This window comes from Malaclemys terrapin, chromosome 1 (genome assembly GCF_027887155.1).
Source record: "Malaclemys terrapin pileata isolate rMalTer1 chromosome 1, rMalTer1.hap1, whole genome shotgun sequence".
NCBI lineage: Eukaryota > Metazoa > Chordata > Testudines > Emydidae > Malaclemys > Malaclemys terrapin.
In genome coordinates this window covers 198,435,785-198,724,142 of record NC_071505.1, presented here as the reverse complement: position 1 = coordinate 198,724,142, position 288,358 = coordinate 198,435,785, and the positions used below count along the sequence as shown (strand labels likewise).

General features: G+C 41.6%; 1 long non-coding RNA gene across 2 annotated transcripts; it reads right to left on the bottom strand.

Annotated features, from left to right (window-relative positions):
- Positions 1–96,726: 96,726 nt before the first annotated feature.
- LOC128823224 (uncharacterized) lies at positions 96,727–244,583 on the bottom strand. 2 transcript variants are annotated; one of them, XR_008441702.1, is made up of 5 exons: positions 244,300–244,583; positions 242,456–242,560; positions 165,627–165,802; positions 97,761–98,413; positions 96,727–97,250 (listed from the first exon to the last, which is right to left on the bottom strand). It is a non-coding gene; the product is annotated as an uncharacterized LOC128823224 (long non-coding RNA). The 2 variants fall into 2 exon arrangements; XR_008441704.1 differs by lacking the exons at positions 242,456–242,560; positions 244,300–244,583 and adding an exon at positions 165,915–165,981.
- Between the last annotated feature and the right edge of the window lie 43,775 nt (positions 244,584–288,358).

Here is a 288,358-nt window from a genome sequence, read left to right as displayed (position 1 = left end):
GTACCTGTTCCAGTTTGAATTCATCTTTCTTAAACATGGAAGACCAGAATTGCACACACTATTCCAGATGAGGTCTCACCAGTGCCTTGTATAACGATACTAACACTGCCAGTAGCGTAGCTAGCAGGGTGCAGGGGAAGCAGCCACTTCCCCTCAGCACATTTCCCAAAAACGGTGCCTGCTGGGCCGGCACTGGAGGTAGCACGGCCAGAGGAGCCATTGGGCGGGGGGGCGGCAGGTGCGGCCGGAGGAGCGAGGGGGCCAGCTCCTCGGCCATCATGCCCCACGGTCAGCATGGCCCCAACATCGCCGCAGGCACAGCCACCTCCTGCAGTGGCTCAGGGCTTGGCGGCCAAGCGCTCCCTGCCCTGAGCCGGAGCTGGGATCCACCCACAGCATGGGACCGGGATCGGCCGGGGACAGGCAGCAGTGCAGGATGGAAGGTGAGCAGCGGGGGGTCTGGTGCCTTGCACTAGGGGGTCCGGGCGAGGGGCTCCCCAGGGCCGGGCCCGCAAGGCAGGGGCACAGGCCGCGCTGTCTGGACGGGGGACTCTGGCGTGGCGCAGGAGCCTGGAGCCTAGGGCGGGGAGACGGGACCCCACGGGTGGGGCCGAGCGGCGCAGCCGGTGGGGTACACCTGCAGAGCGGGTTGGGCAGTAGAGACTCTCCCGGGACAGCGGGGTGACGGGGGTATCTGCACCCCCGGGAAGTCCGCAGGAGTCTTGAGCCAGGCCCCGGGTTTAATCTGGGAGAGAAATGGGAGGAGCCAAGGAGGGGGTGTGGCCAGAGGAGGAGCCAAGGGGGGGCGCCTTTTTTATGTTTGCTCCCCCTACACTTAGACCCTGGCTACGCCACTGAACACTGCCCTATCTCTACTGGAAATACCTCACCTGATGCACCCCAGGACTGTTAGCCTTTTTCATGGCCACATCACATTTATGGCGCATAGTCATCCTGGATCAACCAATACCCCCCCAGCTCTTTCTCCTCCACTGTCATTTCCAACTGATGAGTCCCCAGCTTATAGCAAAAATTCTTGTTAGTCCCTAAATGCATGACCTTGCACTTTGTACTATTAAATATCATTCCATTTCTTTTACTCCAGTTTTCAAGATCATCCAGATCTTCTTGTATGATATTCTGGTCCTCCTCCATACTGGCAATATCTCCCAACTTTGTGTCATCTGCAAATTTTATTAGCGCATTCCCACTTTTTTGTGCCAAGGTCAGTAATAAAAATGTTCAATAAGTTTGGTCCCAAGACTGATCACTGTGGAACTCCACTAATAACCTCCCTCTAGCCTGACAGTTCACCTTTTAGTATGACCTGTTGTAGCCTTCCCTTTAACCAGTTCCTTATTCACCTTTCAGTTATCATATTAATCCCCATCTCCTCCAATTTAACTAATAATTTATCATGTGGAACTGTATCAAATGCCTTACTGACATCCAGGTAGATTAGATCTACTGCATTTCCTTTGTCTAAAAAATCAGTTATCTTCTCAAAAAAAAAAAAAAAAAAAAAATTAGTAACTTTGGCTCGGTCCACACTGGGGCGGGGGATCGATCTAGGAAACGCAACTTCAGCTATGAGAATAGCGTAGCTGAAGTCAATGTTTCCTAGATTGAACTAAGTTTACTTACTGCGGGTCCATGCGGCGCAGGCAAGCTCCCCCATCAACAGCACTTCCTCCTCTCGGTGAGCAGGAGTTCCGCAGTCGACGGGGGAGCGCTTCTGGGATCGATTCATTGTGTCCAGATGAGACGCGATAAATAGATCCCAGAAGATCAATCTCTACCCGCCGAATCAGGCGGGTAGTGTGGACCTAGCCTTTGTTACCACCTCTTGAATCTAACAACTGTAGAAAAGATTTAAAAATTTTATGAAAGCTAATGTTAAAAAATTATATAATACACAGATTAAGAAAAGAGTGTCTGTACATCTGGATATAGTGCTTAGATTATCCACAAATACAAAGTTTGTTTTAAAAGTCATAAGATACATATAGTACATAATCAGCAATAACCCAAATTTAGGTGAATAAATGTAACAATACAGTTTAAATATTAGCATCCAATTATTCAGGTTCATTACTCATAAAAAGTTATACAGAGAGTTGGTTGTGGAAAGCAAATATAGCAATGAGTGAAGATTGTCCCTCAGTAATTGAGAATTTTAGGGTAGGTTGTCCGTTAGAAAATACAATTCATCAGGGAAGTATTTCGGTTACTTTCCTGACTGCGCTTCTCATTGGTACTCCAGCTCATCCCTCCTGGTACTGCAGATGTCCGGTGATATCTACAATTACTTTCTATCATTTAGGCTCCTTTACTTTTTGCAATTCACCAAGCTTGAAACAGATCATTTAACTTTAGGAAACATCCTAACAGCCCGTTCTTATCTTAATCACCTGTTAATCACTCTGTTTATAAATAAAATTCTGACTTCTGCCTCAGGGACACAAACTGGGAGCAGTCTCCTGTCTCCTCTGCAGAACTCATTACATTGCACACTCCAGCTGCCTGCCTGCCCGAGGCTTGCAGTTTGGGGGTGCACTGCCCCTCCCTGCCCCCCAAACTCCACCCATGCTTCTCTTTGGCTTTTTCTGTTCTGCAATTCTCAGTGGTTTTAAGTGAAGGTCAACAGGTCTGTCAGCAGCAGCAGCTTGTCCTGTATTTGAGTCAGCTTGGCCAGCTTTTAGGTGAGTTTTTTGAGAGTATTCTTATATTGTTTTTGTTAGCTCCTCCCATTTTCAATTGTCAAGATTGAAGATGCTGCCATCTGTGCAGAATTGCATGTAAATACCCTGGTTGCAGTCTTTATAAGAATCTAGCAGCATATCCCCAAAGAGAATGGTAAATGGTGTAGGTCTGAGCACGGAGCCCTGCTTAATGCTATTCGTGACAAAAAAGGCTCTGATGAAGCACTGTTTTCCAGCACTCCAGCCAGCATGCCAGCATGGAATGAGCACACACTGGTGATGAGTTTGTGTGGGTACCCAACTTTGTGCAAGATCTTCCACAGACCCTGGCAACTAACAGTGTTTGCAGTGGTGCGTTGGCACAGAACCATGTGATGTGTCCAGTGCTGGGTGTTGCATAGTGTGATTGCCTTTGACTTCTCGCTTTGTACCCAGCCGCCAGCTAGCTTTGGTGAAAGGAAGCAGAGTATGTAAGTCCTCCTTGTTGGCATGTAGCCTCTTCACAGTCAGGGCTCTCGGCAGTGCCTCTTTATGGGCACCAGCTGGAAACTGACTACACCTTGCGGCTTCAGACTAAATGTGCAAAGGATCTCAGAGCAGCCTGGGTGCCAGAGGTGTAATGTGCAGGCCCATCCGCAGCTGGATATGCTCTTGTGCTCACCAATCATGCCTGAGCTATGGATAAATAGTCCCAGCTTAGTACTCCTTCTGGCTTTAACCAGATCTGTTATTGATGGCTGCCAGTAACACCTTCCAGCATAACAGTGTGGGGTGGGTGTGGGTGTGGGTGTGTATTAACCTTTCTCTACTGTGTGTGCGTTTTTTCAGCAGTACAGCCCCATTGGTGTGTGTGTGTGTGTGTGTATAGAGAGAGAGAGAGATGGATGTATTGTTAATGAAAAATGTATTAGAACTTTGCTTTACAATAAATATTTAAAAACCTTCTATTAATATACACACACACCTATACACAAAGGGGAAGGAAAGTGCTATTTTTATTACATATTATTGAAAACAAAGGGGAAAAATTAGTTGTAATTAGAGCTGGTGGAAAATTTTCAACTTTGATTACATTTATTCATTGAAATTTCAAATTTTAACTGAAAAAACAACATATTTTCAGGATAATTTTTGCAAAAATTCTGTCCTGTTTTTCAAACCTCTCTTGTAGTAGTAGGATTTCAAGGCCTTTACTGAAAGGGGTGGGTGTAAGATGTTTGCAGGGCAGAGCGGAGACCAGCGAAGTATGGCTTTGACTGTTCTTAGCCTGTATGGAACCAGGGAGGACAATGATTTAGCAAGTGACAGAGGTTGGTCAGAGCTGTCACTAAACCCTGGACTGGATAGCACTGGGAGAACCAATTGCACGATCACAGCTGCAGCAGCTGTGTTTGCTGCCTGCACTGGCACTGCAGTGGTGCACTGATGCAGTGGTGGTTACAGTAGTTCTGAGCCTTCAGAGCAAATGCAGTCACAATAGTGGTGTGAACAGCTGAGCATCACTGTCAGAAGTTGTGTATGTGGAGTGTTACAAGCATAATAAGGGTTTGCTCTAGTGGCTGCAATAAGAAAATGCTGTAGTGCAGATAAGGCCATGGAGAGAGACAAAGGTAGGAAAAAAGAGCCAAGAGATGGGAGAAAGTGGAAAAAAAGAATGTTTCAAAAATAGTATTTTGCGCTGCCTTTGTTAAAAATCAAACAAATACCCACCAGCTGATAAAGTACATTGAATAATTGGACTTGCGATGCTGTGCCAAAAAAATACACATGGACTATGGTGATAAAAGGCTTTCTCCCCGTGGAACAAATCACTTATCAGCTATGATACAAAGTAAGGAAACATGTCACTGAAAGTGAACGTTAGCTCCACAGTACCTGCAATAAAGGAACACCGACTCTCAGCTGCCTTATTTGGAAGAGAACTAGCCAGACTTAGACTTAACCTTTACGTGCCTGCTCCTGTGTAACTTTTTATGCCATATTGGCTACTATCTGTGCCTCAGAATGAATATTTTCTACTAAAAACATACACAATTACCATTTTCCACCTTGGTATTTTCCCTTTAAATTTTTTTCTCTCTTTTCAGGCCCTTTGTCCCTCATCCACTTTCATTCCTTCTTGGTCTTTTCCTCCTTTTCATATTATTCCTGCACTTTCTGTTCTCTTTCTTTTCTTTCTCACCTTCCAGTTCATTTAGGGCCTGATCCAAAGCCCATGCTTTGTCCTCTTCTCTGTCTGAACTCTCTTCTTCCCCATGTGTTATCACTGAACACTTAGGAAGGAAAGACAAGCATTGGAAAAGCCTCACGGCACCGTGGGGCCAGGACCTTGTTTAAGAGCGATCACTGTATTTTCCACACATTTTATTGAATGACTGAGCCCATTTATAGTCACTGCTTTGTTCCAATGACTGTTTCTAGCAACTGGCTCTGTCCAGTCATGGCAATGTGTTTTTTCCTTTAGCCAGAGAAAGGTTCTTATAAATCCTGATCTGACACTTAATATCTTACTAAATAAAAGCTATTACACCAAACTCTCATTATTCAGATCCCTCCCTCATTTTTGATTTGCTTAAAAAAATACTGTGGAGATGAAGTGAGCGTTCCAAATACCACCTGAATAGTATAGTGCACACATTACATGCTTGACTCAGCTCCCAGCAATTTCAGTGGAAAGATTTCCGTGACTTCAGTAGGAACGGGACTGGGCCCTAAAAATGTGGTCATTCTTGCAAGGTAATTACTGACTCAATGATTCCTGCATATCAGTCAAGATACGCTATTCCTATATTTGAAAAGCTTAGGAGAGACTGCATAGCATGGGTCATGTCCCACTAATTAATCATTTTTTTCATCCTTAGCAAACAAAGGATGATAAAGTATCAGGAAGCTCCTTCTGATTGGAGCCAATTATTAGTGCCAATTTTCCCCCAGAAATATGACCTTTTGTTCCTTAGATATGCCTTCCCATGTGCTGGCAGTTAAAAAAGAAACAAATCACCACCACCAAACAAACAAGACACATAGGGTGACCAAACATCCCGATATTAGGGGCTTTGTCTTATATAGGCAACCTATTAGATGCAAACTCATTTAGTTTTTAAAAATGAATTATTTCAGAATGACTGGAGAGTTGCTTAAGGTGGGGCATGTGTGTGTGAGTGAAGGTTTGCACTTAACCAAAGAAAGGTCTCCGGGGCTGCTCAGAGCTGTTAAAAATGAACAGTTTCCTGGACTGGCCTATAAAATTCTGGGCACTTGGAGATCCTGGATGCATTCCAAGCAGCCTGCCAAATTCTAGACAAGCATGGGTAATTCTCAGGCTCACCCAGCTCTAGCCATTAGCTAAAGTTTCTATATCTTTGACAGCAAAATACATTTCCTTGGCAACTCTGCTGCAGAACATCCTGGGGCTTCAGGTCAAGCAGTATGTTGTGTATTGATATGATCAAAATATTTCCTTCCAGTTTAGATTTTTTTAAATGTTATATAATATAAAATTTTAAAAATTGTAACAGTCATTTTGAAATGGAAAATCAAAAGTTTCCATTCCGAAAAATTCCATTGTAACTTTATCAAAATGCTTTAACATTTTTCTTTCTTAATGGACTTTTATCAAAATTAACATGCTTCATTTTCAACAAACGGTGGGAAAATATGTTGGAAACTTTCCCAGCAGCTCTCTTCGGGATAGTCCAGAAAGGCGATGCCTGCTCATATCAATTGTACAGCAATACAGTGTAAGGTACAATGAATAATAGGTGTCCGGACACCTATTATTTTCCAATTCCCTACCTATCCTATGGTTTCACTTCATCTGCAATGCCAATGTGAGGACCTTTATATAGTGATTAAAAACCATTCTTCAAAGTTAAACTTTCCTCTGGGATCCCAAAGGCACTTTATCTTCTCCGATTTGTCTCTGAGGCCCAATTCTGAAACTGGCACCATGTAGGCAACCCCAGCTGCAAGACCAATGCCTTAGATTATAAGTTGTTTGAGGCAGGGAATATCATCATTTTGCCTTTTGTAGATTGTTGATCACATTTCTTGCATTTCACAAATACCACCACCAGACTTCTTCTGTCCTTTTTAAACTTCAGCGACCAGGACAGTATATTCTTGGGTATTTTATAACTTGCGTGGTGGTCGTGCCCAACACGTGCAACATAGATGATAAAATGGGTAAAGCTGCAGCATGGTACATTCTGTAACCCTGGTTTATTCTTAATAAGGTTTCTCTGATATGCTGAGTGTTAGAAATATCAGAAGAAGAAAAATTAGTGGTTCTCCCAGCTTTAGCCTCTCTATATGATGAACTTAACGTTCCTTCTCATGCAAGACTGGATCATGTTCTACAGCTTTCCTCCTTCGAGCTAATGCCCCTCCATCTTCCCCCGGTCCTCCACTGTAGCACTGCAACCTTTTCATACCCTATTCCTTTATCGGCAGCACACTCCAAGCTCCCCCACTGCATATCCCAAACCATGCCCCAAGCTTCCTGACATGAGGCACAGTCTTTGGCTACCACAGTCTGCTCCAGAACAAACACTGACATTACACAGCTCTTGAGGAACAGTAATACTTTCGTAAATCAGGAAGAAAGAGACCTGATTTTAGTCTGAATACAAAAGAGCTTTGAGATCTACAGATGGAAAGTGCTATATAAAAGCTATTATGTGATGTTTTTTTTTTTCTATTGAAAATAATTCTGTTTTCACAAGAGGCTTGATTCAAAGACAGCTGAAATATGCCCCAAGTAGAGCGGCTGGGAATTTTTGCAAATTTCAAAATTTAGAATTGTTGAATTTCGAAAAAAGGAGGATTTTTAAAATTTTAATGTTTTTCCCCTCCCCCACCTTTTTCCCAACCACAGCCAGCCCTGAGTGTGAAATTCCTTCTTTCCGCTGAGTTAAATGGGAAACTAAATAGGGACTTGTGGGGATAGAATCCATCCTTCATCCCATCTTGGGTGGCAGGCCTTGCAGCACAGCTGTCTTGTCTCAGTGAAGGGTTTTGCATGGGTCCTCTGCCAATGGGCAGATTTCACCTTTCAACTGATATTAAAAATGTATCTGGATCTAGAAGAATCTCTGCGGCTTCAGGTTACTTTTGTAGTTGGTTGGAAAAGTTTTTAACAGGATCAGGTTTAATTCATATTTGTCAAGTCCTGTAAAATTCAAAGTTTTCCCTTGTGAGGGAAGGGATGTTTATAGCTTGACTACATCGTGGACTAGCATGAAAGTTGTAACAAGTGGGAACCTTGGCACTTGTAGATTCTTCAGGGTCCAGGAGCTCTTTAGTCTGTACCGGGTAGAATAGAAATGTTTCCTTTTCTGTCACCAAGCAACTCAAGTCACTTAGATACAGTTCTTTCCTCCAAGGAACAAGTAGGTATCCTTGCCTCACTACTGGTAAGTGCACTGGCAATACCCCTCCCCCAATACCTTTCTAATTACTCCTTCTCTAGGTGAGATTAAAAGGATCCTCACCTAAAGGAAGTAAAGCTATGGAGAAGGAAGAGCGATAAATGGCACTAATCCTTTTTATTTCCACCCCAACCCCAGATGTGTTTGAACTGGCCCTGGCTTCTGGAATCCACTATAATTCCAAATATAACAATATGGTGCTATATGAGAGCCCGTCTAGGTCATCGTGATTTAAAAATCTCTGTCGCAGGCTCAGGTGAATGTAATACCAACCAGGCTACTTTAAAAAAAGAAAACAAAACAATCACCAGAGCTTTCCCCTATTCTAGGGCTGATATTGGAATTATGGACCAGAATCTTATCTTCGTTACATTGGTGTAAAAGTGTAGTAAGCATATGTGAGCAGAATCTGTGTCAATCCCAGTGCTGGAAATTCTTTATGGCAGACCTCAATATCCTTGACCCCATTTTCACTCTCTTTTTTTATTCAGATGCTGCTTCCCTGTATCCTTTAAATGGAAAATGAATAGTTTGAAGACTCCGACTGCTTGATTTTGACAGCAAGAAGCAATAGCCATTTAAAGATATATTTATCATTTCAGGCAAGCCACCTCCATTAGCTTCTAGAAGGTGTGATTTAAAGTTATTTTGAAAATTAAAAAAAACTAAAGAGAGAAGACAGCAGATATATGTATCTGCATCTTCACACTGTTGTTCAGAGACCAGATTATAAGTTTTTTAGTGAGATTTATCCACATTAATTGAACATAATTCATGTTTGCCTTTAACTAATAGAGAAATTGGAGCTGGCAAGTGGTACATGGCAGGGTTAAAATAGCAGTAAGTGTTACTCATGCTCCTCATTGTATGTAAGTAAATATAGAACTGATTCTGTGCTGGCTTGAGCTGGCTTTGGGTTTTTAAGTCTGGTGGTTCTGATTTTAATGTAACATATCCTGTGTGTGAAAAATTTTGCTAGGACAAATTGTTGTGAGATGAAAGCACCTTTGTGTTTATTTTAAATGATTTGCTGTAGCTTGTTTAAAGCCAACATTCCTGGGCAGTGAATGTGCTGGTGATGAATCATTCAAACTAGGTGAGGGGTCAGTACTGCTGAAAGAAAAAATGGAAGTTGAGTGGCTGCATTAAATGTAAAGAAAATGGGTTTTAAAAAAAAATAAGAATAATGACATTAACATTTTATTTCCAAAGTCAAGGTTTAGAGGCATCGAGAAATACTGAATGTTGCTCTTTCAAAGACCTATTTTTAGTGGTTGTCGTGCCTGACTATTGCTAACCAACTTCACAGATTGTCCACCTTGTACTGAGTGGAAGGGTTGGAATAATGTTAAATCCAACTTATTAGCAAGAGCTGTGAAGCAAGAACAGAATGGTGATACCACACCAGTGGCCTGATCCAGACTATGAATGGGATTATTATTGATTATTTGTATTTGTATAGAGCCTAGTAGCCCTAGTTATGGATTGGGACTCCATTGTGCTAGGCACTGTATAAACAGAACAAAGACACTCCCTGCCCCAAAGATCTCCCAATCTAAGTATAAAATAAGAGCAGATGGACAAGGACAGATGAGGGTGTAAAAGGAAACGAGACTGGGCAGCATGATAGGCAGCAGTCTCAGCGCAACAACAGCCATACCACTGGCAATTTTTCAATAGGCATCATGGCAATGGAGAGTTTTAAGAAGGGATTTGAAGGTGGATAGTGAGGTAGCTTAGTGGATGTGTACAGGGAGCTCCTCCCAAGTGTGAGGTGCAAGTGGGCAATTGGGGCTGGCATCATGGCCCAGTTGGAAGTGGGAATCCGATACTGAATGAGATGATAAGTAGGGTGGGTACAGGTTGTGAAGGGCCTTGGATGTGACGACAAGTAGGTTAGGTTTGATGGGAAAGAGAAGGTGGAGCCAGTGGAGGGATGCAAAAAAAGGAGTGATGTGGTCAAAGTGACAGGCTTGGGAAATGATCTGTGCAGCAGTATCCTGAATGAATATCAGCAGGGTGTGACGAAGTGTATCTACCCTGCACTGGCCCACCTAGGAGTGACCACACACTGTGAGCTGAGGAGGCCATGCCCCGTCACCCCTGCTGTGCATGCTCCAACTGGAGACAGGCTACAAAAGGGAGCAGATCAGCTCAGTCAGGGCTGGCTGAGGAAGAGAGCAAATGCACACTGCAGGCTCCTGCCAGGGAGTTGCTGGGGCTCCAGACAGCGGAGGCTGCACCAGCTGAATTGATGGCAGAACCCCTGCTGACCATGAAGGACGAGAGAAATGAAAGGCCACCCCTCCTCTTAGGGGAACTAATAGAGCAGAACAAGGGTAGGAAGCAGCCCAGGGAATGCAACTGTTGAAATCAGGAACCTGAGTCTGGTTCAAAGATAGGGTGACCAGACATCCTGATTTTATCTGGACTGTCCTGATATTTGCTTGTTTGTCCCGTGTCCCGACTGATGTTCGGTCAGGACACTGGACAGGCAAGCAATTTTGCCCTCCGCTCCAGCTCACAGGCGGAGCCCGGAGGGGCTCTCGTCCCCTCCGTCTCGACTCCACCCCTTCACCCCCATTGGATCCCTCCCCAAATCCCCGCCCTGGCCCCACTCCCAGCCCCACCCCTCACTGCCCCATTGGATCCCTCTCCAAATTCCTGCCCTGGCCCCGCCTCTTCCCCAGCCATGCGGCATTCCTCCTCCCTCCCAGGCTTGCAGACGTGCCATGGCCGGCCAAGAGTGCAGCGAGGAGGCTGCTCCAGCCCTGCAGCCCCCCGGGCAGCGTGGTGGGTCTGGGGGCAGCGCGGAGCAGGCATGGCCCGGGCGGGGGGCGGAGACACGCGTGGGAAGGACACGTTCCTGCTGGGAGGGGCCGGGCCCGGCTGCCTGGTTCGCCCCCTGCCCAGGTGGGTCCCCGAGCTCCCCGTGGCCGGAGAGGGGCTGCCCGGGCGAGTGTCCCAGGTGGGGCAGAGCGGAGCAGCCTCTGCTGCGGGGCCGGTGCAACGGAGCCCGGGAGTGGCTGGGCCGGGAGCTGCAGGAGGGGCCTGGAGTGCAGCTTGGCTGCAGAGCTCGGCGCCCAGGCTGGGCCCGGGAGCGAGGGGATGGGGGAACTGGGGGTGTATCGGGGGTTGGAGCTGAGAGTTGGGTGGAGACGGGGCTGTGCCACTGCCGCCTGGTGGGGGGACGCTCCATTTTTTTTTTTGCTTCCCCCCACGTCCCAATATTTCATCTTTGTCATCTGGTCACCCTATTCAAAGATTACTGGTTTCCCAGGGCCCTGGGTCAGGATCTGGTGGAGAAAGGAGGGTCTGGGGCCCACTACCCCACCCCGCACCTACCATTGGGCACAGGCACTGACCAAGTACAGTTTTACAGACTCTGGCTTCTAGGCCATGCTACTCTGAAGACAGGGAACAGCCCTAGTGACTCTTGCACTTGAGATGTAGCTTCCTATTTCTTTGTACCCCCTCAACCCAACACCCCACATCGGGGTGTACATACCCCACAACATGGGCGAGACTGCATTTGTCAAGGCCAGAGAAAAGAGCTTGTGATAATCAAGGCCTGAGATGATGATAGCCTGGACAAGGGTTTTAGTTGCATGGAAGAATGGGAAAGGCCATATCTTAGAGATGTTATGTACAAAGAATCTGCAAGACTTAGACATTGCCTGGATGTGAGGTCCTAGGGATAGGGGCCACGCAGTTGAACCAGGGTTTGATGGTGGGGGGGAGAGTAACCCCTCCCCCCCAGGGGGAATATTGTGGGGACTGAACAATGTTTCCACCCCCATGTGTCAGGCCTGGAAGGGAGCAGGTAGGAACCGGGGTGAGCAGGTGCCAGTGCCCTGTGTGGGAAGCTGGACCTAGGCCCTGCCTATCTGCAGAGCATCCTCTGAACTGCTGGGAGCCCAGGGCAGAGCCACATCCAGGTGATACTGGGAAGTGGTGTCCTCCATGGAAAGTATAAGTCAGGCATAGGTGGGGGAGGCAGGGATGGGACAGGGTCTGCTGGACATCATCCCTTGTTCCCCTGGGCCTCCTACTGTCCTTATTTTCCTCCTAGCTTACCCCACTACCCCCAATTCCCCCTGCTCCCTCCTGGGGCCTCCACTCAGCAATGTAGTTGAGGATAAATGCGGATAAACAGAATTTACCTACATCTCATTTAGGGAATATGGAGCTGAGTTTAGGTGTTTAGCCACTATTTTTTACCCACTAACCCACTGCTCCCATTGCCCCCCATCCAGTATGCACATCAGTGCCCCTCCCCCAGAAAGCAAGGTTCTGTAACCTCTGTCCACAATGATTGAGAAAGGACATAATAGGTGGGGGGGAGGGGAGATTAAGAGCTCTCTTTTAGCCATGTTGAGCTTGAGCTGACATCTAGACATCCACGAAATGTCAGAGAGACAGGGTGAGCTTTTAGTTTGGAGAAAGAGTCAGCTCTGGATATAGAGGTAGACCTATGAGCTGTCAGCACAGAGATGGTAACTGAATTTGTGTTTGTTGAGGACGTTACCTAGAGATTAGGTTAGGGGACCAAGGGCAGAGCCCTGTTGAACCCACAAAGAAAGTTGTGGGGGGCATAAGGACATACTGAAGGAATGATTAAAGAGGTAGGCAGAGAACCAGGAGATGACAGAGTCACAAAAGTCAAGGGAGGACACGATTTCAAGAAGAACAGCCTGGTCAGAGGTGTTGAAGGTGGCTGACAGGTCAAGAAGGATGAGGTTAGAGCATTTCTTTCCTCAGGGATGCAAACACTATTTTGAATTTCCGTAATCTACTCTTCTGGCATCTACTATTGGCCTCTGCCTCTTGGTTCCTGCCTCTGTCTTCCTCTTTCTGGTACCTGCCTTGTTTTTCTTGCAGTCTGGTTGAATGCCGAGGAGCCCTAGGAAGATCAGTGTTCCTAAAAACCAGAAGGTGTGGAGGTAGTGGGATACTTCTGGGTAAGGAAACCATGCAGATGGGTACACTTTCGAGAATGGACATAATTCAGGGTGGACTTTGTCCTGGATGGAAGGGGTTTTTACACAGAACAAAGATGGAAGGTTTCATCAGAGGGACAACCTGATAATTGTACTGCCACAGTGCTCTTCATCACCTCATTTCCCCCTTGTTTCACACGCAGAAGATGATTATTCTAGTAGGTTTGCCAAACTGACTTGGATTTCTGAGCTAATCCCATAGCTAGGCAGACACTTGGAATAGGACTGATTAAAAAACAACCTTTCTCTGAGCAAACAGTGGGTTTAAATTCAATAGGGAGATTAACATGGCTAAGAGCATCATGTCTTTACCTAGCAGAGTCTATGCTGCTGAGGTTCAGCCCGATATAGTGCTAAAGAGCCCTTGTCCCAGGAAAGGGCTGAATATACCTCACATGGATGACAATCACTGCCAATGTTCCTTGTTTGTGAAGGGCTCAAGACAAAACACAAGTTTTCCAGGCTCTCTCCCTCTTACTTGACTAGTTTTTTAGGCTGTGCTTTTTGAAGGAGCCAATGGGATTTAGGTGCCTGACTCCCTTAGGCTCCTTTGAAATCCTGGCCAAAATCAGTTATAAAAGTATGGATTAGATTTAAGTCTGGAATGTTTTAATATGGGAGGACTTGGGTTTGATTCCCTGCTGTGTCACTGACCAGCAGTGAAGTAATTTGGCATCTCTGTTTCTTAGTTTCCTCATCTGTAGGATGGAGCTAATGACACCCTCCTTCATAAAGCTCTTTGAGATCTCTGGATGAAGGGTGCTGTACCAGACTACATATTAATGTTATGGTTTCGATTAGACATGAGTGATCCATGGACATGCAAAGCCAATTTTCCTCATTTGCACCCATGCAACTTCAATGAGGTTCCATGTCTGTGTAGGTGAGGACAGCATTTGGCCCATTATCTAAAAGAGACTATCCCTTATTAATAGGGAATGGATGCTTCCATCTTTGTAAAAATTAGAGATGCAGTTTTAATATGATCGGATACAAATTTGGCAAATCATTTCTAGTTCAAACAGGAATTACTTTGGGGAAATTCTATGGCCTGCATTATACAGGAGGTCAGACTAGAACATCGCAGTGGTTCCTTCTGGCCTTGCAATCTATAGACGAAGAAGAGGGTCTGGCATGTACTCTTACAGTTATCTGTAGGAAGGTAAAGGATGAGGATTAAAGTCAGTGACCAGTAGAGGTCAGAGTTGCACCATGTAAATGAAGTTGGAAAGAAAGTAAGTTGACGCTTAGGAATGAGTGTTTCAGTGTTATTGTAGCAGACTGGAGCTGCACAGGATCTGAGCTATCTTCCTAAAATGTGTATTACTAGTCAAAGTTACAATAATTTGCTCCTGGCCTGAGAAAAAATATACCACTCTTAATAGACTGCAATTGTAATATCTACCATCAAATTTGAGCTAGTGCTTTTAAATTGCATTCAGAATATGATGTTTCAAACTGTATTGCATAAATTTAAACTTTTCCATTATTGAAGCTCTCAAGTACTTGATCTGAGAAAGGTTACCAAATGTGTTTACTTACAAATTTGGAAGTATCGACAAAGTCGCAATGCAGTGAATTCGTCATCTGCTCATGACTAGCAGATGGTCCTCCTCCTTTGCAAGCAAATTGCATGACTCACAGCTTGCATGGTTTGTGAATTGAAACTTAGAAACTCTGGTGTCGAAGTGGACAATTCCATCCATTTCTAATCATGCTGCCTGCCCGTGTGATGAATTTATTCGTCTTTCCAGTGAGGATTTTACTATGGATTTTCCAAAGTGCTTTTATTTTTCTTATATACAAATATTTTGGATTGGATTTTCATTTACAAGGAGACCACTTTACATGGCAATTTAAAGGGGGCTTTAAGTGCATAAATTACATGTACATTTTACAGAGGATGTGAAAGAGGTGACTGTGAGTTACATTTACACAGACTGGGTTTTCAGCATGGGATGTAGCTAAGGCAGATCGCTGCAAAGGAGCCTTTTGTGATCAGTTAATCCTGGGGCAGTTCCGCACCAGCCCAGACCTTTGCATAAATCAAAGCAAACTGAAGGTTGCTCTAAACCATGCCAGCTGCCAGCGGTCAGAAGGCACTTTAATTGGGCTTCTCACAGGGCCAGGGGTCTGTGCACAAGAAGTTGCAGGATCAGCACCTCTATAGGTAAACATCTATGAGGGCTGGTTTGTTGCAGATTTATTACAATGTTACAAATGTATATGGATAAAGTCAGCCATCACCATAAACCCCTACACTTTTGTGAAATGTTTGTTACCAACTGTTACAGTTGTCTCTCTTTTTACCAGTTTGTTCATTTCGGGCTTTTGCGTTGAGTAGTCAACTTCACTGCTTCCCCTGTATAGTCAGTTTCCTCTGTTGTTTGTGTGGGTCTGCAATAGAGCAATGGGGGAGCTGCCTTTTTAAAAAAAAAGAATTAGAAATTTTTAAAACTACAAAAAATGGCAGGGGAAACCAAGGACAGGTGTGAACCTAAAAATGCTTTTAACTCCTTTTTGGCAACTGACTAGATTTCAAGTTGACAAGCAACAAATTTGATTCCTAAGTTGTAACTTGTTTATGTTAAATATATCTGTTCATCTATTGGGTACAAGAGCGCCACTCATATAAGAGAAATAAGCTTTGCAGTTCTGTCAGACATTCACACACCTTGTGCAACATGAGGCACTTGAATTGAAGCCGAGTGTCTTCAAGTACTAGAGAAATGCAAGTGACTGGTATAACTGCACTATGATTTTTTCATAGGCTTTTCTATTTGAAGTGTTCTTTTCTTGTTTTTATAAAGTGGGATTTTAAAAAATGGTAATTGGGATTTTTTTTTTACCATTTTTGAATATAAAGACAGACAAATCTTTTATTTATAAAAGAAATTATATAGTTTACAAATTGAATTTATTAATACAATATTTTCCAGATAAGGGCCTTATCCTAAAGCCCATTGGAGTAAATGGAAAAACTCCCATTGATTTAAATGGGTGGATCATACTTTGATTTCTGGCATGGCCAGCTGTGAGCTTGGCAGCCAGGAGCAGAAAGTGACCGGTGAGTGCCTTCTCTTTCATCTGCCCCTTTACACTCACGTTACAACAGATGGGAGGTCAGCTGGATGAACTGAGGCCCAATTCTGCAGCCAATGGGGACTCTCGGTGTGAAATCCTGGCCACATTAGAGTCAATGAAAGTTTTGCCATTTACTTCAATAAGTTCAGAACTTCATCCTTGAGGTCTAATCCAACTTTTATTGAAGTCAATGGGTGTCTTTCTATTAACTTCAGTGGGAGATGGAACAGGATCTGGATGAAGATCAGGTTCTTTGTAAATAAACCTCCCTTTAAAAAAAATTAAAAGTCAATATTTTAAAACTTACCTCATTTTCAAACATCAATAGCCATGGAAAGAGAAGCTGGCAGCCAGTAGAAAAAAAATTGACAGGGGCTCTGACCCAGTCTTATGTTGCTGTTTCCCAAAGACTCCTGCAATCTGTAGTACCTTATATCTGAAAATCAAATTAAGGTGAATGCTAGGACTATTTTTTGTCTGGCTTCTCCTTAGAAGTGCTGAAGGTGAGCAGGGCTACCACTGTCCCCACCTCTCCCCATTGCACACACTCCTGGGGCAGCCTGGTACCTTATGTTTGTAAAGAACATTGAGATTGGGCTAGAAGGTCCTATGCACAGGCAAAGTACTATACTATTATAAGCATTCTAGAATTGCAAGGTGTCTGGAACAAGGCCTTAGGAATCTTGAAATAAATAGAGCTGGGCAAAATGTTTTGGATGAAGAAGTGTTTTATTTCACTCTCTTTTCCATTGCCATTCATGATGACAATGACTAGGGTACTCCCTGGATAGGGTAAAGAGCATGAGAATGACTTTATAACCTGGAAGTTAGGGCATCCATTTAGGCGGTGAGAGAACCAAGTTCAAGTCCCTGCTCCAGTGACTAGTTAATTATTTATTTATTAACAGTGGACCAGTAACCAAAGAGAGATTGAGAAACTTCTGTACCAGGCTGTCATATAGCCTAGTTGTTAGAGCATGCACCTCCAGTGTAGGAGACCTGCATTCAAATCCCTTTTCCCCCTCAGCCAGAAGGGAGAATTGAACCTGGGCCTCTCACCACCTTGCTGAGAACAGGCACCACTGGGCTAACGCTGATATGGCTCCCTATGGGTTAGCTCTTCCCGTTGTCTATGAGAGGAGGGGAGAAATGCCACATTTCCAAGGATCTGCTAGGGAGCCAGTGAAAGCAGCTTGACCCTGCCCTCAACAGAGCTTCAGGAGTAGAAAACCCTTCCTCAGTTATGGAACTTCACTTAGTAGCAGCTGGTCACTATAGGGCATCCCTGACACCTTAGCTACATAGTAAACTTCATAGCCATAGTTCACCACTAGTGCAGCAATGGTGATAGTGCTAATGTAGACAGGAGTCACCCATTTTTATTTAAATGTCAGATTGGTAAAAGCACCTGAGTCCTACCTACTCTATACCTTCCACTATCATTACCACCAGCGGAGAATTACAGCTCTGAAGTTTAGATGCAGCTCAGGAGTCCCCTTGTTACTGTCCTTGGGCAATTCACTTAACTTTCCATGCCTCAGTTTCCCTTGTAAAATACAGTTAGTACTAATCTACTTCAAGGAGGTTGTGCAGAACTCAATGTATAAATGTTTGGGAGGTGCTTTACATTCCTTAGCTGAAAAGGTGCCATAGAAATATGAAGCATTATTAGTAATATATATAGTAATATAATTATTATTTTAATTTCTGGATGTCCATGCCTGAGCTTCTTAGGAAAGTGTCAAGAAAGCAAAGTTTATAGAGCTAAATATACAATCAACCATTGTTTAGACAACATATCTAAATGTTTCCCAGACTGGCACAATATATAACATTTCCAGCTTCTTTCCAGGAATACACTGAGGACATCAAATAACCACATGCTGCCAAAATTCAAGTGCCTTAATTACCTTAAACTTGCAAGCAGTTAATAGAGACATTTCTTTCCAAACTGCACAGAATGGCCTTATTTGTTTCGTCTCCGTCTCCAGCCTAGCACAAAGTTTTAAGTTTGGCTTATTGAGCTTTACGACTGCAATTGTATATAAGGGTGATATTCAACAGGAACGTGTCCATGAACAAATAAGCTATTTTCCTTTGTCTGTGAGGAAGGTGTGATAGGGTACATATATCTTTCAGGGCTCCTGGAGGGGACCCCTTGTCCTGCCACATGACAGCTCCAGTGGTGGTGTGCCTTGGAAGAGCAAATGCTGAGCTAGAAAGCTGTGTGGTGGTTTTTTGGGTTAACACCAAACAAGGGGTGAGAGGTAGCTGAGGGAGGTGCTCCAGCTGGAAACCAGTTAGGTGCAGCTGAGCCTAGTTAGACTCAGTACCTCAAAGAGGGACTAGATTCCTCATAGGGGAGGACCAACTAATTAGAGTGATTTTGCACTACTGAGAGTCAGCTGGATGCAATGGAGCTGATCTGCACCAGTGTGAGAAAAGAAAGAGGCCCAATGGGTTTTACTAAGCAGGAAACTAGAGAGGGAACTCTCAGGGAAACAAAAGGGCTGCTTTTGTTGTTCATTTGTATATTCTAATGTTTACTGACTCCGAAGCTGAGTGGAAGAAATATAGCCAGTTTTTACCAAGTTGCTATTACTTTGAGTAGACAAGATGTCCTGAAATAAACCTGAAACCTCAGAGGGGATTTTTTGTTCTGAAACCTGAATTTCCTGTGAACACCCTCTGTAGCTGCCCAGACTGATTCTGCCATACAGAGATTATACCCTAGGACTCTACAAAAGCTCACATGAAATAACATCAGAGAATTAGTTCCTCAAGATGAACACACACAATTTTGCCAAGAGGACAAAAAAGGATGAGAGGTGATAATCTGTCTGGAATTATGTGATTTTTTTTTTCTTTTTTGCTATTATCCTGATTATTAACATTGTTTTCCAACAAGAAAAACGAAGTCCCCACCCTTTCCCGAAAGAAACCCCAACCCTAATACAGAGAGATCTTGGAAGCTACAATATAAAAGATTCAAACCTATACAAACAGCCAATGGCATAGTCAGATTTAATTTTTAAACTGCTCCAATGTATGTTTATTAAACCTCACTACAATGACAATAGAGTATTAATGACAGAGAAGTGACAGTCATCTTACTTGATATATATTTGTGTCCATATGCTCTCACGTTTAGCAGTTTAACTCTTGGCAGATCTTCTCATCCCCCCACTCCCTCCATTTTATGGCCTATTCTATTTCCAAGAGGAAAAATAGAAAAGGAGGAAAAATTAAAACAAAGGAAAGTTCAGATAAGAGTGATAACTAATGGATTGGTGGGATTCCTTTTCTGGCGTGTTCTAAATTGCAACAGCATGGTTCTAACAAGGCAGCCTTCCACTGCTACTCACAGAGTGGAACTATTCTTGGAGCTACAAGGTGGTAAGACAGCCTTTACTTCAGATGTACAGTGTGCATAGTAGAAGGTACCATGAAATGAGAGTAGCTATGATCTTAACTGCTTTTATAACCTGAGAAGGAGTTTTTCCATTTAACCATTTTCCTGTGTTCTTATAGCTGCAGCTAGTGCTTTCCAAATCATGGCACTGCTAATCCTGAAAAGACAGTGGGAATTTCTGTGTTGTTTAATGTTATATAGGGCAACACACTGGTAAAAAGAACATTTTGGAGCTGTATGTCACAAATGTGGATAGATTAAAGAAGAATTCTATTACATATAGAAGTGATACATAACACCCCACTCCTGCCAATATTAGAAAAGGGTTGATCATTTAAACAATCAAATAAACTAAAATACAGTTAGGAACATCCATTAATCCAGGTGAAAAAAATCTACATAGGAGAGCTATGAAATCTCTTGTGGAGGGAAGGGGGACAAATACTAAGTCAATTAAAATTGTCTTGTATAATTTGATCACTGAGGCCCTGATCTTGAAGGGATGCATGTGAATGAAGGTTCCTGTACAAATAGACCCACTGAAACAAAAGGGCTATTCATGGAAGTAAAATTCTAAGTAGGGCTGGCTGAAAATTTTCAAATTTCAAAATGTTTTCAATGAATAAAATGGACAAATTTTGTGAAAAATGCCCTGGTTTTTGGCCAGCTCTAATTCTAATCCTCTTTTTAGAACAACTTTTAATGTCTGAACAATACGTGACTACACTGTAGGATTGCCAACTGTCTAATCACACAAACCCAAACACCCTTGCCCCATCTCCTGCCCCCTGCCCCTTCTCTAAGGCCCTGCCCCCTCTCCCTCCTTCGTTTCTTCTAACCCACCCTCACTCACTTTCACTGGGCGGGGGTTGGGGTGCAGGAGGGGGTGTGGGCTCTGGGAGGGAGTTTGGGTGCAGGACAGGACTGGGGAAAGGGGTTGGGTTGTGGGAGAGAGTTTGGGGGTTGGGGTGCGGGCTCTGGGAGGGAGTTTGGGTGCAGGAGGGATTCAGGGCTGGGGCAGGAAGTTGGGATGCGGGAGGGGGTGAGGCTGGGCAGCGCTTACCTTGGGCAGCTCCTGGTCAGCGGTGCAGCAGAGCTAAGGCAGGCTTCCTGCCTGCTCTGTCCTGGTGCCTGCTCCTAGAAGCAGCCTGCATGTCCCTGCAGCCCCGTGGCTCCCATTGGTTGCAGTTCCTGGCCAATGGGAGGTGTGGAATCAGCGCTCAGGGTGGGGGCAGCACATGCATGAGACTCCCTGGCTTCGCCCTGCTGCACCGCCGGACTTTTAGCGGTTTAAAATCTCCCAGATTGGCTTCAGTAGCCTCCGGGAGATTAAGCTTGATTCCGTGAGACTCCTGGCCAAATTGGGAAGGTTGTCAACCCTACTATACTGTTCTTTTTTCTATTTGACCAAATTTATTTTTGTACTCTAGAAAAATGCAGTAATTAATATTCTCTCATGTTAGTGGGGAAAAATGTAATGTGTGTTTTAATGAAAGCAAGTCCAATAGAGACCTCCACATGAAGATCTAATTTACCTCAGAAGTGCTTGGGTACTATGGTGTTGGGTGCTGGACAAATGCCTAAGATCAGTGGTTTTCAAACTTTTTGTATTGGTGACCCCTTTCACACCGCAAACATCTGACTGTGACCCCCCCCATAAATTAAAAATGGGGAGGCATAATTTAATTTAATCGGGGCTCGGGATGTCAGCCCCACTGAGCTGACAGCTCATGGCCCCCTTGTAACCACCTTGTGAACCCCTGAGGGGTCACGACCCCCAGTTTGAGAACCCCTGCCTAAGATTGACAATACTAATGGAAAATCATAGGGCTCAACTCAGTCACTTGAGGCCACTCAGTTCTGTGGTTGCAATGGAAATATTAATAATTTACATTTATGCCATGGAATTTCAGTTTTGTGTGTGTAGCCTTTGCTAATTAATTTTTCAGGCACTAACTGCTTGCATGCAACACTTCACAGTTATTATTTCAGAGAAAAACAAATCACTCCATATTATACATTTTCTTCTTCAGTTGCAAGAATTGCTTAAATATGTTTTCATCAAGGGATAAATCCTTTCACTCTCTGCAAGCATGAAGGGTCTCTTGACAGCAGAGGTACTGTAGTTCTGTTTCATGGGAAACCAGAGGAGGGTAGGGAGCAGAGTGTGTGACAAGATCCCTGGTGCCCAGCTAAGATGAACCGGATGCCAGGACAGAGATTTGCCCTAAACAGAATATTTTTGATGAAGGGTTTAAAATGTACTGAGCCTTTTATATACTTTGTAGGAAAAATTGCAAATAATTTTTAAAAATGGGTCCAAACCTGATCTTTTGTCAAGTTGAAGGTTGTTCCAATGTGGGCTGCCAGCCCATCTCCACTAGTTCCGGTTAAAAATCTGACCCCCAAAGGATTTAAACTAAATATTTTTGACATCTAAGCAGACTAGGTACCCATTTTTGATGATCCCATCTTCTGGAATTTAAAGAATAAAATCACAGGTGAGCACCAAGAATTCAACAGAAACAGATTGGCTGTCTCACTAATAATTTGAATCCAAGTTAGAGAAGAGCAAGTGGTGTTACTATCAATACAGGACCGAACTTGATAGGGAACCTAGATCTGACAGGTCATCAGCTGTTCCTAGCTGCCTTTATGCCCAATATTAACCAGAGTGATGTTCCTCGTATGCTACAATGGATGCCACCGTGCCTGCTGCTCTACTTCTGCTCCTCTCTGTTTCAGTTCTTTAAGCAGGGCGTAAAGCAGCACCTCCACAGCCATTATTTCAATCCCTAGCTAAGATTTGTGATGGTAAGTGCCTGAGTGGGCAATGAACTGCTAAAATGCCATTCTGTGCTGTTTCCACACGTTCTCATTGAGTGGCATCCCTGTCAACCTCTTTCTCACAACCAGGGCTACACCAAATTGTGTGGTGCGCATCTGCCACATATCTTATATTAAGTTTTCTAAATTAGGAGACCACTGTCATTAACGAGAATGATTTCTAAGAAGCAGCTCCTTATTGTTAATATAACAAGCAGCAGCACAGGGATTATTTCCCCCACACAGGTACCTCCAACTATAGCCAGATCATGTCAGAAGAGAGGAATGGAGTTGGTGTTAAAGAGAGTTATTTTTTAACTTCAAAGTTTCATTATCATTCATGGGAAGTGTGAATGGGAGCCCCCTTCAGCTACTGGAAACCCTGGCTCGGTTTCACCTTGGGGTGAATTAACCAGCACACACAGTCCACCTTCACCAAATGTCTTTATGATCCAGGTACCTCATGATATAGCAGCCATCATGTGAAGCCCCCCAGCTCAGCCTTTTATACTGCTTCCTTTCCTCTCAGAGCTATCCAGATGGGGAGTTAATTACTTCATTAGCTTGATCCTTTCTACCCTTCCCAACCCAAGCTACCTAAGTTCCTCTTACTCTAACCACCCCTAGTATCCAGGGTGTTCCAAGTGACCAGGTTGCTGGCTTCCAAAGGGCTCAATTTACAGCTGCTAGCAGCATCCTGCACAGGAAGGAACTTGTCCTAGGTATGTAATTCCCTTAAATTAGGGATGAAATTGTAGCCCCATTGAGGCTTTGCCACTGATTTCAGTGGGGCCAGATTTTCAATCAGGATATCTAGAAAGACTAGGTTCCCAAATGCTAATGTACTGTTGAGTATGTTAACTCATTGTGAGGGTTACAGTGTAGCCAATGGTGCTATTTCTAGTGTGATGTGACTTCTGCTTTTCTGCTGAACTGTTTGGTTTATCAATATTATTCTCCCAACCTCAACCCAGCTGGTATGTTTGGTTTGTCCACCTGTTGCATATTGTCTGACCGTTAGAATGTGAGCCCTCTGGAGCAGGGACTGTTGTCTTATTTACTCATCTGAGTAATATCTAGGATTCCTAGGAGTTAACTTAATATAAATTATTATTAATAATAATAATTAGTAATGAGATTGGGACAGATAGCATGGATAGGGAGTAGGGGGTAGCAGAGAGGGCGCACAGAGGAGACCAAGAGAGCTAGAGGACAGTAGAAGAGTGAGAGGGAGTGTAAACTGTGCAGGGCCTGGGGAGCAGAGTCCACAACGACGGAAGACAGAGTCCTGAGAGAAGACTGAAGTGGCAGGTGGCTAGGAACAAACTGGCAGAGAGAAGAGATGGAACCTTTGGAGAATATGGGGAGGAGGAGAAGCTGATGCAAACAGGACATGATAAATATTCTGTTTAAGTGGAGGAAGATACTGAACAATATTTTCTTTCATGAACGTGTTTGTGCCATAGCTATGCAGTATATGGTACACTGTGTATGCATCTATGTCTCCGGTGAGCAACACAGGCCTGATGCTTGTTCTTCCCTGAGGTGCCTTGCACAGTAACTAATGAAATGATCCAACGTAATTAGAGCTATTCTTAAAAAAATCATTATTTAAAGTAGCTATATCTCCTCAGTTTAGGCCATTCTATGTTTTTGTCAGTCTCATCCATCATACATTAAGGCCTTGGCTACACTTGCAGCTGTACAGCGTTGTGAGGTAAACCTGTCTTCATATAGCTGAGTAGGGAAAAGCGCTGCAGTCTGTCCACACTGACAGCTGCCAGCGCAGTGGTGTGGCCACACTTGCAACATTTGCAGTTGTGTTGGGAGCGGTGCATTATGGGCAGCTATCCCAGCATTCATGTGGCTGCAATGTGCTTTTCAAAACAGGGGGTGGAAGGTGGGGTGTATTGTGACAGGGAGTGTGGGGGGAGAGAGAGTGCTTTTTGGAGCATGTCAGCTCTCTATTTTGCAAGTTCCGAAATCCTGGCCCCCTGCTCATTCATTTACTCACTCAAAGCAAGCTGCAAACTGTTTGCTTTTCTCTGTGGTACGAGCTTTGAAACCGGCACTTCCGTATTCCTGCAGCCGGTCACAACAATGGAGAGGATTGGCCACTTGACAAGGTGATTAGTACAGCGCTGCAAACGTTTACACTCACACCCGTGAGTCATAGCCACTCCGCTGCAGCTGTTATTCCTCTCGGAGATGTGGAGTATCTGCAGCACTGTAGCCACGGAGATACAGCACTGTAAGTGCCCTGCCAGTGTGGACGGGGAGTGAGTTACAGTGCTGGGGGAGGCTTTACAGTGCTGTAACTTGCAAGTGTAGCCAAGGCCTAAGTGAGCCATCCAGTGCCACTTAGAGGGAACAAAACTGCTGTAACTTAAAAGTTTACATCTTCACAATCATGTAAGTTTCAAAGGAATTCTATGTCCCAGGCTGAGATCCTTTTATGCCATTTAAAAAACAACAACAGATACCTGAGTTGAGAAATTATATTTTCCTGGAGTTCTATGCAGGGGTACTGTTGGTTCTGCAATAGTGATAAAATCCAAATTTTGCCCACATTTCTTTCTGTTGACATGAAAGGTAATAATATAAATAAAATACTGTGCTGGCAATTTCAGGGCCATGATGATAGGGTTGCATGGAATGGTATGATTTCCAAGGATTTATACTGAACTAAATGTACTGAACTGCATTAAAAAAATTCTATCGTGTTTAATTTACTTAGAATTACAGTATTAAATTTATAGCATTGAAATGTAGCCTGTAGCTGATCATGAAATATGAAATGCATCGAGATATTCAATTTTACAGTACAGAAATAAATCTACAGAATGGAGTTAGAAGCCAGGGAAACAAAATAAAAAGGAAAATAAAGAATGAAAGTTAAAGAATACAAACAGTGGAGCATCTATAGTTGTTGGTTGTGATTCTTCATTGCCCTACACCTTGCATAGATATTACATCAATTCAAAGTGACTGTAAAATGCTGCTATTCTGATTTAATAGCATTTAAAACCCCTTCCCTGGGTGAACAAGAAGGCCCTGAACCTGCAACCAGAGCTGGATGACTAATAGGATTTTCAGTGTGCTAGCAAGTCCAAAAAAATCATTTCAGGTTGAACTGAAAATAACTTTTTTTTTAAATTTTTGGTGAATCGAAAACTAAAAAAAAAAAGTCAAAACGTTTAGATTTCTAGAGTTTTTAAGAAGTTTTTTTTAATTTTTTAAATTTGAAGGTAATTTCAAAACAATGTCATTTTGAACTGAAAAGTCAAAACATTTAGGCTTTTGGGGGGGGTGGGAAGGGATACATTTTTTTTTTGTTTGACACGCACAATCTGGCAAAACCAGTATGAATTCCCCAAATGTGAATGTTTTGGTGTCACCAAATCTGTATTTTTTCAATGGAAGAACGATTTGTTCAAAAAAGATTTCATTCAGCTCTACCTGCTTCTCGGTGCATTTGGGTCCACTTATGTAGAATCAGTTCCAGAATCAAAGCCCTGAAGAGCTATTTTTAAAATAATTTCTAACTATATAGTTACAGCTCCTAGTGCAAAGAATTCATATTTCAGATTTAAATTGCTTATGTTATCTCACTTTTCCAAAAGAAGCTGCACTCTTGACTTACAGAGTCCAACTTCAAATAGTCAGTCCTTTTTCAGCAATGCAGAGGACATCTGTTATGCTCAACAATAAGTGATCCAAGGCTAGGTCAGATTCAGAATCAAAACCAAAGCTGGGTTTTGAGTAACAGTTTCATCAAGGCTTTGAAATGCTTTTAAAGAACTAAGCTTCAGAGAGCTGTAAGATGGCAAATAAATAAAATCACATCTGTTCCGACACACTCTGTTCTTTCATTATTACTGTGGTTTTGTCAGAATCGGGCTAGGTGATTAAAAGCTTCTTTTGTGCCCTTGTATCAGAGAAAAGGGAGCCATAGGAGAACTTTTATGTCATTTTGTCCATCTATTTATAACCACAATTAAATTCCTTGTGCCAAATTCAGTCCTAATGTAAATGGATAAAACTTCATTGGCTTCAATGAACTGGTGCCCACTGATGCCAGGGCTGAAATTAGCCCACTTTTCATGACTCTGCTTCCCTTGAAGTGTCCTGCCATGGGATTAACTGGGAGAGAACGTAAAACAGAAGTGTTCCTCTCAGTCAGCTTCTCCTTTATATGATATATATAAAATGTGTTATGACTAATCACTGCTCTACAGCCAAAATGCTTCTGAAATAAATGTAGTCAAACTTTACTAATTCTGGGTCACTGAGAACGAAAATGATGCTTAAAATTGTTGATTGGCTCTAGTTTTCAAGATATGCTGTTGGGTCAGTATATACGACCCTTGACTTGGGAATGGCGGAGGATAAGTGATTTATAAAGGGAAGGGATCTCAATTTAAACCAGAAATGACTAAAATACATCTTTGACTGGATCTATGAATAAATCTATGACTGGGTTTGGACAGTACTTGCTTTTTAGGCAAAACAATGAATGATGAAATCTGAAGCTGGTATTGCGGCATACATGATATGAATTGCATCATGTTATTCCTAGAAGTCATGGATGATGCAATCATAACGAAGCTTACATCACTCTGCTGAACAAATTGCCCTATATCAGCTCTAGAAATCATACAGTGTCATGCTCTCTTATTTGTCAGTGTTTGATTTTGCAAAGGGACACATTTCTGTTTAGCCAAAGTGAGCAGAGATGCCTCGTACTTGTGTGAACAGTACAGATAACTTCTGCTATGTTTGTGGTGAAGTGACTTTTGCATCACAAAAGCGCAGTATAACCACTATGGTTAAGAAAGCCTATCACCTTTATTTTGGCTGCAAAATTGGAGATCAGGACAAGAGGTGGGCCCCACACATATGCTGCAACACTTGTGCAACAAATCTTCGCCAGTGGTTGAACAAGAAAAGGAAATCTATGCCTTTTGCAGTGCCAATGATTTGGAGAGAGCCAACAGATCATCCCAGCAATTGTTACTTCTGCATGGTGCCTCCAGTTGGGAAAGGTGTGTCAAAGAAGAAAAAGTGGACTGTGCATTATCCAAACATTCCATCAGCTATACGCCCAGTACCCCACGGAAAAGGACTGCCGGTTCCTGATGCACCAGAATCATTCTCACTTGAGTCAGAAGAGGAAGAGGATGAAACTTCTGGTCCTGAACCATCAATGTCACAGGACTCACATTTTCTCCCATCCTCCTCCTCTGAACCACACCTCATAACACAAGGTGAACTGAATGACTTTGTCAGGGATTTGGAACTACCCAAGAGTAAGGCAGAGCTGTTGGGCTCCAGACTACAGCAGTGGAATCTCCTGGCAGTTGATGTTAGGGTTTCCGTGTTCCGTGACCGTCAAAAGGATCTTGTCCCATTCTTCTTCATGGAAGGTGATCTTGTAGCCTACAACAACATCGATGGTGTGATGGCAGCCATCAACATCATTCACGATCCAGATGAGTGGAGACTGTTCATTGATTCATCGAAGCCGAGTCTTAAAGCTGTTTTACTGCATAATGGCAATGTTTTGCCATCAATTCCAGTTGGTCATGCAGTCCATATGAAGGAAACCTATGACAACATGAAACAACTTTTGAGGTGCATAAACTATGACCAACATCAATGGCAGCTTTGTGGTGATTTGAAGGTTGTTGCTCTCTTGCTTGGCCTGCAGACTGGATACACAAAGTACTGCTGTTTTCTCTGTGAATGGGATAGTCATGCAAGAGATTCCCACTACATCAAGAAAGATTGGCCACTCCGACAGTCATTGGAGCCTGGGAGGAAAAGTGTTCAGCATCCACCACTTGTTGAATGAAGGAAGATTTTGTTACCACCCTTACACATCAAGCTGGGTCTGATGAAGAACTTTGTCAAGGCCATTGACAAAACACAAGCAGCTTTCAAGTACCTCCGTGGAAAATTTCCAAAGTTAAGTGAAGCTAAGATAAAGGAAGGTGTCTTTGTTGGTCCTCAGATTCGTGAACTTCTTCGAGATGATGCATTTGACCATGCACTGCGTAGCAAGGCAAAGACGGCATGGAAAGCCTTCCAGTTAGTGGCAATAAATTTTCTCGGAAACAACAAGGCAGACAACTACAGGTTGTTGGTGGAAAACCTCCTCAAGGCATACAAAAGCCTTGGTTGTAACATGTCACTAAAGATACATTTTTTGCACTCTCATCTAGATTTTTTTCCACCGAACTGCGGAGCAGTGAGTGACGAGCACGGCGAGCGATTTCACCAGGACATTGTTGCAATGGAGAAACGCTATCAGGGCAAATGGAGCCCATCAATGCTTGCAGACTGTTGCTGGACAGTGACAAGAGATGCTCCATTTAATGAATACAAGAGACAAGCCAAGAAGCGCCGAGTAGACACTGAATAGGACTAAACTATGTACAGAATAGTTTTTTGTCTTTTGTTTCATAATAAATTTTATTTATATAACCCTTTTGCTGATTTTTAAAGTGTTACATAAATAAGACAGGTAAAATATTATCATGTAAAGCAACCCTAAACACATGAAAAGACCTAGGTTTACAATTTATGATTAAAACTCTCCTATCTACACAATATACATAGACATAAAATGTAAAAACTTAAATATCTTAGAAACAGTTGTTTTAATTGTCATATTTGAATTCAGCACATCAAAATACATAATAAATAGCACATTTTATCTCTGAAGCAGACGACTTCTCAAAAATTGTAGACCAGTGTTATGTCTTCAACATATATCACAGCAAATTTTGCAGCAATTGAAGAAATCCCGTGAAAACTAGCCCATGCCTGTGTGTTAGTGTATATTATTTATAGCAAATGTGGGAGCGTGCTGGCCTTATTTGAGACTATACCATGGCCATTGTGAATTTGCAGAGCACTGTCATTGCCACATTTAACGCTTTAGAAGCTCTATCTTAATTCTTACTATATGTTTGAGAGACAGTTTTCAAAGTTTGTTAGTGACACATTGGCAAAATGAGGCCAGCAACCAAGAAATATGGAATACAATACCCATGCTATTATAACAAGTAACAATGCTTTTCTCTTAGGGTAGTGGAAGCACTGAACCATCAGCCATAGGCCTAATGATACAGTATGCCACTAATAGAGTATAATGCGCACCCTGTGACATAGCGAGTGTTTGCCCATGGTGTATCAAGAGAATCGGGTGTTCACAGACTTTTGAAATACTTTAGAATGGGATTGTCAAAAGCATCAAAGAGACTTAAGAGCATAAATTTAAAGTCACTTAGGGGGATATTTTCAAAGGCATGAATGAGAGCTGAAAGTTTGCAAGCAAGCACGCCTTGAAGTAAAGGAGTTAATTTTTTTTCAGTAATAAGACCTGGAAATATATTGTTCTCACTAATTAAATATGAAACTGGCTAACAGTATGCAGGTGTAATTTTCTTACATTATTAGCCATATTCACTTCTGAAGTGAATAACTACCTGCACTGGTACAGTATATGGGCAGAATAATAGTCATACTGATTTTTACTTTAAGCTCTGAATAAAATTAGCATAATTTTACCATTAGAAACTACAGAAGATAAAATCACATTATAGAGACTGTAGGTGGAGAAGTGGGTGGTCACATACAGAAGGGAAACTGGGAGAATACTTAAAATACAGCAGGAATAATGAGCAAGTAGGGGGAACTAAAGCAATGAGGAATCGGGTTCAGAGCTGCATTACTTATGGTTATGAAAAAAGTAGAAAAAGAGCAGGACTTAAGGAGTTTTACTCAGTTGGGGCCTGATCCCAAGAAGCACTGAGCATCCACCACAACTGTTGACACTAATGGGATTTGTAGATAGGTGCCCAGCACCTCTCAGAATCAGGCCCATAAAATAAACCTGTTTAACCAGGGCAGGGTAGCTTAGGCACTGCTAATGGATGGAGAGCTCAATGGAACACTAGATTAATTAACTGTAGAAGTAGAGAACATGATGATGATGTCAGTTGAATATATACTCTGGGAATTGTGACCCAAATCATGGGAATTTTTGCCCATTTATCTTGAGTGAAATAATGCAGACTATTTTTTCTTAGAGATTACGTGATGTAAGTTCGTTTGATGCATGCTGGGCATGGTCAGAACTGTTTCTATCTACCTTGTTAACAAATATAAATGCAATAGTTCGTAATAGTGTTTGGTGAATATATGTCTTGTAGTCCGTATTAAGTCAGGGTAGAGGCTGAGGAGATTTGCTAATCTCCATCCTATTAGAGGCTTCTTGGTTTATTCAGATGGGGGATAAAACACTAGGGAAAGAACTGCAAAGATGTAGTGGGTAGCAGTAAACTTTATTTAGCTGAAGAGTATTAACTGAGGCTGGTCTGTATTGTTCACTGACTGTGGTTACATGACACTCAATTCTTCGAAGGTCAGATATAATCTCCACTGCACAAAAATATTTTTTCTGTAGCTAAAAGCATCCAGTTCCGCCCCAAACCCATTATCAGTATTTTCCATTTGTTGGAAAGCTAATGATCTGATCCAGCTCCCAGTGATTTCAGCATGATTTGGATTGGGCTCTAAGTGAGTACTGGGCCTTAAGGGCCTGCATCTAGAGAAAACAATGCAAATGAATACTCAGAATGAACTGACAACAAAATCAAATCCTTGGGATCACAGCTGGCTGTCTTCTCCAGAGAACTGATGTTTCAGTTTGATTGGTGCCTATTCTTTTAAAAGGAGTGGCTTCCTTTCGTAAAAGCAAGGCAATGCATTTTTTACTATGTCATTAGACCAGGGAAACTACTAACAAAGACATTGGTTCTTCTAAAGATATCATATATCTATTACAGAAACAAGATGTTTTTCACAGGTACAAAAGAAACAACTTCAGTAGTTTATAGGGATTTGTACAGAGCAGAATTCTCCTTTATGGCTGATCAGGATAGGGTTTTGGGTGAAAATGAATTTTTCCCGAATATGAGCTACTTCCTAGAAGAGTAAAGGCAGGTATTATAGGCGGAACTAGTAGCATTGCCTGTTGTTAAAGTTGTCTGATACCTCCCATTATAGCACCTGTCAGTTGCTTATAACTTTGCTAAACTTTAAATGTTTGGGCTGAAATTTCCTATGCCCGGTATCTCTCTCAGCTGAATTATTCTGAAAAATTTCAGCCAAAATGCTTCAGCCATTTCTGAGTACGAGGCTAGGGAATATTACAATGTTTTTCCTATGTTAAAAATGTCTAGAGACCTCGTCTTTCAAATTCTCTAATGACCATATGTTTTGCAGTAGGCACTTGAAATTTGACGGTGGGATGGCATTTGTACCAGGGATATGTGTGTTGCCATTCCTATGAAAAGCTACACAAATTTGCCCAAGTTATAAGCCTTGGAAAAATCACAGTTTGCGCATGCTCAATAGAGGCGTCTTCAATTTTAGCCGCTAAAATCTCAGAAGATTCCATCCTCACAGAGCATTCTTGAGCCGCTCTCAATCCTAGTGCTGTCCAGACTATGCATATGCCATTATCACAGAGCAACTGAGCTTGCTCCAACCCAGGGCTAGAGGCGCTAAGAAGGACTTTACCAGTAAGGCCGCTCCAAGCTGGGGTAGGGGCTGGGCACTGGAACTGAAAGCAGGGAGCCTGTATCTCTTCTGTTCTTTGTGAGCCTGAGCAGGCACCCAGGCAGCATGGAGAATGTGGTCTGATTCGAATACAGAGGGGACAAAAGTTGGACTGGGGGAGGGGAAAGGAGTAGATTGAAACAGGTAGTCTGGTGAGACAGGAAATGGAGCTGGGAGGGAAACTGTGACTAGCAGTTGGAGCAGGAGACTCTGGGACTGGTTGAGCAAGGAGACTGGGAGCCAGGGGGCAGAGGCCAGGCTGGAACAATTTAAGCAAAGACACTGAGACTGGGAAAATGGAGGGGTACCTGAGAGCTAGTTGGATTGGGGGTGGGGAGAGGGGGACACTAGGGCTACCATACATCCGGGTTTCCCCAGACATGTCCGACTTTTCGCTCTTTAAATAGCTGTCCGGGGGGGATTTCTAAAAATGTCCAGGATTTCCCCCCGGTCAGCTATTTATCGACTGAAAAGCGGCTGACAGGGTGGCCAACCACAGCTCGAATTGGGGCCTCAGCAGCCAAAGCCCCTTCCCGGCTCCCCCCATCCCCTGCAGCCTTAGCATGCTACCCGGCAGCGCTGGGGGGGGCAGGGCTGTGCCCCTCTGAGGGAATGCGGTGGCAGGGCTGGCAGTGGTAGCCAGAGCCCCTCCCCTGCTTCCCCCCTCCTTCACAGCCTCTGCACACTGCTCGGCAGCGCTCGGGCGGGGTGCTCCTTGGGGCACGGACACATGCTCTAAGCCGAGTGGCACGGTAAGGGGGCCAGGGAATTGGAGAAGGGGGGCAGTCAGGGGACAGGGAGCGGGGGGAAGGGTTGGAGGGGTCGGGAGTTTGGAGGGGGCTGTCAGGGGGCAGGGGTGTGGAGAGGGGTTGGCACAGTCAGAGACAGGGAGCAGGGGGGGTTAGATGGGTCGGGGGTTCTGGGGGGGCTGTCAGGGGTGCGGAGAGGGGTTGGGACAGTCAGGGACAGGGAGCAGGGGGGGTTAGATGGGTCGGGGGTTCTGGGGGGGCTGTCGGGCAGGGGTGCGGAGAGGGGTTGGGACAGTCAGGGACAGGGAGCAGGGGGGGTTAGATGGGTCGGGGGTTCTGGGGGGGGTGACGGGGGCGGGAAGTGGGAGGGAGTGGCTAGGGGGTGGGGCTACCCCCCCAATGGAGTGTCCACTTTTTTGAAAGTTCAGATATGGTAACCCTAGGGGACACTGAGATTAGAAGATGACCTGGGGGAAATGTTGGGGGGGAGACCAGAACTAGGAACTAGTGAGGGGGACAGGAGTAGGGGGGGTGGGGAGAGAAATATGACAAGGAGCTGGGGCTTTTCGAGGAGAATTGGGACTGCCTGGGCAAAGAGACTGGGACAAGGAGCTGGGGGGTGGGGGGGAAGGGAGAGACTGAGGTTGTATGAGGAGCACAGGGAAGGAGACTGGGAACTAGAAATGGGAAGGAAAGAGGTGAGGTGGGGAACTGGGACTGGTGAGGCCAGGAGACTGGAATGGGGTGTGTGGAGCAGGGAGATTGGGACTCAGATAACAAGCTTGTAAAGGGAGACTAGGACTGATTTGGCAAGGAGCCAGGGCGGCAAAGAGACAGGATTGGGACAGGGATAGGTTGGGGCAGAAAGAGTCGAGCATGGGGAAAATGGCAGAAGATTCAATATCCACTAGAGCACACTTCCCACCAGAGCCTGGAATGGAATTCAGGATTCCTGAGTGTCACTATTCCTCTGTTGTCAGCAAATATCTGTGAAATCCCCTGGCAAAGTGTATGTGTTGTCCCCCTATAGTGCTGATCAATGCAGAGGATGACAACCTCCTACTGCTATCAGTTTCTCTATTAGCTTGAGTGGCAGAGGTCTGTGTGGTGGATCTAAAGGTTCCAGGCCTGCTGATGGCCCTTGTGGATGTCAATATGATGCCCAGTGATGGAATTTCTGTTTGTTTAAAAAAAAAAAAAAAAAAAAAAAAAAACTAGAAAAATCACACCAAAAAACTATCTTAAAAGAACATTATTAAGGTTGGAAAATCAAGCAATTTAGGAAATGTCAGAATTAAGGCATGAGACAGGGTCCTGTGGAAAAAGTAGTATTTGATCATGTAATTAAAGACTGTCATAATGCAAACACAAGAAGGCTGAATTAAGGTTGCAGAAGTAATCTTAACTCTGGCATTTCCTACTTTTTGAGTGCTTGACTTTACAACCTGTGTGTGTGTGTGTGTGTGAGAGAGAGAGAGAAAGATGCGAGGGCTTTAGGAGACTTTACACCATATATTCTAGACTATAAAGAGCCATCTATGGTCTACAGATTCATGCCCCTCTGTACCTCTATGAGTTTTATCTAATTTCATAGCTGATTGATCGGAAACAGTATTGAAAAGCCTTGTGCATGTAGACTAACTGGTTAATAAAAAGCTGAAATGTCAAGATGCTACAAATAGCAGATGAAGACAAGAGAGGAGTACCTTCCCTATTTCCACAGAATACAGCGAAAGCCTTAGACAGAATGGTCTTGTGGGCACAGAGTACTGTACAAAGCTGTCATCTCTTTCTTAAACTGCTCACAGAGATTAAGCTGCTGAAGTGAGGGCACTAAGAACACACTATTATGTTATGCAGAACATATTACTTTTCATGTACTAGGTAAGTCATTGTCTGTGTTTCCAATTTAGTGGGATCAGTTAAGATACTCTGCGGTTTGTGCAGCTTTTGAATGGACCAAAGGCCCTTAGCTCCAGAAAGTGGTTGCTTAAGGACACCTCAAAAAACAGCTGAGTTTAAAGTTGTTAAATATATGTTGAATGTTAAATATATTTTGTACCTATTCTGAACAAACTTATTGTGACCAATGCTTAATCTATTATTCAGATGCATAATATTATGCTTTACCTAAGGAAGGCAAGGGTAAACGTGATCAAAACGATTCAATTTCTCAAATTATATCTCCTTCTACAAGTTGTTTCTAGCTATGCATTTTGCTCACTCTTAATTAAAGAGAGGAGTGTCCTTCCAAAACATCTAGACAGGTCCACACAAAATGCTGAGGTTTTATATGGTGGGAAGAGGAACTTGACCACCGGTTCAGTGTATTAAGTGTTTACTCTTGTCACCTGTAATTTGAAATTCTGTAACTGTGCTGACTTGATGTGGAAGAAAGTGTTTGTTGAAAAAGACAAAACATCTAGGTTTCAGTTTATTTGAACTTTAATATTATGACATGGCTACAAACTACAGAAGAAAATATAAAATTGCTGCTTTGAACCCAGATCTCTACATGATGGCACCAGAGTTCCAGGCAGCTGAGCTCTGAATGAAGGGGCAGAGATTATCTTTTTGTTTGTGTAGAGCACCTAGCACAATGGGATCCTGGTCCACAACTAGGGCTCCTAGGTGGTATGGTAATACAAATAATCAACAGTCAGATAATAATGTCTTTTCCTATGTGGCATCCGGGTGGTAGGTCTTGCCCACGTGCTCAGGGTCTAACTGATCGCCATATTTGGGGTCAGGAAGCAATTTCCCTCCAGGTCAGATTGGCAGAGACCGTGGGGATTTTTCACCTTCTTCTGCAGCATGTGGCATGGGTCATTTGCTGGTGTAAATGATGGGTTCTCTGTAACTTGAAGTCTTTAAATCATGATTTGAGGAGTTCAGTAACTCGGCCAGGGGTCTATTACAGGAGTGGGTGAGTGAGATTCTGTGGCCTGCAATGAGCAGGAGGGCAAAGTAGATGATCATGATGGTCCCTTCTGACTTTAGTCTATGAGCACTTCACCTTAACTTCCTTTTTTGGGGGCAGTGGGGGAGTAGCCTTTTCTGACACAAAACCATTGCCTTTTCATTGGGTTTTGCAAGAGAGAAAAGTAGCTTTACTTTGTCCATACAGCCTTGTAGGCTTACATGTGGTGTTCACAGCCGTGATTAGCCTATTTACAGCTGTCAGGTGATAGCTGTTTCCCATCTAGTTTATGTACAAACCTTTACCTATACACAGGTGGTTTCTGTTTTGCTATATGCAGCTCATCCTGGAGCCTACTGCCTTTAGCTATTTTAGGTCAGGTCTACACTACAGAGTTAGTGGCAGCTTACGTCGACCTAACTATGGAAGTATCTACACTTAAATTTTACTCCCACCGATGTAATTGCCCCGCTATGCCAACTTAATAACTCCACCACCATGAGCAGCATAGAATCAAGATTAATGTAGTTAGGTCAATGCAGTGTCAGTGTAGACACTGCCTTGCTTATGTCGCCTGATACTGGCTTTCAGGAGCCATCCCACAATGCCCCACACCCACGGTACAATCGATACAAGTGCTCGTGGTGAGGACGCACGCGGCTGACACAAGAAGCAAAGTGTAGACGTGTACAAGCAATGTAATTACTGTGGCAGCTGTATGCCAACGTAAGTTAGATTGACTTAATTTTGTAATGTAGAAATGGCCTTAGCTTAGCAGCACTAGACTCGTTGTCCTGCCCCTTGTGTAATCATGGGGACTAGTGCAAAGTAGTGTTAATTGCTGCTATTCTGATCTTGTATGTTTTTACATCCATTTTGCACTCGCTTTGCATTGGTCTTAATCCTTTTAATTAAGATTGAGTTCCTTACCACAATCCTCTTTGAAGTGATACCAAAGACCCCCTTTGAAAAGCTGTGTAGTTAGAATACCACCTGCCAGTCCTTAGGCAAACTTTAATTATGTACTGACAACCTACCTAAAACATGTTGTTTGAGCCCAATAAATTAGAAATATTCCTCGGCATGTAGCCATGTCTGTTGGTAATCCGTGCTTCATATCTTGTCAGGGTCTTCTTTTGAGGATTAGGTGACTTGGTTAGGTATTAGGTCTTGGTTAGGTATATTGTCTTGGCATATTTTCCAGATTAAATTTATTTGGTTTCCTATCAGTCTGACAATCTCATCATATATCACACAGATATTACCATTATCTAGTTACTTCAAAGTTGGAATGTATTATGCTCTAGGAAACTTTTCCTATTGATTTTGCCTTGCAGTTTAACTCTGCTACCTAACAGATAGCAATGTCATCTTATGAAATTTGGGGGACAGTGTGGCACAATAAGTAAGGCATTGGAGTGGGAATCCAGAGACCTTGGTTCTGTTCTCAACTCTGCCACTGGCCTGCTGGGTGACCTTAGCTTAGTCACTTCATTACATTGTTTTTTCCATCTGTAAAATGGGGACAGTGATATTTACCCTCCTGCGTAAAGAGCTTTCATTGACAGATGAAAATGCTAGATGATCCAGTTGTCTGTCACTGACTGCAATGTCCTTTGGATCAGGCCGTGTAAGTATTCTAGAGACTATTTTAAGAAAGTACTGTGGGACAATGATTAACTGTGCCCCATAGTGTACTCCCTTTAGATTGGGTAGGTCTGCACAGTCATGGTTCAAATGGAAATCACTCCATCACTTAAGGAATATAGGCAGCATGCAGTGTTTGTAGGCTGCATACATAAAGCAAGTAGCCTGACATACCATATACTTGTACTTCTGTTAGGGATGAGAGACAACAGTATTCCACAGAGAAAGGGCCAGCCTTAGGGAAAATGGCACCCGGGGCAAACTTGTATTTTGGCCCCTGCTGACTCCATCCAGCCTCTCATCACACCTGAGCTCCACTGCCTCCCTACGCTCCCCATCCCCCCGTTGCTCCAGGGCCTCACTGCTTAGCCCCCCCCTCTTCCCCCCGCACACATTGCCCCAAGCTCCCTTCTGTGGCCTCGCACTCCAGGCCCACCCTGCTCCTTGCCTCTTGACCATGGCAGCCGAAGAGCAGCGGCTGCTGGCTGGGCACCCAGCTCTGAAGGCAGCGCTGCTTTTGGCAGCAGCGCAGAAGTAAGGTGGCATGTTATGGTGTATTGCCACCCTTACTTCTGCACTGCTACTGGCAGCAGTGCTGCCTTCAGAGCCGGGCGTCTGGAGAGCGGCGTCTGCTGGCCAAGAGCCCAGAGGTGCCAGCACAAATTAAGCACTGACGGCACCCCCGTGACCATGGCCAGTGGTGGGTTAGCCACTGGACCAATGGGACCTGTGCTCAGGAGCCTGGCCAATTGGGGGAGCGGGGAGGAGGAAGGCTGAAAAATGCCCCCCCCCATGCTTCGACCCACTCCAACCGCCTGGCGCTCCTGCCAGGGAGCCGGCAGGGGTGCGGGGAGGACTGCAGGCAGAAGGAGTGGGGAGGGCTCCCACTTGCTCTGGCCCAGGGCCCCACAAACCCCTAATCCACCTCTGACCATGGGGCCCTGGGCAGTCACCTCTGTTGCCCACCCATAAGGCTAGTCCTGCACAGAGAGATTTTCAGGATTTGGTGGTGGTTTTTTAAATCAATAATTGCTAGTTTACTTTATAGCAGAGCGAAGTAAGGAGCTGCAGTGCACTGCACCAACACGCTGTGAAAATTTCAGCAGTCAAATCCAAGTGGCACTACAGGAATTAAACAATGAAAAGTTTTCCATTTCCAATGTAACTTCTACCCTTCACGGGACTGTTATGTGATCAGACCTTTAATGTGTGAAGTTGTAAAAACCTGGAATGGTTTCCATGTCTAGAAAAAGCAAAGACGACATATGGAATTTACTTTTTAAAAAGTCACTATTTAGGGCAGCTCGTAAAGCACAGGAACATGTGTCTCTATCACCCCATCTAGTTCTAGTGGTTATGGCAATGTGATTTGGTTTTTAAACAAAAATCTAAAAGGAAGAGAATGAAATTGTAACTAGGACACCACATAGCCCCGCCCAAATTCTTAAGAAATAGTAGTGCTTTACAATCACATTAGTATCTCAATGCCAGGATTCTATATTTAACAAGCCTTCCCTTCCTTCCACACCCAGATGAATTCATTGGAATGCAGGGGGAAAATAAAAGCTCAACTGACTCATTAGGGGCTGACATGTAATTATCATCAATTAAAGGAAAGCTTCCAGAACCGCCAAGCACTGTAATAAATGAAATTCAACTGAGCCCTGCAAGGCAGGACTATAACACGAACCCCAAAGTGTGTGTCTGCTCAAAACTAGGGCAGATTTGGTTTCTTTTTTCTTTTCTTTTTTAAGTTCTGAATACAATTATTTGTTGATTTGTTGTATAACACAGAAATACACTGTGTATGGAAGGATCATTATGTGAGCAATAACTGGCACTATTCTACAGGAAAACCTTCCTTCATTTTGGAGTCAGTAATTTACAAGCAATACATCTAAGAAAAGGATTACAGGGGTGAGAGACAGAGGGGAAAATATCAGCAGGGACAAAATTGTTCTGCCCAGACTAAATAATTCCATTTTCCATTGAAAACTGGTGGCTGGTAAAAAGTGAAGAGACAAAACTAACAGGTAAGGGTATGTTTAGAGCTGCTTCCCAGAACTGGTTCTGATTCTGCTATATCAGAGTGAAAACAGGTTGGAAACTTGTATTCTGCTATCCTGAGCCCTTTCATTGTTGCTGGTTATAGAGCTAAACCTAATGTTCTAGATTGAGAATAAAATGGTCAGAAGTGGCTTAGGAGTCTAGGCAATTGAAAGTCAACGGGACTTAGTCTTCCAAGTCACTTGAGTGCTTTTGAAAATCTTACCCTGGAACATAACTTCCCAGTTTCTATTGTGGTTCTTTTTCTGCTATTCAAAAGATGCATCTATTTCTAAGCTTTAAAAAATATTTCACGCTGTATGTCTAGTATCATAATAGACCAATAAGATATATAATGTGTGTTTTTTCCCTGTAAGAGCTGATTATACCTGGTTCATCTAGTACTAACTTACTGATTTTATAAAATTACATAATTTGATTGTCAACTCTTTGAGGCAGGGACTGTCATTATTATTGACCAACTGTATTTGGATAGTGTATAAAGGTTCCGTTATGGCAGGCACTGTACAAACATATATAATAAAACAAACCAGGTCTGTAAAGCATCCAGACCTTGATTGGAACCTCTCAGTGCTGCCACGCTACAAATAATAAATAGCCTCAGAGTTCCAACTCAGATCTGGAGGTTAATTTGAACGGCCCTTTTCTGTGTATTATGGGGAACAAAAACTCTAACTAAATCCCTTTGAACTTGCACAGAAAGGGAGGTTGTTCAAAAGCCAGATCTGAATTTTGCAGCGTGTGTCCATCTCTAATTGAAACATTCAATGCTTTGTAAATTATAAAGGAAAAAAGGAAGTTCAGAAAAACAAGATAACTTATGAAATGTCAGTGTAACATAATGTCCCTCTCAAATGTTAGTCTGTGAGCATGTAAAAAAACCCCTCAACCCATTGTATTGGTATTTCAGGTGTGTGTGTGTGTGTGCGCGCAAGCAAACTTATTGCCAAGCATGTACAATGTCACAAGGAAGTCATTTCTGGCCATCACATGATGTAGCAGTCAGCAAGCATGCTCATATGATCAAACAAGAGGTATCTACAGTACAAGAAAGGATATTAATAAGCCATATTTTGATCCAATTCCATTAATTTCTACACAAGTGTGGAATTGCTGTACCACAAGCTGGTTTATATATATTTGTATCGTGTGTTATCTACAAATAAATTGATATTGACACACATCCCCACTAACTAATTCTAATTTACCATCCTGTCATCCACCCTAAAATTGAATGAATCACAGAAGGTGGAGCAGAGGGGTGGGACAGGAATTATTCATCAAAAATACTTGAAAGGAAACCATGAGAGTAAAAGACAAAAATCCATTTACTCAATCATCTTCTGACCTGTTGTGCTCTTCATTTTAAATGAATTTATTCCTGCACTTATGAAACCGGAACATATGAGAACTGGGTACCAGACAGAAAAATTTCTTTCCTCCTGAGTCAAATTTGCTTAGTTCAGGAAAAGCAGTTGTTCTGAGTGAAAAGCTATGTTACAGTCTGCTTCTCCAAGCGATACTGTGTATGTTACAGCAGAGACAGGCCTGAAAGCTGGAGCTGAAATCTAGTTTGCTATGCCTGTACCTGCATGTATCTCAAAGCTCACTACCACAACAGTGCGATATTTGCAGCCCTTATAGAAAAAAGTCCTGTGGGGTTAAATGGAAAATGATCACTTCCTCTAGGGTGGTGTTTTTGTTTTTTTTGTTTTTTGCATTATCTTGTAGAATTGAATAGCAAATGATATCACTGCCATGCAATTCTATAGGATGTCTCAAAAACAAACATACAAACAAACCCAACTAACCTATAGAAAGGTTGTTATTTTCTAATACATTCTGTAGGTTATTAGAGTAAATTTCATAAAACTCTATTGGTTTAAATTAAATTCTATACATCTTTTCCAAAAGGCAGTTGTAGGCAACCTCACGATCACCAGTAGAAAATAAAATTCTCTGCGAGCGTGAAATGATGGCCAAGAATTTGGCTCACTATCTAGCATACACTAAAACTAGGTGAAAGTCTTAGTTATTCTATTTGTGTTAAGTTTAAACCCTGCAAATTTGCCATGGAAACCATTTCTTCCCTTTTTTGCTGGTAAGATAGAAAACGTGGTTGAGTGACTGAGAGATGGAAAGTACAAAAAAGGAGAGAAAAAAATCTCAAACTGAGAGAGAAAAAGAGAAGAGGAGGACTGAAGAAAAGGGGGGACATGCACCACAGCTCCCAGTAGTGGGTTAGCACAGGGCAGGTGCTGTTAACAGTGGGAGGGTCTGGGTATAGAAGCACAATCCCTCCTCCTTCAGAAAATAAAAAATGGCTAAAAAATAATTGGAAGGTAGGGGGGAAAGCGATGACCCACTTAGAGTGTGTGTGTATGTGTGTGTGTCTGCAGATGGGAGGGGGAGTAAGACAAGGCAGAAGATGAAGTTCTCACACCCATGTGGGCTGACTCATCGAGTGAGTTTGATGATAGCAATAATGTGATATGGGTTATTACAAGAGAGTCAAAGGAGGCAGAGGCTCATAAGAAAACTCTGAAAAGAATGCTGGCTGCAAAGGTCTAAAAGTAAATAAGACAGACCTCTAGCCTATAGTTTTTAAACTACTCAGTCGGTGTCTCTCACCCATCAGGTGCTGGTTGTGCTGTGAGACCCTCTCTATGATCTAGTGACCTTCCCCTTCTCCCACATGCTTAGTGCTGAACTATAAACCCAGAGCATTTTAATTTTAAAAAGCAACGAAAGCATTTATTTATTAATTGCAGGGAGGCTTTGAGGTGTTGCAGTGGCCCACCAGCAAAGCAGGAACTAAGGGAATGACAGATTGCTAGCCTGGGAACACAAGCCTCCCCCGCCAAAACTTTAGGTTTGACTCTTCACTGAATTGCACAGAGTCTGATCATTTCACATCTGTGCAAAATAGGTTCCAAATGAAACTGAATCAGAATGGGGGCATTTCACACCCACTTTACACAAATGTAAATGATTGCGCTAGGTGCCAAGCTGTGCAGAGGCAGGCTCTGTATCTATCTTTGTCAGATCATGTACATTTTTTCTGGCTGTCAGAAGAGGCTATTGGTGAAAAATCAACTCTGCTTCTTTTCTAGCCCAATTTCTAGATCAAAATTGTTCAGTTAAATCTGATTCCCCAAACTTAATATGATTCCCCAAACTAATCTTTTAGGATCTACCTGCCACTAATATGAATCCTGCGGGGTCCTTTCTTTCCCCTTTTCTAATCCCAGGTTTTACAGCTAGTCTCCTACATAGAATCTACTCCCCTCACGTGAACTTTCTGAATCCCACTCTCCACAGCTGTAGAATTTCATAATCCTTTTGTTGGCATCACAGCACACGTGTGTTTACTTTAAATGTACTTTGTTGAAGAAACTCAAGTGTACCTCATCAACCATGTTGAATTTTAAAAATAATTTTTGATTTGTTCCCACTTATTATAGGTGACAGCTTCCATTTGAGGAGACATTAATAAATCTGGGACTGTTCAGCTTCAAAAAGAATATGACAGAGATCTATAAAATAATGAATGATATGGAGAAAGTGAATAAGGACGTGTTATTTACCCCTTTGCATAACACAGACACTAGGGGGCAGCTGACTAAATTAATAGGCAGCAGATTTAAAACAAGCAAAAAGAAGTATCTCACACAGTGCACTGTCAACCTGTGGAACTTGTTGCCAGGGGATGTTGTGAAGGCCAAAAGTATAAATGGGTTAAAAAAAATGAGATCAATTCTTGGAGGATAGGTCCATCAGTGGCTATTAGCCAGGATGGTCAAGAACACAACCCCATGCTCTGGGTGTTTCTTAATCTCTGACTGACAGAAGATGGGACTTGATGGTAGGGGATGGATCATTTGAAAATTGCCCAGTTCTGTTCATTCCCTCTGAAGCATCTGGCACCGGATACTGGGCTACAGGGACCAATGATCTGACCCACTATGGCCATTCTTATGGTTCAGTCACTCTTGCACTAGAGTAGCTGATGACAGATGTGAAGTGAGACACAAAGATGCAAAGTGAGCTAAAAGAATGATTAGATGCCCATAGCAGATTGGCAAAAAATTACATTATTCTGCACAGTTGTTTCTATTATTGTGGGACATAACGCACAATGTTCAATAGTCCCCAAACTCTCACCTTCACCTGTTGGGGGTACCAATGCATCGGCTTGTAATTTAGGGTCAAATTTTGCATCTTTACTCCACAACTCCAATGTCACAACTCCAGGGACTGAAGGATTTAACCATGGTATGTAAGACTCACAAGACATGAAGTCATATAATCCTCAATATTCACACACTAATCTGCTCATGTCTACAGTCTAGGTGGTGGTAATGATCGATCATTTATTTATTGATTTATTGATTTACTTATTTATTTATTTGTATTTCAGTAGCACCTAGTCATGGGCCAGGGCCCCATTGTGCTATGGGTTGTACATAGAACAAAAAGATGGTCCCTTTCCTGAAGAAGTTTACAATCTAAGTATTATCTATAGTTAGCCACTTTATAATTGTTATAAGTGTATTGAAATTGCTTTACTTATAATAATCACACAAGAGATCTTCCATGAAATAGGCAATTGAATTTTTCTGCAGGAAAAATAATCCAGCTATGATGTTCATGCAACTATCTCACTTGTAAATAAGCTATAAGTACTCTTCCTTCAAAACAAGCTTTCCTTGTACTTTACATTGATGTGAAATATTGTATATGGTATTTCTATGCATTCAGTATTGGAATGACTGGTGGCTCTGAATGTAATGAGGATTTGGTTTTATTTATTTTTTCCAATCACTGAATATCTGCTTGGGGGCTAGTAGACAGGTTAGTGATTCTAAATATCTATTGTCAATCACAAATAGGAAAGTCTATCTTCTACCCTCCCCTTCCCGCCCCACAAAAAGGTGTGTATGTGTGGGTGAAATCAAGATTCAGAGCTTTTCTTCAGGTCTCTGGGGGTGATTGTGAACTTTTGTGGTGACAAGTCTATTGTTCTATCTATGGTACTTACATGACGCCAGTTAATGTGATATCTCTGTGCCTCACAATCTTCAATGTAGTTTATCCTCACAGCATCCCTGTGAGGTAGGTGTGGTGGTGGTATCCCCATTTTACAGATGGAGAACTGAGGCACAGAGAGATGAAGTGACTTCCCCAAGGTCACACGGGATGTCTGGCAGAGCAGGGAACTGAATTCATGTCTTGTGAGTCCCAGGCTAGTGCTCTAACCACTAGACCGTCCCTCTTCTCTATTAACTGTTTTATGTTAAGTATTAATCCTGCTTGATTGTCCTTTTGCAGAAAACATGATTTTGGACACAGCCTCCTTAGACTTTCCTGCAGTAGTAGACTCGCTTTCACATATTTGAAAAGGGAAAAGAAGCAAACCCTCTTCTCAGCAGCAGGGAAGAAAGACGACAATGTGACGTTACTGTGGTCATTTCCTACTTGCAGGAGGAGCTACGGTGATGGGGCTGTACCAGAACCTCAATAGATCCCTTAGCAGGGCAGAGGGTGGGAGAACTGCATAGCTGATGCCCTCACTTCCTGTGAGGAGATTCAGTGACACCTGAGAGCACCTCACAGTCTTCACAAAAACACTCGAGAGAGAGGTAATAATTAGAATGAGGGAAAGGGGTGGACAAACAATCATCCTAGAATGGCCTGGGATGAAAACTCCCCTCTCCCACTGCCTTATTTCCCTCTTATTTTAGAGCATGACAGAGAGACCTGACCAGAGTTGGGAAAGCTGGAGATCTCTTGCTGATAGATATTAATTGACTGTCAGTTCTTACACAATATTTTTCTAATGTTCCAGTTCTTTTTTGGTAATACAGTATTTCTTTCAATATATTCTTAGTTCAGTCACTGTGGTGTAAGTTCCAAAGAGCTTACATCCTAAAGGATATAACTGGTGGATGAAACAAACAAGCTGGGTGGGGTGGGGTGGGGTGGGGGGAGAGAGAGAGAGAGAGAGAGAGAGGCTAAAAAATATGATAGAACGTTCACATGCCAAGTCACTGTCAGGTTGTAGTTTACCATATGTATTATGGCAGAGGTGAGTATTAAGGAGGCTAAGGTGCTGACTTTACAGATCTGGAATGGGAGCTTTTTCCACTCAAAAGGGGCAACATGGGGAAAAAGTGGGAAAGTATTTGTCAGAGAAGTGGAAGATCCAGGCTGTCCTCATTGGCAAAGCTAGGGTGGGAGCTGATTTTGTGGTGATAAGTTGGTTCGGTAGGGTGGGGCTAACACGTGAAGCATTTTGTAAGTAAGAGAAAGAAGTTTGTGTTTGACATAGTGGAAAGGAGGAGCCAATGGATGAACTTTTGGGTAGGGGAGTGACTTAGAGCATCAAACCAAGACAATGACCTTGGCAACAGCATTTTGAATTGATTTGAAGGGGGTGAGATTGCCAGTGCTGACGCCAGAGAGGAAGAGAGAGCAGTCGTTGAGGGGTGAAATGATCAGGGCATAGGCAGGAGTTCTGGCAGTGTAAGCAGAAAGGAGGAGTCAGGTATTGGAGATGGTGCAAAGGAAGAGGCAGTGCATTTTAAACTTGCCCTCAATGTTTGGGTCAAAGGCGAAGTAGATTTTCTCTCTGGGTTTCCCATCCTTATTAATGAACAGCCTGCATTTAAAATGGAATGTAAATTTAAGATTTATTTGTTCAGGCAAAAAGAAAAGAACTTTCTTCACACTTATGAACATCATTGTTTTAAAATAGCATTTTGAAATGTTGGAAGGATATTTGAATGAAATCATTTTCACATGTAGCACCTTGGGGATGTGTTTTACATCATGTATTTTCTTTAAGCACTATATGTAGGAACTTTTTACATATTGTATTGATCCATAATATAATAACCCCTCATCTGGATCTTCAGTAGGTTTTGAACCCAATACCCTGAGTGCCAAAAGCTGAGCATCTTCCACTGAAACTAAAGGAGTAACTCCTCTAGTTAGCCGCTCTGGTAGACTACGTGGCCCAATCACTAAAGGGTGATGCTGTGCTAGTGTGGTGTCAGTGGTGTCAATGGTATACCAAATGTTATTCTGACGTCTCTATGTTTGTACAGCACCTAGTGATATGGGGCCCCACGCCGGTTGATTTATAGGGGCTGTTACAATATAAATGTTTAATAATCATTATGAAAACTGGATATGGAGAGGTCTGTATGGAATCTGCTGAAGTGAGCACACTACAATAAAGGGGATTTTTTTGTTACCTTTTCTCACTGCAAAGGCTAGTTCTGCCCAGTGTGAAAGTAGCAAATGCTGCCCTCCATTATGGTACACACACAGTACCCATAACAGAGGGCAGGATATGTTTGGAGATGTGTAATCTGTTTTAAAAGTTACCACTCTGTCATCTCCTTATCTTTTCTCTGTACACACAGGCCACCATGAGACCACTTGCTCTTGAACTTTTCTCATACCTGATCTCTGCAAAGGAAATCCTCTTCATTAATCTTTCCTTCCTTATGTGCCAGGAGTCCTGTAACCCAGGTTTCATGAAACACCACATCCTCTTCATGGCCCAACTCCCATGCAAGTCAACTGGCAGTGTTTGCTTACCCTAAATCACAGATAACATTGGAATTTGACAGTAGTGGTGGGTGAAGTGGAGTTGCCCTAAATTTCAGTTGTGTTCCTCTTCACACGGTATTTATTCCTCACTAAGGGCAGATTTGTTTGGAAACCGTGCCCCAGCTTGCCTGTGAATTTGGGAACTGCTCTCAGATGGTTAGAAAAATCCAACACACAAAACCATGCATATATGTACCATTTTGACTCCGTGGTCAGACCAGAATCATCTTAATATCAGCCAGTACAAGAAGAGACTCTTGGCTTTCTGTTTAGAGTACAAAGGGAAGAGCAGAGTAAGGAATATAATACCTAGAACTGGGATTGGCAGTAGGTCCATTCTAGAACTGGACAAAAAGGATGAAGTTCTACATGCGCATTCTCTTGATTTGGTTCTAGGACACTTCATGACCTAAAAAGTTCTTATTCTGCAAAATGATCATGAGCACTTTAGCACTGAAAACATACAAACGTTAATGCTTTGTGTGTTTTCAATGATAACTGATTTTCAACTCTGTCATTTCAACAATTGAAAATAGGACTGTTGTTGAATTCACCTAAATTCAAAAGGCAAAATAAGAAATTTCACTGGGTGAAATTGGATCTTTTGTTCAAGAAGATCAAGTTTCTGAATTGCAATTTGAATTCATTTACATACTTCAGATTCATTTCAGCACTGGATCCCACACTGAAAATTACAATAAAGCTCCATTTACTGCATGTCGGAGATTTAAATTCTTTGTAAAATAACTGCATGTTTTCTCAATTACAGTACATTGTAAGAAGCAAAAATCTATTCTTGGAGGTCCTGATCCTGGAAAGACTTAGATACATGTTTAACTTTATACACTATGAATAGTCCCATTGACTTCAGTGGAGCTATGTAAGTTACAGTAATTGAGGAACTGGCCCTTAGAGTTGTGTCTATCATTAAATGTCAAGAGCAACCTGGATGGGAAAAACCTCTCCAAATATCACCCTGGAATGAAGAATTATCAAGTAATCAGCAGGACCCATCCAAATTATTTATCATGTTTAATCATATTGAAAGAAATGTTAATATATTAAACTATGAAGGAAACAACATTAATTCCAATAATTCATTTGTTGTTTGCAATACAATTTCCACGCTTTATCAATACTGAAGAGTGTTAATTTATTTCCTTGATAGGGGCCTTTCCACATCTACATTTCCTAAATCACATCTTTATTACATTATTTTTATGTTTCTCAGACAGATGACCATAACTTTCATTTTTTTTCTTGCAATAATGCCAAGACCCCTCTCTGACCTGTTTGTCTTGTATGCAGCGCCACTGTCTTTCTGCTAGTAAAAGACTGTGGAATCTGTTCAGTCTCAGCTGGCTGCAGTAACGCCATTCTTCATTCACTTTTGTCCCTTCCAGTCCTACGATTCCATGATTTGCCATTTCAGTACTTCTCTAAAGTGCCAAAGACATCAGGAAAAGCAAAACCATTGCCCCGCTTAGATTCAGATAAAAAATTGCAGGTCACTACTGCTTCCAGAGTGAGGTACATTTTTCATATTGTTTGTAGAAACTGTGTCCATGGTGATTTTCATAAAATGTTCACTAACAATTGTAGGTGAAGGACCCTTTCTGTACTGAATGGAGCTGTGCACTTTATCACAGAGCATGTTAAATTTGTTTGGCTCGTGTGTTTACTGATGACTTGGTTAAGATCACTGTTATTACCTTCAACTCCTAACAATGCACTGCACTGCTGAGCCCACACAGAGGCTATCGTCCTTGGATGCAAACATACTGTCAAGCTGTAACCATGCAGAGCTAATCTTAATTTCCTAAGCAACATTACTGTCTCTCTTTAGCAAGGACAGTGCAGGTCACATTTCTTTCTTTCCCTCCATCTGATTCACAGAGCTTTTAATAGCTCACTTCAATTTCTGCTACACCTCTACCCCGCTATAACTCTGTCCTTGGGAGCCAAAAAATCTTACCGCATTGTAGATGAAACTGCATTATATTGAACTTGCTTTGATCCACCGGAGCATGCAGCCCTGCCCTCCCCCACCCCCCCGGAGCACTGCTTTACTGCATTATATCGGGTTGTGTTATATAGGGGTAGAGGTCAGGGCCGGCTCTACTTTTTTTGCTGCCCCAACAGCACGCCGAATTGCCGCCACGTACAGCAGGGGCAGTCCATGTGCTGTTAGGGCAGCACACTTCTGCCGTCAGCCAGAAGACAGAAGCCGCCGAATTGTCGCCACCGCGGAAACACGCGTGCCACCCTAATGGCACACGGACTTCCCCGCCATCCGCGGCGGCAATTCGGCGCGCTGCTTGGGGTGGCAAAAACACACGGACTGCCGCCCCTTGCAGATTGCCGCCCCAAGCACCTGCTTGGAATGCTGGTGCCTGGAGCCAGCCCTGGTAGAGGGGTATATCAAGCAGAAATAAGGATTACCAGGGTTGGCTGTAAGGATAGACAGCCACTACCTGGTATATCAGATTGGATGAGGTGTTAGCAGTTGCTGTAGCTTTGTCAATGAAGTGTGGCCATTTCAGCTATATAGATGTATCTTTCTTTTTTAGAAAAGTTCTCTTGGTTTTGTTAGACAGTCACAATGAGAATACGCTGTTCATCTCTAGGCAAATATGTTGACAAATTGCGTGCCTCCAACATTGTCCTTACTGGTTGCATCATGGCAACCAGGTCTTGAAAAAAAGATCCTACCAAAAAGCCACACGTGTAGAACATGATTTTGTACTACTGCGGGCCTCAGTTGTGCAGCTAGAGCTAGGCAAAATATTTTGACCAAAACTTTTTTTGGGGAGAAAAATGCATAATTGGTGACACCAAAACATTTCATGAATGTGTGTTGATTTTGCTTAATTGTTTTTGGTGGAAAACTCTTTTCAGGTTTTCTTCAAAATTTTTAAATTGCATTTTTCTGTTCCAAATTACTATTTGTTTTGAAATTTCCTTTATTTTTATTTTTGTAAATGTAAGAAACATGACAAATGCTTGAAATTGAAATGAAATGTGTAGTTTGACACAGAATAATTTTTTGTGACTTTTTGATTCACCAAACATTTTTTTTTAATTAATTTTTGGTTTGGCTGGAAATGATTCCCCCCGCCCCGCCCAATTTTTCAAAATTGCCAGTGAACCAAACAATCCATTTTTTGCACAGAACTACCTGCAGCTAACTGTGTGAGGGTGCACCCCTGTGTTGTCAACTGCAAAGTCTGGGACTTATTACCTAATTGTATTGGATGAAGCTAAACCAAAATAAAAGGGAAGAATGACAATGGACAAGACAAATATAGCAAGCATTTTTTATTGGTATTTTCCTACCTGCCAACAGTAGATTGAGTCCATAATTTGGATTATAAAGCCAAACAGATACCGCAGGAGTTTAAAACAGAGGGAGTTTTTCTTTTTAGATAAAGGTTTCATTAGATAAAGGCTGACCTCAGAAGGAGAGGTGAAGTCAGGGGGCTGCTCTAAGTTGTGCCTGCTGGTTATGGTTCCCAAGGACCCATAGGCCAGCTGGGGATAGCTGGAGCATACTACACTCCATCCTCACACCCTTTCAATCCTTCCTGATTCCAACACGCTCCCTGTGTTGAGGGATGTAGGGAAGAGACATAGCAGCTGCCTACACTAGCTCTATGCCCACTGAGGACTACCCCCAGGCTGGGAGAATCCCCTGAAAGAGGCATGTGGGTGGTTTCTGCTCCTTTTGCACTGCCTGTGTGGCACAAAATTATGTGCCTGGCTATCATCCAAGCAAATAGTTTGTTTTTTTTCATTTATTATTTTAATAGTGAATTCTACACTGCCTGCCATGCATCACCTTTCCTGACAAAACCCTTTTTCTCATGACAAGTAACTATCCCTGAGGGCCAGTTACATAACATATTGCTGGTCCTGCTGCTCTGTGTTTATACAGCTCTAAATCTTGATCCCCTGTAGAGATCACATTGTGTAGCCTACTGGCAGAAAACAAAAGCAGCTTCCTATACAAAATACACAAGCCTTGCTTCTATGCTTGCATGCTTAGGCAAACGCCCATCTGCGTTTTGGAATGCAAAGGAAGAACGCTATTAATACCAACATTCCAGGTGACGGGTGGCTCATAATTGCAAATCCCTCCTCCCCCCCCCCCCAAAAAAAAACCTATGCTCCTAATAAGGAGAAAAGAATCTGCTTCACTACCTTGTATTATTTCCATGTGTTTAAAATGTTAAATAACCAGACCAGTTTAAACTCAAACAGCTACTGTAGCTACCAGTGTCATAGCAAATGTTTTAAAGGCAAACACATTTGTTTTTCACAAATTCATACATTTGCAGAGTACAAATGAAAGGTACAGGGATTGTCCTGTTCTAACCAGGCTGCTTCTGCCTCTGTTATTGAGAGGGAGTGCCTTTCTTAAAGAGCTGTGTTCGGTACTGGAAAGACTACTTGTGTAGTGTTAAAGGCCCAAGTTCTGGCTAATAATAATAATATATGGCACTCTCTATTTTGGAACTATTTGGTGGTGAGATGTACATGTTCTCTTCCCTCAACCCTTTACTCTCCTGTTTCTCTCCCCCTCAACGTGGTTACGGATTAATTCATTCCCCTTCCTCTCCCTTTTAAATGCGGTTGCACAGTCGGCTAGATATAATAGCAGGGCAATTGCTCATTAGGTGCTAATGGGGCTAAATCCCACCAGTAATGCTAGAGCCATAACTGTCTGCCAAATGGTAGACACTGGGTAAAGTGGCATCCCACAGGGTGCAGTTCACCTGGGCTACCACTGGAGGACAACCCGTCCTACAGCACATGGACTGCAAGCAGCAGCAGGAGGAGGGAACACAGGCTTGCAAGAGGGGCTAATTCAGGTTTCCCCCCACAAAGTACAGGAAGCCATTCATGTACTCCCTGCCAGCTCCAGCTCTGGAGTCCCTGCAAGCAGCAAAAGGAAGAGGCACAAAGCACAGAATACGAGCATCTCTGTGTGACTAAATCAGATTAATCTCCACCCCCCCAGAGACCGAGTATAGGGCTCACTGCTGCTGCCTGCTCTGATTCTCTAGTTCCAGTAATAAGTCGGGGGTTTCTGAGCTCAGGTAGAGGGAGCTAGGTGGGGTGGGGTCAGGTAGGCGGCAATGTGTTCTTAGTGTGGAAGGTTGTGTGTGTGTGTGTGTGTATGTATGTATGTATGTACTGGGCGTGGAGGTTGGGGAGAGTTGTTCTGAGCCTAGCGATGTGGGGTCGGAGGGGTTTCAGCACTGCGGGTGTAGCTCTGCATTGTGTCGTGATCAGGTAGGAAGGTGAGGTGTTCTCAGCCGGGTTGGGTAGGGGATGTGTGGCTATTGGGGTGTTTCTGAGCAAGTGGAGTTTGGGAGGTGGCAAAATGAAGGAGCTTGGGAAAGTTCTGAGCTCGGCGAGGAGGGCTGAGTGCAAGGTGGGGTAGAGTCAATGGGTGAATGACAGTATAAGTGGGGAGAGAGTAAGGGGGATGATATAGTGTGCAGGGGCACACCCAGAAAATTTCCACATGGTACGCACAGCAATCACCCTGAGCGGCAGCTCAGCTCTTGTTCCATGGGGCTGGGCCCGCCTCCCTGCTCCAGGCGATGCGAACTGGCCCCTGGGGTCACAGTGCCATTCAGGTTTGGCCCAGCTGTCCCTCCGCCATGACAGAGGATATCACTGGGCCAAATTTCACAGAGTGCCATTGCAATCTGGTGCACAGGGTCACAGTGCCACTTATGTTTGGCCCGATGGCCCCCCGTCAAGGGGTCGCTGAGCCAAACCTTAGTGGTGCTGCAATCCCACACACCTCTAAAATGGGAGGGCGCAGGCAAACTGATCCTTTTGCCCCCCACCCAGGCTGTCCTGCTGCCCTACGGCGCATAATGTGCATATGGCTGTGGGCAGCACAGGAGTAGGATAAGAGCAATATTGGAAGATGCAGAAATTCGGAATTGGATTGGACAATGAAGGGGTCACAGAGGGAGAAATGTTTTCCGTTCCCTGACCATTACTCTGAAAAGTTCCATTTTTCATACCTTACCTAACCAAAACTTCCCTGTTATAACCCAGCCTCCTTACCATGCCCAATTAATAAAACCTACAGGAAAGGTTAGGAGGGGCGCGCATGTGCGTGCATGCATGGGAGAGGAGAGATGGAGAGAACAGCTTGCTACCTGCAGCCTTGCCACTTACTTTGGGCACCAGTTGCTGCTTTTATAATGGAATTCAAGGGGAAATCCCATTTCTTGGGACATTTAAAATTAGACTGAACAAAGGACATGAAAAAATACCATCAGGAATAATCCTGGTCTAGCAAGTGGAGGGGACAGGACTAGAAGACCTATTCATACTTTCCCATTTTTGGCTTCTATAGTCCTCTAACTCCACAGAAGTGTGCATAATATCCTGCCTAGTATTAATAGATATCACCTGCAAGATTCTGATCTCTGTTACATCAGAGTATGTCTGGAGCAACTTTGTTGACTCACTTTACTGCAAGGGTCGATTCCCGCACCCCACCCCTTCCAATCAGTAGTAATGTTATTTTAAAAGATATTTCATTGGAAGGGTTTTAGAGCCTTGTGGCTAGAGTTTAAGAGAATGGTGTTTGTTTTTTTGCAAATAACTTGTATGAAGCCTGGAGCTGAGCTGTAAATTAATAATTCAGATTGACAAAAAGGCTTTCAGGTTTGCTGAAAATTGGAGCTGTATTGTTAATGTAGAAATGGCTCTAAATCCTGAGCCAAGGTATGTGCTACACTATGATAAAATCTTCAGTTACCAATTCACAACCAGATCTCATCTCTGAGGCTAAGTGCTGTGATCGTATTTTTAGTTACCAATTTGCTAAGAGAGCTACTTATCTCCAGGATAAAGTAGAATTTTAAGAAATCTTTTTTTTCAAAGGTCTTGAATATATTTATTCCATGACCTAACTAAGTTAATTCATCTGCATCACAAACAATTTATGTACTGTATTTGAAAAATTAACTCGTGGATATAAGAGTTATAGGGGTTCGAACTGGGGATAAAAAAATTACAACGAGGCACCACATCCATTTGATAAACAGAAGAATTTTCTGTGCAAACTAAGATTTATCAAGATTCTTTTTCAACCGATCCTGATATTTGGCTTAAATTATAGCTAGGCTTCTGGAGTTACATAAACTATTGGTCAGAATAATTATTAATTCCTGTTTTCTTTCCTGTAACACATAGAATTTTGATAACTTCATGAAAGGTTTGTTAATCATATGTTTGACACAATTCCTCAAAAGATAAGAACTGGACTGAATTGATCTATAGATTTTTGTAGCACTTTGAACTTTGAGGAATTTTAGAGCTAACACAGAACTTCACAGCTCACTCATGTCTCCACAATGGTTCAGTCCAAAATCCTGGATTGAAACGTTATTGCATTTTTGGGAAGCTTGAATCAGGATCAGAACTTTGCACCCACCTGTAGCTTAGATCTGTATGTGCCACTATGTCATAGATTATAAAGCCAGAAGGGGTCATTGTGATCATCGGGTCTTCCTCTGCATAACAGAGGCCATAAGACTTCCCTGAATTAATTCCTATTTGAACTAGAGCATATTGTTTGGAAAACATCCCATTTTGATTTAAAGATTTCCAGTGATGGAGAATCTACCACACCCTTCGTAAATGGTTCTAGTGTTTAATTACCCTCACTGGTATAAATTTGCACCTTATTTCCAGTCTGAATTTGTCAAGCTTCAACTTCCAGCCATTGGATCTTGTTATACCTTTATCTGCTAGACTGAATTATCACATTTCTGTACCCCATGGTAAATGCTTATAGACTGTGATCAAGTTGGCCCCTAACCTCCTTTGTGCCATTAGAAGCTAGGTATATCTTCTTCTGCAGCCCTAAAGCCAATATGAAGGCTTCTTATCTTTGAAAACCTAGTTTAGTTTGAGTAAGCCACTTCCTTTGTTCTTCAGAAGTAAAGAATGTACAAATAAGTTCCTTGCAAAGGAAGACAAGAGAAAACACTCTCACTCTGTGTATGCACTGGGGTTGCCATCCCTCCAGGATTGTCCTGGAGCCTCCAGGAACTAAAGATTAATCTTTAAATAAAGATTATGTCATGTGATGAAACCTCCAGGAACACGTCCAACCAAAATTGACAACCTAGTATGCACCTACTCACACTTTCTCTCAGTACCCAGGCATCACTGGTTGGGTCTGTCCCTGAAATCATGCACCCCCAATTCTTAGGGTATCCAAACAATCCCCCACCCTGGCTTTTGGGCCTCTCCTGTAGCTTTCTCCCCAGAGGATGACTTTACACAGGAAATAATTTCTCTGGGTTTATGATCCAAATAGGGTGACCAGACAGCAAATGTGAAAAATCGGGACAGGGTTGGGGGGTAATAGGAGCCTATATAAGAAAAAGGCCCAAAAATCGGGACTGTCCCTATAATATCGGGACATCTGGTCACCCTAGATCCAAATCCAGTTTCAGATGACATCATCAACAACAGTGATCGATACACTGAAGTCAACTTAAAATGTTCTCTTTCCTAAGCACTGATAACTTGGGTATCATTGGCAGGGGTCAAGTTAGGGGAGGAATTTCCCCTTCAGTGCAACTCTGAAAAGGGCAATAGTAAATATTCTCCATGTTGATTTACCAGCCTTCAGCATTACCTAGGACCTGAGAGTTTCTGAGCCCATTCTCTTCCATCTGCCAGCCATGGCACTATTATGCTTGAGAAGAGTGGGTCCCTGCCAGCTGAAATGGCAGCAGTGCTATTGGGATTTTAGTAGTGTGGATACCTGGCTTGCCTTGGGGTCTCTCTTATCCTTTTAGCTGGTATACAGTTAGGCGTAGGGACGGAGGACTAAAGAGCACTTAGAGCCAAAATCGAAGGCAAAAGACATTTTGTTGCAGTCCTGGCTACACTACAGACTTTGACCTCAGGCAGCTTTTTGTACCTCAGTTTTTCCCCATCTTTAAAAGTGGAGCTATACTATTTAATCACCTGAAAGTGCTGTGAGAGGTTTGGATGAGAAGTGCTCTCTCAGGGCAAAGTACTATTATTATATTTGTCCCTGCAGCTCTGGATAATTCTCAGGGCTATGCAGCACAGAACCCAAAGAAACTCCCATTGACTTCAGTGGGACCAGGATTTCACCTTTGATTTTGAGTGCCCTTATATGAAGTCAAATTTTGGGGGGAGATTGTAGCAGGGGCCTTACACACTTAAAACAAAACCTTTTAAGATTTCACTTTAATGGAAAACTGCCAGTGAAAAAACACATCCTCTTCTTACCCCATCAGTGGGCAGAGATGTTATTACTGCCATTATCACACAGACATAGGAAGATGGGGTGGGGTGCCTGGAATGCTGCTCTTCTGTGGTTAGAAATGTAAGGAGCCGCTATTTGAAGTTAGGGGAACAGAAGTGACTAGGGACTTTTTGTGGGACGGAATTGACCGTACAATTACTTTGCATCTAAGCACACCCCTTCCACCCTGCTTATGAGGCTATTTTGACTGTCCTTAAAGGTGAACTACAGAGTCTCTTTTTGAAAAACAAATCTGTTTAAAATCCCACTCCATTCCCCAGGACATCTCAACAGGCTAAAACCCACAAACTCTCTGATAAATTTTCTAACAAAATATTTAGAAAATCAGTTTTGCTCATCTGCTAAGTCCTAAATTCGAAGTACTGGTCCAATTTTGGCAATATTGCCAATCTCAAGCATTCAGAAATCATTTTGCAAAAAATGATGAGATTAGCTTAAGAGTTTAAACAATCATAAATGTGGGGTTCATTGTTCTTTCTTTTTCTGGTTTTTGATCTGTTAAGGTGTGCTCAGGTCAAGTTTTCCAGCTTTCCTTTGCAACCAGATGGTCCACAACCTTACTTGTTAACAAAATGACGTCTGTGAGTCTCTTGACTTTAAGAATAGCCACAAATGTTGTGAGTGTGGTATTGAAATGTCAGGAGTTGGTAAAACTGCTGCTGTGCTATGATGTGCTGTCATCCCCAGTGAAGTGAAAAGCGTTGTAAGGGTGACGCTGAGGGTATGTCCACATTGGTTGTGTGCTGGTGTGCATGTGTCCAAGCATCACCTAAGCCTCCTGCCAGAGTCCATGTTGCAGAGCCGCACATGTGCCATACCCCATGTAGCTGTGCCCAAACTGATGCTGCAGCTGCATGCTGTTTTGCGCTTGGACTCATGGGTTTAGAGCCCATAGTCCCAAGCATCCTGCCCACCTGGGGCCGCTCTAGTGCTTGTTTGCAGTGTATTGTGGAAGAACTTGCCTGTCCTTGAATGTCTGCATGAAAGTGCTTTCGGCATTGTGAATGCCTTTTCTTCTGAGTCACTTCCGGCCATTCAAGCTGCTCGCTTTGGTCCTTTGCAACCCAGGGATGAGCCATGGATCCATTTGATCAGCTGCTCCTACTCACATATGAATGGGTTTATAAAATGGAGCAGATATTCGGCGAGATGCATTTCAGGAAGAGTTTCTGAGACGAAGAAGGCAGAGGGACGCGGGGTGAGGGTGGGGGGCATCCATTTACAGCAGACTTCATAGAATGCCACATTATTTTCCCTGTGTGGAGATTCATTTCTGGTACAGTATAACTGACACACTATGGTGGGACCACATTGTCCTGGAGACCTGGGATGACCAGCAGTGGCTCCAGAACTTCCGTGTGAGGAAGCAGACCTCGTGGAGCTATGTGAAGAGCTTGTCCCGACCCTCCAGCACCAGAACACTCAATTGAGGGAGGCCATACCAAATGCAGAAGCAGGTTGCAATTGTCCTCTGGAAGCTGGCCACCCCATACTGCTACAGGTCTGTGGCTAATCAGTTTGGTATTAGCAAGTCAGAGGTGGGGGTTGTGCTGGTGGTTTGCCAGGCAGTTACTGTGATTTATCTATGTGTGATTGGCATTAGAAATGTTCCAGAAATAATACTGGGCTTTCAGAGAATGGGGTTCCCCAACTGTGCAGGGACCATGGGCGGTACACATTTGCCCATAATTTGCCCTCCACAGGGAGCAAGTGAATATGTAAACTGCAAAGGGCACTGATCCACCATTCTGCAGGGGTAGGGCCAGAGGCAGGTTCACGAACACCAACGTGAGTAATACTGCCAAGGTGCATGATGCAAGAATTTTCAAAAGATTTGGACAATACCTGTTGGGAGAAGCAGGGGCCTATTTTCTCCTAAAATATTATCATTGATGAGGTGTTGGTGCCTACTGTTATTTTGGGGGACCTTGCCTACGATGGCTTGTGAAACCATACCCTGAAAACAAACCACACAAGAAGCATGTGGCAATAATCATTCAAAACATAATAGTTGGCTCTTACTGGGCTATGGATTGGTGCCCTGTCCCAGCTCCACTCTCTCTCCATACTCTGTCTTCCCTGGCTGATCTCCATCCCTGAACAGGTCCTAGGAAAATCCACCCAGAACTTCCACTATCCTATCCTGCTGGTGGGCTGAATCAGGGCATCAAGCTCCATGGACAGCTCCTTGGACCTACCTCTCCTTCCTCTGGCCTCACACTGACACCCATCAGTTGCAGGAATAGATCATGGCAGACAGTGGGCTCCATGCTGGTGGTGCTGAAACACATCCTATCAAGCTCCTGGTTGCCGGGGTGTATTGTGGATGCATTACCACATCCAGTGCTGGAGCTCTTGACCTTGAGGTACAGGGAAATGAGATGTTTTACGAGCTCCCTGAGCTGCACACTGCTGTACGATGGATTCTCTGCTCCACCAGCCTCCGTGAAATCTTTCATAAAGATGAATATTTCCGCAAGCTCCTGCTGAAGTCATGGCTCTGGATGTAATCACTCCAGATGGTAACCAGCACCCTGGTGTGGTTCTCCGGCCAGCTTGCCTCACGCTGGGGGTTGGATGTTTTGAAATAATGGGGCAGGGCTGAGGTGGAGCAATTGTGGAAGTGCAGTAGTCCACATGCACAAAAGGGGATGGGTAAACTACTGGTCCATAGAGAACAAGTGGGAAGGAACCGAGGAGGCCAAAAGGTGGGAAGATACAAGACCGGAAACTGTGGGAATGACAGTGGAAGATGATGTCGACTTGGGAGTGGTTCACTGCGTAATTGCTACATCCACACCATAAAGTGGGCAAGTAGCGAGGAGGGTCAGCTATTAATACGTGGTCTTGCCCACACACCCAGGTGGGTATGTTAACTCGTGTTCTATGCATCCCTGGACATGCCTCTAGTGTGGATGATGGGGTGAGGGCATAGGGGCAAAACCCTACGGCGCAACATGTGTAAAGCCAGAACTGAGAGAGAAAGCAGAAGTCATCATGGATGTCTTCAGCAATACAGGGAGCATTATTTAAAGTGGAAGTTGATATGGGCAAAGGCCCATATCTGCAAACATACATGTGAGTAACTTTGCACGTGGGAGTAGTCACCTGGAGGAGCGTTTGTGGGACTGGATCCTAAATGCAGAATCCTGAATTTAGGACCTGATAGGCGAATAAAGAAGATGTTCCTGCCCATTCACCCAACAGGAATTTGCACCATTCTTGCTCCTGAGCACCTGAAATGTTTTGTGTTAAAATGGATTAGTTCATTTGTAGCTTTAAGTCTGTCCATCCATTTTGTTAATAATCTGGGATCTTAAAGCAATTTAATTTGTTTAAACATAGAATTTTTAAAATTTCCTCCAGAATTCTTCCTTTCAGGGCAGTCTCATTACTAACACCTTTTACGCTGTGAACAGAAATGAAAGTGTGACCATGCTCCTTGATTTACATGTGAAAGAATGTCATGTACATTGCCTCTTAAAAGCCATTTTTCTCCATCCCTTGACTTGTAACTGATTTGCATCTGTTTTTTGTGGGAAATTCTCTACAAAAGGGAATGCCCTACCTCAGAAGTGATTTCTAGCCAGAAGAATGTTAATGAATTACTGATGACCGCTGTTAACATACCTGTGTAGTATTAAAATCAGGTTAATCATTTGCATTTTAGTGGAAGTAATGGATTGCTGCAAAGCTTAGTACTTTAGCAAATACAGATACAGCAGGGTTTTTTTTATGGATAATTAGGCCATGTCTACATTACAAACTCTGGCTGCTGCAAATTACGTTGGCATAAAGTGGTGGGGCAGAAACGAGGGGTGACTGGGTGAAAGGGGTCAAGTTACCAGCATGTAATTTTCTCCATCCCATAATGTCACCCATCTCCCATAATTTATGTGCCTTTTTTTAAAAAATCCCATGTAGCCTTTCACATCCCTGCATGGCCTATCTTTGACAGAAGCATGAAGTCTGCACAGTTCTACATTATTGTCATATGTGTTGCCAGCACAGGACACACAATCCTCCAGTATTTTCAGAGTCTCAAGAAGAACCGCATCAGTGGGGACCACAAAGATTTCTTGGAGGACAGATTGCTGTGGGACATAGAAAGAACCAGTTCAAGGTTGTTGCTAGTGTTCACAGAGCAGATGGTGGAACATCACTTCAGAGCTCAAGAAACAAGTGCTGACCGGTGGGGTTGCATGGTAATACAAGTTTGGGATGACAAGAAATGGCTGCAGAACTTTTGGATGTGAAAGGCCCCATTCCTGGGTCTGTGTGGTGAACTCTCTCCATCCCTCCAGCAGCCTGGACACCAAAATGAGAACTGCACTGACCATGGAGAAGCAAGTGATTATCACACTCTAGAAACTTGCAATACCAGATTGCTACCAACCCGTGGGAAATTATTTTGAAGTTGGAAAATGGCTATTGTCATGTAAGTATGTGGGGCCATTAATCATCTCCTGCTAGGCAGGATTATGACTGTCAGCAGGGTGCAGGACACAATGGATAGATTTGCAGCAATGGGGTTCCCAAACTGTGGTGGAGTGATAGACAGTATGCATATCCCTATTTCAGCACCAGCCCACCTTGCCCCAGAGCATATTAACAGAAAAGGCTACTTTTCTATGGTTATGCAGCAGTGTGGCTGGTCAGGGAAGGTGCAAGATGCTCACATCTTTAAGAACAATGGACTGTAGAAAGATGCAATCAGGGACTTTCTTCCCTGACTGGTGGATTACCTTTGGGGATGTTGAAATGCCAATAGTGGTCCCGAGGGACCCAGCCTACCCCTTGTTCCTCTGCCTCATGAAGCTGTACGCCGGCTGAGACGGGTTGGATCACAGAAACCCCCTTGGGAGCTGCCACCTGATGTGCAAAGACTACCCCTGCTTCTGTTTTCCCTGCCAGCTCAGGACTCCAGCACCCTGTCTTGCTGAGACAGACACTCCTGTCTGCTCCAACGCAGACCCAGGGTCTGAATCACTTGTCCCAAAGCTGCAAGTTTACCTGAAAACAGCTCACAGAAGTGTGCTTGTCTTTAGCACTCAAAAGATGCCCAACTCCCAATGGGGTCTAAACCCAGATAAATCCGTTTCACCCTGCATAAAGCTTATGCAGAGTAAACTCATAAATTGTTCGCCTTCTATAACACTGATAGAAAGATATGCACAGTTGTTTGCTCCCCCAAGTATTAATACATACTCTGAGTAAATTACTAAATAAAAAGTGATTTTATTAAATACAGACAGTAGGATTTAAGTGGTTCTAAGTAGTAACAGACAGAACAAAGTAAGTCACCAAGTAAAATAAAATAAAATGCGCAAATCTATGTCTAATCAAACTAAATACAGATAAGTTCCTCACCAGTTCCAGAATGCTCCCTCTTACAGTCTAATTTCCTTTTAGCCTGGGTCCAGCAATCACTCACACCCCCTATAGTTACTGTCTTTTGTTTCAGTTCCCTTCAAGTATCCTGAGGGGGTGGAGAGGTTCCTTCCTTAGCCAGCTGAAGACAAAATGGAGGGGTCTCCCACGGGTTTAAATAGACTCACTCTTGTGGGTGGAGACCCCCCTCCTCCCTCCTATGCAAAGTCCAGCTCCAAGATGGAGTTTTGGAGTCACCTGGGCAAGTCACATGTCCCTGCATGACTCAGACTTTACAGGCCGAAGCCATTGTCCACATGGTATCTTGCATGTCTCCAGGAAGACTTCTTATGTGGATTGGAGCATTCCAAGATGCATTGTTCCCCAAGTGTTTCCTGATCAGGTACCTAACCTGGCGAATTCCTTCCTAAAGAAACTGACCAAGTGCCTCACAAAGCTTACTTAGAAACCAAGCAAGCATACAGCCCATATTCTTAACCTCGAGTAGAAAATGATATATATGTACAAATAGGATGAATAGATATAGTAGACCATAACCTTTACAGAGATATATTACATGGCACAGGCAGCACAAAACATACTCCAGTTATGTCATACATACATTTATAAGCACCCCCCCATAAAGCCTTATGGGGTACACTGTCACACCGGCCACCTCGACAGCGCCAAGGAAAGATTCAGCTACCATCTCAGCAGGTGCAGAATGTCGGTTGAACATGCTTTTGGTATATTGAAGGGACATTGGCATTGTTTACTCACAAGATTGGATCACTGTGAGAAAAATATCCCAATGGTTATAGCTGCTCACTGTGTCCTGCATAATAACTGTGAGACAAAGAGGGAAAAGTTGCTGTGGAGGTGGAGTGGCTGTCCACTGAGTTTGAACAGCCAGACAAGGGCTATTAGAAGAGCTCAAGGCAGAGCTATATGACTGAAGGAGGTCTTGAAAGAGCACTTGAACAGTGAGCCACAGTCATGCATTGTGGTGGACTGTGCTCTACTTGGCCCTGCAGTTTTGGGGCCTGTTAGGAATTGTGTGGTGTCTGCTGTACATTTATGACTATAACACTGCGTTTGTCACTGATCCTATGAGTTGGGTCACCGTGTACAATGACAAGTAAATGGGGGCTTTCACTACTGCGAGGCATTCTGTAGCACAGTGGTTCTCAAAGCTGGTCTGCCGCTTGTTCAGGGAAAGCCCCTGGCGGGCCAGGCTGGTTTGTTTACCTGCCGCGTCCGCAGGTTCGGCCGATTGCGACTCCCACTGGCTGCAGTTCATCGCCCCAGGCCAATGGGGGCTGCGGGAAGCGCCGCGGGCCGAGGGATGTGCTGGCCACCCTTCCCGCAGCCCCCATTGGCCTGGAGGGTGAACCTGCGGTTGTGGCAGGTAAACAAACCGGCCCGGCCCACCAGGGGCTTTCCCTGAACAAGCGGTGGACTGGCTTTGAGAACCACTGCTGTAGCACATGTTGTGAACTACTAAAGATGAATTATTTCCCCCAAAACAGAATTTTGTTAGACTAACAAAACTGGTGCAAAATATCTGTATATTTAAAAGTAAATACACACAAAAAAATAATAAATTTAGGAAACAGAACTATGTAAGGGGAACAAACATTCATGTCCATTTTGGCTACACATACAGCAATTGTGGTGCTCTCAAGTAGCTCTCCTGACTGTCCCTGGTACAGAGAAGTAAGGGTCGGGGTGAGGACCTTGATGCCACGTGGAATGTTGAGGGGGGTTTGTAGGGAGGTGCTAAAATTGAGTTCTCCAGCAAAGGGAGGCAAGCCTGTGACTGTTGAACCTCTAGGTCCACAAGAGTCTGCAGCATGTGTGTTTGCTGCCAGAAAAGCCCCCTCTCCTTTTCCTGCGCCTTTCTTCTTTCCACTCTTTCCTTCTCCATATCGTCTGAAATATTCACTCTCCAGGCCCTCTGTTCATGATCTGATGCAATAATGGCTTGCAGGGGATGACATGTTCAGCGAGATCAAGTTCTCTTCTTTCTCCTTCTTATCTGGCTCAGGTGTTCTGCAGGTGTGGAGGGAGAGCTGCTTATGGCCACAATGGCAGCAGCTGCAGATAAAACCACCAGAGATACCACTGTCAGTATAGAAACAATGGAAAGCAAAAGGTAAGATTCAGAACTTGCTTCTGTTGCTCACCTAAAGTTTTATACAAGCCATGCTTAATGACACTTATGCTTTGGAGAAGAACCACTCTCAGCACCAGCCATGTTGAATAAGGCCCACCAGGGGCGAGGGAATTGTTTGGTTGTACGAGCATAGGGCAAGAGCACTGAATACTGGCACCATTTTCCACATGTCCCAAAGCTCCTTGAAGGTATCCACGGTGGTGGTGAGGTCTCCACCTAGGGTGACCAGACAGCAAGTGTGAAAAATCAGGACGGGGGTGGGGGGTAATAGGAGCCTATATAAGAAAAAGACCCCAAAATCGGGACTGTCCCTATAAAATCGGGACATCTGGTCACCCTATCTCCACCACATATGGTATGCAGCTCTTTGTAAAAGTGGCAGGTCCGTGACTTGGCACCAAATTGACTGTTGGCCTCCTGATATGCCTGGCGCAGTTCCTTCCTTTTCACATGGCCCTGCTGACGATCCCAATTGTACCTCTTCTCTAGCATTCCCCGGGCTATCTGCTCATAGATGTCTATGTTTCTACAACGTGTCTGTAGCTCTGCTGCACAGCCTCTTCTCTCCATGGGCCCAGGAGATCCAATACCTCCTGTGTACCCTAGGCCAGAGCACGTCTGGAACATGTAGCTGGCACAGTCAGCCGGGCAGGTGCACATAACTATGGAGAGCTGCTAGGTGTGCTTGACAAGCTGGGCGATCAGGAAAAGACATTTCAAAAATCCAGACATGCTGTGGCTTTAAAGGGGGTGGGGCTCCTAGTCTCCGTGACCTCTGGGCAGTAGAGTTCACAATAGTGACCCGACTGGTCAGTGTCGGGCATTCTGGGAGAGCTGCTGGAGGATTGTTAGGGTTGACATAGATAACTCAGTACATTGACCGTGTTTCAATGCTGTTCGGGGAGGTAGTGTTACTGCATCACTGTATTCGGGCACTTACATCCATGGGAGTCCAACTTAAGGGTAAACACACGCACAACTAGATCAACGCAAGGTGACTTACATCAACCTGACTTTATAGTGTAGCCCAGGCCTTTAATACCAAAGGAGGGGGGGGGGGGGCAGGGATAGCTCAGTGGTTTGAGCATTGGCCTGCTAAACCCAGGGTTGTGAGTTCAATCCTTGAGGGGGGCCATTTAGGGATCTGGGGCAAAAGTCTGTCTGGAGATTGGTCCTGCTTCAAGCAGGGGTTGGACTAGATGACCTCCTGAGGTGCCTTCCAACCCTGATATTTTATGATTCTAAGTGTTCCAAAGGAATCTCTTTGGGTGTGGGTGTGGGTGTGGGGGGGACAGGGACATTTCTTATAGCTCTTCATATTTTCCCAGAGGGATTTTTCTAACAAAACATACCCATTGGTCAAAGGAAATATTCACTGTATGGGAAAATACCATATATCAGAATGAAAAGTTAACCTCTTAGTAGATGCTCTATTAAACTTTAAGAGGAGTGAGGTTATTGGGGATAACTCCATGTGTTTTGAGAAAAGTCAATAAAATACCATAAATTGTCAGAGGTTATATGCAAGGCAGCATATATACAGTAGGCAGCAGAACATACAGGAGGGAGCATGCTTGGCCATTGAAAGAATTAAACTGGCAGTTGATGCAGGAAAATCCAAAGTTGTGGGTTTTTTAAATATTGATTATAGTGTCACCTTTCTCTTCCATTCATTCACCCTGCAAGTAAGGCCTGCCGAATCCCAAACATAAAGGGTTGCTATTATCTCTCAGAAAATAGGGATTCTACCTGCATACATGGGCAGCATGTGAACTACCAGCCAAAGGAGGACTAGCCCCAGCCCCGTCCTTTCAGTGCCCCGAGCCTCCCTGCCCCACCGCAGCTGCCAGCCTCCACCTCAGGCTAGCCCCCCTAAGCCCCAGAGCACCCCAAGCCTCCACACCAGCCCCAAAGCGGGCAGTTCGGCCCCAGTCTTCCTCCCCAATCCCGGAGAAGGTGGCATGGCCCCAGTCCTGGAGCGCTGGGCAGGCAGGGGGCCACCCCACAGGGAAATGGGAGCAGCCATGTCGAGCAGAAGCGGGGGGGGAGGGGCTGTGGGCAGAGTGTGGGTGAGGTCCTGCCTGGCTGTTTGGGGAGGCACAGCTTCCCCCGGCCTATGATACCCACCACCCATACCTATACAATTTAGCAAATCCAATGGCTGGCAACCCCATGAGGGATCCGGAGCAGCTGAAGCTGTTGTTATTTGTATTGCAGTAGTGCATAGGGACTCCAAACATGAGTCAGGGCCCTGTTGTCTTACCCCTTAGACTGGCACAATGGCTGTGGCAGGCCTGTCTGTGGGCTATGGGTAGATCCATCTCTCTATCTTCTGTTTAGTTCCTTGCACAAAACCAGTTGACTCAAGTTTTGTGCAAGGAAGGGAGATGATAACCCTGTGGGAGGAAAGCGTCTGGCATTAGCACACTTCCAATCAGATCGAATTGTCCTGTCATCTTAATCTTGTTGTGAGTGTGGAGGGGGAGGGGTTATGTTCCTAACCTGTCCTATCTGCAGAATAATTATTCCTGTAATAAAGATGGGGGTTAATTATTTAAAATGTCTTGACTATTTTACTATATAGTAATTGCCTCTCTTGCATGGCATCCACCCACTTGACTCTGGGTAGACAGCAGGCTTCAGGCTTTCATCAGGGCAGGTGGTTTATGGGGATGTCAGACTTTAGAGTACTTGGCACTTCCACCGGAGTGTAGGTGGGTGTGAGACCCTCCCCTCCTTTAGGAAACTTTACAGGGAAACTCACCGAGGAGGAGTCAATAAGCACACAAGCTGGACAGTGAAAGCCAGAGGATGGGCAGTCTTCCCACAGGGGCTATATTTAAACTGCAGTGATAATGGGCTAGGGAAACTGGAAACAAAAAATTATAGGAAAAGTCTGAATAAATAAATGCAATGCAAACAGATAGGTACTATAAATACCTACACAAACAGCTTCCTCCAATGCCCCGCTGAATGGATTCTTTTTGTGTAAAGGGGAAATTCCTAACAAAGACCGTTGACCATTCAGTGGCAAATCAAGAACAGCACTTTTAAGTCTTATGGGCACAGATGTTGGGCAGCTTCTAGACATTAGGGCTCTGTGTTTTGGGTAAAGGACTTTGATGATGGGGTAAAAGTCAGGATGCATGAATCTGTGCCCAGATAGAAATCCCTCAGGAGCTCCTGCGTCTCTGTCTATCCATGAGGTTGTGGTGCATGCTCTCGTTACCTGCTGGCTCAAGCCTGGTTGGGAACAATACAAAACAGCCTTTCCTGTAAACATCAGTCCTGGATGCAACCAGGAAGTACAGAAGTGCAGAAAGATGAAAAAGAAACAATACAAGACATTTTTCAAAATTCAAAGATTCCAGTTCATTTCACACTTTGGGCACAAAGGTTCCAGGTAGATTTTATGTAATTCAAACTAATTCACTCTGAGGCAAGGATACGGTCTAAAACACTGAAAGAGCAATAATAGGTGTTTAGATACCATGATGAGGGGTGCTTAGAAAACCCTTAGATAAACAGCCATGGAGCCCACACCTATATTTATAACTATCAGAACCTCATATATGGCAGCCTATGTCTATCCTGTCTTATTGGAGGATCATGAAAAAAACTTGTACATTGCATTGCATGTCACAGCTTTCCTTTCCCTTGGCAAGACACACTTATTCCTATTTGATGATAACAGTACATCTATTTTTAGACTAATCTCATGTGCTGGTAATCCTATCCGTATCCTATCCTGTGTTATGAAAGTTGGAAAAAACCTCACAGATAAGAATAGAGGAAATCAAATCAGGTTGAACTTGGTAGCAGTTACATTCTGTCTATCTCCAAGTATAAATATAGCATCTTTCCCAAATTGTGGATCTCAAACATCCCATAAATCATAAAGAAAAGGGGCAGCAATCAATAGCAAATGCACATCTGTTCACTCTTCAGTCCTCAGATCTCATGTTCAAAGCCTTCAGCCTTCATATCTGCCTGCTTTTGCTATCCAGCGATTTCAGAGCAGAATATGCACCGTTTGTCAGGTCCGTGTGGTCTGGGGGAATGAAAAAGGATGGAGAGAAGCTCTGAGTGCTACTTGTGGCTCTAACAATGACTCTCTATGTTATCGGGATGAGTCACTTAACCCCTTCGTTCTCAGTTTTCTTGCTTGTAAAATGTGAATACAAAAATGCAGATATCCATTTTAGGGGGGAAATGCAAATTTATTATTACTCATGTTTACTCAAGAACAGGGCCTGATTGTGCGAGGCAGTGTACAAACAGAGTCTCAGACAATCTCTGCCCCAAACAGCTTGTGGTCTAAACCGAAGCCAGCACCTTGGGCAAAACTCCCAGTGACGTCAGTGGAACCAGGATTTCCCCCACTCCCCTTTGAATTTTACTTTAGAAGTGAATAGGAAGCCAGTGCAGTTATCCAAGTTTGATGTTCCCTGTGGTAAACCCCACCTAAAGGAGTAGTAGTATTCTGGTGTCAAGTATCAGAGGGGTAGCCGTGTTAGTCTGAATCTGTAAAAAGCAACAGAAGGTCCTGTGGCACCTTTGAGACTAACAGAAGTATTGGGAGCATAAGCTTTCGTGGGTAAGAACCTCACTTCTTCAGATGCAAGTAATGGAAATCTCTAGAGGCAGGTATATATCAGTGTGGAAATAATGAGGTTAGTTCAATCAGGGAGGGTGAGGTGCTCTGCTAGCAGTTGAGGTGTGAACACCAAGGGAGGAGAAACTGTTTCTGTAGTTGGATAGCCATTCACAGTCTTTGTTTAATCCTGATCTGATGGTGTCAAATTTGCAAATGAACTGGAGCTCAGCAGTTTCTCTTTGGAGTCTGGTCCTGAAGTTTTTTTGCTGTAAGATGGCAACCTTTACATCTGCTATTGTGTGGCCAGGGAGGTTGAAGTGTTCTCCTACAGGTTTTTGTATATTGCCATTCCTGATATCTGACTTGTGTCCATTTATCCTCTTGCGTAGTATTCTGGTGTAGCTTAAAATGCAGCCCCAAGTGGAGTGCCTGGTAATAATCTAATTCAGAAACCGTAAAGCCATTGATCCAGAACGTGCCACTGTGATCATAGAGGGAAGGTTGAAAAAAGTTTAAGCAAATGCAAATGGGGAAAAGGTGCTTTCAGGGCACTGACATCACCCAAAATTCAAGGGCCAGCAAAAGTGTCCCCCCACAAAAGATGGGACACACATCCTAGACAAAGGGCTAAACTTTCTCCTGCCCCACAATACTGTCAAGATTCTTCCCCTCAAGTCGTTAGCATCATGTCTCTTATCCAGATTATGACATCTTGTGTTCACCCACCTCCCAGTCTGGCCAATCACTGGCAAGGGAAAGTTTGACAAAATAGAGCCTTGACACTCTACACAAGAGACCCCCTCAGGGGAGATGAACAACACTCAAAACTGCTTTCTGGGTCATACTCCAGTACAGAATCTCTTGAGCAATGCCATCTACCCTCCTGAAGTAGGGACTAAAGGTAATTCCTCAATACCTTGTGATCAATAGTATCAAAATTTTCAGGCACATCTACAACTATAGGTACAGATGCCTGGGCACTATCTATTGCTGGGGTAGATCATCAGCCCCTGACATGAGTGTAGGATCTGTGCCATACCCAGGTAGAAATCCTGGCGAAAAGGCACTGAGGAAATCCAAGTATTCCAGCTGTCTCCAGATCTAACTCTCCACCACATTCTTAATCTTCACCAAAAAGGGAAAACTAGAAACAGTGTGGCTATTGGCCTTAGAAGATTTCTGCAACAGAGGCCTCACCCTATGTTTAGAAGGCACAATGACATTCTCCATCCTGAAGTCATTTGTCAACAATCTCAACCAGCTATGGACCCAATGCTTCCCTGCTTGAATTTTCTAGCTAAGTGGGGTGAGGGTCCAACTCATAGGGTGCAGAAACAAAGTTACCTAGATTTCCCCAAAGAACAACAGCCAGAAAATTCACTGTCTTTGTCCTCTCCACACACACCTCTGCCCTCACAAAAGTGCATAACATGGTCCAAATCCCATTGGTCTGGCCTGCAAAGCAAACCGTGGATTCCTCACAGCTTGAAAGATTTACCTCTGCTGCTCCCATGCCCAAGTATCAGCAGGGGTTGAGGGGAGCCAGAGATGAGAGAGGTCCATGTCTCAGGGCCAATTGCCATTTTCTTTAGACAAGGTCAGGAAACTCTTTGCCTGCCTTTGGATTTTCCAGTAAATGGGCTGAGGTAACAGGAGCAGAGAGGAGCCAAATAGAAATGGGATGTGACCATTTCAATTATTCAAAGGAGTGGGGTAGGGAAGAAACCCATCAGAAAGAGAAGGGGGCGGGGTGAGGCGTGGCGTTGGCCATTGTGTGAGTGAGCAGTCATCTCAGTAGTAGATTCATGCTTGTTTCTGTCTCCTTGTTATTTCCTCCTGCTCCCCTCCCCCCCCCCATGTTGTATTGATCTGAGAGTGGAGGGGCCAGAGACCCAACACTCAAAAAGGGAATCAGCTGGCACAACAGCTTCCAGATGAAAGGAGACATATTTATGAGGAGCTTTCTGCCACCCTCCAAGAGGATGAGGGTCTTATGTCCCTGGTCTGCCCGCTCATTTCCCCCTCCAAGGCCCACATACAGATCTCAAACACATCTCAGTATGTGTGTGTCCCCACCTCTCACATACGCATTCCTTGGGACTCACTCTTTCCCCTCCCACCCATCCCTCTGAACACACACTGTGCTTCTTCCCTGCAAATCTCAGCCACCTTGGTACCTGCCCTGATTTCCCTCCAAACCCAGACACTCCCACCCAGCAACTGCTCTCCTCCTGAAAACCCCCATAGTTAGAGTGACAAGAATGAGCACTTCTTTCCTTACTCTTTCTCTTGGTTGTGTCACTGATGAAGCAGTCCTAGAAACAAAGAAAGAGCTCAGATATTTGGCATACTTCAGCTAATTCTCCAAAAATGTTATTCCTAGCTCTATGAGAGCTGTGCTCAGAGTCAGACCCTGAGAATGACTAATGATACACCCTTTCCAGGGTTCTGTTTAAGTCACTCCTATAACCTGCAGTTTGGCATAACCTAACATTAGTGTTATTGTATACCTATGTTTCCTCATTTTCCCCAACAGCTCCAGTCTTGTTTTTGCCTTAACATATGTGACTGCAGATTGCCCTATAAGGGAGAATGTAGCTCCGTTGTGTAATGTATTTAAATTGCATTATACCTGTGGATTATAGTTTGGCAAACAGAAGCATTTCAGCAGTCATGAGAATATGTGAATTTTGATTTCCTCGTTTTTACCGTCAGTTTCTGGAGAGTCAGATGAACAGCAGGAGGCCCTAAATCCTCTCCTATTATCAGTGTTAAAACATAAAAATAGAATATTTAGGCTGAAAAAGGCAATTGTGGAAGAAGAAATATGTTTTATTCCTTTTTCTTAATGTTGTTTTGATTGGGGAAAACCCCTCCACCATAATCCCCTACCCTACCCTCTTATCGAAAGAGATGCTCATACTTTGCCACAGTCCAAAGAAAAACAGGCCATGCTAAAAGCTTTTGGGAGTTTATTGCTTTCCCTATAGTGGCACAAAATAGACTGTATTTCAGTGTGATTGCTAGTAGGCCTGGGATATTTCCTCTGTCTAAGAATCAACTTGAGTGAATATAAAGAAACAACAAGCAATTAAAAAGAGTGTATTTATCTCCATTGCTAGAATGAGCCAAGGAGCCCATAGTACGAAGTTTGAAAACCTATAATGTAATCCCCTCTCTCCTCCTTGACCCCAGGGATTTTGCAGACTTCTACCTTTCAAACTGTACATGCATATCAAAAAAGAATTATTCAGGCAGATGTGAGTGGGGTTTCATATGGAGGTGGTTTTGCAGCTGCAGTGGGCTTTGAGAGCACTGGACATTTCTTATTTGAATGAAAGCTCCATTCCTTTCTGATCAGAGTGTAACATACAGATATATGAAATGTTTCACGTGTATAGCACTGCATGTGATATCAGTCAGGCAGGAAGGCATTTTACCCTGCTTTGAATGCCAGGCTGATGTCGATGTTACCAAGGGAATTACACAGTGATATGCAGTAAATACCAGAAAAAATAATGGCCCTCTCCCAAGACACACCATTAGGTGAGACATAATTAGAGAAGTAAATTAGTCTTATTCAGAACGTTTTTTTTAAAGCATGATGAAATATTAGGTAGGGCATATAGGACTAAATTTGAATGATTCAGAATCATGGAATATTATCAGGGCAGTAAATAAGTCTGATTTTTCCTTTTCTTTTTGCTTGCCAACAGTTGATAAGGCTTATCAAAACCAGATGAATTCCAATCTGACCCATTGGTTTGCTTTAATTTTGAGTACAATTACTTTAATGAGGTTCATTCGGTTCCAAAGATGTGTCAGTGTCATATGCTTCAGTCCTGTCACAATCACTGCTGTGACCTAGGATATTGAATGCAGGTTTTTAGTAGCAACCTGGGCCTAAGGTCTCAATTCATAGACTTTAAAGCCAGAAGGGACCATCATGGTCATCTAGTCTGACCTCCTGCACATTGCAGGCCACAGAACTGTTGTAGACACCCACCCACTCCTGTTGTAGACCCACATTCAACAAGATTGATATTTAATAAATAATAATATATCTCTCAGTGGGACTTCTCACATGCTTAAGGACCTTACTGAACCAAGGTCTAAATTAAATGTGCAGAAATTGAAGCTGTTAAGCTATATCAACTAAAATTATTAATTCAGGCACCTGCTATGTAATGTTGAAGCCCAAGTTCATTAGTCAATGGAATAACCCATAAATTCTCTTTCTATAAAAATATGCTATAGTGAAGTTGAATAGCACTTCCCTGCATCCCAAATTAGGAAACACCCCTGTGGAATTCTAAAAAAGGAGGTTTATAGTAAAAATATTCCGGTTTAAACACACACCTCCACATCAGTACTTCTTTAAAAAATAGAGAAAGGAGTTTCCTCTCTTCATGTATTGGCCCTGTCAGCACCGGTTCTCCACTTGTGAGGTAACTCCCTTCTCTCCATGTGTCAGTATAATAATGCCTGCATCTGTAATTTTCACTCCATGCATTTGAAGAAGTGGGTTATTTACCCACAAAAGCTTATGCTCAAATAAATCTGTTAGTCTTTAAAGTGCCACCGAAGGCATGGGTTTTTTATTTCATGGGGTAGAATGGATTGGATACAGGCAGGATATAGACAGCTTTTAGTTACATTGTGCACATCATTTCTATTATTGTTTTCAGCAACCTACAACTTGCAGAACTCAACAAAGTATTTACAGCAGATTCAGACCTTCACCCAGCTAGCAAAGTCTTTCCTATAAAGTATTCCAGCTTCTGTGTGACGTAACCTTTCCTGACATCCATTAAAATTCTTTCTGATTATGTCGTCATTCTGAGTTACCAGCCAGATATCACTCAAAATCATCTTTTCACCCCCACCAAACCAGCTACGGTTGTTTGTTAAACAGAGGAACCATTTGTATCTCTGCTAATAGTCTCCATGTGCTCAGTACATTGTAAAGAAATCTCTGCCTTTGAAACAAGGGCCTCACTTCTTTGTTACAGCCTAGCTCCACTTCCTACAAGGTCTTTGTGCCACTTTTGTGCTCTCTGTTTTCAGGGGTGAGCTGGGTTGCTCTAATTTATGTTTGGCTGCCTATGACCCCAAGAGTGTGGATAGATGGAGTGGAAAATGTGGCAGGGAGGATGAAAATGTGTGTGTGTGTGTTTGAGAGAGAGAGAGAGGAGTCTGAGGCTAGGTCTACACTACGGGGGGGGGGTGGGGGTGGTGTCGACCTAAGATATGCAACTTCAGCTACGTGAATAGCATAGCTGAAGTTGCGTATTTTAGGTAGACTTACCTGGCTGTGAGGACGGCGGTGAGGCGACCGCTGCCACGCCGCCGTTGACTCTGCTTCCACCTCTTGCCGCGGTGGATTTCCGGAGTCGATGGCAGAGCCATCGGGGATCGATTTTATCGCGTCTTCACTAGACGCGATAAGTCGATCCCCAATAGATCGATTGCTACCCGCCGATGTGGCGGGTAGTGAAGACGTGCCCTGAGGGAGGACAGAAGGAATAGGGAAAGGAAAAAGTAGCAAGGAGAAGAGGGTAGGGACAAGGGAGTAGAGAATAAGCGTCAAAGCTAGACAAGCAGGTGAAGCATGAGCAACAGATCAGTGGATTAAGCAAGGGGTAATTAGTCAACAAATCAGCATGACAATGAGTTAAATAGTTAGTTATGCAGTGAAGCAAATGAACAGTAAATTAATTACTTAGATAATTAAATATGTTTATACCAGATGCTCTGATTATTCAAGGCAGATCACAGTTACAGAAATTATTCTCTGGTAATTCAATTCATTCACAGTACCTCTGAGTGTGCAGATAATAGCTATATAAGTGTGAGGCCCAACCCTGCAGATCTCTGAAGAATGTCATAGATCAGCTTGGAAAGGAGGAGACTAAGGGGGGATATAATAGAGGTATATAAAATCATGAGTGATGTGGATAAAATGGATAAGGAAAAGTTATTTACTTATTCCCATAACACAGGAACTAGGGGTCACCAAATGAAATTAATAGGCAGCAGGTTTAAAACAAATACAAGGAAGTTCTTCTTCACGCAGCACACAGTCAACTTGTGGAACTCCTTACCTGAGGAGGTTGTGAAGGCTAGGACTATAACAGTGTTTAAAAAAGAACTGGATAAATTCATGGTGGTTAAGTCCATTAATGGCTATTAGCCAGGATGGGTAAGGAATGGTGTCCCTAGCCTCTGTTTGTCAGAGGGTGGAGATGGATGGCAGGAGAGAGATCACTTGATCATTGCCTGTTGGTCCACTCCCTCTGGGGCACCTGGCATTGGCCACTGTCGGTAGACAGGATACTGGGCTAAATGGACCTTTGGTCTGACCCGGTACGGCCTTTCTTATGTTCTTATGTCTGAATTAGGAGAGCAGATCTAGGGTTGGACCAGTGGAAAGCAGCCTACATCCTTCAGTACCTGTAAGGGTCACATCTTAATCTAATGGGGATTTCAAAAAAAATGTGTTATAACAAGTCTGGCTGCATTATTAGCCCCCTTTCTATTTTATTTTAAGTAGATTTTGATTACTGGAGCTGGCTTTGCACAGGTAGCATGTATTCTGTTTGTGGTGAAATGGTAATATCCGACTGATTAAATAAGAAAATTCAGAAAAAGAAATTTCTTGTTTACTGTTTAGTTCAATGGGAGCATTTGGAGGAAGAAAGGGATTGAATTGAATTTGGCAATAAGTGGATATTAGAATTCTAATAATTTATAATACTTAAAAAAATACTTCTCGGCTGGTCCGAAGGTAGTGGGTTATCTCAATTGATTGTTCACAGTCAGTTACAGATTGAAATCTAGACAATCTCAGTTTACAATGAATCTTCCCCCCAATACTTGGAATAACTTTAGATTTCTGTCTAACTACACATTTTCAAATATGAAAAAGTCTTTCCTATAATATGGTGTTCTTGCAATGCCTATACTTTTCTAAGTGGCATTTTCCTATTCAAGCTGTGCATTTTAGTTTTGAAATAACGTCCAATTTCCTCTCTATTGACTCTATTCTGAACCAACTTAGATTGGTGCCGATCGGGACTACTTTCCTTTCCTTCTGTGAAGTTCTTCAGACTGACCCTAGTGTAACTGAAATCACTCTGGCCCTGTAACTGTAATAATCTACCCCAAGAGCAGTTTGGCAGTAGTTAAATTGAGCCGATGATAAGCATTATCTGAGATGGTCGATGGTCTTTTCCTTGTCTGCCTGTATGACATTATTCTCCCCTTACAGTCAATAGTATAGAAAATAAAGACATTTTTTCTTGATATTGATCCTAGTTTACCTTTCCGCCCTGACATGTTACCTTAGAGACTCTGCTGCGTATTATCCTCGGCTTGCTGTCCCACAGCCATTGCCGTTCAGTTCAGTCCTCTTCTCCCTTTCTGACTTCATAAACTAAGCTGTTACACTTTCCTAAAATCCAGGCAAATCATTCTGTAATGTTCAAACTGCTGCTCCTGCCAGCCCTCATTAACCACTGCTACTGCAGCAGAGCATCTAACAGGGTCTAACTGCCGTGTCATCCAGGGCTGCTCTGAGCAGGGTGAGACGACACAGTGGGGAGAATTCTGGCAGCTGCTGTACGCTAGCTCTCCTGCCGCTGCTAGCTCTGGGGGTAGTGCAACAGTGGGACATTTTATCAAATCGCTAATGTATATGCATCCAGAGTGCCTCAGGAATGCTTAGGGGTCGCCAGCATGTGGAGTTACTGCACACTAACCTGCATTCAGGGATTTTCACTGTGTTGTAATAGTGTCCGTACAGGACATTTACTGTGAGGCAAGCTGGTGTAATGTAGATTCACACTCTGGCTTGCCAGTGCAGTAACTCGCCATAAAGACAAGCCCTCAGCTATACTCCGTGACCTGTGGGGTTTTTTAACTTTCAAGGTGTTGGTTTTCTCATTACAGACCAGATTGAAGTCAGTGGGAATCTTTCCACCGATTTCAATAGGTTTTGAAGTAGGCTCCATAATTCCTGGCATATAAACAAAGCTATTGACACAGATATCACTTCTGAGGGAATGTCATTTTCTTACGAAATGTCCAAGTATGTTTACTATTGTAATCACAGCCTTCAGGTAAACAGGATTGAAGTCCTTTCCCCCACGCCCACCTGATATGCTATTATTTTGCCCATAAACCTATACTTGCAACTAGTTTTTACAGCCCAGAGTGATGGTATAAAAACAGAACTTTTTTTGAAAGGGACCTCAACCTGCCCTCTACTGGTATGCCCAAAATCATTGACTCATAGATTCCAAGGCCAGAAGGAAACCACCAGGATCATCTCCTGTATACCACAGGCCATAGAACTTTTCCAAAATAATGCCTAGAGCAAATCTTCTAGAAAAATATCCAATCTTGATTTAAAAATTGCCAGTGATGAAGAATCCACCCCATCCCATCCTAAATTGTTCCATTGGTTAAATACCCTCACTGTTAAAAACTTAGGCCTTATTTCCAGTCTGAATTTGTCTAGCTTCAACTTCCAGCCACTGGATCATGTTATACTTTTCTCTGCTATACAGAGGAGCCCATTATTAAATATTTGTTCCCTATGTATGTTTTTACAGATTGTAATCAAGTGACCCTTTAACCTTCTCTTTATTTAGCTAAATAGATTAAGCTCCGTGAGTCTATCACTATAAGGCATGTTTCTAATCCTTTAATCTTTTTCATGGCTTTTCTCTGAACCCTCTCCAATTTATCAACATCCTTCTTGAATTGTGGGCACCAGAACTGGACAAAGTATTCCAGCAGAGGTTGCACCAGTGCCAAATACAGAGGTAAAATAACCTCCCTAGTCCTACTCGAGATTCCCTGTTTATGCATCCCAGGATCACATTAGTCCTTTTGGCCACAGCGTCTCATTGGGTGCTCACGTTCAGCAGATTATTCACCACCATCCCCAAATCTTTTTTCAGAGTCACTGCTTCTCAGGACAGAGTCCGTCGTCATGAAAGTATGGAGTGCATTCTTTGTTCTAGAGATATACATTTACATTTAGCTGCTTTAAAACTCAGATTTGATGCTTGTGCCAATCTTACCAAGTGATCCAGATCACTCTGAATTAGTGTCCTCTTTATTATTTTCCACTCCCCCAGTTTTTGTGTCATCTCCAACCTTTATCAGTGATTGCTTTATATTTTCTTCTAGGTCAGTGATTCTCAAACTTTAGCAACCCGAGGTCCCCCATTTCAATTTAAAATTTTTGGGGACCCCCAACCCTCCTGCTCAGCCCCAAGCCCTGCCCCCAAGGCCTCTCCCCCACCCCATCTCTTCCTGCTTCCAGCTCCCTCCATCACACACTCTCCCCCACCCTCACTCACATTTACTAGGCTGGGGCAGGGGGTTGGGGTGCAGGAGGGGGTGTGGGGTCTGGAAGGAGTTTGGGTGTGGGAGGGGGTGCGAGGCGTGGGCTCTGGGAGGGAGTTAGGGTGCAGGAGGGGCTTCAGGGTGTGGGCTCTGGGAGGAAGTTTGGGTGCAGGGTGCAGGCTCTGGGCTGGGGCAAGGGGTTGGGGTATGGGAGGGGGTGAGGGGTGCGGGGTCTGGCCGGATGGCTCCCAAAAGTGACCGGCACATCTCTGTCAGCAGCTCCTAGCTGGGGTGGCCAGGGGGTCTCTGTGCGCTGCCCCTGCCCACAGGCACCATCCCTGCAGTTGGCCAATGGGAGCTGTTGGCCAGTGGGAGCTGCAGAGTCAGAATTTGGGGTGGGGGAGCCTGCGGAGACCCCCTCCCTCCCATGGGCCACAGAGATGTTCTGACCACTTCCGGGAGCAGCGCAGAGCCAGGGCAGGCAGGCAGCCTGCCTTAGCCCTGCTGCGCTGTTGGACTTTTAACACCTAAAATCTCCCAGTTTGGCTTCAATAGCCTCTGGGAGTTGGTGGGGAGGGGGAGGCGTTGAGGGAAGGAGGGGAAGGAGTTGATCAGCAGCTCCTGGGGACCCCCTGGAGTTCCTCTGGGGACTCCCAGTGGTCCGTGGACCCCCAGTTTGAGAAACGCTGTTCTAAGTCATTGCTAAATAACAAAGAGCAAAGAACCGGTGAGTGCAGGACCCCACTACACTCATCTCCTTAATGATGATTCCCTGTTTACAATAACATTTTTAGACCTATCAGTTAGCAAGCTGTTAATCCATCTAATGAGTGCCGTGTTGATTTTATATAATTTTTTAATTAAAATGTTATGCAGTACCAATACAAGTGCCTTACAGAAGTCTAAGTATATTTAGATAGAAGTATATTTAACTATCTTTATCAACCAAACTTGTAATCTCATAAAAAAAAGATATGTTAGCTTGACAGGATCTATTTTCCATAAACCCACGTTGATTGGCATTAATTATATCACCCTTGTTTCATTCTTTATCAATCACATCCCATATCAGGCACTCCGTTATCTTGCCTGGGATTGGCGTGTCCTATGGTAATGAACCATTGAAACAATTTACCAAGGATTGTAGTGGATTTTCCATTACTGGCAATTTTTACATCAAGATCGGGTGTTTTTCTAAAAGATCTGCTGTAGTTCAAATAGGAATTATTTTGGGGGAGTTCAATGGCTTGTGTTACACAGAAGGTCAGACTAGATGATCACAGGGGTCCCTTCTGGCCTTGGAATCCATCTATTTAAAATATGTAAACCATTTTGAAATTCTCCTGAATGATAGAAACGATGTTATAATGGCCAAATGCTGACTTTAGTGACATCTATGACATTTTTGCCAAAGAATTCAATGGGATCAGCATGTCACCCTGTAATCCAAAGCATTGATTGTAAATGAATTATTGGCTCCAGAGTTTAAATGCATGAGCCCCTGCAATATCTGGCTTGTCAAAGTGATGTTGTTCTGAGAAGTCATTGGAGGAAACGGGAACATTACTTGGTGTGTTGGAAAGTTGCTCTCACCTTTCCGTCAGTGTCAGGACTGGTGTGGAAACAGCCTATAAAGTGATTCATGGAGCTGCTCAACTCATGGTACAATGATTTTGCTGATGTGAGGAAAAAATACAAGCGTGAAAATAAATACCTAGAGTACTCTAAGAACTCATGCTACTGCTCCCCATAGTATTTGATGACGGTTTTCCATGTGGAGTCATCCTGTTGAGAGAGAAAAATGATGTGTCTGGTGCCATGTCAGTCTTTTTGCAGCTCTGTAGTTGTTTGAATTTCCAGTACAATAGCAATTATGCCATTGTAGTTATCATTCATTGTAGTTACCTCCACATAAAAGTTTCCCACACCTAATACATCACAGCTGTGTAAGACACATTTATTGTCTTAAATATGAGAGCTACAGTGGAATAAGGGCTTAAATTGTGTGAAACATTCCAACTGGCAACGTCCAGTGAAACACTATAAAGCATAAAGGGATGTTTGTCACATGTTGAGGGGGCAATTTGATTAAATCATGACTTCAATCTATATACTGTGGGCCTGATTCTCCTCTCACATTAAATAACTCAGTGGAAGTACACTGGTGTAAAACTGGTCTGATATGACAATTAGACTCTGGAGCTCTAATTATGGCTACAGCGAGCTATAGAGCTAAAATGTGTAATTGTATAGATTTATGATGTTACATTGGGCAACTGGTTTGAAGTAACAAGCCCAGATCATGATGGATTGGTTAAACTGTACTGGGGAGGCTGGAGAACTTTAGCAGCTAAGTTATCCTATATTCAGAAGTACCGAAACTTGCATGAATAGGATGAGAGAAGGAGGACATATGGGAGAAGTTCTGTTTCCACAGCAGTGACTGGGGAGAAGACACTGTAGATAGAAGCATATGTAAATTACTGCTGTTGAATGCCCAACTGCCATCAAACTTGTGAACTCTCCCCTCATTTCTCCACTACTTCCTAGCTGTTGCTCGCTGCTCACTTGGCCTGGTTGGAAGTTAGAGAATCAGGGGGTCTACTCTAAGGTCTGCTGCTGGTATATGCTAGCAGAGCTGACCCCAAAGGATGATTAGGCAGAGTGGAGCTCAGCCCCACCCCGAGCCCTCCATATTTCTCTGCTCCACCCCCAGGGAACATCCTCCACCTTAGTAGGGAAAGTGGGGACAATAACTAGAAAACATACACAGTTCACAGGGAACTTGGCAGACTGGAGAATCCAGCTCTCTGTTTTTAGCTTCCCTCCCTATGGTGTGTGAGTAGGGTGACCAGATAGCAAGTGTGAAAAGTCGGGATGGGGGCAGAGTAGTAGGCACCTATATAAGAAAAAGCCCTGAATATCAGGACTGTCCCTATAAAATCGGGACATCTGGTCACCCTATGTGTGAGGCTTGGGAAAGAGAAGAGCATGAGCACACCAGCACACTGGAAGAGGTGTTGAAAGTTAGGAGGGCATAGGAGCTTCATTATTACCATTATTTATTTGTACTGTGATCACCCCCAGAATGTCACTTTCCACACACACAAGGCACATTCCCTGCCCTGATGAGCTTAAAACCTGCAAAGCTGCAAAACAGATGAAGGCTGTAAGGGAGAAGAAAAGGATTTTTTTTTTAAGTAATTGGCAAGTATATTAAGGCAGTGCTGTTAGTTTCAGAATAACCATGGTCTGGAAAAAGAGCAGGTTGAAAATACCAGTTTGAATATGTAACATTAAGGAGGGAGAGAAGAATTGTTAACTACCCAGTAGTATAAGGCCAATCTTTGTCCAAGTGTTGAGCAAAACACTAGTGTAAATCATGTGGCATCTGTTTGATTATTGAGATGATCTATGTTAGTTAAAGCTGAACCTTTTTGACCTTGGGCTGATACGGTTGCAGGATTCCATGAGACAGATTGCAATTGCTCTGATGTTTCATAAAAGTCAATGTGTTTGGGTTCGTACCAGGTACTGATTTTACACGTGTCTGCTCAGCTGTGCATGGCATCAACATGGTTTTAATTACTTCTCCATGTCAGACTCAAGATATATCTGTGGAGTGAATGGGAAAGATGAAAGGTAGGCAGAGCTGGGTGTCAAGCATTTCCCATCACCTTTAACTGACTTGCTGCCCTGAGAGGTAAGAGGAAATTCCCTTCCTCTGGAGTGAAAATGTAAAGCTTTATAAAGATTTGTACTGTCAACAGCAAGGTGTAATTGGCTTCTTCTTAAGAAAACGAATATGGATTAGCAGCAGGAGGGACTTTGGCTGCTGATAGAGGAGTGGAGTTGCCTGTAGTTTTCCTTACTGAAATTGGGTAAATATTACTAGTTAACCTTTGCTTCATTTTATTTACAGTGACTTCTTTATGTTGGTTTCCCTAATGTTCCAATTTCACTGTAAAATGCAATTTCCATAAAAAGGAGTGGCCAGATTTTTTGAGGCCAGAGTAATAAACATCTTGAATTAAATAAACCCCCACAAGAGTATTAAAAGAAGTTGCAGACACTTGCATAGATGTAGTAATTCAAAGCATTGGCTGTAAGCAAGACACAAGCATGAAATCAGTAGCTCATGGATAGGTAGGGGAAGTATTTTCCCAACATTATCAACTACATTTATAGGGAATGGTAACCTATCTATGGAACACATGCTCCCAAAATTCGGGATGGTATAAATTTGATTCAGGTAGCTGAGCTAGAAAATGCTGCTCAGTCATGCTAGGCACATGCCTTCTAAACTCTGTGGGTGCATTCATTCCTAGAAATAAGGCTACTATGAGGAATAAACTTGCAGCACTGGCAAACAGGGATTCTCACTGCTGAAAGTACTTATGTTAGAGCTGCAGATAGTTAATCCTCTCCCGGCCAAAAAAGACCGTGTAAAAATAACACCTTGCTACTCAATAGACCTGCCCCATGTATGCCAGTGTATTATAGAGAACATACGTGGGGCCCGAAAAGCTTGAAGCGGTGGGTCAACCCTAACTTTTGGAAACCTCTAACTGTCAATGTCAACTTTAGGGTTTCAGAGTAGCAGCCTTGTTAGTCTGTATCCGCAAAAAGAACAGGAGTACTTGTGGCACCTTAGAGACTAACAAATTTATTAGAGCATAAGCTTTCGTGGGCTACAGCCCACTTCTTCGGATGCATATAGAGTGGAATATATATTGAGGAGATATATATACACACATACAGAGAGCATAAACAGGTTGGAGTTGTCTTACCAACTCTGAGAGGCCAATTAAGTAAGAGAAAAAAAAACTTTTTTTTCCTAACTTTAGGGTTGTTTGGTGTTTTTTAGAGTTACTTTAATTTTAAGAACAAAATCTAAGTAGAAGGCATTTTATTATCCTGTGCCCTTTTACTGTTTCTTCAATACAATTTATTTCTTTTTCTAACAGAATTTTTGTTTTTAGGATAAAATAAACGAATGGGAAAAACTGCAGTGTGTGCTAGGAGTTCAGATACTATGGTGATGAGCGGCACTATAAAACCTTAAGATACAACTGCATCTATTAAGAGAATGTGTTTGGTCTCCAGTGTAAATAAAAATAATCAGAACTTTCCTGTCACCTCAGTCACCTGACATCATCAAAGCAACAATACTTGCACATAATTATGCAAAAAAAAAAAAGCATTCAAGAGGTCCATTATTTTTCAATGCATGAAAAGTTGTTGAAATAGTTGGATTTTAAATTTTTACTGATATGCTTAATTCCTAAGGGATTCTTGAAATCTTTTGTACTTTTTAACAATACTTTAAAAAATGAAATAATCACTATTGCAAAGGGGCCAAAGATATCAGCATCTCTGACCACCTGGGAATTCCCGAGAACCTCTGAGTGGTGCAGTTTCGGCATAGCAGTTCTTATCTCCCAGTCTCTAGTTTAGGGGACAAGGCCATGGTCTGGTTATTTCTGGCTGCTGCAAATGACGTATAGGCAGTCAGAAATAAATTTGAGCAGCCCTGAGGTTGTTCTAACTTATATACCATGGGCTAAACCACCCACAACACTCCCAGGATCAGAAAGGCAAAAAGATAGCCTAATGCCACCTTTGCCGCCCCCACTGCTTGCCAAGCAGAACTTGTCCAGAAAAGAGAATTGGGACCAATGTATCTCCTGCTTAATATTGTGTCCAATGCTTTAAGAATTTAGTCAAAGCTCTTGGAGACCGGAGTCTTGGATTCCTGCCTTCCCAAGTCAGGCAGCAATCCATACTCTTGGGGTGCACTATGACAAAGGAATCTTTTACAGTAGAGGGCAGGGCCTTTCAATATAATTTAACTGTAATCTTTGGGTCTCTACCTCCATTCTGGTTTGTTTTGTTTTCTCTTGTTCTGAGGAAGTCTTTGTAGGCTAAACAATGAAAGCAGCAGTCTAAAGAACAAAGCTCACATTATCCATTTCTACATACCTCTGTCCTAAGGATTTTCTTTCTTTGCAGCCATTTATTTCAAATATTCCCTGTAGTTAGCAATCCTTTCTAGTTAATGCCATCTAATGCCACTGTCAGAGAGCTGTAATTCTACTTTCATGTCAACAATGAAAAATTATTCCACCTATAGCAAAGCTCCGCTTGACACTACACTTGGAAGCAATCCCATACACAGCGATACTACCTTCAGCTCTGTCCCCTGGTGCGATGGAGATGCATTTGCTGCTGAAAAATGAAATTTTTGTTGTCTCATTTTTATTTATTTATTTGGCCAGTGGACAAAAGTCTTAAGTTTCTATTTTATTTTATTTTATTTTATTTTTTATTTTATGTCTGCTGTTTTCATACACTTTCTTTGTTACTTGAATGTACTTGTTCTATAGTTTTTGTTCACACTGCAGGAATCCAGCCATACCAGTGTTAATGCATCATGATGTTTTCCAGCTGAAAACCTAATTGATTAAGTTTCTAATATTTTTCAAGTGACCCTCCACCCACCACTATGCAGCACTTCTTGCTACTCCCACCTTGCTTTCTAATGCCACGTTCCAAAAATGAAAGGTGATATTAGGAAGAAATGAACTGAATTAAAATACCAGCCAATAGCCAGCAGTCTGAATATTCACTTCTGTCATAACATGGCTGATGTTACCGGTAGCTTTCATCAGTAGACTATAGAGTTAGGAACACATTCTTTAGGGTACTTCTACCAGTGCCTGGGCTAGTCTCAATACTAGACAGAGCTAGAAGACAGCTGAGCAATATTTTCCTAGATCTCTGTGTAGTGATTGTGACCGCTATTGCAACCCTGGGGATATCACTTGCTAATTTGCTGGGGATATCACAGTGTAAGCCTTAAAAACCCCTGGTCAGAAAGGAGTGGGACAAGGGTCCCTGCCCAGAGAAGAGTTATGGCTACAGACCACAGTTGCCAACTTTCACGCGGTAAATAAGCAGCCCAACTTTCACAATATGACAAAAATCAAGCTAATCCCATTTCAAAACAAGGCCAAAACAAGCCAGTCCCTAAGAACCCCAACACTCTATGTGACTAGATCCCCCTGGCGTGCAGTCTGGGACTGTGGTAGGCCCGCTGTGCACCCCTGACTCTCTTCCCACCCCCTTGCCCCTGCTTGCCAGGAGCCAATCAAATAAAAGCAGCTACAAGCCAAAAACTAGCCAACAAGCAACTCCCAAGACAATTAAGCCAAAAACAAGCCCAATTTCTGTGGTTTTTCTTCTGTAGGTTTGGCATGTCTGCTAGACACCTGAGACCTGACTTGGGAACTCCTGGAGTTGATCATGGAGAGGGAGATAGAGGTGCAATTACTGTAAAACTGTGACAGTGATGTACATAGTTGGCCTATAACAGAGGAAACATGTAAGGTGAAGATTTGAGTTTTGGTGATAGTTATCCTGCTCTGCATTGAACTTTTAGGGCTTAGATAATATGTAAAATCTTATGCTATGGCTTCTCATGGAAGTGAAAGAGCTTTCTTCTCCTTGACTGCAGTGTCTGTGAAATCTTGTCCAACACAGCTGTTCTGGATGGTGATAAATCTTGATTCTATCAGCTGGAAATAGTCAAGTGCTTCTCACTGTTACAAATTTTCTTACTCTTTTGGGGAAAAGCTCACATGTTTGGACAGGATTAGTTGCTTCTAGGGGGGCAGATCCATGTCTGGAAGGAGAACCTATTGTAAGCAAGACCTCTGCCTCTCACAAAATCAAGTTGAAGAGGTATTGGGTCTGTTGGTGGTGGATATGGCTAGTGCTGCTTTAGCAAGAGGCCAGATTCCGTCTAATGAGCAGGTATTCTTCTCTTTCTCAAACCATTTCTTTGTATCATATCTGATCTACTATAACCCTCAGATCCTTTTCAGCAGTGCTACCACCAAGCCAGTTATTCCCCATTTCATATTTATGCATTTGATTTTTTTCCTTCCTAAATGTAGTACTTTGCACTTGTGCTCATTGAATTTCATCTTGTTGATTTCAGACCAATTGTCCAATTTGTGAAGGTCCTTTTGAATTCTAATCCTGTCCTCCAAAGTGCTTGCAACATTCTCAGTTTGGTATTGTCGCAAATTTTGTATGCATACTCTTCACTCTATTATCTAAGTTATGAATGAAAATATTGAATCGTACTGGATCCAAGACTTGATCCTCTGTGGAAACCCATTTGTTACGTACTCCCAGTTTGACGCTGTTTTAAACCAGTTGTCCACCCACATAATAGTAATTTCATCTAGACCACATTTCCCTAGTTTGCTTATGAGAATGTCACGTAGGACTATATCAAAAGCCTTAGTAAATTCTAGATCTATCACATCATCTGCTTCCACCCTATCCACTAGGTCAGGATGGGCAAGATATTCATGCTGATTTTGTTAGATCTATTGGCAGCCTTTAATACTGCTGATTATGAGGTTTTAGTGATCTGACTCAGGACCCTGGCAGGTGTGGCTGTACTCATTCTTGAGTGGTTTAGTTTTACATTTCAGAGCCCTCTGAATGGTTTGGGTGGGTGCTCTTCGGGCCCAAAGCGCACTCAAGGGCAGGATTCCACAGGATTATTTGCTGTTATCCCTCCTGTCCAACGTCCACGTGTCACCACAGAATGAGATGCCAGGTGCTTTGGGCTGTAGCGCTATCTGTATGTGGATGACACAGATCTCTGTATAGCTTTTTACTTACACCTAGACCATGTGACGTCTATACTTTCCCAGTGCCTGGCCAATGTAGAGGGCTGGAAGAGGATGAGCTGATGGAGGTTCAGTCCAGATAAGACTGAAGTGATGCTGGTTGCTTAGGGGACCCAGCTGGAGAACATGACTCAGTTGGAATCTGCCTCCTCTGTATTGAAAGAGTATATCCATTCTTTGCTAATTTGTGGGTACTTTTGAACTAATTCTTCTTTGATTTTGCGATGGCATCAGTGGCCAGAGTGGTTGCAATACACAACCATTTATCTCAAACATGGAATGTGCCATGGTCTGCAGTGCTTTTATTGTTCCTCATTTGGTTCACTGCAGTGTGCGGTGGTACAATATATGCACTTATGGCTGAAGACTGCTCACAAGTTGCAGCAGGTGCAGAATAGGGAGACTACCTGCTTAGCATTTTACTACATCAGTGCTCCAGAGAATACATTGACTCCCTCTTCATTTCCAGGCAATTCAAGCACTAAAATTGAAGTTCGGGCATTGAAATAGAGCAACAAAGCCCTGTATGGTTTAGGTTCTAGCTATCTGAGAAGCTGCCTCTTCCCTAAATGCTCAGCCATAGCAACTGAGGTCAGCTGAGGCACTTGAGCTGTTGTCATAGACTGAAATGTTTATTATAGGAGTAGATGGGTGCTTTCAGTAGAGAGGCCCTTGACTCTGGAATTTGCTCCTCCCATTGTCCAATAGAACCCAAGTCTGTTGACCTTTAGGTCATGACAGCAAACCTTAATGTCGACAAAAAGGCTTTTTTCTGAGAGGGCTAAAGGGGTGGAATCATCTTTTAAACTGATAGCTTGGTCCTATTGTTTCCAGACTGTATTAGTATTTACATTAAATGTTTGCTTTTGCAACCTGAGATACAGTTAGGGCGTATTTTTTTTAAATAAATCAATGTTATATATGTATATAAAATATACAGTATTTCTAAATATAAACCCAAGTCATTTCCTGCCTATGTGGAAAGTATTGGTATTGTCTGCCCCATAAAAAAATCAGGATATGTTCCACTTTTTCCATTTACTTGTCAGAACTAGTACGCTGTATCAAGCGACTTCTGTCTGAAAAGTGCAATACAAGTAAAAATCCTCTTAGTGCAATACAAGTAAAAATAACCCAATATCTTACAATATGTGCTCCTTCCTCTTCAAGACAAAGCAGTGCTTGCAAATATGTCTAGACAGTAAGATGGAACAGCACAGAATCAACCTCTAAGCTATTGCAGCCCCCTTATCAAACAAACAGAATAAAATTCATAGCATTATAGCAACATTCTTTGCATGACATCTGTAGAGGGGGCATCTTTCTAAGAAATGATGGCTTTATCACTCATGCTTGAGATGAAGTGCCAGAAATCATCTTCAGAAGGTCATGGCCAGCCAGCCTTGATGGCCTGACTAGAATCACCAAGTGACTGAAATGTGCCAGTGTTTGCTGCCAGCAGCAAAAAGCCCTATATGTGGCCACCTGATTTTCGAAGTCTGCTTTCCATGCTATCGATGAATTAATCACCTGCTGACACTGAAGACATGGTCAGAATTTCAAACTATTTGCTGTGCAGTGCATGGGATGGGTGAACGAAACATTCTTTCAAAGCTCTATCCTCCTACCCCTTGCCAGGCCATGATTTCATAAGCTCTTAAATTCCCCTCATCCTCTTCTGACAATAAACTCTTTTTTTGACAGGGTCCTGTTTGTAAATGTACACCCTCCCCCTTAGACAGACATACCTGATTTATGCTACTCGTGATCACAGACAATCAGCTTAGTTTATTTGTCTTGAGCAGAGTCTCAGAGAGACTAGTTTTGTATGTCTGTGCTTGGTTTTCTTTATTTCTTCCTTATCTTGTTCCCCTCCCCTGTAGACCAGGATGGAAGTATGTATAGGGGGGAGGAGTGGGCGGAAGACATCTATCATTTGACAAAGAGTCTTTATCTGATGCAATCTATATTCCATTTTCAAAATGTTTTTTATTTATTGCTGAGATGCATTTCCCATTACCTGGAATGTGACTGAAGAAGAAATTAAAGGAGAAACTGAGAATTTAAATTAAAACTAGTGATTCTTTATATAGGCAGCATTTAGCTGCACAATCAACAATTGATAGTTTTGTGTCATTTGTGTGTGTAAAATGAATAGGAGTTTTGCCATTGACATCAGTGAGGCTAAGATTTCACCCAAACCTGCCTTCTCTTGTTGAGCCTCTTTGACTCTGGTGGGGGGCAATAAAGAACCTTGACAGATTTACAGATAGACGTTCTCCTCTGGTGTTATCTGGACCAGTGATCTGCTAGGTCATCTCAATCCTTGACTCTGGGAGCCAGCCTTACCCTGCTCTGCTGGGAGAACCTCCACTCCTGGGCTGCTCACGCACAGCCTCTGGCAAATAAGCTGCTCCTTGGATTGTGCAACCGACTGACACTAGCCAATATCTCTGGTCCCAGACACAACCCAAGAACCTCCGTCTTGCAGTGCCCAGTTATGTCCGCTGGACACTGCAAGCTTATATGAGTTTGTCAATTTAACAAAGAAATTGATATGTACCAGGTTTGTTATCCCAAGGAGAGTCTCTGACATGCTTCAAACCAAACGAACTGCTTTGGGTAGAATAAACAAACAAATTTAAGATAGATTTTAAGTGATTATAAGTCAAAGCACATCAAGTCAGAGTGGTTACCAAAAGAAAAGAAAATATAAGCATGCAGTCTAAACTCTCAATCCTATTAGACTGGGCAGCAACTAGATTAAGCAGTTTTTCTCACCCCACTGGATATTGCAGTCCTTAATATACAGGTTTGTCCGTTAAACCTGGGCCGATCTCCTGTGTTAGAGTCTTGTTCTCTTCTCAGTGTCTTGGTTGCTTGCAGCATAGGTGGGGGCAGGAGAAGAGCCCAGTATGTGTCCACTGTGTCTGTTTTATACTTTCAGTCTATGTGCTTGGGGAGCACAAGTCCAGGCATGTCTGGAGGGCGTTGCTGAGTCTCCAGGCAAGGTTGAGCAATTCCCCTGGCATGGCCTCATGCAGGTGAGTCATTGCATTGTAGCTCCCTTGCTGGACAATGGCTGTTGATAGATTGTTTGACACCTCGCCCAGGTGTTGGTTACTTTCTTTGCTGTTGCCTCTGGGGAGCTAATATCTGGCTGATTCCCCAACTTACAGCATACTTTAGTGACCACGATACAACACAATTCTCATAACTTCATATGCATTAATGATACACATATATGGATAGAGAAATGACTTTCAGCAGATCATAACCTTTCCCCTGATACCTAACAAGGCATGCTTTATATGTGAGATCATGATTATATGAAAATGAGGAATATGGGGGTTACAGTACACTCCCCCAAGGTATAGAATGTTACAGTTATCAAAGAATAAGTATGCATTACTAGCATCCACACTAACCAATGAGTGACCATAAGACTCAGTAGATTGGGCTTGCATGCATACAAGTGCAAGCAGAATTCATTCATTCATTCCATGCAGTTATCTGTGGCACAAACTTCTTTTGATCATTTTGTGTTTAAAAAAAAAAAAGGGGGGGGGGGGCTTTCATAGACATACTGTCATTCAGAGGTAATTTAAGCAGTATCTTTTCCTTGGACATATAGTATTATAGCACATTCAAAGGTGCAACAAATTAAAATGACAAGCAAACAAGTCAATACAACCAAACAGCAGATTGACTTTGTAAATGCCCCAGTGATTATGATACAGATGCCACAACACAGCTAGCCAAGAAGCCATGCACCATCAACCAAAACTATATGTTAGGGTCTGGCACTTGAGCTTTGAAGTTGCCTAACTGTTTCTGTGTGTGACGCTGCAGCTGTTGGCTTCACTATTGGAACCGACAGAGGATCACACCAGGGAAAAAATCCTCAAGACAATCAACAGGAAGAGGCATTTCCCAGTTAAGTTTTGAAGTTACATGAAATTTGCCAATATGCTTTGGATTTGCACTGCTATTTTTAAAGATATAAAGTATGCCCAAGCCTCCCCTCTCCTCCCCTCCCTGCTATATTTTGTGCATTTATTGTGGTTGGCCTCTGTCTGAGGCAGAAGATCAATCAGGAAGTTAACCAGGGGACCAGATGTTGCTGTTGGAAAAATACATTCCAGAGCTTGGCTTCTGTGACTTACAGCTGCCAACTTCCCCCCACAAATGGCCACGGTCTGGCTCTCTTACTGGGGTAGATAGAGGAAAAGTCTGAAGAAGAACATGTTCTACTCCACAATTAACAGGAAGGGACCATGCCAAGTGAGTAGTACGGCTGCCACGAGCTTGCATGCTTTGCAATTGTTATTTCTTTTAGCTATTAGGTCTAAAGAAAGTTCATCTATAGATGCATATATTGAGATTTGCACTCTCCATAGGTTAGGAATTGCATCTGATTGGCTAGGCATTCAGGAACAGAATGATCTTCTGCTTTGGGGGTAGCATTGATATGTTTTAGAGAAACATTGTATCAACCCACAGCAAAAACCCAAAGATATTAATCTTACCGGAACCATTTATGACTAGTTGATACCAGCCTCAGCTAATTTTTTCTTCAGGTTCTTGCATCTTGAGAAATTTACTACTGAATCTCAGGTTCTATATGACATGGTATCTCACACTGCCATAGGTGCTGGAGTTAGGGGTGCTGGGGCTGCAGCAGCAGCCCCCCTTGGTTTGAAGTGGTTTCCATCATATACGGGGTTTACAGTTTTGTTTAATGGCTTTCAGCAACGCCACTATAAAATTTGTTCCAGGCTGCTGTTCTGTGTTCGGTGCACATTTCAGTCCAATGGAATAACCATCATTTTTTGTCCATTTTGATTGTATTGTTGCTAGAATCCCTGATTCTTTTGGGTAATATCAGTAAGCTTCAGCTTCTGAGAATGATTATTCAGAATGGGCCCATTCCAACACACCCTCTGCGTGTGAAACTCCCACTGGGCCTAGCTAAAATCTCCCTAGTCTGGTGCATTTCTTCCCTTTTGATCTCATCATTCTTCTGCAGGTGCCAGAGGGAATTTAATTCAGCCACAGTGCTTGAACCTCAGGGGCACCGGTGTTCAGCAAACTCTACTTCAGGGGTTTTCAAACTGGTGGTCAGGACCCCTCAAGGGGTCACGAGGTTAATACATGGGGGGTCGTAAGCTGTCAGCCCCCACCCCAGACCCCACTTTGCCTCCAGCATTTCTAATGATGTTAAATATATTTAAAAGTGTTTTTAATTTATATGGGGGGTCACACTCAGAGGCTTGCTATGTGAAAGGGGTCACCAGTACAAAAGTTTGAGAATCACTGCTCTACTTCATCCTTGATGTGCTGACGTGCCATTGTACAATAGACATTTTAGATGCTAATTTAGAGGTTGAGTAGTTTTAACAATTATGAACTGGTTTTCTTCAGATTTAGTTTGGTCCATGAGATCAACAATACAAATGTGGGCCCTGGCCCTACCGTAAGATTCTATGTGACCAAGTGACCTCCTCAGATTCGGCTGTGGGTTTGAAGCCTATGTTTGTTTTGGAGATCTCACTTAGCTAAATGTGACGTTTCTAACTTGTCATTTCTGAATTATGTGAGTGCTAAATTTCTGATGACAGCTCACGGAGAAGGGTATTTTTTTTTTTAATATCTGAATAGCTCAAATGTGGGCTTACTCGGATTTGCTCAAAAATAACCCCAACTCACTTTTGTGATGAGACCAAACATGCAGATTTTCAGCCCCAAAGGGATTTGTTTGAGAAGGTTTATGAGACTTTGAAAAGGGTGGTAATGGGGCAGTGGTGGAGGTTACAAAAGGAGTTGCAATTTAACCTTAAATACAGCAGTTGCTATCTGCAATCACAGTAATAAAGTTTTCCCCCCCATTAGGAATGTATTCATAAGTGATGCAAAATTAGAGTATGCAGGAAATACTATCATGCCCCTCGCCGTGATATTTTTCATACTTAGGACATGGTCTTCAGTCACTTGGTGTAAAGACAGTGAATGAAATCAGGGGGAGTTCCAGGTACAAGGGTGGGACAAGCAGGAACAAGATCATTTCCTACTTTTCTGTTACTATTTCCATGTTTATTTTTGAGGCTCACAGCAAAGTGCCCATGGACACAAGCATTTAATCCAACCTAATGATTTTTTTTTTTTTTTTTGGTTTTGCTACTGTATGCAAGTGTGGAATTATAGGGATTTCAAGTGCTTTTATTGCTTTAAAACCAGTTCTTTATATGTTAAGATTTGTATTTATAGTACTTCAAAAAGTAAATGCCCTAGTTTCCAAATGTGAAAATCATCTATAGATATTTTGAGCAAAGAACTTTGCAGGCTAAACACCGAGGGCTGTAAAAATGCTATTTTTTATGATAGCAGGACTATTTTTATTGCAAATAATAAACATTCATTCCTCTTGCTGAGAGCAAAATGAAAAGAAGCAGACTTGTTCTAGTAAAATGATGAATTTGTCATTAAAACAAATGTTAAAAATCATTTTCAAGTCCTAAGTTTATGTAAGATCTGCTCTTGAAGAATTCATGCAATTTATTGTATAAAATGTATTAATGCTCAAGTGATGTTGTGTTTTGTACTGCTGTTAAAAAATGCAAAGTGATATAGCCAGTGCTGGGAAGTGAATGAATGTTATCTAGGAAAACATTTGTCCTTGTCTGAATTTGGCCTACCAAGTTAATTAAAATAAAGAAGTGATATAGTCAGTGTTACAAATTCTCAAGATTTTATTTACTCTCAAGATATTTGGTGATTTTCTTAACGCCCAGCTCCTGGAGTCAAGTGAATATGTAAGAATATCAGTTTTCATTAAAAAAGTAAGTTTTGAGCTCTCAAAGTACAGAGGAGAGCTTGAAAATGTGGATCTGAAAGGCTCAAAACCAGAAGGCAAATGAAAAGAACCCCAAATTTATTATTTTTTAAAATGCCATGGTTATTAAGCCAATCCACATTTTTAGTGGGCCTGACCCATGAGTTTTGGACCTTGTGGTTGGCAATACTATAATTCACCCTCCCTCATGTTCACTTAGGCCTTATCTACATTCAGGAATAGCCCTGATTCAGCAGTCGCTGGCCAGCAATCAGTGGAGCTGGACTGGCGCTGACCTATAAGTGTAGACAAAGGCAAGCAGGGTTTCCATTAGCAAAAACCAGCTTGCTTTTGCATACACTTGACTAAGATTTTTGTCACGGATATTTTTAGTAAAAGTCACAGACAGGTCACGGGCAATAAACAAAAATTTGTGGAAGCCTGTGACCTGCCTGTAACTTTTACTAAAAATATCCATGATAAAATGGGTAGGGAGAAGGGTCCCACATGCATTGCTGCTGGGGCTCTGGGCTCCCCCGCTGCCTGCAGCAGCAGGGCAGCTGTGGGGTCCCCCCACCACCTGCGGTGGCTGGGCAGCTGTGGGGGCCCGAGCTCGGAGCTCTGGGGGCTCCCACCACCCATGGCGGCTCAGAGCTCTGGGGTCTTCCCCCTTCTGCTGTCTGTGGTGGCCAGGAGCTGCGGTCAGGTCAGAGCATCCCCCTGCCGCTTGTGGTGGCTGGGAACTGCTGGAGTGCCTGCGGCAGTGGGAGCTGCGGAGTCCCAGCTGTCCGCTCCAGCCCCACCACCCTGGAGCTGAAGTCACAGAGGTCTTTGGAAGTCACAGATCCTGTGACTTCTGCGACCTCTGTGACAAAATCGTAGCCTTACCTATTATTGGCCACTGATTGCTGAATCAGGACTATTTCTGAGTGCAGACAAGGCCTCACTTTCACTTGGTTAGACTCCCATAGACCTACTTATGCCCAGAGTTTAAAGGTAAGAGGGAATAGGGTACCTATACAAAGAGATAAAAGCAGAGGGTGAGCTCCCCCTCCCTTCCCTGGCTTGGGTGAACCATGCTCTATCACAGCTCTCCTTCCTCCTGGATTAGGGGAGTGAGACCTCTCCCTGTTTCAATCTTCTTTAGCCCCTTCAAACACAGATTCTGTTGCTGTGTAAGGAATCAAAGATTGTGTCAGCCTCATGACGAGGAACTGGACACCAGAGGGTACTTTAACCTACACCTTCTTTTGACTCTTTTTCATGCAAGTTAAACCAGCTGAGACTCCCTTTCACCTGCTTTATCACAGGGTAAGTACATCTAAGGGAGACCGAGTTAGTGTGTGTGGGAATCTAACTGTTGACTACACTAAGATTGCTATGGCACCGTAGTTATACTGCTGTAACCCTGTAACGTAGATGCAGCCTACAGCGTTGGAAGGGGTTTTTCCATTGCTGTAGGAACTTCACCTCCCTAAACGATGGTAGCTAGGACAACAGAAGGATTCTTCCATCGATCACCAGAGGGTTCAGTTGGCATAGCTACAAAGCTCAGGAGGTATGGCTTTTTCACGCCCCTGAGCACTGTAGCTATGTCAGCCTACATTTTAAGTGTAGATTAGCTCTGACACTAACTTACGTGGAGCTTCTGAATTTGACCCAGCGTGTCATTTAACAGAATTGAATGTACTAATTTGTCTTTATGTCTCTTAGACCTGGTCTACATTTAAAATGCCAATCAACATAGCTGTGTTGGTCAAGGGTGTAAAAAATCCACACCCTGGAGCACCACTGCTATGCCAACCTCTAGTATAGGTGCAGCTTGGTAGAATGCTTCTGTTGTCCTACCTACCATTGTTTGAGGAGGGGGTGTTCCTGCACTGACGGAAAAACCCCTTCCGTTGCTGTAGGGGGCGTCATCACTACAGAGTTGTGCCAGCATAACTACAGAGCTGTAGCTATGCCTGTACTCTCTGGAGTGTAGACACGCCCTTGCTGTGTGTGTCTCCTACTGATGGGATGGTATTGTTAGATGAGGGCAAATTGATGGAATGCTTAAATTACATGGGGTGCTTGAGTTCCAAGCCATTGTTTTCTAAAGTCCTTTTTTATTGTTAAGCACTGTAACTGTACTCCCACTAGGATAAACATATTTTACATCCTCTTCAAGCAAGCAAAAAAGGTCGAGAGCACTAGCTTATTTCCTGGTTTGCCACCAGTGACTCCTTTTCCCATTGTGTGTCATGGTCAGCAAAAGTTCTCTACTCCCAAATACAGTAAGGGAACATACATCCCATAGAAAGTCTGGCTTTACTTTATATGCAGTTTTAGCTTATCAAGAGACTAGAAACTTAGCTCCCACATGACCAAGAATGAAGATGGCGGTGATGAATGGATTTTATTCATCTGTACAAAATATAAACAGCCCTCCACCCCTGCTTTGGGTGCCCTAATTTAAGGTAATTTTTCACAGTACATATCTTCAGAAACTGCTTGTTCTGATCTAACAATAAAAATACAAATATGCCTCAGCAGATGTAATCTTATTGAAAGTCCTCCTCCACAGGCATAACAAAATAAAACCACTCCCTCAGCTTCCCCCCTTGTGAGGTGCTGGGGAGAAAAGGAAAGCCTTGCAGCATGCCCGCAATAGGTTAAGAGATCAGGGCTGTGGTTGACCAAGAAGGCAGTGAATTGCAAAGTTGAGGACTCCACGCCGAGGACACCCTGCCAGCAGATCCCTCTCTCTTCTATCAGAAAGGCTCCAGCTCGAGTGTCTCTGCTGATCTCCGTTGTTGCAGAATGGCAGGTGGCGTGAGCCAGTAATTCAAATAACTGGATCCTAAAACCAGTGAGGGTGTTATGGGTTTTCTAAAACAAACATTTTAAATTTACCCTGAAACTTACCAGCAGCCAATAAAGAACTTACTCAAAAATGCCATGATCTGTCTGAGACAATTTTTTAACAAAAAAAAAAAAAATGTGTATAATGGTTAAATAATCCATCTTCCCTCTACAGAGTGGTATAGTGTATTAATATACAAACAGCATAATTGAAACCAACATGAGCGTATCGTTCTGCCATGTGAATGTCAGGCAAGTCATTGAGCCAAATTCTCTGCTGGTGTAAATAGGCACAGCCCTACCGCCATCAGTGGAGCTGTGCCAGTTCACACCAGCAGAGAATCTGACCCACCATTCCCTTCCCCCCCCCCCCCCCCCATGGCAGTAACCCTCTGTTAATTTTGACAGTTACAATACTTTTTTTCTATACTGTGGGGTTTGCCAATTTATTGCCGTAGCAAGTGCTGGGATATAGCATGAAAAGCAGTACTTCTGGTGCATTTTCTAATTTTATTTTATATTTTTTTCCAAATGTACATCAAATTATCTTGCCTTGTAAATACTTCTATTGAGCTTTCACTCACTCTGGGGCTCTCTTGTCTGTCCTATTTCTTGTTCTTTAGTGGCGTGTAATCTGAGCTTTTGATATCTACAGTCTTCACACAGAGGCAAGCAGCTCACTGGAAAAGTCACAGTTAAACCAAACATTAAAACTGTCCAAGAACTGACTTCCTCGACAGCTCTGATTCAGGCTCCCAAAAATGCTCTGCACAGTGACTCATGCTTCCTTCTGGAAATGACAGAACTTCCTCATCATGCTGTTCTCCCTTGTCCTCTCCTCATCTCCTGTCCAATCAGGAAAGGATTGAATTTCATGTTACATTTTTTCCTGTGCTCGGCAGGGAGATGCATCCTTTTTGCAGGGGAAGAGTTTCTATGAGTCAAGGGTTGACAAACTGAAAATTAGTACCAGCCCTAGAAATAAATTACAAACAATAACAACATAAAACCCGGAGCGGTGGACAGTGGGTGTATATTGGATTGATGCCCCTCTCGCAACTTGAGTTGCAGAACTGTCCTAAGAAGAACTTGCTTTCCAGGGCTGAAATTAGTGGCAAAGTTAAAGCTGTTGTCCCTTACTTTTGTGTGTTTGGTTTTATAGAGCTTGTATGTTTTCTATCAGGTAAGCTAATGCTATGTGTATGAGACAGGGAACCATAGCAGCCAACCCTATTCTGAAAGAAGATTGTGTTTACCAGAGAACTATCCATGAGGGGGGGAAAGGACAGTGCCAAAAATATTTTGTTCCAGTGAAATCAATGCTGCCGACTGTTCCATAACAGTTACAATGACAGAAATGCACAGAGACATTTTGCTACATAGAACTTTAAAAAAAAATTCCTCTGATTTACGGAACAACATGTATTTGAGATAAATATCTTACCATATGGGGAGTGATGACTTGCACTGGAAGGAGAATTTTAAACAGCCCTTTTCATTTTGTTGTATACAAATCTTTAACTCCTTCATAGCCAGGGCAGGCAAAAGCTCCAGGTGCACAGATTATTTAATAATCAGTATTTAACAGGACTTGGGAGTATTCTAGGCATGAGATCCTGGTCCTATAGAAGTCAATGACACAATAACCAGAGTGTGTGTGTGTGTGTGTACGCATGTGTCAGTAATAATAAAATTGATTTCATTTGCTCAGAACCTTACAGGGTTGAATTCATAGCAGGCTAGATGCTTTGCAGGTGAGGACGAAGACAAGGGGGTGGCTGCTCAGCCCTGATAAGGCTGCTTTAGGTTTTTCTAGCAGCACAAAAGAGCCTTCAAGCTCTGGTGTAGGAGAATTCCAGGGGGTGTAGAACTGGTATTGCTGGCTCCGTACCATCCCGCAGTAGGTTTGTAAGGGGAGGAAGGCATGGTCAGAGTGCAGTGTGCTCCAGCAGTCCCGAGCTGCCACAGCTACCCCTTGGAAGTCATTGCACATGGAGGCGAGTTGGAAAAGTTGCCTAGCCCTAGGAACTGCAGGAGTTGTGAGAGTGTAGAGGAGATGTCCAGCCTCCTTTGCCCTTCCGCAACACCTCCTGGGACCTGCAGCAGAAGAGATCAGAATCTGTTAAGAAAAAGTGCCACTCTACCATACCTTGACTTTAAACAAAGAACCTGAAATACGCCAATTACTCAGCTTGGATGTTCAGCAGAACTGATCTGGAGTGGCAAGGCAGGGATAGATATTGATTCCTAATGACTGATAATGCTCAGCAATTACAGTAGGAAAGGATCTTGCCAACTTATTCCTGTTGTTCTCTACTGGCTCTAGGAAGCCTATATAAATGTTAGAAGGCTAATTCCCACCATTAAGAACATTTGTTACACATGTCCAGCTTCAGCACAGGTAAAAACCTAGTCACACAGTAATCTGAATCACATGGGAAAACCCACACATTAAAAGCATGCGCACAAATGAAAATGTAACCGAAACCATTTACACATGGAAACACGCAGTTGCAGTTGTTCTGAAATATATAAGCCTAATGCTCAAGTGACCATTTAAAATCACAAATAGATATTTGTGCCCATGGAAAGTGATTTACTTTTGAATATCCGTGACCGTCATATTTGATTCAGGTGTCTTGTATAAACAACTGATCTTCATTTAGGGCCAAATCCCAACTCTTTGGAAGTTAGTGGCAAGCGCTCATTGACTTAATTGAGATGAGAATGTGGTAGCTAGTCCATTCTTAATTTTGGTTTATTTTTGGCAAACACTCAGAAAGTGTATATAAGATAGTGCCTGTCTGGGTCTCAGGCCACTGGCTTCTATCCTGCAGGTAGGAGAATTGGTCCCCAGGACACGTGTGGCCATATCAGAAATGTCCTTTGTGTCTTATGGAACCACAAGAGGCAGTGTGTTGCCTATATTGTACTTATGAAATAGGATACATGTTAAATGTAGTCACATGCAATGATTGGATTTATCGAATCTGTTCTCTCCCACTCCCCATCTCCCTGTGAACCCCACAGCTAGTCAAAAAATACAGAAAACTCTCCAAAAACATTTTAACTTTCCAGAGCATGCCAACCACTCTGTCAACTGGTCGAGAAACAGCAAAATAGTTTCACCAAAAATCTTTGATATTTACAATTTTTCCACCAGCTCTAGTGAACACTTCGGTTCCTGCAGCCTCTCCTCTCTCTCACCCGCACAAAAGGTAGGCAGATGTAATGGAAGTCAAATCAGAGGGCCAAACTGGACCCACAATGTCCTGCTGGCTGCTGCTGTTTCCTAAGGGGCAGTTGAGCAGGACTGCTGCTACTTAGAGGGCTCTCCTGGCTGTCACTGGGTTTCTGGTCACTAGGAGGACCTGCTGAGCTGAGGCTCCTTTTAGCTACCACTGTGCTGCTGTGGAATTTTTTGCTGTGATCCCATGAGATCCCCCAAGCTAACTAGGAATGGGTTGGGTCAACAATGGATAGGATGCCTTTGGGGAGTTGCAGAAAGTGAGCGTGGTGACTCATTAGGTGTTGGTCTTTTTCTTTGTCAGTACTGAACCAATTTCTCAGCATAATGTATCCAATAATTATATTAAACAGCATTAGGGAAGGAAAGTAAAAGGACATAGCACATAAACGTAAGACATTTAATAATAAAAGCAAATATGTTGACAACTGGTAGTCTGGAGTGAAAGCAAACTATTGGGCTTCCGCGAAGAGAGAGATGATCATTAGAGGTAAAGGGCTTTAGAGATGGGGTTTAAAATGATGAAGCCAGTCAGGGAGCTGAAGCTAGCAGGGACAAAGCGTGATATTGAGAAGGGTTAACTGTGGGAAGAAGATCGTGAGAAGCTCAGTGAAGGGAGTGAACAGGAAGGTAGGAGTGATAACAGAAGAAAGGTAGGAAGGAATGGCAGGGGTGATAGTATGAAATGTAAGAAGCAAGAATTTTAAAGCACTGGCACAGAGGTCTAGGAAACCAGTGAGGTGAAGAAAGAGAAGGGAGACATGAATAGTGAAGCAAAGTAAAAATGACAGGTGCTTTTGGAATGGCTAAAGCAGCTGGAGATAGGGCCTTGGCAGACCAGTGTCAACAGTATTTCAGAAATCCAGATGCGAGATCGTATGTGCATGGACCAGGATTTTTACTGTAGCTAAAACCAAGAAATTTGTGGACGTATGAGGGGGGAAATCCTGACCCCAGTGATGTCCATTGGAGTTTAGCTATTGATTTCAATGGGGTCAGGGTTTCACCCAAGAAGTTTCAAAGGTCATACTCACAAGTATAAAAACATGAGAATACTGAAATATTCAACTTTAAAGTGGGTGGTAATTTGTGTAATATAAAGGCAGGGCTCAGATCCTGATCTCAATTTTTAAATCAGAATTAATCGTTTTTCTAAAAGAGCTTCTCTAGGAATTATTTTAGGGAAGTTCTATGGCCTGTGTTATACAGGAGGGCAGACTAGATGATCAGAATGGTCCCTTCTGGCCTTGCAATCTAGAAACACTGATTTCTGACCAGTAATGAGGAAATTGGTCAAAGAATCATTTAAAATAATAATTTGCATAGCATTTTTTAACATTTTAATTGGAACTATCCTCTTGGAGCCAGACTAAGCTGATTTCTAGATAGTCCCAGCCTTTAGGAGCAGAACAATATTTCCTGCCAACTTGAAAACCTTCACCCCCAACTGGGCATTGTGGCATTTTCTGCAGAGGTTTTCCGAATAGCAGCTGTGATGAGTTCAGTCACAGAGACCCCCTTGGGACTGTCCCCCGACGTGCTGAAACTACCTCTGAGCCTGTTTTCCTTGATGGCTTGGAACTCCAGAACCCTGTCTTGTTGAGCCAAACAACGCTAGTCTGCTGCAACACAGACATAGGTCTGAACCGCGCCCACAATGCTGCAGGCTTTAACTGAAAACCACTCAGCAGGTTTCCTATCTCCAGCACCCAGACACCCAGTTCCCAATGGGAACCAAACCCCAAATAAATCCGTTTTATTCTCTATAAAGCTTATACAGGGTAAACTCATGAATTGTCTGCCCTCTCTAACACTGATAGAGAGAGATGCACAGCTGTTTGCTGCCCCAGGTATTAATCACTTACTCTGGGTTTGTTAATAAATAAAAGTGATTTTATTAAGTGTAAAAAATAGGAGGTTTCAAGTGATAACAGACAGAACAAAGTAAATTACCAAGCAAAATAAAACAAAATACGCAAGTCTAAGCCTAATACATTAAGAAACTGAATACAGGTAAATCTCACCCTCAGAGAAATTCCAATAAACTTCTTTCACTGACTAGACTCCTTCCTAGTCTGGTCCCAATCCTTTCCCATGGTACAGTCCTTGTCAGTTCCAGCTCAGGTGGTAACTAGGGGATTTGTTATGACTGGCCGCCCCTTTTGTCCTGCTCCACCCCCTTTTATAGCTTTGACCGAAGGTGGGAATCCTTTGTCTCTCTGGATCCCCACCCCTCCTTCTAAATGGAAAAGCACCAGGTTTAAGATGGATTCCAGTATCATGTGACATGGTCACATGTCCTATGAGACCCCAGCCTTCATTCTTCAGGGCTCGCTGCAGGTCCCCAGGAAGGTTTTCAAGTAAACAGAGCTATTCACAACCAATTGTCCTAGTCAATGGGAGACATCAAGATTCCAAACCACCATTAATGGCCCACCCTTTGCATAATTACAATAGGATCTCAGAGTTGTATTTCATATTTCTAGTTTCAGATACAAAAATGATATATGCATACAAACTCAGTAGATTATAAGCTTTGTAATGATACCTTACAAGAGACCTTTTGCATAAAGCATATTCCAGGTACCTTATATTCACATTCATAAGCATATTTCCATAGAACATTATGGAGTGCAACGTCATACCCTCCTCCTGAACTTACTGCCAGAGTCTTGGACACTGTCCATGGTGGAGGCAGTACGTGTAAAATCCCTGTTTGTCTCTGGTTACACACCTTCCCAGTACCTCTAAACCCTATGATGTCATTCATAGGTGTCCTAGCAAGGTTCAGGGTTCCTGGTCCCCAGGTGCCTGAAAACATGTTGGGGTGTAGTATTGCTAACAGAATGCAAATAGCAATATCTGTTAAAGTGTAGGTGTCTTGGCATTTAACCATCAATGCCATGAGGTGGTGTGCCTCAGTTTCCCCATCCACACAGCAGTGTAGGCCTGTTATGCTTTTGCTACTGTGCCACGCTTCCAGCCTGTTTACACGTATAAGCTGAAAAGCAATATTCTTGTGGAACTGTCTTGTCACCATCCCTAGCATGTACAAAAGTTTTTTCCACAAATCAGGTATGTCACACATCTTTAAAGGGTTTACCACTAGTATTGATTCCTTTGTTTTAACCCATAGATGAAGAAGCAAAAGACACACGATTAACAGCCAATTTATGACAGACAGACTTTGTTCACACAGTTTGGCTTGTTCAGAGTCTAGTCCATTTTCCAATCCCTTTGTGTACCAGGATAGGTGTTCAGATACAGATTCTTCTGTCTCTTTGGAGAAGGCTCTCAATTCAGGCATGTGTTTAAGGTTTTGGTAAGGAAAGGGTGCACTGCAAACATGCCTGCCCTCGGCCCCACCCTCTGGAATCTCTTTGTGTTGTACCCCACCCGTCTGTGAAGTTTTCCAAATGCAAAGTTTTTCTTTCTCCTGCCTTGAAGAGACAGTTTTATCTCTTACAAGCATAGCAGGAACAACATTTTTTAATGGAGTGCTTTGTATTGGTAAGATCCCCTTGGTCACCTCACTTTCTGTTCGCAAAAGATCAGCTGGGTGGACTCTCCCCTCCAGGAGATTTGACCCCTAGTCTTCCCTTAAAACCTGATCCACAGGTGAGGGGTCTAGCATTTCAGATGCAGATCCTTCATCCTCCTCCTGGGGAAAAGCCTCCCTACAAAAGGTGGGCAGACCCTCCTGTCCCCACCTCACCTTCCATATGGACTTCCCTCTCTGGGCTCCCCTCTGGGGCAGACGCTTCTGTGTCCCCCAAAAGGGAAGGTGACTGACCCAGCTGTGGAATCACAGCTACCAGCTATGACAGACCCTTCACTGGCCAGCAAAATTCCCCCCCTCTTTTACTCAGGTTGGGCTTGCTTCCAGCTACAGAATCCTTGGGGTCTGTTCCCACTGTAGCGGTCACCAGTACCCCAACTTCCGTCTCTGGGATACATGCCTCTGTGCACCCCAGGGCAGGACCTGTCCCCTGCTGACCTGCAACTTCCTGGCAGTCAGCAGCTGGGAAAGCCTCCTTGTTACAAGGTGGACCATTCCCCTTCCCCAAGGCGATGATCACAGGACAGGAGCTGGCTCTATCCAATCCTTCCCGCAGGGACCTGCCTTGAGCCCCGGGGCTACATGACCCATTTTCCACTGCTACCAAGGAATTAAAGAGACACTCTCCTATTTCCCCAGCCACACATGTGACTTCACCCTCCCTTCTGGGGCTTTCAGCACAAAATTCCTTCTTGCTGCTAACAAACCCTGGGACAGATTCTGCCACATCAAAAAAAATCATTCCCCAGTAGAAACGGTGCAAAATTGTGTGTCACTGCTGCAACAATCAGTTCAGCCTGCAAATCACCAGTTTCCATGTGTACCTTAGCTAAAGGTGAAAGGACTTTGTAACTTCCCACCAATTCTAATTCTGCCATTTTTCCTGGTAACAAATCCTTCTCCTGGATCAGGTCTCTCCTGACCACAGAAATTTCTGAACCAGTATCTCTCCATCTTTGGAGCACTTTGCCATTAAGCTTAGCAGCTCACTGCTTGGTTGTGCAAAAGCAACCTTTACAAAGCCTGTGTGGTAAGAGGCACTAGCCTGGGATACCCCTGTGCTCTGAGAAGAAGCAGCTTCGTGTGTAACCTGGTGCCTGTTCCCACTCAGCCAAGGACATTTACAGGAGACTTGGGATGAGTAACAGGGGACTGGGGAGGTGAATGCTCAGCCTCCTTTTTCCCTGGGGTAAAATGGTGATTCTGCTTTCCACCAACCCTGTACTCCTCTGCCAGTGATTTATGTTTAATTGAAGCCTGTGATTTCTCATAAGAGTCTGAAAACCCAGCTAATTCACCCACTGCATTTACCTTTTTGTCCCACAAATACTGTTTTACATCACTGCAAACTTGTAATGCGTTTTCCCCTCGCCCATTTGTCTAACAAATCTCTCATTTCATTTACATAGGCCACATTACTTAATCCAGATCCCCTCTTAAGACTCCTGAATTTAACCCTGTAGGTTTCAGGTATAATCTGAAACTGTTTCAAAACCAGTTCCTTAAATTTACCATAGTTTGAAGCATCAGCAATAGGCATCTTATTGAATAAGTCCAGAGCTCTCCCAATCAATTTTGCTACCAATGTGGTCATCTTTTAATCTTCAGGAATCGCATGGAGAGTGCACAGTCTCTCAAAGGTGATGAAATATTCGGCAATATCACTGGATTTATCATACTGCGAGCACAATCGCTCCCATTTATGGATTTTTGGGTAAGTGGAGCCAGCTGCTGAAGGGTTTTGTCTCTTCCACTCCATTACAGCCAGTTCATGCCCTCGAGCTCCTGCTCGGTGCAGCTCCTGGAAGGGGCTGCCAGGGGGCTCTGCACACTGCCACTGCCCCCCACAGCTCCCATCGGCTGGAACTGTGACTGATGGGAGCTGCAGAGGCAGTGCCTACAGATGGGGCAATGCGCAAAGCCACCTGGCTGCACTTCTGTGTAGGGGGGACATACCGCTGCTTCCTGGAGCTGCTTGAGGTAAGCGCCACCTGGAGCCTGCATCCCTGACCCCCTCCAGCATCCCTGCCCCAGCTTTGATCCCCCTCCTGCCCTCCAAACCCCTTGGTCCCACCTTCCTGCACCCCTGAGCCTGCACTCCCAGCCAGAGCCCTCACCTCCTCCCGCACCCCAACCCCCAATTTCATGAGCATTCATGGCCTGCCATACAATTTCTATTCGCAGATGTGGCCCTCAGGCCAAAAAGTTTGCCCACCCCTAGTTTAAGGAGAAGAGAATCTTTGTCTTCCAGAATTTTGTCACTCGAGGGTCCCCTTGTGCTAACATCAATGGCCCATCTATTTACCCCACACAAGGATTGGGTAAGATTGATAGCTATTTGTAATATTGTGGATACTTTCATTATAAGTGGTTTTAATATTTGAAGTTAATTCAGTGTGGGCCAGATCCCCACGTTTGCCAAGCTGCACTTGGCTCAGAACTCAGGGGTAAGGTTGCGGTTGGGGGAAGGTAAACTGCTTTAAGTCATCTGGGACTGACTGAAGGCTGAACTGGCCCCTTAGTGCAGCTTCGAACAGCCCAGGTAATGCTCTAAACCAGTGGTTCACAAACTTGTTCCGCCGCTTGTGCGGGGAAAGCTCCTGGCGGGCTGGGCCTGTTTGTGTACCTGCCACATCCACAGGTTCAGCCGATCATGGATCCCAGTGGCCACGGTTCGCTGCTCCAGGCCAATGGGAGCTGCTGGAAGTGGCGGCCAGTACGTCCCTCGGCCCGCGACGCTTCCAGCAGCTCCCATTGGCCTGGAGCAGCGAACTGCGGTTTAGTTCTCAAGACTTTACTTTCTAGGCTAAATTCATTTATCTGGTTGAAGAGGCCCTATAGTTTGTCAGCTCCACCTTAATGGGAAGCTGTGAGCAGGGGTGCCAGAACTGGGGGAGGCCATGGGGCCATGGCCCCATCACTTTTAAAAGTGGGAGGGCATAGCCTTTTTACCGGCAGTAAGGGCGAGAGACAGCAGGGAGGAGGTGGAGAGGAGTGAGCAGGGGTGGGGTCTTGGAGGGAAGAGGCAGCGTGAGGGTGGGGCCTCGGGGTAAGAGTTGGCATGATGTGGATGTGGGGGCCTCGGGGGAGACGCAGTGTGGGGGCAGGGCTATGGTTTGGGTGTTGGTGGCCCCTCCACTTTTAGGGAGCTTCTGATGCTCCTGGCTGTGAGGATAAATGGAAGAAGTCCAAGCGCTCTCTATGATTCTCTTACATGAACATATTTTAGAGAGACAATGAGAGCATTGGTATGCATGTTAGTTAAACACTGGAACAGGTTACCTAAGGAGGTTGTGGTTACCAGGGAGATGGAGGTTGGAGACTTTTAAGAACAGGTTAGACAAATACATCTCAGGGATGGTCTAGATTTACTTGGTCCTGCCTCAGTGCAGGGATGGAGTAGATCACCCCTTGAGGGCACTTACATATCTAGGATTCTATAAATAGTGCTGAGCATGGTACAAGTGTTTATTTTAATGCAACAGGGGCTGGCCACATATTGCCATTAAATTATTTTCATGCTTCTGGCCAGCATCTAGTGGGGAGAGACAACCCTTGCCTGATGCTATAAATAATCTGTGAACATTAATTTCCATGCATTTTTCAGATCCACTAATATAGCGCAACCTACATTATATTTTCAGTCTGACACATGTTGCTCAAAGGGGAAGAAAACAGGGAGTTGCTATTAAAACAACACTCTAGTTTTCTTACTCACAGAAGGCTTCAGTTCAGTTTAACATTAGTTATTTAGAGGTTACTAATGAGTGTCTGAGTCTGGGGATTATCACTGCTTTGATTTATATTTCCATGCAATGTACTGTTAGTTATTATACAGCTTATATTTTTTTCCAGTTGTTTCACTGATCAGTATGAGAATGCAAGTTGATAAATCTATCTTAATATCACAGAGTAGGAAATTCTGGCGACTGACTGTCCAATCCATATGTGCTAAAACATGAGCCTGAAATTAAACCTCATCCTGAAATGTATCCTTGCTAAGAATATCTTTGTATGTATATATATATTATGGCAGCCCTACTCATGATTCCACAGGCTGAGATGGATTTTGTACCTAAAGTAGGCATTACTTTGTTAGAGCTGAGGAAGATCTCCCAAAAACTCCAGCACGTTCTCTTTGGGCACAGAATGAATTTTCAGAGTATTTACCAACAAATAAAGTAATTAGTTTGAATTAAAATTTATTAATAAATGGGTCCTTTAATAAATTTAGCACCCTGTGTCAGACCATTTTAATATCCTATGTGACCTTAATAACTGAATGATGCAGACCCTTCAGGCTTCCCACATAGTTACAAGTCACTGAAATCTCATGCACTGGCTTAATTTAAGGTGTTTTTTTAATTATTATTTTTAGAATTAATGGTCATTTTTTGGCCAACATTCTTCATAACTGAAAGTTTCTCTGTCGGGTGAGTAACATTCTACTACAGATAATTTCATGAAGAACTGCTTTTTCAAAATACCTGCAACTCCTATTGTTACCAAGGAGAGCAAGGCTAAGAGCTGCCATTAGAAAAATGCCCATTCAAAATGGCCATCATTTCCCACTATTCCTAATCGGAGTGAGGCCATTCTTCCCGCAGGGAAGATGGTGGCACTATATTCTGTCAGGGACCACCATCTTCCTCAAATATGAATGAGAAAGTTTTTCCAGAACTGTGCAGAATGGATAATAGCAGAGTATTGGGGTGCGAGGAAGAGGATGATGTCTGGGCTGTTTATGGTAGTAGGGAGTTTGGAAAACAGGGTGCTGGAAAGCCAGCATTCTTACTAGAGTAGAGTTAAGGTTATATTAAATGTATTATGGTGTATGGTGGTTGTCCTAGTGATGAGGTGTGTGTCTGGGTGCAGGAACTGTACATATGTACTGTTAGATGCCTCAACTTTTCATTTTCTTGTTTTTGTAATTTCGTGTCAGATATGGTCTGTGTGGAATGAGTTTAACTTTTACACAATGTGGAGTGTATGTGTGCATGCAAAATATATATACCATATATGAATGAGCTTTGAATGTATTTTTTTAAAGGAGAACTTTTATTATTTATATAAAAGTAATGGCTAGGGTCGGGGCCCTATTGTACTAGCCATTACATCAAGGGGCGGCTCTATGTATTTTGCCGCCCCAAGCACGGCGGGCAGGAGGCTTTCGGCGGCATGCCCGCGGATGGTCCGCTGGTAATACGGGTTCGGTGGCATGCCTGCGGGAGGTCCGCTGGTCCCGCGGCTTCGACAGCAATTCAGCGGCGGGTACGCCAAAGCCGCGGGACTGGCGGACCTCCCGCAGGCATGCTGCCGAAGGCTCCCTGTCTGCTGCCCCCACAGCAACCGGCAGGCCACCCCCCGTGGCTTGCCGCCCCAGGCATGCGCTTGGTGCGCTGGTGCCTGGAGCCGCTCCTGCATTACATGTACATGTAGTAAGAAACACTCTCTGCCCTGAGAAATGTATAGCCTAAATAGATGAGACAGACAAAAGGCAGGAGGGAAAACAGAGGTGGAAAGAGCTGAAGTTATTTGTCCAAAGTCAGTAGCAGAGCTGAGTATAGAACCCAGGTTTCCTGAGTCCCAGGCCAGGGCCCAATCCATTGAAACATGTTAATTAGTTAATATTTGTAAAGCTCTTTGAAATCAAGTGCTGTATTATGTGTGCTAAGTATAATTAATGGAAAATGGATATCACATTCACACCAAGCCTTATGACCAGAATAGTCCATATCCACAAACACTTCTATTTGTTTTCCATTCATTTCAAGATCCAGCTAAAATTTGCTCTTGGTCTTTAGCAGTCCCATGGGATTTGCTCCATTACACCTCCAGCTCTGTCTCCTCCCTGCCCAACCTGCAGCCCCATGTTATCTAGCCCCTTGGGTATGTCTACACTGGAGCTGATTGAACTAGTATGGGTACATCTCCTCGAGCTGGAAATTACACCTCCAGCTCCAGTGTAGACAAACTACAGGACATTTCATCCAGTAATAACAGACTCTCTTCTGTCTCCCGAACTGGTGTCCCTAGCACTGTCAGCTCCTTCTCTCCACTCTCAGGAGCTGTAGGGCAGCCCTGGGAGCAGAGATCACTGAGAAGGTAGGCAAGGTGCTCAGACTGCCTGTGCAGCCTGTGTTACAGCAGCCCTTGGCAGTCAGGCGGAGTTGCTGTAGGGAGAATCCCAGCTGTCCTGCCCCTGGTGGTGGTGACAGTCCAGCAGGGCGTGGTGGGATTGCCAAACATGCTAGTGTGCAGCACCTTGTACAACAGGGCCCTGGCCCATGACTGGGGCTTCTAGGCATTACAGTGTCCCACACCATGCCAAGCATTGGTCAGCCCTGGCAGGGGCTGGATGTAGCGGAGGAGGGTTTACCAGCAGCTCTGGCACTGGAGACCAGCACTTTGAAAGAAGAAATGGAGGGTGGAGATCCAAACTTCCTATAGGGGATGACAGAAACCCAGAGCTGTTGGGAGGGAGGGAGACACGAACAGGCTGGGAATTGGAGAGTGGGCAGGAGAAGGGGGATTTTCTAGAACAGGCTTTTTTCTGAGTGGAGACTAACTTTGGTTCAGGTGCAAAAGTTCAAGACCGTCCCCCCCCCCCCCCCTTTCTTAGTCACCTCTCTTTAGAACTGTGGCTAGACCAGGCAAGGGGACCTAGTGTTCTCGGCATTACACAAGCTATATTTTTAGACTGATTCCCTCTTCCCTGCCCATTTCTTTAGCTCTGTTTCATAAACCAATTTATTTATTTATTTATTTTATTTGTGGTAAGAAGGTAAGTCTTACAGCACCGGGTCAACTTGCTGCTGTGAGCCCCATTCCTTCTCCTCTAATTAGACTGGCAATTGGCATCTACTAAGGCAACAGAGGAGCTTTAAGATATTAAAAGACCATTTGGGGACAATTTATGTGCAAGCCAGTTAGGGAAAAATAGAACCTAGGCACCCTATGGATTTCATTGTGATCTTTAAACCATAGCTGGCTAACGTAGGTACTTTGGTATCTTAGCTTTCCCTTTCTCTCTCTTTTTTTCTTCCTTTTTTGGGAGGAGGGATGCCTCAATTGTTGCAAATACTTTTAAATATAAAATGTCTGTTTCCCATTTAAACTAAGGCCCTTTTCACCTATGCAGCAGTGTAAAGAGACCATAATTGTATTTTATACACACTTTAAGATCCGTTTATACTGCCAGAGTGCGATAAAGGGTATAAATTAGAGTGAGGCGCAAACTAGCCTTTATTTTATTCTCTATAATGTTAAACATTATAACATTTAACCCTCCCCCAACATCCACACACACAATTAAATTCAAGCCAGCTGGAACGCAAGCCATGGAGTTTTCAGAATCCGTGCACTCATCACAATCACAGTGACACTGTTTGCTAAGTTTCTCTTTCTTCTAAAATAAAAACCAGCATTGAGAAACAGAAATGTAGTGTTGCTGCAACCTGAAAATAATTATGTCATTTCATGGGGGGAGGGGGGAGTTGTTTCATGTCAATATACCTTTCTTGTCATCTGTATTTATCCCCCTTCGACACACAAGTTACTGAGCAGGGACATGTAAAAGTGCAGCAGGTATCGTACCTTCTCCGCCCCGTATATTTATAACTTGCCTTAGAGGCTTACTCTCCATCAGCACATAGCTTACAGTTGCAATTTGATCACATTATTTGGGCATCTACCAGCTGACAGGGCAGCACTCCATCAGCGTGCCACCAGACTGATTTATTAGTGACTATCTTAGACCAGTCCCATGGAGGGGTGTTTCAGGAGTAATAAATCATGGAAGCAGTCAGTAATTCCTAAATGCCTGCTTTGGAATCTTCCATTCAAAGCTTCACTAAATCCCTTTCTTTGCCACCCATCAGGGTTTTGTACAAATTCTGAGCTGGAAAAGATGCTTTTGAATCTGGCATTCCAACTTTACAAAGAGCAACAAGAGAAAAGTGCCTGGAACCCTCTGGAGGAGCAAACAGGATAGATCCTGCTTTTAGGGAGTCCTTTGCTCCACTCAAGAGCTCTGCTCTGTCATCTCATGGACTATTTTATTTATATATCAGTATGGTTTGAGAACATAACATCTGCTTCAGGGTTTGCCATTTTTTGGGCTTGAGTGTTTGCAATGTCCTCTAAAAAGATCCAGGTTTATACGTCAATTATTGTGCATCAAGGATGTTGTTTTTCAAGAGAAAGCTATACAAAGTTGAGAGAAGGAATGACAATTACTAATTTATTTAAGATGAGGCATTTTGTTTATGTGACTAAAGACTTAGTCATATACCTGGGTTGGAATTTTGCATTTGACTGAAAATTGATGGGGAGGAAACATCCCTAATTTTGGCAGGGGTGGAAGTTTTCAGTGCATTTTTTAGGGATGAAGCTCTGAAGAACAGAGAAGGTCAATTTAACCTTGTGGTTGTGGTTATGAATGAGCAAGGAAGTTTAAATTACACTGGAGGACAGCTCCTTTAGTCATAGAAGGCTGTAGTGCATTTCAGATCTTTATATAAATAAATAAATAAAAGCATGTTGTGTTTTTATAGCAATATGCAGACTATAAAATGCAAACCTTTGGTGGTGGTTGTTTTGGTTTTGTGAAGATAAAGTTTCGTATTGATCTTTTAAGGTCACATATATGGTCGTCTATAAACACAATGACTGAGCATTTTTCACATGTTGAATACGGTAGCTTTTCATTAAAATTTCCCTTTCACTTGATGTTTGTCATTTAAATAATAAGAACACAGGGAACAAAGAGCTAATTACTTTGTGTATTTAATCAATCTGACAGCTCATTCCAAGTTGGAGTATTTTGCACCATTGGTTGGTTGCAGCCAAAGGCTTAGTCTGTGAAAAACTGGTGCATCTTGCACAGGATCGTTTGGGCTTTTTATTTCTTGGATTCTTTGATTTGATTTCTTTAAGCACTTCTTCATTTCAGACATTTGAACTTCGAGGCAGCGGCTGAGATAGCTTGGTACAAACACAGCTTCCAGTTGACTTCTCTTGCTCCCTTATTAGAATAATATTCTTTTGGGAAGTAACCCTTTGGCACCATGATCTGTTTAGGATACAGCCATCATAGAAACAGCTTTACCCAGTCATCCCCAAACATGTTTTACAGTTCTTCCTCTCGGTCCATTTGCTCACACAACAATACGGTAGCATATTTACTAAACTATGCCAATTGGCCAGGAGGATAGTATAGATTCCAGTTATGAATTCCAGTGTCTCCTGAGTATCCTGAGAAGCGATCTTTTCTGGGTCACTCCCTAGTTCCATCTCCCTGGGGTAGCCTATTGCAGAGACACTAAAACCATATTTACTGAATACTTCCGAACTGCTTTACCAGTTACTGTCCCTGGTGCATGAACTATTTTCTTTATGCGATATCATTGGAAGAAAACAAGGGCTTGAAGTCAATGGGGGTAACTACTGATTAATACCAGTGTAAGTGAGATCAGAATCAGGTCCTTAATCTTTATTAGTTGGGTGATTAAAAAGCAAGAGATTACCTTGAGGGAGTGAGAAAGTAGGCCGAAGATTTACTTATTAAAGTCCTAGGTAGAAAATACATTTGCAGGGCCAATGAAACCTCATATGAAATATCGTTTATAAATAGCTAAATGCACACTATTCAAGTGGTCTATGACATTCTTGAAAGTTGTAGTAAATTGCATAATTGTTAAAAGGATTTTCTGTAAAAAGGGGCTGTAGCTTACACATTCTTCTACTATTCCCTGAACCTGGGACTATTCCCTGAGTCCATCAGCAAGGAAAGCTCCCATTGGCCTGCCTATGGAGTGCAGCATTTAGTCCTAAATGTGGGTTGTTAGAGAGAGAGAGTGTGTGTGTGTGTGTGTGTGTGTGTGTGTGTGTGTGTGAGTGAGAGAGAGAGAGAGAGAGAGAGAGAGAGTGAGAGGAATTGTTATAGACACAAGCCAGCAAAAGTGCACTCCCTTTTCCCATCTTCCCTATGTGTCTCCTCACTGCACAAAGTTTAACATTGTAGCACCTTAGCTATCTTTGTATGGCATATTATTATATGTTTGCAGTGTTGTTGAAATCATATCAGGACATCAGAGAGACAATGTAGGTTAGGTAATATCTTTATTTGGACCATCTTCTGTTAGTGGATGGGACAAGCTTTCAAGGACCTGAGGAAGAGCTCTGTGAAGTTTGAAAGCTTGTCCCTTCCAATAAAAGACATTACCTCACCTACCTTGTTTCTCACTTTATTTTATGAAATTCAGTTCCCAGTACTGCTTTCAAATATCTTCATTCATTTCCAATAACATCCTATTTAAAGAGCTTTCAGAACATCATAGCAGACAGTTTTCACAGGGATAGCTAATAAGCCCGCAGAGCAGCAGCTTTGGAAAGGACAGTATTTCTGAACTACAGAGGGACAAATGTGTTGATTAAAGTAAGGTTTAGATTCTTATGACTGTACTGTAGCTGTCTGCATCTGACTTCAAGGCACTTTGGGTTTCATCCCATGTCCATTGAAGTCAATGGGAGCTTTGCGACTGAGGCCTGGTCTACACTACAGAGTAAGGTTGACAAAAGGCAGCTTACATTGACCTAACTATGTAAGTGACTATACTAAAATTTCGCTCCTGTCAATGTAACTTCCCTGCTATGCCGAATTAATACCTGCACCTCCACAAGAGGTGGAAAGTCAGTGATGATGTAGTAAGGTCGACGCAGTGTCAGTGTAGACACGGCATTGCTTATATTGACTGTTACTGGCTTTCAGAAGCCATCCCACAATGCCCCACACTGACAGTACAATTGGTACAAGCGCTCTTGTGAGGATGCACGCTGCCGACACAAAGAGCGCAGTATGGATACTCAAAGCAATTACTGTAGCGGCTCTATGCTGACGTAACTTAGGTTGACTTAGGAGGACCTGAAATGGGCCCTGTATCTTTAACTGCTTCACTGATTCCTCTCCTTTGTAAAGACTGACAATGTTTTGCTGTCAAGAAAATCCATTTAGGAAAGAAGTAAACATAAAATATGTAGCAGCAGTGTTTAAAATAGTCAATAAAGAAATGATTTAAATTATGCTTTAAAAGGCAAATGTAAGAGCATGTGTGATTGGTCTGAGTTGAAGTTATTGGTACTCAGAGCCCACAGATTTGTTAATCTGATATCTCTATAGTAGGACAGAGAAGCTGAAACCTTCGTTTTAACCTCTCCAGTGGGAAGGGCAAACTGCCAAGTTTTAATTGGCAGAGAGCCTTATATAGTCCCAAATGTTCCTCATCTTCTCCAAACAAGAGGATGTATTCTCCCCTGTCAGAGACATATTAACTTCTCATTAAAGAACAATTTAAAAAATCCCACCCCAAACTGCACAGCAATAGACTGCACTGGATTATATGGAAATGAAATGGTAATAAAATGACAAATGTGTATTAGAAATTGGACTTGCTGTTGTTATTAATATCACAGAGGAAAGGCTTGTTGAGGGGTTCTTCAGAGGCAGTCTTCCAAAATCCCAAATGCCCTCCCCTTCTTCTGCCCTTGCATAAACAATAAATGCAACCTCCTCAAAAAGGTTTTCATTTGCACATGCTCATGAAACTGTACGTGCCTGTTGCTTGTTCAGGCAAGCTATGGGTGTAGCCTGACTCATCATTTCCCTCCTTTGTTTTGCCTGTTACCCTGCATTACCATTTACATCACAATTGATCTGAAAAGAGCTAATAATTTGCAGTGGTGCCAGCCTCAGCCCTTGTGTGTTACTACAGGCACCTTGCAGTTTTACAACTATCTAAGGGCTAGTCTACACTGGTGGCAGCGTGGCTTGTGTAGTTGCGGCAGAGTGCTAGGAGAGAACTCTCCCAGCGCTATAAAAACCTCCACCCCCATGAGGGGAATGGCTCCCAGCACTGACGCTTTACAGCGCTGAAACTTGCTGCACTCGGGGAGGGGGTTACATGCCTGAGCGAGAAAGTTGCAGTGCTGTAAAGTGCCAGTGTAGATAGTGCACTCTTCCACCTTGTTGCTTCTGTGTTTGCTACAGCTCTGCATATGTAACAGAGAAAATAGTTGGCAGGATCATATTTTTACACACAGTGTCTTAACATTGGTACATTTAATTCCTCCTCCTCCCCTGAGATTTTCCTGCAGCACATGCCTTCCACACCTTGCACCTCACTCTAGTGAAAATGGATATCTATTTTATTGTAACTCAGATACCTCACTGTAAGAGATAATAGGGACTCAGGGCAACAGCTAGCCACTCAGAGAACGCAGAAGCCATGCTGCAACCAGACATTCAGACAGTAATATGCCTCCCATCACCTAAGCACCTATGCAGAGAAATAGATGGTGTAGGAAGATTGGGGTTGAAAGAAAAGTAAGGGAAAAGCCCAAGGACCTGATTCAAAGCCCATTTAAGTAAGTGGAAAAACTCCTGTGAACCCAATGGGCTCTGGATCAGGCACTACATAATTCCCTCCCATTTTTATGCCTCTTCATTTCTCTCCCACAGTAGTTTTCTGCACTATTTTTAAAGACTTACAAAACCTGTGACAGTTGTGGCCCAGTATTTCCTCTGACAGCTTTTCCCTGGGACACTGAACACGGCACTAAGACCCCCTACGATGGGCAGATTAGCAACAGCAGCATGAGCAGTAGGAAAGGCCTTTATCTAATAACTACAAAGGCATCTGAGCATCCACAAGGGACAGTAGCATTGGTATGGAACCAGACACTACTCTGGAACAAAGTTCCTATAGCTGGTGCTGCCAAAAATAGCTTTTAAGCTGGAGCAGGGTTTCCCCAGGCCAGCTGGGTAACCATGAATACATGAATTCACCTTGTTTGGACTCAGCATAGGTGAGCAATCTGGTTCCATGCAGGTGAAGTTGCAGATACAGACCAACACAAACACATTAGTTATTAAGGTTGAAATCAGGGAAGGCCTTTCACAATTCTGGCTTGCATAACAGAGGTGAAAGCTGAAAGTTTTGGCTATGCCAGTGAGTACAGACTCTGAACAAGAATTGGGGGGAGGTGATATTGCCAGTCTATGAGTCAGGCTTCCCCCCGTCCCCAAATCATGAGATTATCTTTAAAAAATCATGTGATTTTTTTTAAAATATACATTTTGGGGTCTTTTGATTTACCTTCTGTGTTTTGAAACTTTGGGGTGAATTGGGGTCATGTTTTCATTCTTTCCTTCACAACCCTGATGGCTAGAAACTTACTTTAAACAAAATGAAAGCTGAGATGTTCACGTAGTCACATGACTCTCAAAGTTGGGGCTTTAATACACCAGGTCTCATGAGCTTTGTGGTAGAAACAGGAGAGCTGGCACTACTGGGAAGGTATTCCTTAGTGTCAGCTTGTATCACTTAGAATACATGCAATAAAATAGAGAGATATTTGGGCTTGATTCTTCTTCTAAAAGAACCCCGGAAGCCCTAATTTGTCAAGATGGTTGTGGGGAGGCAGCAATGTCCTTCCGTGAACATCAATGGGAGAGGGGAGGGGAAGAGAGACTATAATTGCTAATGAGACGTCTCAGCAGTATCTTAGCTATCCCTCCTATGTCAGAGCAAGGTCCCTTGCAGTTGTCGACACTGCAACAACCGTAAGCCCATGCTTGCCTGGGCTCAAGCCTAACCCCCCCTTGTATCTGCAATTGTGTTGACCAGGTCTTAGACACAGGGTCCCAGGACCCTACAGGTCTGGAGGGTCTGAACTCAAGCCAGGACCCAGGGTCCGAGCCCTATTACTTTGCAGTGTAGACACAGCCCTACTTGACTCAGGTCCCAGGAGTCAGCTGGAAGTATCCCACAATTCCATGGGACAACTGCTTTAGTCCTCTCTATCCCAACAATCTGCAGTCAACTCTGTTGAAAATGGAAGCCACACCCCCACCCCCGTTGTGAACAGTAGCAACTCAGGTCAGTGGTAACCCATTCTCTTCTGATCACCAATCTGCAAGCACACTATCAGTGAGCCTCCTGGGTATGCAACGGAAAGTGAACCAATCAAGCCTTTTGCAAAGAGAGCTGCTTCCTGGTAATGTGCAGTGTCAGCAGTAAAGTTTTCCCACAGTGCACCACTAGGGCTAGAGCTGCCACATTTTGGGGGGCAAACTAGGGACTCTTGGCTATTGGTACTTTAACTTGGGTCTGTGCACTGCAGTATGGATGCCAGATTTCCCTCGACCCCCCCCCCCCGAATTCCTCCCCCGCCCCCCAGTTTCATGCAGTGTTGCCAATTTAGTTGTTGGTTGGAAATTTGAATTGAAATTCAACCATTAATACACACTTTAAAAGCATACACAGTATATGAGAAAATACTTGTACCTGAGAAAGCATAATGGGTTTGAAAAGTATGAACAAAGACTAGCTTCCTCATTCAGCTGTTATTTATGACAATGTCAGCACTTTCGTTTCGGCAATGGTGGCCTACTTTATAATTTAAAATTATGATTTGTAAGCAAGGTCTGAATGAGCTCTGCCCTGACAGCTAGTGATGAACCAGGGAACGGGGGAAAGGCTTCAGGACCAGATTATATTTACATGAACACACCTACTCTGCCTAGGTTTCCCGCAGACAGAGCTTTCCTGCCCAACTGATCAATTTTGGCTGGTGTTGGGTTACAAATCACTGAAGTATTAAATGTGGGGGATATGAAATGTTGTTATCCTTATTGTATGAGTAAAGGGCAGCAGAAATGTACTTAGCCTGACTGAATGAAGGGGTCTCCCTAAGTGCTTAATTTGTGCTTGGACTTGCCAGGGCTGAGCCCCGGCATCTCTAGGCTTGGCAGTTCATAGCCCTGGCACCTCTGGGCTTATCACATCAGTTATGAAAGTAACAAACTTGCACCTCTTTCATTACAAATTAAGCAGTGACCACCCTCAACTGAACTGCACTCCCTAAGCAGGAGGTTTGGATGCCATGTCCTAATGAAGGGAGAGAGGGTGGGGCAAAGGAGTTTTGCCTGGTGGTGTGGGCTCTGCCTAAGAGTCAGAGGCACTATTTGACCTGTCCTTCTCTCCCGTTTAGAGAGGGAGCTGATTAGGCTTCACAGAAAGTCTTTTGGTTTGTTAAGTGACCACTAAAGCTGAAATCACTGATAATCAGATCTAAGTGCTTAGGCAGCATTTCTGTGGAAGAGACAGCCCAGCCTGCACTAGCAGCGAGGTTCCCCCACTGAGAGCTGAAATCACTGAGAGCTGAGTGGAACCTCGAGAGACCGACTCACAGAGGTCACAGTGGCAGGTGGCAGCAGAAGGTGACAGTGCAGGGCCATTAGGGTGGAGCAATAGAGTGAACGGTGGCATGACAAACAACAGCGGCCAAAGCATTGGACTATGTTTTAGTGACTTTGCTCCAGAATGCTAGATTTGTGACTAGGAAACTTATACAAATATACATTTCCTAGTAGGCCAAGATTTTTAAAATGTGTTATTTGCCAAGGTCATTATCTCACATAGTCGCTATCTCAAGAGGTCATTATCTTGGGGAGTTTCTATACTAAACTTTTTGATTAGTATAATTATTATTTTTTATGTAAGAATGGCATATTGGGTCAGACCAATGGACAATCTATCCTAGTATCCCATCTTCCAACAGTGACTATTCCAGGTGTTTCAGAGGGAATGAACAGAACAGGGAATCATTGAGTGATCCATCCTCTGCATTGATGGACCTGTCCTCCATGAATTTATCTAGTTCTTTTTTGAACCCTCTTATAATTTTGGCCTTCACAACATCCCTGGCAAAAAGTTCCATGGGTGACTGTGCATTGTGTGAAGAAATACTTCCTTTTGTTTGTTTTAATCTTGCTGCCTATTAATTTCATTGGGTGACCCCTGGTTCTTGTGTTAAGAGAAGGGGTAAATAAAATTTCCTTATTCATTTTCTTCACACCAGTCAAGATTTTATAAGCCCTCTATCATATCCCCCCTTAGTCGTCTCTTTTCAAAGCTGAAAAGTCCCAGTCTTCTTAATCTCTCCTCATATGGTATCTGTTCCATACCCCTAATAATTTTTGTTGCCCTTCTCTGAACCTTTTCCAATTCCAATATATCTTTTTTGAGATGGGGTGACCAGAACTGCATGCAGTATTCAAGATGTGGGCATATCATGGATTTATATAGTAAAAGTGGAGGAGCTTGGTTTGCCAGACTGATCAGCTAAACCAATACTGACAACTTACATGAGAAGGCTGCAAAACACCATGCCTCTGGACTGCATCAACATGCAGAAAGCCTTATAAGCCAGTCACTGTCAAAGCCAATTTTAGAAGAACTTAATGAGGCTGTTAAGAATGCTGGAGACACAACTCAGTTTATGTGAACCAACATGGCTGTTGCATCATATTTAAGCAAGAGATACCACACACTACAAACTGGACGCCAATGTTAAGAGCATTGTCACTTGTTAATCCTGAAGTTGGACACTGGTTTCGAACAAGAATGGCAAATGCTCGCTATGTTTCTGAAAAATCTCAGCTGACTCTTTAGAAGCATGCGGTGTAACAGTGAAAGACTCAGCAGTTGAAAAAGAACTCTCTGACTATATTCAAAATATGTGCATACGTGGCTGATGAATGCACCAATGCAAATAGGCATCAAGTATTAAGTCGTTGCATATGTTATCTTGATGTCCATGGTAGGCCAGCAGATGCATTTTAGATGTTCAGGTGATAGAAGACACATCAGCTGCATCTGTGACATCTCAGAAGAGTTAAATGCTTGTAAATTGAACCCCAAACAGATGGCTGGTTGTGCATTTGATGAAGCTACAAACTTCTCTGGAAGACATAATAAAGTACAAGTTTTGCTCAGAGAAAAGTGTAACCCTAATCTCTCCTATACACACTGCAGAGGCCGTGTACTCCAGCTAGCGCTAGTACAAGCTGCAGAATCTTCAAAAGACATTAAAACATCATAAATTTAATGGCTTTTTTATACTCTTTTTTTCAGCAAGAATCCAAAAAGACTGAATGTCTTGGAAACAAATAGAAGATACACTGGGATTGAAGTTCAAATTAGTCCAACCTGGGAAAACCTGCTGGCTTTCTCAAGAACGATTCTTGGCTTTTGTCTTAAAATTACTGCAGCCATTATTACTGGCTTTGGAAAGTATTCACCAAGATAGGACAGATCTAAGTAGTGAGGCTGGTGGACTACTAAGTTCAGAGAAGACTATTACCATTCTCTCTCTTGTAAGTCTACTGTTGAAACCACTTGGATCATTAAACAATGTCATCCAGGCATCTGCTACAACAGTAGTAGATTTTTGTCCAGCAATAGAAGCTACCCTTGGATCTATCAGAGATATCCATTGAAAATGTACTGGAAGAAGCAAAGACTTCAGTCCAGAAGTTGACTAATGAAGGTACTTACATTGACTCCTTAAATGAAGAGGACAAGAAGTGTTTGTTAAGCCAGCTGAAAAAATACACAGACTTGATTCTTACAAATCTACGATAGCGATTTCTGGATTCTACTCAACCTCCATGTAGCTTTTACAGATGCCTGCCTTATAAAACACCTATAGTTGAAAAGAACAGGAGTACTTGTGGCACCTTAGAGACTAACAAATTTATTAGAGCATAAGCTTTCGTGGGCTACAGCCCACTTCTTCGGATGCATCCCGAAAGCTTATGTTCTAATAAATTTGTTAGTCTCTAAGGTGCCACAAGTACTCCTGTTCTTTTTGAGGATACAGACTAACACGGCTGCTACTCTGAAACCTATAGTTGAGTGGAGTGAGGCACTATCAGCAATAGGGCTGCTTTGTGATCAGGATAGAATAGAGAATTTTGAACACAGAGTGGAATAGGATATGATGAGCAAATGAAGATTTAACTTCAACTTCTTTATCATCACTAGTGGTTTGACTCCATCTTTGTGTTCTGTTTCCTGGGATGAGAGAAGTAGGAATTCATCTCTTGCTACTCCCAGTCACAACAGCTACAGTTGAGCGTTCTTTTTCCTCATTGAATAGAATTTTGTGTTCCGAAAGAAGTCGCCTTCTGCCTGATCATGAGCATATCATGAAGGACTGGAAGTAGCGGATACACAAGGAAACACCAAAGAGTGCAAAATTACAACAAGAAACCAAGAAGGATGTAGATATAGTGCTTCATTTTAGGCTTAAGTAGCCAACTTTAATTTGTGTGATGATTTTAAAACATGAGTTAAATCTAATAAAATGGTTGTGAAACATTTTTCAATTTTTACTCTGGTGCCATACAGCACACCTTTGCCCTAACAGTCTCAACCCTTGTCGGTCCTCACCCCTCCCAAATATTCCAACACCATCCCTAATTTCAATTCCTGGGGAAAACACTGCATGGGTTAAAGAAGTCTTAACATAGGGTTAAAACACAATATAGATGCTCAAGCCCAGTGTTCCCTAACACAGGTCAGCTGACTTGAGTCCCACTAACCCTGGGCTTACACTGCAGTGTAGACATACCCTAAAAGCATCTCTCCATAGTAAAGGAGGTTGGAAAGGGCACAAGTCAATATATTTGCAGCCTGGAGAAATAGGTGTAATTTAAACAGCCTCAAATGATAATGTAATGGAGGGGAAGAACAAAATTAAATACCAACAGCCTGCATTGACTTCAGTGGGAATTTTGGAGTGTGCCAGCACTGCACTAGCAAGCAACAAAAGTATGGGTTAAGTACAGTTAATATTTTTAGCTTGACAAATCCTTGTCCCAATGGATGAAAATAATGAGGCGTCATTCATGTAAGTGGAAATAATGTAACTCCAGGCACTAAAACTATTATAACATTATTGGTGGGCATAAATTTCTATTCATGTGCTGTAGTAAGTTGGGTTTTTTAACTAAACGAGTAATTTATTTGTATATATAGTCAAAGGAAGAAACATACTAACTCCAAATTATAGACTAATTAGCACCCGCTTCTTTTATTCAAACATATCCTTTGAATGAAAGCAGAGAAAAGGAGTTTTAATGTGTAACTTGTGTTTGGTTTTTGCATTTTTTTTAACTGCAGAGATTTGTCATTTTTTAAAAACCCTTCTCACTGTTGTGATGACTCCCTTTTATGGCCAATTTTTTCTTAGCGAGAATATTCACTGCAATTATAAACACCCACTTCAGAGGATTTATAATAGAAACATCAACAAACTATAGTGAACTATAGTTTGAGCAACATGAGGCAAACACACTAAATCTAAAGCTGTTGTACCAGCCTCTGGTTTAAATCCCTACAAGCTGGTGGTGATACCATCATGCTTTTGTTTTCTACTCCACAAACTCACTTCCTTGAAAAACCTCCTCTTTCTTGTAACTTCCTTGAAAGTAGAACTCACATAAATATTTTACAGCCCAATTGCGAGTTCCTTGCATGTCCAAAACTCTGTGTGAAGTTAATTGGAATTGTGAGTGTGCAGATTGTGCAGGAAACAGCCCTTCTTAATCTGTATTTTTGAGTTTTGATGTGCACAGCAAGACCATGGTGAAATTCTGGCCTTGCTATTGTCAAAATCAAAACTTCCATTTCCGTGGGGCCAGAATTTCACCCCATGAACTAGGTTCCTTCCAACATTCTCTCAAACCTTGGGTAAAACCCTGACGAAAGAATACAGGTGGCTTTGCAGTTGTTTAAATGTTAACCATAGTGTAAACTGTCTGAAATTCAGTTCTTTAGTTTGATACTTTGGAAACAGATCTGGCATTATGGATTAAGCCAATTAAATTTTAGAATCATGCAGCAGATTTTTTTTTTTTAAATACAGACTTAAACTGAAATCTCCAGACAGATTACCATTATCTTACAAGAGCTCTGGTACTACTATGCCATGAGCACTGTGCTAGCAAAAGAAAGAATATTAGTGACAGATCTTGATCAGGTAGCTAGGGGCTTCAAATGTTTGAGCCTTTCCAATTACAAAATTTGGAATTGCCATGTTGCACCTAAATAGTTGCCATTTCTCACTACTATTGGACCTTGGCCTACTCTTCCCCTTGAACGACATGCCTAACTCTCCCACGTGAAAAGAACAACAGACCCTACAGGCCTGATTCTGGTCCATCTTATATGGGTGCAAGTGAAGTTAATGGTGTACAAACATATGAAACTTCTCAGTATCGAAGTATTATATCTAAGCAGCTGGTGGGGAGAATGAAAACAAAATAAGAAATAATGCATGGTTACAATGTAATATCAGGGGGAAAAGGTGTAGCAAAAAAAAATCCTCTTTGAAAAGAAGACAGTCCTCAGCCAAAGGAGTTGTCATGGCTTGCATTCTCACACATTTGAACAGAATTGTCTTTATTGTGAAATCTTGTTTGTAAGCTTTCTTGCTCCTGGGAAAAGTCATATGTCAGAATGGAACAGTATTTCCAAATATGACTAGTCTGAACAGATAAACACAACAGTAAGGGTACATCTTCACTACCCGCCATATCGGGTAGCAATCGATTTATCTGGGATTGATATATCGCGTCTTGTTAAGACGCGATATATCAATCCCCGAATGCACTCACCGTCGACTCCGGAACTGCACCAGAGCGAGCGGCGGTAGCGCAGACGACGTGGGAGCCACGGCTGTCGATCCCGCGCTGTGGACCGCAGGTAATTCGATCCAAGATACTTCGACTTCAGCTATGCTATTCACATAGCTGAAGTTGCATATCTTGGATCGATCCCCCCCCCACAGCGTAGACCAGCCCTAAGTGTCAACATGGCTGCTCAAGGAAGTCTATGTCCATGATGGATCCAAGTTAGCATTTTCTAAAACGTGTTTTTATTGTAGTTGTTCACTTGTCTTAGCCTTTCTCCTCCTTGTATTCAGTGTGGAGCTCCCATACATGTACCCAGGTCAGAGTAAAGCCTGAGAGCAGATGACTGGGGCAATGGCTCAAATGGCACCTTTGAATGCCTCATGGCATTAGTAACTTGATCAGTATGGAACTGTCTCCATATTATGGACACTGACCTATAACTGCTTAGTCCATGCAGCCTATTGCAACTGGCAACTGTGCCCATGGGGACTAGTGACACCTTTAACATTTCTTTTTTCATTCATATCTATTGTCTTCAGCCTCCTTCCCCCATGCCTTCTACTTTTTTTTGTTACTCCCACTTGCTGCATCCTCATCTTGCATTAGATTGTAAGTACTCTGGGGCAGTGGTTGTCTCTTCCTATGTGTTTCATAGAATCATAGAAGATTAGGGTTGGAAGACCCCTCAGGAGGTCATCTAGTCCAACCCCCAGCTCAAAGCAGGACCAACCTCAACTAAATCAGCCCAGCCAGGGCTTTGTCAAGCTGGGCCTTAAAAACTTCTAAGGAAGGAGATTCCACCACCTCCCTAGGTAACCCATTCCAGTGCTTCGCCACCCTCCTAGTTTTTCCTAATATCCAACCTAGACCTCCCCAGGGCAGTTTGAGACCATTGCTCCTTTGCGCCTTGTTTGTAGAGTTCCTAACATAATGGGGGCCCTGATCCTGACTGGGGACTCTGGATACTACCCTGTTGTTACTACTGCTGACATCAAGACTAATAGAGGGACTCTTCCCAGACTTCCACAGGCCCATGCTATCATCACTGCGTACAGTCTGCACGTTGAACTTTGCAGGGGAAACAACATCGTAACATGAAGAGCTCAGTAGATGGTATTTTCTTTGAGAATATCGTCATCGTTCTGCGCTCATGTGTGTAGTAGTGAAAGTCTTATTGCGAGACTCTACTTTGGCACCTGGAGAATACCAATAAGGCAATCTTCTTGTTTCTGAGGGCAGAAGTGCCCTCTAGAACCTCTAGATAAAAACTTGTTTTCCTGTGCAATCTTACTAGGCGATAGCACGCTCACAGAGGGAACATTCAGGTTTCCTCTTAAACTGGCTTGTTAATTAGATTAAAAATGAAAACCGCCATGCTACCGAGTATGAACAGTGTATTCCACTCTGTAGGGTGACCAGAGGTCCCGATTTTATAAGGACAGTCCCGATTTTTGGGTCTATTTCTTATATAGGCTCCGAGTATCCCCCACCTCCTGTTCTGATTTTTCACATTTGCTGTCTGATCACCCTACCATTCTGCTACTACAAATCACTGGAGTTCAGTCTTGTTTCTTGAACAGTGGGATCCCTTGTATGGAAATTTACACCCCTCCACCCCCACTCCAGTAAAGAAAACAAATGTTTTTTTCTATTAAGCTGAAAGTTTTGTTGTTAGGGCACTGAACAGGGCCACAGGAGCTCTGGGTTCATATCCCAGCTCTGCCAAAGACTGCCAGTGTGATGTTGGGAAGTCACTTAATCGCTAACTGTGCCTCAGTTCCCCATCTGTAAAATGGAGATTAATATACTCTGTCTGACTACTTAGAATGCAAGCTCTTCAGGTCAGAGCCTGTCTCTCAACACAATGGGGGGGGGAAGGGGAGACTTGGGTGGTACTGTAATACAAATAAATAGTGTAGTTATTCTTAGAAGCACTAGGTTACATACCACAATTAGTAGTTCTGCAATTTCATATTTGAGTTCCTTCAGAACTCTTGGGAGAATAGCATCTGGTCCTGGTGACTTACTACTGTTTAATCAATTTGTTCCAAAACCACCTCTATTGATACCTAAATCTGGGACAGTTCCTCAGATTTCTCACCTAAAAAGTATGGCTTAGGTGTAGGAATCTCCCCCGCATCCTTTGCGGTGAAGACTGATGCTAAGAATTCATTTAGTTGCTCTGCAACTGTCTTGTCTTCCTTGAGTCCTCCTTTAGAACCTTGATCATCCAATGGCCCCACTGATTGTTGGGCAGGCTTCCTGCTTCCGATGTACTTAAAAAAAAAAATTTGCTGTTAGTTTTTGTGTCTTTTGCTAGTTGTTCTTCAAATTAATTCTTGACCTGTCTTCTTACACTTTTACACTTGATCTGCCAGAATTTATGCTCCTTTCTGTTTTCCTCAGTAGGATTTGACTTTCAATTTTTAAAGGATATCTTTTTTGCTTCTACCCACCTCTTTTACTCTATTGCTTAGCCATGGTAACATTTTTTTGGCCCTCTACCTTTTTGTTTTTAATTTGGGGGTATATATTGAGTTTGAGAATCTATTATGGTCTTTTAAAATAGTCTCCCATGCAGTCTGCAGAGATTTCACCCTTGTGACTATACCTTTTAATTTCCACTTAACTAGCCACATCATTTTCATGTCATTCCTCTTTTTGAAGATAATGCTACTGTAGTGAGTTTCTTTGGCATTTCCCACACCCTGAAAATATGTTAAATGTAATTACATTATGGTTGCTATTACAGAGAGGTTCAGCTATATTCACCTCTTAGGACTAAATCAAGAATTGCCTCTTGCCTTGTGGGTTCCAAGACAAGCTGCTCCAAGAAGTAGTCATTTATGGTGTCTAGAAATTTTATCTCGGCATCCCTTCCTGAGGTGGCATATTCCTGATCAGAGTGAGGATACTTGGAATTCCCCATTATTATTGCATTTTTGGTTTTTGTACCCTCTCTAATCTCCCTGAGCATTTCACAATCTCTGTCTCCATCTTGGTGAGATTATAGGTACTATATTCCTGCTGCTATACTCGTATTGTTCAAGCATGGCATTTCTATCCATAGAGTTTCAATGGTACAGTTTGATTCACTTAATATTTTTACTTTATTTTACTCTATGCTTTCTTTCACCTATGGTACCACTCCCCCACCTGTGGGACCTACTCTGTCATTCCTATGTATTTTGTACTCTGGTATTACCATGTCCCTTGTGATTATCCTCATTCTACCAAGTTTCCATGATGCTTTATTACATCAATATCCTCATTTATTGCCAGGCACTCTAGTTCAGCCATCTAAGTATGTAGACATCTAGCATTTGTAAATAAGCACTTGTACATTTTGTTAATATTTACTTGTTTGCCTTCTTGTATTCTATTTTAAATAGGAATCTCTTATATTTGACTGTTCTGCACTAGCTCCTACATGTACTTTACCAACTTATTTCCTATCCTCTTTACTAGGATATAGTTTCCCCTTCAATAAGGGGTGTCTCCACCCTTAGCTCCTCCACTTCAGCTACTCTGCCTTCAAGAGCCTGTATTGTCTCTCTGATGGCCAGGAGTTGCTTGCACCACATGCCACCTGCCCAGAAGGCAGGTAATTGTACATAGAATCATAGAATATCAGGGTTGGAAGGGACCTCAGGAGGTCATCTAGTCAGGGCCGGCTCCAGGCACCAGCTTAACAAGCAGGTGCAGATTCTTAGGGGCGGCCAAGGGAGAGGGGCGGCACCTGCGGCAATTCAGGGGTGGCAGGTCCCTAACTCCCTCTAGGAGCGAAGGACCTACCGCTGCCGATCGTGGCTTTTTTTTTTTTTTTTTTTCTTTTCCCCTAATTTGCCACTGCTGATCGCAATTGTAGCTTTTTTTTTGCTTGGGGCAGCAGAAATACTGGAGCCGGCCCTGCATCTAGTCCAACCCCCTGCTCAAAGCAGGCCCAATCCCCAGACAGATTTTTGCCCCAGATCCTTAAATGGCCCCCTCAAATATTGAACTCACAACCCTGGGTTTAGTAGGCCAATGTTCAAACCACTGAGCTATCCCTCCCCCCATGCTGCATTCACTGCAATAGAGATGTGAGAGAAAGTCAGAGCTTTTGACATTTTAAAAACACAGGACTGTAGCTGTTCAGCAGACAAGAATATAAACATGATGTAGTATGCCTGACACCTGCAGTTCAGTATGTACTTTTTCCTTTCACGGTATTTCTTATGACAACTCTTCAGAAATGATCTCTTTTTATGTCTCCTAGTCCAGTGCTTAATGACTCAATTCTCTAGTGTAACCCGTGCCCACCAAATGCCACTCTATTGCAGCTCGCTTCCTAGGATTACAGAGGCGGAAATGTTCAAAAAACAACCTGCTTTTGTTTACAAGAAAGGCTACAACGTAGAGGCACGATTTGGCAAAACCTTCATGGTTTTGATGGCTTTTTTGTGGCTCTTTTGGCAAAAGCACAACCAATTTGAGCTGTCTCAGTACTTCATATAAGCCAAAGAAAAAGTGAACTAGTTATGAACTTCTCTGTGTATGAGTAGATTGTCTAAGTGAATTTCATGGAATAGACACAGTACACTTAAGGGAGCAGCAGCTCATATTTCCTGGTCTCAGCAGAGATATCCTTTTTAGCTGCTGCTGCTGCTTTCACAACGGTCACAGATGATCTTTCTGGCCTGTATGAACCAGTGGGAGAAACAAATACACAGGTGGAGGGCTTTCTTTTTCTTAAAGAAAAACTGTCATAGCAAAGTGTTTTTAGTGGGATGCTTATTAAATTCTTACAGGAGTTGGTGGGGAAATCAATGCTTGCTTTGAGACAAAGATTTAAGGACAGAGGTGAAGACAGTTTTGGTCATACACTGTTAACTGAACATGCTATAGTGCATATTTGAAAGAAGGGGAAGCCTGTAAAACAAAACTTCTCAGATCCAAACTCATTCATTTCTACAGTGTTTACAGTGTGGTTGGTCTTGGTACATGGGAAAAACTACTGTCTCAGCACTCAATCCAGTTTACTCTTTGGAATTTTCCACTGTCACATAAATAACTGCTAAAAAGTCAGTGAGAATATTACCACCTTATGATGTGCAAATTAGTGAGATAGATGGATAGCACCTGCAATTTGCTTCCTTTTCCACACTTTGTGCTTTCTAAATTTTTCTTAAAGGAAATTGTGTTCTTGTAGCTAAAAGGAATTAAGAAATTCACGATAGTAAAGCACCTGCAAATGTTTTCTATGGGGGGAAATAGCAGCTACTGGAGGCAACATGATTGAATTGAATTACAGCAACACTACCTTTCACTAGTTTGACAGACACTAATTTTGGAAAGGTATTTTGCATTGACGACTGGCGTTCAAAGTCAAATTGCTTTTTGCTGTGATTGGGAAGGCTTAGCATCTGTGTGTTACTAGGCAACCTAAAGAACAAACTTTGAGTAGCTAGAAAAAAATTACTAACTTATATAAAAAAGTTATTTGTTAATGTGCAGAAGCAGCAATTATTCAAAGCCACCTGAAATGATACTCGCTATTGTATAGCAGAGAGCAGAACGACGGGTTTTGTTGAATTGTATTAGTCATGCAAGTGTGTGCTGCTTTTGTTATATTAAGAACAATTATTCTTTATCGTGCCTCTCTTTTTAAGTGACAGATGTTAAGTCAACTTCTTCATGTTATCACTAGAAAGCTCAGGCCATGTAAAAAGAGAGGAGTAGTAGTATCCAAACGGATCTTGCTTGTACTGTGGTTTAATAAGGATTTTTAAGCAATAATTAAAATATCTTTTATAATATAAGCTACCAATTGTAAGCTTACCAATTAAGGCAAGTGTAACTCACCTCATTGTCAAGGACATACACAAGGTCCCGTCTACCCTTGAGCCCCATGTCAAAGTCTTAAGTCGTGCATAGGTCATTCACTCATACCAAATAGCTTGTTCAAAAGAATGAAGACCCTTTCCCCTAATTTATTATAAGAAGTAATATGGGGCAGCCTGTACAACCCTGAATCACATTAGTGAGCACTCAGGCCCTTTGAGTTCAATGGCACTGCGTGTATAAATGCAACCAGTGTAATGGCCCTATCTGAGCAGTATCCTTAGAGGCACATTGTACAGACTCTCATAGGACTTTCCACGTAGTCTGAAAATAACTTCAAAAAGGAATTTTCACTTCTAGTTCTGCAGTATATTTGCAGACTACAGTGGAGCTCTATAAATACATCGAAAGGATAAATACCAGGGAGGGAGAGGAGTTATTTAAATTCAGGGCCAATGTTGGCACAAGAACAAATGGATACAAATTGGCCATTAACAAGTTTAGGCTTGAAATTAGAAGGTTTTTAATCACAGAGAAGTTAAGTTCTGGAGTAGTGGGGGTAAAAACCCTAACTTGTTTCAAGACTGAGCTTGATAAATTTATGGCTAGGATGGTACAATGAGGGGGTACCTACAATGGCATGTGGCTCATCGGCGACTGCTAGTAGCAAATACCTCCAATGGCTGGAGATGGGACAGTAGCTGGGGAGGACGCTGAGTTACCGGTTAATTCTGTCCCCAGTGTCTGGCTGTTGGGTCTTGCCGACATGCTCAGGGTCTAACTGATTGCCATATTTGAGGCTGGGAAGGGATTTTCGTTTAGGCCAGATTGGCAGAGACCGTAGAGGTTTTTCACATTCATCTGCAGCATGGGCACAGGTCACTTGCTGGTTTGAACCAGAGGAAATGGTGGAGTCTCTGTAACCTGTGATCTTTCAATTAAGATCAGTAACTCAGCCAGAGATTAAGGGTCTATTACAGGAGTGGGTGGGTGAGATTCTGTGGCCTGCAACGTGCCAGAGGTCAGACTAGATCAGGGGTCTCAAACATGTGGCCCGCGGAGTTATTTGCTGCGGCCCGCCAACTCCAGGGGGGGCACGGGGAGCTTATTTCCTGTGGCCACCAAGCTCCCCTCACCCGCCGCCCACCCTCACCCCCAGCGGGCCGCGTCCCCACTCCTCTGCTTACCTCCAGGCACTTCCCACTGCCAAACAGCTGTTTGGTGGTGCTTAGTACTTTCCAGGAGGGAGGGGGGAGGAGGTGGAGAAGAGGCAGGGATCTGGGGAAGGGGTTGGGAAGGAGTGGCAAGAGGTGGGCAGGGCCTCATGGAAGGGGTGGAGTGGGGGACTTTTGTACCTTTATATGAAAAGGTGTCAGTGATGCGGCCCTTGGGCCAATGTACTAGTCCTCATATGGCCCTCATGGTGATTTGAGTTTGAGATCCCTGGACTAGATGATCACGATGGTCCCTTCTGACCTTAAAGTCTCCGACTCTGAGTGACATCAACATAGGGAATACATGAAACAGGTCAAAACATACAATTGTCATGGTACTTTGTAACAAGAGGGTAGGGTTCTTTTGCTGACCCATCCTGTGAGCAGGTTTGGAGAGATGCTGTTCATTGTAGCAGGAGTGTCTCACCGACTCCACGCTGGAGCTAAGGGGCTTGGACTGGCTCTTTGTGCAGGTGGGACTGGGGTCTGGAACAGAGAGATGCTGCTGCAGGGAAACCCTAGGCACAGCCAGGCTTGTATTTATGTTGAGTTAATAATAATTCCAACAGCCAGGAAGAGGGCAAGGTTGTACTAAATACTATTAGCCATAATGGGTCAGACCAATGGGCCATCTAGCCCAGTATCCTGACTTCCGACAGTGGCCAGTGCCAGATATTTCAGAGGGAATGAACAGAACAGGCAATTGTCTAGTGATCCAGATCTATAATGTCTGTATAGATTCTGTTCAAACAGGATGGCCGCTACAGGCCTTTACAGTACCAATATCTTTTACGATTATACAAGATTTTTCTTAAAATTAATCCATTTGCTTACATACTGAGTGTAGGCCTCCAGTTAAATGCAGGCAAGGGCACGTTATTTATATTTGAGAGTGAAGTCAACTGGTTTAGTCACTGATTCAGCTGTTGCCATATGGATTTTTTGTGTGTGTAAAAGATGTTCATCCCCATAATGAATTGGCCTCTACACCAGTGGTTCCCAAACTTGTTCCGCTGCTTGTGCGGGGAAAGCTCCTGGTGGGCCGGGCTGGTTTGTTTACCTGCCACGTCTGCAGGTTCGGCCAATCGTGGCTCCCATTGGCCTGGAGCAGCGAATTGCGGCCACTGGGAGCCGCGATTTGTTTACCTGCCACGTCTGCAGGTTCGGCCAACCAGCCCGGCCCACCAGGGGCTTTCCCTGCACAAGCAGCGGAACAAGTTTGGGAACCACTGCTCTACACCATGGAATTTTTCTTGAGTGGTGAAGTTGTTAACACTGCAATAAAGACTCTCTAGGAAAATTATATAATGCTGTTTTACTATTTTGGGCATAATTTTGGCATTATGTGCTGCAAATGCATCAAGGTGGATATGGCAAGGGAAAATAGTGCCCAGAACACAGAATACAGCCAGTAAACTACTGAATATTTGGGAAAATATAGCTCATTGAATACAGAAACACATTGTTCACAGTCCACAGAAGTAGCAAATTGTAAGCATCAAGAAATTCCGGTTGGAGCCAGAAAATAAAAGCAGGATGACTAAGCTATGAAGGAAGAGTGCCTATTTAATGCACAGGGTAACAAGTTAATGCTTGGGGAGGGGGCCAAGTGTGTGAAGGGTACAGAAAGGTGCTACTTGGGCATTAGGATGCTAGAAAAACTGAGCATGGGGGAAAGAGGCTGGGATTTACACAGTGCATGGAGTAGCAGGATGTGCAGTCATAACTGACTTAATTCCTGTCTGATGGATTGTTTATTGGTGTGGACTGAGCACAAAATGGGGAGCTGGTAACTTTTGTTTAATCCTTGTTCAGCCCAACTCACTTAGTGGTCCTTAGCAACTCATTCAGTGGATACTTTTGGAAAACATGGGCTTAATTGTGGGTTTAAGCAATTAGCTTATTTCTTTAACATCACTGGTGGAATCCCATTTCCACTGAAGTCGACGACAAAACTCCTATTAGCTTCAATGGAGTCAGGATTGCACCCTATGATTCTGAAGTAGAAATAATAATAGTTGACCACGGGAAAAAGGCACAGGCACTCCTGCCAGTCCATATGGATGTTGTCAATGAATGAACAGTGGAAGGAACATAGAACTAAAATAAGCAGATAGGTGGGTAAAGGTTATGAAAGGCTAACATACATGCCTAAGGCATCTGATGAAGCTTAAGACAAAACACTGAAAATAAAGCAAGCAACTTACAAGGTAACTAAGGGGGAGTTTTTAAGGTATCTGTATACAAATGTAAGTAGCATGACAAAGAAAAATAGGGGAACCAGAAGTACCTGCCCACAAAGGGGATTTCAACACCATGAGTTTAACTGAAACATGGTGGGGAAGTGAAACTGAATAGGGGAGAGGGCTCAGTATTGAATCCTGCATTGATGTGAATTTATCTGGTGCTTACTGTACAACATGTTTAGACTTACTTTACCCTGATCATTTTCTTATTCCAATTGTGTGAACAGTTGAGAAACTCAGAATTAAAGGGATAATGTTTCTATGTTGGTAAGACTTGGCAACAGTGTTTTTTTAAAAAAAGCTGATAATCTGGGTTCAACAGAAGTGTCAGAATGTCAGAGTAAACTGATAAAACATTGTTTAAAGAAACAATTTTGCCATTACTAGAGTATGATGCATAAGTCAAGTCAACTTTTCATAAAGATGATTTCAAGAAGGGGAGAAGCTAGGGTAACCAGAATTATACAAGGATGTTCAATTAGTTCAAGTAAAGAGAAACAACTGCTGGTGTTTCTTAACAACATCCAAAAGTCTGATGAATAAACACTATTTCTAAAGATATGAATTGGGGACAATAATTTTCCATGGGACATAAACAAGTCCATAGGAGGAAAAATAATGCTGTACAGGTGCTAATTCAAGAAAGGGGGGAAATGACCTTCATTATGACTATCGGGTACATGCATTTTCTAGAATCCATTCATCTGGTGCTTAGAATGTAAAGAATTGTATAGGTTAATAGTTGTAAAACACCATACGACATAGATGACTTTAATTTACCTAAATAAATATGGTCTTTCTACAGAAAATGTAAGCACCTGCTCATTAAAGCTATGAAATCTAAAATTACTCAGTTTCAAAACAGCAAATATGAAGTCTCACACAACATTTTCAATTAGCAGCTTTATTTGAACTTTAAGAAAGTGCAGATTTTCATGGTAAGATCATACTTGTCTCTTAGAGTATTGCATTCAAATAGAAGAAGCTCTGTATTCCTGCATTATTAATTTAGACCTGTCTCATCACACAAATAAATTCTTGACCAAAGGGTGTACCTCACAAATAAAATGTCATCTTCCTATAATTTTTGAGAGTGATCTTTATTAATCATTCACCAAGGTGCAAGTGAACTTGAAGTTTGACAGTGAGCAGTTAACAGCAGAGATGGGAAACAGGCACAGACTACTGAGCACATGCTATGCAAGCTTCCCCACACAGCTTTGCCTTTGCCCTTTCAAGCCTGATCTACAATAGCCCTCTGCTATTCCAGTCTTGGGTCTCTCATTCTGAAACTGCCAGTTCTGTTGCACTGTGTGGCTCTATGATATGCACAAAATGCAGCAGGCCAAGTTCATTTTCACTTACGATACAATTTAGAACAGCAGTTGAGTCTCTTGCAGTGAAAGGCTAGTGCACCAACTCGTTATGCTAACTAACCCTCTCCCTCCCCACCAGTATAAACATCTTCAGTGGGTTGCTTATACAGTATGTAATAATGGTTTAACGTGAATCCAGAGGCAGGTTTTTCATACATGTTTATTGATCTTTTTGTACTCTATCTTAATAAAAGGGACAGCATTAATATCAGGAACCATCATGTTTTAAACTGGAAAGCATAAGTCATCTCCAATCTCCTTGAAAATAAACTCATTAAAAAAAAAGACATCAACATTTAAACACATACGATGCATCAGTGCCTTGAAACTTAGATTTTCAGTTTGAGCCAAGTGCTGATAGCCTCATTCCAAGCGAGCAGAGTGCCGTTGACCCCAGGATGATCACTTGTTTGATGATGATCAGCTTATTTTCCTTGTTGAGTACCTAGGACAGGCTCACACAGAAAACATAGGCGCTAAGATTGGAATTCGTTTTGTATTTCCAGGCAGCTTGAAACCCAGCAGACAATGTAGCTGTTGCTTAACAAACACAGAATTCTACATTGTATGCCAGGTTCATGCCCCAAACCTGGGTAGTCTTCCAGTATTCTGATCATTACACCTCTCCCAATGGCTGGGCACACTACCATCTATGGTGCTCATTCTCCCCATCACATGCTATAGTGAAATGAATGGTAGGACCACAAAGACTGGGTTTGGCTTAAGATGTGAATGTTGGGTTTTAGCAAGCATAATCAATAAACGATTAAGATAATCAAAAACCATAACTCTAGATTACATTTTTCATCATAGGGAACTATATTTACATTACTAGAAAAGTTTAGATACAAGCTGTGTGTGTAGATGAGAAAACATATTGAAGCATTCTAACAGAAAAACAAAGAGATGCACTTAATCCACTCCACGCTATAAAGTAAATCCTACAAATATTTCATTTCTTGTTAGACATTTATGATTTCCAAACCCCAAATGATATCAAATAACTTAGTAGCGCTGTGAAATGTTTTGCATCTAGGAGACATGATGAAGTTTGCATTATCATAAAGAATGCCAAGTAATCTGCTACAAAATGCATGGACAGAAGCTACAAGATGTCATCAGAGACCCAGTAGCCAGATGTAGCTGCTGATTGTAAAGACAGAATCTACACTGACTACTGAGCGACTGATAGGCAACTACAAGTTCCAGACTGATTGATGCACAGCATTATTCTAACATGACCTGTAGAAATAAAATAAAAAAAATCAATATAAATAATTCCGTAGCTAAAGTTTCAACCACAAGTAATATTACACATAGGTTTCCCACTCTGCACAGTAAACAGATTGAGTGTGTCTTGCCAAGATATTTATGTTAAAGAACATTAGTCCCAAGACAATCTTTTAAAAAACATAATTGTTTAAGTTTTCATAACTGATAAATAACACTTTTTTGTCTTAATTGGCTTTCTGAAACAGCCTGCAGCATTTTAAGTAAAATCCTCTAGAAAAAAGCTTAATACCAGAACAAAAGGGTCTTGCAAAACAAAGTACAAGCATAGTATAACTGAAGACAAATTAAGTTTATCCAACTAGATGCCTTAAAACCCCATATACAATAATACATTTCCTCACTTTGTTTCAAAAGTGCATATGGCAAATAAACAGAACTGCTATGTAATACTGAAAAAAAGGAGTTAGAGAAGCACATGTGGCCTGCAGTGTTTGGCTCACAATAAAAGATTGCAAATAAAGATTCTGCAGTTCACTCTGTAGAGCAGGGGTGGGCAAACTTTTTGGCCTGAGGGCCACATCTGGGTATGGAAATTGTATGGTGGGCCATGAATGCTCATGAAATTGGGGTTGGGGTGTGGGAGGGGGTGCAGATTCTGGGGTAGGACCAGAAATGAGGGGTTCAGGGTGTGGGAGGCCACAGCACGCGTAGAGCGGGGCAAGCCCCTGCCCCTGCTCCCTGGCTGGAGTGCTGGAGCAGGGCAAGCTCCGGACCCTGCTCCCCGGCAGGACCTCGAGGGCCGGATTAGAACATCTGAAGGGTCGGATGCGTCCCACAGGCCATAGTTTGCCAACCCCTGCTGTAGAGATTTATAGGGCCCAGCCCAGAGTGGCACTCATACAGTTGTTAGTACCAGTGCAGCCGCACCAGTGCTGGGAAATGGATATACAACTTTTCTAGTGTTAGACTGCCTCCGCAATATGAATTCAATGAACGTGGACTGCCAAGAGTCCCACTACCTTCTGCTTTGTCAGCCAGGCTAGCCAGCCCTCTGCTACATCAGCTACCCCCTTCCCTCTTCACACAGAGTCTGTGGGGACTCCTTCATGCTCCATCCTCAGGCAGGTTGATTCATTCCCCAGAGAGGGGAAGTGGTGCTGCTGGCTCCCCATTCAATTAGAGAGCACTGGCATGGAGGTTGGGTGGAGGAAGCAAGATACAACCCACCCCATAGTGTAGAGCAGGGGTTGGCAACCTTTCAGAAGTGGTGTGCCGAGTCTTCATTTATTCACTTTAATTTAAGGTTTCGCGTGCCAGTCATACATTTTAATGTTTTTAGAAGGTCTCTTTCTATAAGTCTATAATATATAACTAAACTATTGTTGTATGTAAAGTAAATAGGGTTTTTAAAATGTTAAAATTAAATTAAAATGCAGAGCCCCCTGGACCGGTGGCCAGGACCCGGGCAGTGTGAGTGCCACTGAAAATCAGCTCCCGTGCCATAGGTTGCCTACCCTTGGTGTAGAGCAAAAGGGGTTATTTAACTACAGACACCTCTCTGGTTCACTGCTTGTTGGCAGTAAGAGTGTTTCTCTCCTTCTGCTGTGTCAAGTAGGAGCTGGCATGGCTGGATGGTGAAATTCAATCTTGTTCTACATTTGCCTCGCAGGAGACTTTTGGAAATATAGCTGGGCATGAAGCTTAGAGAAAAATGGAGCGTTTTTTTATTTTTTATGCTGCCAGTTTAATTATTATTATGTGTTACGGGGTTCCTGCTTCTTTCTTTGATTTACTTTATTTTTTAAGTAATTCTTAGTGTTTCCAAGAATGTTCAGATAGATACTTTATGATTATTTTTATATAAAGACTACAGAGTATGAAACAAACCCATAACTGGGCATCTCCCCTGCCCAAAAATGAGCTTGTAGAGGGGGTAGTCACACAGCAGCAGCTTCTGAACACAAAGAAGGCGATCACCTGTTCCCACTGTACAACAGGACAGGTGTGGAGAAAAAGATGGATCATCAGGGTTACCATGAAGACATCAAAAGGTAAGGAGTGAAATCGCAAGGCTTGTGGGAAAAGAGAAGTGTTACCTATAGGAGAGGGAGGTTTGTGAACACGGGAGAACTTGATAATGTTAATTTTATAAGGCTTGCCTTCCCTCCTACATGCAAAGCGAGTTCTCAAACTTTGCGACGACAGGCCAAGGTTCAGGAGCACAAACATCAAACCCAGGATCAACTAAGGTTCGAGTCAAATGTTTCGCTTAGCTCTAGAGTCAGGCTTCCTACTACTGCTCAAAAATAAAAAATGAGTCCAATGAAAGAAACTACCAGAGAGTCAATCTGTTATTAAAAGAATGAAACAAAAATTGTTAACCAACACAAAAGGAGACTGTTTGTAAGACAAGGTCAAATAAAAAATTAAGGAAAATATTTCATCTTTATTGTGCAACAAATAGGAAAGAAGCTGAGGAGAGGGCTTGTGAGTCACAGCCTAACATATTCATGCCTGTGCCTGCCTGAATCAAGACTCATGCTTGGTTAATACCATATAATGTTCTTAGAGTAGATCAATCAGGGTGAAAGATACTGATGCATACTCAAGTACATTTTTCAGTTTGAAGGAAGCCAACAATTCAGTTTTTTTTAAATCAAAAGCCTGACACCTGCTGTTGAATTGACTGTTTGGAAACAGAGTAAACAGACAGGTTTGTCCATTTTTTTCAGTTTTGGAATGGAAGCGATTCATATGGTAAGCTAGCACTCTAGGAAAGTGATCTTATTTGAATGGCTCTGATCAGCCCTGGGTCAAAGCACTGGGTACATTGGGGAGAAACCAATCCACTGTTAAGTCTTAGGAAAAAAAGAAAGTGATCTTTGTTTTGTTGCACAAAAAGGATGGTATTCTATACTTAACTCGGACAAGTTTGCCTTTCCAGGTGTCAGTTAGTTTGGGGATGCTGGTGAAAGAGATGTCATTATGGTTATTTTATTTGCTCCTTTAACGCTCAAATTGTAATTTGTGGCTGGAGTGGTAATTTCTGAATAGAAAGCTTTAAATATTGAGACATTCCACAATGTTAACTATGCTTCTTGCATGACAAAGTCTGATCTTTGTAAGTTCAAAGTTGGTGACTGAATGTCACATCTGAACGGGTTTTTCAAAAAACCCAAACCACCAAATGTAGTTGAAAATTTGCAGTGGTGTATTGGCATTGTAAATTAAGGGATATTCCTCTGTGCTTAGAGCTATAATGCCATCTGCACTGTAGCTCAGTGCACATGCCAACATCTTTTCATTACTTATTCATCTAACAGTCATACTAATGATTGTGTCTTAAGTTATGACTTTACCTAATCAGCTTAGTATATTGTTTGAATTAGCTATGTACTTACTCTGTGTAGAATTATAGAGGTTTAGCTACATATTGCAGTATGTTGGCTTGATGGGGGGGGGGGGGGGAACTCAAAAAAGGCTAATTGTATAGACACAGTTTAACACACACACACACACACACACACACACACACACACATTGTGCAACAGGGTGTAATTATACAGAGGTGAAACAAACATTTGAAATAGGGGCATCTAATTAAAGTGCGTTCTTGTGAACTTGAATTCCTGCTGAGTTACATAATTACATTAGAGCCAGGCTATCTCCAGAGCAGGCCGTATGTTTGTAGTGATTCCAGCTCTTGCATACCTGAGACCCTGTGACTATGTTGATCAAACACATTCACACCAGCTGATGGTCACTTGACTCATCTCACTATTTAATAAATTGCTCTGTTAAGTGAAGTTTCAGATTGGGCTGAACATATTCAGGGAAATTCCTGTCTAAGGCATTTTTAATTGCTCTGCCAGACCATACTAGTATGAGCAGGCCTAGGGAGGCGTATGGTTGGCACAACCTTCTAAAACAAGTTCCCTAAAGGCAAAACCACTGGCATTCCCATACAGACTCAAACTAGTTTTAATTGCTGATTAATGTAATTTTTTTTGGTAGTTACCTTTAAACCTTGCTCATTTTAAAAATAATTCTTGAAGGTTTGGAAATCATATTTTTGAGTCACAATTCCTCAGAGACAGTATCTATGAAGCATTTAATACAAATAGCATGGAAATTACTATACGGTCCATTCCTCAGAAGGGATCATCGTAAGTGGATATTTTATTTAATTTCTTTCCAGCATTTAAATTCTAGTAAAATATCGTGCCAAACTTTAAGGACCTAAATAAAAGTGGCCTCATCTTCAGAGGTGCTGAGCACCAAACAACCCTCACTTAAGAAAATGGGAGCCATGTGTGAAAAAGTTTACACCACTTCCATGCAGTTGTTTAAACATGGATTAGTTTAGGGTTCTTGAAGTTAGTTTGAAAAAAACAACAACTTGATTTATATGATTTTTTTCTTATTGACACAACAAACATCTAACACTGATAAATCCAAAGGAATCCACTTAATATTTGTAATAACATTCTCAAAATGGAATATATGAGGTGAGTAATAAAACAAGAACTACTGGGCTGATTTTCCAGAGGTGCTGAAGACAATCAGAGCTACAGGTACTCAACACCCCTGAAAAACAGGTTTTCTGTTTTCAGAATAATTTTATTGGAGTTAATGACCTCAACTGGCAGATCTGTTTTGTAAACATTTTTGGTACCAATTGTAACCCACCACTGACTGGTTAAGTTGTAAAGAGGACCTAATTGAACCCAGTGTTTACAGCACCCTGGATCTATGTGAACGAGAACTCATCTGCAAGTTAGTGAAATGGTTATCAATTCATGTGTATTTAATTGCACTGTGTGACACAACTGACCTGTCAGACAACTGTACTTTCTTTCATTTTCTTATTGATCTTAGGAATAGAAGGTTATCTACACATCTTTCAAGGTACTAACAGATATATTACTGTGAACTGGGGAATAGCAACAGTTTTTATCTGCTCATGGGACACAGAACTGACATTTGGGAATGCAGTCACAGTTACACTACCAGAGACTTCCAGAGTGGGAAGGGAAAGAGAAAAGTATTTTTGCATACTTAGACAGTTTCTGGTCTAAAGTACAGTACCATAGCTTGTAAAATATACATGATCCTTTCCCCATACATGCACAATTAACACTTGATAAAAAAGAAACTAGATTTTTAGCAGGCCTTAAGAGAGTTAGTATTTTCACATATTTTAGAATATAGCCTGGTGCAAACACACTAGATCACCATGTTATTCAAATACCCAGATTCAGTTATTAAGTGGGTTACATGAATGACTAATATATTTGTATCAGAGTAACAGCCGTGTTAGTCTGTATCCGCAAAAAGAAGAACAGGAGTACTTGTGGCACCTTAGAGACTAACAAATTTATTAGAGCATAAGAATTGTGTTTTTCAGCCAAAATTTTCACAAGTGACTAGTGATTTTGGATGCCTCATTTTTTTGTTGAGATATTTTGAAGCGGAATTAATACCTCACAAGAGAGTGAGGAATGTATGTACAGAACTAAATCCTTTATGAGTCAAAGTTCAATGATGGAGAGATGCTAGGAGGCTCCTTTGTTTTTATCTCACCCCTCATTTTAGTTGCTTTCTTGATATATCACCTCTTTATCAGCTCAGTGTGAAATTTATGCCAATTTACCAATATGTAATCTAAACCACTACTTAAGAGAGAATTTAGTCCCTTGTCAGCTTCCCCAGTGGCAAAATGGAGTATTGATACTTACTTTTGCATTGCTACAGACATCTTAAATCCGATATAATTTTTGGGTTTGCCTTAGTATAATTTCCTTCATTTCATAGTTGGGAAAAAGCAGGTTAAATTACTCGTGGGGCTCCTGTGGGCTAGAAAATTAGATATGGAGCTAGTAGTTTGGAGATCTGCATTCTAATCATGATTTTGGCAATGACTTGCCATGACTCTGAGCAAGTGACTTCCGATCTGTAATGCATATGCTGTAATAGTATTACAACAGTATCTCCATAGATAAGGTTGAAACAATCCTATTATAAGACCAGTTTTGACCACAATACTAACTTCACCGAAAGGAAACTAATCCACCTGAAATTTTATTTGTGATCTTATGTTAGAGTAAAATTTTTTGTGAAATTTGCCTCACATCTTCCAAAAATGTATTTGGGTTAAAACCGGGTGTTTTTTTAAAAGTAAATCTAAGAGAATTCACATGCACCAAGCTTTGTTAACATGGAGTTAAGGATGAATACACACATTTAAAATATAACTTTAAGGAAGACAAATTTTATAAAGATACCCTTAACTTTGTAAACCTTGAAAATCAAAAGTTAAAATGTTCCAAAACCTCCAAAATATTTAAGAATATGGATATGCCCAGGTATGGTCACTTGAAAACTTGAACTTTAACCCACTCAATGTCCCAATATACTGATCCTCAGCTGCCACACAGGTATACTTTATCCTTCTAGGGCAGGGGTAGGCAACCTTTCAGAAGTGGTGTGCTGAGTCTTCATTTATTCATTCTAATTTAAGGTTTCGCGTGCCGGTAATACATGTTAACGTTTTTTAGAAGGTCTCTCCCTATAAGTCTATATATAATATAACTAAACTACTGTTGTATGTAAAGTAAACAAGGTTTTCAAAATGTTTAAGAAGCTTCATTTAAAATTAAATTAAAATGCTGGTCTTAAGCCGCCGACCTGCTCAGCCTACTGCCAGCCTGGGGTTCCGTTCACCTAGGCCGGCAGCGGGCTGAGCGGGGCCGGCGGCTGGGACCCCGGCTGGCAAAGGGCCGGGAGCCAGAACCCCAGACTGGCGGTGGGCTGAGCGGGGACGACACCCAAGACCAGCAGCGGCCCGAGCGACTCAGCCCGCTGCCGGTCTGGGGTTCTGGCTTATGGCCCCTTGCCAGCTGGGGTCCCAGCTGCTGGCCCCGCTCAGCCCGCTGCCAACCTGGTGGTCAGGGTGGGAGCTGGCTATGTGTGGGGAGTGCAGGAGTCTGTGCAGGAGGTGTGGGGGGGGGGCCGGGTTTGTGTGGAGGGTGCAGGAGTCAGGGCAGAGGGCTGTGAGGGGGGGTGGGTATGTGTGGAGGGTGCAGGAGTCAGGGATGGGGTCGTGGGGGGGGATGCAGGGAGCTTGGGTTCAAGGGGGGTGCAGGGGTCAGGGCAGAGGGCTAGGGGGTGGGTGGGCTGGGATCAGGAGTGTGCTCCCAGCCCCCTGAGGGGCTCACGGCAGGGGGCTGGAGGGATACGCCCCGCCCCTTCCCCCTGCCTCTTCTCTGCCTCCTTACTGGTCTGAGCGGTGAGGGCACTGGGGCTGCTCTTCCCCCCTCCCTGGCAAGGGCCATCAGCGGCAGGGAGGGAGAGGAGGCAGGGCTCCACACAGCATCCTGGGGGAAGAGGCAGGGGAGGGGGAAGCTTGGCTGCCGGCGGAGCCTGCCCTACAGCAGCAGCCGGCAGAACCAAGCTTGCTTCTGTCCCCTGCTCCCGCCAGAGAGAGCGGTAGGTGGGGGGCGGAGAAGAGTGGGCTGGGCCGGGCAGGATTTTTAATGGCATGCTGCTGCCTGCCGGGGTTCGTCAGCGGGCTGAGCGGGACCCCGGCAGGCAGCAGCGTGCAATTAAAAATCGGAGATGGCACGTGTGCCATAGGTTGCCGACCCCTGTTCTAGGGACTTAGGCACCTCCCACTACTTCCTCTCTCTTTGTTTCCTGATGGCTTAGAGGTCTTTTTTGTATATGGAAATATCTATGAAAATGAGGGTACTAGTGTGAAAACCTGTGTGAAGGGGTGGAATCTACCTGTGTCTCTAAGTGTGGTATGGTTCGTGGTCATTCTTATCTCTTCTGGCAGCAGGTCCCATATTCTTGGTCTAGCTCCTGTGACATTTCTGTCTCCTGTCATCAGGAGCCTAACCCTATTGATCAACATGATCACTGTCCCAATGGAATGCAGCTGTTGTGGGAGGTCACAGTTGCTGAGACACAATCTCACGTATATAGGACCAATTTCTACACAGGGTTATGAAAGTCTTTATGGATGACTTTGAAAATTAGCAACATCTTAACTTGCCAGAAGACTACCTTACTTATGGTGACAACACACTGCTATACCATTCAAATCAAACTGCATCTGCATTTACATCACAAACTTACATGACTAAAATTTTTTTGGACCATATGTAGTCTAGAGCAGCAGGAGGTCTCAAGCTTCAGCTTCAGTCCTGGGAGGCGGGCTCAGGTTACAGGTCCCCTTTGGGCTTTGGCCCTGCCCCACCCCCAAGGGGGGCAGGGCTTGGGTGGGCTCAGACTTGAGTCCCCCCCTCTTGTTGTCAGAAGGGGGTCGCGGTGCAGTGAAGATTGAGAACCCCTGGTCTAGAGGAATATACTTTGTGAATCAAAAAGGATGCTGGGGATGTGTGTCGCAAGCCATTTCCAAAAGTTAAAATGTGTCTCCAGATGGAAGAGTATTGTCAGAAGAATGAAGTCTGTATAATATTGGAGATTGTAGTACATGCTTACTACATTATTTGCCATATTATTGTAGCTGTGTTGGTCCCAGGACATTAGTGAGAAAGGGTGGGTGAGGTAATATCTTTTATTGGACCAACTTTTGTTCGTAAAAGAGACAAGCTTTCACAGAGCTTTGTGTAAGCTCAAAAGCTTGTGTCTTTCAGCAACAGAAACTGATCCAATAAACAATATTAACTCATCCACTTTGTCTCTGTAACATACTAGGCTGCAGAGCCTTGTAAATTCAGACTATATTTGCAAGCTAGCTATCAAAAATACTGTTGGGTGGAAAAAGGGAGGCTTTCAGTGGTATGGGAGTCAGAGTTATGGTGGGTTTGAGTGACCTTAGTTTATTTTAAATTTGAGATTCCCTGACTTTCCAGAACATTTTGCTTTCTGTTGAACAGCAATGTTAATTAAAAGGAATCCTGTCCCCTGACAACTTGATAGTAGGGCAGGGGGGTAGCTCAGTGGTTTGAGCATTGGCCTGCTAAACCCAGGGTTGTGAGTTCAATCCTTGAGGGGGCTACTTAGGGATCTGAGACAAAATCAGTAGTTGGTCCTGCTAGTGAAGGCAGGGGGCTGGACTGAATGACCTTTCAGGGTCCCTTCCAGTTCTAGGAGATAGGATATCTCCATATATTTATTTAATCAATTCCAGCTTAACAAAGTTTGCCATGTGTGGTATGTTTTAAGAGGAGAATTGAGGATGTGAAAGAATACAGACAGAGTATTCTAGAGAAGATAAGCTACAGAGAAAAAAAGCTCACTTGTATGAGACTGTGTAAAATTTCAGCAAAGACCAACGCTGGAGCAGAGTGCACTAGAGCAAGTCATTGGAGGTTTCAAAAATCCAAGCACTGTTTGGACTGGATTCCAGGTAATTCAATGAGTCAGTGGAGTTGTTCGATTGATAGAGTTATTACTGACATTCTTTATAGGTGCACCACCTGAAAGCCAAAATCAGGTTGGATCTCTGCTGTGGTAGGCATTGTACAAACATAAGAAAGGGATGCAGTCAAAGTCATTTGGATACATCCCAACAGCTGCATTCTGCTCATGCTAAAATGTGACATGTTCTGATCTGGGAAGATGTCAGAAGGAGCTGTCAGCTATAAGTGAGAAGAAATGAAGTCATGGCATAGGATTTCAGCTGAGGTAGAATCAAGGAAGTGACATAAATAGAAATTGCTACGTGGGCAGAGGGGTAGTAGCGAGGTTAGAAGCCACCTGGAACATGTGAGGAGAATAATTCAAGGGCAAAGATGATGCCAAGATTTGACAGTGAAGGTAAATGGGAGATTGACATGGAGTTGTGATTGAGGATTTAGCTAAAGGAAGTTGAAATGAAGCCACAAATTGGCTATGTCAAAACTTAGTTGTGTGAATACTCTGTAATTAAAGGTGTCAAAAACATGTAAACATTTAATAGTATTGTAAGATTGATGACTACAGCTACAGAAAGAGGGTTTTTGTTTTGTTTTTTTAAAGAGGGAGGGCACATGAGGAAATGGGACAAAAGAATGAACCTTGCAATACTACTACTATTATAAAAGGAACTGGACAGAGATAGTGGACAAAGTATAAGATGGTATCAGATAGACAGCTCAGAGTGGCAAAGGCTGCAGAGAGGTAAAATTAGATTGAGACAGAAAACAGTTCTCTAGCCACAGTGAGAACCGCTTTCAGCTCCAGAAAAAAAAAAGAAAGAAAAAAAAAAGATAAAAATTGGTCTAGGATACTATTATTTGAGAAATAGCTGGAAATGTGTGAAAGTAGCCTTCTTTCAAGTGCTTTGCTGAGAAAGGGAAGACTAGAACTTTGCTGATAGCATCAAAGTCAATGGCAAATTTACGAAAGGAATGGAGAGGACAGATTTCTAAAAGATTAGAAAATAGAAGAGGCAAATGAGGAGAAAAGAAGCCCAAATAATGGTAATGGAAAGAAGTACCTTACTCAATGGGCTTGATAACTTCAAAGATCAGAAGGCAGTCTTGAGGGAAGATAATCAAATGGGAAGAAATGTTGTCCTGGATTACAGCACTCTTAGTTTGAAAGAAAAAAGCAAATTATTCATACCTGGCAGTGGAAAGGTTGGTAGTGAAGAGACAATGGAATTGATGAAGGAGTGAGGATTATTATACCAGCATGTCTAGAAATGAAGGCAATTAGAATTTGAGATTTCAGTGGTACATGTGAGGGTTTTTTTTAAAATATAATTTACTTATTGATTTGTCTCTTAGAGGGGAAAAGCCTTTGCTATTACAGAGCTGAAATCTTAGATTGATGAGGGTGTCAACAAGATTTAGAGTCTACATTTATATGGTGACCCATGGGTACCTTTATGTTATAGGATATCTTAGCCCAGATTACAATTATTCATATGTGCCTACACAGGGAAGGAAACATAAAGGCCATACTGGGTCAGACCAATGGTCCATCTAGCCTAGTATCCCATCTTCTGATAGTGGCTAATGCCAGAAGCTTCAGAGGAAATGAGCAGAACAGGCAATCATTGAGTGATCCACCATCCACGCCTCACTTTTGGCAGTCGGAGGCTAGGGACAACCAAAATTTGGGGTTGCATCCTTAACTATCTTGGCTAATAGCCATTGATGGACCTATCCGCCATGAACTTCTCTAATTTTTTGAACCCTGCTACAGTTTTGGCTTTCATAACATCCCCTGGCAATGAATTCCACAGGTTAACTGTGCATTGTGTGAAGAAATACTTCCTTTTGTTTGCTTTAAACCTGCTGCCTATTAATTTCATTAAGTGACCCCTGGGTCTTGTGTTATGTGAAGGAGTAAATAACACTTTCTTATTCACTTAGCCTCTAGTTAGTGTTTTACCTCATAGTTGATCCGAAGTAATATGTAGTGAGGTGTGCCCACTGCAAGATAATAAAACAGGTGACCTACATCAACATATTAAATGTTCTCTAATGTAATTTTAAAAATGGAACATTGCAACAACACTTCAACATTCCTGTGGAAATACAGGATGAACGAGTTCTACAGCATGAAGCACTCTCAACACTGAAAAGCTAAAAATGTTCAAAGTAGCAATTGGATTGGCTAAACAGCCATCGGCGCATCCAAAGTTTGCCCAACTGAGGAGGATCACTTTAGGAACTAGCTAGGTGCCCAAGGGACGCAACCAGAGAAGACGGAACCATCTTCATTTTTAACAGAAGTGTAGCCTGCAGAGAGATTACAAGCTACTCAAATGGAGAAGTCATCATAACATGTTGGGGCTTATAATTTCCAAAGGCTGCCTCTTCCGATTTAAAGATGAGTATGGCTGTGGGCTACTCTTTGGCCAATGCCGCTTTATAGTGTAGTGCCATATTCACTACCCACTGACTAGTTAAGCAGTTTATCGTCTCGCCTTATATTAAACCTGAAAACCTCTGAATCATCATCATCTCTGGTAACAGGTGTCCATTTGAGTGAATTTTATCTATTCCTACTTATGACAAACCCTCATTACAAAACACTAGGTGACTTCAATGAAGGTGCACAGAGTTCTAACTCAGGGTCAAAATCTCTGCCCTAAAACCTTAGTCAGACGGTTGTGAGCTTTATTCATAGTACATGGTGAGTCAGACTGCCTCCTACCGCAAGAACAACTCCTCCCAAAATGTGACCATTTTATGTCACCCGGAGGGGTGGGGAGGGGGAGGGGGAGGATGGCAATTTTATCAATGAGAAAAACATGAGAGGCTAAACTTTTGGGGGAAAGTGCTTGAACTATATATTCAGGATGGCCACATAAGGAAAGAAGGTGCTGTTGAACTTTGTCAAAACGGTTTTTAAAAGCCAATGAAAAGCCTACGGAAGGGAACAACATTAAGTGGATGGCCTGGGGGTGTGGCTTTCTACTGAAAAAAAAAATGCACATTCATTTGCAATAAGGATAAGGAAGAAAATTGCACTCCTGTACATAAAGATTGCCTCCATCGTCAGTAATTGAAAAACACCTTCTGTTACTCTCTTTCTTAGAAATGCAATTACAGTACTGAGGGATATATTTAATTGTGCACATAGTTAAACATTATTATCATTAATCTTTGTGTTAAAAATAGATCAAAAACATAACAAAATATTTGACAAAATAGCAAATGAAGTAATAAAAAATGAAATTATATAATGCCCCCCTAAAGAATGTAAGTGACATTGGACACAAATATAATGGAAATGCTCGTCAGATCTACTAGCATGTTTAATTAAGACAGAACCCCAAATTAGATTTATATATCACAGTTCCGGAAAACGTGAAAAGATTGTTGAATCTGACTATATACAATTCAACCCTCATATAGTATGCTTTCATTGTTGCTACCGGTACTAGATATATGAGAAGAGAAAGGGTTTTAACCTTGTTAATAAGTACTTTGAGGGCATCTTATTAAATGTACTGTTGGACATTACAAATTCAACATAATCAGTGCTTTAACTGCCTTTCTGGAAGTAAGTTCTTTGGTTCATTATCCATATTTGTGTACTTAAAACATAGCCGAGTCTAACTTCTTGCTGTATCATTGACAGTTACTGTAACAACTGAATTGACAACCTCAAAGTTTCAGTCCCATTCAGTCTTTCTTTCCTAAAGATATACCTAGGTGTGCAAACCAGATACATAGTGAGCACAAAGCCTGGGAGCCTGGAAGTCTTGAATCCTAATCCTGGCTCTTCCAGTGACTCACTCTGTGGGCTTGGGCAAGTCACTTAACTTTCCGTCCCCACTCATAAAATGAGAACTCACACAAGTGTTGTTGAGGATTAATTAATGTCTGTACAATGCTTTGAACGCATAAAGCTCTACTGAAAAAACAAGCCTGTCGTCAGTCTTCAAACTACTGTAGACTTAATAATGCAAACAAATAAAGAAATTGGACATTCAATCAAAGGAAAAATTGTTCTTTACTAGTGCACTGTTGCACAGTTTTTATATTAAGCCATAATAAGTCTTTTCTTTAGTTCTCATAAGAAAAAGTTTGTCGTTCAAAATAGCAGAATATTACAATTGGATATTACCCCCCTCTGAATTTGTCTGGCAAGTTTAATGTATTGCCATTGTTTAATACTGTAAATTATTACATAGTAAACTTAATACCAGCATGCTGTATTATTCAGCAGCATTGATGGGAAAATGTAAATAAAAAAAAGCATGTTAATATTTCAGACCATATGCAGAAACTATCTCAGTAGGGACTAGGGTTACCAGATGTCCCGATTTTATAGGGACAGTCCCGATATTTGGGGCTTTGTTTTATGTAGGCACCTATTACACCCCTCCCCCCCGGTCCTGATTTTTCACACTTGCCGTCTGGTCACCGCAGTAGGGACAGAGTTCCAGAGATAGTCTAGATGATATTAGGAGTCAGTGAGGTTACCTGAAGTCTACCACTCTGTACAAGTTTTACTAGTTTTTCCTGGGGAAATCTCAATGAATAGCCTGACTTTTGATTTGGAGACATGTATTATTTATACTGCAGTAGTGCCTGGGAGCCCCAGTCCCAGACCAGGACACCACTGTTCTAAAACCCAGACTGCCCTGTCCTGGACAGTTTACAAACTTCTGTAGAGCTACTCCTGCAATTTCCTTCTGTACAAAAAAAGAGAAAGAAAAAGCCCTACAAAGATGGCAAAATTTTTCTAAGTAGCAACCACTTTTTAAAAATTAGAGTGAGATCAACCTGTGATGTTCAGGTACGCAGGTTTCACATTTTGTATTTTCTGCAGGAGGCTTTTTTCTTTCCTTTATGCTGCCTTCTGAAAGAGCTGACAAAGTAATGCGGTGCCTCTCAGAATTACATTAATGTTTCTGGTCTAGTCTGGGGTGAGGATAGCTAGAACTGGACTTTCACTCCACCAGGACAGGATAATTAAAAAGTGTTGGTATCAGTACCAATGACAAAGACATTTCACCATTATTTGCTATTAATACAGAAGCTAAACTAGTCCAATAAATCATTGCAACAATTTTCTACCTGGAGATTCAAGCCTTAGCTTTCCAATACACTTGGGGACGAATAATAACAATTTTAGCTACAAGATGGGGACGCATTGGTTAGAAGTAACGGAAGAGGAGAAGGACCTAGGGGTCCTTGTGGACCGCAGGATGACTATGAGTCGACAATGTGACGTGGCGGTGAAAAAAGCCAATGCGGTCTTGGGATGTATTAGGCGAGGTATATCTAGTAGGGATAGGGAGGTCCTGCTTCCGTTGTATAAGGCGCTGGTGAGACCTCATTTGGAGTACTGTGTGCAGTTCTGGTCTCCAATGTTTAAAAAAGATGAACTCAAACTGGAACGGGTGCAGAGAAGGGCGACTAAGATGATCAGAGGAATGGAAAACCTGTCGTATAAAAAGAGATTAGAGGAGCTTGGGTTGTTTAGTCTGACAAAGCGAAGGCTGAGGGGGGATATGATTGCTATCTTTAAATATATCAGAGGGGTTAATACAAGGGAGGGAGAGGAATTATTCCTGCTTAGTACTAATGTGGACACGAGAACGAATGGATACAAACTGGCCGGGGGGAAGTTTAGGCTTGAAATTAGACGAAGGTTTCTGACCGTCAGAGGGGTGAAATATTGGAACAGCCTTCCGAAGGAAACGGTGGGGGCGACGGACCTGTCTGGTTTTAAGATTAAGTTGGATAAGTTTATGGAGGGAATGGTTTAATGATAAAACATAGTAGCCAAGGAAAACCAAGCAATGGTACATGAATAGCATAATGGCCAACAAGGGTCAGGCTAGAGACTCTTGCCTATATGCTCGGGGTATTACTGATCGCCATATTTGGGGTCGGGAAGGAATTTTCCTCCAGGGTAGATTGGCTGAGCCTCTGGAGGTTTTTCGCCTTCCTCCGCAGCATGGGGCAGGGATCACTAGCAGGAGGGTCTCAGCCGATTGAAGTCACTAAAACACAGGATTGGGGACTTCAACGGTAGAGTCCAGGGAAGGGTCTTGCGGCCTGCAACATGCAGGGGGTCAGACCAGATGATCATAATGGTCCCTTCTGACCTTAAAGTCTATGAGTCTATGAATACAAGCACATGGCTGCCAAAGCAGCTTCCTGCCAACTGATGTAAGATTTTAATTCTGCACAAAATATCTGACTCCATTTATAAGGTTGAAAAGTTATATATTTGTACAGTTACAGTTTGCTTTACCATTTAATTAAAGCATATTAATTAGGATCTGTGCTGGGACTTGTGCTGTTCAGCATATTCATAAATGATCTGGAAAAAGGGGTAAACAGTGAGGTGGCAAAATTTGCAGATGATACAAAATTACTCAAGATAGTTAAGTCCAAAACTGACTGCGAAGTGTTACAAAGGGATTTCACTAAACTGGGTGATGGGTCAACATGATGGCAGATGAAATTCAATGTTGACAAATGCAAAGTAATGCACTTTGGAAAACATAATACCAACTATATATACACAAAATGATGGGGTCTAAATTACCTGTTATCACTCAAGAAAGATCTTTATGGATAGTTCTCTGGTAACATCTTAATGTGAAGAGGCAGTCAAAAAGGCGAACAATGTTAGGAAAGGGAGAGATAGTAAGACAAAAATATCATAATGCCACTATATAAATCTATTGTGTTCCCACACCTAGAATACTGCATGCAGTTGTGGTTGCCCAGCTCAAAAAAAGATATATTAGAATTGGACAAAGTACAGAGAAGGGCAAAAAAGAAAAAAAAATGACAAGGGGTATGGAACAGCTTCCATTTGAAGAGAGATTACAAAGACTGGGACTGTTCATCTTAAAAAAGAGATGACTCAGGGGGGATATGAGAGAGGTCTATAAAATTCATGAGTGGTGTGGAGAAAAAGTGTTATTTACCCCTTCACATAACAAAAGAGCCAAGGGACACCAAATAAAATTAATAGGCAATAGGTTTAAAACAAACATCAGAAAGTACTTCTTAACACAACACACAGTCTGTGGAGCTTGTTGTCAGGGGCTGTTGTGAAAGCCAAAAGTATAACTGGGCTCAAAAAAAGAATTAGATGAGTTCATGGAGGATGGATCCACCAATGGCTATTAGCCAAGATGGTCAGATGGACAACTCCATGCTCTGGGTGTTCCTAAACCTCTGACTGTTGAACATATAATGTAGTACTTTTCTGGAGGTATTTATATCATGCTCATTTCGGTGGTGTTCCTAAACCTTTGACTGGGCGATAGGAGATGGATCACTCAATAATAAATTGCCACTGTTGGAAGACTGGATACTGGACTAGCTGGCCCAGTATGGCCATTCTTATATTCTTCTATAAGCTTTTTAGATCAGGGAGCATATTTTTGTCATGCTTGTACAGTTCCTAGTACTACTGAGCCCTGGTCCATGAGTAGAACTTGTAAATGCTACTGCAATATAAACAACAACAAGTCAAGATAGTGATCAAATGTTGAACACACAATGCAGTACTTCTCTATAGGTATTTATATCATGCTTGTTTCTGTGGTCCCTGAGTGCATAAGGCAGAATACTTAGCAACCCGCCTCGAATACATGTATTTTGTAAGAAAATCAGGGAAAGAATGTTAAAAATATATTTTAGGTTTTTAAAAATAATCTTTGCTTACTATTTAGAATGACTTCTTTGGAATATGGCTATTGCATCTCCTATCAGAAATTCAATCTGTTGCAATTCACAATTAAAAGCTGCTCTGTTGTAAAGATCCTGCGTTTTAGAGTGATTTTTTTGGACAGTGACATTTTAATCTAAAATATTTAGCCAAAACTATACAAATATTAAGTGTGGAACTGATGAGCAGATTTCAGATTTCTACGTAGTTCAGCGAGTAGTTACAATGAAAACTAAAAATCTGTCAAAAGGAACATCATAGCATTAACTGCTTCTAATATTATTTAAACATACGTTGAACATATAAATATTCCACAAATGCTTTTAAAACAAACTTTTTTTGCATATGCAGCTGATGAAAAGCATTGTTCTTCTTATTCATTCCCACCCACTCCAAATTGGGGTTTTAGAAAGAGATAATGCTATGTAGTTGATACCTATCTTGAAAGGTACAATCAAGATCAGATATTAAGAATTATTTCTATATAAAATCTGCAGGGTGTAACATAGGGTGAGGGCCACAAGTGAATATTCCCATCAAATGCATCCCCACTTCTGTTACTGGAGGGATATAAGTTCAAAGTTCACATTCACAGTTGATGTGGGTTTCCTTTGAGATGCCTGGAAAATGACTACGTTGACCACATCCACATTCTAAATTTTTTCTTGAGAACTCCTAATGAAGCTTCAGCCAAAAGAACAGGAACTGACTCATTTTGCTGTGCCCCATTCACTGCATAATCAGTCTGGAGAGTACAGCCCAGGATGGGGCAGGAATATAAGGCAGCCAAAATGCATTTACACTGATCAACTGTCCAATCAAGTACACAAAGATACTCTATGCACAGACAAGTTACAACATTGCTATATTGATGCAGAATGTATGTGCCCATGTGAACATACAACTCCCTCCCCACAGTGAGCATCTCTTATACAACACATGGAGGGTGGAGAAGAGTATATCACCTCTTTCTTTTATTATTGTACTTGCACGTCAGAGCAGCAATTGAATACATTGACTGAGGATACCACAAACCCAGTGATAAGGAGAAATTAGCTTTTTTGCCTACGTAGCTATGCCTAACATGAGAAAAAAAGTATATACAGTGAAGTTCACTTAACTGGCACGCTGTGGATGAAATCTACCATTTCAACAGTTGCTCAGATTATCAGAGACACTCCTAGGAATATATTATGCTGCAAGGTACACTTTCATTTTCTGAATTGTTTTAAAACTAAGTATTTAAAAAATCACATCCCTGTTAAGGTGACTCATTTAGCAGTTATAATAGAGCAAGGAAATACCATGCAGTGAACAAATCTCCAGACAATGGAGAATGTATACTACCACATATCAATTCACATCTTTTATAGATTTACAGAAAACAGGCATCCCGTTTAAAATTGACTTTCCACAAAATAGGTGTGCCATTAATCCATTGTTTAAGCCACTAAAGAGCACTGAATCATTTCCCTGGAAAGCATCACAATGGAGAGGGTGTGTTGTTCTTAATCATGGTGTCTGTTGCCTACTTTCTAGAAGAAACCATGTAAATTATAGGAATTTGTACTTGAATACTCTAAAAACATAAAATGCATATTCCTGTTTTAAATACCAACAAAACTCCAGAGGATTGAACATATGACATAGGAAGGATCCAAAAGCAGTTATATGATGCAAATACCACCAGGTTCAAGGAGAGAAACTAATTTTTTTAAGAGAACTCATGCCACCCAAATATTCACCAACCTCCCCATTGCTCTTGAGTCTAATCTGAATTAAGAATATGTACATCTTTAAAAATATCTCTGGCATAACAGAAATATAACCTCCAGCCTTTTTCAAAAGGAACGGTAAAGGTTTTCGACCAGATTTGTTTAAAATATTTATTCACTTTATGAACATTTAACTGGTTTCCCCACCTGACCTCGCCTGATGGTCTGGTCCACAATGGGTACTTTTTAGTTGATGTGTATGCTCATGCTGTAGAATCAGATGCTGATCTTGTACCAAAGGTTTGCATACCCTTAATTTGGATTGATCTGTTGCACTTCAGACTGAAATGTTTAACAAGTGACAAAAGACCAAAAAGTAGTTGAAAGTACACAACTCAAACTGGTCGCAATTAATGCAACAAATCATATTACAACTGTTAAGGTAGCTTTAACATAGTTCAACTTATTAAAAACCTTCATTTGTATTTACACTAAAGAGGAGCAAAATTGTTTGTCCATCCATGTATGGGTTTCTCATCTAAAATGTCTTTTTTCCTTTGCACTTAAGTTTTTCAGTATAGTGCTCTGTAAAACACCCAGACCATTCATTATATGCAAGCTCTTTTTCAAAGGAATCTCTGACATAAGTAGCTTCCCAAATGACTTATTACTAACAAGAAAGTGTCTAGAGAGAACGTTTGTCATAAAGAGTTTTCTTTTGTGGCAAGAGAAATACAAAGGGCCATTTTGGCTCTCTTACCATCAAGATAACTTCCAGAGTAGTTTTATTGGTATTAGTAATGTAATCAAGGTAAGGAGAAACCTCACCTTTCACATTTAAAAATTGAACTGCTTTCTTCTCTCTTCACTCCCCTAAAAAAAAAAAAATAGTTTGAAAGGTCCAGTAAAAGGCCCCCATGCCTTTGGGCTTGATGTTGACATCAGTACACGCAATTTCCATTGACTAAAGTTGTGTAGCGATTAAAGGCGGAACTGGGCACAAAGGCTCACTTCTGCCCTGTTGTGCACAACAGCCATTTGTGAGAAAACAGTTCAATTTCAGCATACGAAGGCCAGACTTCCTCTTGCCCAGGTTACAGTAGTAACAGCAACAAAACCACTGCCTTGTACAAGACCTGCAGCATTCTCTGAGTTGCAGTTTCTAAACTGTAAAAAAGACTGGTAACAGTGTAGTTTAACTGGTGTGACAATAACTAACTACAAGTAACTCCTCACTTAACCTCGTCCCAGTTAACGTTGTTTCATTGTTACGTTGCTGATCTATTAGAGAACATGCTCGTTTAAAGTTGTGCAATGCTCCCTTATAACGTTGTTTGGCAGCTGCCTGCTTTGTCCACTGCTTGCAGAAAGAGCAGCCCGTTGCAGCTGGCTGGTGGGGGCTTGGAACCAGGGTGGACCGGCAGCCCTCCTGAGTTCCCTGTGCGGCAGCCACCCAGCAGGCTATCAATTGCCAGCAGTTCAGCTGTCCCTCCTCACACTGCCATGTGGTGTTCCTGCCCTCTGCCTTGGAGCTGCTCCTGGGAGCCTCCTGCTTGCTGTGCATGGGGTGTGGGGGAAGAAAGGTGCTGATGTCAGGGTGTCCCCCTCCCCCCTGCTCCTGTACCCCAACTCCACAGAACAGGGGCAGGACATGACAGGGCTCAGGAAGGAGGGAGCTTGCTGGCAGCAGCTGCTGTCTCAACTTGCTGATCTACTAAAAAAGGCAATGTACTTAGAGTGGAGTCAGTGTACCTAAAGGGGCAATGCGCATCTCTCTCTCTCTCTCTCTCTCACACCCACACAGTGTGTCTGTTTCTACCTCTCTCTCTTCACACACACAAGGTGTGTGTTGCTTTCTCTCTCTCTCTCTCTCTCTCTCACCCCTTCCCCCAACCACCACCACTTTGGAAAGTGGAGGGAGTGGTGCACTCCAGTGGGATAGCATGGGTTCATCATCTCGTTCAGTTTCCACAGGGAATGTTTGCAGCCACTGCCATGCTGTATCTCCTCCCTCCATTCGTGCTGCCTTGTAGAGTGTGAGGCTACATTAACAACAACGTGTTAAACTTTCAGGGCTCAGCGGAGTGCTAGTTCATCATTTAGCAGTAAAGCATTCCCTGGGAAATATCCCACCCTCTCACTCCACCAACTCAATCAAGCTTCACAATCATCATTGCTGTGCAAAATTGTTTGTTAAATTGTTTGTTTAAAACTTATTCTGTGTATATATACACACACACACACGTGTGTGTGTGTGTGTGTTAGTCTTTTGTCTGGTGAAAATATTTCCCTGGAACCTAACCTCCCCCCTTTTTACATTCATACTTCTGGGGAAATTGGATTCACTTAACATGGTTTTGCTTAAAGTAGCATTTTTCAGGAACATAATGACAAAGTTACATGAGGAGTTACTGTATATTTGCTGAGCAACTTTCAAAATGCTATCTAGCAGAATTATCCCCATTTTAAAGATGGGGAAAATAAATCACAGAGGTTCTATTTTAAATATTTCTAAGTCATATAGCACCTCAGAATCTAAGTGCTGATAACTAAATACAGTATCTAAATAATACAATCATCCAGCATAATCTACCTAAAATAAATTAGTGAGCTTGATTTAATTTGTCAGTAGAGGGTTCGATGCGAGAGGCCATTTCGTTCCCTTTTGAAAATCCTAACCTTAAATAGTGAAGCGAGGTAGACACCGAACTGCCCTTGAAGGTCAATGGGAATTCAGTTCCCCATTCCCTTAAAAATCCCACCCTAGTGTCCAACAAGAGATTTACCCCCAATACTATAACAGGTCAGTGGCAGAGTGGGAACAGAACCCAGATCACCTGACTTCCAGTTCCTCGTTCAAGCCACAAGCCACGCTTGCCTGTTGAGACTTACCAGCAATTAGCTTGATGCGCTAATGAGACTGCACCTCAGCCAGGCATTGGAAGTTCTACCAGGCACCTACTAATTAAAAGACTAAGCCTACTGTTACCTATTCTTAAGAACTCAAAAGTGTCCTAGGCACTTAATAGAAAACCTCTCTAGACAGAGAGAGATTTATAATCAAAGGTAGAAGCCCCACAAGTGAGATTCAGTAACAATGTCTTGATAAGACAGTTCAACATCTCCACCCTCCATAGCACCCCTTTCTTCTAGGAAGTGTAAGGTTGCTAGGATTTTTACTAGGGCCCTGGACCCTACCTGGCGACTCCAGCTCTCTCATAAACTTCCTATTAGTAGGTGTGAGTAATTTAAAGCTACATTTCCTGTTTGAAGATCAAAGGAGAGTTGCCTTAACTCCCAACAGCCTCTTGTGAGGAAGGTGGATCTCTGCTACGCTATCCCGTTCCCTAGACAAATTATTTTGAGGGACTTTCCCCTCATCAACAATTTCAGCTCAGCTTCAGCAGCATGTTATTATTGGTAGTTGAAGTGCCTATTAGTTAATATTGGTATGCGTGCCAATAGTCTTCAGCAGAATATACTGTTTACATTTTCTCAGGTCCACAACATTTTACTGATCAGACCAGAAAATGGTAAATGTTTTACATAGTAACTCTAGCATGGCTAACTTCAAACATAATTTTAAAATAAATATTGTAAATATAAGTACATGTACATCCACTTTCTAAAACAATGAATAATGGTCCTGGAAATCTTGCCTTTATTCTCAATATTTATGTGGATTAAATCTACAGCCAATTATTTTATCATATGACTTGTAGCATTCAGATAAAACTGAAACAAGAGCAACAAGTTTCAAGAGCTGAACAACATTATTTGATGATGTATGTACAGTTCAGCCTATGCAAAGTCTACTGGTTTTATTGGTTCTTCAGCTAACTAAACTTAGTGAGTTTGGGTTTGCAGGAGCTCAGTTCACCTTTCCCTTAGCTTGTACGTTTTGGACTCACCTTAACTCTAAAGAAGTGAAACATATTCCTACAAGGCCAAACTGTCTGCCTTCTATCCTAGCCCCTCAGTTCTTTATGTAGTTACTGAGGGGACTGAGTTGGCCAGATATTCCACTTCTCCTCAGGTTACTCCTGAGGAAATTCTGCACACAAATACATTTCTACGCACAATATTTTAAAATTCTGCAAAATTCTGCATATTTTATTTGTCAATAAATAAATGTGGAGGCTCCAGCATGGCAGTGGGGAGCACATGCCACTGGCTGCAAGGAGGGGGGAGATCTCCCTGCAGCCCCCACGCTGGACATGGTGGTGAAGCTGTGCAAGGGCCAGGCCTGCCCTACCCCAGAAACACCCCAAGACGCTGCACCTCTGCCCCAGGCACACCAATATAGGAAGCGAGAGGGACAGATTCTTGTACTCATGCCCAACCATGGTCCCCTGATCCACGTGTGGGCCAGGCAGGCTCAGCCTGGCAGAATCCAAGTGTGGAAGGATCCAGGTGTGGAGTGAGAAGGTTCTGTGTGGGTAGTCTGGGTGTGAGTGGCTCAGTGTGGATCCATGTGTGTGTGGGGCGGGGGTAGGGGGGAGGGAGAGAAGAGGACTCTAGGTGCACAAGGGCTTGGGAGGTTCCAAGTGCAGGGGGAATGGGAATCTGCAGAGGAGTACAGGTGACGGTGGTTGGGACTCAGCAAGTGGGGTGAGATCTGGGTCTGGAGAGATGGGGCTCGGCAAGAGGAGTTTGGGTGTGGGGGGCTCATTGAAGGGGTTCAGGTGCTGGGAGAATGGGTCTTGAAGGAGTGGAGCTGGTTGGGGCTCAGTAGGGTGGAGATCCAGGTGCAGGGGGTTGGGTGCAGGGGACAGGGTCTGGATACAGGGGGAAGGGGCTCAGTGGGGGGTTGGGGAAGGAGCTTGGTGCAGGGGGGCTCCAGCTTGGCAGAGGGGGGTCTGGGTATGGGGAGGTCTAGAAGAACAGGGGTTGGGTGGATGGGAGAGCAGCTCCCCATATAGTGACCCTCATCCCTCTGTGGCTGACGAGTGATGGGGACAGAGCTTCCTGCAACCGGGGAGGTTTCTGGGGTGGGCCGCTCTTTGCAGGGGAAGAGGAAGTTTGTCCTCTCCTGCCCCCAGCCCAACCAGGTCTAGCAGCTGAGCCCAGCGCAGGGTAAGAGCTACCGGCCAAGGCATCCCCAGCCCTGACCATCCCCACCCCCTCACTCACTGGCTGGCCGGGCACCTGAAACGACGCACCCGTGCTCCTGGGGAGGGGCGTGTGACAGGTCTTGCAGCTTCCCTGTCACCTTCTGCGGGGGGAAGAAAAGAAATCTGTGGGGGACATAAACTCTGTGTGCGTGCAATGGCAGGGAATCCCCCCAAGATAATGGGTCACCCCTCATCTTTGCTGTCCAGCTAGCAGGACTGCTTCTTCCCTTGTATTTTCAGGAAGCTGGGGGAGATATTTGCCCTGTATGCAACAGCAAGACTGTCTTGCTGCTGCCATTTATCTAGGCTGTTTATCCCATTCTGGAGCATATATGTCTAAATGCACCATGGGTGCACAATGTTGAGGAATTTCAGTGTCAGAATATCATGCTGCATCTGTCAGGAAGAAACACCCCTAACCCCAAATACTATTTGCAGTATTGTGAAAATATTGATTATTCTTGGAAGATTATCAGTGGTGTGGTGTTTAAAAATCCTTAGCTCTATTATAATTTGCTTTTATCTTAAACTTTTTGCCAATCGGAGTTGAAAAAACACAAAACTATTTTCAAGGGGGAAACAAGACCCATTTTTGTTGACAGAAACCATTTCATATTCAGTGCCAAATCAAGTGCTTGCTAGATAGGGTCAGCAAAAGAAGATTACTAAAATACAAATATTTGATTATTCATAAATTACCCAGACTGCGAAGTTTACCTTAAGTGTGAACAGTTGGCAGCAAAATTTAATGCTTATTTTAAAAGCAGCATCTGGTCTAATTTATACAATGTTTCACCGTGACAAAGGTAATTGGAAATGTTTTTGCAGCATTATGCACCTATTTTTAGTAGATATTTCTGATGGAGAAGGAAAATGAATCATCTGATATATGATACTTATGAAACAGGTAAGTCTTATGGCAAACAGCTACAGACCATAACTTTTCAACAAAGCACACTTCAATGTGCAAAGAGAGACCTAAAAACATGCAGAAAGCCATTGCAATGTGTATTAGATAGAGTATAGGATTTATAAAGATGTAGTTTAAATATAAAGTTACCATAAAGAAGGCCAATGTGATTTTTACATAATATGAAGTAGATCTGAAATCAATAGTTTGATAGTGAATAACTAAAATTTACAGAAATACAAGTGAATAGCTACATCCCTTACTATCTGATACAGGAACACAGCTAGTAGTTTTCTTACCACTAGTAATGGAACCCACCATTCACACATTCAAAAACCGAACTGCTTTCTTACTCCAAAATAGTTTGGGAATGCCAGTCAAAAAACAATCCTTTGGGCCCAGCCCCATCACTGATCCACACAGAAATCCCATTGACTAAAGCTGTGTCTGGATCGGTTTCAAGACAGGGCCCAAAGGTTCAGTTTCACTCTGTGCACGTGTGGCATTTGTGGAAAAGTACAGTTTCTTAATGAGAGTAGTAATCTCTTGCCAAGATAACATTAATAGCAACCAAACTTCATTATCATGCTAGATCTGCTTAATTTCTAAAGCGTCAATGACCAGCATGATTTAAATTATCAGAGGGGTAGCCGTGTTTGTCGCTTTTTACAGTTCCAGACTAAGAGTCCTGCGGCACCCTATAGACTAACAGAAGTATTGGAGCACAAGCTTTCATGGGTGAATATCCACTTCGTCAGACGCAGGTCATGGAAATTTCAAGAGGCAGGTATAAATATGCAGGCAAGGCGTGCATCTGACGAAATGGGTATTCACCCACGAAAGCTTATGCTCCAATACTTCTGTTAGTCTATAAGGTGCCACAGGACTCTTTGTCGCTTTTTATGTCATTTAAATGGAAATTATAAACACTGAAACAGTGATATCTGTTATGGCAATAAATAGCTGCATGTATATCAAGCACGTTTCAACCAGAAATGTCCAAAGGACTTTACAAAAGTAGGTAAATATTGTCATTTTATGGAGAGAAACTGAATTATGGAGGTTCTACCAAATTCACAAATATCTGAATCATATTGGATCAGCCTAATAGTCCAATATCCTGAGTCACAATGGATAGTACTGGTTGCTTCATTAAATGGTATAAATACCCCATAATGGACAATTATACTTACTGGAGAAGTTTACTCTAATCCCAGGCACTTAGGGGTTGTATTATGTCTTTTGTATTGTGAGACAATGAAATAAGCATACCTCAGTAATCCTTTTACTATTCATGATTCTATATATTTCTATCACTTTATTTGCCTTTCTTCTAAACTATACAGTACTAATATTTTTACTTTTCAGCCTTTCACTGCCCTTCTGTGGGCTTTATCTGTTTCTTGAACCTCCCTGTTTGTAGTTAATTTAGAACCCATCTATGTGAACAAATAGTTCAATGGTTTGTTCCAACGTGCATTACCTGACCCTGTTTATACTGAATTTCTTCTGATATGTTGCCCAGGCACCTAATTTTAGTTAGGTCCTTCAGAAGTTCCTTACTAGCCTCAATTTATATAACTCTAACTGTGTGCTCTTCAAATTTTTGTCACCTCATTGAGCCTGAAAGAAAAGATGAACAATCTAATTATTGACCATCATTCCCTAAGCTACTACAGATACTTGGGGCACCACAATAAACTTCTACAATTCATTTATTCTTGAACTTTGTTCTCTCTCTCTCTCTCTCTCAATCAGTCCCATCCATAAAAGATCTTTATCTCTTACCTACCTGTGACTACTCAATTTTCTGTAAAAACCTTTTCTGAGGGACTTTTTCATACATGCTTCTATCTGTAACAACGAATCAAGTAGTTGGAAATCTATGCCATTGGCCAATTTTTGTCAGCATTGGGCACTGTGTGTGTGACAGCTGTCAATATAAGACCTGACATGTTTTAGCATTATAAACAGAAGTGTCCATATTTACAATTAAAACATCAGCAATTTCATGAAGATTCAGAAGTGTTTAACACAGATTTTCCCCAATATATTGATTTGTTGTTCTTAACTCAAATTATTAAAACCTAAATATGCAATGCTGAGATGTGTCATGTTTTATTGACAACTATTTTTTATATCCTAAGTTTGAAATGGGTTTCTCTTTCTCTCTCATATCCCCAAGCAAAGAAGTGACACTAAGTCAGCTTTTGAGCTCTTGCTGTGATAAGTAACTTTTCAGAACAAATCAAACCAAACACAATGGAATGATCACCCCCAAGGGAGAACCTCTTCAGTTATTTTATAGTGGGTTTCTGACAGTTAAAGGTGCACAACTACAGTCTACAGTATTCAGCTTACAGCTGGGTGAACAAAATATTTCTGTATTGAAATGATATTTATACAGAATTATTTTCACTTAAGAATATACAATTTCCAGACCTAAAGCAGAGGGAAAACTGTAAAAAGGGACATTGCTACTGAGGACAAGAAGAGCAAAGATGAACAAGTCTAGGGTTAAAGCTTTTTCTCTCTTTTTGAAAAAAACTATAATAGAGATCTTTAAGGCTAGAAAGGATGGGACCTCCCTATACAGTTTCCTTGAGTTAGGACTATCTACAAGCGCACAGGAACCTCTAATGTCATTTCTGGGAAAATGACTAATGTTCTCTGAAGTGCTGTTCCATACTGCTACCAAGAACATTCCTCCACAACCATATGTTAAGGAAAATCTATTGAGATGTTGAAATGACTTACATAGTCTAACCAGTTCAAGTTGTTCCCACTGGAAATATATATATACACACACACACAAAACAGACTTGTGGAAACTTCCAGCTCTTAAAATGACACCCCCACCCCCACCCCCTTACAAACTGAATGCGTAAGGAAAGCAATTTTTGTCCCAGTGAAAAGGGGGACAAATTCTGAGTTCACTCCCATGCTTTATGACACTAAACAAAATAATGGAGTTACATGGGGTGGAAGCAGCCCAGAATTTATTCTGACCTGGCACTTCCAGACAACACTATTCAGAAGAGCTGTGCACTATGGCATGCATCCTAGGCAAGCACTGCCTTCCCTCCCCCAAATCTAATGACAAACTACTTTTGGAGGTCTGTAGTTTTTAGTGATATTGCCAAACCGAGTACTTTAGATGCATACTGTTGCCATGGAAACAATATTTTGACTCTTTGGATGCCCCTGAATAATCTTTATGCTTGTGATGGAAATGCCCTTTCTTTATTCTCTATATACCCCTTCCCACAGGAAAAATTACTTTTAGTAGTTTATGTAATTTGCATCTGTCAACTAGAATCTTAAAACTAAAAACAAACAAACAATTGTATGTATGTAGATGCTTCTATCCCTCCCCACAGTACCTAAGCACCTGTGGGAGAATTTAACCTACAAATGTAGTTATTGACATATTTAGCAAAGTTTATTTTCAAGATGGAAGTGCTCTTTTTAGTTTTGCAATACAACCACCCAGAGGATTTTCTTTTTATAGCATCTGTAAATATTTTCATTAGTTTAGTTACCTTAACAAAAATTAGACAGTAAACATACACTACCAGAAGTAGGGTAAAATGTGGTTGTGTGAGAGATCACACACTTTAAAATGTAAGCTTTTTATGAATAAACTGGAAACAGTTAACAGTATGTCACAAAATAAAAGAAAAGTAATAAACATGATCTAAAGAGGGACATGTTTATTTAGTTTCTGATATTTCCCTTTCATTTGGATCAGTCAGCCAGTCTTCACTCACACAAGTATTTCAGAACAGGTGATTGAAACCAAAAGGGATGGGGGTAGGTCATTAGGTTAAAAACAGACAAATCCACTAAAATAGTATTTTTTAGGCTTCAAATATTTTAGTATGAGTTATTTGGGGGAAAAGTAGTAGTGGCAGAATTTTAACTTCCTGCATTTGTTGGATTATTATGAAATATTAATTAGCATATTAATAAGTGAAATGTTCCTAGCTATAGATGTTTCATGATTTTCAAAGAGAATATAGAACCTCTAAACGCAGATTGCTTAAGGCTAACAACTAGCATTTTCCCAGGTGTTGCCTGGCCACACCTTAACTAAGAAAAAGAATCTGATTGCAAAGGTTGCGTCACATTCTTCCTTATTCGCTAGGGAACACTGCCCTTAAAAGACATTCTTATCTTAAAGTCTATTCTTTTTATTGCTCCTCTTATTAGACATTTCCGGCTCATTTTTGCAATAAATTTAGCTACTCAGCAACCTTGAGTTCTATTTTTATGAAAAGTATTGTTCAAAGAGCTTCCGAACATTGTATTAGGAAATAAAGAAAAGCGTTTGAACAATTTAGACAATAAAATAGCCATCCTTCTACCATCTAACGCCCTCTGCCCCCCCTTTTTAAGGCAGTATTAAGAAGGCATCGATATCCACTAAAAAAAGTGAAACCAGTCTCAAAATCCCACTGTAGCATTTTATTTTTGTCCTCATCTGAGGACATTCTGAAAACACTTAAAAGTACAAGTAACATTTTTTTTCAAATACAGGTTGTGATTATTACAAGACTAGGTGGATTCATAGGATTCAATTTATTCAGGGTAAATTTTAGTTGTCTCTTAGGAAATAAAAGGAGTATGTACTAATTAATCAAGTGACAGGTATGGAATATCATGTCTACCTATTTATTATATTAGACAGTCAGACCATATTTTGTGTTATGATCATACCAAATTAATCAAGTAGTAACTAATGAAATAGAGTTTTAAAAATCTCATTTTATATACACACCAATACCTGGTAAAAATATACAACCAGTAGTTGAGGTAAGTAGCCTCCCCATTTTACCTGAGTCATCAAGCTCTACACTTACTAAACATTATGTTGATGAAAAGTTTTTATTTGCACCCTTTATTAAGAATCAAACATTTCATTGTTAAAAGTAACTATCCAAAAGGAACATCACAACCATATGCATTAAATTCACTTTATCCATAGCTCCTAGAACAGTTTAGTAAACTTTTCCCTTTAGAAAAAATAAAACGGAGTTAAACATTCCCTCCAAGCCCCAAAAAGCCATTTTCAAATTTATATTTAACTAGACCGAGTAACCAGGTTTGTGTTTTTTCCAAGTTATCTTAGTTACACTACTAGGAATCTGCAAGCAATTTTATAATTATAACATGGACCAGATGATATCCATTAGTAGGCAATGTCATTTCGCACTTACCCATTCTGAATAAAGCAGTATATTTCCTGGTGACAGACTGCTGCAGCTTCCATTAACTAAAATTCTTCATCACAGCTAGACAAATCAGATTATAAAATGCCTTTGTTGTATACTGTATGAATGATCTGTTTTCTTTCAGTCACTCTCCAAAGTAAGGAGCTATCAGCATTTCATTCCTGTGACAAAACAGAGAAGAAATAAAAAGGATAATAAGTCCATACACGTTCCTGGCAAAGATTTTAAACAGCATTCTTCTTATACAGTAAACATTCTCAATGTGACAGTTACCAGTTCATAGGTGACGCTCATTAATCCAAGTTGGCTTCAGCAGGCTTTACTGTCTGTCAACAGCTTGGCCAAACCCACAGCACTGATAACTTTGTTATCACATGTTGCTGAATCACTCTAATCTCAGAGTTACAATCTACGGGTAATTCAGCAGTGGAAGAGAGGAAAGCTTCAGTTAGCTCTAATGCAGGGAGTTCTTATAGAGAACCGCCAATTAGCTGCTGACCAATCACAGGCTTAGTCATATGACAGGGCAGTCCCAATTGCACCGCAGAGAACTTTATGAATCGACGGGGTTAAATAAAGGACACTCATTGAGTAAAAAAAAAAAAAAAAGCACCAAGCTCAAATCGAAAACGCCCAGGCTGAACACTGCAAGTGCCTTACAGCAGGAAACCCCCTCGCCTCACAGGGACACACAGAACTAGACTAGTCTGTCACATATTCAATTAAATCCTCATACTGAGATTTGGTTTATATATCCACTATCTCAACTCATTCTCTGCTCCCACCAATGTCTATTTTCTAAAATAAAATTAAAACAAGCTTTTCCAGCCAATTGTGAGAAAACTTGTAATTAAATATCATGTCTAAAATAAAAACTTCTCTCTCTCTCTCTCTCTCTTACCCCTCCCCCCCAACTCTGAAGTTGAGATTTTCAAAGTAAAGGAAAACATGTAGCCCCTCCTCAATTTATGTATCAGTTCACTCACCTCAACTTGAAAAATACAGAGTGATTTAAATATGTAAAATAATCAGTGACAACCAACTCTACTTCTCCTGTCTTCGTTCAGTACAATTTCTATTATTCATACAACTTAAAGACTAGACACTACCAATTAATTCTTCATTTATTGTGATTTTAAGGATTTGTTCCACAAAAAAGGAATAGTTTGTAAGAAATCTACAAGTCTAATTGGCAACCCAAAAGATATTGGAGATCACAGCTATCTATAACTCTTTAAAAAATGCACAGGACATAGGGACATGTTTTTGAAAAGAATCAGTGTTTGTCTTTTAACACTCAGAATTGTACCCCATTTTATTTTCACTTTTGCCCCGTGCACAAGGGTATGAAGATTACATGGCTGCAGTAACTGCTGTTAGACTGGGACAAATGCAAGGCTTCTTGCCACTGTTGATTTTTGCCAATCCCAATTTATGGGTAGGAAATGTATGCCAGGACAAACCATTTAAGATGACTCAAACTGCCTCATCTCCCCTCCCCCGCCCCCTGTTCCACAGAACAACAAGCCTCTTTAGCAGTGAGGAGTAGGATACTTTGCAGACATGATTCAGAGCCTTAGACTTACAGTAGTTCTCCAGCATACTCTGGATATCTAAAAGAGCTGTCCCTCCTGGTGAAAAAGAGGGCCCATGTTCTATAGCAGAAAACATCAGTATGTCAACAACATCTGTCAGGAACCACTGCCCAGACCAGAACAACATACTTTTTTGAAGAAAGTTTGCCTCGGTGTAAACCCATAATTATAAGGAACTTCTAAGAATCCAGGGGTTATCATAATTATTTTTTTCAATCTACTAAATCCCTTAGAAAGTTAACCCAACTTTATCCGAATGTAACACTGTTCACCGAGGTGGCCAACCTGAGCCTGAGAAGGAGCAGGAATTTACCAATGAACATTGCCAAAGAGCCACAGTAATTCGTCAGCAGCCCCCGCTACCCCACTCCAGCCCCCAGCGCCTCCTGCCCAGCAGTAGCCCTGCCAATCAGCGCCTCCCCTTCCCTCCCCACACCTCCCGCCCGCAGCAACCAGCTGTTTTGCAGTGTGCAGGAGGCTCTGGTGGGGAGGGGGCAGAGGGGAGGACATGGCAGGGTCGGGGGAAGGGGAAGGGGCAGGGGCCTTGGGGGAAGGGGTGAAGTCGTGGCAGGACCTGGGGCAGAACAGGGGGTTGAGCAGAGAGCACTCCCACAGCACATTGGAAAGTTAGCATCTGCAGCTTCAGCCTCAGAGTCAGCGCCTATGCAAGGAGCCGCATATTAACCTCTGAAGATCCGCATGCGGCTCCGGAGCCACAGGTTGGCCACCACTGCTCTTCACCAAGTCCTGTATCTAGAAACTACATTTATTATGTAGCCATCAAGCCACATTTAGCTATCTATTTGGGTAGGCACTACAGTTGAGTACTAAAATGTATTTCAACAGGGGACAATTAATCCAATGTTAAAAGCTGCTTGGTATATTTCCAGCAAAATACTAAATTCACAAATGCCAAAATTCTATCCTAGAAAATCTTTCTATTAACCCCCTCACTCTCCCCAAAACTAGTGGTGAAGCATTTGGATAACAGAAAGACACCTAATATTTTTAAATCGGAATCAGTTTATCTAATAAGATTTGCAATATGCAGCAAATAATACTTTATATTCAAGGTGGGTGAGGTAATACGTTTTATTGGACCAACTTCTGCTGCGTAGCTCCAAAAGCTTGTCTCTCTCACCAACAGAAGTTGGCCCAATAAAAGATATTACTTCACCAACCTTGTTTCTAATATCCTGGGACATACATGGCTATGACACCATCGCATACTGTATATTTAGTCATTTTGAAATTTTCCTACAAATACCCGAGATCTTTCACTGACTGCCATTTTTGAAAAACGAAGGAAAACTTATTTTAATTCCATGTATTTTATAGCTTGCGTTTATTTTATTCAAGTTGCAAAACTACCAGTATATTCTATATTGTGGCCCAAATCCTACAATGAGCTTTATTCAGGCAAATATTAAGTAGAACAAGGCAATACCAGGTTAATTTACTCCTCCTATGTCTGCTAACAGGTACCTCCATCTTCTTTAAAGCCAAGTACGTAACAACATAAGAAGTAAAAGGAGGCAGATTTTTAGAGATCTCTTACCTAGTCAATAATCCCAGAATATAATCTCAGTTCATTTTCAGAAGAGATCTAGGGTAATAGATTTATCTGAAGAAGCTCCTTTAAAAAAAAACTGGACTATTTCTCTGCCCTGCCCCATAACCATTTATTATGAGATTCTTCACATAAAAATATGTTTCATAACTAGAATATTTTTATGTAAAGTTCATAAACTAAATAACCAATCTTTAATTTTTAATGTTTTTGAGGATGAAGAATATGTGACTCAGATGACACAAAACCAAAATATTCCATAATAGTATTTTGTATGTATGGTATTTACATAGAAAATGTAAATGTGTTGGTTTGGGAATTATCTGACAAGAAAAGTCAGTCAAAGAACACACACAAAAAAGATGAGAACTAATTTATACCTCCAACTGCTTATTAACTAATTAACCTTCCCAATATCTCTATGAAATAGATATCTTTAGCCTCCTTTTAAAAATGGAGAAACTGAGATCAAGGGAGAAAGTTAGTGGTAGACCTGGATTAAAACTCAGAAGTCCTTGGCTCTCAGTCTCAGGCTGAATCAACTGGAACACATTGTGCCTCTCATGCTAACTAACATTTGGTTGAGGAATCTGTGGTTCTATTATATACATGACATTAAAAAAAAAAAAATACTGACATCTGAAACATCAGGTGGTTGATGCTTGCACTGTAGATTCTGCTGTTACAAAAGAAAGACTTGGATATCCATACACTCATCGCAGTTACAGTAAGTTTATGGTGGCAGCATTTCAGTCTTTGTTGAAGAGTATGAGGATGTCCCAGTATGCTTGGCTAATTTCCTTTCCCTCCAACTTGTGCAAGATGTTGAACACACAATGACTGGTAAATAGCATCAACGTGTATAAAGTCTCTAGAGCTCATTGCTATATGTCTGTAGTGCTCAATTTTCAGAGACCTTGAACTAATGATCTCAACTAGAGTTGTGGGTGCTCAGCACCTGTGAATAGCAGAACCTGGATTAATGTAAAATAGTACTTTTAATCATTTTTTATATCTCATCTACCACAGCCCCATTCATTGCAGCTTTGGCTAAATTCTACTTTCAGCTCATATTGTAACTAATATGAACTATTGCTGTTGGTTTTAAATGGAAGGCACTCAGATAACAGTGGTGATGGTTGCTAGGATCAGGGCTTAATGTTCACACTCCCAGTTGTGGATAGGATTCAACAGTGTGATGATCATCTAGAGGAAAATATCATCTGGTGCATGTTGTAGGAAACAGGGCATACGTCTATTAATTCATGCTAGGACAGCTTTCACCTTTCCAAAAAAAAGTTTTAAAACTTAAGATTTTAACAAATCTTTAAACTATTTTTTCTACTTTTCCCTGGTGAAACGGACATGTTCTTACAGTTTGTTTTTGTTTAAAACCACTAATCCCCATGTGACAGGATCCCTTTTAAAATAACCATATTTCCATTTCTGAAATATCAGCTTTATAAATGTGAGAATGGCTGCATATTTATACAGTACTACAAGCTGCTTTACCTGTGCCTACTTCTAAAACCAGGTAAATCTCCAGACTAGAATAGAGTACTGCTTTTCAAGTTACTTTAACACACAAACAGAAAACTGCTACTGCCTCCATATCACTTAGCACAGGGAAAAGCTTGTTAAATGCATGTAGACATAAGTTATACAGCACTTTGGAAAAGGATTTCTTTTACCCTGTTTTTAAAGTGCCACTCACAATGTTTTCAGACTGCAATGACATAAATATATTGTGGGTAAGGATGGGGGTGGTTTGGGTGGGAGAAGGGGAGGATAGAGGAGGACAGGATTCCATGTCGAGCTGAATCATAACCATGTGAGTAATTTCAATTTTTTTTTTCCTGGGGCTATGAATCAAATTAAGTTTGTTTTGCTGTGGGTGAAGGAAGAGAGAATATAATAGCATGAATCAGAGCTATCATCAAATATGTGGGATAGACAAAAAATTAATTACAATTACTGCCTTTTCATACAAAGTTTCTGCCATAAGATGTAGCAATTATATTTAATCAATATAAAACAAATTCGCAGGAGCTGAATTTTTCAATATCTTCCTCCTTCCTTTTAATTTTTTCTTTTACAGGTTAGCCCTGTATGAACAGGAGCATGCTTGACATTCTGGTAGATGCCCTTTTGCCCCACACTTGAAGTAAAAGTACTACTACTGGCAATGAAGGGAAAACACAGGGCTGCATTTCATCTTGCCATTAGCATTTTGATCAGAGCACTCAAGACTAGTTTGCAAGTGAAGCTATGTAGAGTACAGGTTTTACAACTTTAGAGCAGACAGCTTGTCATTCTAATGGAGATAATCTGTTTAATGAAGTACACAAAACAGAAAACGCTCAATAATCCTTTGGCTTGGTCTTTTTCTTTGGGAGTGATGAAGTCCTAAAAAGACCATTTTAGAATTTTAGCTCTTATGATACTGGGGTTAAACTATTTACTTTTAAATATGAGATACCAAAAGATATGGTGAGCCTCAAAATGTGAAACCTCTTTTTAAAAAAGTATTGTTTTTGCAACAGAAAATTCAAAAAGCACCATCAACGTACAGTAGACAGTCAAGAAATTAAACCAAACTTTAGGCTGCATTTCTTTCTTTGCACTAACTATTTTTTTTAAATGACTTATTAAGATTTCAGTATTCTAGAATGTTGAAATATATGCCTCTTAAGTTTATAATATGGAGAAAGTTTTGTTTAACCTAAATGCAGTGTCCTAAAAATAAACAGGCAAAATGATGGTGAAGAGGAAGTTCTCTTCCCCTCTATTCTTTATGTGTCTGCCATATTGTATTTTCAATTCAAACAGTTAAGCAGAAGTATTCTGATGTTTTTTGGTTTTATGTTTACTGTTTTGTAAAGACAAGTCTATTTGAGCTATAATAGGTTATTTCCAAATATACTACTTTGAGATCTGACTTATAATGAAAGAAACACTCTAGGCCAGTGATACTCAGACCTCAGTGGTTCAGGAGCCAAACTGGTGATAAACATTACCCAAAAGAGCCAGAGTAGTATGAATTCATTGTTTCATTTTGTGTGTGTGTGTGTGTGCGCGCGTGTGTGATTTTCTCACAGCAAAATTACTGACCAAGTTTTCTACAATTGGTTAATAACGTAGCAAAAGCATTCTGATTGGTTAGTAACTAAAATCACACAAAAAGAACAGGAATACTTGTGGCACCTTAGAGACTAACACATTTATTTGAGCATAAGCTTTCGTGGGCTACAGCCCACTTCATCGGATGCATGCAGTGGAAAATACAGTAGGAAGATATTATATATATATATATATATACACACACACACACACACACACACACACACACACACCATGAAACAATGGGTGTTACCACATACACTATAAGGAGAGTGATCAGTTAAGGCGAGCTATCATCAGCAGGAGAGAAAAAGAACTGTTTGTAGTGGTAATGAAAATGGCCCATTTCCAGCAATTGACAAGAAGATGTGAGGAACTGTAGGGGGGAAGGGGAGGAAAGGCATGTGGAAATAGTTTTACTTTGTGTAATGGCCCATCCACTCTCAGTCTTTATTCAAGCCTAATTTAATGGTGTCCATTGACATCTGATTTGTGTCCATTTAATCAGACGTCAAGAATTATAACATTCAAAAACCAGTTGGAGAACACTTCAATCTCTCTGACCACTCGATTACAGACCTAAAAGTCGCACTATTACAACAAAAAACTTCAAAACCAGACTCCAACGAGAGACTGCTGAATTGGAATTAATTGGCAATTGAACACCATTAAATTAGGCTTGAATAAAGACTGAGAGTGGATGGCCCATTACACAAAGTAAAACTATTTCCCCATGCCTCCCCCCCCCCGCCAGCCCTCCTTACCGTTCCTCACATCTTCTTGTCAATTGCTGGAAATGGGCCATTTTCATTACCACTACAAACAGTTCTTTTTCTCTCCTGCTGATAATAGTTCGCCTTAACTGATCACTCTCCTTATAGTGTGTATGGTAACACCCATTTTTTCATGTTCTCTATGTATATATATCTTCCTACTGTATTTTCCACTGCATGCATCCGATGAAGTGGGCTGTAGCCCACGAAAGCTTATGCTCAAATAAATTTGTTAGTCTCTAAGGTGCCACAAGTACTCCTGTTCTTTTTGCGAATACAGACTAACACGGCTGCTACTCTGAAACCTGTCATAAAAATCACACAGTATTTTAATATAATGTGTTGCAAAGAGCCGCAGGAGACACATTGAAGAGCCACTTGTGGTTCCCGAGCCTCAGTCTGAGTATTACTGCTCAAGGCAAAACATTAGATAGCGTTTACACATCTTGTGCACACATTTATTTTAAGTTTATAAAATTGTGCTTATCAAACAAGCTCTAAGTGAATATACTACAGTTAAACGAAAAATCAATCTAAATTGACTCCTTCCTTCAAACAGTTCCAGATGCTTTTCTACAATCATGCTCTCCCATACGCTCAAGCAAAAAAACTGTGTAAAAAGTGTACTCTGGAGGTCAGCAGGCTGAAGGACCGAGAGGGGGGGGCAAGTTCCAGAGTCGAGGGCCCTGTAATACAAAGGCCCAATTCCAGAGAGACATTTATATCAGAACTTTTGATAAAGCACCGCTGCTGTTTCAATTACCTTGAGGGGATATGATGGGAGGGAGAGAAAGGGAGGGTCTCGCAGATAGCCAAGGCCCAAACTACGCAGGGATCAAAATCAGTACCCTAAATTGCATTTGTAAACAAACAGGGAGCTAGTGCAGCCTAGAGTACAGATGTTACACACACATTTCCTAAGATTGACACCAGACTTAGTGAACAGCAGCCACTTCCACTAGTTGAAAAGCCAGATCTCAGCTGGTATAAACTGGCATTGCTCTGTTGAAGTTTATTTACATCAATATACACCAGCTGAGAAACTGGCCTTTAGTAACCAGTAAATTATGATACAACATGACATTTTAGTTTTGTAATGAATGTGCGGGTGATTGTGGCAATTTGAAGGTGGCAAGGATGGTATCTGTCCAGTAAATTGAATGTTTGCGCACCTTTGGTCAAGAAGGTTTATAAGCAACATTACCTGGGGATTCAGGACAATCCCCAGCGTATAAAACGTCTTGACCAAAGGTGGACTGACATTCAATTTATGGGGCAGACACTGTCCTTGCTACTCGTCCATATTCTTCCTCCCAGCATCACTTCAGTCTTAGGAGGACTCAGTTTCACCAGTTCACTCCCACCTAAGGCCCAGTTGTTGCCAGGTGGAGGGAAATCATTATCTAGGTCTGGTGAGAGACACAGTAAGATAGGTCATGAAGGTACAGGAAGCGTCACAGCCAAAAATGCCTCAATCTCATCTCACATACACAATACATGGAGGGTTGACAAAAGAACACAGAACACCACCACTACAATAGAACACCTGCGGCTGATATGCAGTCAACACATGCCACCCTCTGAAATCTCTCAAAAAATAAATAAATAGAAGCACTCTCCAGCCCCCTTCCCTGGAAGGATCTGCAGGAAGCACACCATCAGTTTGTGGTCAATAATATCAAAGGCTGCTTAGAGATCTAAAAGAATCAGCATGCACACCTGACTTCGGTCCATCACCAGAAAGTCTAATGCAATATCATATCTCAAGGAAGCTCAAGGACTCTGGATAGAGTTGCCTCACCACAAACTTCTTAACCTTCCACAAAAAATGTTTAGTATTAGAGCTCTAGCTGACAATACTTTCATGGTCAAAAGAAGTTTCTTTAAACCATGGCTCAAACAAAACACTCACTTGAGGAAGGCCACACCCACCCCAAAACATTGGGGGAAATATTGATAATTTCCAACAATAACTTTCACCAGCGACGCAAGAGACAGTTTTAAATTTGTAGACACGTGTCAACAGCCAAAATGCATCCATAGAAGACACTGCATTTCTCTCATTCAGGAGTAAACCAGCATCTTTATTATCTCCGCAGGAAAAATACGAATGATTGTTGTTGAACTGTTGTGGCATTTGTATTATCACAGCACTGTTTAGGTCTCCAATTAAATTATTCTACAACTGCTAGGCATAAGCCAAACATTTAACTTTCTGATGGCTATTTTTCATTCACAACTGAGATTTCATTAGGAATGGTAGCTCCCAACAAAATATGTACTGTTTGGTAAAGTGCATGCAAGCCTGTCCACCAGCACCAAAATCAATTCATAAAGCAGTTCCCATTTTTGCAGATTTTAGACGAATAAAAATAGTGCTTCCTGTACGTACAGAATGGTTTCAGTAGCTCCGTCAATCTGTGTTGGTATATCTCAGAATAGTAGCATTCTACCCACTGAACAGAAAGCTTTTAAGTTCAAGTTCCATTCCAGGACCCAGAAATGTATCAAATTCCAATTATCTGACACAACAGCCTCTGCACTCTTTGAGGTACTGGACTTTAAATTAAAAAAAAAAAAAAAAAGAGGCTCTGCTGCCTATCTCTGTCAACTGTCTTGGTGCCAAGTACAAACAGTACTTTTCAAAACTGAAGAGCCTGCTATTAAAGCTAACATCCTCCTTTATCAATAAAAACAGGTTTAAGCACAAGGCTGCATTTGAGTTAAATGAATAATGATGGCTTCATTTGCTTACCAAATCATGAGTCTAATCCAAAGGCTGTTGAAGTCAACTCAAAGGCTCCTATTGACTTCATAGGCTTTGGATCAGGTCCTATGTTACCAATAGCTACTTACCTCAGCAATTTAAGACATTTTATGTACCTCATGTCAGACTCAAAACTCAAATTCTGTTCCAGTTTCTTACAAATCACATACGCTTTAATTTCTACTATTTCTGAAGTACTTCAAGAAAATGCAATGAGAAATTCCATTATCAAATGCAGATGTCTAGTAGAGTTTGTATTTGAAAGGGTGCACAGATCACATGGGAGCATAATGAAAATCTATAAATGTACATCTATTTTCTCCCATTACATGATGGGAAACTAGGGGAGAAATCCACAATTGAACTCAAGAACACAATTCATTATTAGAAATTTTTACATTGAATTATTGAGTTTATTTCAAAATTCAAGAATACAATATTTTCTATGTAAACACCACCACTTTCCCTTTTCCAGACATTTTAACTGTTAACTTTAAAAGGCACTCTGATTACTATGATTATTTTTGGGGGTTGATGGGCAGAAGTGCAAATACAAGTACCAAAATACATTTGCAAAACTTGTTATTTTGAACTTTTGTTTTAAGCATGTTCCAGGAGAGTTCCTAGGTTGAAAGATACGTTTTGTACCCTGTTATGGTATGCCTCCCTTTATTTGAGATGAAGGGAGAAAGCATTTGACTCATATTGGTTAGTGAGGTCCAGACAGACTAACTCATGTGCCAAATGCCTTCTCTATTTCAATATAAAATGCAAATAGGTGAAAGAGAGAAAGGGAAAGAGTAATAATAAAGTAAACAACCCAAAATCAAGTCAATGCCTCCTCTTGGTTGCAGTAAGTCTTATTTGTGCCTGTTGGTGCTTCTTGGGGCAGAGACAGTCATTTCCATGTATCTTGTACACTGGCAATCATATTGTGGGGTTCTCACACACACTGCTCTCGACTTAAATGATACAGTCAGTGATGCTCCTAATTCAAAAAACAAGTCATCATAGAAACAGAAAGACTTTGTTTTTGATTATGCCACCCAGACCGAGTCTGTGGCTATACATTGAAATATTTGGCAATAACTAAACCGCAAGTATGCAGCAGCACTGTGAGTACTAGCAATTATGTTTGCATTTTGTTTATGTGGAATCCTAACCAACACAACATTGTAAACAAGTGTATCAAAACCAAATAATACCAAAATCTCTAGCATGATTTGTATCTTCTGAAATCATTTAATTTAGTCAAATTTGTTCTTTAATGACCTAAACAAAAAGTTTAGAATATACAACTGGTAGTAATTCTGTGTACATCTCTGTATACTGAGAAATGGCATGGAGATGGCAGAACCCTTCCTCTCCCAACTATTGACAGTTCAAGCAGGTTAGGGCTGAAACTGCATAAGACTTAGTGCTCAGTCTTAAAGTCTTAATTTCTTGAACTGAAAATCTGAGAGATGTTATTCCCTGAGGCATGACAAGATGGAATTGTTCCTCAATATCTGCAATCACCTGAATTTCACATTCAATGCAAGTATCCTGTATGTACAGTAATATACTGTGCCTTACTTCTTTCCTTCGGGTTCCATAGGGGTACTGTACATTAGGCATGAGTTCTTGGTTCATTATCTATCTCAACATCTTTTTGTATTTTTTGTGGCTTTCATAAAGTTTAGTAAAGATTTTATTTTAAAAAAGGAAGACAAGTCTCAAGTTTACTATAGCTAAAGAACTAAACTTCTCTTCTTGTATTAAGCAATAATGATAAATTCTGCCACAACAATACTACAATACCAATACATTTAAACAGACCCATGGCTCAAACCAACTTTTCTGAAAATATACTTTTGCTCCCTCTAACAGTATGTGTATGAAAAATGCCTAGTTTGTTGGCTCCAAATATAAACACTACTTCCTATCCAATTAACTTATTTTAAAATATATAACTTAATTTTTTAAACTGACAGGCCTACACTGTATTCACACACAAGAGTACATAGAAAATTCCATTTGTGTGTGGATCAATGCATATCTGAGTGCTACTTTGTAAAGCACAGATCTACCTTTGAAATATGTGACTTAGGACGTAGTGAGGCATAGAATGTCAAGGGTTAAAAGGTTGCGTAGAATTCAAAACTTTTAAAGAGATACTGTCAAATTATGGTGCTCAAGTTTGCAGAATCCATATAATATTTGCATTTTCTTCCTTATTAAAACAAAAAATAAAAAATATCAGTTCTTTCCCTTGCAAGAAATGAAAAATAGAGCCCATTCATCAGCAACAGTGCACTAGCATGTGTGCATGAAAGGGGAAAATAATTGATATGGGGTTCTCAGCTCCAAACAAGGATCTCACTTGCCCAAGGGTGGTCTCTGCCTGAGGGGTGGGGGAAGATAGGGATGGGTGGGAAGAGGGAATACTTACTGTTTTACAGCCACATCAAGCATTTCCTGCCCCCAATTCCACTTCTTACAGAGGGAAACTTTGAAGCCAGTGGATTTGATTATTTGGCATATTTGAAGTCTTCTGAACAGCAGTGCTCACTTACATGTACAAGGTTTAGCCTAATGGGGTCAGGAAGACCTTCTTCCCACTCACCTAACTGACAACTTCCCTTGAGTGCAATTTGCATGGATTATTAGATAGCATTAGCTGTTGGCTCAGTGGGGTACAATGCATCAGTTCACCGATTTTGAATCTTAAAGCAATTGTGTTAAAGGGTGACTGCAGGGGTGGCAGTGTGTTTTGTTCAGGGCAACTGGTCATTCCAACCTGGTAGGCATGAGTCCTGTGTGCTACGGTTGGATTCCATTAGCTCTTTCTTCAATACACCTCTACCCTGATATAATGCGACCCGATATAACATGAATTCGGATATAATGCAGTAAAGCAGCGCTCCGGGGGGCAGGGCTGCGCGCTCCGGCAGATGAAAGCTCGTTCAATATAACGCGGTTTCACCTATAGCGCGGTAAGATTTTTTGGCTCCCAACGACAGTGTTGTATCGGGGTAGAGGTGTACTTCAAAAGTGAGTGGGTCTCTCCAAGGCACAAGGGGAAGAGTTGTAGAGACATAGATCATCATCTAGCAAATAAGGAAGAAGCACCCCACCATGGATGAGCCCAATCTTACTGGATGAAGGTTTGGCTCAAGGTTACCACTAAGGTACCTTTATCTAGGTACAACATTTGGATCCTCTGGTGACAGTGGGACCTTCACTGAGATTTGAGCATGATTGCAGTGGCTAAAGAAGCTGAGTTTGTGTCAAGTTTGATAAAGTGGCAAGCACTGGACTTTGAAACCAAAGTATTAGTTTGAAAATGTTACTGGCTGTCCCAGAGGTACCACCTACAATGCCATAAAGATCCATATTTTAAGATGATTGCTAAAAAGGGATATCTGCAAAAATATTGGATTGCATTACCTTAAATTGCATTACTGAACAAGATCTTACTTGTTCTTCAAAGTTAACAAAGCCACAACATTTAATACAACTTTCTCATTTCATCCAATGAATATACATGAAATTAAAATCTAAGGTTACGGAAAATATACAACTATACAAGAGATGTGAAAAAGTTGTGTAGCTGTCTAATCGGAAAATAAATCTGTGGAATAATGGATAAATTAGGAGTAAAAGAATGACTATACTATTTTCTGTTTTTTTTCCACCAGGTAGTCACCATTCTCTCTGTCTAGCTTGGTGTCCCCCTAGTCAAAGCAGTACCACAGATGGTAAAAAGTCAAAACAAAAACAGAAGAAAAATGCCTAATTCCATCCCTCTGTAATATTCCTAGTTCACTGTATTTCAGGATAAATGAATAGTCTTGACTAGCTCTTTAAACCTTTGGAGACAGCACACCAAAATAATATAAATCCTCTGAAGCATTCATTTGGCTGATAGTTTGAACAGTGCCACCTTAGACAACCCCTACAGATCCTAGTTTATTCAATACTGCCCATAGACTCTACCCCCAGGTATATAAACTTAAGTCAGGCAGTTCCAGGTATAAGGATTGTTAAGCCTTTGAATAGCAGACATACAACAAGTTAAAGTAAAATGCATCAAGGTAATACATAGCATTCACCCGTATCAATAATCCTGAAGGCACACAGTTTATAAAACACCACCCCACCCACAACCTATGCCTCTAATTAAAATACATTTCTATTTCCATCCTACTCGTCATCTATCTTCTAACAATGCAGGTAAACTAAAGTCGGTTAGTTATATAGGCAAAATATATCCCAACACTTCAAGAATCTTTTGCTTTCAGTGCAGATGACACCTCTAGAGATTTCACTGCACTGGGATTTGTTTCCGACATATATTAGACATTCTTGGAAGAATGCTGGACATACAGTCTACCACCATAAAAGTCTTCTCTTTAAATATGTATGTTCATTAAATTATTAAAACAAGCTTGTCCTGATGTTTAAATGTAATACTGTTCCCTAGTTAGCTGTAATATATCTGAAATCCCAATGTCCAACAGAATATTATTTTGCTAATACAATGTCTATAGCCAGTAACGATTGCTTAGCTTCAGTGAGCTCAGATTTTAGGTTTACTGTATGACATTACTCCGACACAAATACTACATCCCCGATGAGTTTTGCAATCTCACCTCAATGATGAATGTTTATTTTAGTATCTAAAAAGTAACGGTGTATTTTGTGAAATGTCTAGCCATTTCACAGCATCTGTATATTTCCAATAACCAACCATAGCTTTCAAAGTTTTTGCTGCTATATGAAAACTAAGAATATGCAGGAGCCTGATGAAAGTTTAGTGACACTCAAATTACATATTGGATACCTCAACTCATATATAAATGGTTACCACTTTCCTTTTCCAAATGTCAAAGAAATGGCAATTCATTGGCAGAGTACAAAAGACTTGGGTACTTCTGAAAATTCTGTCCTTTGTCATAAATTCTTTGGCAACCAATGCCCTGCTCAAGTAAGGAAGTCTGACTTGCTCCACCTCAGAAGTAAGTTTCCTATTGCTTGTACAAGTTCCTCTCTTAAAAGGTGACTCTTTCACTGCCTTCCCAAAGGAGCAGCATGTGTCACCAGGCTACCGACTGACAAAACACATACACAAAACAAGATTACTGAAATAAACTAAATACTACAAAAATGCCATGCTATTTTGTAATCTTGTATTTAGAACAGACATTTTAATACTTTAATAGGAGTATTAATATGAAATCACACTTCAGGCATATACTCTTTGTACACTTTTCCCCTGAATTTCAGGAAAGGTGGGAAACGTACAGGTCTCAAAGAAAACAGCACCGGTGTACAATCAAGAAAAAAATCCATCTCTACGTTTTTGATTTTGTTTTTACATTTTCCATAGAAAAATAAGTGTGGTTTCACCAACAGCTTCTAGCATTAACACACTTACTGGTTATAACATACACATTTAAAATATGTGCTTCCCTAAAAATACGCAGTACAAATTCTACAGGAGTTGTTAGAATACCTTCCCTCTCCCCTTGTGCATAACACACTCATCCATTATTACTCAAGAGAGGTCATGATATGCATTAACATTTATAAGTTGGCAGCTATTCAGGTTGTCTGCCTAGTAGCTGGCTAAATGGACTTTATTCTCCATTTTGGTAGACTTGAGTGAACTATCATTAAAAAACAAAACAATACAGAATCATTTGTATTCCTAGTTTCACTTTTCTCAAATCCATGGTGCATTGCAAACATTTCAGTGATACAGAAATAATGGATAAAATACTCTGTTATTAGTTTCTAATACAGCTTTCAAATATTTTAGAGATCAAAAATAACGAATAGCAATATTGGGTAAACTTATATCTGAAAAGTATTTTAAATAGGAAGAATATTTCCTCTAGTTAGAGGCAAATTCTTGTTACTCCTTTAAAATGAGAAATGCTATGTGCTTCAGGGGAGAAAAAAAGAGACACTAGTAAGAACGAGCTGTTCACCATTATTGAGACAAATACTTCAAAAAATACTGCACACAGAATACATTCATAACTACACCAAGACACAGAGAAGAAAACTGAAAAGGAAGAAAAGATAATTTGTGAAGTTTTGAATGAAACTAAAAAGGGACAAATCTTACCCCAACATGTTACTTTTAAAGCTTTTTTCCCCAGAAAGTACTTATGTATAAAACATGAATAAAGTTAATTTGCAATGGAAAGGATTTGAGAACCAAAGTACTTCATTTCTGCATAGGAGTTAAGATTTAATGTTCGAACAACCTATAGTTTTTGCTTATAAATTATTTCTATTTTTACACTGAGGCAAACTATAAGTTTTTAGATTTAATGCAAGATTACTAGCAGCAATTGGCACAAACCCCTGAACAACATTGTGGGCTGTATCTTTAAAAGGTGTCAGAGGAAAAGCAGATGAAATGCTGTAATCTCCACCCACTGTCGTTTAAGAACAGCTGCCTACGCACTCCACACACCCAGCATCCTGCAATCCGCCCTTCTTTACAAACCTACTGCATTAGGCGATGGAAATTCAGGATATACAACCACAGTGGCCCCCGAGAAGTCTGTAGCCAGCGTACCACGCAGCATTTTTGTGACCTCTACCCACTTGGTCATACTTCCCCGTTATATCCTGTGAGTGGGCTGTCTAATGGAGTCAGTGCTTCCCACAGCTCTACCAGACTGCAGAAACCGCCCTTATCCTGGAAATTACAAACCCCGTTCTTTTAAACATTCCATTCTCCTCTAACACCAGCAGGGTTTCCTGCTCCCCTCCCCTTCCAAACAACAGGTCTTTCAATGTAATTCTCCTCCCTGGTAACACCTTTAACTATTTAGCTATTTAGTACAGTGCTTAAACTTTACCTCCCTTAAAGGCACATTCAGTTTCTTTGGTAACCTATATGCTTATAGTATACTTATACACACATACACTTATGAAAGCAATCAGTATTTAACACTGAAGTTCTCTATTAAGAAGTTTTGTGCATGACAACTGCTTACATTAACAATTCAGCTAATCTTTAATAAAGAATCCAATTTTACTTGCTGAGCAGAATTCCTGTTGCTAAGAAATAGTTCTTTACTTTGGCTAAGTCTTTTCTGACAACCTTGGAACAAAATCTATCCATTATCTTTATTAGTAAAAGATCCTTATAAACAGTTGTAAAAGGATTACTTTAAGTTAAAAGGAAAAATATTTAGTTTTGGCACCTAATATTGTATCAGATACCCAATGGCATGCTAAAGTAATTGATATTATGCAAAATCTCACATTGCAGAGCTTTAACTTTGAAGTTTACATTCAAATGAGACAGCTTTTTGAGGAGGAAGTTGACGAGGGGCAATAATTGTTAAAGTATAATTGGACATGGCATATATTTCATATTTATATATTTACTACTAGTGAAAATGGTCAATACAGAATTCAAACTAAGTGCCCTTTTAAATTCTAGGGGAGAAAATAAATTGCCTTATTTTCTTCAATCTCTAACTGGTTTGATATAGACCTATTCATATCCAGTAGCACAGTTTCAGCATAAATGCATCCAAAATGCAATTAAATAGAATTGCTTATTTTGGGGAAGATTTTCATAGTCAATTTTGGGATTTGGCCTCTCATCATGAGCCATCTTCCTATGGATTGATATGAGAGAGCAAGAGCACATACATTAAGCTATACAATAACAATTCCCACCAAGAACCTCCTGAACAGCGAGCAGCAGCCCTGTCTTATTTGGGAAAGAGCAACAATTTTTCCTACACAGATGAAGGTACACAAATTTCAGGCTGACATACTCATTAAGCCACAGTAGCAGAAGATGAAATGTTTGAACTCATTTGTTATGCTCCTGAATAGTAGTATCAAATGAGCTCCCAGGTATTTAGGAATTGTAAAAATGATGAGAAGAAAGTGGAATCCCACCTCCACCCCTCAAAATAAATAAATCAATTTTTTAAAAAAATCTTAAATTCTGAATCCCTGCATCTTTCAGAATTTGTTACAAAATGTTCTTGCCAATGCAACAAAATGGAAAATTTGCTATAAAAAAGGTTCCTTAGGTAAACAAGAGCTTAAAAAGTGGTATGCATACAGTATATTATATTTATACAAACTATATTAACATGTCAAAACTGTATTGTTTCTTCTGTCATTAAGTTTAAATGGAACAATAGCTCCAAAATGTTCAGCTTGATTAAAAACTTGGAACACGATTTAGAAAAGGGTCCTAAGTGCGAGGTTTCTCATCACCTCTATTAAGATGTCATCTCAATCAGCTCCAACATGTAGAATAGGTCCCTATTTTGGGGGTTTCCCCATTCTCTCCTTCAAAAAGAGATTAAAATGAAAAGGATCTGACTCTGACAAACTACCAATATTTAAAGAGAAGAGTTAAAAGTAAATTCCTTGTAAGAAGGTGAGTCAGAACTTTACCATAACATGAGCAGTGGTCTGAATGCATAGAGTAAATATTGATAGCTGATGGCTGCACCATTTCATTTGCAGCATATTTTTTCATTTGTGTTTACACTCTTGTTCAGCCTTACATTATTAAGCATGTAGTATGTATGCATACACACAAATCTCATTTTGTGGAGGAATTCTGCAATCCCGAGTACTGGAAATTTTCTGAATCTCCCTATTCAAATCAACATCAGTCTCAGATCAAAATAAATCAGAACTACATTGAAAGCAGAAATCAATGGTATTTCACTGAAGGCCAACTATATAGTTAGCAGTGATATGAATTTCAACCAAGCATCCTAAGAAATGCATTTACTAAAATGAAAGCAAGAGAAAATAATATCTCAATGACTGCAGTAGTTTGTTTAAAAGTTCAAGGAAAAAACTAGTGCTTTTCAACTCTTTTTATATAGCATATGAAGTATCATTTTCTTTTTTTGTAGGCCATTTTCATTAATACAATTTTCATTAAAGAAAATTAAGTGTAGGATGATCAATAATGCCCCCATCCTAGGGCATTATTACAAGTTTGTTACAAGGAGAAGGGAGAAAAATTGTTCTCTTTAACCTCTGAAGATAGGACAAGAAGCAATGGACTTAAATTGCAGCCAGGGAGGTTTACGGTTGGACATTAGAAAAACTTCCTGTCAGGGTGGTTAAGCACTGGAATAAATTGCCTAGGGAGGTTGTGGAATCTCCGTCACTGGAGAATTTTAAGAGCAGGTTAGACAAACACCTACTAGGGATGGTCTAGAAGATAATACTTAGTCCACCATGAGTGCAGGGGACAGGACAGAAGACCTCTTAAGGTCCCTTCCAGTCCTACAATTCTATTATATGAGTACTTTTAAAAAAAAAAGACAGACATCAAGAGAAGTATTTTACAGTATTATATTGATCTCCTTTCTTATCAAAATGTCAGTGAGATTATATTAACTTTTTCCAGTTATTTCTATAAGTCACACAGTGTTTGAGATCAGGTGTCCCAGAGACTACAAGTGGCCCAAACATTTTACAGAGGATAAGCAGTTTGAGGAATGGGTTTATGCTTGTTGAAATCCTTAGCATACAGGTCAGAAAATACATGCATTGTTACATCTTTTTTTCTTTATCACTGACCATTTATATTGCCATAGTGTACAGTACTTAGACATTGGGAGGACACCTTATGTGTTTGGTGGAGTTGTTGTTTGCGGAGTCCACCTTTACCTCAGTTTACATAAACCACAGCAGCCTACACTATGCTGACCTCCTTTGTAAAGTGCTTTGAGATCTCCTGATGAAAAGCACTATGTAAAAGCCAAGTGTTGTTATTATTACTGTAACTTGTGTCAAGGTGTTGCATACCATGACAGGTGGAAATAATGGAAAGGGAACAAAGAGAAATCCTATACAAGCAATGCAAATGAGTAGCATTACGGAAAGTTTAAGATTTTCAAGAAAAGATCTCCATTTCCAGGGTGCTGCAGAAGTATGATTTATTAATACTAAATTCAGTTCCATTTTTTCCTTCCCAAACTCAACTGAGTATCCTGACTGCGTAACTGATTGTGCAATGAGTACTTTCCATTGAAATATAAGCATGTTGTGGCAGGAATTAGTCTCTCACTTCTAATTAATGGCTTGTCATAAACAATGATTAAATATCAGAGCTCATCATCATTTCAGAAGCTTTCTCCTACTCCCATAAGTGTAGATGGAGTAGTAAGGAAGAGAACTTTCTTTTGCTAATTATATTTTGCTATTTAAGTATTTCCCTTCTCAAATGTTGAAGGGGTAGAACAAAATTAACCCGGACATTGTTTAACACGTGTTGGTGTTAAACATTAACTTAAAACTGTTCAGTTAGAAAGCTTTAGAGGGCCGTACAATACGTTACAGTCCTGTACATTCTTGGGAGTTTATAACTGAAAAACTTGTTTGTTCTTCTACCATCCATCTTAAAAGACATTCCTTCGGTATACTTTTGCATCAATCTTAATTTTGGTTCAAGAGTAGTAATGAGGTATAGCAATAGATATAAACAGATTTCTTTAAAAGACATCTTTCATTGTTTCAGTATGGAAGTGCCAGTTTTCATTGTGAAATAAATTTTAAATAAAAGTTTACATGTAACTCAATACTCCATTTAGGATATTATAGGATCATGCAGGATACAATTTCATACAAGATGTTGATATAATACATACCATTGTGGAAAAAGTGGTAAAAATTAAATTCAAAGAACATTTAAATTGCTAAAACTGCCACTGATTTAATCCCAAAACTGACTAGAAATCTAGAACATAGATCCTCACTAATTTTAAAAGTTCATGGCTTAATTTTAAATATTACATTTCAAACCTCACTCTTAATGTAAATTTAGAAGTAAGTTTAATAAAATAAAATGCTTTTACTTTGCAGTAATGCAAATACTTCGCTAGATGGCGTTCTACTTTCTTCCACAAAGGTATAAAGAGGGCAAAATACTTATTTTTCAAAAAATTAGGAGATTGACTCCACTTTTACTAGTTATTTTTGAAGCTATGACAAGAAAAAGATAAAATAATTAGGCACATTTAATTAACCTTAATACAGCCAACAGGATTAATATGTAAAGAAAATGGATTTATGTGTTCAAAATAAAATATTTCTTTATAAGGGATTTAAAAACTAAAAAATAAGAATACTGCATGGCGATAGGAAAGCCTCCAATAGGTTTGATTCATTTTGGATAAATGCAACAAAGTTTAGAGGTTTATCTAAATTGTTCCAAAATATCTGATCATGACTCTTCGGGTCCAGAAAATTGGAATGGAAATTTCAACCCAGATTTCTGGTATTTCTGTTTGCAGACCTTTCTGGAACTAGTAAAGAGATAGAGGCAGACTTTTCACAAATATCATGGTAAAAAGTTATCCAAACATTTTTCAACTAAAATAAACAAACATTCAACTTAAATGTTGGACAAAGGATTTTAGTTAATTCTTATTTTATCAAAATGAGCTTATCGTCCATTCCTACATTACTATAGTTTTCCTTTCAAATACAAGTGGTGTTTGCAAGAAGTTGCCCCCTCAAAAGACATATACATAGAGATCAGGTTTTGCTCCCACTGTAATCAATGATTACAGGATCTGGCCCTTGAGGAGCATATATTTTATATTGGACATTCTCCAAGCTAGATTTAGACAACAATATGAACAGAAGTAGTACTTGACTTGTTACAATAACCAGAAACAAAAACAAATCATCCCAATGTAAAGAGAGACTCTTTAAAGAGGTTTTTTATATTAAAAATATTATACTGCTTCTATGTACAAAAATGAATCTCTCCATATAGAAAGGTATTAAGAAATTATTTCAACCCAAACTATGTGCTTACTCAATATAGCTATTAAACATTTTCTCCATTACTTCTAATGTGAATCTAAACCAAGAGCCTCATGTATGTGTGTATATATATTTATATAGACTCAGTTTCTCAATTTAAAACAAGTTCTTATAAAATCAAATAATTTTAAACTAAAGTAATCCTGATAATTATACATAGGTTACAGAAAACTGAACTGAAGTGTCCAAAACCACAAGATAAAAGTAAAACATTTTAAAAGCTGTATTCTAGTTTTAAAATTGAAGATTAAAGAACGTCATTCACCGGAAATACTTCAAGCAGGATAGCTCTCTTCAGACACGCACATTAATATTAAAACATGCATAAAAGTTATACAATGTGGTACCTAAATTTTACTCAGTTGCAAGATAGGTTATCGTCCCCCCAAATCAAACAAATCTGAGATTATGGACAATCAGGACATTAAAAACATACCATAGTTCAAAATTCAACCTACAATGACTAACAAGCTTTAAGCCAAGTAGACAAGAAAATACAGCAAGGAAAAATTGTTAACCCTTTGAAATATCTTCATGTTTACCCATTTCTAGATTTGCACTTCTGTTCTTATATTACTAATGCAGTTGACATATATAACAATGTGCAGTCTTGCTTATACTTGTGTGCCAAAAGAATTTCTCCAACACACACAACCTATAGACAAGTCCACCTGCCAGGAATTCCCCCAAGGAGGAGAACATGAAGTCTAATAGAATTTGCATCACTTTGGTGAGGATTAAGCAGAGGCAGAATTGGTTATACGAACTTTGACTACTTGCAAACATGGGGCCTGATTCCTTCGGCACCCAAAACCCTCACTGACTTCCAGTAGGATTTCTATAGCACTGGGCACACTGAGGAAGCAGCACATAGCTGTACTCCCATATGCTTTGGGTGGGAAGAAGATGACTCACTTTTACACATCTTTTAATGCATTTAGATAAATCTGTCTTTGCTCATCAGTGTTATTTCATGGTCTGTGCACTTCACTGATCACCCGCTACCCTTTGTCATGCTGCCTCATGGAACCTTTATTTTCTCTCTTATAGGACATGTCTGGAATATTTCAGTAGACATCCATCTGTAACCAATTTACCAGTAAACAACAAACGCACATATCTACATTTATATGAGACAAAAACTCCATTGGGGATTAATAGTTAATGGACATGGAACCACCACTACATTTCTTATGATTACCCACTACCTCATGCTAAACCATCTTTCTCAGTGATTAGACTTCAGTTTCTCTGAGGCATCCAAACATCATGTGTCATCACAAATTCCATTACCCCAGCCAGGTTCTCATAAATAAAAGCAACTTTTATTGGCAACATCACGAGAAATTGGGAATATGATAATTTTTATCCTCTTTGTTATAACCCTCCAACTTGCCTCAGGTAGATAACTGATCTAGTATTACAAAATAAATAGTTAGATAAGAATAAGATCCCCAGTAAAGTATGGAAATATTAACTACAAAACAAAGTCTCTCTTAACTTAAGGACAGTGCAAGGAGATTTTCAAAGGCCTAAGTGGGCATAGGGCACCTAACTGCCTTTCATGCCTTTAAAAATCTCCCCATATGTCTTTCAATCTTGCAGCCTGTCACAAGTCCCATGGAAGTACCTAAGACTCATTGGGCATTTTCCTTGCTGATTTGGACTGGAAAGGTATATGGCAGTCATAAATTAGCATAAAAATTATCTGGCATATATCGAGTTCATATTGGCATATAACAACATAACTCCTGAATATCATAACACATTGATATCATAACAGCCATCTGTCACATAACTGTAGTGTGTCACTCCACTCCCCCCCCTTCTCTTCAGTGGCTTTTGTTAAATCAGTTTTGGAGGAACTACCAATTTTGACTATTCTTAAAATACCAGACTCTAAATACTGAGGTAAAAAAAAAAAAATACATTGAAAAACCCATTGCAGTTTGATTGTTTAAGATGTCAAATCCATCTGACTACATGTTTTGTATCACAACTGACTGGTTAGTTGGTCACCTCCATGAGATAAGGAATGAAAACTAAAGGAAGGGATCAAGGTATTTAGCACAGGTGTTTCTGTAATTTTGATACAGTGTGAAAATTCACTATGCTAAATGGTGCTTGCACTCACTTTCACACTTGATGCATTCTGGTGCATGTACACTAGGCAGTGAAAAATCTAGCTGACTGGTGCCTTCGTAAAGGTTTTTTCCTTAAACTTAAAAAAATTAAAAAAGTGTGATCGATGGTGCAGCACACACTTTTTTTTAAAAAAGTGAGGGAAATAGTAAAGAAGACATTGTATACAGTTAAATTTAAAATTTAAGGAATACAATCTAATAACTATGCATAAGGCCAACAGGACTCAGATATAAAGCACAAGAGAAATCTAGCCCATGAGGCATTCATCCCAAGATTGACTTGTTCATCTGTCACATACTTAGCTATTTGCATTCATCATTTTAGAGACACTGAAGTGAATGAGAGGCTTTCCCCTTTTAGTCGTCATATAAGGGAACTAAGGAACAAGGATGCTTTCCAGTGTTCCAAAATGGGTGGAAAGACACTCTCACTACATGCTTAAATGCTTGGCAATTTCTATTTCTAGAGAGGCATTCAACCCCAAGTATATATAAAAAACCCATCTTCCTAAGAAGGAATGGAGTTTTCTCCTAAATTGTCACACTGTTCCTGTAATTTTTTTTAATGACTCAAAGTTCAAGTATTTGGGAATTCCCCTCTAAACACGAGTTTCTGACAAACGTGCAGTACAGCAAGTAATGTTATTAAAAATGTAATAGCATGCAATTTTCATGCAATACCCAGAACTATATCTAGTAACATACAATAGGTCTTTTTCCCAATAAAGCTTTTGTAGGAATTATAATTAAAGACAGATTTTAACAATACTGAACAAGTCTGAACAGCAAAAGTGGTAGCACTGAAAGAGACGGTCTGAATACGCTGTATGCCAAAAATCAGTCAGGATTAAAAACAAATACAGCCATTTTCCAAACTTTTTTTGTGCAAAAATCTACATCAGAGTAGATAGGTTCACCCTTACCTGTGTTCTGAAGTACCTTCTCAGTGGGCTAAATGATTAGTCATCAGCTGATCACCTGACTAAAGCCTAAAAAAAAAAATCAGCTGACCATTTTGCTAGCTGGCTTCAGCTTAAATACTAGTCTCCATAGCACTTTGTCATGTGAGTCAGGACAGAACCAGCTGTCACTGCTTCAGAAAAAAGGGAAATGGGCCCCTCTGTTCCCACCTCCTTCCTCTCTCTCTCTCTAATCCCCCTCCCCTTTCCATTCTTCAACTTTGCTCACTCACTGCCTGACTGGCCCCGCGGGGTCTCCCAAGGGAAGCCACATTCCACAACATATAAGCATTTCCCCCTATCTTCAGGTTTCTCAACAAGCTGCCTATACACTTTTTTTTTGGGGGGGGGGGGAGGGGGGAGAAGAGAGAAAGAAAAACAAAAACAAAAAAACCCAGAGAAACAGAGAAAAGGCACCACATTCCACAACCCTCAGTCAGCCCTGGCAGGCTATGAGGCATTTTCAGTCACACAGCACAAAATGCATTAGTCAGAGCTGAAAGACCACACACTTTGTACCACTACCATGCTCAGAGAGAATGGTCTGAGCTAAGCTACAGGAAAAAGGAAAAGAGGGGATCCCATGAGTGTTTTCATTTTACATAAAGTTTCTTCTTAAATATAAGAATAATATTGAGGGAAGGGGGGAGAAAGAAAGCTGACATCCACAGCAAATGGACTTGCTTAACGTCAAAAAGCATTAAACACTCCCTGTTCATACAGCCTATAGTTTATGTAAATAACTCCCCCTTCAACCGAATGTATTATTCCAAAGACTGTAAGACATTATCTAAATCAGAACTTCTATCTCCCTTATGGTTTGTTCATAGGAAATAGAAGCCTAGAAAAAGTGAAAGTAATACTGCATGATTCAGATTCTCCTAAACCACATATACTTTTCAATTCTAACCTTTGTCTTGTTCAGTACTCATAGTTTGCAACTAAATCCAGCTACGACGTTTCTTTTCTCTATTTTAAGCAGCTTCAACTCTCTCTGTATATAGAGAATCTGATCAGAAAGGAATGAGAAAAGAGAGAGTTCAGTGTAAAAAAACCCCATTCCTAATCCAAATGATCTAATCGTTCATCCATCTGCTCACTGCTTAACTCCCTCCCCTCTCCTTCCCTTATCTATTGCTTCAAGGCGTTACAGCAACACACATACCAGTTTAGGAGGAAATGCCACTTTTTATCACCCTCTTCAGAAAGAACTTGAGCACATGTTGTTGTCCATTCACAACAGTACCATGCAGCCCCCAGCCTTGAATTCCCCACTTTGCACAGGGACTGTCCCTAATGTGCCCTGCTAGACTCACTACCTTAAGTCAGAGTCAGAAGGGGGAGTGCCAGGGGAAATCCTCAACCATTAGCACTGGAATTTCTGCTTAGGAAAGTCCATACTTGAAGTATGAAAGACTGATATTAGATATTACAAAGAATACCATTTCTCTGTAGGCTCAGTAGTTATTTTATGCTTCATCTTGGGGAAAAAAACTGTTAAAAGAAGAGTCAGCTTTAAAAAAACCTATATATATATTTATTTACAAACATCAATATTATTCAATGTTTCCCTGGCACACATTTATATAAACAAAAATACTGAATTTGGCTTGGTTGCATGTAATTTAAGTTAACCATTAAACATGAAAATTAAAGTATTCAGTGGAATGCCATATTTTTGTAATAGAGGTGAGGGGGAGCACCAAGAAGAGAGGGCAGGGCAACATTTTCTCAAAAAGAACAGGAGTACTTGTGGCACCTTAGAGACTAACAAATTTATTAGAGCATAAGCTTTCCTGGACTACAGCCCACTTCTTCGGATGCATATGATAAGAACTCCCGTTCTTTTTGCGGATACAGACTAACACGGCTGCTGCTCTGAAACCTGTCATTTTCTCAAAATGTTATCAATATATATTGGTTTCCAAAACAAATGGTAGCTGCTGATAGCTTTCCTTTGTTGAAATGCTGCCTATCTCAGAACAGCCTCACAGATTTAACACTGTCCATTATAACAAAAGCAGTCAAATGAATAATTCATGGAGGAGGAAGAGCCCTAGTATTAAAAGGAACCAGCTATTTCATGAATTGTCCTAAAGCTATACCCCTTTCACACCCAAATTCCTCTAAATACTTAACTATTCTTCATTTCTCTATAGTAATATTAACTAGTAATTGTCAGAAACAGCATTTGGACCAATTACACCTCATGACATTGATGTTTATGAGCAGAAAGAAATGGAAGTTACAAAGCAAGCTAGAGGAAAACAGTCTACATCAAGCTTTCATTATGATGACAGAAATATCAAAATTTAGGAAATATTGAACTTAAGAGGTTTTACTCAACTGCATTTTCTATCCTGGAACAGGAATAGTAATAATAATAAATAATAAAAAATAATAATAAATACTTTGCCCTTATATAGAACTTCCATCTAAGGTGCCACAAGTACTCCTGTACTTCCATCTGAGAATCTCAAAGCACTATACCAGGGGTCGGTAACCTTTCAGAAGTGGTGTGCCGAGTCTTCATTTATTCACTCTAATTTAAGATTTTGTGTGCCAGTAATACATTTTAACGTTTTTAGAAGGTCTCTTTCTATAAGTCTATAATATATAACTAAACTATTGTTGTATGTAAAGTAAAGTTTTTAAAATGTTCAAGAAGCTTCATTTAAAATTAAATTAAAATGCAGAGCCCCCCAGACTGGTGGCCAGGACCCGGGCAGTGTGAGTGCCACTGAAAATCAGCTTGCGTGCTGCCTTTGGCACGCGTGTCATAGGTTGCCTACCCCTGCACTATACAAATATTAATGAATTAAGTTTCACAACACTCTGTATTAGGGACAAATATAATTATCCCTTTACAAGTGGGGAAGTTATCTGTTTACAGGAATATTAAATGATTTGCTAAAGGTCAGACAGGGAACCTCTGCCACAGAGCCAGGAAGTGGATCTCCTGGCTCACAGTCCTGTGCCTCAATCACAAAATCACCCTTCCTTCTTTTCACTAACAAATTATTAAGTAGCAGCACACAGTTCAATATCACTGCAAACAGAAACCAACTTTAACCCTGTAAGAATTGTAAGTGTTAAGTTATTTGGTGCAAGACTAAGAAAAATTGGGAGTGAACCATGAACCAGATTTCATGCCACAAGAATTTGTAAACTAAAGAAGTCCTGAATAACAAACAAGTTTTTGAGTTTATGCCAGTGCAGCAAGGTACTGTTGTTCATGTTTGTCCATTTCCCAAGCAGTGACATGTTAGTAACCAACTTTTTCTACAGGAGCTTTGGTACAGTACAATACTTGGATGAACTCAAATTCAATTCTTCCAACTTCAATCCATACGTGCCACATGCTGAGGATGTGTCTGATTAAATGGTAGCAAATTTGTTAAAACTGGTGTGCACAACAAATTCTAGATGTAGAAGCTGTGGCTGAAATCATGACACTGAGAATAAGTTAATAAGGTCTTTCCTGGTGTTGATAATAGTAGACACACTAATTAAAACTCGTCTAAAGAAGTATAATGAAATAAGACATACGGAGTCTTCTGGGAATATTTTTAACTGGTCAGCTTGTTTCCCCAGTCCCTGTAGATACTTTTCTAGTGACTTTTAGGCAATTGCTACCCAGATGGGCATATTTCTTTCTTGTATCCTGTTCTCAAGGCTGATGCTTCCCGAATATGATTTGGGCTGTTTTGGCAGATACTTCACCCTTCCCTCCCCTCAAAGCTAGTCTTACAACAAGTCTGTACAGGAATAAGCAAATCTTCTTTAGTAGCTAGAATAACCTGTGCAGCAGAACACATTTTTAGTTTCTAGAGTCCTCTAGGACCTGAGAAGGACTGGACTATTTAATTAAAACAAGAAAAAAAGAAAGTAACACGGCTATTGATATATAACTAATATAGTTCTGCCAGCTCATAGTGAGCCGTTTACTATAACAAAGGTCCTATTATGACAAATAGTTACTAATGGTTTGGTAAACTAATGGCAGGGGGAGCGAGCGAGAGAGAGAGAAACAAAATGTGATATGGCTATTACAACAATTCTGGGAATTGGTGGGGAGGCTTGAACGTTAGAATTTTCAGCTTGCACCACAGGAGTGACAAATGTGGCAGAAATATTCAAATTTTTCAAAACTCGCCTTTCTTCAAAATATCCATCTAGAATCAGCATACTGGATAAATTCTCTTCTGAAGCATACTGGTGCAGGTCTATTGAGATAGCTGCATCAAATTTACATCAGTGGAGAATTTGGATCATTAGTTCACTACCTACATGTAGAAGGACCATTAATATTGATATTCAATACGTCTTGGAACACCAGAGAAGTTCCAAAAGACTGGAAAAAAGCAAATATTGTACCAATATTTAACAAGAGTAAATGGGATGACCCAGGTAATTACAGGCCTGTCAACCTGACATTGATTCCGGGCAAGATAATGGAGCAGATAATATGGGACTCAATTAATAAAGAATGATAGGAGTATAATACAATTAATGCCAATCAACATGGGTTTATGGAAAACAGATCCTGTCAAACTAACAATTTTTTAAATAAGATTACAAGTTTGTTTGATAAAAGTAACAGTTTCGTCTATGGTCCAGCATGACATTTTGATTAAAGAAGCTAGACAGATATAAAATTACATTGGCACCCATTAAATGGATTAAAAGCTGGCTAACTGATGGGTCTCAAAATGTAACTCTAAATGGGGCATCATCATTGAAATGGTGAGTTTCTGGGGGGGGTCCCACAAGGACCGGTTCTTGGCCCTAAATGATTTAACACTTTTATTAATGATCTGGAAGAAAATATAAAATCATCACTGGAAAAGTTTGCAGATGACAGAAAAATCGGGGGTGTGGTTAAATAATACAGAGGACAGGTCACTGATTCAGAGTGATCTGGATCCCTTTGTAAGCTGGGTGCAAGCCAACACAGGGTGTTTTAAGATAGTTAAATGTAAAAATACACATAGAATGTATGCTACACTGACAGGATAGGAAGCAGTGACTCTGAAAAAGATTTGAGGGTGGGGTGAATAATCAGCTGAACATGAGCTCCCAGTGTGATACTGTGGCCAAAAGGGATACTGTAATCCTTAGATGGTAAAGAGGTTATTTTATCACCTGGTGCAACCACTGCTGGAATACCGTGTCCAGTTCTGGTGTCCACAATTCAATAAAGATATTGATAAATTAGAGAGGATTTAGAGAAGAGTCACAAAAATGATTAAAGGATTAGAAAACATGCCTTATAGTGATAGACTCAAAGAGTTTAATCAATTTAGTTTAACAAAGACAAGGTTAAGGTGTGACTTGATTACAGTCTATAAGTACCTACATGGGGAACTAATATTTGATAATGGGCTCTTCAGTCTAGAAGAGAAAAGCATAACACAGGGGTTCTCAAACTTCATTGCACCAAGACTCCCTTCTGACAACAAAAATTACTACACAACCCCAGAAGGGAGGATTGAAGCCTGAGCCTGCCCAAGTCCCGCTGATCTGAGTGGGGAGGCCAAAGCCAAAGCCCAAGAGATTCAGCCCCAGGCAGGGGGCCTGTAACCTCAGCCCCACCACCCAAGGATGAAGCCCAAGGGCTTCGGTTTTGGCCCCATGCGGTGGGACATTTGCTGAGACCTAGGGCCAGTCTAATGCCAGCCCTGGTGACCCCATTAAAATGGAGTCATGACCCACTTTGGGTCCCGACCCACAGTTTGAGAACTGCAGGATAACACAATCCAATGACTGGAAGTTGAAGCTGGACAAATTCAGACTGGAAATAAGGTGTAAATTTTTAACACTGAGTAATTAACCATTGGAATAACTTATCAAAGGTCACGGAAGATTCTCTATCGCAGACAATTTTTAAAATCAAGACTGGATGCTTTTCTAAAAGCTATGCTCTAACATTATTTTGGGGAAGTTCTACAGCCTGAGTTACACAGGAGGTCAGACTAGATGATCACAGTAGTCCATTTTATCTTGGAATCTATGAATATAAGTTTTGAAGAGCAATAGTCTTAAATAAATGGCTTTAGAGAAATAGTGGCAGCTTAAACAAAAAACAAACAAACAAACAAACAAACAAAAGACCCCTACTTCTATCTGGAGATGGATGGAAATGAAGAATTCAAGGAGCCTTGCACATAAGCAGGGGCTGGGCAAAATGGGTCTCTTCCTCTCCTGAAGTACACCTCTACCCCGATATAACGTGACCCGATAGAACACAAATTCAGATACAACGCTGTAAAGCAGTGCTCGGGGGGGGGGGGGGGGGGGGCGGCGCTGCGGCTCTGGCGGATCAAAGCAAGTTCAATATAACGCGGTTTCACCTATAATGCAGTAAAAAATTTTTGGCTCCCCAGGACAGCATTATATCGGGTTAGAGGTGTACAAGGACTTCATGAGGATTTTGCTACCTCCATAGCAGACAGAGATAGCTGGGAAAAGAAGGTAGTGTGTGCTGCATCTTCTTAAAGGCTAGTACAGTTCCACTATACTCTTGGGATTGCTGAGGAGTGCAGTGTCTTAAAAGCACACTATAGTTCTAAACAAAAATGACTACCACTCTTAAGCATATGCAGTCTAACATGTAACAAGGCACAAATGAACACTATATCCAAAGAGTCAGTTTTTGACCAAGCAAGATAAAAAGTCAAAGAAATGGAAGCAAACCAAATTTTCTCAAAATCCAGGTATTATCTCTCTGACCATAATGGTGAAGTTTTGAAGTACACGGATCTATCTTCTGAATTATATTCTAACTAAAAAGATACTTAAAAGTCTGATTGAATGGTGCTGCAAATCTCAGCTCCTGGATATACATTAATGTACACAAGTTATGCACATAGAATGTTTACAGACTTTTAGACAGGGTGTGTCTGACATGTTCTCTCACAATAGTTTTCCAACATTTTAAACATGAACACTGTCCTAAATCTTCTATAGCAATTTATTTCTAGAACCTCTTTCAGTTCTTGTTTTTTCAGTGCCAAAGCAGTATTGCATGGAGCAGGGAATGCAACATTAATACAGGAATTAGCCACAGACTTTATGCTATTACACATATCTGTGAAATAATTAATAGTAACTTAAAGTAGTTTATATTTAGAGGAAATAATGAGGTGTAGTTACTGGGGACTGGCTTAGCAAAATGAAAGTAATTTGCACTATCTTTGTCGCAGGAAAGGTTGTAAATTAACCCCCTCCCTCCCTCACAATATAAGCATATCTTTTAAAAAGGTGAGCGAAGTTGGGTGACACTTCAACGGAGGTGAACTTTTATGTCATTATCAGCACCTTCTACTTTTTACTTTCATTCCACTAGACTTGATTAACTAGGTTTTATTATCCCTCCTTGACTCAGAGATGCTTAGGTTTGTTACTGTCCCTTTGAAATACCAGAATTATTTTTTGGAGAAGAATTAGAAAGGTATAGGTAAATTAACTCTTAGTGCACTTCCACTACATGTGCAATGCTGTCATGTTTTTATTCATTATCCTCACAATGTAAGAAGCCCCCTAGCTTTATTTGGCATTTCAAGAAGAGAGGGTTGGGAAGGGAGAATGTAGAGAAGCTTGACAAAAATGATTTAAAAATATTGTTCGCAGTTATAACTATAAATACTGAAGTTGTTTAAGCATGTGTTTATTGTATGGTCCCATAATAACAACATGCAGAACAGCAGAAGCAGTGACTGCAGCAGTGTTCTCTTTTTAATTTGGGTTTGACTGATGAACCAGTAGCAGCATATTCTTTGATAGCAAGACCCACAGGAAAAGCTGTGGTTAACTCTCTCATGTGATTTTCCCTTTTTTCCATCATCATGTCTGACATTTTAGAGATTGAGTTATTAGCTAGACCTTTTGGCAATAGGGTCAGAAAAATAACCTAACTGATACACAAAATATGCGAACAAGTCATCAGATGTAAGTGTCAACGTTGTGATGGGGCTTGATTGTTCATTTACTCAAATGAGATGTGGGCAGAATGTGCCCAGAGTCCTATTCATATTTTTATGGTAGGCTGACCAACAAGGGCATTTTGTGACTCCCACAAAGACCAGCAAGAGAAGTTTAGCACACCCAAACTATAGGCTCAAAATCCCAAATAATTTTTTTAGGGCTGTCAAATGAGTAAAAAACAAACAAAAAAAATCACAATTAAATGTGAGATAAAAAAAATAGTCACAGTTAATCACAATTTTAATCGCACTGCTAAACAATAATAGAATACCAAATTAAATTTATGATTTTTTTGATGTTTTCTACATTTTCAAACATATTGATTTCAATTACAATACAAAATAGTGTCCAGTGCTGGCTTTATATTATTATTTTTATTATAAATATTTTCACTGTAAAAAGATAAACAAAAGAAATAGTATTTTTTTTCAGTTCCCCTCAAGGACTGTATTACAATCTCTATTATGAAAGTGCAACTTACAAATGTAGAATTATTATTTTTTTATACGTAACTGCACTCAAAAACAAAACAATGTAAAACTTTAGAACCTACAAGTCGAAGCATGAAGGGGCATACAAATATTTAAAGTATCTGGCACATCAATACCCTGCAACTCTGGCTACAACAACGCCATGTGAACGCCTGTTCTCACTTTCAGGTGACACTGTAAATAAGAAGCGGGCAGAATTATCTCCCATAAATATAAACAAACATGTTTGTCTTAGTGATTGGCTGAATAAGAGAGAAAAATGAATGGACTTGTAAGTTCTAAAGTTTTACATTGTTTTGGTTTTATTGAGTGCAGTTATGTAAAAAAAAAATTCTAAATTTGTAAATTGCACTTTCAGGATAAAGAAATTGCAGGACAGTCCTTGATTGAAGAGAATTGAAAAATATTACTACTTTTTTTTTTTTTTTTTTTTTTTACAGTGAAAACATTTGTAATAAAAATAATATAAAGTGAGCACTGTACACTTTGTATTCTGTGTTGTAACTGAAACCAATGTATTTGAACATGTAGAAAAACATCCAAAAATATAAATGTAAATTGGTATTTATTGTTTAATAGCACTATTGAAACTGCAATTAATCACAACTATTTTTTAATCAAATTTTTTTGCATTAATCGCTTGCATTAACTGCGATTGAGAGCCCTAAATTTTTTCAGCGTGCCCTTCCCTTCATATAGAGAGACAAAGATGTCGTTTGCACCTGAGAAACATATGACTCTTCCATCACAAGATGATGCTACCTATGTTAATACAATAAAACTATACGTAATGCACTATTTAAGTAAATATGATGCTATGCTACTATACTAATCTATGTAAGTGGAAACAAGCTATAAAACCTAATATCTATTTTGATAGTACCAGCTAACTGAAAACTTTTCAGTAACTGGTACTGCAAAAATAAGTAAAAGACAGTTACCTTTTCTGTAACTGGTGTTCTTCGAGATGTGTTGCTCTTGTCCATTCCATATTAGGTGTGTGCGCTCGTCACATGCACCGGTGCCGGAAATTTTTCCTTCAGCAGTATCCATAAGAGATTGGCTCTGGCGCCCTCTGGAATGGCGCCAGCATGGCGTGGTATAAGGGCCGCTGCTGGCTCCCCCCACCCTCAGTTCCTTCTTGCTCAAAACTCCAACAGCGGGGAAGGAGGATGGGTTGTGGAATGGACATGATCAACACATCTCGAAGAACACCAGTTACGGAAAAGGTAACTGCCTTTTCTTCTTCAAGTGCTTGCTCATGTCCATTCCATATTAGGTGACTCCAAAGCGCTACCCCTGGAGGTGGATAGGAGTTCACAGACATGTAGATTGCAACACAGCTCTGCTGAACCCAGTGTCGTCTCTGGCCTGCTGAGTGATGGCATAATGAGCAGTAAACGTGTGAACAGAGGACCACGTTGCGGCTCTATAGATGTCCTGGATAGGGATGTGCGCCAGGAAGGCCGCCGAAGACACCTGCGCTCTAGTCGAGTGGGCTCTGACAATCGGTGGCGGCGGAACCCCTGCCAGGTCATAATAGGTCCTTATGCATGAGGTAATCCAATTAGAAATCCTCTGCGAGTACACCAGGTTACCCTTCATCCTATCCGCTGTAGCGATGAAGAGTTGAGTCAATTTTCAGAAAGGCTTGGCACGTTCTAAGTAGAAAACCACGGCCTTCCGGATGTCCAGGGCATGAAGATGCCTCTCCTCATTGGTCTTGTGCAGTTTGGGACAGAACACTGGGAGGAAGATGTCCTGGTTCATATGGAAGATGGAGACCACCTTTGGCAGGAAGGCCAGGTGGGGCCACAACTGAACCGGATCTTTGTAGAAGACTGTGCACAGCAGTTCTGAGGTCAAGGCTTTAATTTCAGAGACCCATCTCACCGACGTCATCGCCACCAGGAATGCGACCTTCCACAACAGGTGGGAAAGGGAGCAGGAACACAGTGGCTCAAACGGTGGGCTGGTGAGCCTAGAGAAGACCAAGTTAAGATCCCACTGCAGGACAGGAATCTGTATCTGCAGGAAGAGTCTCTTGAGCCTTCTCAAGAATCTGACAGTCATGTCATGGGAAAACACTGTCTGTCCTTGGATCGGCGGGTGAGAAGTGGAGATGGCCGCGAATGTGCTCTAATGGAAGAGTGTGCCAGGCCCTGGTTCCTCAAATGGAGCACATAGTCCAGGACAGCCTGTATGGAAGAACGCAAGGGAGAAATGCCATGCTCGGACGCCCAGCAGGAAAACCTCGACCATTTGGCCAGGTAAGTCAGTCTGGTTGAGGGCTTCCTACTCCCCAGGAGTACCTGTTGGACTCCTTCCAAACAGGTCCGTTCCTTCGGGTTCAGCCACGCAGCATATATACCAAGAGGTGGAGGGACCCAAGGTTGGGGTGTAGGAGCAGCCGTGGTCCTGTGACAGCAGAGCCAAGCAGTTGGGCAGGGGCCAGGGAGGGGCCACTGACAAGCTCACGAGCGTGCCGAACCAACGTTGGCAAGGCCACGCCAGGGCGATCATGGCAACCTGCGCTTTGTCACTCTTGATCTTTGCTAGGACCCTGTCGGTGAGTGGAATCAGAGGGAACACGTACAACAGGCTCCCTGGCCACAGGAGGAAGGCATCGGAGAGGGAGCCCTTGTTCAGACCTTGCTGAGAGCAAAACCAGTGGCATTTCCTGCTCTGTCTGGTAGCAAACAGGTCCACTTGGGGAGTTCCCCACCTTTGGAAGATCATGCAGGCTTCCTCTGAATGGAGCGACTGCTCGTGGTGAGAGGAGAAGTCCCTGCTGAGCTGGTCTGCCAGCGTATTCCTGATGCCGGGAAGGTGACAAGCTTCCAGATGGATTCCGAGGCTGATGCAGAAGTCCCATAGACAGAGTGCCGCTTGACAGAGAGCCAACGAGCGCACTCCCCCTTGCCTGTTGATGTAGAACATCGAGACTGTGTTGTCCATCAGGACTCGTACCACCTTGCCCGTCAGGTGGGGCAGGAGGACTCCGTATGCCAGCTGGACTACTCTGAGCTTTTTGACATTTATGTGCAACTTTGCCTCCGCCAGGGACCACATCCCCTGTGTCTGGAGGTCGCCGAGATGTGCACCCCGGCCGAGGTCCGAGGCGTCCGACACCAACTCGGTGGAGTGAGGGGGGTTGTTGAACAGAATCTCCTCCAGGACTGTCCTGCGGTCGGTCCACCATCCCAGAGTTCTTCCTGGTTGGTGCGTGCCTTAGAGGGTCCGTGCCAATCTACCGGTGAGATATTCTTCAAGTCCCTTGATCGGTGCCTCTGGTGTGGGGACCAAAGACAGCTTCACTGAGCCTGCCTCTCCCATCCAGAGGCATGATGGCTGTGGTGAACACTGGCAGGACGTCCCTCTCGATGGGGAATGATATTGGTGAGGTGAGGACACATGCATAGGTCCCAACGCGGGTCTTCCCTGAGACAGGGGTACTGCAGGAGCCGGTGAGGGCGGCACTGGGAGTGTCAGGATCTCCTGAGCTACTTGAAGGGCTTCGGGCGTCAACAGCACCTGAAGCTGGCCGGGGCCTGCACTGCTACCTGGAGTCGAAGGCAAGGCATGGGATGGGCTACAGCGCCCGACTTGAGCTGGGGCCTGACTTCCCAAGGGGGATGTTGAGCTGCCCGACAAGGGTCTTAGCTCATCCCTTGCCCTCTCCTTTCCCTTGCAGGAGGTAGGAGATCTTCCCCTCCCAGTCTTTTTCATGGACGGCACCGGGGGAGCACTGCGCATGGCGGCACAGTGCTTGGTGCGGAGTCTGACTGCTGCTTTGGTGCTGGAGTGAGTGCTGACTCCATTAGGAGTGCTCTTAGACAGATATCATGCTCCTTCTTCATCCTAGGTTTGAAGAACTTGCAGATATGGCACCAATCCAGAGGGCGCCAGAGCCGGTCCCTTACAGATACTGCTGAGGGAAAAACTTCCAGCAGTGGTGCATGTGATGAGCGCACACACCTAATACAGAATGGACATGAGCAAGCACTCAAAGAAGAACAGGATCTTATAAGACTGCTAGTGTGACATTGGATCTTGCATGATAGACCCAAAATAAAAATCTCAGCCTGAGAAAGCTCTAATTCTTCCCTACGTACAAGTCTTAACACCACAGCTGAAAAGATCTTAAGAATACTTAGAAAATAAATATTGGTTAGGAAAAAAAAAAAAGCAACTCCTCTTTCCCATGCGACTACATAAATGTTTGGTTATAAGGTTCCAAATTCTGTTCTCAGGACTGGATACATAGTTCCCATGAAAGTGAATGGAGGTTCCAAGTGCATGAATCCAGGAACAAATATTGTCCCATAATTGTTTGAAGGAATATTTGTTTTCTTCTATGCTACCATTTTTATATTGACCCTTACACAGCCAGAAAAACTCAAAGGGAAAGTCCTATAGTGATGCCAAGGAGGCGGAATGAAGACAGAGAAGAAAATGGGTTTTTAGGGGCCCCTTACCTGTTCTTCTCACTCAATACTACGTACCTCAGTGAGACAGCTCATGACTTAAATTCCACAGATGACCCACGTGTACACAGGCCAAATACTGGCAATCAGGCTGTCTAGGTAAACAGATTTATCTGGACCCAAATTATTAACTTAAGTGTTACAATTTACAAGCATCAAAATTCTCGATGAGAATTACAACTCCAATTATACAATATAATGGAACTGTATCTAAAAAATTAACCTTATTACATAAAATTAATGTGTGTTTTTATAATGTTCAAATTTAAAGTTTTCTGGTCTTAGAGACATCACCACTAATTTCTATCTCAAAATTTTCAAAGAATTATTTCAAAAGCTTGTTCCTTTACGAATGGGAGATGTTAATTAAAATTCAATCAAATAGCTTGTTCACAGTTTTCATGGCTAGAAGCCCAATGTTTCTCATTAGCATGTTACTGGTTAAATCAAGTCCTATTTTATCTGGGAATCTTGGGAATGAGAAAGAAAAGGAGGAACCTTGACAAACTGAATGAAAGCCAGAACGTTTTACGTAAGTGGGGGTTGACAGCCCTACAAATGCTGCGTGCAAATTTTGCATGTTCTAATCTTTAACTAAATATAATCCATTCACCATATGTAAATACTAGGACTGAAAGCTATGTTTCCTATAGAGTGTGTGATAAACTCTACTACTTCTAATCTATGTCTTGACAGGTTGCTAGTTAAATGAACATAAATACGGAGTAGTCAAAATGTGAATGACAAATAGTCCAGACAACCAGCTTTTAGTAACCAATTTTACTCAATTTATTTGAACCATGAGAATTAAATTTTGGTCCCTGCATAAGTAGTATAAGTCACGTGCTAATAATTTAATTTAATACTTCGGAGGAATCTCTTGAGATCATACACTGTGCTTTGTAAGGGAAAAGGCTACATGATTCAAGAAATACTAGGAAGTCTAAATATGTGTTACACACAAAGCTACATTAAAGAATACATTATAAAGGCTGAAAAGTCAAGCTCTTAAAAATTAGAAAATGACAAAATTGAGATTACCAGTGCAACAAAATTGAGATTACCCTTGTGTGAATGAATTATGATACAGTATTTAATTACACAATCACAAACTATTTTTTCCACAGGACCCCCACCTCATTCAGTGTGCAAGATGGGTAGTGCTCACTTATTCAGCAGCTGTTCATTTTTTTTTTAATCCTTGGGTGGCCCCATGCCTCAGTTACTGCTCTGAAGACAGAGAATTATTTCCTCACAGGCTTTCTATGGTGCTCTTCCCTATTCTATCTGAATGCTTTACCAACATTAATTAATGAGATTGGGGGTGAAGGGTTTATCCCCATTTTACAGATGGGGAACTGACACACAGATTAAGGCCAAAAGTATCCACTAATTTTGGGTATTTAATATGAGACACCTAGGATCTGATTTTCAGAATAGTTAGCATTCTATAGTAGTTTATATGTTTTAAGTACAAATCCCATTGACTTTAGGTTCAACTGTGAATGGTCAGCACTTTTATAAATCAGACTTAGTCACCCAGAAAAAGCAGAACATATAATTAACGACAGCATGTGAAAATCCTGATTTAAGTGACTTGACTAGCACCACATAGGAACACTGTGGGAGTCTGGGATAAAATCCAGTTCTCCAGGGCATCATACAGCCATCATAACCATGAGGTCATCCTTTCTTTCCTGCAATTCCCTTTCTCATTCACTAAACACCTTCCAACTTCTAAAACAAACAGGAGTCCTACAGACTGCAGCCTTGCTCGCTAAGCATAACTGATTCATCCCCAGAGTAGGTCCATCCTATTCACTGAATGAGGCAGGCATCCTGCGGAAAAAGTACCACGTGATCATGTAATTAAATACTATATCATAATGTATATGTGAATTAACATGTTACAGGCAAACTTAATTCTGCCGTTTCTTAACTTCTGAGTGCTTGATTTTACAACCTTAATAATGTTATTTTAATGTAGATTTTTTTTTGTTTAATTTCCTAGGTTTTTAAAAAGCAAGCTGAAAATAAATATTCCATCATGTGGAACCATACTGACCCCTACTAAGTCATCAGCAGAGCTGGAACCTTTTAGATCTACTGCATAGATATCTGCTACTTGAGCTAACAGAGTAACTGATAGCAACTGTAGGTTATCCTCCTCCCAGTGGACCAGCGCTAGAGGAGAACGATTTTACCAGATATGTGCTGACAGCAGAGGAATGGAGAAATTTAGGAATCTTGGGTTCCATTCAAGGTTCTGGAGAGTAGTATGCTCTAGTCATCACAGACTTTTTAGCCCCTATTTCCAATAAGCCAGACCCCCTTGGCCCCATCCCCTCCAGTCTGTCACTGTCACAGTTCCGTATTCCTCCACTCCAGTTCCTCACAATCCCACAGCTACGCGTCCCAGTCCCAGACTCCACCCCCTCAGGCCTCCCATCTTAGTCCCAGTCTCCCTGCACAGGCAGTCCCGGGTTCCCTCTTGGGGCTCCATGTCTAAGTCTTCCCTACTGCCCAGCTCCCATTCTCCCTCCCCAGACTTCTCATCTTAGGCTCCTTATCCCAGTCTCAGTGTCTTTGTCCAGCCAATTTCAGTCTTTCCCCCTCCCTCTGTCCCCCTCTGGCAACTCCTAGTACTAGTCTACTAACACTGTCACCCCTTCAGCCTCCTCCACTCCTCTCCAAGATTCATCTTCTTGTCACCTTTATATTCAAGGCCAGACAGCTTCCTCCTCCACGCTGCCTAGGCGCCACCCTTCCTACTCTCAGTTCCTGTGTTCAGCACCACAATGACCCACAGCAGACAGGAGCACTAATTGTTGTGAAAGTCCTGCTCAGCCCTGTAGCCCTGGTCTGGAGAATGCTCACTGCAGATGCAAGACTTGGAGAATTTAGCTGCCAAACTCTAACAAGTCTCTACTGAACAAGTTCAAACTGCAATTTTTCGAAGGCTTATATTTAGGCCAAATTTGGGTGATTTTTTTCACAGGGATGTCAAAAGGCACATCCTTGACACAAGCACAACCTTCCTAGCAAGTTTCAAGTCCCTGTTCCAATGCATGAGGTTGCTAGAGTTTCTTAAGAAAATGGTTGCAAATTTTTTTAACCTTGGGAAAACATTTTTCCCTAATATTTTCCTCTGAACCATTTTACCTGTTTGTTTTTTTTTCTTCTCCTTCAGGAGACGGGGCAGGGAAAACACTACTGAGGCAGACACTTGGCATGAAAAAATTTCGGCTTGTGTGGTTAAAGTTTGGCAACATTTAAGCAATTGAAAAGAGGGTCTTATAATGGGAAGTGTCAGACAGCCTTACATTTAGGCAGAGCTACCAGCCCCATCTCTAACAGGGCTAATTAACTCAAAACATTGTCTTATGAATGGAATTCCATCAACTAGAATCTTGTTACTTCACGGACTACAGTACAGTCAAACCATGCAGCTTAACAGGGCATTGGGACTGAAGAGCTGGCAGACAAATAAACAAACACAAGAAAAATAAGACATTTTTCTATTACATCTGCCTCTCTCTTGGTCCAGGAATACTACCTTTACATTTCCTCACTGGCTCTCCTCTCCTACTGCTCAGTAAACAGCCACTGCTCAATCCCTATTCCTACCCCTTCCTTGCTGCAGATTCCTCTTGTTGCCTTTGCTCAGTAGCTGGCTCGGAGGCAGCTGACTAGAGAAGGTAAGTAGAGTACAGATCAACCCGTTAGGCCTGGAGGCCTAGCTCAGTCCCTGTTTCCATCAAGTGGGGGAGAGGAGGAAGATTTACCCCAACAGCAAAGGAAATTTAAGTGCCAATTCTGAACTGCAGCTGAACTGAGCTGAGCTTTTATGACCTTGCACCTCTGATTTTCAAAGTCAAATCAGTCATGGGGAGAGCAGAATCAGGCCCTCTGAGGCACCTATTATTATTATTCAGCTATTTATAAAACACCTCACATTTACAATATAATTTAAATGCACAGATCTGGCATATGGTTAATATTCACAATTTGCATTTTTGAAAAAGGGAACTCTTCACCCATATCCACAAATTAAAAAGAAAATCTTCCTCCTTCTATAAATAAGAGTAGAGTTAAAAAAAAAAAAAGGCAAAAATCTGTTCTAGCATTTCTGTTTAAAAAAATAAAAGCAAAATATATTTTGTAATATTGCTTCAGCATAAATTGTTCCTACTTTACAGAAATTTCTCTTAGCTGGAGACTAACAAACAAAATGCAGTTAAGAGCACAACACAATTGCTGTCTTTTAGTCTTCTCCATTTTGTGTAAAATACTTTGCTACCCAAGTCTCACTGATCCTTGTTGTGTTATCCATCTCGCCTTTAAAATAAAATACTTGGTTACCATAGCAATACTTTCCCACCCTGATATTATTTCCCACTGGCTTGTTCTAGGTTTTTGCACATAGCAACCACAGATATCCTTGTTCCAAACTATCAACCTCTTCTTGGCAACTCTTAGCAAAACAAATGTGCCTGTAAACTACCAACTATTCAGCTTCATACTTTCATACAAGACTAATAACATGATATATATTCTGAATAAATACTTTAAGCATTTAAAATTATAAAATTAGTCTGTGGTAGCCTGACATCTGAAATATCAGTATCCAACCTGTATCTCTCATTTGCTACAGAGTAATGCATCCAAGTCTCCCTAAGTAACTAGTAAAATCTGCAGTTAAGTGTTTACATCCTCTCATTATCACTAAACCTACATCTAAACATTTAGTTCACATTGCATGGCTATGTTTTTACTGAAGTCAACCTACAAGGAGTATCACAGATTCCTGCTATATCTAACAGGACTTCAGCTTTACAAACATACGTTCTGAGTCTGCAAATATGCACGTGCTTTGACTTTAAGCATGTAGGAAGTCCCATTAAGTCAAAATTCAAGCACATGCTTAAGTATTTGAAGGACTGGGGCTATTGAGGATGATCCTGCAAAGACTTACGTATATGATTAACTTTACCCATGTAAGTAGTCAGATTAAGACTACTCACATGTGTAATTCTTTGCAGGATGAGGCCCAGAGGGAGTACAATCAAAGGAAAAGCCCATATCATCTAGTCAAGAATTGTATCTAGTCAAGGATTCCTACCTTTTAAAAGTCTTATAACACCTCAATTTGTAAAACCAACCCTTTGTTGATGGTGCACCATGAAGCTTCTGAAATCCCTTCAGTACTATAATGAACTTTTCTGACTTCCACTGCAATACAATACATAAAATTGTCAAAGAAAACGTGGGAAATCTCTGTTTATGAAAAGGAGACAATTCCGGCAAGATTCACAAAAGACTCATCTTTGGAGCCAATGGACATTTTTCATTTTATTCCAACAGTATTTTTACTATTTGCTGAACATTTTCCTAAGCTTGTTTGGATTTTTTTAAGTAGCTTCATATAATTCCACAGCATATATACTAAAACTAGCATTTTCTGTATTAACTCTATACCATTTGGTTATCTCAGATATGTTTGCTTTTTCAGTCCACTAAAGATCATGAATCAAGACATAACTTGGTACTCATGTATTTTTTGGTATAGTGTGTTAATGAATAAGAATTCCCCCATTCTAACCATATTTTGGAACTCCCCAGATTTTTCCCATTACATATTGTTATAATGAAATTATTACCATCAGATTTTAAGTAACCACACACATACTCCCACACACTAAACCTGAATCTAGTTCTGTACGGGGGGCATCAGGGAAACAGTGGATCATAGAATAACAGAAACGTATGACTAGAAAGGACCTCAAGAAGTCATCAAGTCCAGCCCCCTGCACTGAGGCGCGACCAAGTAAATGTAGACCATCCATGACAAGTGTTTGTCCAAGCTATTCTTAAAAAACATCCAATTACTGGAAATCCAGTTGGAAGCCTATTCCAGTGCTTAACTGCCCTTATAATTACAAAGATTTTCCTAATATCTAACTTAATTGTCCCTTGCTGAAGATTAAACCCATTACTTATTGTCCTACCTTCAGTGGACATGAAGATTAATTGATCACAGTCCTCTTCCTTACAACCCTTACATATTTGTCGTCGTCCCCTTGACTTTTCTCATGTCTAAACATGCCCAGATTTTTTTAGCTTTTCCTCCTAGACCAGATTTTCTAAACTTTTTATAATTTTTGTTGCTCTCCTCTGGACTCTCTCAAGATTGCTTCAGTTAGTGCCTTAAGTACCCTAGGATGAATTTCATCAGGCCCTGTCAATGTGAATACACCTAACTTATCTTAATATTCTTTAACCTATTCATTCCCTATTTTGACTTGTGTTCCTTCCCTCTTGTTGTGAATATTAATTGTGTTGATTATCTGGTCAAGTGAAGATTGAAGCAAAACAGGCATTAAACACCTCAGCCTTCTTGATGTCATCAGCTATTAGCTCTCCTTCCCCGCTAAGCATAGGACCTACTCTTTTCTTTGTCTTTCTCTTGCTCCTAATGTATTTAAAAGAACCTCTTCTTATTGCCTTTTATGCCCTTTGCAAGGCGTAACTCATTTTGTGCCTTAGCATTTCTGATTTTGTCCCTATATACGTGTGCTATTCTTCTGTACACTTCCTTCACAATTTGTTTCCACATTTTTCAGAATTCCTTTTTGATTTTCAAGTCATTACAGTGCTTCCAGTGGAGCCATATTGGCCTCTTACTATTCTTCCTATCTTTCCTTCACATCAGGAAAGGTTGCAGTTGTGAATTTAATATTGTCTCCTTGAGAAACTGCCAGCTTTCCTGAACTCCTTTTTTCCCCTAGATGTTCTTCCCATGGGAATTTACCTATCAGTTCTCTGAATTTTTAAAAGTCTGCTTTTTGGAAGTCTATTGTCCTTATTCTGCTGCTCTCACTTCTTCCTTGCCTTAGAATCATGAAATCTATCATCTTATGATCACTGTCACCCAAATTGCCTTGAACTTTTGGATTCACTACCAATTTCTTTCTATTGGTCAGAATCAAGTTTAAAATAGCAGTTCTCCTGGTTGCTTCCTTCATTTCCTGAAACAAAAAGTTGTCCCCATTACATTCCACTAACTTATTGGAAATTTTATGTTTTGCCATATTACTTTTCCAACAGATGTCTGGGTACTTAAAGTCCTCCATTGCTAACATGTCTTATGTTTTAGATATTTCTGTTATTTGTTCTGAAATGCTTCATCACCTTCTGTTCCTGATTTGGTGATCATAGTAGTCCCTACCATGACATCACCACTATTTTTAATTTATCTTTACCTAGAGACATTCAACTGGTCTGCCTCAACTCCCTCTGTACCTCAGAACAAGTGTATATATTCTTGATGTATAATGCAACACCGTCTCCCTTTTCCTCCTGCCTGTCCTTCCTGAACAAGCTATACCCCTCTGTACCAATATTCTAGTCATGAAACCTATCCCAACAACTATCTCTGATGCTAGTTAAGTCATAATTTAGCTTATGTACTAATATTTTGAGTTCTTCCTGTTTATTCCCATACTCCTTGCATTTATGAATAGACATCTAAGATATTGAGCAAATTCCCCCACTGATTTCCCTCTTGTTGGTAGTGCAGTTAGGCTGGGACATCTGGTCAATGGGTTTGGAGAATATGTTAAATAAATGTAGCTCATACTAATTAAATTTACCTTTCACATTTTGCTTAAGTTTATATATTCTTAGTCTACGATTGCTTCTCTGAGTGAAATTCTGGCCCCATTGAAGCAAATGGGATTTTTGCCATTGATGTAACAGAGACAGGATTTTACCCCAAGTCTTTCAATAAGTTTGTGTAGTGCTTAATCTATTACTATTCTTTGTGCTGTGGCAGTGCCTGAACAACCCAGGCAGGATGGGCCACACTGTGCTATGTGCTGTATAAACACAAGAGACAGGCAGTGACCTGATGAAAGAATTCTGTCCTGTTAACTAACAGTGATATATTCAAAGGAAATGGAGGGAAACAGCCCTGTGTCAAAAGATTGAAGTGGTCCAATATTGTACTTGTAGGTATGAGTAAAAACTTGTAGCTAGATGACAAAATTGGGTCTTTAGCTGCTGAAAGGATTTTAAATTATTTTATTTAAAATTATAAAATCAATGTCATCTACCTTCCATCTCTCAGAACCTGAAATACCATTTAAAAATCCCTGTTATTATTAAAGAGTTTTCCCACAAAAGGATTTCAGGAAATTATTCTTGCATGCCCAGTTTGTTTTTAAAGTGCCTCAGCACATATGGTGTTACAGACACCTTCTAAATCTATGCACCTATCTATTTTAAAATACACTTTATTCTTCCACAACTTTCAGCTAACTAGGTTTATATCCTGTAGGTTCTGAATTAGGCCTATCATATAGTGGAACCAGCTGGACTCCTAATAGGTTTGAAAATCTCATAGCATAATACCAACTTCTTTGTATGAATATAATCTCATTCTGGTCATCATCATGCATTACTTTCTCTGGAGCCATAAACAGCTAATGTTTTTGAAAAAGGAGCTAAACAAATTAGGTACTGTAGATTACTTGGATCAGAAAAAGGAAACATGACAATACAGTGACTTTTAACATTACTTCTACCCAAGAAGGATAAGGGAAGTTGTTCCATTTTTAAAGTCCTTTTTACTTTTTGCCTGACAGAGGCATATAACTCAGTTTTATGAGCAACACTCACACCTAAGTCTCTTAAAGAAAATGTAAATTGTTTTCTACAGCTTTTTCATCACTGTTCAAAGAGGAACAATTCTTTTTATGCTCATGTTAATTTTGTAATCTTTCAGACTGATAAAACTTCAGATATTATAACAGATTAAGTGGAACAGGACATCACTGGCATACGAAAAAATATTGTGTTGAGCTCCATCAATGAATATACTCAATATTATTGCATTACTTCAAGTTAGAATCCTTTGCACACCAAAGATCATAAATAACAAGGAGGAAAGTGAACAACTGTGCTTGTTCTCTCTAACCAACTGAAACAGGGCAATACATTTGTTAAATTCTAGCCACAAGTTTCTTATAAATAAGCAACATACACATTTGTGTTTTTGTTTAGTTTTATAAGGAGACTGCATTCCACCCTATCAAAAGCCTTCTGAAGGTCTGGGCTTCAGATGACTCAATAGTCCAACAGGTCTCATTTATGGTTTATTCTACTATCTAATAAATCCCTCCCTGCCATAACAGCTCTCCCATCTTGAACATGAACATTTAGTTAATATTTTCTCATGCCTTGAAGGTGAATTTTTTTGGAAGGTTTAGAGAGAAGGTGGATTAAGTAATATCTTGTATTGGACCAACTTCTGTTGGTCTGAGAGATAAGTTTTATCATTTTAATTCACCAAAGTAGTACTGGATGTTGTTGATTCTTTAATTGGTTTAAGAAAGCAAAAGAATGTCAGGAGAGGAGCTGAACTGAGCTGTTGAGAAATGTTTATTTTTCAATTATGTATTTTAAGTCTTTCAGGCCAAAAATCTCATACCTATACTTATGAAGGTGAGTATAAAATTTTAATGTAAAATGAACTGGCCCAGGTGCTTTCCTTGAGCCATGATGAAATATAGCTTTAGAAACTTCTGAATTAGTTAAAAAAGTTAGCTCCAATTTCTCTTCTAGTGTAAGGATAAGTAAATTCAACAAACCAAAGTATTCGATTCCTGTTATGGATATTTGAGATTCAGATGTATATAACTAGGCTTGGAAGGATTAGATTTTTAATCAGTAAATGTCAGTAAACATCCATTTCACCGTACACACACACACAAAATATTGCCAGCAATGATAATCTACATTTATAGGTAGCAAAGAAAGAAAAATGCTGCTTGAGCATTTATTCAAGTTTAATTTAAGGATATTTACTTTGTATATTTTGATGTGATGTTGACAATTTGTATTTTAACAGCTATAAAGCTTTAACTTTTTGATTGTCAATATCTACTGTCATTAAATAATTATTGTCTGACCCCCTGTATTATCTGATACACTCCATAATTTCCTACAACTGTGAACATTTAAATAGAGGCAAATAAAAAAAATACTTAAAAATAAACATCTATATTGTCCATCAAAATTATAAACTAAAAATCAAATTCTATCAATCCTATAACAAAATGGTGAACATTTTATTAAAGTTGTGTATCTGTAATTTGCCTTATTTATCCAATAGATCATTAATTACAGTTTATTCTTTCTTGAGTTGCCAAGAATGAAGTTCTCTCTCTTATACCTCATTCATATGCTTTTTCTTTAATAAAAAATTTTCAGAGGCTAATTGCCAACATGTAATGAATATTCACCTCTCTTTATATTATATATATTTTTCTAATTGGTAAAGAGTCTGAAGCTTTTCTTAAAAGTGACGATCCTATGATGGTCATCCCTTAGATTTTATTTAAGCACTTCCCCATAAATTGGGGACAACCTACTGTATCAACATTAGTCTATTCAGAGTTTACTTTTTCCTTTATATTTTTTCTGAAATATCTTAGAACTCTTCATTTTTCTGCTCAGCTATAACTGAAACCTGTACAGCAAGAGTAACTGATCCAATAATCACGGAGACGGAATAAAGTGTTGATGACTTGGGAATGAGAAACAAATAGTCCTCGAGTGAGCTCAGTGATGTACATTGTATATCTTGGAGAATGAGGGGAATGTGCTCCCACAATAAATCTACTGGATTTATATTTTATAATTTATTTATACAATTTCTTTAAATTTTCTAATAATATGGGAGGAATGTTCTAAATTAGCTTGCAAAATAGAGGTTAAAAACCTCTTACTAATAAATATGGATACTGTAACTCTGCAACTTATAAAAATAAATCCCAGAAGCAACATGACCTGTCCAGGTTTAGAAGATAAATATTAGACATTGTGACTATATTGTTTGTATTAGCATGTGCCATCATACAATATACACGTTTATCAATTCTTGCCCCAATTCAAGCATCCACTTAAGTGCCTTGCTAAGTGCTTTGCTGAACTGGAGCCTTTAATTGTATTTAAAAACTAAACAAAGAGAGAGAAGGCCCATGTATTAACAATTCTACTGAAAAAAATCCATCCACCTTGAAATCTGTCAATTCTTTACTTAAGTGTGCATCATGTTAGAAAATATCAACGTTTTATATATATGCACATACACACATACATATACAAAATTTTAAGTAATTATGGTAAAATATGAAGGTTACAAAGTCAAAAGTTAGCAAATGGCATAATGAAGGTTGCCCATGCAACATTAATTCAGCCCCCTTTTGTGTATGCATAATGTCTAATTAAATGATCACATTCTGTTTTTTCTGCATCGCTCAATGAACAGGAAGGCCCATGTTCACTAAATGGGTAGTTACTCAATATTCCTTTTTATCCTTATAAGTTGTGGGGTCACACAATGAATGACTTACTGCACATTGCCCAAACCCTGTTTTAATTTTCTCATGGCCTCAGATGTCTCAAACTGGGCACCCAGAAAATGAAGAATACAGTTACCAACGGTGAAAATTTTAGTTTAAGTGACTTGTCCAGTACCACATACGAACTCAATGGCAGAGGCTGGGATACAATCCAATTTTCCAGGGCAGCATTCAAATACCTTAGCCATGAGAGTCTTCCTCTTCCTGAAATCCCCTGCCTCATTTCACTACACACATTCCAACTTTTGCAACAAGTGAGGCAGGGGTCGTACAGGCAACAGCTTCCTTTACTACTTAATCCTGACCCATTTCCTCAGTTCCATCCATTCAGTTCAGGCAGGCTTCCCGGAGAAAAAATATAGTCTGATCTTGCAATGACAGTATCATAATGCATGCATTCAAAGGGGCCAAATTAATGTTCTAAAGGAAACTTTAATTCTGGCATTTCTTAACTTTTCAATCCTTGACTACGCAACCTAAATATTCTTTTAACATAGTTTTTGTGTGTGTGATTTCCTAGGTTTTTAAAAAAATCAAACAGAAAAACCAGAAATTCCATCATGTGGAATCATATTAACATAAGAACGGCCATACTGGGTCAGACCAATGGTCCATCTAGCCCAGCATCCTGTATTCCAATAATGGTCGGTGCCAGATACTTGAGATAAATTGAACAGAACAGGGCAAGTTATTGAGTGATCCAGCCCCTGCTGTCCATTCCCCTACTTGTAACAATCACAGGTTTAGGGGGACACAGAGCATTTGTTGCATCTCTGACCATCATGGCTAGTAGTCACTGATGGACCTATCCTCCATGAACTTATCTAATTCTTTTTTTAACCCAGTTATATTTTTGGGCTTCAAAACATTCCCTGGCAACAAGCTCCATAAGTTGATTGTGCACTGTGTGAAGTACTTCCTTGTGTTTGTTTTAAACGTGCTGCCTATTAATTTCATTTGGTGACCCCTAGTTCTTGTGTTCTGAGGAGTAAATAACTCTTCCTCATTTACTTTCTCCACACCAGTCATGATTTTATAGTCCTCTATCATATCCCCCCTTAGTCGTCTCTTTTCCAAGCTGAAAAGTCCCAGTCTTATTAACCTCTCCTCATATGAAAGCTGTTCTATACCCCTAATCATTTTTCTTGCCTTCTCTTTTTCTAGTTCTACTCTTTCCAATTCTAGTATCTCTTTTTTGAGATGGGGCAACCAGAACTGCATGGAGTATTCAAGATGTGGGCGTACCATGGTTTTATATAATGGAACTAAGATATTTTCTGTCGTATTATCTATTCCTTACCTAATGGCTCCTAACATTGTTAGTTTTTTGCTGCACATTGAGCAGATGTTTTCAGAGAACTATCCACAATGACTCCAAGATCTCTGTCTTGAGTGATAACAGCTAATTTAGACCCAATCATTTTATATGTATAGTAGGGAACATGTTTTCCAATGTGAATTACTTTGCCTTTATTAACACTGAATTTCACTTGTCATTTTCTTGCCCGGTCATCCAGTTTTGTGAAATCCCTTTGTAACTTTTTGCACTCAGCTTTGGACTGTAATTTTGTATTGTCTGCAAACTTTGCCACCTCACTGTTTACCACTTTTCCCAGATCATTTATGAATATGCTTATCAGCGTATTGTCCCAGTACAGATCTTTGGGGGAACCTTTCTATTTACCCAGTTAGTGATCCATGATAGGACCTTTCTTCTTATCCCAGGACTGCTTAGTGTGCTTAAGAGCCTTTGGTGAGGGACATTTTCAAAAGTTTTCTGAAAGCCCAAATACACTGTATCCACTGAATCACCTTTGTCCACGTTTGCTTACACCCTCAAAGAATTTTAACAGATTGGCGAGACATGATTTCCCATTACAGTAGTTGTGTTGACTCATCCCCAACATACCATGTTTATCTATATGTCTGATAATTCTGTTCTTTTCTATAGTTTCAACCAGTTTGCCTATTAGTGAAGTTAGGCTTACCAGCCTGTACTCTCAGGATTGCCTCTTGAGCCGTTTTTTTTTTTTTTTTTTTAAATTGGCATATTAGCTATCCACCTGTTATCTAGTACAGAGGATGATTTAAGTAACAGGTTATATACCACAGTTGCTATTTCTGCAATTTCATATTTTAGCGACTTCAGACCTCCTGCATGAATACCATCTGGTCCTGATTATTTAATGCTTATTTTATCGATTTGTTCCAAAACCTCCTCTACTGGCACCTCAATCTGGGGCAGTTCCTCAAATTTGTCATCTTAAAAGAATGGCTCAGGTGTGGGACTCTCCTTCACATACTCTGCTATGAAGATTGATGCAAAGAATTCATTTAGCTGCTCTACAATGGCCTTGTCTTCCTTAGAGTGCTTCTTTAGCACCTCCATCATCCATGGCCCCACTGATTTTTTGGCAGACTTCCTGCTTCTGATGTACTTAAAAAAAAAAAAATTGCTATTAGTTTTTGTGTCTTTTGCTAGTTGCTCTTCAAATTATTTCTTGGCCTGTCTAATTATACTTTTACACTTGACCTGTCAGAGTTTATGCTCCTTTAGATTTTTCTCAGCAGGATTTGACTTCCAATTTTTAAAGGATGCCTTTTTGTCTCTAACTGCCTCTTTTACTCTGTTGTTTAGTCAGGGTGGTGTTTTTTAGGTCCTCTTACAGTTTTGTTTTTTTATTGGGGGTATACAAATTGTTTGAGCCTCTATGATAGTGCTTTTTAAAAGATTCCATGCAGTTTATAGGCGTTTCACTTTTGCAACTTTTCCTTTAATTTCCATTTAACTAGCCTCCTCATTTTTATATACTTTCCCTTTTTGAAGTTAAATGCAACGGTGGTAGTTTTCTTTAGTATCCCCTCACCCCCAAGGATGTTAAATTTAATTATATTATAGTGACTATTACAGAGTTGTTCAACTACATCTCTTAGACAAAATCCTGTGCACCATTTAGGACTAAATCAAGAACTGCCTCTTCCCTTGTGGGTTCCAGGACTAGCTGCTCCAGGCAGTCATTTATGGTGTCTAGAAATTGTCTCTCTGCATCCCATAATGAAGTTATATGTTCCCAGTCAATATGGGGATAGTTTAAATCTCCCATTATTACTGGGTTTTCTGTTTTTGTAGTAACTCTAATCTCCTTGAGCATTTCACAATAACCATCACCATCCTGGTCAGGTGGTTGGTAGTATATTCCTATTGCTATACTCTTATTATTCAGGCATGAATTTCTAGCCATAGAGATTCTGTAGTACAGTTTGATTCATTTAAGATTTTTACTATATTTGAGTCTATGCTTTCTTGCACCTATAGTGGCCACCCCCCAACTCTGTCATTCCTATATATTTTGTACCCTGGTATTACCGTGTCCCATCGATTACCATCAATTCATCAGGTTTCTGTGATGAATTGTATATCAATATACTCATTTAATAACAGGTACTCATGTTCCCCCATCTTAGTACTTAGATTTTTTGCATTTGTATACAAGCACTTTTAAAATTTGTCAGTGTTTAATTGTGTGCCCATGTGGGTCATCAGCAGAGTTGAAATCTTTAGATTCATCACACAGGCCTCTGCTATTTGAGTTAACAGAGCAACCACTAGCAATAGCAAGTCATCATCTTCTATGTGGACAAGCACTAAAAGTGGGTCAGGACATAATTTGCCAGTGGGCTTCAAAGATATTTGCTGATAGCAGAAGAATGAGGAGATTCAGGAAATCTTGCATTCCAATTAGGGTTCTGGAGAGGAGTATGTGCTAGTGGTTAGAGAGCCTTCTGCTCCTCCTCCCCTTGCCCCCTAGCACATCTCTCCCAGCCTGTCTTCTCTTTTCCCCTGCCCCCTCTTACCTTGTTCTTGACTGCCATATTCCCTCTACTCCGCTCGCTGTGTATTTCAGGCTGGCTACTATATCCTTTTCTCCCCCATGCTGCCTGGGAGCCATTAGGGAAACTATTGACAGCACAGGAGAGTGTGTCTTCCTTTCTCAGTCCCTGAGGTCGGTGTGCAGGTTGATTTCAACAGGACTAATCAAGGATTTAAAGTTAGGTACATGCTTAAGTAACTTCCCTGAACTGGAGACTAAGGTTCCGTATACACTAGCAGCACTTTAGCAGTACAGGAAAACCAGTATACTAGAGTGGGAAAGCACTGCTAATGTGTACACAGGTATACTGGTAAAGCTGTACATTGTACTGGTATAGTAAAATCGCTGTGCCCCACTCCCAAAGCAAAACAAGCTATGCTGAAAGAGAACAACTTTGGTGGTAAAGCTGCAGCTACACTAAGGGCTTTTGTGATCACAGCTATGTGGGTCAGGGATCAAATCTCTTCCCACCCCGACTCAGCTATGTTGGCAGAAGTGTCTAGTGTAGACCTCTCCAACATCTTGAGTTGTTACTCCTTGATTTTTGCATTTATGGTTTCTATACGAATTGTCCATATATATCAGTCTCTCTCCTACACCTTGTTCTTCCTGTCAGTCTTTTTTTGTGGCAAAGTCTCATATTTCTTTAGGTCTTTCCTACTGCCTCTTCCCCTCTATTCATACAGACATAGTTTCACAACCAATCCAGCCATAAATTTTAACACAGGTTAAGATTTTCAAAGCAATAGAGGGAATATAGCCACAAATTTTCCCTTAATACAAGATGTATGGTTAAATCCTCTGCACTGCATTGTAAATCTCAAACACTGTTACATCATTGTGTTACATCATTAAAATCCTTAACTACTATTTTACTCTACTTAGACTAATTATATTATCAAAAATCAAATTGCAGTGCAATAAATGTAATACCTTGAGCATTTCTTTTACCACTTAAGAGGGAACCATATGAACATTTGAACCAAGGGAGACGTTTTATCAGCATCTTCCTACATACTGATCTCCTTTTATAAATTAATCTAATTTTTTTTCCAAAATAAGTTGTTGCTGTTGTATAGTTACACTACCATAATAAATTAAAATACTCTTTCTCCTTTTCCTCCAGACTAAATGGGGACTGCAAGTGAAATATGCAGCTCACGTGAAGAAATTTAACAAAACAAACAGCCACCATCCTCAATTGCTCAGAAACTTGCCCCACATATTTTATTATTTCCAAGATTCATTACAGTGCAGTATTCAGCCTCTTCCGTAGTTTGGTAGAATGTTGTTTTGGCATTATTGTGATTAGATTTGTAGCTTATGAGGGAAGATTATTTCATACTCAAATTTGGGGGTGCGGGAAAACGGAGGAGAAAGGGCTTCATACCCAAATTTGAAGTGAAAATACACCCATCTCTACAGCTGAAAATTAAAACAAACCAAAGAGAGACCAGTAAATGGAGGAAAGGAATTAAGGGTATTAATAAATATCCTGAAGAGGAAAGGTCTTCTGTTTTGTTATGAAAATATTCAAAAGTATTTCTAAATAATTTGAAGTTTTCTGCCAGCAGAGGCCTTAAAATCCGTTAGAGAGAAGATCTTCTCACCTCAATCGCTCCACAATTCTTGCAGTAGTAGTTTTTAGAGTAAAGTTTTAATAGACTGCAGTAATTCTTGTCCAGTCTTTAGATTTTCAGCACAGATTTCTGCAAGCAGTATTTGAGTGCTTGGAGAGGTCTTTGTAGTAAAATCTTCAGCAGCTTCTGCAACTGCTATGACTGGCTTATATGTGTTCAGAGAAAAAACAAACACACATGCGCCATCATTGAAGTCCAGGACTTCCTGTGTTGGAGTCAGTTTTTTTTCTTATCTTTTTTAGAAACTTGTCACTAAGGAAAACTAAACATTTCAAGCATAGTTTCTTGTTTGCATTTTCATATTTTAAGTTGAAATATGGAGAATGGGGCTGGAATTCTGTTAGTATGTGTTTCTCCATGATCAGCCCTCTAGTGGCCTCCCTTTGCATGGCTACTTCAGCTGACCTTTTGGAGAGTTTAATTAAATTGGTCTTTATTTAGTGGAATAATTTTAGGCCGCTTGGAAAATCCACATTCTAACATTCAATCTAAAAGGCTTTCCAAATAGGATTTTAATGAGAAACTCCCAATATACACTTTACCCTCAGAGTGACATGACAGCATAACCCACCACCAATATGCACTTTTTATCTTGATGTGGGCTTAACACTCCAAAAGTTAAGAGTTTGTAATACATAGCTTTGTATCACCCATCTTTTCCCAGAAATAGTTCATCTAACAGAAAACTGATACAGGAACTGAACAGCTTCCCTTTTATAAAAAGCTCTCTGTGACAAGTCTTTCTGATACAGGGCTATTATCCTTTGGCTTGGAGTCAAACCCATAAAGATGATTGCCAGAGTCAGCCCCACGTTGATTGCTATTCCTAAAACTCTGAAATTTGAGAAGGGAACCTGACCATTTTCACAATTTCCCCTACCTTTTTGACCAATGTGATTGATTATATAGATGTCTTAATTGTTCAAAATAGCTTAAGATGCAATTTTATTAAGACCACAGAGAACCATAATCCAAACCATGCAGCGTGAAAAAGAGAATTCTGTTTTCCTGTGCCAGATTTTCTCCACTTTCTTGTTGGGCATATCAAAGCCTCCTGTAGTGATACAACTTACCCCTGCCATTCTCACTGAGATTTGGGGACACAGTGGATAATCGGGGTTACAGGGTGGGCTGGCCTTTTAAAGGGAGTTGGGTCTGGCCCACATGTGCTTAATTTCCTAGACCCAGATGATAGATTTAGGTTTGGACCTGTGGTGGGTCAGTTGATCAGGATCACCTTAGAATAGCCCATTGGCAGGACTTCCTATAAGAGGGAGTCTGTTCCATCAGTGAGAAAGGGGAGACAGACCCACAGAAGACCCAAAAGGGGATCAGATGAAAAAGCCTGGCTGGAGTGACCTGTCATGAGGAGCAGCAGCAGAAGCCTTACGAGGGAAGAGGCTTGAGACAGCACCAGGCAGCAGGACCTGGGATTTGGAAAGAACTGTTAAACCCAGCACAAGGCTGACGAAATTGTAGAGTGGAGAAGATTTGTTCTGATTTAAGTTGGCATTTAAACTGCAATGTTACTTTAATAAACCAGACCACAAGAAGGGGTGTTATCTGACTCACAAGTGACTCAGTGCTGTTTTAAGAAGCCCAAGAAAGAGAAACTCAAGACAGCAACAGGATCTGCTACAGATCACGTAAGACAGTCCCACAATCCCACTAAAATCCAGGGTAATGAATGGGTTGATGCCTGTGATAAACACAGGGATGCTTGGTAATGAATATTGATCTCTAACCCCCCATATTTGGCTTATATACTGGATTTCTGAGATGGAGGACTGGAACGTCAGAGGGGAACATACAGTTTCCTCCACTGTCGGAAGATCAGTGATGGCAAGCCATTAAGAACGGAGTAACTAACTGCTATTCAATGGAGCTACCTACACGGGGGCGAAAAGAAACTTAAAATCTAGACACTGTAACAAAGTTGACTGGTAACCAGGGGCCAAAGTCACACAGGGAGACTGGACAGTTTGGGTCATGAGGTGGACGTTGGTTAGAAAAACCTAACTTCCCTGAAAGAGAGAAAACAGACTCAGGGTATGTCTACACTAGAAACACTAAGGCGGCACCATGGGTTCTTCCGTCACTGTATTAAATCCACCTTTCTGAGAGGCTGTCTTCCGTCAATTTACTGGGGTCTACCACAAGGCTCAGGTCAGCTTAATTACATTCCACCGGGCATTACATTTTTCACAGCCCTGAGTGATGTAGTTAAAGACAACCTAACTTTGTAGTTTAGACCAGTGGCTCTCAACCTTTCCAGACTACTGTACCCCTTTCACAAGTCTGATTTGTCTTGTGTACCCCCAAGTTTCACCTCATTTTAAAACTACTTGCTTACAAAATAAATAGATATAAAAATACGGAAGTGTCACAGCACACTATTACTGAAAAATTGCTTACTTTCTTATTTTTACTATATAATTATGAAATAAATCACTGCAATATAAATATTGTACTTACATTTCAGTGCATAGTATATAGAGCAGTATAAACAAGTCATTGTCTGTACGAAATTTTAGTTTGTACTGACTTTGCTAGTACTTTTTATGTAGCCAGTTGTGAAACTAGGCAAATATCTAGATGAGCTGATGTACCCCCTGAAAGACCTCTGCATACTCCCAGGGGTACATGAACCCTGGTTGAGAACCACTGGGTTAGACCAGCCTGCAGTCTCAAGAGCTGCTGGGATTCCTAAAAGTATGTAACCTGTCTCTATTCTTTTCCTGTAACTTAAGAGGAAAGCCCATCTAACTTAGTTTGTAGTGAAGCATAAGATTAAATGAGTCTAATTATGTATATAGGCTATTTATTTGTTTTGAAATAATTTTCTCTAAATCTTTGTTTCATTTGGTAATAAATACACTTGTTTTAAAAACACTGCTGATCACAGGCTCCTGAAGAGAGACTCAAGCAAGCAACTGAATCTGGTCAAGCCTATTTGGTTATAAACAGTGGGCAGGAACTGTTGTGCCCAAATCCTGGCCTAAGAGTGGGAAAAATAAAAATTTCAGTCCAGAACAGGTAAAAAGCCTTATGCCTCAGAGGGTGCACTCAGAGAGCAGAAAAGGGATAGAGATGCAGTTAGCTCTGTGACAATACCTGTTCCAGGAAGAAAACCTGCTTCCTATCTTCCAGTCTCTGTGGCATTGTGAGTTCACTTCCACCCCCAGATTATCAACTTCATGGAGGCCATTTGGACCTCTAATGCAAATACAACTCATCTGCATATAAGCGATTTAAAGAGTTCAGTGTTTTAATAAATAAATACACAAGATGAAAAAAGCTATTAAGAACTTTTACTATTGAAAAAAAGTTTTCACTTCACTGCATGAAGAAAAAGCAAAGAGCCTAAAATTACATGCCAAAAGCCACACCTGTACAGCTTAAATGACAAAAGACTTATTGAAACTCATACTTGCAACATAAATAAAAGCTAGTTTTTAGCCATCTATGATTCAACTTACATTTATCTTGAATAAATGAAACATTTATTGGAACCTAAGCAACTTGCTGATGACAAAGAAAGAGGAAGTTCTGGCACGTGGCAAGTCTTATCAAGTGGCAGGCTGGAGTCCCATTAATTTGGCCACTGTCATTCTACCTTGCTAACAGGGAGCCAGATTCATCACCTTACTCCCTAAGTGATCCCATTCACTTTAATAAGTAAAGTGAACATCACGGGCAATATCCAAATTAGAGAATGTTCTAGACACTTTTATGGCCCAATCAACATGTGACTAAAAAGTTGAAGCAAATTTTTTAGACACACTATAAGTTAGTGAATGTATGCTACATCAAATCGTATTTCTCAGCATTCTGGACTGTGTATTAAAAACCATGCAGATAAAAGCAAAATGTGTATTAATACTTCCAAATGCAAGGTTATTGATCTAGAAACAAAGAATGCAGGCTACACCTTCAGAATGGAGGACTGTACCCTTGAAAGGCGTTAGAGGTCACAGTAGACAAACCACTTTACATGGGCTCCAAGAGCGACGCTTTGGCAAAAAGGGCTCATGACACCCTTGGATACATAACAGGAGAATAAACATAGGGAGGTGATTTTACTCCTGTATTTGGCATCAGTGAGACCAATACTGGAGTACTGCACAGAGTTATTGTGTCCACATTTCGCAAAGGATACTGGAAAATTGGAGAGGGTGCAGAAAGACACAAAAATGATCTGAGGGATAAAAAAATGCCTTAAGGAGCTGAATCTGTTTAGTGTATCAAGAAGAAGATTGAGAGGTGACTTGATAACAGTGTCTAAGTACCTTCTCCGGAAGAAAACAAAGAGTATTAAAGGGATCTTTAATGTACCCGAGAAAGGCATAACAAGAACCAATGATTGCAGGTCAAAGTGAAACAAATTCAAATTAGAAATAAGGTAAAAATTAAATTAACAGAATCACAAAAATGTAGAGCTGGAAGAGGTCACGTAGTCCATCACTTTGTGATGAGGCAGGATTAAGTACAAAAAGATCATCTCTGACAGGTGTTTTCTAACCTGTCCTTAAAACCCTCCAGTGATGGAGATTCCACAACCTCCCTTGCAAGCCTGTTCCAGTGTTTACCTATCCTTATAGTTAGGAAACAATTTCCAATAGCCAATCTCCCTTACTGCAAACTAAGCCAATTACTTCTTGTCCCTTACTTGCTGGAATTGGAAAACAACTGATCACCATCCTCTTCACAGATTTTGACAGAGTTGATCACCATGTCCCCATTCAGCCTTCTCTTCTCTAGACTAAACATGCCCAATTCTTTCGACCTTTCCTCATAAGTTATGTTAACTAAACACTTTATCATTTTGGTTGCTCTCTGATGGACTCTCTCCAATTTCTTCACATTTTTCTGAAATTATATTTGCCTTTTTGCAACATCACACAATACATTTGTGATCCACTGAAACCCACAGATCCTTGTCTGCAGTATTGATGCCTAGTCTATTAGTCTCCCATTTTGTTTATGTGCAGTTGATTTTTCCTATCTACATGTAGTGCTTTGCACTTGTCTTTATTGAATTTAATTTGTTCCATTGGAACAAAGTACCAAGCAAAGTGGTAATTCTCCACCTCTTGAAATCTTCAAATCAAGGCTGGACACCTTTCTGAAAGATATGCTTTAGTCAAACACGTTATTGTCCACAATACAGGAGTTACTGGGTGAAAGTCTACATCCTGTGTTACACAGTAGGTCAGAGTACATGATCCAATGGTCCCTTCTAGCCTTAAAACTTATAAAAGGAATCTAATGATGCTACTGGACTCCAACTCAAAGTTCAAAATTAAAAAAAGAAAATCTATTATTTAAACCTTTATTTGACTATTTCCTATTTTAAAAAATATACCCAAAATATATTTTTGGTAAACATTTAGTAGTGGGGAAGCTAAGCATTTCCAAAGCCAACTTATATTTCTAAAAAAATTATGAAATCATTTCTTAAACATCTATGAAATATTTTGTATTCATTCTGTAATTGGGGGAAGATCATGCAAATGTTGACATGGTCTCCTACATACAAATTAAGACAAAATTTCCCTTCACTTTCCCATCAGTGACATAGGAGTTTTGTTTTTTGGGGTTTTTTTCAGAATGTGTGTGTGTGAGGACACAATACACATATTAGTGAAAGGTTGTGGTTAGCCAGGTAAACTCCCCATGGTAAGTTATTTCCTGCTATCATGGTTCAGTAAGTTAGGAAGGTGATCTACCACACTATTTCTGTCCATGTGGCACTCATTTCAAACCAACAGAAGATACAGAAACCTCATCATGTACCACATTCTAATTAATCATTGTCTGTTAGTATTCTTTCCCCCAACTTGTACTTCTTTTTGAAGGAATTCCCCCACTCCCACCCCATCCTTCCTTACCCTTGTTTTGGGTACGACATTAAATAAAGTTGCATCAAAAAGTTCAAATGATGCATTGAGCCATGCCACATTAAAAAGTTTTATGAAGACGAATGGCTTATCAAATCAGATTTCTCTCTCTAAAGCTGCTTCCAGGAGAATTGTATGATGTCTATAAAAAGGACAAGCAACAATAAAAGTTACAATCAAACACACTGGGTTTGAATTTAGCCTTAGAATATAAAAGAATCCCAAATGTATAATTCAAATACACGTGCCTTCAAATGCTGTTGATATAAGGGGAAATACTGAAAACAAGTGAAAAAGGAACCAAAAGAGCACTCAATAAAGCCACCCATACACACTAACCACTAATAATCCACAGCCTCTCTCTTAATTCATCTATTGGCCTTTGTCTTTTCTACTGAATAAGCTTTTCAAGACAGGGAAAGTGTCTTGCTCTAATTTATGTCTCCATATTATAATTTACAGTGAAATGCCTTGTAAACCTATAGCAGCATATTAGATCTTTAATAATTAATACTATTAATACAATGTAAGCAAGTTCAGTACTAACATGTGAAAAAGAGGAAAGCTTTGAGATCTCATTACTTGTTCATGGACAGCCCAACACTAGTGCTGCTGAATTTGTAACATCTCCAGACTTGGAACAAAAGTACAGTCCCACTGATGGGATACCCACAAGGAACCAAATTAGGGATAAAATGAAGGTCTGAATTTTCCTGTATTCGGATACCAACCGTGGACGCAATAGTCCTACTCTAGTTTGGTTCCTGTAGCATTCCAAGGTATTTTCACAATTGCAGGTTTCAAACGAAAGCTCAATTCTATAAGTGATAACAATACATTTGTCTACATGTTAAAACCAGGTAAGTATCTCAGCACGTTTAAAAACAAAATTACTCTAGTATGAAAGCAGCAATTCAATTTAGCAAATATATTACAGCCCAGTTATTTTTGAAACAGAGATGTGCCTTTAGAAACTGTCCTTTATTTCTGAATTATTGATTTGTGTTAATAATAATAATAATAATAATTATAATAATAATCCCAGGCATAAACTTCTCTAACAATTGATGAGTGACTCAAGCGTGAGTTTTTCTTGGGGGGAGGAGGGGAGAGCACTGGTAGTTTAAGCCAATATGTTTATTGGAACACCCTATAATAAAAAACAAAAAACAAACAAAAAACTCCTAACATAACTTTTCATTTTACCCTTCCCCCCCCTTTTTTTTATTTCCCCTAATGGCAAGGACTGGGGAGACATGGCCAGCAGCAACTACATTTCTTCTCTAGGACCTCTCCCTTCTTCTTCAGGAGGCAGAGGTATCAGCTGTAGGAACAAGAAAGAAGCCATTCTCCTTCCACAGCTTTCCCCACTCACTTCAAAGACAGAAGCAGCGGCAGGGTCTGGGAAGCAGTGGCAGACTACTTCAACTGCCACCAGTTTTAGGAGCTGTTGGCTTTCTCCCCTTTCAAAAACAACTGCAAAAGGAGCTACCAACTGCTGGTTGGTTGGCCAATTCTAATTTCCTCATTATGCCAATCATCTGGTCTGTGCCTCATAAAGCAAAGCCATGCTGGGCTTTATACAGCTATTAGTGAAGCAGAAAATAGATAATAAATGCCTAAAGGAGAGAAAAGACATCCACAGTTACAAACTTGGAATGTAAAACTGATCTGCTGTAAAAACAGATTATAGCAATGGACATCTCGATGCAACCAGGCTTAAAGAAAGTAATCAAATGTCAACAAGTGTATTATCAAATAAAGTATGTAATTTAGATTTATACTAGGTAGAATTTGTGGAAAAATCAGTTTCTTTATATAATAGTTGTGTGCTCAGTTTAATGGAAGGAGCAAAAAAGTAGACTGCTTGTAAGATTCTTAGAAAGTTGGGTACCATTCATATTGAGACTGAAAACGGGAAATAGCTTAATGTATGTGGGGTTTGGGGGAGACATATCAGACTCTGCTGAGGTGGCCATGACAGGGAGGACATAACATTAATTTTTTGTGCTACCAAGAGGTCAAAATAGTAAGACAAGCAAAACAGCAACCTGAGATTCAATACCAACAGAGCAGGGTTTCTTTCCCAACATCATTACATTTGCAGGTACGCAATCAAAAGTCAGAAAGCTTCTCTTCTATTAAAAAAATATTTGGTGAAAGCAGGGACGGACATTTCTGTCCTATATCTTTATGCACCTTGAGTATGAAATCTCTCTCTTTTTGGTCAAAACTCACAGAATCTCATGAATAAAATATCGCACAATCAACAACAGATTGAACCTGGACAATTTGAGGGCCAAGTCCAAGAAACCTAATACCCCAGAAAAAAAGGGGGAGAAAGACCAGAGAATAGAAGTCAGTCATAGTTCATTACACAAGAAACAGAAGCCATATATAAAGTATTTTGAGAAAGATATTGATACTTGTCCTTTTTACAACATCTATTTACATATTTAATAGTTATGCCTCCCCACAGATATCTTTTCTCTTGACTGAAAATGCCCCACACTTAACCTTTCCTAGGTGGTCTTATTTTCTAAATCTTTTACCATTTCTGGTGCTGACCTTTTGATCTCTCTCCAATCCGTTTGTCTTTTTGGAATGTAGTGGCCAGAACAGAACACAGGACTCCGAGTGTGACCTACCCAGTCACGGGTATAGTGGAATAATTACAGTGATTATTACAATAATTACAAATTACAATTTGATTCTGTTACTCATGAAACACCTGTTAGTACAACTCAATAAGGCATTTGCTTCCTTCTTCCCACACAGTTTAACCTCCACTACAACCTCCAGACCCATGCCTGTGGTACTATTTCCTAGCCACTAAGAACATAAGAACAGCCATTCTGGGTCAGACCAAAGGTCCATCTAGCCCAGTATCCTGTCTTCTGACAGTGGTCATTGCCAGGTACCCCAGAGGGAATGAACAGAACAGGTAATCATTGAGTGCTCCATCCACTGTAGCCCACTCCCAGTTTCTGGCAAACAGAGGCCAAGGACACCATCCCTGCCCATCCTGGCTAAAAGCCATTGATGGACCTATCCTCCATGAATTTATCTAGTTCTTTTTTGAACCCTGTTGTAGTCTTGGCCTTCACAACATCCTCTGGCAAGGAATTCCACAGGTTGACTGTGTTGTGTGAAAAAATATTTCCTTTTGTTTGTTTTAAACCTGCTGCCTATTACTTTCATTTGGTGACCCCCTAGTTCTTGTGTTCTGAGGAGGAGCAAATAACTTTTCCTTATTTACTTTCTCCACACCAGTCATGATTTTATAGTCCTCTATCATATCCCCCCCCCTTAGTTGTCTCTTTTCCAAGCTGAAAAGTCCCAGTCTTATTAATCTCTCCTCATATGGAAGCTGTTCCATACCCCTAATCATTTTTGTTGCCCTTTTCTAATGCCAATATATCTTTTTTGAGATGGGGCGACAACATCTGCATGCAGTATTCGGATGTGGGCGTAACATGGCTTTATATAGAGGCAATATGATATTTTCTGTCTTATTATCTATCCCTTTCTTAATGATTCCCTTTGAGTGGATGTTTTCAGAGAACTATCCACAATGACTCCAAGATCTCTTTCTTGAGAGGTAACAGCAAATTTAGACCCTATTGTTTTATATGTATAGTTGGGATTATGTTTTCCAATGTGCATTACTTTGCATTTATCTACACTGAATTTCATCTGCCATTTTATTGCAGTCACCCAGTTTTGAGAGATCCTTTTGTAACTCTTCGTCGTTTGCTTGGGACTTAACTATCTTGAGTAGTTTTGTATCATCTGCAAATTTTGCAACCTCAGTGTTTACCCCTTTGTCCAGATCATTTATGATTAGTTTAAATAGCACTGGTCCCAGTACAGACCCTAGGGGACACCTATTTACCTCTCTCTATTCTGTCACCCAATATTTGTAAATTTGATTATTCTCTCCTACAGTAACTGAACCACTTTGTTTTTCTTTATTGAACCTTATATTATTTACATCAGGCCATTTCCCAAGGCATCACAACCGTACTCTATTTTAATCCTAGCCTCCTATGTATCTGCAATCCTTTCCAGCTTTGTACTGTCCAGAAGTTGATTAGACCAAACATTCTTCACTGTATTCCAAGACACTAAATGAATTAATAAATAGAACTGAACCAAGAAGATACTCCTGTGGGACCTCTCTCAATATCTCCTCCTAACAAACTATTAAATAATTACTGTGAATTTGATTTTATTTCAAACAATCAGGTATTATGACCAATTCAGCAAAGCATTTAAGCACATTAGTAGTCCAACTGACTTCAAGTTCTCACTGGCTCCAAAGTAAAGTACTTTGCTGAATAAAGGCTTACATCAGTCTTCCTGGAGTGACTGCTACATAAAGTCTCAAAACTGTAATTAGAAAACACCAGCACCAATTTTTTTTTCAGATGTTCTTAACTGTGAAGCAGTCACGTTTAGGGCTAAAATTTTCCAGGCTTGGTCTCTACTCAAAGGTGATCGCTCAAACCTTCCCCTCATCCCCCCCCAAAATTATTTTACTGAGATGAGGAACTAAGGGAAGGAAAAAACCCCACAATCTTTCCCATTTTAAGAAATTCTTGAAGGCGGTTTAGTTTTGGTTTTTTGGTACAATCCTGCAGCTGAGGTTTGAAAGTTACAGCTTGACAAAGAAGAAGTCCTCAGTGATAAGGCCACATATTTAGTCCAGAGGAAACTGTCAAACCAAAACCTGACTCCTGGGTGTTTGAAAAATCACATACTGAACACATGCAATATAGTTCAAGGACCCAATTCTGCAAAAAAGTATGCACATTTTTATCTTTAAACATGTGAGTTATCACATCCCACTGAGTTCAATGGTACAACTCATAGAATATCAGAGTTGGAAGGGACCTCAAGAGGTCATCTAGTCCAACCCCCTGCTCAAAGCAGGACCAATTTCCAGCTAAATCATCCCAGCCAGGGCTTTGTCAAGCCGGGCCTTAAAAACCTCCAAGGAAGGAGACTCCACCACCTCCCTAGGTAACGCATTCCAGTGTTTCACCACCCTCCTAGTGAAATAGTTTTTCCTGATATCTCAAATGCATTAAGTTAAATGAGTGTAGATCTTTGCAGGTTCAGACCTAAATGTGCACCTAAGAAATGGCGTTCTATGTATGCATGCAGTACTTACGTAGCTTCACAGTGAACTGCCTAGTCCCTTGAATTTCGTTGTGCTAGCCTGAACAACGTTCCAAAAGTTTCCAGAAATACGAGATCACAATTCTTCTGATACCTTTCCCTCTGCAATGCCTCCAGGGTCTAGGACAGTGGTTTTCAACCTGGGGGCCTCAGACTATGTCTAAGATTTTCAAAGGACTGTGCACCTACATTCAAAAAAATTTTAGGGGTTTGCAAATGAAAAAAGATTGAAAACCACTGGCCTAGTAGAATGCGCACAAGGTTAGGAGTCAGCAGTTTTATTCTTACCTTTTCCCACTAGCTGTTATTATCTGCAATTCATAACCATTATTTAGTGAAGTAAAGAACTCCCATTTTTTAGTGGTAGTAAATGAGGCAAGAGAAATTAAGAAACTAAGATTGCCCACAATCCCATGTGAAGTTTGTGGCAGAGCTGGGAATGGAACCCATGTCTTAACAGTTAGACCCACAGTACTCAAACTGTGGTGCTTGGACAACTGATGGTCTTCCCAGAATTTAATCAAATTAGAACTGGATGAGGAAATATATTAGCCAAAACCAGCTTTTGTTCCTGGATTTAGCTGCAACTCAAAATCACATGCAGTTGAGACTGATCAAGGTGCTTGGTACAGAATAAACAAGCTACATTTTCAGCTGATTCCAAATCTAGATAAACTGTTGTGGCATCCTAGTAGCAATGGCAGTTGCACTACAGCCTTAGTGAATGGAGACTGTCCTGTTCAGAAGTGTTGCACACCAGGTTAACAGGAGTTTACATCTTAAAAATTTCATAATCCATGTGAATAAACAAGATAAAACCTTCCTGAAACTTCAGAGGAAGACCAGAGCTGGTAAGTGATGAAGCCAGTGACTTGCCTGGTTCTATCATTTGTTAAATAGTAATTCTCAATAGAAATTGTGCAGAAGGGAATGGAAGGGAGGGATTGGGTAGATGTTAGATGTATTGTACTGGTAAGATTTAAAAGGCTGTGTGTGTGTGTGTGTGTGTTCAGGATCTGAGGAGTGGAGGGGGGAAAAGAAAAAGGGGTTTATGGGATAAGTTAGAAAAGAAATAAGGCATCAAACAGTATGAATGTGGGAGGAGAAATGGGAGATGAGAAGTAGAAAATACAGGTGGAAAAGGTAGAAAACAACATAGGAACAGAAAAACAGAATAAAGGGGAGGAGGTAAATAAGTTAGAAAAGTAGTGCACTATATTTTTAATCATTTGAATTGCACATGGGGGACTCTTGAGGGTGGCAGGAACAGGGCATGGCATAGGTGTGTGTGGCATCACAAGTATTCTTCACCCTTGGTTTAGCAGGTACTGCTAAGATTTTTGAGCTCTGGGTACTATTTTAAATTACGATTAGTGAAGTTTCTTACAATTACGTGTTCAAGCAAAGACAACTTAATATAACAAGTTTTGAGTAATGGATAGCAATAGAATTTCACTCACTCCATTCAAAATGGAGATTTTTTATTGTATTAAGCAACCTTCTTATAATGAGCTATAATGGATAAACACATTTCAGAGACAAAAAACAATGGTGATAAAACAAGCTACTTGCCTAGTAAGAACATTTTAGTATATCTAAAAAATAAATGAAACACAGTAAGCCTATGGATCTTAAGAAAGATTTAGTGCACACACAGAAGCTTAATATAGTACAGTCCATTCCATTTAATCAAGACATTTTTAATTAGGAAGTCTGCTTAATAGGTACATCGCCCAAGGAGCTGAATTTCATCTAATGACAGTGAACACCAATGTCTGTTACTTAATTGGCACAATATTAGGAGAAATTCTGCATAATGGAGATGCATTTGGCTGGTGCATGTGGGCTCAATGACGCTGAGAGGTTTCAAATAAGTGTGAAACTATAACCTCTTAATAGATAAGTTGTTTATTTCTTTCAATTTTTATTTGACAAGAAATTCCATGAATATTCTTTTCTTGTGCTTTTATTCAGTACAATATTTCATTTTAAATCTTTACTTTTTTTTTTAAATGGACTCTTAAGCATAAATCCTGGCCCCACTAAAATCAATGGCAACCCTCTCAAAGCACTCAAAGGGGACTTGTGACCCTAAGAAAATCTTCAATGCCAATTGGCAAGGGGTTACAAGAAAATCCTGATCCTGCTATGTACATTCTGTTTCACCAAATAATATCATGTGAGGTCTTAAATGAAAGCCGGGGTCATGCAGGTCATTACATCATTGTGAAATGTATGTACAGACACTATGCAAGGAGTTATGTATGTATACCGAAAATATACCTCTACCCCAATATAACGCTGTCCTCAGGAGCCACAAAAATCTTACCATGTTATAGGTGAAACAGCGTTATATCGAACTTACTTTGATCCGCCGGAGCGCGCGGCCGCAGTCCCGCAAACCCCCCCCCCCAGAGTGCTGCTTTATCGCGTTATATCGGGTCACGTTATATTGGGGTAGAGGTGTATGTTGCTAAGGTCTATGTCAAGAGAGTTGACACACAGGTTTTCTGCCAAAGACCTGTATTCACCTGTCTCTGTGTAGACATGTAAATTAAGTATTGTAAGCCAACACACGGGAAGCCCCATTTACATACAAAGTCAATGGGGCGGGGGATATAAAATCGACAGGGGAGAGCACATCAGAGAATAATGCAGGGGTTATCCTGATTCTGGCTACAAACAATGAACTTTGGGGAATACAAGGAGAAGATAAGGAATACACCCCTTTATCCTGCCCCTAGGAAGTAATCAGGCATTGCTATCACAACCAACCTTGGCTGAAATGCTGCAAAGGACATTTGGGTGAAGTAAATTTCTTTATAGACAAGGTTAGTCTGTTAAGTTTAGTATTTAGAAATCATTTTATGATTTTGTTTTATATGTAACCCTTTTGTTTTCATTATCCTTTCTCTGTATCTCTTGAACCTTTGATAATAAACTTGTTGTTTACCCTACAAATAAATCTCAGTGCTGTGGTATTACACAAGGAGCTGATACTGAGATGAATCATTTAAGCTGATGTGCACACTGTTCCCTTGGGGAAAGCAGCAGACCTGGTATTTCTGCAAGTGTTCTGTGGATAAGGGGCTGGACACTACAGGGGAACACTTCTAAGGGCTCGGGAACTAGTGTACACCTATTGTTAATCTGCAAGGCAAAGGAAGGGGCGGCTTAGCTCACAGGAGATTGTTTAGGTGGCTAACAAACTCGTGGTCTCAGGGAGCTGACACACAGTTAAGCACCCTCTTGATGGAGGCAGGGGAGTAACAAGGTGATTCAAAGAAGGCAGTTTGGGTGAAAGTGATCAAGAAATCATAGTTTGCAATTCTAAGGAGGGGTAGAAGGGAGTACAGCAAAATAGAGACAATGGATTTCAGGAAGGTGGATTTTGGTAAGCTCAGAGAGCTGATAGGTAAGGTCCCATGGGAATCAAGACTGAGGGGAAAAACAACTGAGGAGAGTTGGCAGTTTTTCAAAGGGACACTATTAAGGGCCCAAAAGCAAGCTATTCCGCTGGTTAGGAAAGATAGAAAATGTGGCAAGAGACCACCTTGCCTTAACCAGGAGATCTTGCATGATCTACAAAGTAAAAAGGACTCAAAGGCAAACAACACAGGAATGCAGGGGCAAGATTAGAAAGGCAAAGGCACAAAATGAGCTCCAACTAGCTACAGGAATAAAGGGAAACAAGAAGACTTTTTATCAATACATTAGAAGCAAGAGGAAGACCAAAGACAGGGTAGGCTCACTGCTCAGTGAAGAGGGAGAAACAGTAACAGGAAACTTGGAAATGGCAGAGATGCTTAATGACTTCTTTGTTTCGGTCTTCACCGAGAAGTCTGAAGGAACGCCTAACCTAGTGAATGCTAATAGGAAGGGGGTAGGTTTAGCAGATAAAATAAAAAAAGAACAAGTTAAAAATCACTTAGAAAAGTTACATGCCTGCTAGTCACCAGGGCCTGATGAAATGCATCCTAGAATACTCAAGGACCTAATAGAGGAGGTATCTGAGCCTCTAGCTATTATCTCTGGGAAATCATAGGAGACGGGAGAGATTCCAGAAGACTGGAAAAGGGCAAATATAGTGCCCATGTATAAAAAGGGAAATAAAAACAACCCTGGAAACTACAGACCAGTTAGTTTAACTTCTGTGCCAGGGAAGATAATGGAGCAAGTAATTAAGGAAATCATCTGCAAACACTTGGAAGGTGGTAAGGTGATAGGCAATAGCCAGCATGGATTTGTAAAGAACAAATCGTGTCAAACCAAAGTGACAGCTTTTTTTGATAGGATAATGAGTCTTGTGGATAAGGGAGAAGCTGTGGATGTGGTATACCTAGACTTTAGTAAGGCATCTGATACGGTCTCGCATGATATTCTTATTGATAAACTAGGCAAATACAATTTAGATGGGGCTACTATAAAGTGAGTGCATAATTGGCAGGATAACCGTACTCAAAGAGTTGTTATTAATGGTTCCCAATCCTGCTGGAAAGGCATAACAAGTGGGGTTCCGCAGGGGTCTGTTTTGGGACCGGCTCTGTTCAATATCTTAATTAACGACTTAGATATTGGCATAGAAAGTACGCTTATTAAGTTTGCGGATGATACCAAACTGGGACGGATTGCAACTGCTTTGAAGGACAGGGTCATAATTCAAAATGATCTGGACAAATTGGAGAAATGGTCTGAGGTAAACAGAATGAAGTTTAACAAAGACAAATGCAAAGTGTTCCACTTAGGAAGGAAAAATCAGTTTCACACATACAGAATGGGAAGAGACTGTCTAGGAAGGAGTATGGCAGAAAGGGATCTAGGGGTTATAGTGGACCACAAGCTAAATATGAGTCAGTGTGATGCTGTTGCAAAAAAAGCAAACGTGATTCTGGGATGTATTAACAGGTGTGTTGTGAGCAAGACACGAGAAGTCATTCTTCTGCTCTACTCTGCGCTGGTTAGGCCTCAGATGGAGTATTGTGTCCAGTTCTGGGCACCGAATTTCAAGAAAGATGTGGAGAAATTGAAGAGGGTCCAGAGAAGAGCAACAAGAATGATTAAAGGTCTTGAGAACATAACCTATGAAGGAAGGCTGAAAGAATTGAGTTTGCTTAGTTTGGAAAAGAGAAGACAGAGGGGACATGATAGTTTTCAGGTATCTAAAAGGGTGTCATAAGGAGAAGGGAGAAAACTTGTTCACCTTAGCCTCTAAGGATAGAACAAGAAACAATGGGCTTAAACTGTAGCAAGGGAGGTCTAGGTTGGACATTAGGAAAAAGTTCCTGTCAGGGTGGTTAAACACTGGAATAAATTGCCTAGGGAGGTTGTGGAATCTCCATCTCTGGAGATATTTAAGAGTAGGTTAGATAAATGTCTATCAGGGATGGTCTAGACAGTATTTGGTCCTGCCATGCGGGCAGGAGACTGGACTCGATGACCTCTCGAGGTCCCTTCCAGTCCTAGAATCTATGAAAGCCCTGGGGTACTGAGAACCGTCACAGGACCATCATCTGGCTCTAAATCAGACTAGCTGTTTGGGGCCTGAGCCCCCATTCTTTATGCACCCTGCTCTTCCACTGAAGCAAGGAATAGTTTGGGCGTACCGTGAGTTACAAGATTAGTTTCTTATTTCAAACAAAAGACCATCCACATTGGTGAATTCTACATAATCCCTCTACACTGTAAAAAGAGCTTATCTCATCACTAAAAGGAAAATTTGTGATGCAACATTACATAAATTCTCATTAGCACAAGTTACAATAAAGCTCTTAACTTGCTTATGAAAGTTTTGAGGTGTACGTGCTGTAGTTCTCAAAACATTTGTTCACTAATGGCTCTATGGGACTGACTGAATTTAAGTATCCAGTTCTCCTTTATGAAAACTTTGAAAACTCACTTAGCTAATATTGCCTTTTGATCTTAGAATAAAAGAAGTTGAAGAATAAATTAAGACATTTAGCAAAGTCTGCTTCATTCCCTCCAGTATATTCTATACTGTTTGGTCTAGTCATTTAAGTGACTAACAAAGGTGCTTTCATTGTCAGAATATTCTATAATCTAAAAATTTTACAGTTGGGACATTTTTCCTCCTAGCTAGATTACATTTTCCTTTCCTTAACTTCATTCATTAGTTGCTTGAACCAGTATGAACAATTCTTCTCCCTTCTTAACATTTATACCCTTCAAATACTTCTACATGATTTTCATATCTACCACCTCAATCATCTGTTAGCCAGAACATACTTAGATTGATTTATTAAGAATAAAATAGCTTTCTGTTTTAGTAATTTTCAGTGTTTTTCTCAGCATTCCTTTCAATAAACAATTTTGGGCATGAGGTACATAGAATTATATGCAATATTCTAGGTATGATGTCTCCAGGGCCCTACAGAAGCTACCACCTCTCCAGTCCATGATGCAATGCATCTGTCAAAAAACATATTTGTTTTTATTTCATTACCATATCACACTATTTCTGTTGCTTTTCCAATATATGTTTTGTTTTCGCTATAAAAATCTTTGAACAGTCCACTTCAAGATATACTGGCCATTTATTGGCCTTACAGTTTACATTGAAAGATTGTAGAATGAAACCTGCAGATGGGCTCAACACCTGTGAAACATCAAGTCACTTTTTCAGGTGCCTTACGGTATGTCTACATTGCAATGTAAGCCTGCGCTTGAGCCTGGCCTCAAGCCTAACCTCCTTTGTGTCTACGCTGCAATTGCGCTAACCCAGGACCTTAACTTGAGACCCACTAACCCTGGGCTTACATCATAGTGCAGACATACCCTAAAAGTATGGATTTGGTGCCTAACTTTAAGTTTGAAAATGTTGACATGTGTGGAAGAAGGCTAGGACATCCTGAAAGACACCACACTTAATGGAATACTGTAATTTTTTTTCCGGAAAAGTAAATAGAGATTGTCAAACGTAGAAAAAGAATTTTGTGAAAATTTTGAAGTTGTTCTCATTTGACAGGATTCAAAATGGACTAGCTTTTGGTGTTTTTGAAATATTTCATCAGTAAATCATTGATTCCCTCTCTTCTCCCATTTTTCAGGTTCTCTTTCTTTATTCCTCACCCCTCCAGTCATTTTCAAAATAAAACCTCAATTTTCAAATATGATTTGGGAGGAGGGGGGAGAAAGCAAGAAAGGAGAGAAGGCGGTAAGGGAAAAGAAAAATTATAAACAAAAACATAAAAAACAGTGAGCATTTTCATTAAAAATGTATTCACATGTACAATATGTTGCAAAAAAATTCTATTTTCAGAAAAAGCCATTTTTTGACAAAAACCTTGGTGGTTGAAAAATTGTGACCAGTTCTCGTAAATAAGCAGCTACAATAAAAGGAAATTTCTCAGACTTTTTCAGAATGCTATTTGCTCTTTGTTTGTCAAATCTGTAAGCTTGAACACACAAGGAAAAGAGCAGATTCTCCCCTGTTCTGAGGGCATGGCTCTGTCAGGTTGTCACCAAGGACTCACAGATCAGGATCACTTGCCTCTTGTCCCTTTCAATACTTTCCTTTTCTTCACTGATCATTCCATCATCTACCAGGATGTCTAGGTCAAAATTTTAGGTGGTGCACTTTAACTTGCTGTAGCTTTACAGACGTTCATTAAGTAAGGATGCTTTTCAGTGCTGTGTCATGGCTGAAGGCTGTATTTTTCCTTCTGCTTTAGTGCCTGCTTCAGGAACATGTACTACAAGTTGGGCACTGGAATGACCACCTCTCACAAAAGGTGGGCCTTTCACATGGAATAGCTATCCCATTAAATTGGCATTGGTGACCTATGCACAGAATTGAGATGGATACACATTTTATTTTCTCTTCTTCTGAGTGGGGCTCCAGCTGTCGCAGTATTACCTTGACTAGGGTGTCTAGTTGTATGCCTCCAAACACACTATTCAGTTCCATCCTATATGCTTCCATCTTCTTACTCTTTGTCTATTCCATATGGAATTTTCACTTGCCAGAGACTTCAGCTCAAGCCCTCATCCTCTTGTAGAAACAAAGACATTCTACATGTCTCACATAAAACTGCCTTGATCCTTAATAACCAGTCTATATTTAAGTTTATGCTTCTTAACTGAAGTAGTGGCCCTTCACTGGTTGAAACTTATGGTCTAAGCACCATACTCTCTCCAAAATGCCTGTCTGCAGTCTTTTCTCCACCGTTCAGCTAGGCTTCCTGAATGTCAGCAATTATACTGCTCAACTGCACTGTTCATTAACAATGACCCACAAAGCTGATCTTTTCTCCCACTCCCCGAGTAACACTTCCAAGGCAATCCCATAAAAGTTCTAGCAACACAGAGAATATAGGATGTTATTGTACAAAACCACAGTACCATAACAGATGACTACATTTATTTCATACTAGCATGATTCCATAGCAGTTGTAATGCTGACTTTAACTATCTTTATGATAGCCATCAAATGATTCATTGTACAGACACTTATGACAAGAAGAAAGAATGCATGGACAGCAATGAATTTTCAATTAAAAAACACAGTATCATGAGATGGTTCTCCCTGCTACAAAGATATGAGATTTATTGTGCCATTGACACATGATGGATTTATAAGGGTAACTCCAATTAAAGCAAACATTTCTATATATTTTATTATTACCAAGACATTCTGATTTATACCATATCAATCATAAATCTAAGTTAAATTAAGTCTAACACTACAACTGTAGCTTTCAAATGTCAGAACCAAGTTATTCTTTATTAGTTATATTGTATACAACATGAAACAACAAAAGATGTTGAAGTTTTCATCTGTTTCTCTTGCTTTATAGAGAATGATAAACAATCATGATTACTTTATCTTGCAGTGAGAGGTGTACAGCAAAGGGAATGAAGCCATATACCGATTAACTGATTCATAGTGAAGGCTTTATTCATTTTCATTTCATATCAGCTTGCACTACTTGCCACTATCAAATCCAATGCAGTGCAAATACAGTTGATCCTCACCAATTTGCACTAGTGGCAGACTGACTCATTACAATTTGCTGAATTTTGTGAATTCTCATACACAAAAAGCAATAGTTATATACCACAAAATATACTTTGAGAATTTTACAACTATAGTTTAGTTTAATTATTGATAATAATTCATTGTGTACAGTACTAGGTGCACATAGCATAGCAAAAACTCTGTAATATGAATCTTTAATTACTGCTTCTTATATTATAAATTATGCTTAATTTTTGTGACTACTTACTATAATAGAATAACCTACTAGAATTTTACATTCCTGACATGAATATAAATATACATTTCCATTTTCTCATCTACACATGTTGGTACCAGATTGAATTAATGATTTCAGCAAAGCACTTAAACATGTGCTTAACATGAAGCCTGCAAGTAGTCCCATTTGCTTTGAAATAGGGTTACTTAAGTACTTAAAGCACTCATGTGCTTACCTGCTTTGCTAAATCAGGATCACAATACTTATTGTTGTGTTGATTTTCATCTTATTTAGCTAATTTCCCTTTTCCTATAAACTACAGGTTAAATGCTCCCTTTGGGGTGGAGGTGATTGGCAAACTGCTGACTCGAAAGGTGGCCAGGGTTAGCCTGGCTATCCCATGCAAATAATTGAGAGAACTGGTCTCTGCAGCATAACTCTTCTTAAGTTCTAGATTTGTTTTAATATTTTTGTGGGGTTAATTTTTAGTAACTGTGTTAGAACCATGTGTTCTACAGAATTATCACAGGTGTAGGATATTATCAATTACATATATTGCAACAGCACCAAGAAGCCCCACTTACAAAGCAGGATCTGATGGTATTAGGCACTCCACCAACAAAAAGATTCTAAGCTTTTTGAGGTAAGGACAATCGAAAGGCTTCGCTACATGGGAAGTTATCCTGGTACAATTATACTAGTACAGTTAAATTACTTAAACTTTCCATGTGGACCTCTTACTCTGGAATAAGACTGGATTATTTCAGCATGGTTTCAAAGCAATGTAAGCTAAACAAAAAGAAGGCCCTCTTAGATAAGAATAAGAGTATCCATGTGGGAGTTATATGGGTATAACTAGATGGATATAAATTCACACCTTACATTACAAATTGCCCTAAATAATACATGTTCAAGCCACAGGTCTGTACCTTCTTTCAGCCTCAAAAGATTCAGATAATTTGGTCCCAGGGAATAGTTTCTATAGGCATTGAAGACCCAGAGGTAGTCTTGTGGAAAGGATATATGCTTTATTCCATTTTTGTTAACTAACCGGAATTCATTGCTAATTACTCTAATTTCCCCCCTTATTACAATACACAAAAAGATTCCATGCAGCACCTCTACTAGAACTGCTTATTTTTAGATATTTGTTGATTTGGTATTTTATTAGTAACCTTATCATGGAAGATGAGTGATGTTATTTATTATTGAGAACTACATGTATTTGGAATCACGTCATTGATTTTTTTTTTTATTGAACTGTCATCTGTGTGTATTAATACACATTTTTATTTTATTTTTTAAAATATTAAAATACTATAGTCAACTACAAGATTAACACCACTTCTGGACAATCTGAGGACAAACATCTTTGAAGTTCCTCTATCTCACGTCTACAGCTTTTGACTCTGCACAAACTTTAAAAGTACTACTAAGACTCCTAGATCACCTAGAAATTGAAACTTCCCATTATAACTGAAATTTGTCTATTTTAGTTAAAAGAAGTCATATTTGGTTTAGGAAAGATGACAGTACGACCAATGTGAGGCCATGTACTTATTTAAGAAATCAAGTTATTTAAAGTATTACCGTGCTCAAATTCTTTATAGCTAAAATAAACTGGGGAAAGATGTTGAAATACCCTCTTTCCCTCACAATCACCTCAGATCATTTTTTCTACTTTAGTTATTTCATATGATTTTTTTTTTTTTTTGCCATCTGGATTAGGATCTTGATTTGAATGCTTCAGATAACTCAAATGAAATTTAGTCCAAAAATATCTAAAGAATCAGTAATATCAGGATACAGTAAATATTCGGAGTATCACAGGCAGTTAGATTAATCACTTCACATACCTGTGGTTTTTCAGGTTCCTGTGATTAGTCATGTGTACACTCTTCTTTTTCTTATAGAGAATAGTAACTTCTGTCAGTTTTTGTTCTTGGCTTCTACACTGCCACCTGTAGTTATATAGGAGAATTTAGTCATGCCTGTAAAGCCTACCATCACAAAATATTTAATCTCGTTTATTTTACTACACAACCATACTAGTAAAATGTTCTCATCTGTACCAGGACAATTAAAATACTTATATTGTGTTATGTGTAAACTTCTTGGTAAGGAAATAAATGATTCCAACATAATTTAATTCAATGGAATATTTAAAGACTAAAAAACAACTAAAAAAACCCAATAACCTTGTATCCCACCATCTACTTCCGTGCTGTGTAATGGATACTTTATAACCCTGAAAAACAATACTATAACTTTTTCAAGCACAGAGAAATATCTGTACTTAGTTTTCTATTAAATATAAGACTATCCCAACTTCCATTTAAACATCAAAATTTTACAAAAATGTACTTTTCATGGATAACCTGGTTACCTCATATAATTTGTAATGATATGCACAAAAAATTAATGTTGACAACATGAAATAATTAGATGTTTATTGAAAATAAATTATGTTGAACCCTGGAATTTTCTTATTGTATAAAAAAGTTCATTTTAAATTTACTGTAATATATTAGAAAATAACTTTTACTCCAAAATGCCACATTCTCCAGATTCAAGCATTTACACACCAGTCAAACAAAAATGCACGCTGGGTATTTAAAGACCTCACAGTCATCTCATATTCTGGGGGGAAAGGAATATTTTAACTTGTAAAAGCAAAAGCCTATTTGTATTTAGCATATTTGTTTCATTCAGCAACTGAGTGAGTTTCAAGGGAAAATCATCTTTTGAAAGATCATGGTTTTTTGCATGTGCACACACTCTCTTGGCTCCACTTATTAATTTTTGATATTCTGTCTACAAGTAACTGTAGGACCACTCTCTCTAGTACTTCTCTACCTGGAAAAATGTTATCTAGTCATTAACTATCTGAAACTAAATCATTTCCTCATGCCACTGCAAGCACATGCATGACAAGGACTGTTCTCATATTTAAAATCTGAAATCATAAAAGCTTTTTGTGTTGCATATGATCAAAACATCTATAAAAAATCAAACTTGAAGAGAAACATATTTATGCCAAACAGAGATTAAACATGATTTGCCACCAAATTTCTCTAAAGCAAAAAATTCTGATGGTGCTTTATTGTGTCGTGCAGAGCATAATATATGAAAAGCCAGGTAAATCCTTGACTGCACCTAGCTCTGCCTCCCTTGAAGTTACTAGCCAAAATTTCACCTCAAAGGGAATTGCGTTTTCCACATTGCTCACTAAAAACGCCAATCGTTCCCCTGTCAAAACGTACACATGCAGCCACCTTCGGCACCCTTATTGCACAGCTTAGCTATTATCAATTCCTTAATACAAGTAACTAAATGACAAGTAAGCAATGCAAGGAAACTACTCCAATATATATATAACTCCCCACACCCGCACACGCGCACGTTGTCTGAAAGGCACATACATATGGGATGAATCTGAAGATCTAAAAAAGAGTAAACTGAAATTCCGAGATGATGCGTCTCTCTGTCACACACACACCCCTATTTCCAGCTGGGAACAGACCCGTTCAGCACTAGGTGACCCTGTGTCTGAGCCCCCCCGGGAGAAAGGGGAGGGTCACGCGTGCAACCAGAGACCCGCCAAAGGGCTGGGGGACGCTGGAGCCACGCGGCTGCCCGGCAGCAGCCGGCGCGCCCCAGGGCAGGGGCTGGCCGTGCGGCGGCCGCGGGCGCTGCCCACCTGCGCACGCCCGGGCTCCTCTTTGCCTCCCGGTGCCGCAGGATGAAGCGGCGGCGGCGGCTCCTTGCAGCGCGGGCTCCCTGCTGCCGCCGCTGCCTTTCCTCCTCCCCGCGCCACACAGCCGGGGGAGCAGCTCGCTCCGGGGGCCGCGGCTCCACCCTCCGGCCGCTTGGGATTCCTAGGGAGGGAGGGACGGCGGCGGCTCTGCCCCTAGCCCGGCTCGCTGGCACGTTCTCCCGCGGCTGCTGCCCGGCTCCGCTCCCCGGCAGCGGCGGCGGAGCCCCAGCGACTCTATAGCGAGCAGCACCTACCCGCCTGCTCCTCCCCCACCTCCTCTTCCTCTCGCTGCCCTCCCCCTCCCCTGCATCACATGGCCCAGTCCCTGCCGGCGCCTCCGCCGCGGCTTGGGGCGCAGCCCGCTCGCCAGCCCGGCTGCTACTGCCGCCTGCACGCGGCGCGGCCGCCCCCGCCGCCCAACCTGCCACACACAGGGTCACCTGACTCACTGCTGCGCGCCTCTTCCCCTTCCTCCCCCGCCGCCCGCGCCCTCCGGCCAGCCCACCTGCCCGCGCCCCCGGCCCGTGCCAACGCAGCCACCCCAGCCCTGCTGCGGGGAGACTCACCCCCCCCCCCGAAACACTTTTCTCGCAACACAGCTACTGCACCCCCGCAAAGGGGCGCTGAGAGCAGCAGAGATTGCCCCTGCCAAAGCAGAGGAAGTTGAGCTCTGTGTGCTCCCCAGTACACGTCTCTGCCTGTGGGTACTGGTGTCTTTTCACTGACCAGGCAGAAGATAAGTGGTCGTTGGCTCCCAGTTTCTGTTTGCCAGCAGTACGGCCACTGTCCGGCTCGATAGGCAAGGCAAACGAATCCAAAAGATGAAATAAGTTAAATGTATATATTAACTACCCATCTTTCCTTCCTCAGAGATCTTTATATCATTAAAGCAACAACGAAAACCCGACAGGAACCGCTGTGTTTTGGAAGGCACTTCAGGACCTGGGAATGCATGTCTGAAATGTAATTAAAAGAAACAAGTGGACTTAGCCCATTTTTTAAAAATCATGTACATAGCTTTTAGGAACATGTTCAAAGTCCAGTGTTTGATTACATTCAGGCATCTGATGGTGGAAGATGTCATAGCTGCAAGTCATCAGATTTTACACAATGTTTACCCACTTAACTAAATGGACTTTTTTTTTTTTTTTTTAACATTTGGAAACAAATCTAGAAAAAAAAAGATTACTGTAATTATAGCTGGAGAATGGAGGAGAACCTCAGTTGGGGTAAATTTTCATACTTTATACACTGGCTCAGGATCTGCCCCCTGCCTTATTAAAGAATAGTTCACTGATTTGGTTTTTGTATGTTGTTTAAAAATTTAGAAATAAATGATGTATTTATTTTAGTTAAATTATTTGTCTTTGTTTCCTATAGATCAGATTACATCCACTGTGAAACTGACTTCAAAATAATATAATTGCATGACCCAGCAGTCCAACTGGGTTACAATAATTCTTTTTACTGCATTATTATAGGTTTGTACTGACTGATATGGAATTCTGTTTTTTGGCTTTATAAAATAAAAATCCATGATTTTAATACCCATCCCAACTATATATTCAAGTTTGGCAAGGGCAGGGTTTTTTGTTTGATGAAATTATGTTTTACCAACCTTTTACTCTAATCCTGTATTTTAGGATCTATATTTTTTAAAACCAATGAATCTGAAAACAAAAATCCATACATTCTTACAAATCTATTTATACTGTGAAGCATGCTAAAAGAATCACTGTTAACCCTCTGACCCTTGTCTAGTCTGCTGAACATTCGCTTAGTTTTCGGGTACTCTTTTTTAGCCTGAGAAGCGAACTCCAAAAATTGCTGTTAACCTGGTTATTCTAAGTAATATGAATGCTGGATAAGAAGTATTTATTTATCAGACTAAATGTAGCATGTGCATAAGACAATAATACTTTTTAATATGAAATATAGAAATTTCATTTATTTGAAAGCCATTTTAAAAATCCTTGGCTTCATAAAACTAGAATCTTTTCTATTATCTTTCAAACATTTATCCATAGATACAAATAAATATTGGTATAGTGTAAATATGTATTTGTTTCTTTTAAAAAATCAACCTGTAAGCATATTTATAGCACGTTTTAAATAGGAAAAGATCAAAGCCAAATAAAGCATCTTTACAAGAAAAATATTTGAATAGTCTTATTGAGAAAAGGACAGTAACTGATTTGTACACTTTGAAATAACATTTCTACCCTACTCTTAACAGGCAAATGCTTTTGGTCTTTCATTCTCAGGATGCAACAACCTGACTGTTTAATGGTACAGTGTTTTAGAAGAGGATAATATGACCATCATTCAGTTTTGAGTTTATAATTCTGCTTACAAAGGTAATTGTTTCAAAATATATCAGAATTTTTAAATTCAAACAAATAATAAAAAAGCCATAAGGTGCTTGACTTTAGATTTAAAGTTTGACCTCTTGTCAGTGTATCTACATAAAATTATAATACCATCCAGTGTGTCCCAAATAGGATAGGTTTTCCAATTTTTCTCTCCAACTGAATTTTTACTAAAATTTCATTGTGTGTATTAAATTTTTTATTAACTAATGAGTACCATTTGGAAATTCAGTAATTACCTGGCGTTAGGTCTGTCAGTGTCTTCATTTTGGCTTGTTGAGCTGCATCTCTTTAAACAAAAGCTATAGAGTAGGGACAATACAGACGTGCCTCCAATCCAGAAGTATTAGGCCATTTTCCATTCAGTCCACTATATATATATATATATATATATAGCTTTGTCTGAAAGTGTCATAGTTATAATTGCTACAAATGCAGTGAATCTGTAGAAGCAAGTTCTTTCACTGAACCATGTTGTCTGCCCAGGTTTTAGCTTCCTTATAAAAAGTCCACAATCTTTCAGGTCTTACATGAAGCCTCCCTAAAATCTAGATATTTTAAATGAAACCAGGTGGAGGTTCCATCTTTACTCTGATTCTCAAATACAGTAAACAAGCATTTGGCCACTTCATTACTAATACAACACTACCCTTTTTGCCTGGAGTTCTTGAGCTGCAGAAAATTGTATAAAATCAGGTCTGTGCAAAGAATATCATGTTTCTTTCAGAAAGCATTGCTTCTTCTTACCAGCATTTCAGATTTGAAAGAGAGAATGAATTATGTTGCTAAAATAATTCAGAACCAAATTGAGAAGTCAAATAAAATACCATTCTTCTTCTAAATCTGGGAGGGAGTCATAGTGTAGGCAAAAACAAAAACCAAGTAGTTAATTCCACTTTCTTCATATTTGCACCAAAAAAGGCTCCTTTCTGCTTTCACCAATGCCACCAGAATCTATACTGCAATTGTTTAGTTGCTTCAGTGGTGAGAATTTTCAGTTTTCCAGATAATGAGTTGTGATTCAACACTCCTACTGATATAATGTCTCCACCTCAGCATCCCTTTACTTTGTACAGTGTTAAATCAGAACTGTAATTCCTTCCCCCAGAACCTATTCAGTGCAACCAACCCAGTGATTCCTTGTCTAGTCTGTTGCAGCATTCACCTTGTTTTCAGTTCCTCTTCTTCAGTCTCACATATTAACATCTGATCCGCAAGCAATCTCTAGGAATTAGAGGAATTAGCCCAAAGAATGTTCTCATCATCTCAGACTGTTTAAGCTAATTTGCTCTTCATTTTGACTTTCACTACAATCGCCACTTTTCCTACTGAGAAACTCTATCCCAGTTCTTGCCCATGTGGAGACAGATGCAGTTAGACCTCCTTTTCTTTTCTTTTCTTTTCTTTTCTTTTCTTTTCTTTTCTTTTTCTTTTTTTATTAGATTGATTTCCTTTTCCAGCCATCCTCTATAGGCTAATTCTGCTTACTTCCCAAAAAATATTGAGAATTTAGAACATCTTAAATCTGTCCCTCTTCCTCTTCTCTCCAGCTTGGACAGCCTTCTAATTTTTCAGCCAAGCCTCAACAATATCAGTGTCTCCAGTCATTCTATTTTTCCTTTCCTCTTTCTTCAATTCCTGCTCCAATTGTCACTTGCTGCCTCTGTCTGTACCTCCAGATAAATATACCTAGCAGGATATTTGCTGTCTGCCATGTATATTATACCTCTCAGCCTTTACTTTAGACCTTTTATTTCCTACAGTTCCCATTCCAAAATATAAAGGGCTCTGTTTCCCCAAATACTTGTGCAGCAAATTATAATTACATGTAGAATTTAGAAGTTACTACTAAAAGAAATTATTTGCTGCTTTCTTTACCCCAAATTCCAGCACAAGTTCTGCATCCCAAATTCCTGTACAAGTTCCTAAGCACATGTAATGAGCCAAACTCCACACCATTTAAGTCAGTTTATACCACTGTGAAAGCAGAATTTGGCACAATAAAGTTGAGAAGACTGGGGGAAGATAGTGATGCCTATTAATTTTTAGAACTATTTGAAGAGCTTACACACCAAAGACAAAGAGAAATTTAGGGCACCGTATGGAAGTATAACCATGAGTAATAGAATTAAAGTAAGAAAAAAACATTTACAAGTAAATTAAATTATACAATTCTTCATTGGGAAGTCATTTTACTTATTGCCGCTTAGCTACTAAGATATTGTATAAAAAGAATGTATAAAATATTTAAAATTCAGAAGTATGATGCTACGATGGTAATAAGAAAGCTACATTACATAACCCCTATGGACTATATATCATCATATCCCTTGTGAGCAGCTCAAAAATAGTCCTAATTCCAAACAGTCACCTTGGCTCTTTTTGCTATTCACTGTGAAAGTCAACATAAGCTGAAGAGGATACATTTAAATTTTTGAATCGCCTAATAAAGCTTCCACTTTTGTAGTCAGTTAAGTTGCCAGAATGAGCTCTGAGATGATGGCTAAAGAAAAGGAAGATAACTATACCAGTCCAAAATAACAATAATGCTCTCGTTAAAAACCATTAATTTTCCTCTAACATCTAATATTTAAAACTATTAATTTGTTCATGCATGAAGGGTGAAAATTCATCTCAGTGAATTGCATAGGTCAATAACAGGTCAAGTCCCTCAACAGAAAATTCAGAAGTAGGGTATGAATTAGTGGCAACTGGGAGGGCACTGTGTGGGTAATGATGGGAGAAATGGTCATTCCTGGGTAGAGGTGGAAGGAAGAGGACATATTTACACCACCAGATATTAACGAACTGTATTACAAGGCCTGTGCTCCTCTCTGGGGCTAGACAACCCTGTAGAAGAAGGCTGGTCAGTATCCACAGATCAAGTTTCCCCTTAAAGGATTTCATTGATCTGAAATCCCTCAGGCAAATTAACACTTGCCTATAACACCTGATATCTTCTCAGGCTGCATATTTCCTCTCAGGTCAAATTTTTACTCTTCTTCTATTAATAGGATCTTTCAAGCCTTATTACTCTTTTTTTTAAAAACAAGTATGTGAGTTACATATTTAGTTATAAGTTCAGAAACTAGACCAGAATGTTAAGAGACTAGACTTCAGTGAAATTGTCTGTTTGATTTTAAATTATAATCCTTCTAAAGACATTGTTTCAAAGATTTCAACACTCCAGTCATATTTCAAGGAAGAGAGGAAGATTATTTTCCTTACCCCTCTCCTGCTTTTTTTAATTTTCTGAGTTTTTTTAATTATTATTGCTCAATGTTTCTGATCTCTGCATTCCATTATAGTCCAAATAATCATCCTTGCATAACTGATATAGGCATACCAACAGCGATTGCATTTCATCCAATGTCAAGAGAGAGTACCAATTCAAGAAAGACACCACTGTTTAATAATATTATTCTAATTCAACTCTTGGCCATTAAAATCTCTGCCTGTGGAACATATATGGCAGATTCTTAACTATTCTGGCTTCTAAATTAAATGCTTATTTAGAATGTTTTGAATTGGCTCTGTCAACACTGGTTCTCCACTTGTGAAGTAACTCCCTGCTCTCCATGTGTCAGTATATAATGCCTGCATCTGTAACTTTCACTCTATGCATCCGAAGAAGTGAGGTTTTTACTCACGAAAGCTTATGCCCAAATAAATCTGTTAGTCTTTAAGGTGCCACCAGACTCCTTGTTGTTTTTGTAGATACAGACTAACACGGCTACCCCCTGATACTTCAATATTTTATGGCCTTCTGTCATAGTCTGCCCAATCACTTCACAATACTCTTCAATCAGTAGATCTCAGCAGGGCCTAAATAACTTCTTAGTGCAGACAAGGGGGGCAAGGATCAGTGTGAACTTCCCATTCCCCGTCAGTACCCAGCCCGGGCCAGGGGAGCTAATGATCCAACCAGCGGACCAAAATTTGTTGATGAATCCTGGTCATGTGCCACCTGAGGCATGTTGCACATATGCTAAGAAGTGCAGACAACATGCCATTTAGTTTTTGGAGCATCCAAGAGACTTTGGACAAGATGTCAACTCAATAGCCAAATGATTTAAAAACTGAATTTTTGTATTCATTCCACACTGTACATCATTTTTAAAACCACTACCATTGTTTTTAAAAGAAATGTTTTTCCCTACAAAATAAAAGAGAGCTTATCTTACAACAAAGTTGAAAGTCTCCTGTCTTGTTATACATTTAAATGGAAGCTGCATTCTTTGTGTATTAATCTACACAAACATGTTAGCTGGTTGTGGTTAACATGTGGTTAATGGTTGACATGCTACCTTGTTCTGGAGGACACTAGGATTAGCCATGAAGCCTTATTGAGGACGCAGGAACAAACCATCCTGAAGTGCAGAAAGAATAGCAAATATGGCAGGCAACCAGCTTGGCTTAACAGTGAAATCTCTGGTGAGCTTAAACTCAAAAAGGAAGCTTACAAGAAGTGGAAATTTGGACAGATGACTACGGAGGGGTATAAAAATATTGCTAGAGCATTCAGGGGTGTAATCAGGAAGGCCAAGGCACACTTGGAGTTGCAGCTAGCAAGGGATGTGAAGGGTAACAAAAAGGGTTTCTACAGGTATGTTAGCAACAAGAAGTAGTTCAGGGAAAGTGTGGGACCCTTACTGAATAGGGGAGGTAACATAGTGACAGATGATGTGGAAAAAGCTGAAGTACTCAGTGCTTTTATGCATCACTCTTCACAGACAAGGTCAGATTCCAGACTGCTGCACTGGGCAACACAGTATGGGGAGGAGATGAGCAACCCTCAGTAGTGAAAGAACAGGTTAAGGACTATTTAGAGAAGCTGGACATGCTGTCACGGAGTATTGGGGGACTCAGGGCCCTGCACCCCCGGCTTCCTGCGATTCACCATGACTCTCAGCCAGCCAGTAAAGCAGAAGGTTTATTTGGATGACAGGAATACAGTCCAAGACAGGTCTTGCAGGCACAGACAACAGGGACCCCCTCAGTTAGGTCCAGCTTGGGGTCCCAGGGCATGCCAGCCCACCCCCCTTTGCGGGGTCAGAGCCATCTCTGCCTCCCAGCCATCTCTCCAGCCTCCTTCTAGCCTGCTTCCAGCATTCTCCTTTTGCGACCCCTCCCACAGCCTTTGTTCAGTTTCCCGGGCTAAGGAGTCACCTGACCTCCAACCCCCTCCTGGGTTCTCATGTTACACACTCAGGTATGCGCCCTCGGGCGCCCTCGGGCAGATCCCATCCTGCAATGCAGACTATCCCAGAACACTCCCCTGTCAGCATTCACAGACCACCGTGAGAACAGGCCCAGTTCGTCACATCTCTCCCCCCTTCGAGACCGAACTGAGCAGGGTCACTTTAGCCAGTGACCCGGGGAAGTTCGAACCTACCCCCGTTCCCATGGATGCCCCCGCATCCCTCCCATTCCTTGGTGAGAATTACACCAGGCCCCTCCAGTTTCACGCTCCCCCTTAGGTTGGGGGTGCTTGATGGCACTTGCAGTTCGCATGTGGGAAGGTTTATGCGGCCTGCGCCCTTTTCCCACCCCCATACCTCTGGGGTTCCAACTGGGCTGTGGTCTTCTCCCAGCGCTCCAGTCTGGAGGTCTGTGCTTTGGGCTCTCTTGGTTCAGAGCCGCCCTTTTAACCTTGGCCACCCTCTGGAAAGGATCCTTTATGCTGGGCAAGGGTCCTAAAGCTGTTTTCCCCTTGTCCCAGGCCTTCCTCCCCCTCTGACAGGGGTCACAGGATCCGCAGTACTGTCGGACAGTAACAAAGACCCCAGGCCAGTAAAAGCTCCGTAGCAGCCTCTGCTGGGTACGCCAGGTTCCCTGGTGCCCTGCGAGGGGAATGTCATGGGCCCGGCACAGCAGCTGGCGGCGATACTTCTGGGGTACCACCAGCTGCCTCCTGATCCCCCCTGACTCCATTTTCCCTGGGGGAGCCCATTCTCGGTACAGGAACCCCTTCTCCCACAGGAACCTTTTCCGGCCACCTCGTCCCATGGTCTGTACCGCATTGAGGTCGGCCAGGTCCCTTATCTTCCGCAAGGAGGGATCTCTCTGCAACTCGGCCTGGAACTCAGCAGCTGGGACAGGGATGGCCACCTGCTCTTTCTCGCCCGCTGGGTCCGAAGCTGCAGCCTCCCTGAGCCGTGTCCCTGGGCGTTCCCTCCCCACCAGGTTAGGGTCCCGCGCCTCAGGCAAAGCACCCCCCCCAAGGCCAGGGGGCAGTGCCCCTCGCCGGCTCTGACCGCGGGTCACAACTAAGGCGGTCTGGGGGCTGCTTGGCCAGTCCTCTAGGTCCCCCCCCATCAACACCTCGGTGGGCAAATGGTGGTGCACTCCCACGTCCTTGGGGCCCTCCTTGGCCCCCCATTTCAGGTGTACCCTCGCTACGGGAACCTTGAATGGGGTCCCGCCCACCCCGGTCAGGGTCAGGAAGGTGTTGGGCACCACCCGATCTGGGGCCACCACCTCGGGCCGGGCCAGTGTCACCTCTGCGCCCGTGTCCCAGTAACCATAAACTTTCTTTCCCTCCACCTCCAGGGGAACAAGGCACTCGCTCCGCAGGGACAGCCCCGCGCCAACCCTGTAAACGGAGAACTTTGAATCCGGAGCATCTGGCCCCCCAGAGAAGCTAGCCTGGGGCTCTCCTCCCTCCTTAGCAGGTGGTACTCTGCCAGCCCCCCTTCCCTGGGAATGCTGCCTCTCGCCGGGCTGGGTCTCTACCCAGTCAACCCTCTGTGGGTTCGGCCTGCTCAGTCTGTCCCTGAGCCTGGGGCACTGGGCCCGTATGTGGCCCTTTTTGCCACAGTGGTAGCAGCCCATGTCCCATGGGTCCCCTTGAGTGGGTCGGATGGTCCTGATGCCGGATGTTCCCCTCTGATGGGGTTTTTCTGTATTTTCCCACGGGGAGGTCCCATGGTGACTCTCTCTCTGCGTTGTGGTGGGATTGCTCCTTTGGGACTCCTCCCTTTTATCTCCTGACCGGCTCTTTACGAACTCATCGGCCAGCCGGCCTGCCTGTCGCGGGTTCTCTGGCTTTCTGTCCACCAACCACAGCCTCAGGTCAGATGGGCACCGCTCATACAGTTGCTCCAGTACCAGCAGTTTGACCAGGTCCTCCTTCGTCTGGGCCCCATCAGCCCACTTGCTGGCGTATCCTTCCATGCGGGCGGCTAGTTGCAGATATGAGATCTCAGGGGTTTTATCCTGATTCCGGAACCTTTCCCGGTACATCTCAGGAGTCAGCCCAAACTCTCGTAGCAGGGCCTTTTTGAATAGCTCGTAGTCCCCTTTCTCTGCCTCTTCCAGTTGGCGGTACAATGCCACGGCTTTGGGGTCCAGTAAGGGGGTAAGGACCCGGAGTCTGTCCGCGGGATCAACCTGGTGCAGCTCGCAGGCCGTCTCAAAGGCCTCCAGGAAGTCATCCATGTCCTCCCCCTCCTTGTATGGGGCCATGATGCACTTATCAAAGCTCCGTGCAGTCCTGGGTCCCCCCTCACTCACCGCAGCTGGGGGTTCGCTGCCCCTCAGTCTCGCCAGTTCCAGGTCATGCTGACGCTGTCTCTCATTCTCCTGTCTCTGTCTCTCTTCATGCTGACGCTGTCTCTCATTCTCCTCCCGTTCACGCTGATGCTGTCTCTCTTTCTCCTCCCGTTCATGCTGACGCTGTCTCTCTTCACGCTGATGCTGTCTCTCTTTCTCCTCCCGTTCACGCTGATGCTGTCTCTCTTTCTCCTCCCGTTCATGCTGACGCTGTCTCTCTTCATGCTGTCTCTGTTGTTCACGATCCTCCAGCTCTCTCAGTTTTAGCTCTTTCTCCCATTCCAGCCAATTCCGCTCCCCGGATGCCGAACGTCGCCGGGAGGATCCTCTGCTGGCCGGTGGGCTTCGCCGGGGGGACCCCCTGCTGGCCGGGGGGTTCACGGCGCCTTCGGTATTTGCTGGGCTCCTCCCCACCCTTCCCCTAGGCATAGGAAGGAGGGGTCTCGGGAAGCCCTCAGCAGCCAGCTGACCACTCCCAGCTGGGACAGACACTGGTGCCTGGGCTGCATTTGCCAGGCTGCTTCCCTGAGACACAGGGATCAGTTCATTCGCGCGATCTTCCGCCTCCAGCTGGGCAATGAGCTGTTCTTTGGTGAGCCTCCCAATGCGCAGCCGCCTCTGCTTGCACAGCTCCACCAGGTCGCTCTTAAGCCGCTTGGCATACATCTTCCTGCTGGCCACTCACCGGCCTGTGTGCTCACAGCTCCCCACAGTTCCCAGGGGGCCCCCTAGTGTGCCAGCCCTTCTCGAGGTCACCACCTCTCTGCCAGGGTCGAGCTGCAGACTCCTCCGCCCCTGGGACCACTCGCTGCGATCCCCCCGGGGGACCCTGTTACTGCAAAAGTCCTTCTCGCTGGTCACACACTCCCAGGGGTAATAACCGTCTCTCTCTCACTCTTCAGCACGCCTGGTCCCCGTCAATCCCCCTTCGTTTTACTGCTCCCCAGTCACTTACTGCAGGAAGCGCCGTCCACGGGGTGCAGTAGATCCCGCCGCTGCCACCAGTTGTCACGGAGTATTGGGGGACTCAGGGCCCTGCACCCCCGGCTTCCTGCGATTCACCATGACTCTCAGCCAGCCAGTAAAGCAGAAGGTTTATTTGGATGACAGGAATACAGTCCAAGACAGGTCTTGCAGGCACAGACAACAGGGACCCCCTCAGTTAGGTCCAGCTTGGGGTCCCAGGGCATGCCAGCCCACCCCCCTTTGCGGGGTCAGAGCCATCTCTGCCTCCCAGCCATCTCTCCAGCCTCCTTCTAGCCTGCTTCCAGCACTCTCCTTTTGCGACCCCTCCCACAGCCTTTGTTCAGTTTCCCGGGCTAAGGAGTCACCTGACCTCCAACCCCCTCCTGGGTTCTCATGTTACACACTCAGGTATGCGCCCTCGGGCGCCCTCGGGCAGATCCCATCCTGCAATGCAGACTATCCCAGAACACTCCCCTGTCAGCATTCACAGACCACCGTGAGAACAGGCCCAGTTCGTCACACATGCACAAGTCCATGGGTCTAGATCTAATGCATACAAGGGTGCTGAGGGAGTTGGCTGATGTGATTGCAGAGCCATTGGCCATTATCTTTGAAAATTCGTGGCAATCGGGGGAGGTCCCGGACGATTGGAAAAACACAAATATAGTGCCCATATTTTAAAAAGTGAAGAAAGAGAACCCAGGGAACTACGGACCGGTCAGCCTCACTTCAGTTCCCGGCGAAATCATGGAGCAGGTACTCAAGGAATCCATTTTGAAGCACTTGGAGGAGAGGAAAGTGATCAGGAACAGTCAACATGGATTCACCAAGGGCAAATCATGCCTGACCAACCTAATTGCCTTCTATGATGAGATAACTGGCTCTGTGGATATGGGGAAAGCAGTGGATGTGATATATCTTGACTTTAGCAAAGCTTTCGATACGGTCTCCCACAATATTCTTGCCAGCAAGTTCAAAAAGTATGGATTGGATGAACTATCTATAAGTGGATAGAAAGCTGGCTAGATTGTCGGGCTCAATGTGTAGTGATCAATGGCTCGATGTCTACTTGGCAGCCGGTATCAAGCGGAGGGCCCCAAGGGTCGGTTCTGGGGCCAGTTTTGTTAAACATCTTTATTAATGATTTGGATGATGGGATTAATTGCACCCTCAGCAAGTTCGCAGATGACACTAAACTGGGGGGGAGAGGTAGATACTCTGGAGGGTAGGGATAGGGTCTAGAGTAACCTAGACAAATTGGAGGATTGGGCCAAAAGAAATCTGATGAGGTTCAACAAGGACAAGCGCAGAGTCCTGCACTTAGGAAGAAAGAATCCCATGCACCGCTACAGGCTGTAGACCGACTGGTTAAGCAGCAGTTCTGCAGAAAAAGACCTGGGGATTACAGTGGAGGAGAAGCTGGATATGAGTCAGCAGTGTGCTCTCATTGCCAAGAAGGCCAACAGCATATTGGGGTGTATTAGTAGGATCATTGCCATCAGATCAAGGGAAGTGATTATTCCCCTCTATTCGACATTGGTGAGGCCACACCTGGAGTATTGCATCCAGTTTTAGTCCCCCCACTACAGAAGGGATGTGGACAAATTCGAGAGAGTCCAGCGGAGGGCAACGGAAATGATTAGGGGGCTGGGGCACATAATTTATGAGAGGCTGAGGGAACTGGGGTTATTTAATCTGCAGAAGAGAAGAGTGAGGGGGGATTTGATAGCAGCCTTCAACTACCTGAAGGGGAGTTCCAAAGAGGATGGGGCTCGGCTGTTCTCAGTGGTGGCAGATGACAGAACCAGAAGCAATGATCTCAAGTTGCAGTGTGGGAGGTCTAGGTTGGATATTAGGAAACACTATTTCACTAGGAGGGTGATGAAGCACTGGAATGGGTTACCTAGGGAGGTAATGGAATCTCCATCCTTAGAGTTTTTTAAAGCCCGGCTTGACAAAGCCCTAGCTGGGATGATTTAGTTGGGCATTGTAGCTCAGTGGTTTGAGCATTGGCCTGCTAAACCCAAGGTTGTGAGTTCAATCCTTGAGGGGGCCACTTAGGGATTTGGGGCAAAATCAGTACTTGGTCCTGCTAGTGAAGGCAGGGGGCTGGACATGATGACCTTTCAAGGTCCCTTCCAGTTCTAGGTGATGGGATATCTCCATTAATATATGTGTTGGTCCTGCTTTGAGCAGGGGGTTGGACTAGATGATCTCCTGAAGTCTCTTCCAACACTAATCTTCTATGATTCTATGACCAGCTAATACATTTTGAAATGTTGCTGTCTTAGGCCACACTAAGAGCTGTGTTTAACTTAGCATTAGTTAACATGTTTTTCTAAATGCAGTGCATTTTCCTGGTATATGCGTATCTTAAGACCTGTGAGACAAGGTTAAAGGGGAAAAAAGGGCATGTTTAGTCTTGAGGAAAAAAAGACTGAATGGGGAACCTTATAATAGTCTTCAAATATCTTGAGGCCTGTTATAAAGAGGACTGTGATCAATTGCTCTCCATGTCTACTGAAGGTAGGACAAGAAGTAATGGGCTTAAATTGCGGCAAGGGCCATTTAGGTTACATATTGGGAAAAACTTTCTAATTATAAGGGTATTTAAGGTCTGGAATAGACTTCCAATGGATGTTGTGGAGTCCTCATCCCAAGTGGTTTCTAAGAACAGGTTGTACAAACACCTGCCAGAGATTATCTAGCCTTACTTGGTCCTGCCTCAGCACAGGGGGCATGACTAGATGTTCTCTCGAGGTCCCTTCCAGCCCTACACTGCTATGATTACCATTCACAGTAACAGTAATGGAGACTGTGTGTATGTCTGAAAACTGTGTTCCACATTAATTCTCTATATATTTTCCTACATACTAAATATTTAACTGCCAACATTATAATGAATCACTGCAATTCTTTAAAACATCTCCCGCAGTGTGCTGTCTTCACTTCTTCTATAACCTCTCTGACTGGGAAGGAAATTGTTTAGAATCCCTAATCCCAACACTCTGTTACCACCTCTTCAGCCATGATAATTTAAAACTACACCTCTACCTCGATATAATGCTACCCGATATAACACGAATTCGGATATAACGTGGTAAAGCAGTGCTCTGGGGGGGTGGGGCTGCGCACTCCGGTGGATCAAAGCAAGTTCAATATAACGCGATTTCACCTATAACGCGGTAAGATTTTTTGGCTCCCAAGAACAGCGTTATATCGAGGTAGAGGTGTATACTACGCTATTCTACTAATTGACTGAATGTATTCTTTAGTGTTTAGAAGTCAGGATTCTTGCACATTCTGTTTCTGATGACACTACTGTTTCTGATGACTAGTAATAATGACCTAAATACTTTGGGTAGTGGGATGCTTAGCTAACTAATCCGTGATTGTAAAGTACTACAGGTCCTGGAAGGGCAGATATTATGGAAATCCCAAATATTATGTTAGCATTATTAGAAATCCATCATTGCTTAATTTGGTATAAATAAAACCCTCAAAACTCTTTCTGGGATTTGCCCTGAATTTCCAAAGTATGAAAATTATTAATGACAATACTCACACAATGACTAATATTTCTGAATTTAACACTCATTGCCTTTTCCATAGACATTTTCAAAGTGATGTAAACTTGATGAGACTGTGTGGTAGGAAAGAATATAAAACACTAAGTCAAGATGATCTAATAGAATGTTGAACTATAATAGTTGAGCATGGCAGCTCAAATTATAAAATACATCACTGTCATGAAATTCATTTTGGGTTAATAGACACGTCAAATAGGCACTGAAGAACATTTTCTTAGTTTTAGGTTGTTTTCATTCTCTGTTGTTTGTCATACTCTCTTAATACACCTCTACCCTGATATAATGCAACCCAATATAACACGAATTCAGATATAATGAGGTAAAGCAGCGTTCCGGGGCGGGGGGAGGGGCGGGGCTGTGCGCTCTGGCAGATCAAAGCATGTTCAATATAACGCGGTTTCACCTATAACGCGGTAAGATTTTTTGGCTCCCGAGGACAGTGTTGTATCGAGGTAGAGGTGTATATTTGCAAATAGCATTTTTTCCCTATCAGTTATGTCTGGAGATGTTTGGCCTTTTAAGATCAGAAGGCATCAGCCATGAGGATCAGATCATGATTTGATCAAAATTCTCCCAAAGTCTGGTGATGCTTGAATCTGGGGGCTTGGTTTAGGCTTTTATCTAGTTTTGTCCTTTACAATTCCCAATCAAGAACTGATTTTTTTTCCTGCTCTGTTATGTATCATGTGCAACAATGGTTCTGTTTCATTTCCTTCCTTGACTCAAAGATGATATAAGCATAGTTCATGGAAAAGAGCGTGTTAGTTAACTAATGATACATCACTGGTGGTCAGGCTCTGCAGTAACAGAGCTCTAAATTGTGTAGGCCCTTCATAAATGGTGGCTTTTTTGATCAGTGCTGGAAGGTTATATTTTAAATATATTAATCCAGAGGATATTCTTCACTAGATTATAGCAATTTTATAGGGAGGTCAACTGTTGGGTTGAAAATATTTTATTGCCTCCATTTAATCACGGATTCATATGTTACAATTACTTCACAGATGCACAAAAATATCAAGGCCACTAAATACCCCAGTACATGGTTCAACATCCTTTTCATATATTTCCACATGCTGAGTTTTCATTTGTTATTAGCAATGAGTGATTTTTAAACAAGCTCCAGTAAGAGATGGAATTTTAAGACAATTTTATTGCCAATTATAAGATGAATGGAACAATTACTAAAAACTGGTTGGCCAAGTTACAAGGGACTAGCTCAGGGGTCGGCAACCTTTGGCACCCTGCCCATCAGGGTAAAGCCACTGGAGGTCCGGGCCAGGCCGGTTTGTTTATCTGGAGCGTCTGCAGGCGCAGAGCCCCGCAGCTCCTACTGGCCACAGTTCACCATTCCCAGCCAATGGGAGCTGCGCGAAGTGGCGTGGACCGAGGGACGTGCTAGCCACTGCTTCCCACAGCTCCGATTGGCCGGGAACGGTGAACTGCGGCCAATGGGAGCTGCAGGGTTCCATGCCTGTGGACACTCCAGGTAAACAAACCGGCCTGGCCTGCCAGCAGCTTTACCCTGACGGGCCGGGTGCCAAAGGTTGCCGACCCCTGGTTTATGTAATAAACATAATTAATCAACCATCCAAAATGAGAGGATGACCTTTAAAACAAACCAGTAGTAAACATATGATGGTGGGTTTGTTAAGATATAGACACAGGAGTACATGTATAGGGTACAAATGACCTGAACCCAGATAAGAGGATCATAATGGTTCCTTCTGGTTTAAAATCCATGGGCCAGCAAACAATCTGGCCCCATGAATCTATCAGCCAACAATTACTGTCCTTCTGATCGGAGTTTATTTAATATTTGTATCGTTATCCATAGGGATTTCTTGGTGAGTACCAAATAAATAAACCCTGTGGGAAAAATCCACCAAAAATACCTGATTCTATGTCACTGATATCTGTTCTAAGAGGGAAATTAACCTGGAAGGACCTTGATATATATGCTAATGCTCGATAAAGGGGCAATAGTATGATAGCAGCAGTAGATGTATGTTTCCCCAGGATGTGTAAATTATTGTACTGAAGTTCTCAAATGACACAGTGTTTATTCAGGGAACTCAGATCCTACTACTAAAGTAGTTTGTGTTTGGTTCTTTTTAATTTTGCTGATCACTTTTAATTTCTCAGAAAAGCCTAGTGCAGCAGTGGTATCACTTAAATGCCTCCTTCCCATGCAGCTTTTTGAAATGCTGGGACAGCAGGGAAAATGTTTATATTTTTTAATATATAGGACGATTATAAACAGCAATAACAACCTCAGCACAGGGCATCTTCTGGGGAATTAATGACTAGCTGAGGTTAATAGCCCTTGGCTTCACTTTGGTCCTTCAACTCTCCCAGTCAGTCATTAATTCCCAGGAAATGCCTTGTGCTTGATTGTTATTGCATTAATACATTAAATTCAAGTTAAGGGTCTGACTTAATGTTTAGCTGCTATAAAGTAAAACACAAGGGAGTGTTCCCAGTGGACATATTTACTGTCAAGTATATTTTTATTTACCTTATTTTCCATTATGTATTTAAGTTGAGGAATTATATACATTTACTGATTTGTTTTGTTTTTACAGTTCATAATAGATCACATAAAGTACGAGTAAAATTCTACTGCAGAGCTCTGATACATTTAATATTTCATTTACAATATCATGTCTCAAGCCAAACAGAAATGAATGTGTAAACAAATAACTATACTTAGTGGATAGAGAAAACAGCCTAAAGATTGGACCAGAGCAATTACAATTTTGTTATGTCAAGTTAGCATCATGTCAGTTTTATTATGCCAAATTGAAGATAGTTTCATTATTTATAAAGTCTCAAGCAAAACGTGAAAAACCAGAGTGAACATTTTGGCCCCAAAGTTCACTAGTTTTGAAAGGTGGAAATCTCATAATGCCTGTTGTTCTTGTGAGATTTCTGCCATCTTGAGCTGACATCTCATGAGAACAGCTGTTCACAGGAGATTTTTTTACATCTTGATGCATATCTGAACTGGATTTGAAAACAAGGCCTGAGATTTGGATCCAATCCAGGACTAAAACAATAGGAGTATGTTTGAATATTATCCTATCCCCTGAGAAACTAAGGAAGAGGGAGGGAAGGTTTGGAGCAGAGTTTCATTTAATTGAACCTTATCTTCACTGATACTTTTAATTTATGCAGTGATGTTCACTATTTGCTTTATTTAATTTCTTTGATCAATTTAATAGGTTACTAAATTATTCTTTTGAAGGGCTAGACCATCTTCCTCAGCAGTAACAAACACTCTTCCATCAAATCTGTGGGTAGTTTACCACTTACTATCTTCATTACACGCAAACTGTTTGTGTTTTTATTTCATTCAAGTGCTGTAATTTAGTGATTAAAGGTGTTACTGTTTCCATTGTGGAAAACGCATGTGTTGAAAATGTGGTTTTGAAACCTACATTATTTTACTTAGATGTAGTGGGCTAAACTAGTCCCAGGTGTCACTCCATTAAAGTCAGTGCAGTTACACCAGGGATAAATGTGGCTCAGTGTATCATACTTGTACACTACAATGGGCTTAGATTTTGTGTGCGCACAAAAGCAGGTAAAAAGATTTCTGTAGTACCTTTGCAGTGTTCTGGGAAATGCCACATGAGAGCATGCGAAGATCATTCAAGATAATACATACTAAAAGGATCTTAAAATGTGGGTTAGTGCTAAATAAGTCACAAAACATAGGAAGAAGTATTGTCTATAAAAAAAATTCATGTGACCTAAGCTTTATTCCTGACTGAAGCACTCTTGCTGAGTGACTTTGGGTAAGTCATTTAAACTCTCTGTGCCTCACTTTAGCCATCTGTAAGATGAGGGAGAATATGCACGTATCTTACAGAAATGCTGTAAGGAATAATTATGAAATGCTTTTCAACATAAGCTAAACTAAAAAAAGACCATTGCTATTCTGAATAAAAGTGTTAACATGGGGAGTTATACCAGCATAACAATAGTGGTATATTTATACAGGTATAGTAACATTGGTAAGTTTCCCCATGTAGACAAGGCCTAAACTGCCAAAACATAAAGGCCCACCAATGGACATCCCCAGGCCAAGTATCCTTTTCCTGAGTGGGAAACAGGCAAAGGGAGCCACAAAATGAGAAGAAAAGACTAAAAAATAGGAAACATAAAAACAGAGATGAAGAAAACAAGATAAGGAAAAAAGAACAGAGGCACAGAGAGCAAGTGGACAGAAAGAAAGGTGGTAGCAACTGTGCTGGGGTACTGCCTAAAGGGGCACCGGGGACATAGGTGCCATCCAATCTCTGCAAGAGAAGACTCCACTAGCAAAAAGCTGGGAAACATTGGTTTATAACAAGGATCACACTAGCAGCTCCATCCATGTAAAATGTGACTATTCAGCCATGTAAATAGATGTATAATTGCTGATTTTTAAAATGTTACTGCATGTTTATGCACCAGAATCTAAGCTTTCATTTACGTAATACTGTAGATACAAAACTTTATGGTTATGAAGCTAACCTTCCAAATGTGAACTGAATATAAACCAATGCAGTGAAGATTGCTCAAGTCTGCAGACAGCCTAAAACAATAGCACTAACAATGATTGTAAACTGCTCCCATTCATCTCAGTAGAGTATTAGTTTTGATGCCTAATTATGGTCATTTAAATGTCAATATTATCTATTTCCACTGTTGAGCATTTCAGCAGAAACATCAAGCTAGTGTACTTCTCTCTCATTGTTGCATGTAGTGGCAGATATTACTCCTGGGGCATTCTGCACCAAAAAATTAGAAATTCTGCACACAATATTTTAAAATTCTGCAAATTTTATTTGTCAAAATAACACTATGTAATCACACCAGTTTCAATTATTTTGGTAATTTATTTCAAAATACCTGTCCACAAGTATGTCTGTAAGAATACAGACACACACACAAAATTCCCCCAGGAGTAGAGAGTTAAAGAAACCCCTTTGACAACCCAGTTCCTGTTTCTCTGCTCTCCTCCCCCCCCCGTCCTATGCCCCAAGAGCCCAGCCTGGGGGCCAGACACCCACAACCCCTCCTCCCCAGAGCCCAGCAACGGGGCCCCCCCAGCCCAGATAACCGCACCCCGTCCCCCTGACCAGAGCCCAACCATGATACCTCCCTGGCCCAGATATTCCCCCCACCCCGAGCCCAGGGATCCAGAGGGAGAAACAGCCTGATGCTCAGTCCCAGGTTTACACGGAGTTTCTGTGCGCCACCCTCTCCTTCCATCAGGGCATGTTGGGAACTGCAGCTGCCAGGAACCCGCTAGCTCCCTCTCCCTCCCCCTGCCCCATCAGTGTCTTCTATATGCAAGCTGGGCTCTGGTGAGTCCAGTGGCCCCTAGTGGTGGCTAGCAGCACTGCAGCCTATTTCTATGGGGAAAAGGAAATTCTGCGCACATGTTAATTTCTGCAAAATTCTGCATTGCACAATGGTGCAGAATCCCCCCAGAAGTAAGATATTGGATAGGTGCAGTGGGTCAACGAGTTGTTGTTAAGGATTATTGAGGTGAGGAATTCAATATTCTTCTCTGAATTTAAAGTCCCTTCTTTTCAAAAGGAGAAGCTGCACCTGCCCAGTACCAAACAAAAAACCAACCCACAATCCTGAATTTACTCCTGGGAATCAAAGAATCAAATTACCCTTCATGCCTCTCTGGCTGTCAAAATCTCTCTCTCTCTCTTTCTCAACCAGCTGTCCAAACCTTGACTTTTCCCTTTATTGTTTTTACAATGTATTTATTTGTTTTCAATACTGCCTGGATGCTGATGTTGTGCCTGATGTACCAGTTCCAAAGTCTGACTGTCTCCAGACAAAGTGAGATGGCTCTCTCTCTTCCCTATTTTTTTATGGAGGCCACGGTGATGATATTGTCTGACATCACTTGGATGTGGAGGGAGTGAATGAATGGGAGGAAGGCCTTGCATGCAAGGTGAACTGCCCACAGCTTCAGGATGTTGATTTGTGGTCCATGTGTCCTGTGCAGTGTGACTGTTCAGGTGGGCCCCTACCCCAGAAGGGACATGTCTGTTACATTAGTGGCAGTGGGAGTGGAGAAGGGAACTCCCACTTGTATCTTGTCTGGGTGATGATGAAGGAGGTGATGATCCTGGTGGGGACAGTCATCCTGGAGTTGATGCAGTCTTTGTTGGGCAAGTAGACCGAACTGAGCTAGGCCTATATGCAACGTAGATGAAGCCTGGCAGATGGTGTTTCATAAGTATACATTGCTATATGACCTAGCAATAATAGGTATATCCACACTGTAGTGCTTGGTCTGCCAGAAATTAAAGAAATTAGGTTGTGCATTGTTTGAAACCTTTCTTCGGGGATGAAGGCTCTTGCAGAAACAGAGCCCATCGCTGTCCCGATAAAGCTAATTGTCTTCGTGGGGGATAAAATGGACTTTTCTCTGTTCACGCAAACCGCCAGGGCAGTGAGACTTTGAATGAGGTATTGAATAGCTGATCTCACCTACGGTTGAGAGCGACCTACCAGGAGCCAGTCATTGAGATATGGAAAGACTGTGTGGTCCTGACATCTCATCTGGGCTGCCACTGGGGAGAGAGCTTCTGTAAACACTCTGGGTGCTTTCACTAGTCCAAAAGGGAGGACTCGGAATTGGAAGTACTCCCAGTGCACCATAAACCAGAGGAACATCCTGTGGGAGAGGTGAATGTCTATATAAAAATATGCGTCCTTCACGCTGAGAGAGGGGATTATTGATGCCAACATGACCATTCTGAATTTTGACTTCTGAAAGAAGATGTTGAGTTGCCGAAGATCCAGAAAGGGTCTCCACCCTCTGCCTTTTTTGGGAAGTAGGAAATATAGAGAATATAACCCTCTTCCTTGATACTGAGGCTGGACGCACTCTATTGCCTCTTGGTGTAAAAGAGGCTTCCTATTGAAGAATTACCTCATTAACGTGGTTCCCCAAAGGGGAACCGGGGGGGGGGGGATGAACTCTATGGAGTATTGCTGATGTATAATCTCCAAGGCCCAATGGTCTATTAGGATTAGCTCCCAGTGCTGGGCAAATAGAGCGAGACAGCCTCCAAAAGTGACAGAAGAAGGGGCAAGTGGCATCAGAGATAAGCAGATAAAGAGATAAAACATCAAAAGTGGCTCCTAGCAGTAAACTGGGAATGGGTCACATTGAGAGGGCCAGAAAGTGGGGCCTCTGAGCCTTCTGTTGCTTGCAGGGAGGCTCAGCAGAACACTGGTGGTAGAATGCATGAGGAGGAGGCGGCGGTGGCAGCAGCGGTGTTCGTTTAAAGGTCTGCCCTGGTGCTTTCTTCTTGGGGCTGGTGTGTAGATCCCCAGGAGGAGGTGGGTAGATCCTGGGTCCTTTAATGAGTGGAGAACATCAGTCTTCTCATAAAAGAGGTTGGACTCCAAGGGAATGTCTTTTACAGTATTCTGCACCTTCCTTGTGAAGACCGAGGATTGCAACAACAGCCCCCTCCTCATGACAATACCAGCAGCTTAGCTTGTGGAGACTGTATCTCAAGGGTTCTCAACATTTTTCTTTCAGCCTCCCCACCCCCAACATGCTATAAAAATTCCAGAGCCTATCAGGGAGGGGGCCTTTGGGCTTCAGCCACCAGAGGCGGGGAGTCCAGGGCTTCTGCCCCACAGGGCTGGGTGCTCAGGGCTTCTGCCCCACGGGGCACCAGGCTTTAGTCCTGTGAGCCTGGGGTGCTCAGGGCTTTAGCCCACAGTGCTAGAGCCAGGCTTGGGACTTGAAGCCCCCCAGAAACGGCTCATGGACCCCCCAGTTGAGAACAGCTGCAGTATCTGATGCATCACCTGCAGCCTGAAGAGCCATTTTCGCCACCAGCTTGCCCTCCACTATAAGGGAGAGGAAGTGGGCCCTGTCCTAAGAGGAAAGTTTGTCCTGAAAGGCCACCAGCCTAGAGTAGTTATTAAAGTGACACTTGGCTAGCAGATCCCTGGTAACAGGCAGTGTGGAACTGCAAGCCTGCAGAGGACATGACCTTTCTCCCCAGAAGGTCAGGTCTCATGTAGCCCTTGTTTGACAGGGCTCAGGGACTGAGACCTATTACATTCTGTAGCAGCCTGCATCACCAGCGAGTTGGGAGCAGGATGGAAGAACAGGAATTCAGCTCCCTTTGTTGGAATGAAATAGCACTTCTTAGCCCACTTAGGTGTGCGGACATAGGATGCTGAGGTGTGCCAGACCAATCTCACTAGCTCCAATATGTCCTCATTAACTGGGAACTACTTTATATGGGCCATGAGTCTGCAGAATGTCCAACAGTCGGTGGTGTGGATCTTGAACTTCCTTCAGAGATATCTGGAGATCACTAGTCACTCTTTGTAGTAAGTCCTGGTATTGCTTATGGTCATCTGGTGAGGATGGCGAAGAAAGAGAGATTGCCACATCTGGGGAATAAGAGGAGATTCCCATTGGAACAGTTGGTACCTGCGGTTCCTGTTCATCATCTTCCTCCTCCTCATACACTGATAGAACCAGTTGTTGGCACAAGGTGGAGGAGTGAAAAGACTCCTGTGTGGTCTCAGACTTCTGGTATAGGAATCTCACAGTCCCCACTAGGACCAGAAAGAGGGGACAACAATTTGAGGGCTACCTGATGGGGATCCATCGGTCTCTAGGGGGGGTCATGTTCATAAGGATAGTGATCCTAAGTCTCGGATCACCTATCTTTGCTTGGCTCTTTCCATGGGGATGAAGGAAAGACCAGCTCATCAGATTAGTGTGAATCCGAAAATTGCTCCTGTTGTAATGGTGGCACCGTTGGTACCAGGGAAATCCTGCCTGACACTTGTAAGTGAGAAGGTTACTGGGGCACTGAAGTAGTATCATCTTCCAGTATAGTAATGGCTCTCAGGAGGGCTGGATCAGAGAAGAGGGGAGTCTGTAGTTGGGAAGGAAGATATCCTCCAGTGTTGCATTGGTCTCTGTGCACCCCAGTGTGTGGGGAGTTCCAATGGTCAGCAGCGACAGACATGGTGCACCTCTGGTTTTGGTGCATTCTTTGGGCAGACATGTCAATGCTGCAGAGTCTGGAGCTGCACTTGTGGATGGAACCAGTGGATAATGGTCCTTGTGCTCTGGTACCGGAATCACCGATGGAACCAGTGGATCCTTCTTCTTATGCACTTCACCCTCCAACCTGGTTTTTTTTGTGGAGCTGGTTCCTTAGGGTTTGTGCATAAGGACTCACCTGACATCAATGGGCTTGGGGAAGGAGCGCAATTCTTATGGACAGTCCTCAATGGGAATCTGTCCTTGTACCCATAAGAGTGTCTCTTAGGCCTGGTCTACACTACAAGTTTAGGTTGACTTTAGCAGCGTTAAATCGAATTAAGCCTGGACACGTCCAGCCCTTTCTTTCAACTTAAAGGGCCCTTTAAACCGGTTTCTTTATTCCACCTCCGACGAGGGGATTAGCGCTAAAATCGGCCTTTGCGGGTTGGATTTGGGGTAGTGTGGATGGAATTCAACGTTATTGGCCTCCGGGAGCTATCCCACAGTGCTTCATTGTGACCACTGTGGACAGCACTCTCAACTCAGATGCACTGACCAGGTAGACAGAAAAAGCCCCGCGAACTTTTGAATTTCAATTCCTGTTTGCCCAGCGTGGAGAGCACAGGTGACCACACAGAGCTCATCAGCACAGGTAACCATAATGGAGTCCCAGGATCACAAAAGAGCTCCAGCATGGACAGAACGGGAGGTACGGGATCTGCTCGCCATATGGGGAGATGAATCAGTGCTAGCTGAACTCCGTAGCAGTAAACGAAATGGCAAAATATTAGAAAAAGTCTCAGAGGCCATAACAGGGACGCACAGCATGCCGAGTGAAAATTAAGGAGCTAAGGCAAGCCTACTTCAAAGCCAGAGAGGCAAATGGAAGGTCTGGGGCAGAGCCGCAAACATGCCGCTTCTACCCCATTCTAGGGGGTGCAGCCACCACTACCCCAACCGTGTGCTATGACTCCATCAATGGAGAAGCACACAACAGGGAAGCGGGTTCGGGGTACGCGGAAGATGATGATGATGATGAAGACAATGAAGATAGCTCATAGCAAGGAAGTGGAGAAACTGGTTTCCCCCACAGCCAGGATATGTTTATCACCCTGGACCTGGAACCAGTAACCCCCGAATTCACCCAAGGCGTGCTCCCAGACCCCGAGGGCACACAAGGGACCTCTGGTGAGTGTACCTTTGTAAATATTACACATGGTTTAAAAGCAAGCGTGTTTAATGATTAATTTGCCCTGGCAATCGCGGCCAGTACAGCTACTGGAAAAGTCTGTTAACGTGTATGGGGATGGAGCGGAAATCCTCCAGGGACATCTCCAGAAAGCTCTCCTTCATGTACTCCCAAAGCCTTTGCAAAAGGTTTCTGGGGAGGGCTGCCTTATCCCGTCTGCCATGGTAGGACACTTTACCACACCAGGCCAGTAGCACTTAGTCTGGAATCATTGCATAACAAAGCATGGCAGCGTATGGTCCCGGTGTTTGCTGGCATGCAGACAACATCCATTCCTTATCTCTCTTTGTTATCCTCAGGAGAGTGATATCATTCACGATCACATGGTTGAAATGGGGTGATTTTATTAAGGGGACATTCAGAGGTGTCCGTTCCTGCTCAGCTGAACAGAAATGTTCCCCACTGTTAGCCACGCGGTGGGTGGGAGGGGTGAAGTGATCATCCCCGAGAATTGGGTGTGTGTGTGTGTGGGGGGGGGAGTAGTTGGGTTTGTGCTGCATGTTAACCCGGAAACCCCAGCCCCTCCTTTTACATTGCAAACCCATTTTAAATGGCCAAACCAATGGGTCCTTGGTATGGGAAATGAGGGCGCTGCTGTTTGAAACCATTCCCACATGTTATGAAGGTTAAAAAAGCCAAAAGACTGTGGCTTACCATGGCTGCCTGCAAGCCGAATTCCGTTGCCTGGCACTGCGTGAGTGATCTGTCACACCAAACCGGCAGGCCCTCAATATAAGAGGAAAAATGCAACCTTGTAACAAAAGCACATGTGCTGTGTAATGTGAACAGCAAAATTTAACGTGAAAGAGTGTACCCATTGTTATCTAAAATGTGTCTTTTTTAACCACCTCTCCCTTCTCCTCCACCAGCTGCAAATGTTTCTCCTTCGCAAAGGCTAGCGAAGATTAGAAGGAGAAAACGGCGGACTCGGGATGATATGTTCACTGAGCTCCAGATGTCCTCCCACTCTGAAAGAGCACGGCAGAATGCGTGGAGGCAGTCAATGTCAGAGTGCAAAAAAGCACAATATGAACGAGAGGAGAGGTGGCGGGATGAATCGCGGGCTGAACAGAGCAAGAGACAGGCTGAAGATGATAGGTGGCGTCAGCTTGCAGACAGGAGGCAAGAGTCGATGCTGCTGGAGCATCAAACTGATATGCTCCAGCGTATGGTTGAGCTGCAGGAAAGGCAGCAGGAGCAGAGACCGCCGCTACAGCCCCTGTGTAACCAACAGCCCTCCTCTCCAAGTCCCATTGCCTCCTCACCCAGACGCCCAAGAACACAGTGGGGGGGCCTCCAGCCACCCAGTCACTCCACCCCAGATGATTGCCCAAGCATCAGAAGGCTGGCCTTCAATAAGTGTTAAAGTTTCAAAGTTTTAAACTGCAGTGTGTCCTTTTCCTTCCCTCCTCCCCCACCCATCCCGGGCTACCTTGGCAATTATCCCCCTAGTTGTGTGATGAATTGATAAAGAATGCATGAATGAGAAGTAACAATGACTTTATTGCCTCTGCAAGCGGTGCTCGAAGAGGGTAAGGGAGCATGGGGTGATTGGTTTACAGGGAAGTAGAGTGAACCGGGGCGGGGGGGAGCGGAGGGGGCGGAGGGTTCATCAAGGAGAAACAAACAGAAGTTTCACACCGTAGCCTGGCCAGTCACAAAACTGGTTTTCAAAGCTTCTCTGATGCGCACCGCGCCCTGCTGTACTCTTCTAACCGCCCTGGTGTCTGGCTGTGAGTAATCGGCCAAAAGACAATTAGCTGCTGCTGTGTAGCAATGCAGTACCACGTCTGCCGGCACCCAGATGACATATGGTGACGGTGAGCTGAGCTGAGCTGAGCGAGCTCCATGCTTGCCGTGGTATGTTGTCTGCACAGGTAACCCAGGTAAAAAGGTGCGAATCGATTGTCTGTCGTTGCTCTGACGGAGGGGGAGGGACCTGACAACATGTACCCAGAACCCCCTGCGACACCGTTTTGCATCATCAGGCATTGGGATCTCAACCCAGAATTCCAATGGGCGGCGGAGACTGCGGGAACTGTGGGATAGCTGCCCACAGTGCAACGCTCCGGAAGTCAACGCTAGCCTCGGTACTGTGGACGCGGTCCGCCGACTTCATGCACTTAGAGCATTTTATGTGGGGACACACACAATTGACTGTATAAAACCGATATCTATAAAACCGGCTTCTATAAATTTGACCTAATTTCGTAGTGTAGACATACCCTAACTCTCATGGGAGGACCTGGAGGAAGAGTCTTTGAGTTTAGAAAAGGGGGGCTCTATTCCTAAGCATGTGCTCGGAGGGGCGCTGCTCATTTGGTGAGGCTGATGTGTGTGTGTGTGGGGGGGGGGGGGGCGGTCTTCCTAGCCCAGATCGGAGAGGGGCTTTGTAGCCTTCTCCATTAAAGTGAAGGTCACAAGCTTTGCAAGTTCTCAATGGAAACAAGCAACAACAAATGCTGCAGCATTGATGTTCATCACTGAAAGAGAAAGATCAAGGGCAGGAGATACTTTTTTTGAAGCCTGGGAGTCTGGGCATTGTTCCCAGTGGTGGGGAGGAAGTCCCTGGTCCGGGGAAACAAACTACACTAAAAATTAATTGAACTAAGCTAAAGAATAACTATTTACAATCTTATTTACAGGTTTTTTGAAAGGCTGAAGCAAGAGAGGACACTTGATTCCGACTCAGACCATGCAGCGGTATGAAGGAACTGAGGGGCGGTTGACCTGCACTGCTGCTTATACTCTCACTTGGGAGCATGAGGAGAGCTACTGCACATGTGCAGGCCAACAGACACTTCTTGTTAAAATCTCCAGACTCGGGTGCACACATACCACATGTGGAACAAATATAGGGACCAGAACTCAAAGAAGAAATTTGTCTTTTAGTAGCCATTGAAAAGATAAGATGGAACAGCTAGTGCCTCAAGATTTATAATCCTGTCTAAATTAAGGCAGCCTCTCTGGGTTACCCTATGTCCCATAGCAATGCCTGTAATCTCCACAGTGCTGTGCGCTACACACTAGTCCTGCCCCAGCATGCCCCCTATGCCAGGCATTACAAGGAGGTCCTCGGAAGGTAGGCTTATGGCTGTCCTCCGCAATGCCTTCACCAGGGGAATACCACAGCTGGAACTGGGGCTTTTAGGAACCCTTTACTGTGATCCAGCCCTTTTACTCGGCATAAAGGGGCCATAGCAAGGGTCAGGTTCTCACCCCTGGTCATTTTCACATGCTCTCCATTCCACCAAAGATAGCCTTGACTTGCCCCTCATTTTCTTCTGCTCTCATTTTGATGACTTCTTCTATGTTGTTCCTATGGATAGAACACCCTCCTAAAACCTGTTCTTCAAATACCCTCCTGCTCCTGATACAAATTCTGAAAAAAGCCCTCTGAAAAATTTCATTTTTGCTGTTGGCATTGGCTCCAGGTACAATGAGTTTGCACAGCCACATGAACGACTGCCTATTGTTTAAATGTCAGCATTAACTATTTCACAGCTGATCAGTTTAGCAGAAACATCCAACTAATGAATGGTCTCATTTGTCATTGTTCACTACATGGCCAGCTATTGGGAGAGGGTGCAGCAAGGCAGCTACTTGCTGTCAGGATTTACTAGGATCAGGAGAGAGAAATTCAATTGCCTTCCTCCACTAAAGTAAAGTCTCCCTCTAGCCCTGCTTTAAAATAAATCAGACAATATTAATTTGAAGTTTTCAAATATAATTGTTTAAAAAAGGTCAAGCATACATTGTATATAGGAAAAATACAGGAGGGCTAGAAACATACCATTTCAGAAATGAAAGCTGAGATTCTCTTGTATTCACAAGACTTCAAGATCTGGGCTTTTAAAAAACAATATCAATTATCATGAGTCTCATGATACATCACAGTAATTGGCAACACTAAATTTCTCATGTGAATCTTGGCTTAACCAGGAGATCTTCTATGATCTGAAACTCAAAAAAAGAGTCCTACAAAAAGTGGAGACTAGGTCAAATTACAGAAGATGAATATAGACAAATACAAGTATGTAGGGACAAAATTAGAAAGGCCAAGGCAGAAAACGAGATTAAACTAGCTAGAGACAAAAAGGGTAACAAGAAAACATTCTACAAATACATTAGAAGCAAGAGGAAGACTAAGGACAGGGCAGGTCCACTACTCAATGAGTGGGGAAAAAACAGAAAATGTGGAAATGGCAGAAGAGCTAAATGACTTTTTTGTTTCAGTTTTCACCACAAAGGTTAATAGTGATTGGACATCTAACAAGGAATGCCAGTGAAAATGAGATAGGATCAGAGGCTAAAATAGGGAAAAAACAAGTTAAAAATTACTTAGACAAGTTAGAGGTCTTCAGGTCACCAGGGGCTGATGAAATACATTCTAGAATACTCAAGGCGCTGACTGAGAAGATTTCTGAGCCATTAGCAATTATCTTTGAAAAGAAATGGAAGAGGGGAGAGATTCCAGAGGACTGGAAAAGGGCAAATATAGTGCCCATCTATAAAAAGGGAAATAAAGACAACCTGGAGAATTACAGACCAGTCAGCTTAATTTCAGTACACGGAAAGATAATGGAGCAAATAATTAAGCAATCAATTTGCAAACACCTAGAAGATAATAAGGTGATAAATAACAGTCAGCATGAATTTGTCAAGAACCAATTGTGTTAAACCAACCTAATAGCTTTCTTTGGCAGGGTTAATAAGCTATGCGGATGGTGGGGAGCGGTAGATGTGTTATATCTTGACTTTAGTAAGGCTTTTGATACTGTCTCACATGACCTTCTCATAAACAAACTAGGGAAATACAACCTAGATGAGCTACTATAAGGTGGGCGCATAACTGGTTGGAAAACTGTTCCCAGAGAGTAGTTATCAGTGGTTCACAGTCAAGTTGGAAGGGCATATCAAATGGGGTCCCACAGGGATCAGTTCTGGGTCCAGTTCTGTTCAATATTTTCATCAATGATTTAGATAATGGCATAGAGAGTACACTTATAAAGTTTGTGGAAAATACTAAGCTGGAAGGGGTTGCAAAGTGGCTTGGAGGCTAGGATTCAGGGGAGGCCCATCCATATAGGAGAACTAGGCGATTGCCTAGGGTGCCAAGTTAAATGGGGCACAAAATTTGAGGAAAAATATCAAATTAAAAAAAAAAAGAAAAAGATGAAAAAATACAAATAAAATAAAGAAGATGTCATTATTTCAATTCCCGTGCATGTATAGATGGAATATGAATTATAATTCATTTCTCTACATTTCTGAGAATTTATTAATATGTCAAATCTTTTATTTACTGCAAAAATAAATAATATTTTAGCTAAATTTTTCTTCAATTTGCGACGTAGAGTCAAGATGACCTACTCCGCAATTTTGATAAGCAATAACTCAGCCACAATGAAACACATCTGCCAGCAGCAAGAGCTGCAATGCTAGTGACACCTAACTCGAATATACATTAAGGTTGCATAGCTGGAAATTCAAGTAGAGTGGAGATATAGCAAGTAGATACATGTCAAATGGTCATTTTAACACACGTTGCAGGTAGGTGGTTAAAAATCGAGTAAATACTGTGGAAAATTGTGTTTCTTGGTGTCAAAGAATAATGTCTTTCAGCATTATAAATCCAAAACGTGAATATCTTTAAGCGTTATTATCGGGCTGTGTAATTATGAACTTTTCTTTGTTATAACTGGTTCACATGTAATAAATAAGGTCCATAAAAGAAAAGTAACAACATTAACACTTAATAGACTATGAAAATGATGACGTCACACACCAAGCGGGTAACTGTGAGGAAGGGGATTACTTTCCAAACAACCAGTGTCGGGTTATAATGTTGAAAAAGGTCATTTTGTTTCTGTGTAAATGCTGTAACTAACTGTTTTAGTTAGTGAGTGTATGTTACTAATAATTGAACCTTTAAGCAGTGAAAAGACGTGTTCGGATGGCTCCAATGTGGTTTATATTGCCAACCATGTGGTGGGTGTGTCAGCCATCTTTTAATGCTATAATGTTTGCAGTTGGGCACACAGTACGTAACAATATTCAAATGCCCCATTGCAGAAAGAGGAAAAAGAAAACCCTCAGGAGCTGAGTATTGTAAACGAAAGGCTGAGAAGGAAAAGGACCAAGCAAAACAGCAGGGATCCTTCCTGAAATATCTTCTCTTTAATCCAAATAAAGATGGAAGCAGTTCACAGCATCCAGATGAAATAATTTTACTTGGAGAGGAGGTTAGCTCACATCCGCATGGAAGCAGTTTGGAACATCAAGATGAAGGTATATTACTTCAAGATGAAGGTAGCTCACATCCACAAAAAAGCAGTTCGGAAACTCAAGATGATAGAAACTTACTTCTAGATGAAAGCAACTCATGACATCAGACTGATATGGAAGTGGAGAAAATTTATTCACCTTTAGAGACACATGCAGAAATTGAAGTAAATGAAGTAGAAGGAAGAAAGGATGAGGAAGTTACAAACAAGTTTAGGGTGACCAGACGTCCTGATAAAATCAGGACCGTCCTGATATTCAGTCATTTGTCCCGATATTCTTCAGTCGTTTGACCATATTCTGGGTCAGGCCTTCTTTTTTTTTTTTTTTTTTTTTTCTTTGGCAGCACTCCGGATCTGCCCCCCTCCCCACTCCCCCGTGTGTCCCGATATTTTGTTCATGTAATCTGGTCACCCTAAACAAGTTACAGTATAGGGACCCAGCTTCATGGCCCAGATGTGATGACAGTGTGTGGCAAATTCTCATGGAACATGGACCCAAACAAGTTAATGAATTTCCCTTCCCCAAGGATAGAGATAAAAGAAAATTCTCTGCTCAGCATTACAAGAGGAAACTCATTAACGGGGAAGAAATTCATCAAAACTGGTTACAATATTCAGTGTCGAAGGACTCTGTGTTTTGCTTTTGCTGCAAGTTGTTTAGAAATCAAGCAATCGGTACATCACTTACTGAAAATGGTGTCTGATTACTTTAGTGAGAGTTCTTGGTTGGCAAAATTTAGCATTCCACGGCCGCGGTAGAAGTGAAAAATTATACACTCCAGGTAATGGAAACTTTTTAAAATTTGTTGAATACCTAGCTTTGTTTGATCCAGTCATGAAGGAGCATCTACGTAAAATAACTGAATATGAAACACAGGTTCATTACTTAGGAAAAAATATGCAGAATGAACTGATTCAAATCCTAGCAAATGCCATTAAAAAGAAAATTGTAGAAGCTCCCCATTCTGCAAAATACTTTTCAATAATACTGGACTGTACACCAGATGTGAGTCATGTTGAACAAATGATGATGATCATTCCTTTTGTGGATATGGAAAAGACTGCAGATGAAGATAATGTTGAAGTGCTCATAAAGGAACATTTTTTTGGTTTTGTACCACTGAAGGAGATGACTGGAGTATTTATGACTGAAACTATTCTACAAGAAACAATGTCATTATCTGTTGAAAATGTACCTGGCCAAGACTATGATAAGAATTATAATGGGAGTAATATGAAGGGTAAAGACAATGGTGTGCAAAGGAGAATGATGGAAATCAATTCTAGGGCCTTTTTTGTTCCTTGCAGTGTGCATTCTCTGAATTTGGTTGTCAATGATGCTGCTAGATGCTGTTTGGAGGCAAGCATTTTCTTTGACCTGTTGCAACGTGTTTGTGTGTTTTTCTCAGGCTTAACACACAGTTGGGAGATTCTGACTCGCCATGTGAATTCTCTAACTGTGAAACCACTTAGTCAGACAAGATGGGAGAGTCTCATTGATGTTTTGAAGCCTCTTCGCTATGAACTTGGAAACATGTATGATGCCCTAATTGAAATTTGTGATGATACTACCTTTATTGGATCATCTGGCAATATGGCACGTTCAGATGCAGATGCTCTTGCAAATGGCCTTTCCAAGTTTAAATTTGTGAACTCACTCATTTTATGGTATAATATCCTTTTTGAGATTAACCTCACTAGTAAGAGGCTTCAGGAAAAGAACTTGAACATACATACATTCTGCTATTCAAAAACTGCAGCAAACTAAAAATATTCTGGAGGAATTAAGAAGTGATGAACCCAAAACAAAGGTTCAAAGTGAATTTCTACTTCACAGTCCTTGATTCACATGGTTGACAAAAGATTTCAACAGATGCAGCAGCTAGAGTCAGTATTTGGATTTCTATATAATATCCACAACTTGCAAAAGAAAACAGCATACAGATAAGAGAATTTTGTATAAAACTGGAGTCAGCATTGTCTCATGAAAATTCAAAAGACATTGATGCTACAGATTTGTGTCGTGAGCTTCAGGTTTTTTCAAGAGGACTTAAGAAACATTGCATTCCTGAAGAAGTACTGAAGTTTCTTTGTGAAAATAAACTCAGACAGTTTTCCAAACATTTTTATAGCTCTATGCATTCTTTTAACTTTGCCAGTTTCCGTAGCTAGTGGGGAATATAGCTTCTCAATGTTAAAATTGATAAAACATATCTGCGTTCAACAATGGTGCAAGAGAGACTTGTTGGACTTGCCACAATGTCAGTAGAGCATGAAATAGCTGGAAAACTGGATCTAAAAGAACTAGTAACTGAATTTTCAAAACTTAAAGCAAGAAAAGTCATGTTTTAAGAGCACAGAGTGTTTTTTATTCTGAGTATTTTGTAAATACAGGTTAAAGTTCATTGAAGAGTTTTCTTATTTCTTTCTATATTGGATGTGGTGGTAATGGCAGTTAAAGCAGGATAGTGTAATGGATGATTTTGGATTTGTAATAAAAATAATTAACATTTTAAATGCATTTTTATTTGAAATCGGACTGAAATATCTCTAGCTGTCATGTACAAATCTATTCTGAAAATTTCGTGTCTCTATTTTATCTGATCTCAGAAACATTGGTTGGACAGACAAACCGAATAATTAAGCCTCTGTTTAAAAAAAAAAAAACGCTTAAAAAACATTAAAAGGAAAAAAGGGGCAAAATGTTTCCCAGTTTACCAAAAACCTCAGCCTAGATCTGCCCTTGGGGCTTGGGGCGCCGATTGCATGGTTCGCCTAGGGCGCCAGTTGCTGGCAGCTAGTCTAGGGCTGCCCCAATAGGATTAAAATTCAAAATGGTCTGGACAAACTGAAGAAATGGTGTGAAGGAAATAGGATGTAATTCAATAAGGATAAACGCAAAGTACTCCACTTAGGAAGGAACAATCAGTTGCACACATACAAAATGGGAAACGACTGCGTAGGAAGGAATACTGTGGAAAGGGATATGGGGGTCATAGTGGATCACAAGCTAAATATGAGTAAACAGTGTAATACTATTGCAAATAAAACAAACATCATTCTGGGATGTATTAGTTGGAGTGCTGTAAGCAAGACACAAAAAGTAATTCTTCCTTTCTACTCCACACTGGAGTATTGTGTGCAGTTCTGGGCACCACATTTCAGGAAATATGTGGACAAATTGGAGAAAGTCCAGAGAAGAGCAACAAAAAATATTAAAGGTCTAGAAAACATGACCTATGAGTGAAGATTGAAAAAATTGGGATTGTTTAGTCTGGAGAAGAGACGACTGAGAGGGGACATGATAACAGTTGTCAAGTAGTAAAAGATGGTTACAAGGAGGAAGCAGAAAAATTGTTCTCCTCAACCTCTGAGGATAGGACAAGAAGCAATGGGCTTAAACTAAAGCAAGGGCGGTTTAGGTGGGACATTAGGACAAACTTCCTAACTGTCAGGATGGTTAAGCACTGGAATAAATTGCCTAGGGAGGTTGTGGAATCTCCATCATTGGAGATTTTAAAGAGCAGGTTAGACAAACACCTGTCAGGGATGATCTAGATAATACTTAGTCCTGCCATGAGTTCAGGGGACTGGACTAGATGACCTCTCGAGGTCCCTTGCATCCTATGATTCTAAGCAGATATTGGCCTTTTCTGGGCTTTGAATTCAGTTCAAGTCAAAATCTAGACAATGGAAACAGAATTAAAATTCATATATTTTGAAAGTTTAGAGGTATTGGGACATTGATTTGTTTTGGGTCTCTCTCTCTCCTTAAGGAAGAATGTGTTTGCTTGAAACATTGACTAATAAAAGAAATGTATAAGATTGCACCAGATGCCAATTTCAATTCAGAGCTTTCTCATCCAGTAAAAAGAAAATTGTTTTAAAACATTTGTCTCCGTTTCCTTCTCCGTTTCACACGTTCCCCAGTCTCATTAAGATAATTATGTATTATTTTAAAATAAGTCCATAAATTCTTCATGTCCTGAGGAATTAGCTGCAAAGAGTCTTAAAATAATCAACTAGAGAATAAAGGTTTTTTCTACGCTAGACTCCTCATCAGAGGTTAAAAAGGCCATCTGCACTTTTTTATCATGCAATTTGTCCATTCTGTCTCTTTCCCCTTTAATTTGAAAGACAAGCAGTCAGCTAGTTGTCCTGCAAATTCATAATATTCTAGTCTCAATTTTATTAATAGATTTTCCATTTGTGTCTATGAAGGAAGAACCGTAGTTTTAATTTAGACAGTAGCTTAAAAAACTGGGAGTTTAAACTACAAAATTAAAACACCAGCTACACAGCTGTTCCACTAGGCTATTAGGGAACTTATTCATGTAAGCAGAGTCAGGATGAGCTTTACCCTGACATTTGGTGGTGAATTATGGCGAGTGTGGAAAAGAACTTCAAGGGCTGATCTTGTTTGCATAGGCACAACCACCCCGCCTAGCATGAGCCCAGGGCAGTCCAAAATGGTCACTTTGGCTGCTGTGTGATCCCCAGTTTCTCTCTTATTGGGGCAGGAGGAATAAAGTGTTGTTACCCTGATTATGTGAATCAAGGACAATTAAACTGTTTTATGACAGAGGGTCTCACCATCAACTAAGTAGCACTTGCTAGACAAGGGACATGGGTTCCAAAACCCAATGAATTGAGAAAGGTTAGGGACATGTATGTGTACCTAATGGTATGGGCCCCTTTTAAAGACCTGGAACACCAATTGCACTGCCCCCTCTCTCCACTGTTGAATAGCAGAGCTAATTTTGATTTCATTAAAAGTCTAGCTAAAGACTGCTGAGCTGAATTTACTTTGGGCCAATGGTGCACCAGCACTGGGGCTCCCCTACTACAAACTGAAATCACTAAAAGAGCTAAAATTACTGAGCTAAGATCACTGAGTGCTGTGTTAACTAGTGGGGGAGCCTAAAGATATATTGCTAAGCGGCTGGCAAAGCAGATCAGTTTGTGGGACGGTTGGAGTGGAATGGAGCAGTTTGCGGGGACAGCTAGAGTGGTTCATGGGACGGCTGGTGGAGTGGAGCGGCTGGCAGTGCGGAGCAGTTTGTGGGACGGTTGGAGTGGCCCACGGAACAGCAAGCGGAGTGGAGCAGTTTGCGGGGACGGCTGGAGGAGCGGAGCCGTTTGTGGGGAAGGCTGCAGCAGAACTCCTCGGAGAGGCGGGGCAGTCGGCCCCGGACCATGTAAGGTGCCCCTTAACACCCCGTGTGTCCCTCCCCCCATTTTCACCCAGGCTGGGGGGGTAAGACTCTGCAGATAAACTTTTGAACTCTGGGACGGCAGTGACCAGGGACAGAGACTTTTGGGTTGTTGGACTTTGGGGTGATTGGACTTAAGACCCTGAGGGGAAAAGGACACTGCCAAACTTACTTGGAGGTGGGTCTTTACTCATGGTTTGTGTTATAAATCCTGTTTGTGGTGTTTCCCCAACATAATGCCGCATTGTTTCCCTCCTTTATTAAAAGGCTTTTTGCTACACTTAGCCTCTGTGCTTGCGAGAGGGGAAGTATTGCCTCCTAGAGGCGCCCGGGGGGGTGGTATGTAATTGTCCCAGGTCACTGGGTGGGGGCTCGAGCCAGTGTTGCATTGTGTTACTGAAACGGAACCCCTAGATACTGAACCCGGCCCCTGTTGCTGCCAACTCAGAGGGGCAGAAGGGTTACATACATATTAAGACATATTAGTCTATTAGTACCTGCAGATTCTTATAATTTATTATTTGTTAAGCAATATGTTCAACTCTATAAAAGACACAGATCAAGATATAGACTTTGTCCTGAGGAATCTACAATCGAAGGTCTTAATCTTATAAGCAGACTCGTGCAGGTGAAACCCTACTGGGGTTCTGCACAGCCGCTGAAGTCTTACTACGTGGATCCAGCACTAGCCATTTTAAAATCAAGATGGGATGTTTTGCTAAAAGATCTGCTCCTGTTCCAACAGGAATTAATTCAGGGAAATCCTATGGCCTGTTTTATACAGGAGGTCAGTCTGGATGGTTCACTGTGGTCCCTTCTGGCCTTAGAATCTATGAATTAAGAGATCAGGGATGATAAAGGACAAATATCAGCGACACATTCCAGGGTGCAATACAGACCAGAGAGGGGCTGTGTCACCCCTGCCTTGCCACCTTGGATGTCGTACAATGCTTTGCTGCTGTTGCTCCTGGGATGCTCATCAACAGCCTTCAGGTGTGCAAGTCACACCCTGACTGTGTGTGTAACTGCAACTTGCCAGACACACATGAATTACACGCTGGCTTTTACCAGCCTTGGTTATTTCTGCAGGGTGACCCCAACACAATCCCAGTCCTGGATTTCCCCCCCAAAATGCATGTTCTATACTGTCCAGCCCTCTCCTGGACAATCCAGAGATGTTAAGTTCATTATTCCTTTAAAGGAATAATACTCAACAGTTTACCAACCTAAATGGAGTTACCTGGACACGAACTTACACACACTGCATTAATAAAACAAACAATTAACGACAAAGACAGATTTTGAGTACAAGTAACAAGGCATAAAAATCAGAAATGGTTACAAGAAAAATAAAGAGAAAATGTTTTCTAGTACCTAAGGTAACAAACTACATTAGATGCAAAGCAAAGTTTCTCACCACATGCTTCCAGCAGTAATACTGACCAACCTTCAGGTCAGGACCCCAGAGTCCAAGGCTGGTGAAAGCCAGCGTGTGTTGGGCAGGCTGTAGTTACACAAACATATCTGGGAGTGACCTGCATGCTGATGCCTGTTTGTGAGCAGGCCAGTTTGAAGGCTACAGCAGCAAGGCATTGCAAGGTACCCCAGGTTATGGGCCAGGCGTGACACCCCCTCCCACTGGTCTGGATTGCACCCCAACATGTTACAGTCAAACAAAAAGTGATATGCAAGTGAAACCCAGTGAAGTGAAGACACAATGCTGAGAGAGGCACAATGAAAAGATGGGAGACCATTAGTACTCTTCGTGAAAGAGACAAAGTAGGACCCAATGCAAAGGATTACAATGACTTCAATGGAATATTCTTCTCTCTTTACAAGTCCCCTGTGCTATGAGTGCCACAAAGTTTACTAGATCCAGGCTTTATAGTTTTATGGCCATGATAATTTGTGAGAAGCTATTCTTCCTATTTTCCCCTATCATGAATACAAATATTGTACCAAAAATACAAAAATAGAGATGATTTATAGAGCACAGTTCTATATAGATGTGTTTCTTGATGGGGAATATCATCTCTCCCCTTGTACAACACTAAACAGGTAACCATTCTGTCTGACTTGTTAGTGAACTGAAACAATATTGGTTTTTAGAATAACTATTTTTATATTGTTATGAATCTAGTGGGTGTTCTAGCTAATTTTACCACCTTTTTAAAGCTTTGAAGGTGAGATAAAACTGTCTTTCATATTAACTGTGAATTTTAATATCATATCAATGTCACTGTGATGATCTGTGCTAGTTGATAGCATCACCTAATGGTTAGTGGGTCGCATCCTCCTTAATGTGGAAGGGGGTTGGTAGGGGAGTCCATGCCCTCCCACTCCACTAGGCTCTGGGTCAGGGCCTTGTCATGGTTAGCAAGAGTTCAGCAGCCAGCAGCAAAAATAGTACACACCTTGAGTTTGTCAAAAAGTTTGAGAAAAACATTCTAAACAAATGTGTTCAGGTTTGTTTTTTATAACAACTCTCATGCCTCAGTGATTGTGGATAAAAATTTGATATTTGGCATGAGGATAATCCCCAAGCTTCGACCTCTGCCCCTTGGTAGTGTGATTTGATTTGGCCAAGTTATACAAGTGTAAGAACATATTTGGTATATGCATCCTGATTTTTACCATTTAATACAATCTTTTCTTAAATTGACAATCTCCAAATGGGTATGAAATGTGTATAAATGTGCAGTGAATGTGTATAAAAATAAATGGAGTGGAATTTGTGATCTCTTAACATTCCATTGGCTCTGAGCATGCCTCTCTATGCTAGCTAAATAGAATTTATCATTAATTGGGTAGGTGCATAAAGGAGTCCTGCCTCTTTGCCCAGTGTCATGCTCTGAAGTTCAGGTAAGCACAGAAAATATTAATGTACATATTCACCAACATGAAGAGACCAAGACAGATGTGTTTAGTGACTGAGTGTGGAGACCCCTGACTCATTCACGACTAAGTATGCAACTTGGATGCTGTGGAATGAATGAAATGGAGTCCACCCATTGAACAATGAACATAAAAATAAATATTGCTTAGCTGCCTCAGTCATTCCACAATCCCCCACCATGGCACTGAATAAGACAGTAGTCCTGCAAAAATAACAGTACATAACCATGTAATTAAAGACTACTGTAATGCATAAACACAATGGGGAAGAGTTAAAAGATGTGCATCCGACAAAGTGGATATTCACCCACGAAAGCTCATGCTCCAATACGTCTGTCAGTCTATAAGGTGCCACAGGACTCTTTGATGCTTTTAAGAGATATATTGGCATTTCCTGACTTGAATGATGCACCTGGCAACCTTAATGTTCTTTTAATATAGTTTTTATATGGAGTTTTGAGTGGCAATATATACTCTTACAGTTATAATAAGCCAAAATCAGTTATTACTCTAACGTCACTAGAGTTACATGAGGAATGAATTTGGCCTAGTAACATATATATGTAATGTACAATGTAACTAGTGAAAAAGCAAAGTGAAAGCAGAAGAAACAAACAACAGCAACAAAAAACTCTATTGACAAAACAAGAACAGAATCTCCCAGGAAGTGGTCTTGCCCCTTTATTCCTATCTTATTTATTAATACCACAATAGTAAACTGTTTGCCTCAGCATTACCTACAGAATATTTTGAAGGTTTTCTAATAATAAATAATAATAATAATAATAATAATAATAATAATAATTAATCCATTAAAAGAAAATTGTTCAAGAAAGTAGTCCAATCCATATAAATTTTCTTTCAGAATGCCACTGAACATATATAAGAGGAAAATGTTCAGCTTCTTCTGCTAAGCCTGTGAGATTTTCCCCAGGAATAACATGGAGACAGGTGACTCATTTCTGGATTTAAGCCACAGGCTCTGAATTTCATCAACCATGCTTTCAGTTCCAGAGAACATCTTTGCCTTTCCTTACTAGTATCTGAATACATCTGCTAAATAAAGTTGCCATGATTTATTTGTCTCTTTCTTCCAGAGGCACTAAGAACACCTTCGTTATCTGGAAATCCCAGGAATTTAACAATAATTGCTTTTGGCTGTTAATTGGGTTCAGGTTATGGTCTAATGCACTTTCTCAATCTCCATGTCCGATGTGTAGGAAAGCTCTGGTAAATCTGTTGCCAACAAGTTATGTATAAAATGCCACAGATCATAATTTCCAACACTCTCTTGAGCACCAGTAAATCAATGATACAAGTTGCCAGCTTTTCCCATTCATTTTTTGATCTTTTGTGCTAATGTCAGGTCTCTAATATATTCACTACATATGTACATCTGTGTACAGGATAACAAGTACTAATTCTGATTTCTGGCTTTTGTTCTAGAAACACTCAGCGGGGTGGCAAAACCCCCACTGATTTGAAGGGAGGTCAGGATTTCACCCAGGCAGTCTTCCTATGTATCCATTTGCTTAGATTTTTTTGTCCTTCTCAGGCAGTGCTTCTATTGACTTCAGTAGGAGTTCTGCCTCAGTAAGATATGGCCCCAAAATTATGTATTTTTCTAATAATGAAATGGATGGAAGCAAGGAGGTAAATTATTTCTGTGGAGATACATCTTCTAATGTAACCTCTCTCTCTCCTCTTAATGAAAAACAAAATAGATCTTTATTACAGTTTATGATTTAACTTATTTTAAACAAAAGATACTCTTACAACTAGTAAAGTAGAAATAAGATAAGATGTGTATACTTCCACATACTCCTAAACGTTTACTGTGAATAGTGTGTGCTTGTTTTTTAAAAAATTGAATTATATAAAACCAGAATTAGAATATGATTTTTTTATTTTAGTTTATCATGACATTTTTGATCTGTGCATGATATACTCTTCAAACTGCTGTTTAATGGAGAGAATTTTAATTCTTCCATGTGTCGTTCCATCAAGAAGCTAATAAGACTGTGTTATGGTTTTCAGTGTGAATTATATGGTGTATAAATCAACAAAAAACATGGCCCACAGACTTTCCAGTTTATGTGGTTTGGGTAATTATATTTAAATACAACGTATCTTTTCCTATTAAAATCTCTACATCAAGTCATTAATGTCCATGTAGTGTTTCAACCAACCATATGTTTTACTAATTAAGATTTAAGGGCCCAATCCTTCAACTGTTATTCATGTAATTCATTCTCATTCACACAATTAGGCCTTGATCCAGAAAATACTTAAGCTGATGCATAATTTTATGCATGGGAGTAGTTCCATTGAGTTCAATGGGACTACTTACATGCATAAAGTTACTCACATGCTTAAGTGTGTGCAGGATTGCAGCCCCACACCCAAACCTTTGGAAAGCCTCTTCTTCATTGCACTTTTTGTAAGTATCATTTAGGTATATACTGAAGTCACATCTGTTAAAACAGAAGTAGAATTTTAAAATCATATCTCTTTAACTATCTTGATCTCTCTAGAAATGTTTAAAGAGTATTTTAATTGAAATAGCTCAGTGGTTTGAGCATTGGCCTGCTAAACCCAGGGTTGTGAGTTCAATCCTTGAGGGGGCCATTTAGGGATCTGTCTGGGGATTGGTCCTGCTTTGAGCAGGGAGTTGGACTAGATGACCTCCTGAGGTCCCTTCCAACCCTGATATTCTATTCTATGAAACATAGTAAAATCCTGAATGAAATATACATGTATACAGTGTTACAGTCATGTTGGTCCCAGGATATTAGAGAGACAAGGTAGATGAGGTAATACCTTTGACTGGATCAACTACATGCATCTTACATGTTTCCCAAGATACATAAACAAGGGAACCCAGGCAGACCCATCATATCTGGCCATGGCACCCTCACTGAAGGAATATTGGGACTCATAGAAACCTTCCTCAAACCACTTGCCACACAAAGGACCAGCTTCCTCCAGGACACAACCAACTTCCTCCACCATGGATGTCACTTCCTTATACACCAACATCCCTCACAATGACAGGATAGCTGCCAGCCTCAAATATTTACAAGACACTGGACAAACCTCAGATATCCACCCCAGACACATTGGCAAACTCATCCATTTCATCCTTACTCACAATAATTTTACATTTAACAACACACACTTTGTCCAAACTATGGGAACAGCCATGGGTACTAGTATGGCTCCCCTATATGCCAGTCTCTTCATGGGCCACCTTGAAGAAGAATTGCTGGACAAATGCATCACAAAACCAATGATATACCTGAGATACATTGATGATATTTTCATCCTCTGGACAGAGGACTTAAACTCCCTCATAGATTTCCACAACAACTTCAACAACCACCACCCATCCATCCATTAAACACTCTCTGGAACACTCTCACACTTGCATCAGCTTCCTGGACATCATGATCAGCTTCAACAATGGAACCCTACAGACAACTATATACAAGAAACCCACGGATCACTACACTTACATTCATAGATCCAGTAACTACCCTAAACACATCACCAAGTCGGTTATTTACAGCCAGGTACTCAGATATGCTAATATGTAGAGCCCTGCAAATCCGCAGATATCCATGGACCATTTCTGCGGATAGTGGATTGGATGCAGATACAGCTGTATAGGACTCTACTCACTGGCGGCGCCTGGCCTGCGGCGTCTGGCTCAGGCAGCCTGGGAGGGTGGGGGGATGCGCAGCGCGCTCGAGGCTGGCGGCAGCAGCCAGTGGCTGGGGCTGGGCCTTAGGTTGGAGTTGGGGCTGTCCAGCACCCGCTCGCCACGTTGCTTCCTGCCTAGCACCTTGGGCCCCTTGGACAGCACCAGCGTCCCCACCATGGCCCGGCAGCACAGGGCACACTCCTGGGCCCAGCCTGCTGGGTCATAGGTAGCAGGGCCCACCCCTGGATATATGGATTGGAGAGAGCGGGACCCCGGTGCCCCACTTCTCTTTCCCACTGTGATGTAACACGCACTGCTGCTGCCAAGTACCATCGCTTGCAAGCCCCTGGGAGCAGCATGTGATGTGACGCGCTCCCCCCAGCCTCCCTCTCTGCGCTGCCCCTTCTCCTTGAGACCCCCACCCCTTCCCCCATTCCCCACCCTCGCACTGCCTCTTTCATGCAAGACCTTGCCCTCTCCACTCACTCCCTTCCTCCTCCTGTCACTAGCCCTTGCGAGATGGCTCGCTGCTCTGGGTGCAGATGCGGATATAGGTAAAAGATGGCTAGCAGCTTGCAGATTGATCCTGGTGGATGTGGATTGGATGAGGATCCGCATTTTTGTATCCGCACAGGGCTCTACTAATATGCTCCAAGGAGAAAGTCCGGGATACACACCTTAACACACTCAAAACCACCTTCACCGAGCAAGGACATTCAACCAGAGAAGTAGATTGCATCATGAAATGGGTCACCCAAATACCCCAAGAGAACCTGCTTCAATACAGAAATACCCCCTCTGACCTACCACCCCACACTGAAGTAATTATATCAAACAAATACAACCCATATTTCATGGGGACCACCATCCGGAAAGAAATATTTCCTGAACCCCCTCTTCTGGCCTTCAAAAAAAAACCCCAACCTCTCCAAGCTTGTCATCAGAAGCAAGGTCCCCACAGATCAGGACGTGCCAACTCAAAGTGGCATCAGACCTTGACAGAACAACAGATGCAAAACCTGCAGACATATCTCCACTGCTACCATGTTCAACACCCCCCACAACACACCTTTCAAGATCCCTGGGTCCTACACATCCCTCTGAGAACATTTGATGCACCTCATCCA